The 259,518-nt window shown below is 42.7% G+C and overlaps 2 protein-coding genes across 4 annotated transcripts in view; one reads left to right on the top strand and one right to left on the bottom strand.

Annotated features, from left to right (window-relative positions):
• The first annotated feature begins 48,336 nt into the window (after nucleotides 1–48,336).
• Nucleotides 48,337–251,051, top strand: LOC120876845. 3 transcript variants are annotated; one of them, XM_040258950.1, is made up of 4 exons: nucleotides 48,416–48,616; nucleotides 100,043–100,170; nucleotides 140,928–141,171; nucleotides 250,612–251,051. In XM_040258950.1, the coding sequence occupies exons 3-4, from the start codon at nucleotides 140,954–140,956 to the stop codon at nucleotides 250,994–250,996; spliced, it is 603 nt and encodes a 200-aa protein (XP_040114884.1). In that variant the 5' UTR covers nucleotides 48,416–48,616; nucleotides 100,043–100,170; nucleotides 140,928–140,953; the 3' UTR covers nucleotides 250,997–251,051. The 3 variants fall into 3 exon arrangements, with proteins under 3 accessions (XP_040114883.1, XP_040114884.1, XP_040114882.1); XM_040258948.1 differs by lacking the exon at nucleotides 48,416–48,616 and adding an exon at nucleotides 99,797–99,921; XM_040258949.1 differs by lacking the exon at nucleotides 100,043–100,170 and having other exon boundaries at nucleotides 48,337–48,616.
• Nucleotides 251,052–257,128: 6,077 nt separating this feature from the next.
• The window catches only part of RCN1 (reticulocalbin 1), a 12,859-nt gene continuing 10,469 nt past the window's right edge, over nucleotides 257,129–259,518 (bottom strand). The window contains exons 5-6 of the mRNA XM_040258947.1: nucleotides 259,185–259,384; nucleotides 257,129–258,306 (exon numbers count right to left, since the gene is read on the bottom strand). Of these exons, the coding sequence (XP_040114881.1) occupies nucleotides 258,199–258,306; nucleotides 259,185–259,384 (308 nt within the window). The 3' untranslated portion in view covers nucleotides 257,129–258,198. The remainder of the gene's footprint in view (nucleotides 258,307–259,184; nucleotides 259,385–259,518) is intronic.

Raw genomic sequence — 259,518 nt, 5'->3', positions numbered from 1 at the left:
AAAAAAAAAAAGTTCACAAGTGCACACTGCAATCAGGAGGGTATAAAATGAACACCTAGTACAACTGAATTTGCAATTGTAGTTGCTATGAAGTAGCTCAGCAGGTTGGAGACAGCTCAGGCTTTCCAGGGCAGCTGAGTGTGAAAGCAAAGATCTACATTATCTATAAACTATAAACTCTCTTCCTGGTTCTGGTGGATAGTTTTTCAGTTGTAAATAAGGAGATTAATTTGGTGCCGCTCCTCTCCACTCCATTATCTGGGAACTTGCATGCATTCCAGGCTTCGTTTCTTCATTTAAAATGTATCTTGAACAGACAGCAGCTCACCGCAGGGATTTTTCTGTGTTGAAGTGCAGCTCAAAGTTTGGGGCCGCCTGAAAGTCAGGTCCTGAGGCCCCACTTGGTTTGCATCTGGCTCTTGCATCACTGTTAATTATAGCAAATGTGGTGACTCATTTGTATCAGCAGTTTTTATCTTTTCCTGCCAGAAGACAGCATTTCTCTGGAGAAGCTCAGGACAAGCATGGCAAACGTCAGCGAGTCAGAACGAGCCAGGTTTCACAACAAAAGCGGCCACATTGTTTCAGCTGCTCGAGGAAGCCCAGAGATTCTCACACCACTTCAGCAGGTTAGCTTGCAGTTAAGGTCATGGGCTTTGGAAAGCAGACCAACCTGGGTTCAGATCGCCAGTCCTTGTTTTCCTCATGTGTGTCTGACAGATAGTCGTAGTGAGGATTAAATAGGGGGAAAAGCATTAAAACTTCAAGCACAAAGCAAAGGCTTCATACACACCATCTAGGAAAATGATTACCCAAGAACTCATGCTAATTTCCTTTCCACTCCCCTCTCCCTTCTCCCCGCCCCAAACACTACCACCAGCTCCAGCATCCTTTTCGGGTATTCAGATATCTTCACAGGTCAAGTCCACCAAACGACAAACAAATCCATTTCCCTGTACCACAAACCAGAGTCAAGGTTTGCAGCAACAGAGACCACATCTGCTGGTTTTGTGTTTGGTAATGCACCCAGTGGCATTGAGTAGGCGTTCTGGGACCTGTGGTGTTGACCATGAGCAGATTGTCAGGAAGAACGCTGGTCACAGGGAGCTCTCCATAGTTCAGGCTAGAGGCTATATTAGGTGCAGGTGTCAAAATGTACGTTTTCCCATCTCACTTTAGTAAAGTGTCTGGTCCAGTATCTTTAAAAGGCCACCTCCAGTCCTTCAGTGGTTCTTCCCAGACTCTCTCATCCGAGACGCTCTGTAGCACTTGGGTACATAACATTCAACAGCATCTTATATGGGTGTTGTGCTTTCCCATCTAGGACCATCTGTCAGTAAGGCTGACAGGAAAAATATTATTCCCACTTTACGGTTGGGGAAGCTAAGGCTCAGTAATAGTAGTGGCTGAGGCTGGTCTTGGTATTCCATATCCAATTTTCCTTCCAAAACGTGCTTGACGATGTAGACATGCACTCTGCTCCATAGTTTTATATCTGCAAGTTATACCTTCCTGACCATGTGTGAGCTCCTAGAGGACTGGATCATCTCCCTTCCTGTGTTACTTCCTCAAGGACTTCTCAGCTTTTACTAACCATAGACATTCCCTATGGAATGGAATTTGTTCAAGTACAGTCTCCCATTCGGAAGTTCCGGGGCGGGGCCTGAGACCACGTTCCTGACACGTTCCCAGGCTAGGCCCACCCTGCTGGGCTGTGGGCCACACTTCGTGTTAGCTGCTCAGTCGAGTCTGACTCTTCACAGCCCCATGGACTGCAGCCGGCCAGGCTTCTCTGTCCATGGAATTCTTGTATTTCTGGTGGCTCAGATGGACCACACTTCCTACAAAAACCTAAAGGCCGGGGTCCATAAATCCTTTCTGCTGAGTTTTGTACCTGACAGTCCTAGCACTACCCCGAACCTTCTCAGCCTATGGACAGTGACCGTGAAGATGGCCTGGGGCTCTGCTGTAACAGGCCCTGGGGCTGAGGGGCAGGGCACTGGTGTTGAATGCGGTCAGAAGTGCTGCGTGCAGGCGAGTCCCATCTCTGCAGAGGTTTGTTTTCAGACAGCCTGCCCATCCTCTGTCAGTGACGTTCCACAGGCAGGGGAGACCCCCTCTCGCCCAGCCCAAGTCCAGGTAGGGAGAAGCATGGCGCATGGTCCACCTGCATATCCAGTCCTCACACTCCACTGGGTTCACATTTCCACTGCAGGCCTCTCCCTGATCCCATGTTTGCCAGTGCCCATAGACCAAAACCTTCCAGTGTTTTGCAGAGGATTTCTTTCCCATGAGCCAGGCAGGAATCCCCCATGTCTCGTCCCTACTAGGGGCCAGTGTTTAGCTCTTCAGATACCAAAGGGAAAAGGGAGAAGGCAGTGTCTTCCAGAGCCCTGTTCTCCCTGCGGGTTGATTGCACCACTGACTTTGGACTTCCCAGGTCAGGCATGTCAGGAACAGGTGTGTGTATGTGAGTATAAGTAGAAGAGTGGTTCCCAGCTAGACACATTTTTCTTCAGAGCCTTGAAGCCAGCAGAGTGGCTCATAGGAATTGCTCACAGGTCAATGTGTAAGAACCACAGTGAAGAAACAAATCCCCAAGAAAATGTGAAAGGCTTGGCCCTTTTATTTCAGGTGTTTGCTTCTAGTGATTATTTAATTGTATTTCAAATGATTGAAATCTGGGCAGAACTTCGTAAGTGACCACAATGATGACCGCATGGTCTGATTTTTTACACTGAGAAAGTAGCTGCCTCAGTGGAGGGTTCTAGGTTCTTCTCCATTTTTCAAGCAAAATCCTGATTCTGTGACTTCTCAGACTTGTCTTAAGAAGGAAAGAGATCCAGGCAGCACAGGAAGGGTCACCTCTCAAGGGGCCAGAAACCCAGCAGAACACACAGCCAGACTCAGGCGCTACTGAACAAAGTTTTGTTTCAGAGACTGGTGAGGAGATGAGGACAAACTCCTGAGGACTCCGAGAAGTCCACACCTTTAAGCACAGACTGAAAAACAGCCTGCTGTGAGTGGGAGCTTCAGACAGAAGGATCTCAGATGTAAAGAGCTAAAGCGGAGGAAATGAGCATATGTAATTTTAGGAGATCACAAGGTATTTTTATGGAGCATAGAAGGATTGAGAGATGGTCCATGAGGGTGGGGCTGAGATCATTGTAGAGGGTGGGTTGGTTGAAATGAATGGCATCTCTTCCTCTTGGCATCCTGGGAGGATTGATGTTGACACTGGGTGATTGCTTGACATGGTAGGGACTCTGAGGAGGCATTTGGAGTCCAGGAGAAAGAGGAAAGGGGGGAACAACTCTGGGAAGAAAGATGAGGGATGGAGTGTGGATGTTAGGGAAGTCTGACAGGAAGAAGGGGCTTCTGTCTGACAGGGCCCAACACCCATGTGAACCCATCCCAACTCTGTTAACATGCACCCAGGGCTTTTCCAAATGGCAGATGCTTGATGATGATAATGGGGCCATTTACTAGATCTTTATGTACAGACCAGTGCTATTGTACATGCATTCTCTTATTGAGAATGTGCCCAGTTTACAGATAAACAAACCGAGGCTCTACGAAGCACCTCACACAGAGTCTCAGAGCTCTTGTACAGCAGAGATTCAAACCCAACTCTGACTCTTGGCCACACTCTTAACCCCTTCATTTTATAATACTTATCCCCCTCATCCCAGAGCATGTTGGTCCCATGAACCAGAGGACAGAAATGCTGAGAGAACACAGCAGTGATATCTTCTTGCCCACTGGCTTGTTCAGATACTAGGAATGTTTGCTGAGTGCCCGGAGGAAGGGTAGGTGTGATTGGTAAAATGTTCCTCCCATATCCAGTGATAGAGCCTGTTTGTGAAGTATGTTTTTATTCAATATTTTATATTAAATACTGGAACTTAAATGACATAGCATAATGTTAGGCGGACAGTGATAAAAGGGGAAAATTGAGAAACACATTTAAGAGTTCAAGGTCAATGAGTACTTTTAAAAAGCAGCATCCTGCTTTCCCAAGCAGCTCTGCGTCAGAGGGAAGGGGCGGGGGAGGAAGCTGCTGGTGTCTGGTGATGGTCAGGGTGGGGGAGATCTTGGGAGTGTCCCATGGACAGGTTTGTCCCTTAGTCTTAGCAGGCACCCTTCATGTTTCGAAGATGTCTTTGGGCCCTTAGCATCCAAAGGAAGAAGTTCCAGGGAGACAGACTCACAGCTGTCTCTTGTCCTAATTTTTCTGAGGTCTCCAAATACAGTGATCCATGTCAGTGGGCTTTATCACTCAATGCGGGCATAGCCTTCCTTCCAGCTGCCATTGCAGCAGAGCTGGCCCCTGGCAGGGGAGGAGGGGCACGCTCTGCTTGGAAGGGTTTGTGGAGGTCTCATGGGGGAAGAAGTCCAGTGAGGCCACACCTGCCCTCATGGCAGCAGCAGGCTGAGTGAGGCTGAGCTGACCCCCTCTCGTAGGCTCCGCCTGATAAAGATGTCTGAAATCTCTGGGTGGACACCATAAAGTTTGTTTGAGGAAGACTCCCGATGCTGTCGTGTGGAGATAAGCTGCCGCCGTTTTTAGACAGGAACTCCTGGGCCCTGGGAGAAGCAGCTGAGGTGCTGTGAACCATGCAAGATGCGTCCTCCACCTATGTCTAGTAAATTCTAACTGCTAGTGGCGAGACACGATGGTTCTGCTTGCTGATCCAGCCTCTGGCCAGTCCCTCCATTCTCCTCTGACAGGAGGGGTCTAGAAAGGTCCAGAGCAGAGGATGAGGATTGTTGAAAGAGGCCTTGGGGTCGGCATGTCCTCCAGGAGCATCCCAGCAATGAGATACAGGCTCTGCAGCTCAAACCACGAGATCCAAGACTCTTGAACCTCAGCTTCTGCTCAGATAACAACACTGTTCTCCTCCAGATTGTTCCAGAAGCCTGAAGGGGATGCTCAGCTGGCATGCTCAGGCAGGGTAGCCAGGTCTCTAGCTGTGCAATGATCAGGGCAAAGCCTTTCAAGGAGGACTGAGGCAGAGCCTGTCCCCAGTTTTCGCCCACACTGGCCCCGGGTCATCCTGCCAGCAAGCCATGGCCCACTGCACTGCAGAGAGGAGACGTGGGCAGTGCTGGGCAAAGCCAGGAGGGGCAGGGTTTTGGTCACTGCCAAACCTCACTTATCTCACAGTCGTCTGTGTGACCCTCCAGGAGACTGAAGGGACTGGGACACAGGTTGCCCTGGAGAGAGAGCGGCTGTCAGTGGGGACTGGCTGGGACCCACCTTCATCAGATGTCAGGTCCACGCTCTGGTGTCCCGAGCCCTCTTTCATATAAAGGTCTTCACTGAACCCATCAGAATGCCTCCTGCTGGTTTCAGCTTCCCAAGTAAGAAGAGAGGAAAAAAGTTTTCAGAAGCCTTGGCTCAGGCACAAAATGTGGGATGTGTCAGCAAGAGGGACAGGACCAAGGAGTCTGGAGAGCTGTGGGGCTCAGTTTTGGGGTCTGTTTGGGTCTTTGGAAACACCTTGTTTGGTTACCGAACGAGAGGAAGAATGGCTCCAATAGTCAAAAGCAGCTGCGATGAAAAATTCCTGGTTCTGGGTTCTGAGATGAATTTATCGTGTGTGGGTTTTCAAAAACCACAATGATAGATTCAGAGTTTATCAATATTTTACTACAGCCATCTCCATGGCACTACTAAACCGGGATGAAAATGGAAAAGTCTGTCTACTTGTAGAGCCTCCAGATACTTATCTCACTTTGCCTGTTTTCCTCCACACCAGTCCTCCTAGGATAACAGGCTGTATGGATGGAGGTCACACCAGTTCCATGCCCCAGCGCTGCCATTTCCCAGCCCCATGACCCTGGCTGTGCATGCTGTCTCTTCAGTCATGTTCGACTCTTTGTGACCCCATGGACTATAGCCCTGCAGGCTCCTCTGTTCATGGGATTCTCCAGGCAAGAGTACTAGAGTGGGTTGCCATGCCCTCCTCCAGGGGATCGTCCCCACCCAGGGATTGAACCCATGTCTCTTTCATCTCCTGAATTGGGAGGCGGGTTCTTGATCACTAGTGCTGCCTGGGAAGCCCTCTGACTGGTCAGCTGGACTGAACTCTGAATTTGCTCATCTCTAAGGTGGGAAGGTAACACTGACCTCAGGGACAGTCGTACGGGGGTAAACCTGATGAAGTGCCTGGCATGGGGCTTGGCACATAATAGGAAGTTAGTTAATAAACAGCAGCTTGTGCTTGTAATTTTGTCTTTGTCATGGCGGACTCCCATGGGTGTTGGGCTTGGCGTGCCCTGGAGAACCTCTTGTCCTTTCCTGGGCACCCATTGCCTGCTGGTCAGGGAGGGGAGCCCAGGAGAGCCAGAGGATGGTCGGTGTGGGCAGGGCATTCAGTCCTGGTGGATCTGACAGCCCCTTTCCCGCCACAAGCATTCCTTGCCGACTCTGAAGGCGGAATGCAGATCCCAGGCGAGTTTGGTACCATGCCCCAGCCTGCCAGCAAGCACTCCTTGAAGCAGATACGTGCGGACTCCAGCCCGTCAGAAGAATTCATTAGGACAGTCAGTGATATGGTGCTGAAACCGGAGGCTCATTCGGGCGGGCTGGGGATAGGGAAGTCTTGTCCCTGCTGAACCTCTCCAGCTGATAAAGGCAGCCTCCCCTGGCAGATTTCATTTTTCACTGGGCCATCTGCATCCAGTCAAGGATAACTTGTCTTTCTGAAAAAGCTCCTCGCCAGCATCAGCCCTGCAGAACGTCCCCCTCTGTGAGTCAGGCACCGCTCCTGCCGCCTGAGGTCATGGGGATGGGGTGGTGTCAACAAACCAGTGTCATCGTAATATACACGGAAGCATTGAAGTGACCGAGTGTTTATGTGGTTGATGCCCTGTTGCTTTTTATCAGCCCGAGTTATTGCCGATTTAGCTCTGTGTTAGCTGGCCTATAAATCTTCAGAGCAGTGTTTTTATTTTCTTAATTTTGTCATTGCTGTTATCAGCTTTTATCACCTGTTTATGTAGAGAGCATTACTGCTCTCTGCAGTCATTCTTATTCTTTATCCTTCCTCTCTCACTCCTCCCACTACCTTTCATTCCCTCCCTCTCTCTTGCAGGTTGGAAATTCTCAATTTGAGAGAGTCAGTCTAGCCCTTCCTCTGATGCTATGATTCTCATGTCAGTCCTGAGGGGACATCTTAGAGGACACGGTCCATCCTTATGGAAGGCTCATAGGTTTGAGGGGAGCTTAAGAGAACAATCAGGTTCTGGCCTTCAAATTCACTCTGTCCCTCAAATTCACTCTGTCCTCTACCTTTTTGTGATTGCCAAAAAGTTTAAGACCAATTGTAGTGGTTGGGTCTCCCAAACATCCCTTTGGAGCCAAGGTTGACCAGAGGTGCTCTTGCCCTACAGTGGGCACTTCCTGTCCACAGCTAGAGAAAAAACATACTCTGCTAGCCACTGTTGTCCTGTCACTACCATTAGAACCGCTTTTATGGACCTTCTGGAAACAGGGACATTTAAACTAGGTTAAGGAGTGATGTCATTCACGGCCTGACTTAAGGTCAGAGATAAATTTATTACGTCATTCATTTAGTAGTCACATATTATGAGCCTTTTATGTGTCTGACCCCTAGTTCAGAGATGAAGCAAGCATGATCTTCTCCCCAGGGCCTCACAGTCTAGTAACAAAAGCAGAAACTAAAGCAGATAATACAGGTGTAGGGGAAGGATCAAGAATGAATTTTGCCTGAAGAGGCTATGGAAGGCTGAGCTGTCAGAATGGTTTTCAGCCTGGACTTGAAGGATGCATATGAGTTTCTGAGAAGGAAAAGAAGGGGAAGAACTTTCCAGGCGGAAGGATCTACAAGAATTAAAAGGACCAGGAGGACTTCCCTGGTGGTCTAGTGGTTGACTGAGCTTCTAATGCAGTGAGCATGGGTTTGATCTCTGGTCTTGGAACTAAGATCCCACATGCTGAAAGTAAATAAATAAATAGAATATACATGCTGAATCGTGTCTGACTCTTTGTGAACCCATGGACTGCAGCCTGCCAGGCTCCTCTGTCCGTGGAATTTCCCAGGCTAAGAATACTGGAGTGGGTTGCCGTTTCCTCCTCCAGGGGATCTTTCTGACCCAGGAACTGAACACACATCTCTTGTGTTTCCTGCATTGCAGGCAGATTCTTTACTGCTGAGCCACCGGGGAAGCCCATGTCTGTACTCAGAGTCAACTACTCCCTTCTCCCAGAAGCCCTCACTGTGTGCTTCTTCAACAGCTGCTCCTTAAGACTGAGGTCAAAGAGAAACAGAACAACAGTCTCTGATTCTTTCTGTTTTGAAGATGGCTTGGTTTGCCAGGGCTATGTCCCTGCCCATATTCTTGTACTTCCTCCCCCATGCCTGATCTTTTTTTTTTTTTTAATATTTATTTATTTGGCTGTGCTGGGTCTTTCTTGCTGCACGTGGGCTCTTTAGTTGTGGCATATGGGATCTAGATCCTTGGCCAGAGATTGAACCCCAGGACCCCTGCATTGGGAGCTCGGAGGGTTAGCCACTGGACCTCCAGGGAAGTCCCCAGGTGCCTATTCTAAAGCCTTCTTTGCTTTAGAACCTAGAGTCAGTCCCCGCGGTGATCAGAACCATGCACTTGATTCCTCTTTCATGGGTGGGACAGCACTCGTCCAGAAAGAGATGCTGCAGAACAGGGCCTGGGTCTCTGGCCCTGGAAATCCCAGCACAGCCAATGGCAAGAAAGGAGTGATTTTTAAAGAAATTTTTTTTTTTCTACCTTTCACTGAGTTTACCAGTCATTTCTTTGCCAGCTGTCATAGCCTTGGCCTTGATAACCTCTGACCACAAATAGTTGTCCTAGTGCAGTGATAGGAGGAGTGAGATGAAATATATTCAGACCACTGCTTTGCTGCTGACCGGCGGTGGTAAGTGTATATGAGTTATTTGGACTTCTCTGAACCTCATTTTCTTCATCTGTATAATGGGAATAGAGTGAGAAGCCCACTTAGAGTTTCTGTAAGAATTAAGCTAGACTTTGTATACAAAATGCCTGGCTTTGCTGCTAATCAGCTAGTTGCCCTGACTACTCCTACCCCCTGCCTTAGCCTCATATAGTGATGGAGGTGATAATAACTTTAAAAAAATGACACATCTACCTACAATTCTTCTTTTTTTTTTTTTTTTTTTCTTGGTCTCTGCGTGTCCCACCTGGATACCTCTTCCGGCAGAGCTGGCCTGAAAGAGGGGTTTGCGGTGGCCTACCTACAATTCTTCTGCTGGATCCCATTCATCAGGTTAGGGGAACAGTCAGTGACCCACCTGGAGAGAAGACTGCAGCTGTGGCTTTATTATGACTATACGCCATATGCTGTAACATTGAATAGCAATGGGTTTGCAGTGAGAATCCTAAGAGACAATGGATTTAAGGTGCTTAGGAATTTTCCCAGTACATTGAGAGCCCTCAACAATGGAAGCTGCTCTGATTTAAACTGCTCTGATGAAATAAGGCTGAAAGGATTCTGAGTCAAAGGACCACAGCACTGGAAAGGAACTTAGAATCTAATCTTCTTGTTTCCAGAAAAACAAAGGGCCACATAATGAGTGGCACAGGCAGGACTCAAATCCAGGTAGCCTAACTCATGGTCCAGAGTTCCCTACATCTAATCATCTAATCGTCAGCAGGAAATGGTTAATCCTTGCACAAGGTTTTGTTTTTCCTACAAAGCTGGAAGACCAGAACAACCCTCAAGGAAGATAATTATTATTGGGATTTTGTTATTTTGAGGCTAATTAGGACTCACATTGCTGTGTTCCCCAAGGGAGAAACTGTAAGAGGAGGCTGGGGCTTCGTTTCCAGGAATATGGAAGCTGTTCATGTTGCCTTTAAGCACAGCCCCAGTGGGGATCAGAGTCCCTGGGAGCTAAAGGGACATACATCATCCAGAAATCTGGCTGCCTTGAGCCAAATATTAATACAAATACAAGCAAGACCCCAAATTGGGATTTCAGCTCTCTTTAGCAAAATGAGGCATTTTAGCAGATAAGACAAAGCTGGGGAAATTGGCAAAAATCAAATATCAGCCTCAAAACAATTGTGTTTGGAGCAGAATATTGACCATATGTACAGAGTGTAAAAGTGATTTTTAAGTAGAATTTTTTCTGTTTTCTTTTCCTGTGTGTTTACTTTGGCCATTAGCTCAAGATGACTATTGAAAATCTTCCTCTAGGAGCTGGCCTCGTTTTTACATTTTTTTTTTACCCTTGTTTTAATCTGAAACACCCAGGATCCATACGCATGGGAAAGGAGGGGGTGAAGGGAGGTGAGCCCATTGCTGTGTGTCTCATTGGGTGTTTTTATGTTGACTCCTAGTTAGTGGAGCAGATGGTCAAAGGTTTTAGAGCCCACAGTCCTGGGTTTGTATCCAACTCTGCCATACTCCTCATATGATCCTGAGCAAGTCATGCAGCCTTTCTCACTCTCATTCTCTTATCTTCCAAAAGGAAATAATACTAGTACTTGTATCCGTTTAAGTCCAATCAGGAGACAGAAACCACACAATGATTTGGACAGGGGTGGCTTGCTCTCAAGAAGTATTAAACTCAGATATTGGTGCATTCAAAGATATGAAGAGAATCCTAAAGGGTAATCCAAGGCTGAGGGAAACTGCTCAAGGTAGGACAAACATGGGATGGGAGGCCTTCCTGAGGCTGATGTGCAGACCTGGTGGGAGAAGGTGTGGTTGGAGCCTGCTGGGCGGCAAACAAATCTGCAAGGTTGTTTGGTCCAGAGCTGGTTCACGGTGGCCAGGCAGGAGGAAACAGCCCAGGTACAGGTGAGCCAAGGTGGGTGGGCAAAGAGAAGTAAGGTGATGGGAGTCCACTTCCTGGCAGGTGACACTTGGCCTGGAATCAGTGTTGGTATCAGGAGGCCACGGGAAATGATTGTCCAGGGCGCAGGCAAGCAGAGGCTGGTGGGCAGAGGTAAGGGGATTTAGGGAGCCTGGGAGGGGCCTGGAGCATCTGTATGAGGAAGATCAGAGGGAAGTGATCACTGGGCTCCGGGTAGGGCTCCAGGTTGCTGAGGGACTAGGCACCCTGGGTGGGATGGAACACCAGTGGACATCTCCACACATGCATAAGCAGAGCAGCAGGAGCAAGCAAAAGCAAAGCAAGCTCAAGAAAAAATTTTCCCCCAGTAGTGTCTCTCTGTTGCCCTCTGTTGACAAAGCTTAACCAGGTGCTCCGTGTGAAAAAATACTTCAAGAATCCCGTCTATCATTGCAAAGCAGGTACTGAAGGGTGAATTTGGAGTTGAGAGGCAATAAACTGATTAAAACAAGACGTCAAAGAGTTGTTTGAGAGATTAAATGGAAGAGATCATGGAAGGTCTTCATCACAATGCCTAGTAACTTGCAGTAAATGGAATCTGTTCTTGGATGTGAAAGTTGGACTGTGAAAAAGGCTGAGCACTGAAGAATTGATGCTTTTGAACTGTGGTGTTGGAGAAGACTCTTGAGAGTCCCTTGGACTGCAAGGTGATCCAACCAGTCCATTCTGAAGGAGATCAGCCCTGGGATTTCTTTGGAAGGAATGATGCTAAAGCTGAAACTCCAGTACTTTGGCCACCTCATGTGAAGAGTTGACTCATTCATTGGAAAAGACCCTGATGCTGGGAGGGATTGGGGACAGGAGGAGAAGGGGACAACAGAGGATGAGATGGCTGGATGGCATCACTGACTTGATGGACGTGAGTCTGAGTGAACTCTGGGAGATGGTGATGGACAGGGAGGCCTGGTGTGCTGCGATTCATGGGGTCGCAAAGAGTCAGACATGACTGAGCGACTGAACTGAACTGAACTGAAAGGGTATTCATCCACATTTTCCAAAATGTATATGGTCTTCAATTTAAGAAACCAGCACAGAAGGACAGCCTCAATATCCTATAAATGCTCTAGATGAAAGCACTCCCATAAGCTACAGGCTTTGTACGGTGAAAATTAGCAAGTAACACCTTACGGATGCTTTCTGGGTGGCTACTCTGGAATAGGGTTGCAATGACCTGTCTCCCATCCACCAAGATTTACAGAGGTGCTGAGGTGTTCCCAAAAAGTGACACTTGTTTGGCCCCACTTATACCCTTTCCCAGCCTGTTCCATGTCTCCTGATGGCTCATTTTCACATTTCCTTCCATGAAAGAAGCTTCATTGGCCCCCAGAATCTTGGGACTAAAGTGAACTGGATCTTAGAGGCCACCTGTCCAGACTTCATTTTTCAGACACATTTTCCCAAGCTTGGAAAGTTGAAGTGGATTTCCCAAGACCATCCTGCTCCAGGCCAAACAGCAACTAGAATCCAGGCTTTCTGAATGCACCACACCATCTACAAAGGGCATGCAACAAATGAAGCATGTATTTTATAACTTGAAATTGAGTTCCCAAAAATGAGTAGATGTAAGTATGTGTATTTGTTTGTGTCCTCCCTGGAACTCAGAATATGACTTTATTCAAAAATAGGGTCATTGCAGATGTAATTGGTTAAGATGAGGCCATACTGGAGCGGGATGCATCCTTACCAATGTGACTAGTTCCTTATAAGAAGAGGAGAAGAGAGACAGAGACACAGGGGGGAATGTTATGTGAGGATGGAGGCAGTGACTGGGGTGATCACAAGTCAAGGGACATCAGGGTTGCTGGCAACCTCCAGAAACTGAGAGGCATGCATGAACAAATATTCCCTCTGGGCCCTTGAGAAGAGCCCAATCCTGCTGACACGTTTATTTTAGACTTCCGTCCTCCAGAACTGTGGGAGGATAACTTTCTGTTGTTCTAAGCCACCCAGTTGCAGGAAACTGAATACAGTGGGCAAAGATGAATGTCCAGTGATGCTGTGTGCCAGCAGGTCTTGTGCCCAGGGTAACTCCACCATTGCTTGTCTCATTCCACAGAGATTTTTATCTCAGCTCCTCAGTCTGACCAACAAGATTCACCAGGTGTCCATCTTCTAGGGTTATTTGTTCTGTCCTGTGGGAGATGCTGAAGCTTAGAGAGGCAGAGTAATTTGCCAGGTTGGAAGGCTGGTGAGGAGCTGATTGATATTTGGAGCAGATCTGTTTTCTTCCCAAGTCAGTGTTTATTCTACTGCACCATAAATCATCTCTTTATAACATAAATATCAGCGGTGGGAGGGATGATCTGGTAACTGAGATTATTGTATGAATTGAATTCGGTTTTCTCCTTAAATCTGACGAGGATGCAGCACCGCCTTCACCAAATAATTTAAACTTATTATACTTGGGAAAAGATGCAAAACCTGTGTAACAAATGTATCAGTTAGAATAAAGCAACACCTATTTAAAGAACTGCCAGCCTGGTTATATAAGTCTTATTCTGGGAATGGAAGATGTAATTTGTAGAAATTAATTGTTGCTGTTCAGTTGCTAAATCGTCTGTTCTAAGTTGTGTCCGACTCTTTGTGACCCCATGGACTGCAGCACTCCAGACTTCCCTGTCCATCACTGTCTCCCAGAGTTTACTCAAATTCATGTCCATTGAGTCAGTGATGCCATCCAACCATCTTGTCCTCTCTCCTCCCCTTTCCTCCTGCCTTCAGTCTTTCCCAGCATCAGGGTTTTTTCCAATGAGTTGGCTCTTCGCATCAGGTGGCCAAAGTATTGGAGCTTCAGCTTCAGCATCAGTCCTTCCAATGTGTATTCAGGGTTGATTTCCTTTAGGATTGACTGGTTGGATCTCCTTGCAGTCCAAGGGACTCTCGAGAGTCTTCTCCAGCACCACAGTTCAAAAGCATCAGTTCTTTGGCATTCAGCCTTCTTCATGGCCCTACTCTCGCATCCGTGCATGACTACTGGAAAAACTGTAGCTTTGACTACATGGACTTTCACAACTAGCGCTGCCTGGGATGCTGGAAACTATTAATAGTTTCTTGTTTAACAGAAAAAAATACTTATTACTTACTTAATACTTAACTAGTAAATACAACCACCTTGAAAAATTGTTATTTTCCTTGGTCAAACTCTTAAAAATTTCATAGGAAGAATTTCTTCATACATCCACACACACCCACATACATACACATGCAAATTAGTAAAACAATTGAGATATCATTTCACATTTACCAGAATAGAATAACACCAATTAATGGAGATGATGTGGAACATGGGAATTCTCATATACTGCTAATAAAAGCATAAAACAATAAAGTCATTTGAAAAACTCTTAGTCCATTCCTTATAAAGTCAAATATACATCTACCCTGTGACACAACAATTCCACTCTTTAGTGTCTATTAAAAAGAAATGGAAGCATAAATCCACAATAAAAGTTGTACAAGAATGTTTCAGTAAAAAACTGGAAACAGCTTAAATATTTATCAGTAGGAGAAGGCACAAATAAATTAATTAGCACACATTCATACAATAGAATGCTATGTGGTAATAAAAGAATGAATGAATGATCATTGCAACAAAATGGATGAATTTCAAAAAATTTTGAATGAAAGAAGCCAGAAACAAAAGTAAATTTACTGTATAATTCCTTTCATATGAAGTTAAAGATAAGGAAAAATAACTCATAGATAGAAGCCAGAATTGTTGTTGCCTATGGAGAGTGTCAGACTATTTTGGGGGGCTCCAAAATCACTGCAGATGGTGATTGCAGCCATGAAATTAAAAGACACTTAATCCTTGGAAGGAAAGTTATGACCAACCTAGATAGCATATTCAAAAGCAGAGATATTACTTTCCAGCGAAGGTCTGTTTAGTCAAGGCTATGGTTTTTCGACTGGTTATGTATGGATGTGAGAGTTGGACTGTAAAGAAAACTGAATGCCAAAGAATTGATGCTTTTGAACTGTGGTGTTGGAGAAGACTCTTGAGAGTCCCTTGGACTGCAAGGAGATCCAACCAGTCCATCCTAAAGGAGATCAGTCCTGGGTGTTCATTGGAAGGACTGATGAAGAAGCTGAAACTCCAGTACTTTGGCCACCTCATTCGAAGAGTTGACTGATTGGAAAAGACCCTGATGCTGGGAGGGATTGGGGGCAGGAGAAGAAGGGGACGACAGAGGATGAGATGGCTAGATAGCACCACTGACTTGATGGACATGAGTTTGAGTGAACTTAGGGAGGCCTGGCGTGCTGCGATTCATGGGGTCACAAAGAGTCAGACATGACTGAGCGACTGAACTGAACTGATGGAGAGTGGGGAGAGAGGATCTCAGGGAATTTCTAGGGTGATAGAGATGTTCTATATCTTTACTGAGGTTTTGATTACTTGGATATATACATTTATCAAAAGTCATCAAATTGTGTGCTTAAAGTTGATGCATTTTATAGATTTTACCTCATTTAAAAAATACTCCAGTCTACCCAAGAATCTTTGAGGAGGATGAAGAGAAAAGAATATTTGGAGTAAGGTCAGTAAATAGAACAAGAATTTTTATTGTTTGTTGTTCAGTTTTACTAAGTCATGTCCAACTGTTTATGACTTCATGGATTGCAGCATGCCAGGCTTCCCTGTCCTTCACTATCTCCCAGAGTTTGCTTAAACTCATGTCCATTGAGTCACTGATGCTATCCAACCATCTCATCCTCTGTCACCCATCTCCCCTTGTCCTCGATCTTTCCCAGAACCAATGTCTTTTCCAGCTTGTTGGCTCTTTGCATCAGGTGGCCAAAGTATTGGAGCTTCAGCTTCGGCATCAGTCCTTCCAATGAATGCTCTGGAGGTGTGTTAAGGATTGTTGAGGCTGGGTGTTGAGTATATGGCAGTTTAGCGTACTTTTCTCTCTACTGTTATGTATGCTGAAAATTTCCATGATGCTTTTAAAAAATTAAGTGCAAAAGCCAAGGCATCCTCAGTGTGGAAGAATCCAGAAAATTCTGTTTCAGAAGGGAAGCAGACAAGAATGTCTCTCATTACCACGATTATTTAACAGAAATTAGTGACATTGGCAAGAACTATTCAAGGAAAGATAGAGACAAGAGATATGAATAATAAAGACAAGACACAAAACACAAAATGAAAAAGTTTTGAACAAACATTTCATCAAAGAAGATGTATAGGAAAATACATCCAAAATATCACTTTTTGTATTAATGGATTACATAATTATATATTTTGCTGATCTCAGGAAAGCATCCAAGAATGATTAGTGAGAGAAAATGAGTCCAGCAGCTGAAAATATAAGAAAATTCACTAGAATGGATTTTATTTGCGCATTGCATCTGAAATACGACTTTAATAGAACAAATGCTCTTCAACATTACACTTTAAATATCAAGACATACAGTTGTCTTAACACCAAAATTGTGGTATTTTTGTCTGATTCTCTTGCCTTTTCTATACTTAAGTATATCAAGTCCTCCAGTTTTTGAATTAAGGAAGATTTTACCCTCCAAAGAAACAATTTCATTATCCATGTTTGTTCATAGTAAGTTTGTTCACAACATACATTTGTTCATAACATATGTTTGCTCATACAAACACTTCGGGGGTTACCTTTGGTGTGATTGAGTCTAAGACTTTCCACGAGACTGATGAGACCCAGTGAGCTTTAGTTATGTCCCTGTATCTCAGGGTCCCCTTAGTTCAGGTTGCACAATTCCTAGCTTGTCTCTACTCACAGAGGTCTGTATACTCTTCACAATCTGCTGCTTCACTAGACTGGCTTTTGCGTTTCTTTGATTCTTAAGATATTTAAATGTCTCTGGTCTAGTTTTAAAGAGCTCTAACCCTAACCCTTATGGCAGAAAGTGAAGAGGAACTAAAAAGCCTCTTGATGAAAGGGAAAGAGGAGAGTGAAAAAGTTGGCTTAAAGCTCAACATTCAGAAAACGAAGATCATGGCATCTGGTCCCATCACTTCATGGGAAATAGATGAGGAAACAGTGTCAGACTTTATTTTTTTGGGCTCCAAAATCACTGCAGATGGTGAATGCAGCCATGAATTTAAAAGACGCTTACTCCTTGGAAGAAAAGTTATGACCAACCTAGATAGCATATTGAAAAGCAGAGACATTACTTTGCCAACAAAGGTCCGTCTAGTCAAGGCTATGGTTTTTCCAGTGGTCATGTATGGATGCAAGAGTTGGACTGTGAAGAAAGCTGAGCACCGAAGAATTGATGCTTTTGAAGTGTGGTGTTGGAGAAGACTCTTGAGAGTCCCTTGGACTGCAAGGACATCCAACCAGTCCATTCTAAAGGAGATCAGCCCTGGGATTTCTTTGGAAGGAATGATGCTAAAGCTGAAACTGCAGTACTTTGGCCACCTCATGTGAAGAGTTGACTCATTGGAAAGACCCTGATGCTGGGAGGGATTGGAGGCAGGAGGAGAACGGGACGACAGAGGATGAGATGGCTGGGTGGCATCACCGACTCGATGGACATGAGTCTGAGTGAACTCCGGGAGATGGTGATGGACAGGGAGGCCTGGCGTGCTGTGATTCATGGGGTTGCAAAGAGTTGGACATGACTGAGCAACTGAACTGAACTGAACTGAAACTGGGTAGAATCCTGCATTCTTTTAATATTTTTCCAGTGTTGGAGTCCCACGACACAGAAGAGATATTGAAACAACATCCAACCCAACTGGATTCTGGATATTTCTCATTGCATTGTCTGACCTTGTGCTCACAACTTCCAAAGTTATCCTATTGATGATGAACATGGGACAGGAAATTTGAAATGTAACTCTTTAGAGGGAAATGTTCCTTGAATTCCGTTTTTCTCTTATGAAGTTGCTATGCTCATAATGATAATATTTAAAGGAAATAAACTGCTTCTGTTACCTCATAAATCAAAACTTTCCCTTGTAGCAAATGGTAGTTTTGCCCAGGGAAATTAATTCCTCTCTCTGAGGGGCAAGTACTAATTAATTCCTCTCTTTGAGGGGAAAGTATTAATATTAAAACCCTAGGAGAATTTGCCCCAGACTTCTTACACGTACTTGTGTGCCCAGATATGTAGATGGAGAACTCTCTTTGATGACAGTACAAGATTGAAATCATAGTGAAGAAAAGAATCAACTCATTGCTTTTGTCACTGCTGTTGATATTGCTGAGAAAGGGCTGCCCCCCACCTCTGACGCCCACCCAGCTTCCCATCAAAAACAAACCAGCCTAGACTTAATCCTAGCAATCGACCCAAGTTTCCCTCCTGGCTCCTCCTGGGGATACTGGCAAATTCTTGAAAGTGCACTCAGGGTAGTTTTCTTTTCTCTCTATTTGCTTAATGCTAATTGATGCCTCCACTTCAGCAAATGGCCATCCTTCCTCTGTTAATCCAAGGGACTTGGAATAAAAGCACATGGATAAGCTACGGATCACTCTTTTCCTTGCTCTCCTGTCATTTATTTGCCCTTTTTTGTCCCCTTCTACCCGCCCTTCAATGAGTCTCAGAGCATGGTTTGTTGAAGCATAGCCCAGACCTGAATATAAAACTAAATAATAATAATAATAACACCTCATTTATTAAGCACATAACTATGTGCCAGCTACTGGGCTAACTGCTTTCCATGGATCGTTTAATCCCCACAACCCATTGACAGGCTGCTTCCCAGGCATCTCCACGTGGGTCTTCCATAGGAATCAGCAAATCAATATGCTCACAATGGAACCCATCACCTTTTTTCCCAAGCCCCCTCCTTCTCCTCCTCAGTGGCTCCAACCAGAAATCTGGGAGTCATCCTGGACTCCTCTTTCCTTATGCCCCTACCTGACATTCAATCGAATATGGAGCCCTAAATCTAAGTCTAAACCTCTCTCCACTGCCTTCACCTGTCTCCAGCCCCCACCCCTAGGGTCTGTCTCTGGATTATCATTACAACCTGATAACTGCTCTCTGCATCTCCAGTCTTGCCCTTCTACAATCTACACTGGATCAGCAGTCAAGAGGGACTCATCTAAAAATGCAAGTCATCTCACCTCATTGCCTGTTTCCCTTAGGATAAAGCCTAAACTTCCCAGGGGTTTAACAGGCCTTTGAACACCTGGCCCTTTCCTTGCCCCCAAAGTCATAGCTCCACAGATCTACCTTATCCTCTATCATCTTTGAGTTTTGTTCTAAAGTGAAAGTGAAAGTTGCTCAATAGTGTCCAACTCTTTGCGACCCCATAGACTATACAGTCCATGGAATTCTCCAGGACAGAATATTGGAGTGGGGAGCCTTTCCCTTCTCCAGGGGATCTTCCCAACCCAGGGATAGAACCCAGGTCTCTCGCATTGCAGGTGGATTCTTTATCAGCTGAGCCACAAGGGAAGTTTTTGTTCTAAACTTTGTCTGAATTCTGAATTCCTCTCTCTATAGCTTCCTCTTCCCATTTCTCCCAAATCCCATAACTCTTATTCATCCTCCAGGTCTCAGCCTAAACAGAGAGGCACTTCCTGATTTCCAGCCTTCTACCTCTGTGACCCCTCACAAATACTACTTTCCTCTTATGATTGCACCTACCATACTGCTCTAGACTTTAAACCCCCTACTGTAGGCAGAATGATGGCTTCCCAAAGATGTCGCTCAATCCCTAGAACCTGTGAATATGTTACTTTATGAGGTGAACGAACTTGGCTGATGTGATTAAGTTAAAGAGTTTTAAATGGGGAGATTATCTTGGAATGGGCTTCCCTGATGGCTCATAGGGTAACAAATCTCCCTACAATGCAGGAGACCTGGGTTTGATGTCTGGGTTAGGAAGATCCCCTGGAAGGAGGGAATGGCAACCCACTCCAGCATTCTTGCCTGGAGAATTCCATGGACAGAAGAGCCTGGTGGGCTACATACAGTCCATTGGGTTGCAAAGAGTCAGACACGACTGAGCGACTAACACTTTCAAATTTCTTCATCTTGGATTATTGAGGTGGGATCTGCATATAAAGAGGAAAAGAGACAGGAGAATGGATCAGAGAAGGAGATGTAGTAAAGGAACCAGAGCTCAGAGTGATGTGCAGCCATGAGCAGAGGAATGTGGGCAGCCTCTTCCTTCCTTCTTTCAGTTGTTCAGTAGTGTCTGACTCTTTGGGACCCCATGGATTATAGCCCACCAGGCTCCTCTGTCCACGGGATTTCTCAGGCAAGAATTCTGAAGTGGGTTGCCATTTCCTCCTCCAGGGGACCTTCCCGACCCAGGAATCAAACCCGCATCTCCAGTATTGCAGGCGGATTCTTTACCTGCTGAGCCTTCAGGGAAGCGCATGTGGGCACCTTCTCAAAGCTGGAAAAGGCAGGGAAACAGATTTCCCTCAGAGCTCCCAGAAGGAAAGCAGTCCTGATGAATCTTTATTTCAGTCTAGTGAGAACCATTTTTGACTACTGATCTTCAGAAGGGTAGTATAAAAAAATTTATGTTGCTTTAAGCCACTAAGTTTGTGGCAATTTGCTATAGCAGCAACAGAGAATGAATACATCCTCTGTGCAGGTTTTGTTCCCATCTATATCAATAACATGTTCAGTTCAGTCCCTCAGTCGTGTCTGACTCTTTGCAACCCCATGGACTGCAGCACGCCAGGCTTCAACATGCCAGTAACGTGGCAGGATGCTATTTGGGGGAAATTTATCCTCATTTTTCTCCTAGCATTCTGCTCTCCCTCTTTCTACTCTAGCTTCTAGTCCTTGAGTTTGTTTCTTCAGGATAGTATGACTATAATAGGAAAGAAATTTTGTATTCTATTACAAGTTAATCATTAGAGGGGTGTTGCCTATAAGCTTTAATTATACATGACGGCCTATCTCTGGGAACCCTGCTTTCCAGGTAATGAGCATTAAGCTAAAATACTTTAAAAATATTTAAATATTTATTTATGCATCGCTGTGTTGGGTCTTCTTTGCTGCACGGGCTTTTTTCTAGTTGTGGAGAGAAAGGGCTACTCTCTAGTTGTGGCGTGCGGGCTTCTCCTTGCAGTAGCTTCTCTTGTTGCCCCATGGAATGTGGAATCCTTCTGGACCAGGAATCAAACCAGTGTCCTCTGCATTGCAATTCCTAACCAGTGAACCACGAGGGAAGCCCCCTAAAATACTTTTGTTTTTCTCACAGGAAACATCCTGACCAGCCCCACCAGTGAGGGACCACAGGGAAGAAGAAATGAACACATCGCCATGGGTGGCTGATGGGAACCAAGAAGTGTGTTTGACTTTACTCTCTCTCCTTTTAGTGAAAAAGAGCCTGAATTCTAACTCAGGCAAGAAGGTTCTTTGGGGCATGAGCCCACCATCTTCTCGGTTTGCTGGCTTTTCCGAATAAGGTCATTATTCCTTGCCCCAGCAGCTCATCTCTTGATTACTGGCCTGTTGTGCAGCAAGCGGTATGAGCTTAGACTCAGTAACATGACAAAAAGAAATGGCCAGCTGGTCCCTCTTTTGAATCTTTATGTATTTTTATGTTTGTATTTACCAAAAAAAAAAAAAAAAAGTCATGAAGGGAATGACTCTAAGAGGAAATTACAAGGTTTAAAAGAAGAAGGGATTTCTCTTGAAGACCAGAAAAACATTCCTTCGGGCAAGAGGAGGTATAAAGAGAAAAGCCCAGCTTAAGAAGAGAGAAGGCAAGACCCCAGGAAGGGGGAGTGATGTGTCGTAGGTAGTCAGAGTGGTTGAGTGCCATACGTAGCCCAGCTGAATATCTAGTGCCCTATTGGTCTGGAGGGGCCAAGCAGACAGGGGAAGTGTCTCAGTGGATACCTACTATAAATGCACAGATTCCTGTAACACCAGAAAGATCACCTTCCAGGCTTTAGCAATGAGTTTTCTGAAACATAGACTAGGATTTTGAACATTGACCAAGGTTAGACCTCAGTGATGTGGGAGTTTGATACAGGAATTAAGTTCCATTCTAGGAAAATAAAGTTATATTTCTTGTGCTCTTGAACGTGTGGGTTGGAATTCAAACCCAACACATGCATCCGTCAAAGGAATGAAACACCCCCATGGTTTACTGTCTGTGCTTATTGCTTTCACATATCTGCAAAAGTCAACTTTGCTATGAGCTTAGTAACTCTCCTGCCACAATGCCAAATTCTTTCTTAGCTGTCAAAGAAAATATCTTTTAATATCCCATATGATAGTAAGTGTTCTAAGCCTATTTTCTTGAGTTTTGAAATGAAAATTTGGATCTCTAAGCCTAATATTTTTGTGTGTTCATTTGCTCAGTGAATTCAAATATCAAGGTTATATAGTACATTATGAGCAAGTACTCTGTTAGATAGAAATCCTTTCTCTGACTCTTGCTGGCCGTATGACCCTGGGCAAATCTCTTAACTTCTTTACAAGAAACCTGTGAGTTAGGTTGGGCTTCCTGGATGACTCAGCAGGTAAATAAGTGACTTGCAATGCAGGAGACACAGGAGACGCAGGTTTGATTCGTGGGTCAGGAAGATCCCCTGAAGGAGGGCATGGCAACCCACCCCAGTATTCTTGACTGGAGAATCCCATAGAGGAGCCTGGCAGGCTACAGACCATGGGGGTTGCAAAGAGTTGGACACAACTGAGTGACTACACTCACATACACACATGCATGAATTAGGCTAACACAAAGGCTTCTTGTTAAGATTATTTGAGTTAATATAGGTAGAACACTTCATTTGGGTATGCTGTCTAACATACTTTGTGTTGAATCTTTTAAAAAAAAATCTGATACGTGCCTAGAGATTGAACTAATGTCCTATGTTGTAATTGGAGATAAAAGAGATGATAACTTGATATGAAAAGCACCCTGCTATTGAGTTTGGCTAGCTGTTTTTGGCCTGTGCAGGCTCTATTGTAGATACTGGGAATTTCAATGAACAAAATTCTGCTCCAATGGAGCTTACATTCTATTGGGGGAAATAGGAAAAAAACAAGAACAACTAAACTAAATGAATATTTACTAAGTCAGGTGAAGAACAACACATCTGTGAAAAAGGGATGTGTGTTCTGTTTTAAATAAGGTGGTTATTTGGACAGAGGCTGGAGGGAAGTGAGAGAGGAGGGAAGAGAGCTCCAGGCAGAACAGCCAAGTGCAGAGGCCTGGGATGGGGCATCATTGTGTACCTGAGGACCAGTAAGGAGGCCAGTTAGCTGGGGCGAAGTGGGCAAGTAGTGGGTGAGAAGTTGCGGGAGCCGGATCATGGAGGGACCTTGCAGGGAACTGTAAACATTTTCGCTTTCATTCTGCCTGGGAAACCACTAGAGAGTTTTGAGCAGAAGAGTAATATAATGCGACTTGAAAATGAAAAGGATTGTGACTCAGCAATTCCAATGCTATGTATGTATGAAAAATATTGGAAACAGATATTCAAACAAAAATTTGTATGAGAATGCTCACAGAAGCTTTGTTCACAGTAGTTAAAAGGTGGAAATAACCAAACATCCATCAGCTAATGAATGGATAAATAAAATGTGGTCTATCCAGAAGATGGAAAATTATCCAGCTATAAAAAAGAATGACATGCTAATACATGCTATAACATGGATGAGACATGAAAACGTATTAAGTGAAAGTCACATATTTGTGATTCCATTTAAATGAAATGTCCAGCATGGGCAAATGCATAGAAAAAGAAAGCAAACTAGTGGTCGCCAGAAGTGGGGGAAAGGGAGAACAGGCCGTGACTGGGCGTGGGTTTCCTTGTGGGATAATGAAATGTTTTAAAAAGGGATACAGGTGATAATAGTGCAATGTAGTAAATGTACTAAAAGCCATTTGCCTTGTGCACTTTTAAATGTTTAATTTCGTCTTATGTGAATTTTAACTCTTTAAAAAACAATTTAAAAGATCCCTCAGGCTTCTGTGTGATGAATAGACTGAAGTGGGATAAGGACGAAGGTCAGTGAGGAGGCTCCCGTGATAACCCAGGAGAGGTGGCTTGGAGGAGCCGGTGGTGACAGAGGCGGTGAGCAGGAGGCAGATTTGGATACATGATCTGAAAGGAAGTTTCCTCAGCGTCCGCTCAGAGGCTCTCTTGGTGAGAGCTCTGGTATTTACTCAGCACTGAGCAGGGTTAGATGTAGGAAGCCTGAGTGGTGCTCATCTCAAGGCAAATACTGGGCCCGAGGATGGCCACAGTGATGGGGTACTGTGGGCCACAGAGACCTTTTATCTGCGACAAGATGCTGGGGTCCCATTACCCCGGATAAAGGATTACACTCCACCTAAGAGGGGATTCCGTGTTAAATCTCTGTATAAACTGTTTTCTTCTGACCCATCAATAAACCTCGCTTTGAGAGAGAGTGCACCAAGTGCAATGCTGGATCTTAATTGTCCAGAACAGTGACGGAGCCCCACTTGGTCAAGATTTTCTTGACTTAACAGCTGTCCAGAAAGTGACAAATTTATGATTTGAGAGCTGCTTCGTTTTTCTGCCTGAATCACACAATAATTTGTGGGAATTAGCTCCCTGATAAGATAAGAGGGTGGGGATGGGGAGCTGGGGAGGGGAGGGCAGAGGGCATTCAGTGCCCCTCAGTGTTCCAGGGAGGGCTGTGGAATTTTCGCTGCAACCCTGGACGCACTGCAGGGACCATTAAAGGATTAACCGGCCCTGGTGGGGCGGCTGCGCAGCGGTGAGGTTAGTAAATCACGGGAGGCCGGGTCATTATCCTGGGAGTTCATTCAAGTTGTATCCGCAAAGACACTGGCGATCCTCTGGAGTCTCCAGGGAGAACAGCAAAACCCCAAACTGAACTCCGGGACTCGAAGGGCTGAGACTTCAGGTCACAGGCACCAGATTGCTTTCTCTTCTTGGCGCAAACCCTCTCCTAAGTCTTCCATCCCACCTTCATTATGAGAACATTTTTGTGGGGGCAATCCACTGCAAGTTGACTTCTCTCTACCAAAATTGTATCAATTTTGCTTTGAGTTGCTTTAGGAAAAAAATGTTCTTTTCTGAAACACAAGGACAAGCATGTTGAACAAAAGGAAGTTTTCTTTCCTGGCGTTTGTCAACAAAGGCTTAGGTGGTTGCCTTTCCTCTTTCTTTGTCTGTGGTTTTTCTTTTTATCAGGCAGAGGCAGGAGTCTTATTTCATTTAAACATGCAACTATTAAACAAAGAACTCTAACTCATCTGGCACTATGGAATATGGAGGTTCTTGACAAAGGCAATAAGTGAAAATAAAAAATGAATTTGAATTGCTTGTGTTTCACTCCCCAGATGCCCAGCAAAACGGCAGCAAATCTTTTCCCCTGACCCTTTTCGGGACATTTATTAATTATGCTGCCGAGTGAGACTCTGTTTGAGAAATCTGTCTCTGTGTCCTCGTGGACTCTGACCGACATCTGAAAGATCAATTTTGCAGAAAGAGGATTTTGCGTTGCCGGTTTAAGGGCTCTCTGGGCCCTAAACGCGCCATTGCTGAAGGGGTGTTAACAGATGAGGAGGAAGTATTCTGCTCGATCCAATCAACTAACCTGCTACCAAGCAAAGGTCCTGGGGGCATCGGGCCTGTGGTGGGTGGCCTGATAAATGGACTGAGGAACAAGCCCGCTGGGAGCCGGAGGCGAGTGTGTGGTTAAGAGTCCCACAGCCTGGATGAAATCCTGAATGCCCCCACTTTTTGTCTGTGACTATGGACAAGTCATTTGATGCTTCTGAGCCTCAGTCTCTCCATTCGTATTTAGGGTAGTTTGAGGATCCGTGTCTGACATGGAGTAAGAACTATGTAGCTAGATATTATTATCTTTGCTTGGGGAGCAAAGGATTGCTTCCTTTACTGTGTCCAGGACAAATGCAGACCATCCCCAGGGATGCTTTCTGGTTCAGTGCTGGACTGTGCCGTGTCTGTTGTCCCTTGCCTAGTTTCATCTAGTGGAGGAGAAAGAACATTGGACTTGGGGGTCAGAACTAAGGAGATAAGTACACTTGGGAAAAATTCCTTATTCTGTCCAAGTCTCAGTTTCCTAATTTGTCCAGTGGCACACTCACCTGGGGCTCACTGATATATTGTGAGACTCAAATTAGATAACTAATTTATACGGCTGTGCTGTGTAGGCTGGAAAGCACTCTATGGATGGAAGATGGTGGCAGCAAGGGATGAGCTATTGGATAATGGGCTTTTGATGTCAAGGGCTGTCCCAGTCCCTTCTGATGGCCTTGGTCTCAAGGAGGGACTAGGAATTAAAGATAGAAGGGGTCAGAATGATCCTAACTCCATAAATGCTTCACTTTCTGGAGGTGGGACAGAAGTGTCATCCTCCCCCGAGATGCCAGGTTGACCTTTGCAGGACTAGGCACTGACTTATAGCAGCTCTGCTTACATCACTAAAATCACACCGATAATAGCTAACTTTCACTTTTCACTTTCCTGCATTGGAGAAGGAAATGGCAACCCACTCCAGTGTTCTTGCCTGGAGAATCCCAGGGACGGGGGAACGTGGTGGGCTGCCGTCTATGGGGTCACACAGAGTCGGACATGACTGAAGCGACTTAGCAAGCAAGCAATAGCTAACTTCATCACCTCATTCTCCTGCCTCCCCTGGAAGAGACATTCTGAAGTGTGGTGATTAACCCTGTCCAGATTTAGCTCAAGAAGCCTGGCTACATGCACACTAGATGGAGTGGTTCCAATAAAGGTAGCTGGATTCCATTCCCCAAAGCCAGAGGAAACAGTAGGGGCTGACCCACTCTTGCTCTCAGGAGCTCATGGTTTCTCAGAGGAAGGAAAGCAGCAAAGAGAGACCAGGACTTAATTCAGAGGACAGCCCAGTGTCTGTCTTCTGTGCCTGGCTGAGCTCCCTTTTATATACTGTATGATATGCTAAGCTGTATGGTTTTGCAAAAACCCGCCCTCAGAGCAATAAATGATCCCTAAATGCACAGTGCCTTTGTTTAATGCTTTGCTGTTGATTGGTTTGGCCTTGCTGCACAGCATGTGGTATCTTAGTTTCCCCACCAGGGATCAACCAGAGCCCCCCTGCACTGGGAGCACAGAGTCTTAACTATTGGACCACTCGTGAAGCCCCCTTAATACTTTTATCTGTTCTACTCACCACCTTAGCAGGGAGCAGCTCTGGGTTAGATAAGGGTCGGCGGGGGCGGGGGCGGGGCGTGGTGCAGAGAGGGATCATGGTTTAAAACATGAGATACCCAATTTCTCTACATCATCAAACACGCCCCAGATGTGAGCCTTCCCTGGGAACTGTGCCCAGGTTGGGAACTGTGGAAGCTAGGTTCACCACCCCCTTGCCTGTGTCAGCTCTGCTGCTTTCTGATGAGGACTCATCCTGGGCTTCTCCTGGCACCAGTCTGTATGAACAGAGATCTTGATCAAAATGCTTTTGTGTTATAGACCTCCGCAATGTAACCTAAAATGATCTAAGGAGACCGTTCTACATGATTAAATTGCTCTTTCCTCAACTTAGACAAATATGCTTGGAAATGTATTTCCAAGTTATTCCATGCCTTCCCAACTGAACTCTTTCAAATCCAGCAACCCTCTGTCTAAAGCGCCCTGAGATAGACCTTCCACATGACCTCCTATCTGTCCCCTTCTATTCTGATCCACACCACAGCTTCCTGTATGTACTGGTTCTCAGTCAAGATCAGTTGCCCAGAAATGGTAAATGAGCATTGTCTGATTCAGTCACAGGCATGATTCCTATTTTTGAAGGCTAAATTTTAAAGAAAATTACTTAAAAAAGTAATGTGTCTGCTATCTGAAATAATTCAAAATAAAGTATATAGAATAAAAGGTAAAAGTAATTCTTACCCTTTATCCCATTCCCATCAGGTACTGAATGTTTGTGAATATATAACATTTAAGTGAAAAATGGAATCATGCTGTATATCCTGTCTGCAATTTATTTTTTCATTAAAAATACCTTGGATATCTTTCCATGAGTATAAATTTTAGAGCAGGAAACAGGGGTCCGTGGATCCCCCGGGGAGTCCATGGATGGACTTTAGGAGTTCATCCACCCTGAAATTTTATGTGAATGCACGTGCATTTTCCAGGGTTCATGACACCTCATAGGTCTCAGAGGGTTCAGTCACCCCCAAAACGTATAAACAAAAATACCCCAACCCCATATTCAAGGCTGTTTTTGTACTGGCTGCTCTAAAATCACAGTTAAAACTTTTAGACATCATTGTTGAATTGCCATTGTGATATATTAGTCTAATGATGACTTTTATGAAATTGCTTTTAAATGCTAAGTATCTTCAAGCATAGAAGCTTGCTCTAACTCAGTAACCTGCTCAGTAGATCACATTGTACCTCTCTTTGCTCTGTAAATTTTGCAGCAGCCTTGGGCCAAAAGCAATAAAATCTGACCTGGACAAATCTGTGTAGTAACAACTGTGCTATTAATGGGGTCTCTGTGCTGGGAGGCTGTGTGACGTTCCGTCCAAACAAAATGGAAAGTGAAAAGCGAGTGAAAGATAGTCCTTAAATCAGGTAACTATTTCAGAAAAGAAATGGTGAAACAGCTTGAAAGTCTAAGTTGCAAATCAGTTTCTAAGTCTTTACTTTCTCCGACCATAGCCCAGGATAATGCTTGTAAAAAGTCTCCTAGCAACTGTCCAGCCCTGCTTCATCACAACTGGAAATTATCTCATTAATTTATGCTTGCTTGTGTATTATTTGTGGCCACTGGCACCTTCCCAGAGTGTAAGCTCTGCCATCAGTCTTGGTGGTTGCTGTTTCCTCAGTTGCCTAGGAAAGTGCCTGGCAAACAGAACTTAATCAAAATCGGTTGAATGAATGAATAAATCAGTGAATGAACACTGCCCTGCTCTCATCAGTGAGAAGTGAACACCTGGAAAGCGAGGTTAGCGTTCTCCACCCTTTCTAATTGTCAAGACACAGGCCTGCATTCCCAAAGGAACAATAAAGAGAAGGATGCCCGTTTGCAAGTCCACAACTGCAGCTCAAACCTCAGGAAACTGTCAACTCCAGCTTTAAGGGGGGTAACAAGGACGAACATCTTTTCCATTCCTTGATTATGGAATGGGGGAATAATGCTTTTTTATTTTTAACCTTGTCTTTGTTCTAAGATGACAAAATGCTCCAATGTGTACCATGCAGTGACTTCTGCCTCTGACACAAGTGGAAAGGGCTGAGTGGAGACACGAAGCAGCTGTTCTGCTCTTCACTGCCACCCTGACCCTGTTCAGACCCAAAACAGTCAGCAGACTGTCCTCGGGGCCTGCTAGGTGAGGAGCCAAGGGTCTGAGTCGGGGGGAGAGAAGAGGCTGCCCCCACCACCCTCCCCAACTCTGGCCCTCCGCCGCCCCCTCGCTAGCACAGCCCTGTCGTATCTGGGACTCATAAATCCCAAGCCAGTATTTGATCCCACAAAGCAAGATTGCGGTTATCTGGGTGGATGGGCCTGTCATGTGGCCTGTAGACAAACCGCAGCCAGGCCGGGCCGCGCCGGATCATTAGTCACCAGGACAGAAGTTCTGTACCGGGTCAGCCCCAGGGCCAGTCCAGCTCGGGCTTCAGACGGGGCCCCCAGAGGACAGCTCATTATTGTTCTCAGGGACTCAAAGTCAAGCCTTCCCGTTCTTTGGGAGGTGAGGCGGGGTGGTGGTGAGTAAATAAATCTCCCGCATCTGTCGGCAGGGCTTTCTCAACGCCGGTGTGCATAGGAATTGTCCTGGAGAGTGAGTTATACCCGCAGATTAGTTGACTCCATCTCCAGAGATTCTGATCATCTTGTTCCAAGATGACCTGCTACCTCAAGGCTTTCTGTGCTGTATCCCAAACACTGGTTTCATGTTGTCTAGGCATTCTCCCCTCCCTCCACCCACTCCCCATGCCCTGGGTGGGAGGCTGCAGGACAGTGAGAAAGAAGGGCTCTCTGGACTTCTGGCACAGGGGCAGTCCACACCTCCTGCTTTAGCTCTCCTGCCCTGGCCTGGACTGGGACCAAGGAGTAAAGAGGGCCAAGCCCGGAGCTGGCAGGGCCAGACCCTGGGAAGCAGGTCAGCTTATCGAATGATAGCATTATGAGCAATGATAACATTGGTAACTCTTTGGGTTGGGAAGATCCTCAGGGGAAGGAAGTGGTAATCCACTCCAGTATTCTTGCCTGGAGAATCCCATGGACAGAGGAGCTGGCAGGCTACAATCCATGGGGTTGCAAAAAGTTGGACATGACTTAGCAACTAAACAACAACAACAACATTGGTTACCACTAAGTGAGTGCTTTTACACACCAGGTACTGTGCCGAGTGGTTTCTGTGAATTATAAGGCACCAACCCTATGTGATAGCAGCCACTGTGAAGCCCTTTTATCAGATGAGGTACAGATGAGTCACTTAAGTGACCTTCCAACCTCAGCACTATGACCACAGAAACTGTGCTAAAGCCTGTCTCTTTAGGTATGGGCAGGGGAGCTGTCACAGTGGTATTTGAGATGGTTTTCAAGATATGTCCACTGAGTGTTGATTCTCTTGATACCAAGGAGTGGAGTTTAATTCCTCTCACCTTCAGTGTGGGCTGGAGTTAATGACTCTCTTCCAATGAGCAGAATACGGCAGGAATGGTGGTCTGTCACTTTGGGGATTCTGTGTTAAGACACTGCAGCTTCTGTCTTCGGGGAAGCCAGACCATGAGGGGCCCTGTGGCTCGGCCACGTGGTAAAGAACTGAAGACTCCTGCCATCAGGGACTGACTGCCTGAGCCTGGAAACAGAGGGCCCGGTCCCTTCAGAGACTGTTACTTGCCACCACTTCATGAGCTGGCTCGTCACTTCATAGGAAAACCCAAGCCACAGTCTTCCTGCTGAGCTGCTCCCAGATTCCTGACCCTCAGAAACTGCGTGGGATATTAAGTATTTGTTGTTTCATACTGCTGAGTTTTGGAGTAATTCCTTAGCCGGCATAGATAACTAACATAGCATCCTCCGGGAGCCTTTGAGAAATGCAGGCCTCAAGCCTCACCTCACGGTTGCTGCATCAGAAGCTGCAGTCCTGCAAGGCCCGCCCCTGCCCAGGTGATTCACAGGTACCTTAAGTTTGAGAAGCATTGTTCTAAGCCATTGTTCCCGGCCAAGAATGTTACTGTCATTTAGTTGCTGTGTCATTTCCAACTCTTTTGCGACCCCATGGACTGTAGCTCATTGGGCTCCTCTGTCCATGGGATTCTCCAGGCAAGAATACTGGAGTGGATTACCACTTCCTTCTCTAGGGGATCTTCCCGACCCAGGGATCGAACCCATGTGTCCTGCATTGGTGGACAGATTCTTTACCACTGAGCCACCTGGGAAGTCCTCAGTCAAGAATAGAAAAATTATGAATGCACACCTACCTCTCCCAAGGAAAGTCTTTTAATCCAGCTCATCTCGTGTCTTTCCTCTTCTGTCCTTTCTCATTTCCCTAAGAAAAGTCAGCAGCCTCTGTGTATCGCCCCATCCCTGCTGCCGTGTCCCCTTATCCTGCTGAGAATCCTACCCTTCTGCCCCAGACCCAGCAGGTGACAAATGCCTCCTGGTACAGACAGCTCAGTAACCCTTTACAGGAAACCCCCCAAGGGAATACTTTAGATGGGAGCCCCTGGGAGAATCACGAATCACAGAGGCCAGAGTTGGGAAAAGTACCCGAGGGATGTGTTGCCATAACAAAAATGTGCGAGCTTGATTCATTTCCTTGATACAGGGCCAGCTTGCCTCTAGGGGTCTCCTCCCTTTGGGGAGTTTTCAGTGACTTCAAAGGCCAGGTCAACAAATGGGAGAGGTAGTAGAAAGAGGGAGGAAGCGAGTGTTTGGATTTCAAGTCGTGAACGTGGGGGCACCAACAGAACCTGTAGCTGGGTGGTTTTTCTTGCATCATGGCTGACAGTGTGTGCCTGCTCTGGGTGTGGGGCACAGAGACTTCCTGCAGGACTGAAACAAGCCAAGTCAGGCCTTCAGACTGGCGGTGGGGGCGGGCAGCCCCACCAGCAACGGGAATTGAGGAAGGAGCCCTGGCTGCTTCTGAGTCCACGAAGGTGGCGCACGTGATAAAGCACTGTTACTATTGCAAACAAGGCTTTTTTCTTGAGACCTATGCTAGTAACGTTGGAGTGTTCTGGCCAGTTCAGGAACCCCACAGACTAGTTGGAGCAGGCGGGTGATACTCTGGCTTTAGTTAGCCTTTTTACCTGTGTTTTTAGCTAGTCTCTACTGGGCACTTAAAAAAAAAATTGAAGTGTAGTTGTGTTACAATGTTGTGTTAATTTCTGCCGTACAGCAAAGTGATTCTGTTTTCTTTTTTAAATATCTTTTCCATTATGGTTTCTCATTGGATACTGAATACAGTTTCTGATGCTTGTTGCCTATCCACCCTATATATAATAGTTTACATCTGCTAACCTCAACCTCTCACTCCATCCCTCCCCCTCACTTAACAACTGCAAGTCTGTTCTCCGTGCCCATGAGTCTGTTTCTGTTTCATAGATGGGTTCATCTGTGCCATATTTTAGATTCCATATATAAGTGATATAATATGCTATTTGTCTTTCTCTTTCTGACTTATTTCACTTAGTATGACAGTCTCTAGTTGCATCCATTTTGTTGCAGGTGATATTATTTCATTCTTTTTTTGTGGCTGAGTAGTATTTCAGACTCTTTGTGACCACATGGACTGTAGCCCACCTGGCTCCTCTGTCCATGGAATTCTCCAGGCAGGAATATTGGAGTGGGTAGCCATTCCCTTCTCCAGGGAGTATTTCACTGTATGTATGTACCACACCTTCTTTGTCTGTTCATCTGTCAATGGACATTTAGATTGTTTCCAGGTCTTAGCTATTGTGAATAGTGTTGCTATGAACACAGGAGTGCACATATCTTTTTGAATTATAGTCTTGTCTGGCTATATGCCCAGGAGTGGGATTGCTCATTAATGTTGTAACTTTACTTTCAGTTTTTTGAGGAACCTCCCTACTGTTTTCCATAGTAACTGTACCAACGTACATTCCCACCAACAGTGTAGGAGGGTTCCCTTTTCTCTAAATCCTCTCCAGCATTTGTTGTTTGTAGACTTTTTAATGATGGTCATTCTGACTGGTGCACTTTTGTTTATTTATATTTTTTACTACAGCCAAATGGAGCTGTTTTCCATTCTTCAAAAACATTGTGCATTTCACATTTAGACCTTGAAACCACTATTTCTTCTGCTTACTGTCTCCAATTTACATGACTAACTTCTACTCAACCTTCAATTCCTGGCTCTCTACCTCTGGGAAACCACCCTAGATTCTACCACACTGGTCAGGTATCCATCCTCTATGCTTGTTTATTTATTTAGCTCTACAGGGTCATACCTGCATCATGTGGGATCTTTAATTGAGGCATGTGGAATCTAGTTCCTGGACCAGGGAATCAAACCAGGATTCCTGCATTGGGAACGTGGAGTCTTTGATAGCATTCTCCCTTATATAGGTCCTTCCCATAGTTTTCCTTAGCCTGGAGACAGGGTACTTGTCTTAATCACTCACAGGCAGCACCTTGCTTTGCAAACAATAGATTCCTTTTTCTTTAATGAATGAGAGAAGATAGCTTTATTCTTTCCTTCTGATTATAAATTACTACATATTTATTATAAAAACTTCAAATTTCGTAGAGATGTTTCAAGAATGAAGCACTTCTTCTGCAAGTCCCTATGGTGTTTTCCCTCTGTAATTGCTGTCTACTTCTCTACCCTCCTAGACTGGAAGCTCTGTGAGGGGCCGTGTCTCAGCCATGCTCCATTTATCAGAGAGCTGGTGCTAGTGGTAAAGAGCCCACCTGCCAGTGTGGGAGACATAGAGACGTGACTTCAATCCCATCCCTGGGTCGGGGAGATCTCCTGGAGGAGGGCACTGCAATCCACTCCAGTATTCTTGCCTGGAGAATCCCATGGACAGAGCAGCCTGAAGGGCAGCAGTCCACAGGGTCGCAAAGAGTCGGACATGACTGAAGTGACTTAACATTCACGCATGCTGGCACAGAGTCAGTGCTCAATATTCATGCTTGAATGAATACATGAATGAAGAGTCTTTGTGCCTAGAACAGTTCCTAGCTCCTAGGTACATGTTCCATAAAGGTTTACGGAATGAATCGTCTGCTGATCATTTGTCTGGAGAGGTGGAGAAGTGGTGGAGCTCTTGAAGGAAGACCCCGGAAACCTAAGGAGGCCCCTAGAAAGCAGAAATCACTCTGCCTGGGTCCCTCCATCTCACACTGGAGTCACTGCAGTCTTAGCTAGTGCTCTGCTTTCATCATGCTTGTTGCTTCTCTCACTCCTCTTTGACTTGATAAATAGAGCTGAACTTTCTGGTCTGAAAGGTGCTGCATTATTGATTCAAAAGCTGGCAACAGTGACCCCCGCACAGAAACATTTCCTGGGGATCAAATAACTGGCTCCTTTCAGCCCTCATCAATCTGCAGCCCGGCTACACGTCCACTTACTCTAGGACTTACTACCTGAACCCTAACCCTAAGTCCCCCAGGCCAGGGGATGGCCCGAATAATTTACTAGCATCTCGATTTCCCAGGGCTGTAATTTAGAAGGGCTTGCGGTTGGAGGGAAAACAAAGCCACACTTTGGTTCACTCGAGGTTCTGAGTGGCGCTAGGTTCATGGAATGAAAATCATAATCCCACATCAAAAATGCTTTTTACATAATTTTTCTTATCTGGCTTGCATAAAAAGCTAGAGATAACCATTAATATCTCCAGTTTATAAATAAGGAAATAAGCCGAGAGAAGTTGAATAAACGATCCTCAAGCCACAGATACAATACTACTGCAGGTGATAATAGTAAATAAAGTAGTGATACTAGTGTTTTTTTTAGTGTTTATTGTGTGTCACACTGCATTGAGTACTTTTTTTATAGATAATCTGATTAAATGATCACACCATTCTTATAGATTATGCATGACTAGTATATTCATCTGACACTTGTAGGTACTGAACCTCAAGAAAAAACTTAAGCAACTTGCATGGGAGAGTGAAGAAGTTCTGGTTCTCCTAATTGCTACTCTGTAAACTCCATTAGGAGAGGGACCACATCTACTTAGCCCTCTACTAAGCCCTCATTGGCAGCACAGGGCTAGAAGTGATAGGGAATAAGTGCCTAGTTCTTCTGCTTTTGAATCTGAAATTCTTTCTGATTTTCTTTTCTGCCTCAAACACGAAGAAGGCACATTAGTGCTATGTGTCCGAAGGCCAGTCAGACCCATTTTCTATCCATAAGGCTCTTTATCTTCTGAGCCTCAGCTTGCTCACCAAGAGCACGGTCACAGTCCACACGCAGTACTGTGCAGGCACCCTGTGGGCCTTGACTGGAGCCCCCACGCCCCCCTCCAATGGGGGCACGACTACTTCTGAGACAGGTCAGCCGTGGTTCATAAAGTTGATAGGTGGCTGGGTCACATAGTACCTAAGTGGCAAGTCTGAGATGGAAGCCACATTAATGCCAAAAGCAGACTCCACAGTGTCATCTCTCTCTCTTTTTTTAAAAACTTTATCGTGTACAATAAACCACACAATATGCCTATTTGATGTTTAAAATTCACTGGCTTTTAGCATAGTCACAGAGTTGTGCAGCAGTCATCAGAATCAATTTCAGAACATTTCACTACCCAGAAAAGAGACTCCTTCCCCTTTGGCCACCTCATACTCCAGCCCTACTCTGCTCACTTAGCCTTCGGCAACGGCACAGCTACTTTCCGTCGCTATAGATTTGCCTGCTTTTGACATCTTGTAAGTGGAATCATGATATATGGTCCATTGTGACTGACTTCTTTCAGTTAGTCTAATGTCAAGATTCATCTAGGGTATAGCACATATCAGTACTTCATTCCTTTTTTATTGTCCAATAATATTCTATTGTATGGATATACCATAGTTTATTTATCCGTTCATCACCTGTTGGACATTTGGGTGGTTTCTGATGTAACCTCTCTTACCACCCTATTTGCCTCCCAGGGATGTTCTGAAGACCAAATAGAAATCAGACAAGAGAGCATTTTCTATTCTAAAGTGCTGTCCAAGTAGGAGGCAGCAATTCTTAGTGAGCTGATGGAAACAAATGAGGGCAAGTTGGCTTATGTTTGTTTGTTTCCAACGAGGCACAGTGTATCCTTCAGTAGTTGGAAATTTAGTGAAGGACTAAGAACTGTTTGTGTTCTTATCATTGCTAGTGCCTCTTCAGCATGCCATTCTGTGATAATAGTTTCTATCTTGACTTTTATTTTTTGCTATAAAACAAATGATAGCAAGTGACTCTTTAAGGGAATGTTTTTTATTTGGAGTGATTCAAAAGTCTGGCATTTCACTTTTATGGAAAACAAATCTATCTTCTGTCACTAAATGAGGGAATTGTTGACTGGAAATAATCTTACTAAACCAATTAAAAAAAAAACTATTCATGGATCTTTCTCATCAGCAGCTCAGCAATTCATATATCTTTTGGATATCAGAAAGGGCTAATCATGTGTGTGTTACTAAGGAATCCACTGAGTATATTTTGTAAACACACTTAGATGAATTCAAGAAGAAAACCAGGACAGTTGGGAAACTTGCATCCTCTTTTCTTCCTTATCCTGGGGTGAAATGAAACAGAAGTGAGAGATTACGTTCTTTAACTCATCTTAATTTAGCGAACTAGGAATTGTTTCAACTGAGTCCATAAAGATGGCACAGTCTGCACAAATATTCCTCGTATATAACACAATTTCTAGTTAGGTGGTTTTTTTTTGGCAGTCAGTATGAAGGCAGTGTAAAAATGTTCCTGTAAAATCCTTCCTGTTTTTAGCTAAAGGCTGCTTCCACTATTTTCAAAGGAGCCTCTACACAATTCAACAGATTTATTGGCTGCCGACTGTGTCTGACAAAGGACATGGAGACAGACGTATGAAGAGATACCAGCTGGAGCATGAGGAAGGTGATCATCAAGACAGGAAGAAAGAACTAGAGTGGGGCAGAGGGAGAGAGAGAGAGAAAAGAGGAGAGGCTTTGTTGGGATAGCAAGTAGAAGGGCCAATGAGATGTGCAGAAAACACTAACAGCTAATATTGTTGTTTATACGTTTACTGTTTGCTAGATACTATGCCAAACACTCTACACATATTTTCTCATCCAGCTCATGACAAGTGGATATCACAAGTCGGTATCATTATTAATGCCCCCTTTAAGATGGAGACTTACTTGTCCAAGTCATACTGTTATGAAGTCATGGAATGCAGGCCGAGTTCCTAACCACAGATTGAAACCACCTCTCAGTCGGACAGAAACCTACCTACTCAGGATGCTCCATATAAAAGAGTAGATACTTTCTTTTTAAAGGAAAATAAAGTCCAATTTTCTCACTGTAAATTAGACAGTCTAGCTCAGAGATCTAGGTGTTGAATATGAAAAGATCGGAGTTTTACACTTTTACCTTTTGAGTATTCTTGGGATGCACATCTTATTTTGGTGGCCCTGGGTAAGGCTTGGAAGAGGGTGACTTTTATCTCCATTGTTCAGAACTGCTCACTCATTCTCTATCACCTTTCAAATGACCATTCGGCTGCCCGTTACACCCAAGCTGTCCTGTGTCTGGATCTGATATTTATTTTCTGAGGTTGTAGAGGAAGTAGGATCCGGAACTGGAAAAGACTGAAAGATATTATCTGGTCCAACTTTTCCATTTTGCAGATGAGGAAAACTGAGGCTCAGATGAGTGAATCAGCCCAACTCACAGTTGGATAATAGGTCTTCAGTGGTTGTTCCTTCTTACATATAACTATTGCTGTTTTTCAGAGAAACATGGAAGAGACTCTCAGAATCCCATAATGTCTGAGATGAAGAGCACTGGCAGTTCTCAAGATGATTTAGGTGATGTTCAACAGCATTTAACTTCCTGTCGATCCTGGTTTAAATCAAGGAGATAATTTCCATTTGGCCCCTTGTTTAACACCTAACACTTGGTAATCTCTTTTCATAACAAAGAGGGAACAAAACTCAGGCTCAGAACTTTTCACAGGCAACTAAACAGCAAGATTCTCATAACCTTGTTTTGTTTTCATTGTAGTTATTATTATGCTACAAATTTGTGGCAAATGATACTGACTCTCTGCTTACTGTACTGATACAAAGTTTCCCCTAAAATGTATCTATTGATGTTTTTAAACATTGATTTAAACTCTTAAGCAAATTATATTGCAGATGGTTTGCACATATGATAAAAATTTTCATAATATTAAGTAAATGACTTAAAATCAGGAGACATTGCTATACCATTTGAGTGGCAAATAGTAAAGATGTGGGGCTCTGAACAGGCCCCTGAGGGCAGGCCTATCTCAGATCACACTGCTTAGCTCTTGCCTACTATGAGAAGGGCCATCTTTGCTTGGGGATTAGGGATAGAGTCACGATGACAAATTACTTAGCCCCAGGATCTTAACGTTCCCATGGTCTGGCTTTCCTCTGGTGTGCCCATTTCTGCCCCCTCACTCTCCAATTCCCTCCAGTCTTACAATAACCTCCAACTTTCCCTCTCTTCCCGCTGTAGACTCTGACGCTAAAGATGCTGGATATCTCACAGGGAATTACTTCACACGGGAGAATGGTGAGTCACTGTGGCCTCTGGGACCAGACTTCAGTGAATGAAAAAATGCTGATTTGGCCTGGGGGCTCCTGGCCCTGCCTCTCAGGAACCTGGGGGTCCTCCGTCTCCAGAACTGGGTTTCCTCAGCTCTACAACTGCCCCACCAGCCAGGAGAACTGTGAGCTCAGACGGCTCCGTCCCCCATTTATCTTACCTATCGGCTCACAGGGAAGGTGGGCTGAAGAAAGGAGGAAGGAGAAGAGAGGAAAGGGTGAGGGCACGGGGGTCTTCCTGATCTGTGAAATCAGAGAGACACATGTAAGTTGGAGGTCGAAGCTCACAGAGGTGTTGTGAGGATTAATTAAGACAGTGTTTGAACATGTCATGCCACAGCACCCAGCGCACAGTAGGTGCTCAAACGTGGTGGCTCGTCTCATTGTCATGGGACTGGTGAAGAAACGAGCCAGCTTCTAGACACAGTGGAGGATGCTGAGAGGCCCCGGGCTTCACCCAGGATCCTCGAGTGGTGGAGTTGCCCCTTACCTGTACCTGATGGAGAATGGGCCTGTCCCCTTCCCCCGGGTCTGACCAGGGACAGAGGGCACAGTCAGGAAATTAACATCAGGAAGACAGTGAGGGGTTTGGGGGCCCCTGTGTGGAGGAAAAAAAAAAAAAAACTAGAAGCCAGTCAAAGGTCAGGAAATCCATTTTATTTTTCTCCTCACAGATCTATAAGTTGAGAGGTTTGTAAAGGTCAGTGTTGTTTTTTTAAAGTACCTTCAGGATTTACATCCTGAGTAACACTTGGTTTCCTCCGTGGTAAACATGAAGATCCAATTAGTTTTCCCTATAATTCAAAGAGATCCGAGAAACAGGGACCTTTCCGGTTGGAGTCAGTTTGGCTATAAAGTTTCTTGCTACATTATTCTGAGGATGAACTTTAATCCATATCTTATCTCCTGTTTGAAAATGAACATCCCTTCTCTTCTTATCATAATGTTTCTGCTTTCTTTTTCACTTTTTTCCCCCTTTCCTTAGGAGCCTTGGCAGTGTTCCTTTTTGGCAGTTAGAGTGAATTCTTCGGACTTAGTCATGTGCTGCACTCAGTTACCTTAAGAATTTTTCTCCCTGTCTTGACTCCAGAAGGCATTTTAAGGTCCTGTCAAAGCAGAATGTTGCTGGAAGCCGAGCTTTCTGGGCCTCGATTCTCAGTCTTTTACAGCGATGTGAAATGGTGATCACTGAATATTTCTCTTTTTTATGGCATCTTTGGCCAGGGATGAAATCACTATGCAGCCGTTCCATGAACCCTGATTACAAAGGCTGCTTCTCTGCCTCTGGGTTTCTCCTTTTCCCTCTGGGCTTACTAAAACCATCCTGGTCTTTCCCCGGGGGACTGTGGGGTGAGGTGGGCAATGGCCAAATACAGACACCTTCCAGGGTGAGATTTCCCCCAACAACGGGCTGTTGTGCTGCCCTGACCAGGGCTAGTTCTGGATTCCGGGGGTGAGAGGATGGGGGTATCCTTCACCTCCTTTCATGGAGGGTGAGAGTCAGTGTTCCAGGCCCTTCTGAAACACAAGACTGACCTTTGAGTAAGAGATCTGTCTGTGAGCTAAGGAGCTGAAGGGCTTCGAGCTCTGTAGCCATCTTATCTTATTCTCTTTTGAGCAAGAGAAGAGGCATGAGCTCTTCAATTACTGGATAGTGTCTTGTACAGACATCATTTGGAAGATTTGATAGGAGACACGGGTCCTCTCTAGCACAATCCCTAACTGACCTAAGATCCTGATAATCATAATAATTAGCGTCTACCGAGTGTTTACTATGAACAGGCCCTGGAGAGGAACTTTACACATATTATCTCATTTAATCTTAGACCAGATACTATTATGGTTTCCATTTTGGACATATAGAAACCAAGGCACAGGCAGGTTAAGTAACTCATCCAAAGCCCAAAAGAGTAAGTGCTGGAGCACGGCGCACGTGGCAGTTCAATATATCATATATATATATATTTCTTTGATGAGGGAAGAAAAGGATGGATGACCATGTGAACACCTAGCTAACATGGTTCGTTTACAGAGAAGTTTTTACTTTGCCTCTAAAAAGATTGCCATTTGGTTTTCCTCTTTGCCTGTCGCCTAACGGTCTGGAGAGAAAGTATATCAAATCAGAATGCATTCTGAAGTTGCAAAGAACAGAGAATCCAACTCAAACTGACTTTAATAAAGGAGATTTATGAACTCATGTAATGGCGAGTCCAAAACTACAGTGATCCAGCATCTCGATGATGGGTTAGTTTTTTGTTTTTTTTTTTTCTTCTGTTTTTCTGTTCTGCCTTCTGAAGCGTGTACTTCCAAAGGCTGATTTTCGTCACGGTGGCAAAGTGGCTATAGCATTCTAGGCTTCCTATGCGAGTGGTTGAGAAGGGAAGAGAGCATTTCTTTTTCAGTATTCTGAGCAAGATCCGAAGGTTCACTTTTGTTGGACAACTTAAGTTGCAGCTAACCCTTGAATCAATCTCCATTCAATGCCAGGGGAGTGGGATTTATTGACTGAACTTAAGCCAAACACTGATTACCCCTGTAAACAAGGGCCGAATCTGTTTCTACTTCCACCACGTGGGATACACAGAGAGGCTGGCTACCCAAATAAAAATCTGGGTATGGTCAAAAGGGGAAGAACATTGAATGAGCACTGGGTAAATAATTCATATCTTTGAATCATTTAAAGATAAAGCATGCCTTTGGTTGAAAGTGACAGAATGCCAAATGACTGAAATGTATGAGGTGATTAATCTCACTTTGTATGAAATGTAGAAACAGGCCATTCCAGTGGGTGTAGTGGCTTAATGATACCTCCTGTGACTTGAGCTTTTTCTCGCTTTCATCTTCAGCAATGGTCATCAGTGGCTGCTGGAACTTTCGGCATTACCTTCTCAAGTGTGACTTGAACAAGATGGAAGCAGGAAGGATGGAAATAAAAAGTCTCTCTACCTATGCATCTTGTCTGTCACTGAGCTAAGAAAACCTTTCTCCCAAATCCCCCAGTCATCTCTCTCTTCATTGCTGCTGACCCGATCTGGATCACATGGCCATCACTAGCTATACAGGAGGCTGGGAAGGTGAATACTTGAAATTTTCAGTCTCTATCATGGGAAGCTGGTGAGAAAAAAAGTTGGCTGAGAATGGCCTTGGGTAATCATCTAGTAATGTTTTGTTTTGGTAATTTTGAGCAAATGAAGTGAAAGTGAAAGACAGAAAGTGAAGTCGCTTAGTCGTGTCCGACTCTGCAGCCCCATGGACTGTAGCCCACCAAGCTCCTCCATCCATGGAATTTTCCAGGCAAGAGTACTAGAGTGGGTTGCCATTTCCTTCTACTGTCCTAAGATTTTACCAGTATCCATTAGAGAGAATAATACTGAGATCTGGCTTAATCCATTAGAGAGAAAATATCAAGATCTGGCCTAGTCTCAAAGTACTTTTTAGCAAAACTCAGACTCACAGTAGTTAGCATTCATCCATACTATCTTCAAATACAAAGTTCAATGCAGCATTAGGTATTCAAGTGTTGAAATCAATGAGAGCTTTATCAGAAGCACATTTAGGCATCAGCCTACTTCACATTGTCAGCAGTCAAGGAACACCTCACACCTAATTAAAAATCAGACGTCTAAAGTAGGCCTATAAAAACTGGAAATTCCAATACAGACTGTTAATTATTCTGGTTTGCTTTTTCAAGATGGCAAAAATATTTCTCTACTAATTAATTGCCTCATCTTCAGGGCTATAAGCTCAGTCTCAAAGTACATTACAAATATCCTATCACTCAATAAATTGCAGCTAGTATCAGCAAAATATTTTTGGCTTATTCGAGGACTGGCGCAACAAGGCCAAGAAAGTGACTCAATAGATTAGAGAAACGGTAGAGTGAAAGATGCTGAGAACAATCTGATTACACGAACATACATCCATTATGTTTTCAGTTTCGAACTATTCCAACTGTGGACTTTTTTTTTTTTTTTCCTCCTGACTTCCTTTGAAAAACGACATGAACAAATTTTTCACTGCAGTTGGAAGCAGACTCTGTTAGAACAAAGAGGCCAATACCCGGGGAAACTGTGACAAATGAATCTGCTAGGAAGAAAGAAAAACTTAAAACATTCAGAAAGCTGAGCATCCAGGAGTAATTGCAGTTTGGCTGGGCAGGGCCAATGTAGACTTACATTTAGTATTGACTCACAACCAACATTTCATGGTGCTTCAGCATTTATGAGACATTTTTACTTACTCTGCCAACTGGCCCAGGTTCTCATAAATCTCCACTAGAACATATTTGGTGTGTACAATTATACTGGATGTAATAGGTATTATTTTTGGCAGCCCAGCAGTTTATTCCCCATCTCCCCTTTTCTGGCAGCCAGCTCAGGTCTGGCCAATCACAGTGTCCATTCACCTGGACCCATTGAGGGCCAATCGGTGTCTTCCCCTGAGATTCTGATATACAGCCAATAGAGTTATTCACCCACCTCCTCACCACCCTATGCTGCAAAGCTAGAAAGTGAGACTGGAGCTGCAGAGGAGAACAATGGGAGATGGAGAGAGCTTAGCAACTCTTTTGGAACTAGGATCAGTCTTTGCCTGATGCCAGACCCCTTGGGATATCTTAGCTAGGTGAGCCAAAAAATTTCATTTCAGGCTTAGCTAGTTTGGTCTGAGTGTCTGTCACTTACATACAAAATCCTGATTGATGCCACCATTTAAACTGTGTACAATCCGTCTTTGCAGGTTCAGCTTGAATTGAGACTCTTTGACAAAGTCTCCCCTGACCCTTCTTTCCAGTAGCCGCATCACTCACTGATTGTACCAGCTGGCACAGTGTCAGATGTAATCGCAATATTCTATGATTTTTCAAACGTCTTTTCAGCTGTGTTGTATGTAAAGTCTTATGCGAATGGATAATACAGTCCCCAGTCAACAAACAGGAGAAGTTCTGAAAGGATTTTTGGAAGTTGTTTGGTTTGAACTTGAAATACATGTCTCCAGAGAAGTAATATAAGCAATGGTTAAGTTCCCAGGCTAGCTCACAAAAGCCTATTTTATGAAAATGTGTATACAATGGCAGAGAATCACAGAGGAGTCGTGCAGAAAACTACTGCTTGGGAAAAAAGGAGGTTTGATTGGAGAAAACCAGGAGGTAGAAACAGACTTTTCAGGACTATCTGGAAAAGCTTTAGAGTGGTGTTGGTCTTCTTTCTTAAAAATTAGTTTTTATTTTTACCAAATTATATATCCACATTGTTCTCCAAGGCTTACCACAAACAAATAGCAGTTCCCAAGCTACTCCATCTCCTCAATTTTCTGATTTATTTTTGGAGGGAACTACTTTGAATCTTATAGCTGTTTACTTTGGTATTTAACACATATGTCTAAACCACTTCTTGAGTTTTCTTTTTTAGGCATTTTCTGTTGATTTCCATGAAGGCACATAAGCATTTAGCATCCATCTTCACCTGCCCACCCTGGTACACAACACTCACACCCTCATCTTCTTGATGCAGGTCTAGCATAAAAGTTTGGTTAGATCAATATTTAGTGTTCACATTATCATGACTAGATAACACACAATTCACTGCTGAGCCATGTAGTATAAAAAGTATGAAGATCACTTTTCCTTTGAATCACAACTCTAAGTTGTCTTAGGAATAATAATTACATTATTTTCTGTTTGTTTACTGAAGTTTTTATGTAATTATTATGGTAGCCTCAAAATTTCCCCCAGTTGGCTCTGTATCTTGCCAACAAGTTTGGTAAACATGATATCTTTTCTTGTCACCTATATCTTTTATCCCTTAGTCCTTTTTTTTCATATAGCTAATGTCCAAGAGCTCCGCTCTGTTCTCATTTCTGCTTTGTATTTTTTAAATAGCTTGTACTATTTTAAATACCTTTAACTATTTCCTCAAATTCAGTTCAGTGCTACGTTTGATAGTATGATTTTTGATAGCTCATGGATGCATAAATTCTTTTATTTCTCTGTGAATTTTAATGAAGAAAGCATACTGGTTTTCTTCTCCTTCAATAGCCTTTGTCTTTTCTGTTTGTTCTTACCATCTCTTTAACATTAGAATCTTTCCTCTAAGAGCAAGTGATTCTTGGTATTCAAGTGGGGCAAAAAAAAAAAAGAACTAATTGGGAGTTATGAGGATGGGGCTTATCAACTAAGGGCTTCACCACAGGGTGATCTTATTGGATCTGATCATAAGCCTGTCGTGTCAGCATCTTCTCTCTTTGTTCTTTTGTTGTGGACCATTAAAAAAAAATCTTCATTGAATTTGTTATTGTATCTCTCTGTTTTATGTTCTGGCCATGAGGCATGCGGGATCTTAGCTCCCTGACCAGGGATCAAACCTACATGCCAAACCCACATGTCCTGCATTGGAAAGCAGATTAACCACTGGACTGCCAGGGACATCCCTCTTTTCTTTTTGGCTGGCCAGATTCATCAGAGAAGAATTCTGCAACCTTCTCTTTAGAAGATATACATCAGGCTTTCAAACTTCTAGAGATCAGGGCTTGGGCTATATCTAAAGTTTCATTTAATCCTCTTGTTTTTAATGCACTTGGCTTCCCCGAGGAATAAATCTCCAGTATTTTGCTGGTAAGACACAGTCACCCAGGTGTAATGACTTGGAGAGGTTATCAATTTACTTCTTCAATAGACTTCCAACTACAGCTCTATGTTCTGTTTCCTAGTGCTGCAGTGCAAATTAGGATTCTTTTCAGAGCTCACTATCATCAGCTTGGGAGTCTGATTTCTTGAGTCTTCTGTTGGTTATCACTAGACTTTTTACTTTTTTAAAACAAGAATGGAGCAATTGTTCATGTTGCAGTTTTCACTTTACTCACCAAGAATATCATTCCAAACCAATAAATAGTTCCTAAACTACACTCATAGTTCTCTTGTATTCCTTCTTATAAATGTACCACCATTTATATAACCCACTTTCTACTGCTGGATAAATTGGTTATTTCCAATTTCTTTATATTATAAGCAACTGAGTTTTGAGTATTTTTGTTGCAAATATTCTGTCTATGCCTTTAATTATTTCCTCAAATTCAGTTCAGTGCTACTTTTGACAGTATTATTTTTGATAGCTCATTAATCCCACAGGATGTTTTGTGAAATAGGTTCTGCAAACAAATATATTTGGAACTGCTGAGATTGTGTGTGTATCAGTATTTTAAAAGCTCCATAGATGCTTTTGTTGTGCAGTTCAATTTGGAAACCATCTTGATCACAGACTCTGCTTCCACTTCACCCAAGAAAAGCTGTGCTAATTGAGGCTGAGTGAAGCAGTAGAAGAAAAACTGGCAGGTATCTTAGTCCCTTTGGGCTGGTATAATACAACACCATAGACTGGGTGGCTTATAAATAACAGAAATTTCTCACAGTTCTGGGGCTGCAAAGTCCCAGATCAAGACACAGGCAGGTTTTGTGTCTTGTGAGAGCCTAGTTCCTGGTTCATAGGCAGCCATCTACTAGCTGTATTCTCACACAGCGGGATGGATGAAGAAGCTTTCTGGGGCCTCTTTTACAAAGGCACCAATCTTACTGGGCTCTGCTTTGATGACCTAATCATGTCCAAAGGTCCCACCTCCAACCACCACTGCACTAGGGTTGTTGTTATTGCTGTTAAGTGACTAAGTCATGTCCACTCTTTTGTGAACCTATGGACTGTAGCCTGCCAGGCTCTTCTGTTCATGGGATTATCTCAGCAAGAATATTGGAGTGGCTTGCCATTTCCTCCTCCAGGGTATTGTCCTGATCAAGGAATCAAACCTGCATCTCCTGCATTGCAGGCAGATTCTTCACAGCTGAGCCACTGGGGAACCCTACCCTGGGGATTCAGTTCAGTTCAGTCACTCAGTCGTGTCTGACTCTTTGCTACCCCATGGACTGCAGCATGCCAGGCTTCCCTATCCATCACCAACTTCTGGAGCTTGGTCAAACCCATGTTGATTAAATCGGTGATATCATCTAACCATCTCATCCTCTGTTGTCCCCTTCTCCTCCTGCCTTCAATCTTTTCCAGCATCAGGGTCTTTTCCAATGAGTCAGTTCTTCAAATTGGGTGGCCAAAGTATTGGAGTTTCAGCTTCAGCATCAGTCCTTCCAATGAATATTCAGGACTGATTTCTTTTAGGATGGACTGTTTAGATCTCCTTGCTGTCCAAGGGACTCTCAAGAGTCTTCTCCAACACAACAGTTCAAAAGGATCAATTCTTCGATACTCAGCTTTCTTTATGGGCCAACTCTCACATCCATACATGACTACTGGAAACACCATAGCTGTGACTATATGGACCTTTGTCGGAATGTTTCTGCTTTTTAATTCACTGTTTAGGTTTGTCATAACAAGGAGCAAGTGTCTTTTAATTTCATGGCTGCAGCCACCACCTACAGTGATTTTGGAGCCCAGGGAAATAAAGTCTGTCACTGTTTCTTCCCAATCTATTTGCCATGAAGGGATGGGACCAGATGCCATGATACACTGGGGATTAGTCAATTTGTGGAGGGCAGGGGGCTGGGATTGGGGTGTTGATGGTTAGGAGACAAATTACAAAACATTAAGTCTCCAGCAGCAGAACAAGAATATGTGTGGTTCAGAATGATGAACAGCCCAACATTAGTTGTTGTTCACTCACTAAGTCGTGTCCGACTCTTTGCAACCCCATGGACTGCAGCATGCCAGGCTTCCCTGTCCTTCACTATCTCCCAGGGTTTGCTCAAACTCATGTCCATTGAGTTGGTAATGCCATCCAACCATCTCACATAGTATCACCCATCTACTTTATTATCAGTATGTGCTCAGAGCTCTATACAGTGGGAAGTAATGCTTTTGGCATAATTTCATTTTAAAAATTCATGAAATAAGGAAATAAAGCACAGTTTGTTTGCAACACAAACTTCATAGTCTACACTTGGGGGAAAAAAAGAATGCGTAATACTGTTGAGAGGGAGGGTTCCAGATGGGAAAACAAGTACCATTTTAGAAATGTCAAATAAGAGCCAAGTCTAGTAGTTCTCAAATTATAGTGAGCAGACATTTCACAAGGCAAGCTTGTTAAAAATGCAAATTTCTGGGCTCACTGCTCTTAATCTAACTTGTCAGCTACAGTGTAAGCTCTAAGCTCTAAATCCTGAACATACAAGGATTCCCCCAGGAATCTAATGGAGGTGGTCTGTGGACCAAAATTGGAGAAACTGGTGTAGGCAGTATTTTGCCAGAAATCATTAGAGTAGCTTTAATCTGGAAACTTCTCTGAAGTTTACTTGTTAATTGTCACAGGATCTTGGGGTTAACGCTGAGAACACTTTTTCCCACCAAACAGGGCACCAAGGCCAGAAGATATGCTGGAGTGATCCACTTTGAAGTGATTTTTACAGAGCCCAGTGTATTAGGCAAACATTTGGGATGGGCTGGGTTTTCTAACCTTGTCTGTTTGGCTGTTTGTTTCCTGAGGTCACATAAAATTCATGCAGTCCCTCAGAAAGCAAGGCTGTCAGGCTGAAAGGTTATTAAGACCCTGGTAACTGGGCTTTAAAAAACAGCAGTTAGAGAAAAAGAGAAAACAGGCCGGTTTGATGTTTGGTCCAAGGAATAGGAAATAGCCACTCAAAAATCGGAAGTGCATATTTTGGGGTCTCTGTTCCGGTCTGCACCTTAACTTTCTGCGACCTGACAATGCTTCTCTTTCTCCTGAGGCCTGTTTCTTAGTCTGAACACTCTAGAGTCGGATCAAAGCGCCAGCACGCCAATCTTTGACCCAACTAAGTAGCCAACGCCCTCTCAGAGGCTGGGCCGGATTCGAGCTTCACATTGCGGGGCGAGGCTCTCAAGTTAAGCCCCTTGCTGGGCTCCCTAGTCTCTCGGGTCAAGAGTCGCGGGCAGAGAACCGCACAGCAACCCCGCGCCGGGCAGCCCCGCGCCCCTGGAAGCTCGGGCTCTCCGGCGCCGGGCCGCGGCGGCCTGGGCGGGCGCGCTGTGCGCTCCGCGGCCCGGGTCACCACGTCACTCACGACCGGTCCCCACAAGGGCCGTCCCGGTCTCAGGAGACTCGAGCGACACCGGCCACCGAGGGTAAGCGCTGCGCATCCGGCGGACGCTCTGGAAGCAGGCGCGGGGCTAAGGGAGAGCCCCGGGAGGGAGAGTCGGGGTCTCCGGCGGCTCCTGCGGCGGTCTGGGTTTCAAGTTCAAATGCACGGGGTCGGTGCGGCTTCCCTCCGCTCTTCTTCCGCCAGGCCTGGGGGCCCGCGGTCCCCGCTCTTGCGTGGCATGGAGCGGGAATGACCCGGGTCACTGGGTGTTTAACCCCCTCCCCGCCCCCAGCCTCACTGTCTGCCCTTGTGCACCTTGCCCTTGCACAGCCAAAGCCGCGTGCGGGTCTCGACAAGGTCACCCCCGCTTGCCCGGCCAGGACCAGTTGCCGGCTTTCTCTTTGCTCAGCTAGGAGTTCCCGCTAGAAAACACACCGGAAGGGGGAGCTTTGGGTCCAGAGAAGGCTTTTCTATCCAAAAAGGCCCGCCTCCCGCCCACCTGGTTTTAATAAGCGCCTAGGGAGAAATATGGCCGGCGGGGGTGGGGGTGGGGGGCCCTGAAGGTTCCCCAAGAAATTCTGTCTAGAGTGAGAAAGAAGGGTGCACATGGATCGTACGTGAGCAGGCGCACTCGCTGCACAAGGGTGGGTAAAGATCTCGTGCACTTTTCAACTTTGCGGCTTGGAGCAGATGTAAGACGGTAGTGATGTTAGAAATGGGATATAAACAACAGTGAAAAACACGTTTATTAACATCGAGGACAAGAAGATCGCACAGTGGTGCACAATGTATTCTTTTCTCCCCAGTTTTAACAACAACATTGAAATGTTTTAACAACAATATTGAAAACAACCCTACCCCTGTCCTATATCTCCCACTGCCTAGGTCCATGTGCACACATACTTTTTACATAGTTGCATTTAGAGGTACAGGGCATTCTTATTTCAAATTCTAGAACAGGGAGGTTAATTACATCCTAAGAAAACAGACGTCTTCATTAGTTCAGAGAAAAAGATCTCTCAATACATGAGCTAGAGGTTAAAGATTGTATCACGCTTTCAACCTATGTTATAAAAATTTAAAGGGTAAAGGACATGAAAGGCTTTCTTTAAAGACCCTTGTGAGACATGTAAATATATATTCACACACATTCTTTTTGCATCATAAAGCCAAGAACAAATTTTCCAATATAGCACTTTGATCTTTGCACTCTAAAGAACTCAACTCTACCTTGTACTAGACTTTAGAGAACATTAATTTTTTCAGAAAACATTTCTTAAACCCCCAATTAGCATCAAATCAGAGACCTCACAGTTGTACTGATGTTCCCTCTGCTTGGGGTGATTATTTCTTGCCTTTGCTTTGCTTGCTCGTCCTTATTCAGATCTCTGCTTTCAAAATCCATTTCCCTGCCCACCCTCACACAACAAGGATATTTTATTTCTTCAAAGCACTTATGATGATCTGAAATTATTTATTTGATTATTGCCTGCCCCCACTATGATAATTTAAGGAACTTTGCTCTTTACTTGCTGTTATTAATAACATCCTAGTACCATACCAGCCACCTCCCAGGGTCTACCAGGACTCATATTTAGTAAATATATTTAAAAAAAAAAGTTCAGAGTATAGGGCATTTGCCTTGGGAGCGTTTACTAAGTGAATGTGACCCTCAAGGAAACATCTCCTGGCCCCTCTACCCCCACCACCTCCTTTTCCCCTGGGTAGCTTGGGTGCAGATGCTGTGTGACCCACTGGCTCTTCTAAGGGCCCCACCCATGGTGACCCTCCCAGTCTCAGGAAGTAGGCCCTGGTGAAGCTGGGGCTCAGGCAGTTTTTGGGGGGCCCAGATTTTGGACTAGAGAGCAAGTGGGATTCTCCCCCAGAGGCCTGGGACTGCAGGCCGCTCACAGCCCCTGACCCTTTTAGCACTTCCTAGCGCTTGGCTGCATGCGAGGTTCCCAAGTTCACGGTGGGAGGTGCCCGTGAAAGATGCGCTGTTATTGTTGGACTCCTGGCACAGGGAGTAATTAGGGGAGTGACATGCGCTTAAGTCGAGGCCTTTCCTTGTGGGCTGGGTCACTGACGAAGCCGCGCCTGGCCTCTTGCTGGCAAAGGCTGTGGATTCCTGAGGATTCCTACATGGTTCTCTTCTCGGAGGAAGCCTTGATGAGGAAGAGGCTGGGAGTGGGGGCAGAAAAGTTTGGAATTTCCCGTGGTTCCTTGGGGATTGATTGTTGTTGAGAACCACCCTGGGCAACACCAAGGTGGAGTGTCTGGGTCTGCTGGCCTTTCTTCAAGGCCACTCTGGGCTCCCAGGCTCTGTCAGGCGGCCCTGCACGCTGAAGGGTGGGGTTAGAGACCGTGGTGCAGGGAGGAGCTGGGGGAACTGCAGTTGCACTCAGAGAAGCAGCTTTTACTTCAGCTCTGTGCTGCCCAGCGTGATGTTCGGCAGGTGGTGTATGTTTTTAATAAATGTTCATTCAAGTACACAGCATGAGAGTGCGCTTCAAATTGTGTTTCAAGTCTGGCTGTGTTGGTGGACAGGGACTCTGGCGGCCCACTAGGAAGCAGGGATTGTGTTAGTCACTCAGTTGTGTCCAAATCTTTGTGACCCCATGGACTGTAGCCCACCAGGCTCCTCTGTCCATAGGATTCTCCAGGCAAGAATACTGGAGTGGGTTGCCATTTCCTGCTCCAAGATATCTTCCCGACCCAGGAATCGAACCCAGGTCTCTTGCATTGCAGGCAGAGTCTTGACCCACCAGGAGAGCCCTTAAAACCAAGGAAACAGCAGCCCACTTCCTGGGTTCAAATCCTGGTGCCTCCACTTACAGACTGCCCCTCGGCATCTCTGTGGCCCACAGTCCTCACGTTTAAGAAGGAAAATGTTATCCACTTCATGGAGTGCTTATGATGGTTAAATTGGAGTAAATTTTCAAAAGTACCTAAAGCCTGGCATATATTGCTGCTAAGTCGCTTCAGTCATGTTGGACTCTGTGCAACCCCAGAGACTCAGCCCACCAGGTTCCCCGGTCCCTGGGATTCTCCAGGTAAGAACACTGGAGTGGGCTGCCATTTCCTCCTCCAATGCGTGAAAGTGAAAAGTGAAAGAGAAGTCACTCAGTTGTGTCCCGACTCGTTGTGACCCCATGGACTGTAGCCTACCAGGCTCCTCCGTCCATGGGATTTTTCCAGGCAGGAGTACTGGAGTGGGGTGCCATTGCCTTCTCCGCTGGCATATACTAGTGCCAGGGTAAGTGCTAAAAATGAAAAAACAAAAACCAAACAATGTGGGAAAGGTAACAGTTACCTCGTAGGGGAGAAAAGGTGTGGGAAGGGCATGCTGGACATTTCAAAAGTAACTGTCATCCTTCTCTTTCTTAACCTGGGTGGGTATGTGGGTTTTGTGATGTTGCTATTTTTTGTACATCTTATAAATATTTTAGTAACTGCTCTATATATGATAAAACATTAAGATTGCACACTCTGATTCTCTTATATGCTATGTTTTAACACACAGGACCATTGAAGCATTAATTTGTGTGACCCATCATCTTTTTGCACAACCTTATGAGGTAAGAATTATTTTCATTTCCAGTTTACAGATGTGGCAACTGAGGCCAAATAAGTTGCTTAAGGTCTGCATGGATAAATAGGATATCTTGGTTTTAAATCAGAGTCTGTATTCTTAACTGCTATGAATGGCTTTTTTAATGTGTCGCTGATATAACAAGTTGTATTTGCACTTTAAAAATGAAATTCTTTACCCTATCAATGATCCACTAGCGTAAAATTGCACACTATGACTTATCTATGTGACTTGGGATAGTCTCAACTGTGTGAAACCAAGTCAAAATACAGAAATAAGCTGGATCCAGAAATGACTGATTGCAAACCCTCTACTTCAAATTTTATGTTCATCAAAACTGCCTACTATTCTCAGTACACTTAACAATGAGAAATGCTAAAATGCTGTACATTTTAATTTAAAATAAATGCAATAAAATGAGATGCCACTTATATGTTTTATTTACTCTTTATCTAAAAACACATATGAAATCTTTCCATAAAACATATATTGGGATTCCATCTAAGATTTCAACAGAAGAAAGGTCCAGGATGCAGGAAAAAGAATATTGACGATTGCTGGCTTAAAACTATAATAGAGATTTAAGAATTTGATAGTGTGAAACAGGGCATTCAACAGACATTTATTAAACATTTTTATGTATGAAGCCTTGTGTTAGGCACTTAGGGAAAATACAGAGATGAATAAGACAGTTTGATATTCAAAGTTGTTTGTAGTCCTTCAGTGTACATGTAGATATACTATTGATTGTTTTGAAACGTGACACTAATCAAAGCCGATTGTATTATGAGATTCCAAAAAGTGAAGTGTTTGGGAGAATGCAAAGAAAAGATCAGTGATTTCACAGTGATTCTAGTATCTGAGCTGGACTTCAGAGTTCACTGAAGAGCATAAATGGGGGCTGGTAAGAAATCTTGAGGCCTGAAATAGTTGAGTTGACTAGAATGTTGGGTGGAAGATGAGACCAGGACAGCTTGGAGTGAAAAGCACAGAGGACCTTACTGAGGGATCTGGCCTTCCTTAGCCAGTTGGCACTGGGGAGCCCTTGAGGGTTCCTAAGTGTAGTTGTGACATGCCCAGCACTTTGACCTGACCTAGAACCATTCCTCTGATGGTGGTTGTTACGAGGGAAGAAAACAAGATGTGGAGACCAGCGAGGAGGCTTTTGGGACAGTCAAGTGGGATAATCATAAGGATTTCAACTAGCATGATGGCAGGAGGTATAGGAAAAAAGAAGTTTTGATGGGAGAGGTGTGGTTGGAGCCAAATTTCTAGTTTGAGGACTGATGGTATATGTTGGCCAAAGGAGAAACAAAATAATAAATAAATAAAAGACTCTGAAGATTTGAGATTGGATACCAGTGACAAAATAGAGAAGAGGAAGAGCTAGCTGCTGCTGCTGCTGCGTCGCTTCAGTGTGTCCGACTCTGTGCAACCCCATAGATGGCAGCCCACCAGGCTCCCCCGACCCTGGGATTCTCCAGGCAAGAACACTGGAGTGGGTTGCCATTTCCTTCTCCAATGCATGAAAGTGAAAAATGAAAGGGAAGTCGCTCAGTAGTGTCCGACCCTTAGCATGGACTGCAGCCTACCAGGCTCCTCCATCCATGGGATTTTCCAGGCAAGAGTACTGGAGTGGGGCCACTGCCTTCTCTGAGCTAGGGACATTTTTAAATGATCAGTGGGTGAGGATGTGAGAAAGCTGGAGTTGAAATTTCTATTCTGCAAGACTTCTCTGAGCCTTTACGGAATGTATCGTGCAGCATTTCCCCAGCTGACCCCAGAAAGCCCCTTTCCTCCAAACAGAGTTTGGAAATATATCAGGAGGCCAGGCCTGCAGGGAAAGAGCAAACAGAGCACTGTGGCCCTTTAATATCAGTCCCATAGCACAGCCAGGCCACAGCTCCCAGGCCACCTCACGCCCAGGACACAGGGTTCTGGGGCCCAGGTCAGTGAGCACTTGCCCCTCTCTTCAGGCTGCTATTCTAGACACTCACTGCTTCATCATGCCTCGGATTTATAGCAAAGGGAAAGTGCGGCATCAAACTTTGAATGGAAGATAAGTGAGAATTTCACACTTGTTCCTGACGGGCTGGGAAATTTGGGGGAGAGTTTGAATTTCCTTAGGAATACTTTACTCTTTCTTCTGATAGGGCTAGAAGAGGAAGAAGCCCTGTTTCTATTATTCATCCACTTATTTAGATACTGTTTTCTTTAGAACAGGGTTTTGAAACTTCATGTATGTGTTTAACACCAAGTCATCCAAATGGACTCATCTCTCAGTTTGCTGCAAGCTCTCCATGTGACAGGGACATCAGTGTGCCTGTGTGCACAGTCGTTCAGTCATGTCCGACTCTTGGCGATGCCATGGACTGTAACCAGCCAGATCCCTCTGTCCGAGGGGTTTTTCTGGCAAGAATACTAGACTGGGTTGCCATTTCCTCCTCCAGGAGACCTTCCTAACCTAGGGATTGAACCCTCATCTCCTGTGACTTCTTCATTGCCAGGAAGTTTCTTTACCATTGAGCCCCCTGTGAAGCCTGACATTTAGGGACACAGTCTGTGCTTAGTCACTCAGTTGTGTCTGACTCTTTGCGACCCCATGGACTGTAGCCTGCCAGACTCCTCTGTCCATGAGATTTCCCAGGCAAGAATACTGGAGTGGGTTGCCATTTCCTTCAGTGGATTTTCCCAACCCAGGGACATGGTTCCAGTTAAATCAAAGGCTCCCCTTACCATAAAAATCATCTCCATGATTTTTAAACAGCTAATTTGAAACATAAACTTATTTTAAAGTGTACAGTTCAGTGGTATTAAGGGCATTTACATTGTTCAACAGCCATCACTACTATCCAACTCCAGAAATTTTTCATCTTCCCAAACTGAAACTCCATACGCACTAAACAATAACTCCTCATTCCCACTCCCCACACTAGCCCTTGGCAACCGCCATTCCATTTTCAATGAATTTAATCTCAAGGGACATCATGTAAGTAGAATCATACAATAATTGTCCTTTTGTGTCTAGCTTATTTCACTTAGCGTATAGTTTTCAAGGTCCATTCGTGTTGTAGCCTGGTCTGTACTTCCTTCCTTTTTAGACTGAATAGTACTCCATTGTATGTGTATGCCACAGTTGTTGTTATATATGGATATTTGGGTGGTTCCACCTACCTGTAATATTAAGTTCTTTAAGCAGTTCCTGCACAGAGCTTCCTTTCGCACAAGTGGACGATGACTTTGGGGTTTGTTTTAATTATATTTGAATTGATAATAGAAAATCACCAATCATCTCATTAAATCAAGATGTGAAACTGGATTCATTCAACTTTAGAGACAAAATTCTTCTTAGTCCCCATTTCAAGTGGATTTGGATAGTAGAGTTCTTGAACTTGATTGGAGGGCTTGGTCCCAGGAGCTAATTGGTGATTCCTGGCAGGGGAAAGTTCTTTTTGATTTGGAAGGGACCAGGGCTGGCTCATTAGAATCTCCTTAGATCTTTGCAAAACCTCAAAACAGTTGGATAGAGAGACGGAAAATTCAGTAGGATATTTGGAGATCCAGGCTCAGAAAAACATGGAAAATAGTTTGGGTGTTTCCCAGGGACATGCTGCTTTGGAGGCTGCTCTTGGTACTCAGTTTTGAGTTAGAGAGGAGATTAGAAGAGGACTTCGGTGGAATGAAACTTTTAAATTGTGATGTTGGAGAAGTCTCTTGAGTGTTCCTTGGACTGCAAGGAGAGAAAACCAGTCAATCATAAAGGAAATCAGTCCTGAATATTCATTGGAAGGACTGATGCTGAAGCAGAAGCTCTAATACTTTGACCTGTTGATGCAAAGAACCACGGAATCATTGGAAGTGCTGGGCAAGATTGAAGGCAGGAGGAGGTGGGGGACGACAGAGGATAAGATGGTTGGATGGCATCACCAACTCGATGGACATGAGTTTGAACAAGCTTCAGGAGTTGGTGATTGTCAAGGAAGCCTGGCGTGCTGCAGTCCATGGGGTCGCAAAGAGTCGGACACAACTGAGTGACTGAACTGAACTTGGTGGAATGGGGACAGGTGGAAACTGAGCCTGGAGGTCAGCTCAGCTTCCCACACCATCCTGTTACCTTCCCAGAAGACTTTGGTTCAGAGAAAACAAAGTAATTTTGACTGAGCTATTAGGTTGGAATTGTTTCAAGGAAAATTTAATGAGGTTTCTTCCCCTTTCACCAGCCTCACAGAAAACAACCAGCTTTATCTCGGGAATCTGATTGCCAGATTGTGCTCTTCGGTATTTTGAGCTGCTGCAGGGCAGGCGCAGGGTGCTGTGAGATATTTTAAATTTTTAAGGAAAACAGAGCTCTACTGTGCGATGCTCAGGAACCACTAGCTCGAGGTGTTCCTAGTTTCAGCATTAGATCGTGCTGCATTCCTTTAATGATATATCTGCGGAGCTGGGTTTTCGGTGGCTTCAGTGGTAAAGTCGGTCATGAGGTGGAACCAGTGTGGAGTAGGAAATGAGGGGAGCAGTGTCCAATCCGATTCCGATGTTTAAGAAGTTGTACAGTGTGCAGCAGGTGTACAACAGTCCATGAATAAGTGATTGTGATCACTTAAGAAGGAAATTAATTTTTTTCAGCCTATCCATATTATTCTTTTAAATGGCTATTAAATTACTAGGACATAACTAGTAAGTTGTTTGAACTCAACAACTTAACAAGTGTTAACTGTTAGGTATTTCTTTCATTTCAGGGGTCCCATGAAAAATTACTGAGATACCCCTAGCGCAGCATATCAAGAGATTTTGAAAATCTTTGCTTTAGTACATCAGAAAATTCTCAAAGTTGTGTATTTACTTTCAAATACATCAAATATGGAGATGGAGATGAGATGAAAAGAGAAACAATAAAGTAAATAGGTTTATTTTTCAATTATAAAATTAATATGTATTGATTATTTTTAAAAATCCAAAAAAGTACTAAGTTAAAATAAAATCCTCCATATTACTACCCTCTTTTCCCGTCTCCCCTGCTAGAGATAACAGGTCATAACATCATGGTGGATATTCTTCCAAACTTTTACTTTTCCCGTGAAGGTTTAAGAATGTGCTGTATGCAGGCTAAGTCACTTCTGTCATGTCTGATTTCTTTGTGACCCCATGAACGGTATAGCCTGCCAGGCTCCTCTGTCCATGGGATTCTCCAGGCAAGAATACTGGAGTGGGTTGCCATCCCCTCCTCCAGGGGATCTTCCCAACCGGGGGATCGAACCCGTGTCTCTTCCATCTCCTGTACTGGCAGGCAAGTTTTTTTTATCATTAGCTCCACCTGGGAAGCCCAAATAGATTTTTATAAAAATCAGACCATATAAATTCTATTTTGCTTATTCATTTTTAAAATTCATTATATTGCACCTGTCTTTCCATGTCAACATGAATAGAGTTGTAATCACATATAATGCATATATATTTATTTTAAACAGATTTACAAATACACTTTCAAGGGAGAAAAACCTTTCAATTCTAAAGACAGTATTACTGATTGTAGTTTGACTCCACCATTAAGAGTAGCTCAACCATGCCCCCCTGTGGCATAGAGCAATACTTAACATTTTTCTTCAAATCTGTGTTTAAAGCCTTGTATTCTGACATGGAGGATACAAAAATGAATGAAATCAGATCTTTTTAAGGAGCTTACAGTCTGTTAAGAGAAGATGAAATATATAGTTAAATAACTATGAAAGGGAATAACATGTAATTATGTGTATCTTAAGAGAGTTAAAATTAAAAATCCCATAAGAGGAAGGGGTTGGTTCCGTCTTTGAAGATTAACGACTTCATGGCAGTAACAACAATGATAACAGATAATATTTATTGAGTGCTTATGAACCAAGAACTGCTCTTTGCACTTTTTATAGAAAAGATGGAATTTCTCTTCTAAGCCTTTAAGCATGGATCGAATCTTGTCTTAGAGGGTTGAAGAGGAGATGTAATGAGGGCAGGGGACAGTACTCTAGGTGGGGGAACTGCAGGGAGTCTGTACTGAGAGGGGTGGGCCTTGCAGATTGCTTGGAGTGATGTAGGAAGTGACATTGGAAAGGGGCAAGTGCCTTGAATCGCAGACTAAGGAATGTGATCTTAATTCTGTTGACAGGCAATGGGAAGCAATGATTCAAGTTTTTTGATCAGGGGAGTAATTTTATCAGAGCTGGACTTTGGGAAGATTAACTTTTCAGCAGTGTGAAAAATGAGAGACTCAGGGCAGAGGGGCCAGTTTAGAGGCTACTGCAATGGTCCAGGCAAGATACAATACCACTCTGAAGAGGTGCAGCAAGAAATGGAGAGGAGGGAATGAATCTGAGCTTGCTTGGAAAGCCAGCAATGATAGAATGTCTTTCTAGAGTTTGACATTTTTACTTTTAATATAAAGCAGCACAGTAACATTTGGTGAACTTCGAAGGAGGTCTTCATACCCAGTGGGTTTATTTCTACATGAACTAAACGGATTGATTCATCAGTGTTCACGTGCCAATTTCTTCCCTCTCCTCCAAGAAACTGCTTCCCTTTAGGAAACCAGGTAGACCACTTGATTCAGCCTCTCCTCTGATAATTTTGGCAGGGCTCAGGTCCTCTGGTAGGGTACACTATTCCTAGTCATTATTCTCTAAGTTTGCGATGGTGGCATAGTATTTGGAGAATGGTGTCACAAGATATTTTTTCCCCCAAAGAATATAAAACCAGAGGGAATCTGCTGAGCCTAAGCAAATGGGATTTGGATTAGACCTGAGGAGTGGAGTCTGAGGATGGGAGCTGCCTGGAATTACATGATCCAGGGGGCGGCAGCACACTATTCTGTGGCCACTTAAAAAAAAGAGACAATTAATCGTGATGATTAGAATTTAGTGTGTCTTCCAATATAATTCATTTGAATTACATTTATAAACGTTTATCAAAGAAACCCTACCTTTAATATTATTCATACCTAGAGCAGTGATTCTCAGAGTGAGGTCACTAATTCATTGGTGAGCCATCTGATTCTTCTTGATGGGTTTAAGCCTATCCCATAAATGTTGCTGTCGCCCAATTGTTGTTGTTGCTCAGTTGTGTCTGACTCTTTGCAACCCCATGGACTGTAGCCTGCCAGGTTCCTCTGTCCATGGAATTTTCCAGGCAAGAATACTGGAATGGGTTACCATTTCCTCCTCCAGGGGATCGTCCCGACCCAGGGATCAAACCCTCGTGACTTGTGGCTCCTGCATTGGCAGGCGGATTCTTTATCACTGCGCCACCTGGGAAGCCCCATCCCATAAATGTTTAGGGTGTTATTTGACAATAATGAGTAAGATGCATAAGCTCACATTTACCTCTTATAAAAATAATGATAAATGGATGAGACATCTTCCTTCAAGGTCTTTATCACTGACTTTCCTGGGCCCATGTGGGTATATCCCCTATGGAGTCTGATATAGAGAGAGGTGATTCTTTTGTTGTTGTTGTTGTTTACTTGTTTACTTACTTTGTCTTTGGCTGCGCTGGGTCTTTGTTGCTGCGCCGGCTTTTCTCTAGTTGCGGTGAGCAGGGTCTACTCTCTAGTTGCAGTACGTGCTTTTCTCATTGTGGTGGCTTCTCTTGTTTCTGAGAATGGGCTTAGGGCGCCTGGCCTTCAATAGTTGTGGTTCCAGGGCTCTAGAGAACAGGCTCAACAGTTGTAGCACAGGAGTTTAGTTGCTCCATGGAATGTGGGATCTTGCTGGATCAGGGATCGAACCTATGTCTCTTGCATTGGCAGGTGGATTCTTTATCACTGAGCCACCTGGGAAGCCCTGGAGAGAAGTGATTATTTTGATGCTCCTTGTGCATTTTCCCAGTAACCAGTGAACATCTTTGTACTTCATTACTGTAGTTCAGGCGCTCGTTGTGTCCGACTCTTTGTGACCCCATGGACTACAGCACACCAGGCTTCTTCGTCCATCATCAACTCCTGGAGCTTGCTCAAACTCATGTCCATTGAATCAGTGATGACACCCAACCTTCTCAACCTCTGTCTTCCTTTTTTCCTCCTGCCTTCAATCTTTCCCAGCATCACGGTCTTTTCCAGTGAGTCAGTTCTTCGCATCAGGTGGCCAAAGTATTGGAGTTTCAGCTTCAGCATCAGTCTTTCCAATGAATATTTAGGACTGATTTCCTTTAGGATGGACTGGTTGGATCTCCTTGCAGCCCAAGGGACTCTCAAGAGTCTTCTCCAACACCATAGTTCAAAAGCATCAATTCTTCGGCACTCAGCTTTCTTTATAGTCCAACTCTCACATCCATACATGACTACTGGAAAAACCAAAGCTTTGACTAGATGGACCTTTGTTGGCAAAGTAATGTCTCTGCTTTTTAATATGCTGTCTAAGTCAGTCATAACTTTTCTTCCAAGGAGCAAGTGTCTTTTAATTTCATGGCTGTAATCACCATCTGCAGTGATTTTGGAGCCCAAGAAAATAAAGTCTGTAACTGTTTCCATTGTTTTCCCATCTATTTACCATGAAGTGATGGGACCAAATGCCATGATCTTCGTTTTCTGAATGTTGAGCTTTAAGCCAACTTTTTCACTCTCCTCTTTCACCTTCATCAAGAGGCTCTTTAGTTCTTTGCTTTCTGCCATAGGGTGGTGTCATCTGTGTATCTGAGGTTATTGATATTTCTCCCAGCAATCTTGATCCCAGCTTGTGCTTCATCCAGTCCAGCATTTCTCATGATGTACTCTGCATGTAAGTTAAATAAGCAGGGTGACAATATACAGCCTTGATGTACTCCTTTCCCGATTTGGAACCAGTCTGTTGTTCCATGGCAAGGTCTAACTGTTGCTTCTTGACCTGCATATAGATTTTTCACGAGGCAGGTAAGATGGTCTGGTATTCTCATAGCTTTAAGAATTTTCCACAGTTTGTTGTGATCCACACAGCTTTTATAGTCAATAAAGCAGAAGTAGATGTTTTTTCTGGAACTCCCTTGCTTTTTCAGTTATCCACCGGATGCTGGCAATTTGATCTCTGGTTCCTCTGCCTTTTCTAAAACCAGCTTGAACATCTGGAAGTTCATGGTTCACATACACGGTTCAGGAAGGCTGGCTTAGAGAATTTTGAGCATTACTTTGCTAGTGTGTGAGATGAGTGCAATTGTGCGGTAGTTTGAGCATTCTTTGGCATTGCCTTTCTTTGGGACTGGAATGAAAACTGACCTTTTCCAGTCCTGTGGGCTCTGCTGAGTTTTCCAAATTTGCAGGCATGTTGAGTGCAGCACTTTCACTGTACTTCATGGGCACTTTTAAATATTTTCTTGAGCAACTGTCTTGAGTTATACCATGTTTTAAAGATAAGTTGAATAGAGAAAACTAAGTCGGGTTTCTAGGGCATTCAGGTCCTAGAATTTTAAAAGATTGACGTGGCCCATTTTTTGAATGTTTGAGAATGTGTTTCTGCTCATGGGCAAAGAGGTGTGAGTGAGTATAATATATAACATAATATAAGGCAGTTCTTGAATTTGTGGATCACTAATTATCAGGCTTGAGCTATTTCAAACTTTGCTGGAGTCATAATCCAAAACTGATTTGTCATCAGTATACAGCAGTATCATATTCCAAACCCTATCAGATTATAGTTATGTACTTTATCACTTTTTAACCATTTAAATCACATTCCTATTAATAGAATCTATGTTTTAAAGTCAAGGTCGAATTGGTGGATTGCATGGTTCATGTCTAGTTGAGTTTTTATGGCTAATTGGGCACATATGTACTAAGCTAACCCCTCTATTTAGAAGTGAAGGATTTTACTAAAAATGAGCATATTTTTATTACAGGCAGCTTAGTTTCATCTGCTTAAGTAGTTTTTAAAACATGAACCATTTTTCAGTACAACTGTATCTTAATGTGTTAACTGTATTTTTTAAATGCAGATTTTTTTCTCACTAGCTTAATGGGAATTCAAAGAAATCATAGCCTTTTAATTAAAGCCAATATGTTTTGGTGCCAGACATTCTGAAGGATTCCAATGAACCAAAAAAGAACACATTTCTGCACTGCAAGTGTGCATATGGGACCCTTCAGAAGCCTGACAGAAATGCCTGATGGAAGGATTCGAAACGGGAAAAAGATTAATAAAAGAACGTCAGAGTAGGTTTCATAATAGCTTAAATAATGTGACTAGTGAAATAATTTTCTACACCAAAGGATGGTTTGATTGAAAAATTGTGACTCTTGCCTAGTCTTAACATTATTAAGTCTAAATCTAACTTCAATCCATTTCAACTAAAAAAGAGTTATATTTTTCAAACCTAAATGCTGATACAAGTGACTGTATTTTCAGAACTAGTTCAAGCGGTCTGACAAGCAAAATTTGGTAGACAAAGGAATGGAATATTTGAAACTGAAAAGATCCTTGAAAGTCTGAGCTATACATTGTAAAGGCAGCTGGAAGGAAATCACAGAATACATTCGGTTGCAGTTTGATCAAACAGAAAGAGCCTGGGACCAGAAGTCAGATGATTTAAATTTTAGTTCCTCCGCTTCCAGTGGCAGGGTCTGGGGAAGGGGCGGCAGGCGCCATGTTGAGCTGCAAAGGTGGCAAGAAGCAGCCCCTGAAGCAGCCCAAGAAGCAAGCCAAGGAAATGGACGAGGAAGGTAAGGCATTCAAGCAGAAGCAGAAGGAGGAGAAGAAACTCGAGGAGCTAAAAGCAGAGGCCGTGGGGAAAGGCCCCCCTGGCCACCGGTGGAATTAAGAAATCTGGCAAAAAGTTAGCTGTTCCTTGTGCCTGAGGCAATGATGGCCTTAGTTCCATTCCTGTTTAAACATGTGAATTCCCTGCCATAATATATGTTGCCACCGATAGCTAGAATGAAGTGTTGTCTTGGAACCTATTGTACATTTAAGAATAAACTTTTGTAAAAAAAAAAAATTAATTCCTGCCCCATACTCAGCTATCTGTGGGACTAGACAAGTCATTTAAGCTTGCTGTGCTTCTGTTTTTTCAGGTGTTAAATAGTGATTATATCTACCATAACCATCTTACGACTGTGAAGATCCTAATGAACTATTGTGTATAAAAGGCTTCTTGAAAAGTAATGCTAGTTTTATACAAACGGAATTATTTCTGTGGTTTTTGACTACCCACGGCCAGACAGAGAGCATCCTTTATTTGTCATTGCCTTGCTTGAGTGCCCGTGTTAAGGAAAGTTTCTATAGACAGAGCTGAAGGCATGCATGAGTGAATGAATGGGTTTTTTTCGCTTGTTTTATTTTCTCCGTCAGAGACTTGGGTCAAAAAAATAAAACTAAATGTGTGGCTTGGGATTCTTTAGAGTTTTACACATGTGCACATTCTGGTACCCATCCAAGTCCAAGCCACATGTATAAACACAAACATAATCTGGTAGACATCCTAGTATTACATGTGTGCAGGGTGTTTGCTGGAAGTTTCCCCACCCCCCCCGCCATAGTATTGGCAGCCTACTTGGTCCTCTACCTTCACTCACTGACCCAGGCTCCTGTCTCATCCTCAAGGCCTTTTATGGAGGTTGGGGGGGAAGAGAGAGAGGGCGAGAGTCTGTCTGATTGCAGCCTTTTGGAAAAACAAAATTCATGATTTTCTCTTCTTTCTAAGAGGGAGAGACAGAGACTTCCTTCAACAAATTTAGTGAAGGGGGAAATTCCTTCTTGTTTGCAAGAAGGGAAAACTGGCTTTAGGTTTTCCTCCTGGACACCTGGTCGATCTTGCTCTGGAGCAGAGCAGAGGGCTGGAGGGGCACGGCAGGATGCTGACGGGGGACTGAGGGGGTGAGAATGCCCCAGTTTGTCTTGGTCAGGTGCACACTGTGCTGAGGGCTGTAGCGTTCGACTCTCTTGCTGGTTTTCCTACCTGTGAGGATGCCCACTGGGTGAGGAAGCAGTCTGAAGAGTCACGCTTCTGGCCTCAGCCTGCCCTGCAGGGGAGGGAGGTGATGAGATTCCAACTGAGTCAGTTTGACATTGCAAACTGAACTAACTAGCACTCGGTGACAGGAATGCAGAGGTGATGGAACTTGCTTGAGATCCACTACTCCGGTTGAGAAGGGAGATTTGGCAGCAGTGATTAGAAGACAGAAAACAAAGCAAAGCCTAAACTGTTTCATGTTTGTCTGGCACTGAGCAGAGCGTCTTCTATAAAGTTATTGCACTAATTAGAAACGGTCCTCATGTGGTTTGATTTCAATTACTTAATCACAGAATCCAGAGTCAGAGCAGAAAAGATCTTAAAGATAAGACTCCTAGGCCAGTAGGCTTCAAATGATGTTCCAGGAAGTCCTGAGTGGGAGTGGGAGCCCACGGAGGTTACCAGGACCCTCTGGAGAGGGGTGAGGATGGCTTTAGGCGGGAGGGGGTATGGAGGAGGGTAAAGATGCTGAGAAGGTACGTCCTCTGGTCTCTCTCCTCACCTCAAGCTAGAAAATATATTGCTTTTATCTGCCTTCAAGGTCAGTTTTCGTTATAAGATTACTTTTGTCCAAAGAATTCTCCAGTTAGAAAAAGAAGGGCTTCCTTGAAATCCATTTCTGAGATAAGTAAACCGAAGCTCAGACTGCGGAAGTGACAAGCCAGCTCACAGAGCCCTGAGTGGCAGAGCCAGGACAAAGGTCGTCTCGTTTTGACACCCTGCCCCTGAGGGGTAGAGTTAGCCTTGCAAATTCGAGGTGCATTTACTAAGCAGCTACTAGACAAGAGTCACGCTGCACGGTTTTCTTCTTTTTCTTCCTAAAAGATTAATGCAGTTATTGCATCCATTTGGTGCCTTTACTGCCGGAAAAATAACAGCCAGCAGGGGCTTTCTTGGGTTACCTCGGTAAGAGATCTCTGCAAGTCAAACACTATTAACTTTAATGAAGCGGCTTTGATGGTGGGGAAGAGACAGCTGACACCACATTTCCCTAACAATAAACCACTCTGACAGATAAAAACAAACAGGCTCAAGATAACATATAGCATTTTGAGAACAGGGCCAATAATGAATGCAGACGGATGTGAGTTGGGGTTTCCTCTAGGCCGTGTCCCTCCATCTGTTGTGGAAACTTCTAAAAGGCAGGGCAGGACGATCTAATCTGGCTTTTACAGAAACCACTGCCTGGGTTATTATAAGGATGGCCCTGGGAGGAAATTTTAAATAAACTGAATCTTACCCTGAGCTCTTACTGAAACCCTCTTTGCTCTGATTTAGCCATCAGATCTGAGTGCCAGTGGTATGTTTATTCAGCTGTAGTAACCTGGGTCGTATATATACTCCTTCACCGTCCCTGCCCTGGGGTGACCCAGCCTGTTGCCATCCGCTCCCTGGGACTGAACTGTGACTGGTGAGCGCTACCCACAGGGCTGCCACGGCCCACTGCCTCTTGGGCAGTCCCCATGGAGAACTCCGCCTAAAACAAAACCAGGAACAACAACCGCACCCAAAGCAATCAGGGTTAGACAAGGTTTGGTGCTAAAGCCTGTTACAAGCAACACAGAGGAAAATGGTATAGAATTTTGAGCTCTGACACGATTTGGTCATTAGTCATTAAATCTAGGTTTCGGTTAGATGATGGTGAGTGACACATCCATTTTTAAAGACTGTTTATTTCGGTTTCGTCACCAGACTCTGTCATTTTGCAAAACACCCTATATGGTCCTTTCACTGGGGACTGCTTCAATGTGTGCAGTGGAGGAGTGCTGTGTGCTTACTAAGCTGTCGTGTCTGACTCTTTGCAACCCCATGGACTGTAGCCCGCCAGGCTCCTCTGTCCATGGAATTCTCCAGGCAAGACTACTGGAGTGGGTTGTCATTTCCTCCTCCACGAGATCTTCCTGACCAAGGGATTGAACTCGCATCTCCTGGGTCTCCTGAATTGCAGGCAGATTCTTTACCACTGATGCCTCAGGGCAGTAGAGGAAGGATTGTTATAATTATACTTTTGAATTTGTAAATCATTTGCTACATGTATTTTCTCATTGGATCTTTACAACTTCTCTATTGATGGAGATTTTTGATAGTCTCACTGATTTGCCCAGGTTCATCCAGGTACCCTTAGAGTCAGCACTGGATGGATTTCAAGTTTTGTTCCAGTCTGATGGGAAACTCTTAGAGTTTTCTCCAGGTGTGTGTGTGTCTTGGGCGTGGGTGTGGGTATAGTGGCTAGAAAGCAGAAGAGCCTGCCTAAATTACTTATTCCAATCCACTGGTAATTCCAGAACCCTAGTGTAGCCTTACACATGATGCCATTTTCTCTGAAGTGTCTTTCCTTGACTAAGACAATTAACAAGTTACCCAAGTACCTGTTTTCATCACAGTGATAACCGTTACTCAGCCAGTGTTCATTCTGTTAGGTACTTACGCAAATACATAATCATATCTTTACTATTCACACTAGTTCTAGAGATGCTGTTAGTGCCTGCCTGTTCTCCATGAGGAAAATGAGAGGCATTAAGTAACTTGTCCAAGGCTGTGGGCTTCTGAACCTGTGTTTGTCCCACTGTACCACACCATGCTTGGGTTTGGGTGTGAACATACTGTCAAAGCTGAACAACAGGAGAAAACGAGGCCCTAAATTGATGAAACTGTACATTAATAATAATAAAAGCAATAATAGCAGTAGTTACCATATGCCAACTCCGGTGCTAATGTCTCACCCACATGATCTCTTTCACCTTGACAGTGTGCCTTGTGGGTGGAGACTCCTATTATCCTTCAGTGCCCTCTACCCCTTGGTGTTTAGCTTTAGATAAGTACCCCTCTTCCTTTGTGATCTGACCATGAAAAGATATTGTTTGTTAACTGTATATAGTTCACCCTGGACATCCCCCTCTCCCTGCAATCTAGAGATTTGACTTAAACCTGGGAGAGACTCAGACTCAACTGGAGATTCAGAGTGATCCAAACAGGCTGAAATGTGCACTGATACCTGCAAGAAGAAAAATATACTGTTCTAAATACAGGGCACATTTTCATTTCGAGGCAATGGAGGCCTGCTTTAGGATTAGCCCCTGTGAAAAGATGTAGGACTCTTAAGTGTCCACAAGCTTAAGATGGGCTAGCCATGTATAAGACATGGCTGATGAAGCAGCAGATGCGGTCCTAGGAATAGTTTTGAACCATGAATTGTCCTGGGATCCCTAAGGAAACTAGGGTAAAATTTTGTATTATTTTACGGATGAAACCAGGCATCTATTTCTGAGGTCACAAGATTAATTTGGAGTCCTTTCCAGGTGATGGGCAGAGATAGACTTGTTTAGGTTAAGGTCACCCTCCTTGACCTCACAGTTTCTGGTGGAAAAGCAGACCATTCCATGAGATGATGGGCAGACAGAGCCTGCAATTAGAGGCTGACCAAAAAGTAAAGCGGCACTTCTGGCTTTGCAGGGATTACTGCATGACCACATTCTGGCCTCTTGGAGATCCCATGACATAGTCAATCTTATTCTTACCTTTTAATAAATTGGGAAACTGAGGCTTAGAGCAGTTGGACAGAGGCTGCGGGTATGAAAATTTTGATTATACCTGGTATGGGACTCTAATGCAGAGTTTGAAAGAGAAAATTCCCATTGCCCCTTCCCACACCCTTAGCTGAGATCAGATTTCTCTCTGATAGATACGCTAGGAGGGCATGGGTTAATGAGGACCCTGACTGCAGGGGTGGCCGGTAATCACTGGGAATTAGTTCTCACCCTGTGTTCAGGTCCCCAGGCAACGAAGGGACTTGGAGCCCCGGGAACATATTTCCTTGTCTTCCAGCGTGAGAATGCCTTGTAGGGACCAGAGTGACCTCTGGCTTTTGTGGGACTCTGTGGGAGCCATCCGTGGCAGCTGAGGACTGATTGAGAGCTGCCCACTCAGACTTCTCCAAAAGGCACCGTTTTCTCTGTATCACAGCCGCCCTCAGGATGCGGCCTCCAGCCTTGACTCTGGCGGCTCCAGGCTTACAGCCCAACAGAGGCCAGTGAGAGTTTGAGATGAGGGCTGAAAATATGGGTGGCAATAGGCTGGGAGTGGATTTTCCTGATATCCTGGCTTTTCTCACCCAGTATTTTTATATGCAGATGAAATGACAGTAAAATGAACAGCAAGGCCTTGCTCAAGGCGGGGAAGGACTGCTGTGAAAAGCAGTCCCAGGCGCGTGAGTGGAGTGATCGGTGGGGCAGCCCCTGCCCACCGGTGTTGTTCCCCAGGCAGCGGAGGAAGCCGAGGCGTCTTCAGCGTCTGAGCCTCCGCGGTGTATTGCTCCCCTTCGGCTTGCATCGCCCCCTCTGGCCTGCCCTGTGTCAGGCAGTTATTGAGCTCCCTGCCACTGCCCTGGTTTCCTTCCACCAGGCTTCCCTGGTGACTCAGAGGGTAAAGCGTCTGCCTACAATGAGGGAGACCTGGGTTCGATCCCTGGGTCGGGAAGATCCCCTGGAGAAGGAAATGGCACCCTACTCCAGTACTCTTGCCTGGAAAATCCCATAGACTGAGAAGCCTGGTAGGCCCCAGTCCATGGGGTCGCAAAGAGTCAGACACGACTGAGCGACTTATCTTCACTTCACTTCCATCGGCATGGTTTCCTTCCACCAGGAGGGATCTTTAAGGGTCTCTTGTCTGTTTTGTTTTGTGTGGACTTTGGCCCAGGGGAGACAGTCACAAGCTCTCCAAAAGCGCGGTCACAGCCATTCTTGTGATTACCCCCTCCTAGTCGCACAGAAACTGGGCTGGTTGCGCAATTAACTAATTTCAGAACCTCGCAAAGCTCTGCCCTCTAGTGGGTCTTTGGGAAACATTTCAATTCCCCGGAGAAACAGAAAGGAAGAAAGGCAACATTTAATGCCAACATGCTAAGGGTATTTTAGATAGAATGGCCAAAGAGGGGGAGCGCCTGGAACTTGACAATTGAAATCTCTTTCTGCTTCAGTCACCCTTTCCTGGCACTTAACAAGTTAGGGAACTGTCCAAACCAATTTAGACTATTTTAATAAAAAATGAAATGACACGTCCCTAAAAACAAAACTTGGTTTGGATTCCTTGTTCTTCCTCAGAACACTGCCTCTGCAGCCCGTTAACTTGTAACTGTGGTTCGTTTACATTACTGACTGATAACACAGTTGATTTTTGGATTGCATCAACTTCCTCTCTGTTTTCTTTATGAAACATCCCATTGACATTTTTCATCCTATAACAATTTATCTATTTTCCTGTATGTAGAGCAGAAAATGCCTTTTGTAACATATGTATGTTAATATTTAATTTTTTTCCATTTTTTCAAAGTGAGGGCAGATCTTAATTTATATGGCAAGCTGAACTGTGTGCTCCCTTCCTAAAGTTTTTAACTTTACCCTTAAGTTGACTCTTGCCTACTCGGTGACCTCACACCCTAATTTTTCCCTTTACTTCCTGTACTGCATTTGAAGTGCCTATAAATCACATCTTAGGTCAACCCTTTCCTTAACATGAATAATATTTGTATTCTCTCTGTGCAACACAATTTTACAGCAATGCCCGTTTATTTTTTGGCAGTCTAGACTTTTATTCTTTTTTCTTTTTCAAAACCCTGTTAAATTTCAAACCTCCCTTTTAGCACCAACTTCTTGCCGCTCAAGGCATATCTGGAAAATGCCACATGTGAGGTACTAGATGGGCTGACCCGATTTCATAAGGGCTCAAAGCAGCGTTGGGCCCAGTCAGGCTGTGATGTGGAGGCAGAAGCATGAGAAGGGACTGGTGAGCCAGACCATGGAGAGTGGATTCTTACCTGGTACTTGGGTTGGCTGCTAACTGGGTTACTACCCCTCCCTGCTCCACGTAGCACCCTCCTTTAATTAAAATGACATACTTTAATGATCTGTAATCATTGGTTTGTTTCCAGAAGCTATCAGGTTGCATGTGGAAAAGTCAGTGGAGCAGAAACAAGATCCACTGACCTCATCGCCCCAGCATGGAGGAGGGAAAGTCAGCATTTGGCATAGGGAGGATACATGGAGTTAGAAATTTTATTTCAATCGTATCTTCTGAGCTTGGCTTTTTATGATAAACTCTGGCCAGTTCCTTTCTTACTATTCCTCCCCCTTATGAAAAATCATTCAATTGTACCCATTTTTACTTGTGTTCTTATGAGCAGTGTGTGTGTTGGATGTTCTCTGTTGAAGGTCTTAGAGTTCTAGTTATTTGTGCCCTTAGATGGTGTAAAGTCAGTTTGCACCTACCCAGCAGTCGGTCAGCAGTATTTACAGATCTGTGGGAACTCAGGACTTCAGCGTATTGTGCCTTCCATAAAGTCATGAATGTGGCCCAGTTTTTTAAAAAATTGAAATATAGGGACTTCCCTGGTGGTCCAGTGGTTAAAACTCCACATTTCCATCGCAGGGGGCACAGGTTTAATCCCTGGTTAGAGACCTAAGATCCTGCATGCTGTGTGGCACAGCCCAAAGAAAAAGAATAGTGGACTTGCAATATTATATTATGATTGTGGCCCAGTTTGCCTTTCAGGGAGACATAGCAGAGTGCTAAGGACCCTTCAGTCAGATGAATTTTCTCTGACCAAGAGTATGTCACTTATCCTTTCTAAGCATTATTTTTTAGTCTGTAAAATGGAAAGGAACAATATGACATTGGATGAGGATTAAATGAGTTGCATATTAAGCTCCTGGAGAAGGGAAGGGCAATCCAGTCCAGTGTTCTTGCCTGGAGAATCCCATGGACAGAGGAGCCTGGAGGGCTATCGTCCATGGGGTCGTACAGAGTGGGATATGACTGAAGCGACCTAGCACATATAAAGCTCTTAGTACATAGTGCTCAATAAATATTAATTAGTATATTTGAGGATCGAAGATCCTTTATGGGATCAGCTTGTGTGGGATGAACCTGGACTGAGGGATGAGAAAGGCCTGACTCTGGACTCCTAACTCGCGCCTGTTACCACAGTGACTCTGGACACCCCTACGGCCACCTGAGCCTTTATGTTCTCATTCTCTAGTGAGTGACCATATCCCACCCTCCAGTGGTATTGTGAGGCTTCTGTGAGCTGGAGGATGTACTAGGCTTGGCACTCAGTTCAGTTCAGTCGCTCAGTCGTGTCCGACTCTTTGCGACCCCATGAATCGCAGCACGCCAGGCCTCCCTGTCCATCACCAACTCCCGGAGTTTACCCAAACTCACGTCCATCGAGTTGGTGATGCCATCCAGCCATCTCATCCTCTGATGTCCCCTTCTCCTCCTGCCCTCAATCCCTCCCAGCATCAGGGTCTTTTCCAATGAGTCAACTCTTCACATGAGGTGGCCAAAGTAGTGGACTTTCAGCTTTAGCATCAGTCCTTCCAATGAACACCCAGGACTGATCTCCTTTAGAATGGACTGGTTGGATCGCCTTGCAGTCCAAGGGCCTCTCAAGAGTCTTCTCCAACACCACAGTTCAAAAGCATCAATTCTTTCGCACTCAGCTTTCTTCACAGTCCAACTCTCACATCTATACATGACCACTGGAAAAACCATAGCCTTGACTAGACGGACGTTTGTTGGCAAAGTAATGTCTCTGCTTTTTAATATGCCATCTAGGTTGGTCATAACTTTCCTTCCAAGCACTAGAACTTAAGAAATGTTAGCTGATCTCCAAATCCCCATCTCCTAAGGTCACGTGTATTGTCTCCAACAGACACTTCAACTTTGTTTTACTTGATATGAGTCAGAGGTAAAGAAAAGACAACCCCTTAGAATGACACCCGCTCTCCAAGTTAAAAATAATCATTTAGCACTTCGTTTAAGACACCTTCAAAAGCCCAGGAGTCTTTGGCTCCACAATTTAAAAATATTAACTTAACTGAAACAAATATTGCTGTTCTGTTAAAATTCAACACTTGCATATCTTGTTACAAAACAGTGGATTGAAAGTTTTCCTAATCATTCTGCTGTGGAATGAAACTCCTTGGTTGGGAAATAGTACACAAGTTTTTGGGGCACTGAGTGCTTTGGACATTAGCAGTCTGGCTGGAAAGATGTCATCTGCCACGTACCTGGCTCAAATGTACTAGCACAGCTCTGGGCAGAAGTTTTGCTTGAGAGCAGCCCAAAAGGACTTTTTTTCTTTTGTAAATAAAGAATTCAGCTGATAATCAGTGCTTTCTGGGAATTGTAGCCGTGAGAGAAGGGGTTCAATGACATGGGATCTACATGAAAGCTGTTTTCTGTCTGCTCCACGAGCAGGTCTGTGAGAAACGGACCTGCCAGAACACCCGCCCTTGGTGTGAGCGGTCTGTTTTCTGCTTACATACACAGACTTGATTTATAATCCCAGTCCGGACAGCATCTGAGTCTAATTACCTGGGTATATGAAAGTTCAGGAGATCGCAACTAAGTTAGCAATTCAGGGATGCGCTTTACCAGAAGCAGATGGAAAAAATAAAACACTTTAGTTTATGACTATTTTTCTATTTGGGGGAAGGAGAAAGAACAAAAAGAGTTGCCAAATTGATCCTTGTCAAGCACTAATTAAATATTATTCATGATTAATTTTGATGTTGATGTATTCAGCGTTTTAGCGGTGTCATAAATATCTGCAAGAATGAAATAACTCACTTTGTGTAGCTGTAATAAATCATGCATACCACAGTCCCCACGTGGCCTCCTGAGCCAGCCCCTTATTATTATTTTTTTAGATACATACACTTTTTATGGTATGTGATTAGAGATGTGAGGAAATAATTTCCTAATTGTGCCTTGCTGCCATTACATTTAATTAAAAGCAGATATTTGTTAAATTACAAAGAATAAATAGTTTCTATTGTTTAAAGATAGTTACTGAAATATTTACAGATGAAATGATATAAAACTGGGGATTTGCTTTAAAAGAAAATCCAGCGTGTCTGGAAGAGGAGCGAGTGATTGGGGATATAAATGAAACAAGCGTAGCTATGAATTGATTATTTGTGATGCTCAGTCATGGGTCCATGGAAGTTCATTTTAATATCCTCTATTTTTTGTATATTTTGTAATTTTCTATAATAAAACTCTAAATTGTATTTCTTTGGGAAGAGGCTTGCATATATCCCTCAAGAGTGACCTAGTGGGTTTTCACTGTAAGCACGTATTCTTTCAGTTACAAACCACGGCTCAGAAAATGGGGTTGATAGACTAATAACGATACTAGTGATGAACATACCAATACCAGCTTCTGTTTAATTAAACATCAGCACGATGCCAGGCACCCTGCTATTTGCTTTACACATTTATTTATTAGGCAGGTTAAGTATTTTTATCCTTATTTTGTAGATGAATAAACTGAGACTTAAAGAGACTCAACTACTTGTCAAAGACTACATACTCTGTAACAGAAATGAGGTCTCCAAGTTTTCAAAGCTAATCATATTCTCTTTCTCTTTTTTAATTTATGAAGAGACTGCTTAGTGAGGCAGTTTGGCTAGAACCCATGAATCCAAGTAATGCGAACAGGAAGGGACTTTTGCTCACGAGCTCAGTCATTCAATCGTATCTAACTCTTTGCAACCCTGTGGACTGTAGCCCACCAGGCTCCTCTGTCCATGGGATTCTCCAGGCAAGAATACTGGAGTGGGTTGCTATGCCCTCTTCCAGGCATCTTCTCGACCCAGGGATTGAACCTGTGTCTCTTATGTCGCTTGCATTGACAGGCGGATTCTTTACCACTGAGCCACCTGGGAAGCCCACAGAAGGGACTTTAGAGATGGCAAACAGGTGACATGCCTACTCCCGGCTCCTGAGCCTGTGGTGGCAGACGTTGCTAACAGATTGGGGCATGCAATCCCACTCTGCGTTGTGTCCCAGACAGCTCAGAGCTGGCATTCAGATCGAGGTCTCTTCATCCTCTTATTCTCTCACCACCAGATGAGAAAACTGGGACCCAGGGAGAGGCAGGACTCACTCAAGATCTTGTAGCTGGCAGGGGGCAAGGTGCTCGTCTCCTGATGTACGTCCAGCGTTCCTCCCACCTTAATGGCTGAGTGTCCTTCCAGATCAAACTTTCAATGATGCTCCATATGTTCACATCTGGAGCTGTTTAGAACAGTGCTAAGTGCGTGAGTGCTCAATCGTGTCTGACTCTGCGACCCATGGACTGCAGGCTGTCAGGCTCCTCTGTCCATGGGATTTTTCAAGCGAGAATACTGCAGTTGCCATTACTGCCTCCAGGAGGATCTTCCCGACTCTGGGATTGAACCCGCATCTCCTGTGCCTTCTGCCTTGGCAGGCAGACTCTTTGCCACCAAGTCATCTGGGAAACATGCTAAGTACTAGATCAGTGTTAGCTACTATTACTATAACGGAGGGAAAATGTAAAATATACTAACTCTAAGATATAAGGGCTGTAAATAAAGGCACATCCATGTTCAAAAGCATCTGCTGGTGTTCTAAAAGCATAACAAAGTCCTGGACTGAAGCTGGCCCTGCAGCTGCAGCCTCAGGGCTCCCAGCAACACAGGAGCTCCCCTCAACTTCAGTTCCCAGACAGTGCTCCTCAGGAATGGGCATGGAAGGCACCCTTCTCAGGGCTCTGTCCAGTCTAGATGGATGACGTAAAGCAGCCGACCTTTTAGCCTCGCCTTTGTACGGCGCCCCACCAGCCTCACCAGCACAGCCTTGGCAGACCCATCCACCACTGAGTTCCTGCTCTGATGTGGCATCCTGGTTTGGGCTTCTTTCATAATCTCAGGTCTCGCTCTTCTGCTCTGAAGTCTTCTGAATCCTTGGACAACTCTGACTAACCAGAGTTTCGTGTTACCTACACCTGCGTACAGCAGAATTTTATGCAAACAGAAAATGTTCTTCCTGCAGCCTTTGCTCTTCAGTGGCTTTGTGGGTTGGCTCTGCCCTCCCGAGGAGATCCAGGGATGATGCAGGTATTGTGAATGGCATTTGTTGTTGTTGTTGTTTTTTAATCTGTGAATTAAACAGCTAATAGAAGCCCGTGTAATTTGTGTGACAAGTGACAGCTTGTGTGAAAATAACTTACCCAGATCCTGTTACGCATTTGCATCCATTATGCTGGGGAAAGCCGTATGTCACTGGTAGACCATTAAGTCCTAGTCACCAGTGTTTTCCTAGGTGAAAGGGTAATTATTTTTGCTGTTTGTTCGTAATTTATTAATAGTGAAGAACATTAGGGTAAAGGATTATTTCAAACAAAGTGACAGATCAGATGTGTGGAAGGCATAGTGATCCAAAGGTTGATAAGAGAAGCTATTAGTGCAAAGATAAGCTTTAGTTTGGGATCTGCTTGTGCTACCACTGATTGGCATTTCAGATAAATTAGGTGAATGCAGAAGACTGAACAGAAACTATAGAGAATATTTCCGCTTTGGATGGAATCAGCTATGCTCTAGAGTAAAAGCACGATTTCCTATAATGTTACATGCATACTACTGGTAGTATGCAGGGGGATTTTTTAATGAGGCACAAAAATGTATTTTGTTTCAATAATAATGTATTCATCTTAATATGCTAGGGAGACATGAAAGCATACCAAGTCTGTGATTTCTTTGATTATTTATTATTTATTTTGCTTAGGCTTAGGTTAAGCTAGATATTTATGTTTTAAAAAGTGAGTTAAGTAAAAGGGAGTAAAAGTAAATACATCAATAATAAAGATGGTGTTCAAATATGACAAAAATTGAGGTAATAATATGCAAAGCAATGACATTTAAGGAACATTGAATATATGATTCAAAGCAGGTATTGGGAGAAATTTACTGGCTTTTGATTCTGAGTGTGAGATGCAAAGATTAAAGTCTTGAAGGTATGATTGGCTTAAATGTGAGCTGAGGTTTTGTCTGAATGCTTCCAACTGCTTCCTAGTTGAGCTCTGGAAGGACTTCAGCCTGGACCTCAGTTTCCACATCTGTAAGCTGGGGGGTTGAGATGATTTCCAAGTTAACTTCCAGCCCTGCATTTTTGGTTCTGTGTGTTAGACTGAACCAAAGATTCTGGGAGACAAGAAGAATGATGTCACCCTTAGTGGTATGATATTCTGGGAAATTTAATGTATTTCTTAGCCTTCTAAGAGGGTTACTAACACCATAAACCCAACTGAGCTCTTGAGATGGACTAATGACTTCTTTAAAGGGGACATCACTCATTTGGAATGTAAATTTATATGTGCTTATTAAAGCAAAACCCGGTGCTCCTTCTTCTCCACCATATCCAGAATCTTCTTGGTAACTGGCATAACCCACTCTAGCTCAGAGAGAGGGTCAAAAATAATTTCCCAAGTGAGAAGAATTTTAAAGCTGATTTTTTTTTTTTTTAAGAGAAGCAGTTAGTTAGAGGAATGGGAAAGACACTTCGATAGAAGGATGAAAGAGGACATGCCTCATTTAGGGAGATTCAAGTGTTCACTGATACAGCAGACGATGGTTGCATTGCCTCCCCGGGCGGGCACTGTGACTTAGAGTGGGGAGGTCAGGGTGGACAGTGGTTTGGTCAGGCTGCAGTCCTGGTGGTGGGGAGGGAGAAGATGGGTGAACTGGGTTGGTTCATGTCATCATGAGGCCCGTCTTCATGAAGGAGCCTCACAAAGGGGCCTCAGAGGCCTTGCTGAGGGTTGGGACTTCCAGCCAGCCCCCTGCCAGTGAGGAGGCAATGGTTAGGAAAGCTCTGTGATCAGAAGAACCGTGGGGAAGATGGAGGCTTTGTGATGCACTGGCCTTTGTTAAAGGGTGGATGTCTAGACTTCCTCCACCAGCTCGGTGCCTGAGGGGGCCTTTCCTGTGAGGGGATCTTTCTAACTCTGGTGACTGGCAGGCCCACTTCAGCCCCTGATGATAAATGTCCTTGTCCCCCTGGCAGGGGGCAGCTGCTGCTGCTGGTGCTAAGTTGCTTCAGTCGTGTCCGACTCTGTGCAACCCCATAGACAGCAGCCCACCAGGCTCCCCCGTCCCTGGGATTCTCCAGGCAAGAACACTGGAGTGGGTTGCCATTTCCTTCTCCAATCATGAAAGTGAAAAGTGAAAGTGAAGTCGCTCAGTCATGTCCAACTCTTAGTGACCCCATGGACTGCAGCCTACCATGCTCCTCCGTCCATGGGATTTTCCAGGCAAGAGTACTGGAGTGGGGTGCCATTAAATGTCCTTGTCCCCCTGGCGGGGGGCAGCAGGGAGCAGTAATCCCGCTGCCTCCATTGTGGCCTCAGCTGCTGATTCACAAATCACTTAAAAAACAATTTTTTTTTTAAGAAAGCTGACATTTTCCTTTGAGCTTCTCTGCTTAAAAAAAACAGGGGTGTGTCTCCTCTTGCAAAAATACTTCAAGTTGTAGTTGGTTTGCACAGACCATGTAAGGTATGGCTCTAGTGACAAGTAGCTTGTTCCTTCTGATGGTTTTAGACACAAGCAGCCCATTCTTTCCCATCAGGCAGATCTGGATAAGCCATTGCCAGTTTGATGAAAATGCAACATGGGGGTGTAGGAGACAACTGCTGAGCAGGCTGCCAGAAGTGGGCTGGGCTTTCCAGAAAGAGAAGCTGCGTTATGGAGAGGGGATAAGAGAACCTGGGAACACAGCCTTGTCCTTGATTCACACAGCGGTTTAAAACTGCAGTACAAAGGAATGCCCCACCGCCAAGACCAAAATAAACAGAGTTCTCCCACCACTACTCATTTTAAGCTTTGCATTAGATATCCATCATTTGAAGAATTAAAACAGAAGGATGACTGCTTGTTTGATGCACTTGATGGACACCTAAGTTCAAAATCGAGCTCTGCTGCTTACTAGCTGTGGGGCTCTGTGCAAATGCTTGAATGTTTTTTTATTTCCTTTCCCCTCTGAAGATGCAATGATAATACACCTTCCTTATAGGATTTTGGGAAGGAACAAATTTTAAAGAACTTGGCAAAACTCTTGGTAAGTGTTCAAGGAATGTTCTTATTATTATCTGGTGGGCTTTTTTTTTTTTTTTTAGTAACTATCACTCTTCTCATAACCCTATACAGTGTAGTAACAGGAACAATTTACATTCATAGGCTACAGAGTTTTGCAATGTTTTTTTTTTTTTTTGTACAAATGTGAGCTCAGCTGAAGCTGGGAGGTAAGACATCTTAACTGTCCTCCCTTTTGTTTTACAGAGGAGTCAATGGGAATCAGAGCACTGAACTGATGTGATCGAGTTCCCAGGGGGAAATAGAGGCGAATTAGCACATGGTTATTTGATGGCAACCTTGTTCTTCTATTGCACCAGTGTCGCTGTTACACCATGATGTCTTCAAGTGACATTTCCGTATAAACTCTACCCAGTTCCTGTAGGCAAACTGTCCTTATTCCTGTGAATCAAAACGCCACCAACCCCCTGTGTCCTGTCACAAGCACTTGCTGGGGCACACGTGGCTTCCTAGTTTCAGGGTCAGTTAGGGAGGCAGAGGAGTTTCCGGGGGGCACAGCCATGGGAACTGGCAGGAGTTGTTACTGATCATGCCTGTGACAAAAGTCAAAACTCGCAAGCCCAATATTCCACTGCATTCGAGTTCAGGGAAAAGCTCCTTGCTGTTGCCTGATTGCCTTGGAAAGGCTGTGTACAGGGTGACCAGTGAGTGCAAGCTCGGAGAGGGAGAGTGATTACAGCTTTGTAGGGGCAGAGACAGCTTAGCGATGCCCCCTCAGTGCCTCCTGCATAATTCACAGGAGATGAGAGGCTGGGGCCTGGGAGGGTTAGTAAGTCATCTCACTCAGAGACTCCATTCAAGCCCTGTCTTCCAATATTGTTCTTTGTCGCTTCATTATGGTTTATGGAATAGGTTACCTGTTCTTTGTAGGTTTTTAGTCTTGCAGACTTCTTGTAGATTCCTTCTTGTTAGAATGGGCCTCACATTCTTTATTTTGAGGTATAGCTTAAATGCTATCCCTTTGTGTATCTGCAGAGATTAATGTTACTACAACTGCAGACACAGTGTAAGCTCTTCTTGCAGAAATGTCCTAGATGTAGGAGAGAGAGGCCTAGACTGTGAACACACCCTCCTGGTTCTGATCCGAGTGGGCCCACTAGATGAGCAAGACACTTCATTTCTGTGGCTAACAATGTTTCTTGTCTACAGGGAGATTGCTGAAGGAGTATCCAAGGTGCTTCAGCTTTTAAATTCGATGATATTTAAGCAGTGGTTTAGGAATTATTTAGAACTGATTGGGATACCTGACTAAAACTGAAAATTGGTAAGTTGTGGAGACATGAATATTTTTATTCTTCTAAAAGTTAATTTTGCAGCTATACCAGGGATTACAGAGACATATGTTAAGCAGTTTAGGTATATTCTCTTTGCATGTAAGCTAAAGATTTTTTTAAATTAAAAAAATGTTTATTCTTATTCCTTTTAAAAAATATTTTATGAGTGCTATCAATTCATTTCAGAAGTTCTTGTGTCTGATTTATAGTCAGAAACATGGAGGAAACCTCTAAAGGGTACAGGGTTCCTAACTGTCTCCCAGACCTGTGGGATCAGACTATCTGGGTTGTGGGGCCCAATAGCCTATGTTCCAAAACCAGAAAAGAGTCCAGCGAACTCCCTGGGCAGTTCTGATGATCAGAAATCACTAGGCAGTTACTGCTGAGTTAGCCTGAATTATGTGATTATGGTGGAGTTTAGTTCCTGATTCCTGACTCTGCCTTTCTCACTCCAGTATTTTCCCAGTGCCTAAGCCGAGCCATGGGGAATAATTGGGTTTTGATTCGTTCATTGTAAAAATGCTTGGGTATGTGTAGGAGAGGAAGCCAGGCCTATGCTGAGGACCAGGGCTGACTTTTCCAGTCTGTGCAGGTTGATCCTTCAGCTGCACATCACACCCTGCCTTTGGTACCCTGAAGTCTCTTTGCTGTTGTCTTCCTCTCCAGGGACTTCTGACTCCTCACAACCCAGAGTTGCTCCCTCCTCTTCCAAGTCAGCAGTGCCACCCTTCTCAGATTGCTTTCTTCCCTTTTTGTGAGGGGAACAACTTTGTTGTTGTTCAGTCACTAAATTGTGTCTGACTCTTTGCGACCCCGTGGACTATAGCACACTAGGCTCCTCTGTCCTCCACTGTCTCTGGAGTTTGCTCAGACTCATGTCCATTGAGCCAGTAATGTCAGCTAACTATCTCATCCTCTGCTGCCCCCTTCTCCTGCCCTCAATCTTTCCCAGCATCAAAGACTTTTCCAATGAGTATGAGTTGGTTCGAATCAGGTGTCCAAAGTATTAGTGCTTCAGCTTCAGCAGCAGTCCTTCCAATGAATAGTCAGGGTTGATTTCCTTTAGGATTGACTGGTTTGATCGCCTTGCTGTCCATGGGACTCTCCCCAGTCTTCTCCAGCACCACAATTCAAAAGCATCAATTCTTTGCTGCTCAGCCTTCTTTATGGTCCATTTCTCACATCCATACATGACTACTGGAAAGGAACAGTTTTATTGAGATACAATTGATATACCGTATGATTCACCCATTTAAAGTGAATAATTAAGAGGTTTTTTTATATGGAAGATGGTATGGAGATTCCTTAAAAAACTAGGAATAAAACCACCATATGACTCAGCAATCCCACTCCTAGACATATACCCTGAGGAAACCAAAATTTAAAAAGACTTATGTACTCCAGTGTTCACTGCAGCACTATTTATGATACCTGGAACATGGAAGCAACTGAGATGTCCAACGACAGATGAATGGATAAAGAAGTTGTGGTACATATACTCAATGGAATATTACTCGGCTATAAAAAGGAATACCTTTGAATCAGTTCTAATGAGGTGGATGAACCTACGGCCTATTATATAAAGTAAATAAGTCAGAAAGAGAAACATAAATATCGTATACTAACACATATATACAGAATCTAGCAAGATGGTACTGCAGAATTTATTTGCAGGGCAGCAGTGGAGAAACAGACATAGAGAACAGACTTATGGATATGGGGAGAGGGGAGGAGAGGGTGAGATGTATGGAGAGAGTAACATGGAAACTTACATTACCGTATGTAAAATAGAGAGCCAATGGGAATTTGCTGTATGGCCCAGGGAACACAAACAGGGGCTCTGTATCAACCTAGAGGGGTGGGATGGGGAGGGAGGTGGGAGGGAGGTTCAAGAGGGAGGGAACATATGTATACCTATGGCTGATTCATGTTGAGGTTTGACAAAAAACAACAAAATTCTGTAAAGCAATTATCCTTCAATTAAAAAATAAATTTATTAAAAAAATATATATTTTAGTATATTCACATACAAGTACAGTCATCTCCACAATTTGAGAACATTTTCATCACTCCACAGAGAAACTTGTACCCTTAAGCTGCCATCTCCCCATCTCTGCATCCCCCAGCATTAGGCAACCGCTTATCTATCTCCTGTGTGTCCTTGTATATCTGTCTATTCTAGACATCTCATATAAATGGAATCAAATGACATCGGTTTTTGTGACTGCTTCTTTCACTTAGCATAATGTCGCCAAGGTTTATACATGTAGTATGGTGTAACAGTATTTCATTGCTTTTTATGATCAAATAATATTCTACTATATAGATAGCCCACATCTTATTGATCTGTTTGTCCATTGATGGACATTTGGCTTGTTTCTACTCTCTGGCTATTATGCTGTGTTAACGCTTGTGTATAAATTTTGGGTGGCTCTATGTTTTCATTTCTCTTAAATACGTGCCTAGATGGGGAGCTATGGGTCACACAGTAGCGGTATGTCAGAGATATTGAGCAATTGCCACACTGTTTTCCGCTGGCTTACATTCCCACCAGCAGTGTAGGAGGGTTCCAGTTTCTCAGTGTCCGTGTTGACACTAGTTATTTTTCCTTAAAGAAAGACAGCCATCCCAGTAAGTATGGAGTGATACCTCATTGTGATTTGCCTTCTTCCATTTTTATATTCCTACCAAATATAATTTATTTAATCCTGCCAGGAAATGTCTTTTCATCAAAATTAACTTTTAATTTTTCACTGTAAAAACGTTAGAAAATACAGATAGATAAAAGTAGAAACCCCAAATCAACCACAATCCCAACCACCTACAGAAAACCAGTGTCAAACTGTGGAGCATTGCTTTAGAATCCTTTTCTATGGAATATTCACTTGTGAAAGGAGAACTTTGTAGACTCAGTGAAACCAGTTGGTGGGATTATGGGGGAGCTATTTTTTGAGTAAGAATCCTGACCTTTTTCCTTCCCACCTGAGATAAGACCAGGGCTTAACCTCCTGCTCCACCCCTGCAAATGTTCTGACCCTGAGTAGTAGGTGGAAGGAATGCACTTCTCTCTGACCCCAACAGTCCACTGAAAAATGTGTTTAACTTTCAGCCATGTAGCTATTAGCTGTCACTGAATGAAGATCCCTGATGCCACTTATACTTTGAGGATGGCCTTCGGTGGGGGTTGAGGATGGCTGGGTTCTGTCATTCCCTAAACCAAAGAAACTTTTGACATGATGCTGTGAGAGGCATACATTAAAAAACAAAAAACAAAAAAAAAACATTGATCACACTAGACTCATTGGATGAAGAAAAGGCTGTTGCTTGTGGCAACAGCATCTTTGGTGATCAATACCACATTTTTGCATTGATTTTGAAAAGGCAATCTTTTTGTAACATAGCTAGCTGATTGAAATTTGAATGGGGGCTTCCCTGATGACTCAGTGGTGAAGAATCTGACTGCCAATGCAGGAGACATGGGTTCTGTCCCTGATTTGGGAAGATCTCACATGCCATGGCGCACCTAGGCTTGTGTATCACAACTACTGAGCCTGTGCTTTAGAACCTGGGAGCTGCAACTGCTGAGCCCATGTGCCCTAGAGCCCATGCTCCACAAGAGAAACCACTGCGATGAGAAGCCTGCACTGCAAGCTAGAGAGTAGCTACTGCTCTAGCAACTAGAGGAAACCCACATAGCCGCCAAGACCCAGCACAGCCCCTGCCCCCGCAAAAAAGTTGAAAGTTGAATGTTGACTTCCTTTTTTTATAACAACTCAAATTGTCAAAAGTTGGTTGTAAACCTGTGTTTTGCATCTTATTAATAGAATGTATTTTCTCTTAGCAACAGTGGCATTTTAACTGGCAGCCAGGTTCTGAGATTAGCACAGGTCTGTTTTAGCCCTAATAATAAAAACTAGTTAATATTATGGAGGACTTACTATATGCCAAGCTTTCACATGGATGATTTCACTCTAGCTCACCACCACCTTATAAGTTACAGTTGATCACTCTCCCCGTATAATGGATGAAAAACCTTAGGTTACACAATGTAGTCTGGTTGGAGTCTGGAGTGCCAGCATTCTCGAAAATGGTGCTGGTCTGTAACTTGTAACTAAACCCAACCGGAAAACAACATGATTGAAGAAGAAGGAAAGTTTGCTTATCTGGACTGCCTGTGCCAGTCGGCCACCCTGTGTAGATGTCCATTCTGGGCTTCCTCAAGTGTGGCCTCCCTCTGATCTGTGTGCGGGTGTGCTGAGCTGCTTTAGTCGCCGACTCTGTGACCCTATGGAGCGTAGCCCACTAGACTCCTCTGTCCATGGGATGCTCCAGGCAAGAATACTGGAGTGGGTGGCCATGCCCTCCTCCAGGGGATCATCCCAACTCAGGGACTGAACCTGAGTCACTTAACATTTCCTGCTTTGGCAGGTGGGTTTCTTAGCACTAACGCCACCTGGAAAGCCCTCTGTCTTCCTGGCCTTACTATTAATATGTGGGGAGGAGGTTTAGAATTAGGTGAGGCCAGCCTCTCCTGCAGGGGACGTCGCTACAGCAACAGCCTTTTGGCCAGTTAGGCACTTGTGAATGCACTTGAGGAGCAAGAGGAGAGCCAGGATGGTTTCAACTCCTTTTTCTTGATTGCCACCCCAAGGTCATGAAAGGGATGAAGAACTGGGGAGAGAGAGGCACAGCAATGTGGTGGGAGGTGGCTCTGGTGGTTCCCCCACCACTTGGAAGGCATTGTAGGAGGGCTGGGGGGATCGTGAGTGATCCAGGGCCAGGGGCAGGGACAGGTTTACTGACAGCCCATCGTGAGCCAGGCTCCATGCTGGGCTCTTGGACAGTCTCTCAAAACAAGCGCTGGAAATAGGTAGTAAAGTCACGTTTTATTCTGACCACCTCTCAGTGACATAGGTGTTAAATTGCCTCCTTAAATCCTTTTGGAACAAAGCTGGGTGTGAGCAGTTAAGGCTGTCATTCCTTTGTGATGGACGAGTTTGCAGGCTCAGAGAGGAGAGATAACTGGGTTAGTGTCATACAATCCCCAAATGACAGAGCCAGACTGCAGTTCTGCCTGAATTCCAGAGGCGTGAGAGTATATATTTAGTTTATTTTCTGGAGCTTAGGATTCTGTGTCCTGTGCTCTCTTGTGGAACCTTGGGGTGGGGTCAGAGTGAGCAGCCTGCTGGCCTAGCAGGAAGGAGGCCTGGACTCCAGCCTGGTTCTTGGCCCCAGGGCCAAGTGAAGGCTGATTGCTGACCTCATGTCCCACCTTTTGCCAAAACATAACTGGAGTGAATTAAGAGTTTTATGAAATGTTTCTAATGCTTCTTTCAAGCCTTTAGCACTTTGGGTTGAGGGTCAGACCTGGGTTGGAATTCAGATCTTAGGCTGCTTATATAAATTCCGTTGCTGCTGCCGCAAGTCCCTTCAGTCATGTCCAACTCTTTGCTACCCCATGGGGATTCTCCAGGAAAGAATACTGGAGTGGTTGCCATGCCCTCCTCTAGGGGATCTTCCTGACCTAGGGATCGAACCCTCATCTCCTTCGGCTCCTGCATTTCAGGCGGATTCTTTACCTCTGAGCCACCGGGAGAAGCCCATAAATTCCATTAGCCTTCATTTCTGAGGAGCGGATAATACTGACCATTTAGTAGGTTTGCTGAGAAGAGAATGCTTGGTACGTGGTAAACGGTCAAGAAATGTTAGCTGTTACTCTTGTTACTACCTGTCCTTCTCCCCACTTTCTTATACAGCCCTGAAAGGGCCCCCTGTCACCCCCTACCATTCACTCCTGTTGAGACCCATTAGGTTCAACTACTCTATGGAAAGTTATTCGTGGATGCTGCCCTTGTTTGGAGTTTACTGGTGGATGGGGGCCTTCCCCATCTAACTGGGAGACTCATTTGCTACGTTGGATCTCCCAAGGCTGTGTGTAGCCTCCCCATTGACACCTAACTGGGACCAGAGCTGCTCTATCAATTCTTTATTAAGACCAGTTATTTTTTATTTATGATGCTTGCGGATTCATTAAAAATGGCATTCCCTATAGGGGATACTGCAAGGCTTTTAGCCAGTTTTTATCAGGTTGTTAGAGTAGATATGAATATTTTAATAGAGAGAAAGAGCAAAGCCTTCAGCAAACTTAATTTGTTCTGGAATCTAAGTGACAGGCTTAACAGGGGTGCCAAGTAATTCGGTATAATCAGCCCCACTAGTGGCATAAGGAACACAACTGAGTGGATGGGGGGCTTTTCCAAAGGGGCCTTGGGGGCACTCTCCACCCCTGAGCAGCTGTAAATCACTGTATCCCGGGTTCCTTTGCGTCCAGGTAAGGCCTAGTGTAGCCACCAGCAGCTTCCAGGCCCAGTTAAGTTCCCCGGAAGCCAGAAGGAGTGTTTTTGTACAATCTCTTTTAAAATTTATAGAATTCTTTCCCCAAGACTCAGATCTTATTAAATTATGTACAAAATAATGGATAAGCCAGGTCACTGCTGCTTATCATTTGGGGCCTCAGTGTTGATCACCATCCCAGTTACAGTGGCTAGTTTCTTGATGTAGTTTTATAAACATCCACTTGGGGGAGCTTTATGATTGACTTTTATCATCTATATCAGCTTTTATATGCGATGTGAGATCCAGATGACTGCCTCCCCTCACCCTCAACACACATACAGTGACAAGCCAGTGAAGCAAGCAATGGCTGCAGAAATACAATGATAAATCAACGTGAATGGTTTTACTTTATTGGCAATTCCTCCCTCTGGATTTTGAAGTTATTCCTGATTTTTTTTTTTTAAAGCTTCCCCTTGAAACTAAAATAGTTAAAAGATAAAGAATAAAAGTACTTTCTGCTGTTTCTTGGATGAGTGTTCTGCATATGCCTGCAGACAGCAATACATACTTAAATAAATGCATGTCCCAGTTAATTTTAAATAGCCAAGGCACCAGATTTAAATCAAAATCTCCTTTGAAGTTTTATGAACATGGTCACTTGCAAGGAAGATAAAATCACAAAACCAAATATCTGAGCAAGAAATGCCGTTTCCCAGTGTGTTCACCACGTAACTCTCCATCACACACTCTCTCTCTGTTAGCTGGGGCGTGGAGAGGTCTAATGAAGGACAATCCCTTGCTGCCTGGGCAGAAGTCCAGGTTCCAGATGGTCTTCGGGGTCTACCCAGATTTGGACAGTTTTGAAATAATGGAAAGCTAGTTAGGGTTCCTAATTAGGACATTTGCTAGAGAATGTTGTCACAATATGGATGTACCATTAACCCATTTTACTGTGGAATAAAATGAAACCAATTAGAAACCCACGCATACAAGCGTGACTGTCTGTGTCCACCTGTCCCCACAGAGGGAGCTGGGTTGTTTCTTAGAGGGGGATGGCTTGGTTATTGTCTGAATCTCGGCCTTATCCTGCCGTCTTCTCATCTGTCCTCTTCTTTGAGCTGTCAGGGCATCGTGAAGTCTCTTTTCATTTACTTCGCATCCAGTTACTGTACTGATAAGACTTTGCTATTTTGACAAAGCCTCGTTCTTATTTTTCCGGCTCTATCTCCAGAAGAGGAAAGAAGAGTTCTGGAGGCTCGCTTTTCAGCCTTGTGTTCCTTTGGTGAGGGCCAGTCCCCGTACCCGAGCAGCGCTGCCTCCTTCTGCATTTGCTCCTTTCAGCGCCCTTCCCTCCTCCTGCACACAGCTCCTCTCCCCTCGCCCCACCTCTCTCTTACCTGCCAGCCTGGCCTGTCTGCACGCAAGCGTCACGCTCGGCCGATGTCACTATCCTGTGAAGACGAGGCTCAGGTACCTGCTCCAGGGAGGCCCAGTCTTCCCCTCCCCCAGTCACTTGTTCACCATCTTCATTGGGCACATCGATACGACTGTCACTCTCTGCTCAGTGGAGGAGAAATCTCGCTTCCTCAGGAACCCTGTTGCTTCTGCCAGGAAGACTTTTCTTCAAGAGAAAAACAAATGCTTCGCACTCCTGTGTTCAGAGTGTTTTCTGAACTGTTGGCTATCATGGAGTGGTTTTCAAATGCTTCTTTTAAGCCCTGGACTTATTTTTTTCCTTAAGAAACAAACCATGTTCAGAAGCCCAGGCCCATCCACACCTGACTTCCAAGGGCCATATGGGCAGGTGGTCTCCTCAGATCGTCCCTGCACACCCCTCGGCGAGAAGGCTTTGCTGCTTCCCTGGGTGGAATTGATTTCTCCTCCCGTTGTGTCTGGTGGCCTTTTGACTTGCTTTGACCAGCAGAGTGTGTGGAAGTGACCCTGTGCCAGCCAAGCCCCAGCCCTGTCTTGACGCCTGGCAGCTCTCACCTCTTCTCCTCTTGGTTCCTTGCCCCGAGACCACCAAGACCACCAAGAGAAGAAGCTGCCCTAGTCACCAGGGGTGGGAGGAGACACGGAGGAGACGTGGAGACCTGAGGCCATCCGGCCAGCATCCCGCCCGGAGTGCCGCGAGGCACGTTGGACCTTCCAGCTCAGGAGCCCTCCAGCTGACTGCAGCAGAATGTGCAAGCCCACCAGGAACTCTCCAGCAAACTGCAGAGTCAGGAGAGATGGGCAGTTCTCGGTATTTTCAGCTACTAAGTTTTGCAGTAGTTTGTGATGTTAAAAAAAGTGCCCTTCAGGGAAACCTTTTGTCAAGTCTGTTTTGTGTGTGGAAAAGCCAGCTTATTTTAAATTGTGAAGCTGGGTTCTTGATGATGACAGTGTAAGCAGGGAAGAGACAGCTTCCAGTTGCCCCTTGTTGCTGCCTCCTCCTGCCTGCTCCCCACCCCCCTTCTCCCTGCGCGGTACACATCATGGCTGAGTTTGTTGTGTATGTTTGTGCCTCGTGAACATTTTGTAGATGCTTTGTGGCAAGCGTTGCATAAAATGGGATTTATGTTCATTAAGTCTTAACATTGCTTACAGTAGCCAAGAGACCCCTGCATCTGAGGGCACAGAACGGCCCATCTGCTCCGATGACAGCAGAGGCAGTCTGGGCCCTCAGCAGCCCAGCTTAACCCCACTCCCTTGAACCTGAGGCACCCCAGTGAATTCCAGAACTATGGATTGGAAGTGTCTGCTGGAAAACTTACAGTCACTGAGATCCCAAATTGACTAGGTATGCCGCTAGGTACATATGTTACTTTCCTACTCCTTAAGTCCTAAGGAGACAGCTCCTAGGGCTATTGTTGAACATTAACCTAGTCTTGAACCGTACTGTCCATTTTCCTAGTATTATCTGGATGATAATAGCACATTCTCACTTCTTATCATGTGCTGGGTTCTGTGCTAAGCACTTCACATACAGGGTCTCATTAGTCTTCTTACAGACCCCACGAGGCAGACATGATTGGACTCTTTTTTACAGATGGAGAAATAAGGACTCAGAGAGGTAATGGCGTTTATCCATCAGGGCTGGGGCATTGCACAACTCCAGGGGGCGCCATGCATTGTTGTTTGTGTAGACAGTGCCCTTTGGTGTCATGCAGTTCACCTGGCGGCCCTGCCAAGGTAGCTGTCTAAGGATTGGCAGAGCTGGGATTTCAGTCTCCCAAGTCTTCATTGTATACAGCTTCATTAAAACTTCTCACTTCACTGAGTAGCTTTATTTCTTCTGTCTCTGTTTATATACTTGAATGTCAATCTACCCAGCCGCCTGTTCATCTGTCTGTCCATCTACCCATCTGTCCATCCATTCATTCATCCCTGCCTCTGTTTGCCCATCCTCTCACCCAGTCATCCATTTAGTGAAATCAGTGAAAATATGGAACATCTATAAAACGTCTGAATATTCAGTTTCTTGAAATATGCCTGGAAACACAAATTCTGTAATACCTATTCTTATTTATAAGTTCCCTTGGCATAACATTTTAAATTATTGTATATCTGAAACAATTAGAAAATAAAATAATTTTCTAGAAACCACGTACCCACAGTTCAGATTTCATATTTATTGTGTCGTATTTACTTCAAATTTCCTTTTCCTCTCTCTCTCTCTTTTTTTTTTTAAAGAAATAGAACACTGAAAGTCAAAACCCTATCCCCTGTCTTTGACCTCTTCTCTAGCCTAAAGATTCCTGCATCCTCAGCTACATGTGGCATTATCTAGTGGCTATCAAATGGTATCTCTATTTCCCTAACAATCATCGTATAGCTATATAGGACATTCAGGCTTCTCTTTCTGTGAAATGCTTATTCATAATTAATATCCTTTGCCTATTTTCTACTGGGTAGTCTCTGGTTTTCTTATTGATTGATAATAGGGTTTTTTCTTTCTTCTTTTTGAAAAATCTTTTCTGGAAACAGATCCTTTGTTAGTTAATTGAATTGCAAGTACCTTTTCCTGAAAGTAAAAGTGTTAGTCACTCAGTTGTGTCCACCTCTTTGGGTCTATAGCCCACTGGGCTCCTCTGTCCATGGAATTCTCCAGGCAAGAATACTGGAATGGCTTGCCATTTCCTACTCCAGGGGATCTTCCTGACCCAGAGATCAAACCTGGGTCTCCTGCATTGCAGGCGGATTCTTTACTATCTGAGCCACCAAGGAAGCCCACCTTTTCTAGTACTTGTTTTACTTTTAATTTGGTTTTGCCTGTTTCTGTAGGTCTTGCCACTTAATTTTATTCTTGGACATTTTAAAAGAGATAAATCATTTAAGTGTAGTGCCCTTTCACAATATAATGGAGGTATATAGGAGAGACCTTTATATAAGAGAGACTTTTAGAAGACCATTTATTGAATTCTTACTATGAGCAATGCCTCTCATAAGACCCGCATGTATTCTGCAATCCTTTTAATAATGCAAGGAGATAGGCACCGTTGTTATGCCCATTTTAAAGATGAGCAAATTGAGGCCAAGAGAGATTAAGTTATTGCCCTAAATTATGCAGAGATTAAGAGAGATAAACCTGGGATTAGAATCCAGGGAGTCAGTTGCAGGGCTTGTATAACCACTAAAAGGAACTGCTTCTTAATGCCAAGTTTCAGCTCTCCAGAGCTCGCTGGAAGAGAGACTCACATAAACAGGTTCCATTTTGCAGTGAGACAAACTTGCTGTTCAATCACTCAGTTGTGTCTTTGTGACCCCATGGACTGTAGTGTGCCAGGCTTCCCTGTCCTTTAACATCTCCTGGAGTTTGCTCAAACTCTTGTCCGTTGAGTCGGTGATACTATTTCGTCCTCTGTCGTCCCCTTCTCCTCCTGCCTTCAATCTTCCCAGCATCAATCTTTTCTAAGGGCAGCACATATTATTATAGGAGGTGGAGGAGGGCTTCCTGGAAGGAAAGGCCTTTGAGCTCAGTGAATGAGAATGAGATGTTTGTGCCAGAAGGTGATGAAGGCAGTGGTGTGTGTCTGTGTATACTCCCTGTGGAATGTGAGGAAAGGTATTCCAGCTAGAGAGGGAACAGCATGTGCTGAGACCTGGAGAGAGCAGAGCGTATTCTGAGCTTTGTGAGCAACTTGGTATATTTGGAAGGTGGAATTTCAGTTCAGTTCAGTTCATTTCACTCACTCAGTCGTGTCCGACTCTTTGTGACCCCATGTACTGCAGCACGCCAGGCTTCCCTGTCCACCACCAACTCCGAGAGCTTGCTCAAACTCATGTCCATCAAGTTGGTGATGCCATCTAACCATCTTATTCTCTGTCGTCCCTTCTCCTCCTGCCTTCAATCTTGTCCAGCATCGAGATCTTTTCCAGTGAGTCAGTTCTTCGCATCAGGTGGCCAAAGTATTGGAGTTTCACCTTCAGCATCAGTCCTTCCAATGAATATTCAGGACTGATTTCGTTTAGGATTGACTAGTTTGATCTTGCAGTCCAAGGATTCTCAACAGTCTTCTCCAACACCACAGTTCAAAAGCATCAATTCTTCAGCACTCAGCTTTCTTTATAGTCCCAACTCTCACATCCATACATGACTATTGGAAAAACCGTAGCTTTTTTTAACCATAGGTGGGCCTTTGTCGGCAAAGTAATGTCTCTGCTTTTTAATATGCTGTTTAGGTTTGTCAGATCTTTTCTTCCAAGAAGCAAGTGTCTTTTAATTTCATGGCTGCAGTCACCATCTGCAGTGCTTTTGGAGCACCCCAAAATAAATTCTCTCACTGTTTCCATTGTTTCCCCATATATTTGCCATGAAGTGATGGGACCGGATGCCATGATCTTCGTTCTTTGAATGTTGAGTTTTAAGTCAGGTTTTTTACTCTCCTCTTTCACTGTCATCAAAAGGCTCTTTAGTTCCTCTTTGCTTTCTGCCATAAGGGTGGTGTCATCTGCATATCTGAGGTTATTAATATTTCTCCCAGCAGTCTTGATTCCAGTTGGTGGTTCATCCAGCCTGGCATTTTGCATGATGTACTCTGCTTATAAGCTAAATAAGCAGGGTGACAATTTATAGCCTTGATGTACTCCTTTCCCAGTTTGGAACCAGTCCATTATGGGTAATTAGAAAAGAGGGCAGGCATAGTATTTGACTGATATTTGACTGTCATTATTATTTAATATGGGGGCTTACCTGGTGACTCAGTGGTAAAGAATCTGCCTGCAATGCAGGAGATGTGGGTTTGATCCCTGGATTGGGAAGATCCCCTGGAGAAGGGAATGGCAACCCTCTCTAGTATTCTTGCCTGGGAAATTCCATAGACAGGGTAGCCTGGCAGGCTAAAATCTATGGAGTCGTGAAGAGTCAGGCATGACTTAGTGACTAAACAACAACAAAATTACTTAATATATGAATGAGTAAAATGTTTAGTGTTTTTGCATTAGTGTTACAAATGCAATCATGAGGCAATCTCTTAATTAACTGGAATACTCAAGACATTGTCCTTTATAATCAGGAGGACTGTTCCCTAAATCTCTTTGGTTTCAAACTTTGTTCCTGAGTATATGAGGAAATGTGTGAGTCTTAACTTCCTTCTATCAGTAAACACAGTTTAGTGAGCCCAAGTCAGTCTTTTGTAACTGAGGCTTCTTCAGGTCTCCTAGGTAAACCTTCAGATGTTTTGGTCATTACCAATTACTGGTCATTACCTATTACTAGATCACTATCTATAGGAGCTATTGATGTGGCTGCTTGAGAAATTTGAGTTAAATAAATGTATTCCCTCCACAAGACACATGTGGGTTATTTATGCTTAGGATTGGTTTGTTTTCAGGTGTGAATTAATATGTTTTTCATCGATTCAACTCTTTAGTTAGCACCAGGAATAGACAGGACTTTTGGCTCCTAGTGCTGACTTAGCAGTCTCGAGAGTGTAATTTTGTTAGACAGAGTTCAAAGAGAAGAGAAATACAAGTCTGGTAAATGAAGTAGTTAGCAATGCCTTAGTTCTTACCGTGGTGTGTTTTTGGCGACGTCTGGTTGGAACACTGTAGTCAGGAGGTTAAGAACAAGGTTGCCACATGGATCTGCTTTAATCTGTGTCCAGGGATAACTCCACAAATGCTGCTCTTCCCCAGGGAGCATGTGACGATCATAGCTAACTCCTCAAAGCAATTCAGAGCACATTCTCTAACAACTCTGACGGCAGTGGGGCAGTAGCTTCCTCTTTGTGTGTGAAATGTTTCCTGGGGCCCTTACTTGTAGGGCCAAGGGTCTGGTTGGGGGGAGTTTCCTGAGCCCAGAGCACCGATGTGTCTGGTGTACCGCTGCTCTCCCTTTCCACTGGACCATCTCCAGCCTTTGCGGCCACTGCAGGTCGTGGATAAGGGGAGAAGGGAGGGACTAGAGATTCCCTCCTGGCTTCAGGGGGAGTTTCCTTTATTCCAAGCTAGGCATCTCTTTAGTCTTGGGTGTGGGATTGGAGGTATTCTGGGAAGCAAAAACAGATCCCATCTTGCTGCTCAATCAGCGGGAAGTGGGAAGGTGGGGCGGGAGATGTGTTTTTGCCATCTTGAATTCAGATTTTCCCACAAGACCCATGTTATAAATTATATTTAGATTTTCCGGGTAGCCCGCAAAGCTCTGTTTGTCTAGAATGTAACTGAAGAAGAAATGTGTTTTGGTTATGCTATGGTTCTAGAAAAAGCATTATTTTTCAAGCTTTTCCCTTCTGCATTGGAACCTTTTATTCAGATGAATATACAAGGTGTATATAACAGCTAAATGCAGAACTACTTTGGTTGAAGCAGGATTCAGCCTCATAGTAGCTGAGTCTTGGTCCCTGAAGTCTTGGTCACTTCCCTCTAGGGTTGACTTCACTAATTACTGCTGCAATCACCCGTTCTCTCTTTAGAGGGGAAAAGAGGCGTATTGTGAAGAGGCGGAGTGGATGCACAACTCTGTGGTCAATTCCCTAAAGCCAGAAAGGATGGCAGAAGGAAATAAACTGAGCAACAGGAAAAAATAAATAAATAAAAGGAAAACTGCTGCTGCTGCTAAGTCCCTTCAGTCGTGTCCGACTCTGTGCGACCCCATAGACGGCAGCCCACCAGGCTCCCCTGTCCCTGGGATTCTCCAGGCAAGAACACTGGAGTGGGTTGCCATTTCCTTCTCCAATGCATGAAAGTGAAAAGTAAAATTGAAGTCGCTCAGTCGTGTCCGACCCTCAGCGGCCCCATGGACTGCAGCCTTCCAGGCTCCTCCATCCATGGGATCTTCCAGGCAAGAGTACTGGAGTGGGGTGCCTTTGGTTCTAAAAACTAGTCTGTGAATCAGTATGAGCTGGTTGCATAAGAATAACTCGAGAAATATAAAACTGATGAATTAAAAAAAAAATCTGGGACCATTCCTAAAAATTCCAATTCAGTTGCCCTTGAATAGGTCATGGAAAATGTATATTAAAAAGCTGCTCCAGAGAAGTAGGATAGTTGGAAACCAGGCCTCCACTATGGCTTCAGCTCCTGACTTCCTCCTAGGGCAGAGAGTGTCCCTCTCAAACACAGCAAAGGAGGAGGGTCTGGATATGAGAAGTGGATCCTAAGGAGGGACAGAGGTTTCTTCCCTGCCTAAGGCTTGGCCCCTACAGACTGGCTTCCTACTGAAAAATCAGTCTCATTCCCACTGAGAGCCATTCGGAGTCTTTAAAAACCCTCTCCACACATAGGGCTGTGGCCTCACCCTCTGGCTTCAACAGGCACAGTAGAATATAATTCATTTAACCTCCCCCAAAGTGAAACTACAGATGGGAGCCTTTGGATTGTTTTCTTATTATTAACACAAATCTGGGCACTCCCTGTTTCCTGATGTCTAAAAAAATTTTTTTCTCCTGTAGAAATGTACTCTAATGATCCATTTAAAGGAACAGTCATAGCCACAAAACCTCTTGGCAAGGACCCTTAAGACTTTGTGTGACTCTGTGTTTTGTTAACGTTGTCAAGATGACCCTCCCGATCCTAGGTTGTTCCAAAATCAGGCGACAGGAAGCCCAAGGGTGGGTCTGAAGGAGACTGTGAGTGCTCTTGATGCCAGCAGCGCTGCCTGACTTCTGGAGTGATTGTGAGGACAGTGGGTTGATCGACAATTTTCTGTGCTGCCTAAGCTAAGAAAGCATTGTGTTGAAATATGCTTTAAAGTTTCATTTTAACAAAGTGACAGGATCATCTTAATCCTTGACTGCTGTAGTTTTTCAAGGAACACAAGAGCCTGCAAAAAGGTGGCCAGTTTTTAAGGGAAAACACTTCTGGCCTTTCCTTCCTATAGATCCTGTTTCCAGAAGGGCTAATGGATGCCTGCGCCCTTTCCGTGTTCTAGTCTTGTGATATGGAGCCTGTCATGGGCTATAGAACAGACTCCTTCCTGGGGTGGCCTTAACTCTCAGCCTAAACCCATGAGTTTTGACTGCCTAATCAGTCAGGAACTGGGCCCCAGATAGATGATAATAGTCTTGTTCCCTGACTTACTTGGCTTTCTTTTTGTTCTTTACCCCATTCTCTGTCTTTCACTTTGAATTCTTTCTGTATCCATCCTGTCACTTGATGGCTGTGTGACTTTAGCTTTGTCCTTTAACCCTCAACTTTCTCATCTTTATATTGGAATTATAATAGTGTCCATCTCATAAGGTGGAGTCAGGACTAGTTACATAATTTGTGAGGCCTAGTGCAAAATGAAAATGTGGGGCTCCTTGTTTAAAAATTAAGAATTTCAGAATGATGATAGCAGGATAGTAAACCAAGTATAGGGCCCTTCTGAGGGCTTCCCCAGGTGGCCCAGTGGTAAAGAATCTGCCTGCAAAGCAAGAGACTTGGGTTCAATCCCTTGGTTGGGAAGATTCCCTGGAGAAGGAAATGGTAACCCACTCCAGTATTCTTGCCTGGGAAATCCCATGAACAGAGGAGCCTGGTGGACTTCAGTCCATGGGTTACAAAAAGTCAGACATGACTGAGCTCATGTACACACAGGGCCCTCCTAAATACAAGATCCGGTGTGACTGCACAGGTCACACACCCAAGATACCATGGAATCAATGAAATAAGAAGTATTGTCATAGCTCTTATTATTCTGTGTCTTCCTATTTATACTCTAGATTTGTCAGTAACAGCCAAACATGCCGTCCTCCATTGAAAGACACACACAAGTATTATTCAATCATTCTTAGGGTCTTCTAGGTCTGTGGAATTTGCTTTTTTTTAAAAAAAAAGTCTTGCTTGAACCTAGTGGAAGAATCACTAGGTGTTAGGAAAATCATTCAGAATGTCTCCATTTATATATTCTACTTTTCCTTTGATCCTTTTCCATGTTTATACTTCTGTGTAATTATACCAGTTTATTTTGTATTCTCCTGTTTTCTACCTTGTTCCACAGTTTTCCTAATTTGGTTTTAAAAAGAAAATCACTTAAAAAATTCGTGAAATGTTAGTGCATTATTAACCATCAAAGCGTAAGTTCTAGGTCCTGAAGAAGGAAATAGGCTATGGAGGGAGGGAACAAGGAGGAACCTGGAGAGAAAGACAGAGGAGAGATTTCAAAGGATTAAGTGTTTTTGGTAAGTGACATTTGGGGTCTTATATGAGTGAAGAGCATACTGGTTTATAATGATGATAATAATAGCTAACATGTTGTGCTGAGTTCTTTACAGAGCTCATCTCATGATCTTCACAATAACCTAAGACAAGAGATGTGATTGGTGTCACTAGTAAACAGAAGAGGAACTCAAGGCATTGGGAAGTTAAGTAGCTTGTCATATACCTAGTAAGTGTTGGATCAAAATTGGAGCTCCTCAGGCAGGCTACTGCAGAACTTGTGTGCTTTGTGTCTTGACATTATAGCTGTTATTGTTACTGAAGTATTTTAAAGCAAGTTCTAGTCCTTAGGTCATCTCACCCCTACATACTTTATTATTCATTTCTAGAAAATATGGATGTTTTTTATTTCAACTATAGTACCATTATGATACCTAACAAAATTAGCAGTCATTCCTTGATATTATATATAATCTAATCATATTCAAATTTCCTTCATTATTTCAAAAATGTCTTTCTTTAACCTTGATTCATATACCTGAGGATGCAAATAATGATCTATACATTGCAGTGGGTTGTTACATCTCTTAACATTATTTTAATCTATAGCAGACTCACCGTTTAAAAAATGCCATTAACTTGTTGAAAAAACCTGGTCAACTGTCCTACAGAAGTCCCCAATTTGGATGTGTCTGTTTGCTTTTCCGTAATGTCGTTTCAGAATGTGTGATTCTTCACTGCATGTGGATCATCCAAAGCAAATCTTTTGTTATCACTTTGAAAGATTAACTGGAAAATTTTAATTTATTTCTCAGTGCCTTTGCTTTGGATTTTTGAATTTGTTTTTAAATATCGGCCTCGTATTTCCCCTCAGGATGAACCATCATTTTATTTAACTATTTTTCTCTACTGTTTCACATTTTGTTTACAGTTTCCCCCCTTATTTAGATATGCTTCAGTGAACATGTTTGCAAATATAATAGTTTTTATCATTTCATTAAAATAAGCATCCAGATGTGGTTTGGTGTTAAGAGTGTCAAAAGTTAGGATCATTTTAGTGGATCTTTAACTCTATGAAAACTACTTTCCACAAGAATGTTTTTTTTTTTTTTTTACATTAAAAAATTAAAACTTAAGGTTTCTTAGATTCAGTTTAAAGATCCCAATTGGATTCTTTGGATAACCTGGGATAGGTGTATAATTGAAGATTGGCCCCTAAAATATTTCCTGATATCTTTCAAAGAGATGGCAAAGGAGATTGTACTGTATGACCCAGAACATTCTAAGAGAGGCAATAGGCAGTGTAGAGATGAAATTAAGATAATTGAAGTGATGTCAATATGGTGACTTAGTACGTCCCATGTTGTGACTTGGGCTCATTTCAGTACACCTGTTGTAGTAGGAATTTTGTTTTTCTATATTCTGATGGATTCTAACTTTATTGTTCTAATGAATTCTGGCCCTTCCTATTCTGAGGTCCAATTCATGAGGAAGAAAAAGAGGAGGTCTGGGATCATGGGGTTCCTTTTGACTTAGAAGTTGCACATGTCGCTTCCACTCATATTCCTTTGGTAAGAACTTAGTCAAATGGCCATATCTAACTGTAAAGAAAGTATAGAAGTGTAGGCTAAGCAGACTCATTCCCAGGAGGAAGAGAACAGATTTCAACAGGCAAGTAGCAGCCTGTAACGTATTATCTATGAAAGAGGGCTCTAGAGTCAGATAGACATAAGTTCCAATCTTGGCTCTGCCGCCTAGAACAATGATTCTATATTCTTGATTTTTTCATTAGAAAACTGGAAATAATAATTTCACTTTATTGGGATTGTTATGAGACTCGAATGAGTGAGTTCATTCAAAGTGCTTAAGAAAAAAGCACTTGTGTGTGGTTAAAAGCACAGAATTGGGAATCAGACTGGCAGGGTTAAAATCTTGGCTCTGTGTTTGCTAGCTGTGTGATTTTAAAGAAATTACACAAAAATTCTCAGAAATCTACTTTCTTCTATAAAATGGAGATGCTATTAATGCCTGCCTCTAGAAAGAATTTGATGAAGTCCTCCAATGCTTTTATTAAAGGATTTATTCATGCTCAATAAATCATGATGGTCTTTTTGTAGTTACTATGTTTGTTCATTTTATAAACTCCTGAGTTTATCTCCAAAAGAGAAGTAGTAAATTTATAATTGTGTAGGCATGCCCCTGTGGTGAGTTGCTGCATTTTCTTATACGTCTTGCTACTGCTTTGCTCTTTCATCCTGTTAACATGTTTATGTATTCAGCTTGTATACTAGCTCCTATCTGATTTTTTGGGTAAGCATTTACTGGTGACTTATATTCTAAGTCACATAGACTATGCTCTGCTCTTTAGTGTGACTTCTACAGCTTGTCCCAGAAGTTGAGTACATTTTTTTTTTCAAAATGTTCTCAATCTCATGAAACCATTTTGAAAAGATGAAGCTGGCTAGAAGAAATCTCTGTGGATAGCTAAGCAGTGTAATAAAAATGGAAAATGGAAAACTCAGGTTTTTATGATACATGGCTGCTTTAACTTCAGAATCTCTCTCTTGTATCATTCCCATGACCCTGAATTATATTTTTCAGGTCTAATTTTGGGATTTATTTCTACATCTTTGATTTTATGCAGATCACCTAGAGCCCTATGATTGCTCCTCTTCCCTTCTAGGGACCCTTCCATGATTACCATGTGACTATGAGGACTCCTTCCTCTTCCCTGTCTTCCCACCCAATACTTACAGAGCTGACATGCTGCTATGCTGTACCATTATGCTATCCTGAATACTGTGGCATTCAGCCTGGCTCCAGTGATATAGAATGAGGGGGTATGGATGCCTCTTTCAAACTTGAAACTAGCAAAAGACAAAACCCCCTTTTGTTTGACACCATTGGGAGTGTAGTCCTGAGTTCTTGTTCTTTTAGGGAAACTGTGGGGGGGTCCCTTCTCTTCTCCATACCTGCACTTTCTGGCTGCTGTAGTTTTGCTTGGAGTAATTGAGCAAATGAAATACCAAACCTATAAAAAGTAGCGTTATCAAAGTGAATGAATGAGCGCTTACCTAGCAGAGCTGTAAGACAGGGGAAAAGACGATGAGTTAATGATCTAGAAATTGTGTAGCTTTGCTGTCTTAGAATCATGGCAAATGGAACATATGGTATTCGGTCATTTTTTGCATTCATATGAAAAGAAAATGAGTTTATTTTACAAATAAATGGAGTTTGTGTTTCTGTTTGTTATTCATGACTATAATGTTCACTTCTCTTGAAGTAGAAATATGTCACCTAAACATTAAATATAAAGATTTTTTAAACTATTAATGAATAATTTTTCTTTATATGTCATGCCTTAATCCACTTCAATAAACATTTTAGGCTTTTCCCTTCATTTGCTATTACTTTGTCTGATAAAGCTGTGAACAGAGGCATCTTAAGAAAAAAAAGAAAAGACAGACATGTTAAAATTATTATTTGCCCAAGTATTAGAATTTTAGATTAAGGCCTAGAATCAAATTCACTTCATATTCTCATGTACTTTGGGACTTCCCTGGTGGCTCAGCGGCTGAGACTCTGCACTTGCACTGCAGGTTGGTGGGTTCAAGCCCTGGTTGGGAAACTAGGATTCAGCATGTTGCACGGTGTGAGCAGCTATAACAACAGCAGCAAAACAAGCAAAACGGTACCATGGTGTTTTTATTTCCTATTTTGAGATTCATAGAAGGCCCAGAAGTTGCCATTAAAAAAATCTACTGCATTTGTTGTGTCATTATAGTGGACATTCATTATTTTTATCTTCACAGCATCTGTACATCAGAAGCTTCTTTTCCTTGTGGAAACCATTTGTGCCCTGTCCTCAGTTCATGTGACCCAAGCTGGTCAATCCAAGTGCACAGTAATTGGATAAACAACAAGCTGTGTTTGAAGTCAGGTTAGTCCAAGTCAGCTATAAGACTTTTGAGTAAAAAAGAGTCCTCTGTCCATTGAAATTTCTAGGCTAGAGAATGATATATGAAGCTGACAGAGGGGGTCTAGTCTTCTCCATGGTAAGAGTGTGCCTGAAGCCAGCTTGGAGAGAATTGATCCAAGAGGTGGAGAAAGAGTCTGACCACAATGTTTGAGTTTGAAATGAGATTTACCCCTGCCATTGAATTTCTTATTTTTAGCCCCAGACTAGTCTAAGCTGGTTTCATCCACTTACAGGTGGAAGAGTTCTGGCCACTACAATCATCATAATTTTCCTCAGAAAGCATTTGTTCAACACCTGGATCATTGCATATTAACTACTTTACATGTAGCAGGAAAATACAGGATTAATAGTGCAAGAAGAATGGAAGAGCCACCTGGGTCATTTTCCCATCCAATGCAACCTCCTTATTCTTCATTGACAGTTGTCTTAGAATCAAAATCACTTCCTTTTTTCAAGGATTTGAAGATACAACAGAGTTTTCATTTTCTATCCTGAGTTTCAGAAAAAGTCCTGAATTCCATTATGGTCCCTACTTTTAAAAAGATCCACTGCCATGTCAGATAACTCACTACCTTATAAAGAAGTGCATTACAGTTTTGGAAACTTATAATTTTCAGAAAGATTTTTCCTTTTATTGAGTTGAAATATGTTTTATTTTACTCATTAGTTCCAGTGCTTGACACTGCAGATTAAAGCAAAGTCCTCTTCCACAAGGCATCACTTCACCTATTTGAAACACCAGTCACACCTGTTTGTCTTCTTTGCTCCCAGGTACATAACCCCAGTTCCTTCTCCCATCCCTCACAAAATGGGAAGTCCAGATCACCTTGGTTGTTGTATAACCTCAGTTTACTTCTGTTTGTTAAATGTCTCTTTTAACGGGAGACCAGGACTGAGCTAGGACCTCCTTTGTTTTCCTTTAGGCCCTTACATGAGGGCAGCCTTATACTGAATTATATTTTGGGGCTTCTGTTTCCCACCCATACTCTCTGATTCATAACAAGCTAGCTGTGAGCTGGTACTTCTTTCCTTCCCTCTCATCCTTTTTTTTTTTTTCGGTACAAACAGTTTCTAAGTCAGGTCTGTGTTTGAGTTTTGATTATCAGAATCTGTTTTAGGATTTTACAAACAACCATACGCTTTTGTTCCCCTAAATATACAACACCATGTGGAGGGTATTGTTTTGCCCATGGGTTTGTGCCTCATTTGGGACCTTCATTGTGTAGAGTGATGCAAGAGTCAGTCATTGTTATTTGGATCACTGAGACAGCCCATGGGCTAGAGAACAGTATTTGTTTTATCAGTTAGGAAGTGTGTTCAGATGTGGGTAAGAAAGAATGGGTTAAATACACATAAAGTAGTGTGGAGAGAGGAGCCCAGAGCTGGTATGGTGTTTGTATAAAGCCACAAATGATTCAGGCTCTGGTCTTTATTTATGTTCCACCATCCCAATGCCTGACTTCCATTCTCAACATTGCCTCCTAGGCCCAGATGACTTTCTAATGTCTTGCCCACATTCTATTCAGTAGGAAGGACAAAAGGTTGCTTCTCCTAATAGGATAAGCTCCTTTTAAGGAGTTGCCCCCAACCCCTCAATCCTTTCACTCATATTTCATTGGACAGTAGTAAGTCATGTGGACGCAACTAGCTGCAAGGGAAATATCCTGGGCAGCAGCATAACCAGCCAAAAGTTGGCATTCTGCTGCCAAGAAAGAAAGGCAGATGAATATTGGGAGATTACCAGCCCCATTCCTGGAAAGTTATTGAAATATTTTCCTTCTGGCCATGGAAGTAAAAAGCAGTAGAAAGAGCTACTTAACTTGGACAATCTCTTTCCTCACTTTTGTTTGACCTTTGGGTTTGGTGTGTTCTATTTTCCTCTAGGCCTTTGTGGAAAGGTTAAAAGGCAGGTTTTTGGTGTTTTTTTTTCCAGTCCTGCCTCCTCCCCTCTTGTTTGCTTGCACTTAGTACTAATCTTCGGATCTTGCAATGGCACAGATGAAAATTGTTGGAGCCTAATAGTGATTGAATTAAATTGAACTCCTTCTTTAATACAGTAAAACTGAGGTCTGCTCTTTCTCTCTTTAATAACAACTGTGGCAATAATTAAACTCAACGTCATCTTTAAAATGGTTTACTTTGCATTGTTCTATATGCACACATTTCAGTTACGACAATTTAAATAACATCAGTCTCCCAGCAACATGGTTCAAATTTCAGTTACCAAATATACTCACTGAGAAGTTGTGTAAAGTACAAACATTGCCACTAACTCTTTGGTCCACAAGTCACTTAAGTGGCAGATGCACATTTACAATCAGTGACCAATCTTGTCACTTCTTGCAGTGATTGATACTGCACACCTGTTACAGCTCACAAACGGACAGCAAAGTGTGTATTTGTGTTGCCTCTTTGTTTCCCAGCGATAAACTTATGTGACATTTTACAAATATGAATAGTTAAAAGAAAGAATAGTCCAGCAAAAGTGAAAGTTCAACCAAAGAAACAAAAGTAATAATGCTGAAAGTGAAGTTTGAGTCAAACATAAATGGAATGTAGAAAAAAGAGTTGATTGTGGGAATGTTGATACTACTGCCTTTTGAAGGACATACATCCAGAGGAACTTAGTGAAGGCAAATTTACTGACATAAATAAGGAAAGAGATTGTATGAAAGGATAAAAATGTCTTAGAGGCAGTGACATCAGCAAAAAAAATTCACATAAAAGAAACTCTTGGAGACATTTCATGACCCTGAAAATATAAGGGATAAAATGTTGGAAGCAGATGCTAACTTAAAAAGCAGTGTGACAATTTGCCAAGGCGTAGAAAAGATCCTCATTCCACATTATCAGTTATATGATGACAAGAAGGCAAACACTACCCAAGGTAATCTTGATCATTTTTTTTTTTTACAAATAAATGAGATACTTTATTTTTAGTGTTTTTACTAGTTTAAATGATAGCATACTAAGCAAAAACAGTTTGTTTTTTTTTTTTTCATTTCCTGATACATTTATAACCAATAGTGAAAGAGGTTATAATGTTTTGACAAAAATGTTTAGAGGTCATGGAACAATTATAATGTTTTCCATTAAGACAGTTTTGCACAGTATCAACTTGTGTGATCATTTTATGGTCCTGTACTACAGTACAAAGTGAAGATTTCCTGTAGTTCACACAGTTACTCTACTTCATATCTACCATAATATTTGCAATTCAGGCAAATCTTATCACTCCATTTCATCCATCCATTCATCCATTCGTTCGTATATGTAAATGAAGTCACAGAGATTATGTAGGTTTAAAATTACGTAACTAAATAACTGGCAACACTTGAAACATGATAATTTCACTTTAAATTCATTCTTCTTACAGTCCCGTTACCATGATACCACATTATTTCCAAATAATCTTATTACTATGAGAGATAAAAACAGGGAAAATGTCTTCAATGTTGAGGCCTTCCAAATCTAATGTGTTCCATGTCCCATTACACAGATTGATGGATTAGTTATCATTCTTAGGTTGCAAGCAACAGAAATGAACTCTACCATGGTAAATTCATACAGTAATGGTCCCCAATGAATCATGTCTCCCTGTATCCCCTTTACCCGGGAAGGTGTCTTTGTTACTCCTTCCATTAACAGATGAAGTCTCTTTTCCCACCCCTTAAATCTGAGCTGGTTTTAAACTATCTGATCAATAGAATGTGATGTGAGGGAAGCTGCAGCTCTGCTTTTGTTCTCTCTGAGCATTCCTCCAGTATGGCCTACTGGAGGGTGAGGTGCCACGTGGAGAACTGATGTGTTCCAGCTGATGGCTTCAGCCAGCTTCCAAATAAGTGAGTCAGTGAGGCAATCCAGGGTCAGCCCCCAGCAGATCTTTCCACTGACTGCAGATGTTGAAATGAACCCAGTTGGTACCACGTGGAGCAGAGACACACCATCCCAGCTGAGCCCTACCCAAACTGCCAATCTGTAGAACTGTGAGCAAATAAATGGTTATTATTTTAAGCCAGTAAGTTTTGAAGTAGATCAGTATGCAGCAAACCACTGTCTTAAAGAGAAAAGAGAATTTATTGGGAGGGTACTGTGTTGTTTGTAGGATTTAAGGGAAAACTTCAGAATGAAAGGATAGAAAGCCTTGTAGCAGGAGTTACTCCACAGTCTTGCCTAGGTCTCACTTCTGGAGTGAACGAACTCCAGCTGTTTCTCTTGTTCTTGTGGTGTTCTGCTAAAAATTCAGAGTCCTGCAGGAGAAAATTTGATGGTCACACATCCATCCTATGGATGTACTGATTTATGAGAAGAGACTCTGGCAGAAGGAAATTTCCAGTTTCTTCTTAAGCTTTTATAGTGGGCAGACAAACACTTGGGCTTATCTCCCCTCGGGTATACACAGATACTTCCCCCTAAAGCAATCCAGGTGCTGCCAAGGAGGGGGAATGGATGATGGACATCTTCAAAATGACAGCTGTGCACTATAGTCACTTCTTTTCCTTGACAAGGATTTTAAAATATTTATACCAAGTTTGTTATTTCATGGTAAATAAATTTGTGGGAAATTAAAAAAAAAAATTATGCCCTTATAACTGGCATCAGTTCAGTTCAGTTCAGTCGCTCAGTCGTGTCCGACTCTTTGCGACCCCATGAATAGCAGCATGCCAGCCCTCCCTGTCCATCACCATCTCCCAGAGTTCACTCAGACTCATGTCCATCGAGTCCGTGATGCCATCCAGCCATCTCATCTTTGGCTGTCCCCTTCTCCTCCTGCCCCCAATCCCTCCCAGTATCAGAGTCTTTTCCAATGAGTCAATTCTTTGCATGAGGTGGCCAAAGTACTGGAGTTTCAGCTTTAGCATCATTCCTTCCAAAGAAATCCCAGGGTTGATCTCCTTCAGAATGGACTGGTTGGATCTCCTTGCAGTCCAAGGGACTCTCAAGAGTCTTCCCCAACACCACAGTTCAAAAGCATCAATTCTTCGGTGTCTCACATCCATACATGACCACAGGAAAAACCATAGCCTTGACTAGACGGACCTTAGTTGGCAAAGTAATGTCTCTGCTTTTGAATATATTATCTAGGTTGGTCATAACTTTTCTTCCAAGGAGTAAGCGTCTTTTAAGTTCATGGCTGCAATCACCATCTGCAGTGATTTTGGAGCCCCCAAAAATAAAGTCTGACACTGTTTCTACTGTTTCCCCATCTATTTCCCATGAAGTGATGGGACCAGATGCCATGATCTTCGTTTTCTGAATGTTGAGCTTTAAGGCAACTTTTCCCTCTCCTCTTTCACTTTCATCAAGAGGCTTTTTAGCTCCTCTTCACTTTCTCCCATAAGGGTGGTGTCATCTGCATATCTGAGGTTATTGATATTTCTCCCCGCAATCTTGATTCCAGCTTGTATTTCTTCCAGTGCAGCGTTTCTCATGATGTACTCTGTATATAAGTTAAATAAGCAGGGTGACAATATACAGCCTTGATGTACTCCTTTTCCTATTTGGAACCAGTCTGTTGTTCCATGTCCATTTCTAACTGTTGCGTCCTGACCTGCATACATATTTCTCAAGAGGCAGGTTAGGTGGTCTGGTATTCCCGTCTCTTTCAGAATTTTCCACAGTTTATTGTGATCCACACAGTCAAAGGCTTTGGCATAGTCAATAAAGTAGAAATAGATGTTTTTCTGGAACTCTCTTGCTTTTTTGATGTTCTAGCAGATGTTGGCAATTTGATCTCTGGTTCCTCTGCCTTTTCTAAAACCAGCTTGAACATCAGGGAGTTCACGGTTCACGTATTGCTGAAGTCTGGCTTGGAGAATTTTGAGCATTACTTTTCTAGCATGTGAGATGAGTGCAATAACTGGCATATAAGTCAATATATGGAGAGAAACTGAATCTTAGATTGAGAGGATTAAAAGTAAAAAGGGCTTTAGAACTCATCACGGCCAAGGTCCTCATTTTATAAATGAGGAGAGTGAATCGAAGGTGATTAAGCCAAGGGTACACAAAACGAGACCCGAGCTAGAACCTAGGTTTTTTTTTTTTCCCTCCCTAACTATCCATAGCTTCAGATGAATTTGGGGAGGGAAAAAAATTGACCCGAGGTATTTGAAATGTGCGTGTTAACTTCCATTCTCTTTGGAAGGCCTCTCTGCCTGTTGCGGGCACCCTGCTTATATTCCCTTCCAGCACCCATCCTCTCTTCCCTGCTCCCAAACACTCAGGCCAATACAGGTTTAAGAAAGAGTTCCTAAGAAACCTTTCGTGAGCCTAAGCGGCTTAAGTGAAAGTGAAGAAGCAATTAACTTAGGATACATGTTGCTATTGGATGCACGAAATACACAGATAAAGCACAGACACAGTTCAAAGCTATTGCAGCTTGGTGCTGAGACACCCAGCCTATTTCCTGGGAAGGAGCTTGGCAGTGCTGCTCTCCCTGCTCAGGGTTCGAGCTGCCTTGGTAACAGCTACCTACAGCACAAACACTGAATGCTAGTTTCTCTTTTTGTCTTTTTCATAAAAGTGAAAAATCCTCTTCGAACTTCTTTTGGTTAGCCCAAACAGGTACTAATGTAGGTCTTCTGTAAAAGCAAACTGGTGAAAAGCAAATTTTGTAAAAGTAGAACTGTATTGCTCTGGACCAATCTAAACCTGAAAAATCAGATGAGGTCGATGTTTCAAAATCCAAGCCAGCTGGCACTTGAATCAGGATATGACTGTCCTGTCGAGACTCAAACCCACTTAGAACTTTGGTTTGGTTCCATGTTGTATTCCCATTTATTTTAAGTCTCTTGGGTATTTTTGAAGGGTACCTGCATAAAAATAGCATCTTTGCATTCTTGTCAGATCCTGATGCATACTGTTTTTCTAAAGTCCTAATCCTGTTAGTGAGACATGTCAATTAGACTGTATCATGGGGGGATTATGAAAGCTGAGAAGAAACAGCCAATTGGAGAATCTCAAACTATATGAACATAGACCTATGAAGAAGAAAAGACTTTGATTATTATTAATGAAAAACTGTTGCAAGAAACAAAAACAAGGTAATAAATAGGCAAAAACATATCAAAGGAAAATTATTATAAAATAAAATATAAAAATATTTATATTTCTGGTCTGGAAGGAAATAAGAAACAGTGATTGTCTCTGAGAAAAGGGATGGATGGCTGGAGACCTGGGTAGGAGGGAGACTTCTCAATTTTGAACCATGTTTTTGGAGCCTTATCTGTTGAAAACTAACTTATTGAAAACCAAAAAACAAGTGTGATGTGTTACAAGCAATTTCTCTACCAGAAGCAAGTGTTTTGAGAACTTCCGTTGTGATTTTTAATGCTTGAAACAAGTTTCAGGGAAAGAATTAAAAAGACATCTGTCTTGGTCTTATTCTCTTGACTTAGTAAGTAATATAGGGTTTTCTTTGGCTAAAAATTTGGTTATTGCTGTCCTTAGATTTTTTTTTTTTTCACTCAACATACCTTATTTCACTGTTTTATAACCTGGTACTAATTGATTTTTATCATCCTAGAGACTTTGACTGGTACATAATATTCTATTTTCCATCTTTCTAGCCGCCTTGCACAATATTTGGTATTTTAAAAACAGCTCCCAACACTCCCTCTTGTTTTCATCACGTTTCTCTTATCCTCTTAAAATGTGGTTATTATATTTAATGGACCAATTTTGCTCACCCTAAAGGTAGATTCAGATTGCCATTTGTTGGCTGCTTCAGTGTGTAATCCACTAAATCCCGGTTTGTGACTAAAGGTTTCACACTGGCATATTCGGAGATAGCAGTTCTCAGCAGCAGCTTAATGGAGATTTTTCCATTTTGAAAGACATGATTTTTGATGTTTCTGCCATGGTTTTGCCTCCTCTGGCAATAATACCATGGTTGCCGTTATTTGTGATAGGAGAGAGATTGTATTAGAAAGAAAGGATGTTGGCTTCAAGGTAAAGGTTTTGGCAGATCCAGCGCTATCTCATTGGTTACAAAGCCTTTCTGGAAAGCACACAATTATTCAGCTTGCACAGCACAATTAAATAAACAATCCGTTTAGCCTCTCTATTGATACTCCATTGCAGAGGGACTGGGTGGCTCCGGAGATTGGAAATGGGGGTGCTTTGGATCTGTTTGCTAGGGTAGTGACCACACAGTGTCTCCTTCTGATGGCCGTGCAGCAACCAGGTGAGACAGATTGGTGGTTTCAGGTCCATGGAGAGATGATCACATCTCAATATCCAGGATCCCAGCTGGCAGAAATACGTGTGGATTATACTGACATGATTCAATTTGCGCTTTAGTGAAATTCATATCCTGAAAATCCTATTTGTGCTAATGTGAACTTTAGAATATCTTCCTAAAGCTTTGAGTGGAGGTCTTAGCGGTCTCCATTTGCCCGATGATTAGCACATTTGGCCTGTTTACTTTGGCTTAGAGGTTTTAAGAGTCTTTAGGGTTATAAGATTTCTCCCAGCTCTCTCCCACATCTGTGAATATTGGGGATAAAAATCTACTCACAGTTAGTACAGACTGCCTGAAGAAGCACAGAACTTGGGTACAGAATTCTGTTTTCAATTTGTACTAAATTATGACTCATCTCAGTAGTTTTAGGTGCAATGAGGCTTTTTATAAAGAAACACATGGGCTTATAAAGATGTGTTTATAAAGTACCATTTAGATCTAAGATATTTTTAAAGTAGGTCTAGGGGGCTGTGTTGGAGAAGGCAATGGCAACCCACTCCAGTACTCTTGCCTGGAAAATCCCATGGACAGAGGAGCCTTGTGGGCTGCAGTCCATGGGGTCGCACAGAGTTGGACACGACTGAGCAACTTTACTTTCACTTTTCACTTTCATGCATTAGAGAAGGAAATGGCAACCCACAACAGTGTTCTTGCCTGGAGAATCTCAGGGACGGTGGAGCCTGGTGGCCTGCCGTCTATGGGGTCACACAGAGTTGGACACGACTGAAGTGACTTAGCAGTAGCAGGGGGCTGTGTTAATTCTTCCCCAGCATTTTTCTTGTCCATTCCTAACATCTAACAACCTTCTCCTATACGTATATGCGCATGCACATACACACAAATTTACTAGTTCTATCACTTTTTCTATTCAGAGGGAGGAATCCAGACCTGGACCTCAAATAGATTAAGTTTTTCAAAATTGAATGTAATACTTAGAAAAGGAATCTATATGTGCAAAATCCTAGGATGCCAGAGTTGCCAAAGACATCTGCATAGTCTTGTGATTTTATGGAAAGTTACCATTTGCCTAAGGACTTTTTTCGAAGACAGTATGTGTTGCAGAGTTGGACGTGGAAATAAACATTAATAAAAATAGATAATAAAATCCTGTTTAGCACTTGGAAGGATGGAGTGGGCCCAAGCAAGGTAACGTTTAGGCCCTTCTTTTTCATCAGCTCATTCATCTGTAATACTTTGCTGTGATTTGAGGATTTTCCTAAAAAATCGGGTGCCTCTTGAGGTGGGCGCCAACTGGGTCTCCATTTCCTGGAATTTGATTTGTCAACGTCTGGCATCGTCTTTCAGGTGAGTTCCTTTATCCACGTGTGTAACAGGTGGAACTGATGGGAGAACCCACAGGTGAATTAGTGCTGTGGCAGTTGGCAAGTGCCTGGGTTACATGCCTCTGCCACATACTGTGGGTTGTGTTCTTCCGAGGAACCACTTTGGAGGCGTCACTAGAGGGCGGTCTGTGATTGGCCACCTGGTGGACTACTTTCGTAGAGCCATGCATGTTACAAGTCAGATCAGTGCGCACCGCCTTGGGTTCCAGCAGCAGACTGGGAGATTGGGGTAGGGTGAAAGGGGGCTGCAGGTGAGGGTTGGGGTAGGATTAAGGGGTGTTAGCCCTTGAGTGGAAAACCAGCCAAGTAAATAATAAATGCGTATGTGGAAGAGGCACTCACCTAGCACTAACTAGCGGTAGGGTAGTATTTATGTCTTTATATTAAGAAGAATCACGGACTCTTTATTTTGGGTCCCTGTAAGTAGATTACTAACATGAAAATATTTTTAAAACCCTTTTGCTTTTTTGGCATAAAACGAACACACTGGAGAAAGACAACTAGGCTTGGACCTTTCATCCTGTCCCTTTCTCTTTTCTCCCCAGTCAGACATGATTGGAGAGCCATGAATCCCTTGGCTGTGGATTGGTCCTGAAATAGTATGGGTATGTGGTGGGATTGAATTGTTTATGACATAATAAAATGCCAGGGGTTGCCTTGTTTCATTACTTGATTAAGGTTTATTATTTAAACTGCACGATATCACTTACATACAAAACTGAATTGGAAAAGAGTGAAGTTGGGTCTTTCTCTTGACAAGAAAATTATCAATGCTCGTAAATTCATCAGTGAATTACAGAAACACAGTGGGATGTTTTTTCAACTTCTTTTGGCAAAGGCTGTGCTAATTCTTTTGCAAATTACTTGAGAAGAATCTTGTGGGAGGTTATAGAACTGATTCACTGACTTGCAGAAAGACTGATTTGACTTTTATCTGCTGTGGTTGGCAGTAAATGATTTTATTTAGTTTAGAGGAGAAAGGTTTTATAACCTCCTCTTTTCCATGACTCATAACTTTCTGAACAGTCACATTGTGCTTTACAATGAGGGGTGTTTGGAGGAAAGTGTTATCTAAATTGAGCCAGCCATTTTGAGTATGAGAGCATGAAATATAAAAGAGAAGCAATTGATCTTTTCAAACTTCAAATTTGCTGTGTGCCCAGACCCAGAGAATTAACTTTCCTTTTAAGAGAAAAGAGGTTTGGTGGCTATCTTAAAAAAAAAAAAAAAAAAATTCTGGCTTTTAAAAGCTTTCAAATGGACATTTTCAACTTGCATAGGGTATCCATAATTTTAGGAAAAGTAGGTAGCTTTAGGCTAGATCGTTTTCTCTGTTGGTGGGTATAAATGTGCATGAAAGCTATTTGTTTTTCATGTAAAATTGGATCTGTTGACATAAGCATGTTTTTTATTAAAGCTTGGAGATAGTAAGTCTGCATGAAAGACTTCAAAGTTGTCTTTTCCTGAGAACTTGAATTTAGTCAAACATGTGACTGTGAGATGAGTAACAATTTGAATTATTTTACATAGATTTTTCTCTGAATTTGTATCAGAATGGGTTTGTAAAGGAGAGTTAAAAGTAAATGTCAGTGAATTGGGGAGTGAGATGAGAAGCCTGTAGCACTGAAATGTCATTTGGGAAGGGAATACTAGAGCTAAAATCTTAATATTTTGCATTTATCATCTCTCTTTCCATTTGTTGCCTATTTCTGAACTGATAATCTATTCTTTTCTTCATATTGGGAAAGAACTAGAATTGGAAGACAAGAAAAATGTGAAAAAAGATTATAAAATTAGATTCTTAGACTTAGGAAATTGAAATATTAAAAGTTTTCACACAAATTTCATATCATTTATAACCTAGTACAGCAAAGGAGGCATTACATCAATGTTCATATAGGGTCCAAATTTGTTCATTTTCTACAATATAATTTGAGGTTAAAATTTTTTACTTTCTCTTTCCTCCCTCTCTCCCTCTGTCCTTCCCTCCCTCCATTCCATGCTTCCCTCATTTTCTTCAGTAAACATTTAGACTGTTAGGGGAAGTACACTGATTGAAACCACCCACCCTGGCCAGGCACCTGAGTAACCATTTGCATGAGTTGTTTTATGACAGGAGATCCTGATAAGGAATACGGAACTAATAAGCCACCACCAACCGGAAGAGTTCAGGAAAGGTCGAAAGGAGACGCCGTGTGTCCGCCCACTTCCCGGAATCCCTCTCACTAGCATCCATCTTGGCTGAGCAATGCGTGTACCACCAGGAAAGACTCTAAATTAGAATGATTGGCCAAAGACCACCCGGAAACTAATCCCATCACCATAAAACCTGACACTGTGAGCCACACGGCAGAGCAGTTCTCCTGGGTTCCCTTACCCTACTGCTCTCCACCTGGGTGCCCTTTCCCAATAAAATCTCTTGCTTTGTCAGCACATGTGTCTCCTCGGACAATTCATTTCTGAGTGTTAGACAAGAGCCCAGTTTCGGGCCCTGGAAGGGGTCCACCTTCCTGCAACAAGATCACTACAGTTTAGTGTCCCATAGCTTATGCATATGTTTAGCAGGCTCTCAAAAAATTGATGCAAAATTTTACCTGTCCCCATCCTCTTGCAATTTGCATTCTAATGCCATACCGCTTCCTCCAAGGATTGGAGGATGGAAGATAGGAAATTATGAATACATGGCTATTAAGTACATGTAATCATTGTGTCCATTTGTTATATTGCTTCATTTGTATTTGGACCAATCAGAAGAACTGGATTCTAGCCTTGGTTCTTCCCTTAACTGATAGTTAACTTGGTCCTGCTCCTTAACTTCTCAGAGTCATGCTTTTCTCATCTGATAAAATGGTTGGAATATGCAGTCAATAAACACACTTTCTGGATTTTGTGTATACTCTTCATTTCTCAGCCCTCTTTCTGGAGGCATTTTAGTTTGTTTCCTGTCTGACTTCCCAGTGAATGGAAGATTTCACCTGTGGCTGACAGGATAAACACAAGTGAGAACTGGGTTTTTCAGAATTTTTCATGAGGCAAATGGGAAGCTGTTTTCTCAAAGTCAAAGAGGTAAGTCCCTTTGGAGCCACACTGCTCACCACAGTGTGAACACAGGGTTGTTAACCCAGACACATGGAAATCGTCCTCATAGAAGTCATTTTTCTTCAGTCTGTCTCTCACTTTCTCATTTTCTCTCTCCACCTATTTCTCACCCTCCTATCCAATCTCACTGGTTGTTTTTACATGCTAAGTATTTCTGGCCTCTTAACTTCTGTTTCCATTAACAATACTCCAGATTGAGCCACCATCATCTCTTACCCAAATTCCTCCAGCAGCCTCAGAATGGATCTGCCCATCCTCCCCTGTCCACTTCCCTCACAGTAGCTGGTGTGGGCTCATTTTATTCCATTCTCTGCTTCATCCAGAGCTGGCCTTCTTTTGATTCCTGTGGTATTTCTCTATAGTTGAACCTGTGGTATTCCAGTGTCCTCCTCTTATCAGGAAACACGCAGTCCTCTCGCTGCTGAAACCTTGGCCTCTGTGCAGTGGTGCCGAATCAAATCTTGGAGACGAGAGTTTGGGGTGAGTCAAAAAGAATAGCTTTATTGCTTTGCCAGGAAAAGGGGGACACAGCAGGCTCCTGCTCTGAAAAACTATGCTTTCCAACCTGGGAGGACTTAATGAGGAATTTGATAGCAACGGTTCAAGAGTGGGGTTGCTGACAAGATTAGGTTGTATGCAGGGTCTCAGGTGGTTGGTCTCCCGATCTTGATGCGCTCCTCTGGTCCCTTTCATCTTGCCTCAAGTGGTTTCTTGGCTGCTTCTCCCTTGATTAGCAACTGTTCAGATCTGTCCTTTGGAACTCAGGGAAGGTCATGGAAGCTGGAGTCTTGCCTACAAGAAACGAGGGACAGAAAGGCTTTCATGCCCAGGAGCCCCACAGGGCCCTGCTTGGTTTCACTCTCTACCTGGAGAACTTCTTGTCCTACTTTTTGCAGCCTGGAATCTTCTCCTATATGATGTCTCAGCTAAAATATCACCTCTCTAGAGAGCTCTTTCTCAACTAAGCAATTCTGCATCACTTACCCTCTATCATTCCCCCTCTTTTCTTCTTGGCATTTATTGCAGATTTTATTTATTTGCTTGTTTAAGAGGTCTTTTTCAAAAACTTAGGTGTGCAAAATGGAATGTTATTTCTCTATAGTTGAACCTAAGCCAGCTCATGAGTTCCTATTTTGATTGGTGATGGGGTGAGGGGAGGAGTCTTGCCAACTCAAGGTAAATTCAGGTAATTCTGTATTTTCTCACTTTCTTTTTAAAACGTTATTATTTTATATTGGAGTATAGTTGATTTGCAAGGTGTTAGTTTAAGGTGTACAGCAAAGTGACTCAGTTATAGATATACATAGATCCATTCTTTTTCATGTTATTTTCCTGTATAGATTATTTCTCAGTTTCTTTTTGGTAAATTTTCTTTCAATTAAGAATATGTTCCTGGCCCAGTGGTTAAGACTCCATGCTTCCACTGCAGGGGGTACAGGTTTGATCCCTGGTTGGAGAACCTACATGCTGTGCAGCACTGCCAAAAATAAACATATTCACCTTTCTTTACAAAAAAAAAAAAAAGGAACGTATTTCGTTCACCCTTCTCATTTTCTTCTCCTTGAGACACTTAAAATTCTGGAGAAGCTAAAGTGTTTTCTTAGCATCAACGACAAGGTGTCTGGTTTGTACCATTTACTGTTGATGGCCCCTACTTAATGTATATTGAATTATGAATGGAATCAGTAAATAATACCCCTCTTCCTCTCCCAAATTCTGATCAGTTGAGCTATAAGATAGAAGAGGAAGGCATATGGGGGTGGAAATAGCACTGTTCTTGTTATTAAAGCTGATGTTAGAGAATGTATTTTATATCTGTGGGCAAGTTTTGCTTGTCACTGCTCTAGCTTCAGAAGACATTCTTAAAATAGTCTGTAACAGTAAATGCTGAGGTGGTTTTAATTAAAAAAGAACAATGGTTGTCTTAATCTTTATTCTCCCGTGTTTCTGCCTGGGGTGGGTGGTGGCAGCGGGGAGGGAGTGGTCTTGGTGAGTTTTTACAACACAGTTTTAGTTATTTCTTTTGTTCTATAACAGTGTCTGGTCATATTCAGTTCAGTTGAGTCCCTCAGTCACGTCTGACTCTGTGACCCCATGGACTGCAGCACCCCAGGCTTCCCTGTCCATCACCAATTCCTGGAGCTTGCTCAAACTCATGTCCATTGAGTCGGTGATGCCATCCAACCACCTCATTCTCTGTCATCCCCTTCTCCTTCTGCCTTCAGTCTTTCCCAGCATCTTTCATATCTGGTCGTATTAGGCACATTAGCCATTCCATAAATACTGGTTGAATGACTTTTCCTAAATGTGTTCATTTAGCTTTAAAACAGAAATGTTGGGAAATAAGAATTATTTTATAGATTTTATAGATTTCATTTAGATGAAATAGATTTCATTTCATATAGATTTTATTTATTTTATAGATTTCATGTATATGCCCTTTAGGGGCACAAAAATTCAACGGTGGAAGTAGGTAGGCAGCATTTAAGAGTCCCCCCAATGGTCCCTGATTCCTGGTTTTTAAACCCTTATGTAATTCCTTGTCCTTGAATGTAGGCTGGCCCTACACTGATTTATAGCACATAGAATATGGCAAAGCTGGGGTGATGTCCGGCTCTTTGTGACCCCATAGACTATGCAGTCCATGGAATTCTCCAGGCCAGAACACTGGAGTGGGTAGCCGTTCCCTTCCCAACGCAGGGATCAAACCCAGGTCTCCCACATTGCAGGCTCATTCTTTACCATCTGAGCCTCAAGGAAAGCCCACTTTGGAGAGTAAGTGACATAAATAGCGTGGTTTCTATCTCGGTCTCGCTCTCTCACTCTCTCGCTCTCTCTGAGGGAAGTCAGATGCTACAGTGGGAGCTGCCCTGTAAAGAGGAACCATGTAGCAAGGAACTGAGGGTGGTCTTTGGCTAACAGCCAGCAAGGAATTGATGCCTTCAATCTAACTGCTCTTGAGGAAATAGATATTGCTGACAACCATGTGAATGAGCTTCAGGGTAGATCCTTCCCCACTTGGCTTGAGCCTTCAGATGAGGTTGCATCCCTACCTGACAGGTGGGCTGCAGTTTCATGAGAGAACTTAAGCCAGAGATATCCAACTAAGCTGTGTCCAAATTCCTTACCCTCAGAAACAGTGAGAGAATAAATGTTTATTATTTCAAGCTTTGAAGTTTGGGGGTCATTTGTTATAGTACAAATAAATAAATAATACAGTATTTATGTGAAGTAGGGATAACAGAGTGTATCCTATCCAGCACCTAGTAGCAAGGGCAGGGGGCAGCACTCAGAAGGTGCTTAATGCATGCTTATTAATATTTATAAGTGATGTGTGTGTATGTGTGTGGTCAGTCAGTCAGTCGTGTCCGACTCTTTGCAACCCCATGGACTGCAGCCCATCAGGCTCCTCTTGTTCATGGAATTTTTCAGGCAAGAATACTGGAGTGGGGTGCCATTTCCTACTCCAGGGGATCTTCCCGACCCTGGGATCAAGCCTGCATCTCTTGCATCTCCTGTATTAGGAGGGAGATTCTTTACCACTAATGCCACCTGGGAAGCCCTTATAACTAGTAGATAGCCAGAATATTCGTGAAATTTTTCTGGAATTGACATGTATACACTCCTATATATAAAATAGGTAACTAATAATGACCTAAAGTGTCACACAGGGAACTCTATTCAATACTTTGTAATGGCCTATCATGAGAAACGCTGGGCTAGAGGAAGCACAACTGGAATCAAGATTGCTGGGAGAAATATCAATAACCTCAGATATGCAGATGAAACCACCCTTATGGAAGAAAGTGAAGAAGAACTAAAGAGCCTGTTGATGAAAGTGAAAGAGGAGAGTGAAAACGTTGGCTAAAAGCTCAACATTCTAGAAAACTAAGATCATAGCATCTGGTTCCATCACTTCATGGCAAATAGATGGGAAACTGTGGAAACAGTGGCTGACCTTATTTTTCTGGGCTCCAAAATCACTGCAGATGGTGATTGCAGCCATGAAATTAAAAGACGCTTACTCCTTGGAAGGAAAGTTACGACTAACCTAGATAGCATATTAAAAAGCAGAGACATTACTTTGCCAACAAAGGTCTGTTTGGTCAAGGCTATGGTTTTTCCAGTGGTCATGTATGGATGTGAGAGTTGGACTATAAAGAAAGCTGAGCACCAAAGAATTGATGCTTTTGAACTGTGGTGTTGAAGACTCTTGAGAGTCCCTTGGACTGCAAGGAGATCCAACCAGTCCATCCTAAAGGAGATCAGTCCTGGGTGTTCTTTGGAAGGACTGATGTTGAAGCTGAAGCTCCAATATTTTGGCCACCTGGTGCAAAGAGCTGACTCATTTGAAAAGACCCTGATGCTGGGAAAGATTGAGGGCAGGAGGAGAAGGGGACGACAGAGGATGAGATGGTTGGATGGCATCACTGACTCAATGGACGTGAGTTTGGATGAACTCCAGGAGTTGGTGATGGACAGGGAGGCCTGGCGTGCTGCGGTTCATGGGGTTGCAAAGAGTCGGACATGACTGAGCGACTGAACTGACTGACTGAATGGCCTATACGGGGAAAGAATCTAAAAGAGTGGACGTATGTATATGTATAACTGATTCACTTTGCCTGTATACCTGAAACTAACACACCATTGTAAGTCAACTATACTCCAATAAACATAAAAAAAATAACACGTACACTCAAAGCAAAAAATTTCATGTTGCCTTGAAGAAAAATGTGGTCTTTGAGGGAGAAGGGAAACAACTGTAGAGAGGTACTTATTTGTCTTTTGTCTGTGTTTATTGTTGAATAGAGCTGTCTGTAGTAATTGCTGCTCCCAAAGTGATGAGAAGATTGAGGAGGGAATATAAACAATTACAGTGTATCACATTAGGTAGACTATTGAAAATGACACCTGCAAGAGAAAATCACATTGAAATATAGGCTAGACAATATGGTAGAGGAAAAGAGGGCTAAGCCAGTGCAGAGGGAACTTGGCTTTTGATGAAGTTTACAGATTTTAGTTCAGGGCTTGTCTTTATCAACATCAGTTATGACACAGTTCTGCCATTACTATATATTTGGAGTATTAAGGTGAAATATTTTCATCATGCCTTTTTCCACTCTGGAGGGGCCAAGAGGATCTGATATTGTTGTATATAGTCTCTGAGATAAGGTAAACATGCCAGAAGTGGGAACAGATAGTGGTTGGGAGCATGAGCCGTGTAATCAGATTGTCAGAGTTCAAAACTGAGCTCCTTGGCTTTACTTACTAGTCGTATGACCTGTGGCATGTCATAGGATCTCTGAGCCCTAGTTTCCTCAAGTTAAAATCATAAAACAGTACCTATTGGCAGGAATAGATATCCATATAAAGATTTATCATAATATCTGTCACGTAACTGTGTACTCTCACTGATTATTACTATTAAAGGTACGAACCCTCTGGCTGGCATGTAAGTAGGCATGCAATTAATATCAAGTTTCCTGCCCCTTCTTTTTTCCCCTTACTTCCTAAAATCTAGCCCATAATATTTTCTGAATTCTCTGTGTGTGTATGTGTGTTCAGTTGTGTCCAACTCTTTGCAGCCCCATGGATTGTAGCCTGTCAGGCTCCTAAGGCCATGGAATTTTCCAGGCAAGAATACTGGAGTAGACTGGCATTTCCTACTTCAGGGGATCTTCCTGACCCAGGGATTGAACCCACGACTCTTACATCTCCTGAACAGGCAGACATATTGTTTACCACTAGCGTCACCTAATTCTACCTGTGGATGGATTATCTATTCTCCCAATTCAAGAAACATTTTGATGCAGGAAATTTTAAAAATGCTCTGCTTATTTAAGGTTCATTTTATCCTTTTCTTCTTAAAGGTTTTAATGTTAGCAAAGCCTTCTAAGATTTCTCAACATAAAACTGCGATCATTAGCTTGAAATCACTAGGTAACAGCAAATTTTTTTTCTGTAAGTTTAGAGATTAGTAGCCAGCTGAGTTAGAGGAGAGATTTCTGTCATCTAATTATTCTGGATATTTAAGAACCAGTGCTAGTTCTTTGTATTCTCCATGAATATCTAATTAGCAAGAAGAGTTGTAAGTGTCTGGAATTGTAGGAGGAAGACAGTGAACTCAGTGTTGTATCAACATGATGGAGTGTTGCAGGAAAATTACAGAAGGAAAATGAGCAATAGGGGATTGTTTTAGACAAAGTGCACGAGTGGTAACCTACATTAAAATAACTGGTTTTTTCCTATTAAATAAAACTTTAATTTCAATTTGACAAGTTTCACATTGAAATTATTAATAAACTCTCAAAATCTGCCTTTGCGAGCTTTTGCACTTGAAATAATTCTCTTGAAAGGAGTAATTTTTTTATTCTTATCACCCGCTCAGTGCCTACGATTGAACTGAATTCATTACTCGGTTCCTAGGAAGACATTAAGCATATCAAGCACAAATAAATTAGGATATTGCCAAGGAGCTGAGAAGTTTACAAAATTCAACAAGATCAGGTTTTCATGATCTAAAGGAAGAGGGGACTGTTTAGAATATTGAACAGTCGAGAAGAGTTTAAATGCAGAATAAACTTAATATAAGAAAATAGCATCTTGAAATCAAATCCCTCCAAATTCAATGTTTGGTTCAAGTTCAATTCTCCCTGAGTGTTGAGGTGATTTTGTTCATTTGTTCTTTAACTCTTGTCCATGTCAGGTTCAGGTACCCAAGCGTTATCTCTAAGCAAAACCACTATGGATTCACTTTGCTCATTCATTCACTCAACCCTTTGATTCATTCATTCAACAAGTACTAATGAGTACCTACTATCTGCCAAGCCCTACATTAAGCCCTGGAATATAGTGATGAAGTTTTGGGTTGGGTTTTGGGAAATGCCGCCTTTTATACTGAACCCCATCCTCCTCTATGGGAATATTCACAGTACCTGTTAGCATATGAAAGGCTCTGAGAAGTCCTGCAGCAAGGAAGCCTGTTTAACCTTCTTCAACATAATGTTTCCTAGACTGTTTTATCCTCAAGGGGCACACACTCGGGGAAATCTAGGTTAAGATGAAATATGCTGCCAAGAAAGATAGGATGACATTGAATAACAAGGCAAGGGAAGCACTGTTTTCATTCATACTTGTTGATGGCAGGAACTCTGTCAACAAGAGCTTGGCACTGCACTTAGTGAAGAGAGAGTACATTACTGCCTTGATTTGGTTCAAGACCCTTTCTATTCTCCATTCTGCAGTGGCCACATTTTCCAGCTTAGGAAATCATACAAGTTCAATATGATCAAAGAAAAATTTCAATTTGTTAACAGTGGTTGTGGAGCTAGCTGCTTGCCAAATAGAACCTCCTTAACACTCATGACTCACCATTTTGGGGTTGAGTGATGTGGTTGAATTGGATTCTGTAAAAAAAGATTCCAACAAATATAACTGATCTGAAAGAAGAGGTAATCTGCCTTCTTTAAGAACTGCATACTTTGATAAAGTTAAAATATGCACCAAAGCTATTAGTGCATTGCAAAAAAAATAGGAATACATGCAAAGAAATGTAAGCGCATGGTACTTTTAATTTTTTAGTGGCCCCGGGGCACCGTTATCTGCTCTTTTCTGGGAAATCACTCATCATGTAGCTATCGGGAAAGAGAGCACTTCGGCCTCCTTTCTGGGAGAAATCCAATGCAGTATGGATATTAATTAAATTTATTAAACAAATAACACAGCGACTCAGGGAAGCAGGGGTCCATCTGCCAGTTCTGCAGACAGATCTCTGCAGAGACGCGAGCTGAATGGTAGTTAAAGTGAAGTTGCCGAGCTCAGCAGATGGGCTCTCGTCTCCAGTGGGGGAGATTTGGTGGCGGTCCAACAACTCTTTTCCCCCTCCAGGTTTTTGTTCCTTGCAACTGTGATTGAAGAAGCCCTTCTCTGTCTTTTCCCAGCCTTGTGCCTCTCTCCCCCTACCCCACCCCCTTTGTTTATGTGAGCAATGTTTAAATCTGAGTGATTTGTTAGAGAGGCAAGTCCCGGCTGATCTCATTTTGTGTGTGTGCTGTAAAGCTCAAGCAGAAAATAATTAGGAAAATGTAATCCCATTGACTTTACACCCCACTTGTGTACATTACAGCAGCTCAGCCTCATGCCCTGGAATAAAGTCTCTGAACAGATTTGAATTTAGTAAGCATCCCCATTCTCTGCATTTGGAGGTTCTCATTATTCTGAGGTTTAGATGCTTATTATTTTTGAACTTGTTCCTTAGATTACTTTTAGATCTATATGCCTTTTAAACAATGCATTTTAAAGATTCTTGTTTAGTTTTTTTTTTCCCCCCTAATGTCTTCATATTCTGTTAGCAAGTATCTAGATGCCTTAAATCCCAGTGTCTCCTTCACTTGCCATCTGGGATGAGATATCATTGACAGTGTTGGATCAGCACATTTGTGATCTGCTGTGTCTTTTATAAACTCACTTTCTTACCTCCCAACCCATCTCTTCCATCAAAAAGATGTTGAATTTGAAACTCTTCTGTAAGGAAGAACCACTTTGCTTTCAAGTGATTACCATTTCCCAGCATTTGGAATGCTTTTTTTTTTTTTTTAACAAAAGCCCACTCGGACAGAATTTAATGCTACAGTGTTAGATTCATGCAAATCACTCTTATCCCCCATTCCTTATCACTACCTGAACCTTTGCAAAAATTATTTTCTAGAAGACTCTCTCTCTCGTCTCTGGCTATGTGCCCTCACCTGGGATCAGTGCCTTTCACTGGGAAAGGAGTTGGGGGTGAGGGGACCACACAAGCCCTGCTCCGCAGATTGTGAGCTCTATTGTTGGCAAACTTTTGGACTAAATAGGTGCCACCTTGGGCTGAGTCCTGAAATGCCTTTGCCTTGGAGAGATAGGTCTGGTTCTAGCCAACCTGCCAGTGGGAGATTTTTGCAGAGATAAAGGCACCTCTGTGGAGTAGAAATTCCTCCCATCAGAATATGTTCCATTCCTCCCTACTAAACCCTCAATTTTCTGCCAGTAGAGATCTCAGCTGGTTACAGAAGCCAAAGAGAAGAGTAGGTAAATCTGGGATCATGATTAATCCCCAGGTGTACTGACTTTTATGGGAATGTGGAGGTGAAACACTTAATCCAGTTTATAAGAACCACCATTGAATGGATTCATTACCAATAGCAAAAAGAAGTCTTAGCTGACCAAGCCCTTGTTCAACCAGGATGATCAGGTCCTTTCTGCTACACATGAAGCTGTTTGGCCAAGTCCATCCTTGAGGTTGATATTGGTCCAAATTTGTGCTTTTTGAATCCAACTTGAAAGTGGAATCTCAAGAGTTGCAATATTTTAGCTTCTGTTGTCAGCCTCTGCCCCTCACTGAGGTTCTAACTCTTCCTCAGGCCATGGTAGTATCAATAATATGAAGGCTTCCGTTACTATGGCAAATTGTTGGAATTAGGTGGAGATTTTTGTTTTTCATTAGAGCCCTGCCAAGGGTTATTGTGAACTCCAAGAGTTACCGTTACAGCCCAGTCCTTTATGGAATTTAGAAAGGCTCAGCTCAAAAGATGGTCATGAAATAGCTGGTGAAATATGTTTGTTTACCAGGGAATTGTAGGTGAACTGCCAATTTATTTCTCTAATTTGTTGGAAGTCAAACCTGGCTCGGGGCAGGAAGAAGGCTCTGCATTTTGAATTCATAGGCTATTTACCAGTGTCTGTTCTGCCTCTCCTTCCACCCTGGTGTACCTGGGATAATTTTGTCCTCTGATTTAAATCGCAATCTAGTTGCTCTGGCATCTCAATTTAAGGGAAGATTGGACGTTGTTTTTCAAAGGGAATTGCGAGTGTTTTACTCTTGTCTGAAAACAGCTTGTGGCTTCTTTCCCAAGGATAAGCTTAGAAATTACATATAAATCTCAGGGTTTCATTCTTAGCAAAGTGTTTTCAACCCCCTTGTCCACACATGAGTATAAATGAACAAAACAGAGAAAAAGCCAGAAAACATCCTGACAGTGTGTGAATATTCCTGATCTGCTTCCTGAGCCTACCAGCCTCCTGAACACATTTGTTTCCTCTACGGTTCTAATTGCTTTATTGCAGATTTTGTAGGCAGCAGGACAGTTTGGGACTAAATGCATAAAAAAGCTTTTGATTGGTAACCAAGTTAACATTCATCTGCAAGGAACTGGAAAGTAGTTTTTAAAATGACAGTTTATTTTAAAATTCTGACAGGGCCAGATATTTTTCAGATTTTTAAAATTTGGATTTGATGTACTTTTCTTCTAGGAGCTTGGGTACAAACTTTAAAAATATTTGGTCCAGAGGCTCCTCTGTTACTTCTTACTCTCACTCTTCTGATCTATATATTTTGCAAAGGAACCATTTTTGGGGGGAATAATATCACCAACCTTATAGTAACTGTCTGCAGAATTAAATGCTGTGGCTCTTCAAAGTATGTGCTCCCCTGTCTAGGAGAGGAACCCCAGAGTTGTATCTTTGAGCAAATGAGAGTGAGTTCAGGCCTCAGAGGACACAGTCCAGATCCTGAGATTAAAAACACAGGCTCACGATCACTGTCATCCTTAACAATATCATATTCTATTTCCAGTGCCGTGTCTGGAGCTTTTCATAATGCTAGAAATGATAAATATTGATTGTTGGTTAGATTTGCATTTGGTTTCCAGGAACCAAGCAAAATAATACAGCACTTTTTGTTTTGGCCTCTAGCCATATGAGTCTTCTCAGGCCAAGGAATCCCTTATCTTTGCAGTGCTTCAGAAAACTGCCTTCAATTCTCCTCATCTTGTCTTCTGAGGTCAAGCTAGCATGATTCTTTTGTGCTCATTCTACAGAAGATTTAATTCAAATTCAGTGTCTTACAGTAGGAAAGAAATGTATGAGACAGTGAGCCCATCTCCCTCCCAATGACAATCATGATAGAGGGAATCATGCCGTTTGTACACTTACAACAGCAGAGAGTAGACCCCCATATTGTAGCAGTTTTTTAAGTCTTGGTGATTAGAAACCTTTTCTATATTTTAATAAGAAAAAAATCTCTGTCTGAGAAAACCTAGAATTTGTTTCTAGAGGTGATGATAAAGTCACAATTCAACTCATCGGTGTCATGATTTCCTTTTCTACGTAGTATGTCTTAAAATATGCTTTCATTTAATGATAGCTAGCGAACATGGCTTTGGAGAAGGCGATGGCACCCCACTCAATTCTTGCCTGGAACATCCCATGGATGGAGGAGCCTGGTAGGCTGCAGTCCATGGGGTCGCTAAGAGTCGGACACGAATGAGCGACTTCACTTTCACTTTTCACTTTCATGCATTGGAGAAGGAAATGGCAACCCACTCCAGTGTTCTTGCCTGGAGAATCCCAGGGACAGGGGAGCCTGGTGGGCTGCCGTCTATGGGGCCGCACAGAGTTGGACACGACTGAAGCGACTTAGCAGCAGCAGGAGCAAACATTGCTTAGGCACTTACTATGTGCCGGTTCCTGCTGCAAGTGCTTCCCATATATCATGCTATTTAGTCTTCAGAGTATTTGATATTCTCATCTTAAAGATGAGGAAATTGATGCTAGGGGATGTAAGATACTTGCCCAAAGTTTAATCTTACTTATCTAAATGAATCTAAAGTCAGTAAATACAGACAGAAGTAAATGAAAGAATGAACTTGCTAGGCAGTGTCCAGATGACTCCAAATTAAAAGAATAACATTTAATTGGTGTCCAGTTCTGATCCCATTGGAATTAATTTTTACTGATGTGAATGCCCTTGGATGTATTAATATTTGCTAATAATCTCTTACTAGCTGCATGGCCTTTAATATGTTGCTTAACCTGTCTGAGTCCCACTTTCTGGTTATAAGGATGTCAGTAGCTACTGTCTAGGATTGTTGGAGAATTAAGTGAAATAGTCCATGAAAGAGTTTCACATAGTTCTTGGAATTGAGTAAGCATTCATTAATGGCTGACCATTAACCTTTTATATTAATGGAGAGGAATGAGGTACTTGGATCAGACCTGATAAGTATGTAAACATTGATGGTTTCATTTGCTTTAGATGAAGTCAGAGTAACATGAATATGGCCCATTCCATTACTTAATAAGCTGGTAAACTTTTCCTATGTGCCAAATATAGAGTAGAATTACAGAAAAAATGTGGTTTTCCAGTGACCCATAATGACCAAATGCACCATGTACTGCATTTCTCTTACATGCTGACACTTTGAAATAAGGTCTAATAAAGAGAGCTGGTTACGCTGAGATGATAATAACAAAGTCAAGGTTCTAGGTTTGATGCCTGAAATAAACCAGTTAGTGTGATATAAGGAAATGGTCTGCATTTTGTTCCAGACGGTGCTGGAATATTGAAAATGACACAGGCTGAAAAGGAAGAAAGGGGACTCCTCAGCCCTGGAAAGGCCCGAGCCTCAAGTTCTACAGGTTTGGCAGTGTCAGCTGAATTTTTGAATCCTGATGACGTGTCAGGCCCTGTGCTAGGCCTTTCTGTCTGTCACGCGAGTGTATGTTCCTCGGTTCTTTGTCTCGTCAGAACAAAGATTTGGAGTGATGGACATTAAAGCCCCCTCAGCATGTCACAGCTCTCGGGTCTTGGATAGACCATGTTATAGCTCTCAGGTCTCGAATGGACCATGTTATAGCTCTTAGACAAATCAGTGTTACAGCTCAGTGTCACAGCTCTATTTTATTTAGAAGATAGCAGGAAAATCTATCTTCTAGGCGTGAGGGCATGTCGATCCAAAGACATGAGGAGAAGAGCGCCCCAGCGCAAGGGGAGAGGGAGAGAGAGAGAGAGCTTTGGCTCCTCTATTTATATGTTTATCTCTCTCTGGGCCTGTCCTATGTAAATTGGGCCAGCCAGGAGTGTTGTTTGTTTTACCTGAGGTCCTCACTCCGGTCCTCGGACCTTCCTTTGTTCTATTTTCATGGGCTTTTCCCTTCCTTGTCTTTTAGCCACCGCCATTTTGGACTGCTTTTTCCTATTCTATCTACCTAACATATCTATCATCTTATTAAATGTAGTATCAATCAGTAATGTAGGTATTCTTTCCCCAAACATTAATCATTTATGAATCTTAGAGAAGTGAGGAATCTTGTCCAGTTTCCCTTGAAGAGCAAGTGGTGGAGTTGGAACTTGATCTTAGTTTTTCCACCCTGAATTCTTGACCTCCCAGCTATGCATTTTTGCTTCAAGGTGGTTATACGGTGTTTACAGCTTTGTTAATGAAAGCCATTTGACTTCCTTCTGAACATAAGATGTGTTTTTGCTTAGTACTCAAAACGTTTAAAGACTATGAAATGCTAGCAAAATCATGAAGGTGACTCTGACAACCATCCACTGAATGAGTTTAGTGCTAGATTATTCTCTCATTACCCTGTTTGCTCATTCAAATGAACCTTTAAAAAGTTTCATATATTCATTTTTCTACTGATTTCATAGACAGGGTAAGAAGAAGTAACAGATTATTTAAGTAATTCACTTACTCCTCTTTGTGATGTTTTGCCTTGAAATTTGCATATAATATGCATAATTCATGTGTCCTAGAGTTAAAATAATTTCTAAGTTTTCTAGTTTCAGGTAAGTATACCTTATAGTAAAAAGTCAGTTTAAAAAATCAGTGAAATGATTATTTGAGTCATAACCAGATATCAGATACCCGATACCCAGATTACTGTAGTTAAAATATTTCCTGGAGCAAAAATCAAGCATTTTAAGAACAGGCATTAATTCTGTTCAGTTCAGTTCAGTCGCTCAGTCATGTCAGACTCTTTGCGACCCCATGAATCGCAGCACGCCAGGCCTCCCTGTCCATCACCAACTCCTGGAATTCACTCAGACTCACGGCCATCAAGTCCGTGATGCCATCCAGCCATCTCATCCTCTGTCATCCCCTTCTCCTCCTGCCCCCAATCCCTCCCAGCATCAGAGTCTTTTCCAATGAGTCAACTCTTCACATGAGTTGGCCAAAGTACTGGAGCTTCAGCTTTAGCATCATTCCCTCCAAAGAAATCCCAGGGCTGATCTCCTTCAGAATGGACTGGTTGGATCTCCTTGCAGTCCAAGGGACTCTCAAGAGTCTTCCCCAACACCACAGTTCAAAAGCATCAATTCTTCGGCACTCAGCTTTCTTCACAGTCCAACTCTCACATCCATACATGACCACTGGAAAAACCATAGCCTTGACTAGACGGACCTTTGTTGGCAAAGTAATGTCTCTGCTTTTGAATATGCTGTCTAGGTTGGTCATAACTTTTCTTCCAAGGAGTAAGCGTCTTTTAATGTCATGGCTGCAATCACCATCTGCAGTGATTTTGGAGCCCCCCAAAATAAAGTCTGACACTCTCATTCAAAATAATGTTTTAGCAGAGTAATACTCGGTGGTTCAAAAAGCCCAAAACATCTGATATTTCTAAAAGTCCTGGGCATAAATCTGGGCTGTTAATTGGCTTGATTCTTTTTTTTTTTTACTTTACAATTCTGTATTGGTTTTGCCATACATTGACATGAATCCACCATGGGTGTACATGCGTTCCTATATGATCACTTTCTTTCATGCTATTCCCTGGTCCTTGACAGGCTCCAACCCTGACCAGGTATTATCTACTTGTTGGTTTTTGCTTTCACAGAGGATCGGATGAAATCGAATGGATTGCTTATGCAAATTTATCAGCACTTCCCAAAAAAGAGAGCACCCCCACCCCCAACACATACGCATTGATTGATAAATTTAGCAACTGTTCTTAGTAATTGACAGAAAAAATTTATATAATGGGCTAAAATGTAGCCTTTGTTTACTTAAACAGTATTCAAGCTTAGTAAAAAACACTGCTGGGGCCCTTTAAAATTTTTTTTGGTCAGATTTTTAATTCAACTATAAAAACAATTCAAGTGAGAAACTTCAGTGCATTGATTTTGTTCTTTGAGTCATGGCACTGTAATTAGCTGAGTTGAGTTTTAAATGCAGCACAAGAACATCTTTCTTGTCTGTTTATGTCAGAAAAAAACGGCTAATGAGCACTTATCAAAAAGATGAACATTTTTTCATTAGATTAAGTAAAATCAAAACAGATTTATAATGTACTATTATGTTTCAGCTTGGAATCAATTGAGTCAAATAGCTAATATCTTCACAGCTTCCTGAGAATTTCTTTGCATGGCAGGATTCTCCTCCCCCACACATTTAGACTTGAGCAAAGTGCCCACTTGTGATAACTTTCTTTGTGGAGTCAAGGCACTTTCCCAGAGGATTTAGAATTCCATTAACATTATTTGGAATATCTGAATATTTGTGAAGCAGTTATCAAAATTTATTTTCTTTGGATTGTGCCAGTATGCTTTGCTACTTAATGATACAGTTCTTTAAAATTGTTTTAAGAAATGATTTCCCTCTACTTTCTCTTAGTGGTCAGTCAAAATGCCAACTGATACTCAGTACCATGCAGAGCACTCTTCTCTTTGCAGATTTTTGTATTGCTTAAGTGGATGAATTTGGCCTGTGTGTTACCAAGAGGAACAGATATTGCAGGTTGATTCCTTAAGAAAGTTTCATATAAAGATGTGCAAGTAAAGAAACTTCTCTTTTTCAGTGTCACTTGGATGGCAGTTTATTTTCAGGTCATCAAAGATTCTAAGTAATTTCTTGCTTTCTACTGCTGCTGCTGCTGCTGAGTTGCTTCAGTTGTCTCCAACTGTGCGACTCCATAGACGGCAGCCCAGCAGGCTCCTCTGTCCCTGGGATTCTCCAGGCAAGAACAATGGAGTGGGTTGCCATTTCCTCCTCTATGCTTTCTACTAGGTGAGAGTTAAAGTCCATTTTTATCATTGCCTGCTTGTGGCTGTGTAATTATGTACATATCCACAAAACAATCAATATAATAAGGCATTAAGTGAATAAAGAAGAATCTTGACTCCCTTAAGTTTTCTGAGTTTGCATGAAGGTGAATGGACAAGAGATAGATTCCATGTATGCATAAAAAGGAAAAATAAATTGTTTTGGACACTAGAGACTTAAGTTAGAGTAATGAAATAATTTTTGTTCATATTACACTCTTTTTTGGAACAAATTTTGAAAAGTGAAAGTGTTAATTGCTCAGTCATGTCTGACTCCTTGTAACCCATGGACTGTAACCCACCAGGCCCCTCTGTCCATGGGATTTCCTAGGCAAGAATACTAGAGTAGATAGCCATTCGCTTCTCTGGGGATCTTCCTGACTCAGGGATCAAACCCAGGTCTCCTGCATTGCAGGCAGATTCTTTACCACCTAAGCCACCACCTGCTACCATGCTGATGCCATAAGTATAACACCTTTATAGATGAAAGAAATTTGATGAATTTCTCTAAAGTCATATACTTGTGTAAATGCCACCCCAGATCAAGGTGTAGAACATTACTAACCCCACAGAAGCCTTCTTTATGTCCCTTCCCTCATCCCAAAGTAACCATCGTTCTGATTTCTAACATTGTAGATTATTTCTGATGTTTTGGGAATCTACATACCAGGAATCACACAGCGGCTACTCTTTTCTCTTTGGCTCCTTTCATACAAAATTATGCCTGTGAAGTTTATTAATGTGATTTTAGGCAGCAGAAAGTCATTTTTTAAGGCTGTATAGTATTCTGTTATATGGATATCTGCTTTTTGTTTATCCATTGTACCACTGATGAATACTTGTGTTGTTTTAAGTTTGGGTCTGTTATGAGCAGCACTGCTGTGGATGTTCCTGTATGTGTTTTTTTGGGGGGGACATATGTAGGCATTTTTACAAACTATATAACAGAGAGGAACTGCTGGGTCATAGTATATAAAGTTGTACACTTTTAGTAAATATTGTGAAATAGATCGCTAAATTCTATTAATATCTATCAGTTTATACTTCCACCAGCAAGAGTATTAAAGTTCTAGTTTCTCCACATCCTCATCAACAAAATTAAATTTTAGCCATTATGAGGGGTTTAGAAGGGAAATAACTGTGGTTTTAATTTAAATTTTCTTGATGGCTCATACTCATACTCTTTCCTGGTGGCTCAGATGGTAAAGAGTCTGCCTGCATTGCAGGAGACCCAGGTTTGATCTCTGGGTCAAGAAGATCCCCTGGAGAAAGAAATGACAACCCACTCCAGTATTTCTTGTCTGGAAAATCTCATGGACGGAGGAGCCTAGTGGACTTCAGTCCATGGGGTTGGAAAGAGTCCGACACGACTGAGCGACTTCACTTTCTTTCTTTTCTTCTTGATGGGTAATGATATTTAGTACCTTTAAGTATATTTATTGGCCAGTTGAGGAGCCTAGTGGGCTTCAGTCCATGGGGTAGCAAAGAGTTGGACATGACTGAGTGACTTCACTTTCTTTTCTTCTTGATGGGTAATGATATTTAGTACCTTTAATTATATTTATTGGCCAGTTAAGTATCCTCTTTCATCATGCGTCCATTCAAGTCTTTAACTTTTTCTTTCAAAATTTGGGTTGTGTAATTCTTTTTCATTGATTTGTAGGGGTTCTCTATATATTTGGGATATTAGTTCTTTTTGGATATATGTATTGCATAACTCACTGGTGTCCTTTGATAAACACAACTTCTTAATTTTAATTTAAAAAAAGTTAAATTTATTAATCATTTCTTTTATAAGTGATTTTTGTATCCTTTTGTATTAGGAGATTCTGCTTACCCCAATGTTAAAAATATAGTCTATAATACTTTCTAGAAACTTTATTGGTTTTCTATTTACATTTAAATCTATAAATCATATAGAATTGAGTTATGTGCATGTTTTGAGATGGGATAAAGTTTCATTACAAAATACAAATCATTAAAAATATTATCCTTTCCCAATTGCATTTCAGTGGCACCTTTTTCATAAATTATTTGGTCTTATAAGGATGGCCTGTTTCCCAGACCCACTATGCTATTGCATCAGTGTGTTTGTTGATTCCGTGCCAACACCACTGTTTCAATTATGCTATACTTTATAATAAGTCTTGATAATTGATAATTAAATTCTTCAACTTTATTCTTTTTCATGTTTGTTTTGACTGTTCTGTCTTTTACTGTTCTGTGTAAAATTTATGATCAGTTTATTAGTTTTCATAGAAAAGCCAGCTGGGCTTTTGATTAGAATTTATTTGAACTTAAATAGATCAACTGGGGAGACCCTCCCGTTACTTGGACTTCCAGTCCCATGGTTATGATATATCCCTCCATTTATGTCATTCTTAATTTCTCCTGGCAGTGTTTCATAGTTTTCAGTATATAGGTCTTGCACAGTTTTTAATACTTCTGTTTCTAGGTATCTGGTATTTATCTTTTTGATGATAAACATTCTTAGGTAGCATATGTTTTACTAATAAAAATGGTATTGCTTTAAATTTTCCTTTTCCAGTTGTTTAGTGTTAATATCTAGAAACAATTGATTTTTAAGTATGATTTAAAGGAACTTTGCTAAATTCACTTTTAATCCTTAATAGATTATTTTGAATATTTTAGGTGTGTACTCATATCATCTGTGAACAATGGTGATTTTTTTCTTAAAAACAATCATTAAAATTTTTTTCTCTTGGACCACAGTATAATGTTTAATAAAAATGATTGCAGTCATTCTGATTTCATTTCCAGTTTCAATGCTAAAACTTTCACTATTTTACCATTAATATACTTAATGTAGATTTTTAAAAAGATATTCTTTATTAGTTAAGGCAGTTTCTTTTATTCCTACTTTGTTAGGATTTTAATATTAATTGGCATTGAATTTTATCAAGTGCTTTTTTAATATATTAGTGATGATATAACTTTTGTTATTTATTTAGTTAGTGGGAGTAAATTATATTGATGGGTTTTCAAGTTTTAAATCAGCTTAGTATTATAAATTAAGTTGGTATATCCCCAGGTTTGACATGCCAATATTTAATTTCATTTTGCCGAATTATTACATCTGTGTTCATAAGAGAGATTGGCTTATACTTTTCCTTTCTTGTAGTACTTTTTCTTTATTGGTATGTTTTGGTATCAAGGCTGCATAGGCCTCATAAAATGTGTTCAGAAATGAATTCATTTTATCTGTTCTTTGGAATAATTTATATAACATTGGTATTAGTTCATGAAATAAAGAACTTACTGATGAAGCCATTTGGTCCTAAACTTTTCTTTGTCGACAGGCTTTTAATTATAGGTGCATATTTGAATGGATATAAGGCTATTTGAATTTTCTATTTCTTCTTGTGTCAGTTTTGGTAAGTTAGTATCTTAAAAAATGAATTATCCATTTCACCAAAATTACCAAATTTTTTGATCTAAAGTTATTTATAACATCTTATCTTTTTAATTCCCCAGGAGATCTGTAGTGACATCCCTTTTTTGTTTCTTATATTGATAATTTGTACCCTCTTTTCTCTTTATACTCTTACTGTTTTTTTAAAATCAATTTTGTTTGCTCTGTTTTATTTCCTCAAAGAACAAACTTTTAGCTTTATTATATTTTCTGCTGCAGGAATTGATAAAATATGGCCCATGGGTGAAATATAACCCATTACCTGTTTTGTAAATATAGTTTTGTTGAAACACAGCTGTATCCATTCATTTTGTATTGACTATGCCTGCTTGTGCATTACAATGGCAGAGATGAGTAGTTGTAACATATGGCCCACAAAATTTAAAATGTTTACCATTTATCCCTTTACAGAAAAAGACTTCTCTACTGTGGGTGGTATTTTTTTTTTTGTCCATTTTCTTGCCTTTTGTTCTTATCTTCATTATTATTCTTGCACTTTCTTTGAGCTCAATTTGCTGCTCTTTTTTGAGATTATTGAGATGGATCCTTAGATCATTCCTTTTCATCCTTAGATTTTCATTTAACTCTTGTGTTTTCTCTAGCTACAGGTTAGGTATATCCCATAAGTTTTTATGTCATATTTTTATTACCATTCTGTTGAAAATGTTTTATTTTCCATTGTGATTTCCTGTTTAACTTTATTTATTATCTGGCCTTTGGGGATTTTTATAATTGTGTTTTTGTTGTAGTTATTGTTATTGATTTTTAGATTAATTCCACTGTGGTCAGAGAACATACGCTGATTTTAATTCTTTAAAATTTGTTGAGACTTGTTTTATGGCCTAGTGTATGTTTTATTTTGGTAACTTGTATATATGCCTGAAAATAATGTGTATTCTCCAATCAGTGGGCCCTGTGTTAAGTTTTTAATCATGTTCAATTTTGTATAGATTAACTTATTTTCTGCTTCTTCTTTGAGCTATTGAGAGAGGTGTGTTAGAGCTACACATTGCAAGTGGGAATTTATTTATTAGCCCTTTTGTTTTGTTAGTTTTTTCTCTGTTTGAGGCTATGTTATAAAATCTTCATGTTGAATTGACCTTTTTATCTTTACCAAAGCTTCTCTTTTGTGTGTAGTAATACTTCTTGCCTTAAAATCTGTTTTGTCTGTCATTAGTATATCTACGTTACCCTTTTTCCTTGTTTATGTTTGTATGTTTTCTGTCATTTTACTACTGACTTTTCTGTTTCCTTGTATTTAAGTTGTGTCTATTATAAATAACATGTAGTTGGGTTTTAAAAATATCCATTCTTAAAGTCTATGCCTATTATTTGGAGTACTACTACTACTACTACTAAGTCGCTTCAGTCGTTTCCGACTCTGTGCGACCCCATAGACGGCAGCCCACCAGGTTCCCCCGTCCCTGGGATTCTCCAGGCAAGAACACTGGAGTGGGTTGCCATTTCCTTCTCCAATGCAGAAAAGTGAAAAGTGAAAGTGAAGTCACTCCGTCGTGTTTCACTCTTCGCGACCCCATGGACTGCAGCCTACCAGGCTCCTCCATCTGTACTTCATGGCAATCCATGTAATTATTGCTCATTTTTATTCTTATCTACTTACTATCTTACAGGTTTTTTTTTTTTGTCTCAATCTGTTTTGGTCCTCTCACCTGACATATGGTTTTCTTTTGGCTTTGAAAAGTATCTTTATTGTTTAATTTTCCCTTTGTTAATTAAATATTCTTTTTCTGATTATCCTAGAGGTTATACCATGCTTCCTTGGCTTATACTCAATCTTAAATTAGGATTACTTATATCTTCTACTAGATTCACCAATATTTTACATTTTTTCCTCATTTACTTTATCTTTTCCTTCATGCCTGTGTATTTCATGGCTGCAGTCACCACCTGCAGTGATTTTGGAGCCCCCAAAAATAAAGTCTGACACTGTTTCCTCATCTGTTTGCCATGAAGTGATGGGGCCAGATGCCGTGATCTTTGTTTTCTGAATGTTGAGCTTTAAGCCAACTTTTTCACTCTCCTCTTTCACTTTCATCAAGGGGCTTTTTAGTTCTTCTTCACTTTCTGCCATAAGGGTGGTGTCATCTGCATATCTGAGCTTACTGATATTTCTCCCGGCAATCTTGATTCCAGCTTGTGCTTCTTCCAGCCCAGCATTTCTCATGATGTACTCTGCATATAAGTTAAATAAGCAGGGTGACAATATACAGCCTTGACATACTCCTTTTCCGATTTGGAACCAATCTGTTGTTCCATGTCCAGTTCTAACTGTTGCGTCCTGACCTGCATACAGGTTTCTCAAGAGGCAGGTCAGGTGGTCTGGTATTCCCGTCTCTTTCAGAATTTTCCACAGTTTATTGTGATCCACACAGTCAAAGGCTTTGGCATAATCAATAAAGCAGAAATAGATGTTTTTCTGGAACTCTCTTGCTTTTTCCATGATCCAGCAGATGTTGGCAATTTGATCTCTGGTTCCTCTACTTTTTCTAAAACCAGCTTGAACATCTGGAAGTTCATGGTTCATGTGGTGCTGAAGCCTGGCCTGGAGAATTTTGGGCATTACTTTACTAGTGTGTGAGATGAGTGCAATTGTGTGGTAGTTTGAGCATTCTTTGGCATTGCCTTTCTTTGGGATTGGAATGAAAACTGACCTTTTCCAGTCCTGTGGCCACTGCTGAGTTTTCCAATTTGTTGACATATTGAGTGCAGCCCTTTCACAGCATCATCTTTCAGGATTTGAAATAGCTCAACTGGAATTCCATTACTTCCACTAGCTTTGTTCATAGTGATGCTTTGTAAGGCCCACTTGATTTCACATTCCAGGATGTCTGGCTCTAGGTGAGTGATCATACCATCATGATTATCTTGGCCGTGAAGATCTTTTTTGTACAGTTCTTCTGTATATTCTTGCCACCTCTTCTTAATATCTTCTGCTTCTGTTAGGTCCATACCATTTCTGTCCTTTATCGAGCCCATCTTTGCATGAAATGTTCCCTTGGTATCTCTAATTTTCTTGAAGAGATCTCTAGTCTTTCCCCTTCTGTTGTTTTCCTCTATTTCTTTGCATTGATCGCTGAGGAAGGCTTTCTTATCTCTCCTTGCTACTCTTTGGAACTCTGCATTCAGATGCTTATATCTTTCCTTTTCTCCTTTGCTTTTCTCTTCTCTTCTTTTCACAGCTATTTGTAAGGCCTCCCCAGACAGCCATTTTGCTTTTTTGCATTTCTTTTCCATGGGGATGGTCTTGATCCCTGTCTCCTGTACAATGTCACTAACCTCAGTCCATAGTTCATCAGGCACTCTATCTATCAGATCTTGTCCCTTAAATCTATTTCTAACTTCCACTGTATAATTATAAAGGATTTGATTTAGGTCATACCTGAATGGTTTAGTGGTTTTCCCTACTCTTCAATTTAAGTCTGAATTTGGCAATAAGGAGCTCATGATCTGAGCCACAGTCAGCTCCCGGTCTTTTCCCAGTTAAGTATGTAATCTATGATTATGCATTGCATTTAGTTGTCATGGTTGTTTAATCTCCTTTAATTGAAACAATTCTTCTCCCTTTCTCTTTCATGATCTTGATATTTTTGAAGAGTACAAAGCAAGTACTTTGTAGAATTTTTAAATTTTGGTTTCTCTGGTGTTTCATTATGATTAGATTCATTAATAGCATTGTAAAATACAAAATAGCATTGTAAAATAACACGAAAGTGATGTTGTGTCCTTCTCAGGCCATTGTATCAGGAGGCAGTTGATGTTCATTTGATTCAATATTAGTGATACTAACTTTGATAACTTGCATAAGGAGATGCCTTACCAGTATGAGCCATCATAAGCTTAATATTATTAATTTGTAATGAATATGTAATTTGTGGGGAACTGTTCTGAGATTGTGGAAGTTATCTGCTTCTCACCAAAATTGTACCCAGTATACTTTATCATCCATCAATGATTGTTGACTGAATCAGTTATTACTATGGTATTTGCAAAATGATGATTTTTCTAATTCCATTATCCTTTCTACATTTATTACTCAGCATCCTTCACCCCCATTTATTAATTTGGTAGACTTAAGAATTGTTATTTAATTCAAAATGTTATAATCCATTGATCTTGTTTTAATTTGATACTCATTTCAGATTTGGCCCTTGGGAACCCACTCAAACAAGCTCCCCTGAACTTTTGACATGCTTATCATTCTTTGTACATTTCATTACTTTCTGGCACAGTGAGATATTCCAGGATCATATTTTACTTTATCTGCCCTAGCATTGTAATCAGTTGTTTCCTTTAAGGAGCCTTGGTTCTTTTGTGTGGAGGTGGGTATTTAGAAACTTATATCTGGGAACTTCTTTGGTGGTCCAGTGGTTAAGACTCCATGCTTCTAATGCACGGGATAAGGGTTCAGTCCTTGGTTGGGAAACTAAGATTCCACATGCTGCGTGGCGTGGCCAAAAAAAGAAAAAGAAACTTAAGTCTAGACACCAAGTGAAGTGAAGTGAAAGTTGCTCAGTCATGTCTGACTCTTTGTGACCCCTTGGATTATACAGTTCACTGAATTCTCCAGGCCAGGGTAGCCTTTCCCTTCTCCAGGGGATCTTCCCAAACCTTGGATCAAAGCCAGGTCTCCTGCATTGCAGGTGGATTCTTTACCAGCTGAGCCACAAGGGAAGCGTCTAGACACCAAGTGTGCTGATTTTCTACTGCAGTAAAAAATGTACTATATTATATCTAGTCTCAGCCATTATATCTAGTCTCAGCTGGATTAGGAAATCTCTATCTCTGCCTCTAACCATGGAGTTCATATTGATGCTCCCAGATCTAATCTAACACCAAAATGTTCAGTTTAGTCTTTTTCCTTTCTATATTTGTAAATCCTTTTTACAAGTGATGAATCTGGCTAAGATTATTCTCAGTATATTTTACTCACTTGCCTAGGTTTAGATTCACAGAGAGTATTTTAGATTTGCTAAGGAGATCCAACCAGTCCATTCTAAAGAAGATCAGCCCTGGGTGTTCTTTGGAAGGAATGATGCTAAAGCTGAAACTCCAGTACTTTGGCCACCTCATGCGAAGAACTGACTCATTGGAAAAGACTCTGATGCTGGGAGGGGTTGGGGGCAGGAGGAAAAGGGGACGACAGAGGATGAGATGGCTGGATGGCATCACTGACTCGATGGACGTGAGTCTGAGTGAACTCCGGGAGATGGTGATGGACAGGCATGCTACGACTCATGGGGTTGCAAAGAGTTGGACACGACTGAGCGACTGAACTGAACTGAACCACTATAAAAAATCATGCTGATTAACTAGTGTTCAATGCTTGTAAAAAGATTTTTGTTTCCAAACTGAGAGTATATAATAAAAACTTTGCATTCAAAAGTAATTATTTTTCCCTTCAGTGTGATTATGTTATTCATTTGAATTTTAGTTAGGCTCATTTATTTCTGTTTGTATTCCATTTTTGGTTTCTTTCCCCTCCATCACTGTTAATTTAACATCATCATCATCATTTTGTATGAGTATGTAAAGCATTAACATGCTTCCAAAACTCAAAATTACACAAAACTCTATATTCAGAGGAGTATTACTTCCCCTTTCCCACCCCATGCACCTTAATGCACTCTTATAAATTTCTGGTTTATTCTTCCTGGATTTGTTTTTTAAATAAAAGTAAATACATTTATATTATCTTATTTCCTCTTCTTTCTTGCTCAAAAGTATCATTCTATATATGCCCTTTTGCACTTTGCTTTTATTGATTTTTTTTTTTTTTTGGCTGTGCTGGGTTTTCGCTGCAGCACATGTACTCTGCAGTGCTTGGTTTGCCCCCTGGCATGGGGGATCTTACTTCCCCAAGCAGACATTGCATTGAAAGGTGGATTCTTAACCACTGGACCACACCAGGTTAAAAACCACTGCTTTTACTGACTGACAACAAATATATTCTGTAAATCACTCCATATCATGTCTTATTTAGTTTTTATTTACAGTTACGTAGTATAGTATTGGGGCTTTCCTTGTGACTCAGCTGGTAAAGAATCTGCCTGCAATACGGGAGACCTGGGTTCGATCCCTGGGTTGGGAAGATCCCCTGGAGCAGGGAAAGTCTACCCACTCCAGTATTCTGGTCTAGAGAATGCCATGGACTGTACAGTCCACGGGGTCACAAAGAATCAGGCAAGACCAAGCAACTTTCACTTTCAGTATACTATTGTGTGAATATACCATAGTTCATTCAACCAATCTCTTATGTGTGTGTTTTTTTTAATGTGTGTTTTTTCACAATATTTTTTAGTTACAAATAATGTCCTTTGTTCATATGGTTTCTTTCTTTCTTTCTTTTTTTACATTCTCGAAGGTGTATTTTCAAGGAAAATTATTAGATGCAATTTAAAAGGTAAGCTTACTTGTGGTTTTGTTAGATATTGTCAAATTCTCCTCCCATAAAGGTGTGGGAAACATTCCCACCAGCAATGTATAAAAGTCTCTTTCCTCATGCCTCTATCAATAGAATGTGCTATCAAGCTTTGTAATTTTTACCAAATCTAATAATTGAGAAATGGTATCTCAGCACAGGTATAATTTCTAACTAAAGTTGTCCATCTTTTCAAATGTTTAAAAGTCATTTAAAATCTTTATCTGTGAATTGTCTGTAACTTTTCTTATTTTGGTATTGGGTTTTTGACATTTCTCCCCTTCAGTTTTTAGAGTTCTTTATATGTTGGGATGGATATTAGCCTTTTATCTCTGATGTATGTTAATCATAGCTATTTTTAAATCTGTGTGAGTCTGTGGGACTGTTTCTATTTTATTAAAATTAATTCTTCTGTTCCTCTTTGCTAGTAGACTTGGTATGTTTGAGTGAAGGCCAGTCTTTGTGTATAAAATGATGATGTACAGGCTCTGGATGGTAGTGTTTCCCTTCAGAGATGATTTCATTTTCTACTAGCTGACAGATGATATATGGGTAGATAATCTTGATCAACGCTTGTCAGTGTGAAGTTTGCCTTCATTCTAAGGGAGTAATACTTCTTGGGTCGAAACTGAAAGTCTATAGAGTCTTCGCCCTCCTCCTTGCAGCCCTGAAAGCTCATTTTTGGGTCCTCAGTGTAATGAGACTGTCGTCTCCTCCTGAGACTTTAGCTGCATACAGTTGCTTCAGCTGATTTCTCTCTTTTCTCTGAGCATGTGCAGCTTGAGAGTCAGCAAAGACCTTGAGAGGAATTTGCTCACTTTCTCCAGGATGTTGGGCTTTTCAATTTTGTCGACTCTGTGCAACCCCATAGGTTGCTGTTATTTCTTCAGCCTTTATTCCCCATGTGGCAGATTAACAAATGCCCTGATGAGAAACAGCAGTGGCAAGAGTGTTACCCTGTCCTCGGGGGTGCAGCCTGGAGAGTCCTGCTGCCTTGATTTTTCTCTTCAAACTTCCACACAACTTTCCTTGTACGTTTCATCCAGTTCCTGTAGTTGTTCTCAGAGGGGTTATTCTGATACTGGTTATTCCATCATGGATGGTAGCAGCAGTCATCTTTCCACTGAGCACATCTCTTTAAATTTGTATGGAAATGAGAGAACACAGTCAAATTAATAAAACATTTTAAAATTGACAAGAAAATTGACTTGCTTATACACTGCTATGGAGGATATAAATTGGTACCACCTTTCTGGAGGGCATTAACTTATATCAGAATCCTTAACAATTTACTCTTTGACCCAGCAATTCTGCTTCTAAGTATTTATCCTAAGAAGGTAATCACAGATGTGTGTGAAGGTTTATTTACAAAGATTCCAATCCCAATTAACAAACTTGGAATCAAAATCCTCAGTATGCAACAAAAGAATATTTGATAAATTGTGGTGCTTCTATACAATGGAATATAATAGAATCCAGCATTGCAAGTGACAGAATGTTTAAGCGTATTTATTACTCTCTCCTAGAGAAGGGCATGGCAACCTACTCTTCTTGCCTGGAGAATCCCCATGGACAGAGGAGCCAGGTGGGCTACAGTCCGTGGGGCTGCGAAGAGTCGTACATGACTGAGCGACTAAGTACAGCATAGGATAGACACTCTCTATTTAACATTAGCGAGTATTGTTAAGTACAGGAGATGACAAAGCAACATGAGCAGTATATATAAGACTGGAATAATGCACATGGAAGTGTTAATAGCTGGTATTGTTGGTTTTTTTTCCTCCTTTGTTTGTGCGTCATCTAAACATTTTCCATAGGACGTTACTTTTGTTCTAAAAGAAAATTAATGCCCTCAAAAGGAAAAACCTTACAGTTGATAGGCCCAACTGATAATATTTTCTAGTAAACATTTTATTTTATGTTGGTTGCCTAAGCTCTGTCTTGATGCCCTTAGTGATGGTACACATTTTGTCAGAAACGGTGCCCTCCTTGAAATACTTTGTGGAGCAGAGCACCTCTGTAGAAATGTACTTTAAATTCTTACTGGTCAAATTCAAACAAAGGCTTCACCTGTTTCTGTCAGTGTGTGTCAAAACCTTTTAAATAAGGAATCCTATTTAAAAAGTCAGTAGGTTTGTGGTAAGGACCTGGATTATTAGGGAAGATTTATTTCCTAGCCAAAAAAAAAGTCTTATTTCCTTTTGAAACCAGTGGTCAAGATTTAATGCAATTGCCTTTGTAAAACTAAAATCAAGATTTCTGAAGACCATTCTCATCCTCTCTTGCTTTTTCTCTTGAAGGTACTGTCCAAGGCAGCAGCCCCACTATGGCTGCTTGGGTTTCAAGGCTGCTTCCTAGGAATGGCCATTCCTTGGCTACAGCATCAGAGAACCAGCGAGCTGAGGATCGCCATCGGCACCAGGAGGCCTATGCGTACTTCTTGCCCATCCAGACGAGGTGGCAGGACAATGACCAGTACGGCCACGTGAACAATGTTGTGTACTACAGCTACTTCGACACGATTATCAACCAGTATTTGATCAGGTAGGTGCGGGCTCTGCATTCCCCATCCTCACGTCTCCTTTCTGGCATGCTCTGGTGGGGGCAAGTGCAGGGCATTCTGGGAGGAGATGCCCATTTTCCTCTAGTGTTTTTGCTGGTATGGCTCCTTTGTTGAGCCAGCTTGAAGTCAGGTTATTCTGGAGAACAGCTGGACCACTAGGTGAGTGAGGAGGATACTGCTGCCCTGCTGCTCCTGCAGTCGCAGGTGTTTGTCTATCTTGGTCCTTTGCACTAAATTGGCAGCAAATGTGCAGGCTTTGAATCTCAATTAAGCAACTACACAACAAGCCATGTAATATCCAAACCCTGAAACTTGAGCAGACAGTAACATCAGCCCTCAAGGCCTTTTTGTGAGGAAAGCAGCTGCTTCCCTCACCGAGGGCACATAAAGGGGAGGAGAGAGAGACTAAAGAGTAAAGATGCATATTGTAGCCTGTGAACACCATGATGACAGGCTTGCTGCCTGAAGTGTGTTTGCAAGATTGGTTAGTGTATGTTTGTTAATATCATTCTCTATATGAAAGACTGGGCTGCACAGAGTGCTGTGTAAATCCCAGCTCCAACTTGTATTGCCTGTGTAGTTTGGATCAAATTATTTAACCTTATTGAGTCTTTTGTAGAAATAACTCACATATATTGAGAGTTTTCTCTGTGTCTAGCACTGTGAAGCCTTTTGCACAGCCTTTCTTGTTTAATCCTAAAACAACGTGATTAGAGAGTAGCAGATTGTCGGTCCACTGCCTGAACCCCCTTGCCTGTACCTTTCAGGGCATGCTGGCCTGACTGTCAGCTATCAACACTAACATTTCTTTGCCTAAGGACTTTCTCTGGCCACCAGAGCCCCTTTTGCAGGCAGGCCAGAAGTGCAAGGAATCAGTGCTCCCTAAAAGCAACCTTCAATCACTGACTGATGGGAGTTAGTATATAATATGAATACCCCAACTTCCTTACGCCTTGGATAAGCTACCTGAGCTGCACGCTGTACACAGGCTCCTAGGCTTGCCTAATGGGATTAGGCTCCATTTCCCAGATTGGTAACTTGAAAAAAACAGATAAAATTTACATACCATAAAATGTGAAAGTGAAAGTCGCTCAGTCGTGTCGGACTCTTTGCAACTCTATGGACTATACAGTCCATGGAATTCTCCAGGCCAGAATACTGGAGTGGGTAGCCTTTCCCTTCTCCAGGGGATTTTCCCAACCCAGAGAGCAAACCCAGGTCTCCCGCATCACTGGCGGATTCTTTCCCAGCTGAGCCACAAGGGAAGCCCGCCATAAAATGTGCTATTTTAAAACCATTTAAGCATACAATTTGGTGGTTTTAGTATATTCACAATGTTGTCTAGCCATCACCACCATCGAATTCCAGAACTCCATCACCTCGCTCCCCGCCTTAAAAGAAACCCCGTATCTGTTAGTAGACATTCTCAGTTTCTCTCTCCTCCCATCCTCTGTCTCCATAGATTTGCCAATTCTGGACATTTCATATAAATGGAATCATACCATATGTGATCTTTTTGTGTCTGGTTTCTTTCACTTAGCATTACGTTTTCAAGGTTGGTCAATATTGCAGCTTTTATTAGTATTTTGTTTCTTTTTTATGGCCGAATAGTAACCCATTGTATTGTACTGTATTTTGTTTGTTCCTTTGTCATTGGATGGACATTGGGGTTATTTCCACTTTTTGGCTATTATGAATAATGCTGCTATGCATATTTGTGTACAAGTTTTTGTGTGGACATGTTCTCAGTTCTTTTGGGTATGTACCTAGAATGGAATTGCTTGAATCATATGGTAACTCATATATTTAACTTTTGAGTAGCCATCAAACTGTGTTCCATGATGACTTTACCGTTTATATTCCCACCAAAATGATGAGGATTTCAATTTCTGCACATCCTTGCCAATACTTGTTACTATCTGTCTTTTTTGCTTGTCGTCATCCTGGTGGATATGAAGTGGTATCTCATTTTGATTTGCATTTCCCTGATAACTAATGATGTTCAGGATATTACCATGTGCTTGTTGGTCTTTGATATATCTTCTTTGTAAACATACCTATTCAGATCCTTTCCCCATTTTTCAGCTCGGAGTATTTGGATTTCTATTGTTGGGTTGTGAGAGTTTTTATATATTCTGAATACTACACCCTTATTATATCTGATTCACAAATACCTTCTCCCGGAGATCAAGATGTTGGAGTAGAGGGATGTGGAGCTCACCCACTTCCACAAATACATCAAAATACATCTACATGTGGAATAATTCTCAAGAATATCTACTGAAAGCCTGCAGAATATCTCATGCAACCAAAGCTGCAAGAAAGATCCCCAACCCTAACCCCACCTGCTTGGGAAAAAGGGAAAAGACAAATACTTTCTCCCATTCTGTGTTTTTTTTTTTTTCACTTTCTTGGTAGTGTCCATTGACATGCATGAGCTTTTAATTTTGATGATAGTGGTAACTTCTTAAATAGCAAATGCTTTATTGGCTACTTTCTCCTCTTGTCCCTTTCCCACTTCTGCAGGATGATTTAATCTATACGATGTACCTTATAGTTTGCACTCACAGTACAAATTTGCTATGTATAGAGAAACTAAATGTCTTCTTTCTTCAAAAGAATAGAGCAGCTTGAAACTGCCTGGTTCTCCCATATGCTGTGTGGTCCTGAACTGTCACAGTAATTCTACTTTGTGTGCACCTGTCAGTGAGTCCTCTCGAATTGGCTTACACTTGCTTACTTATGAATAATAAATGTTTTTTTCAGCACTCATGTTAGCTTTTAGGAGAATGTGTGGTTTATACTTTGAAATCCACAGCAGGAGGTAAAAACAGTATTTGAGGCTTTTTTGTAATTTCACATCATTTGTCACATAGGAAAACTTGACAATGAATTTTCCCAACTCGCTCCAGGGCTACTTACTCTTTTTAAAAGGAGGATCAGCCTTGTAATTTCTTTGGGTTGACTCTTAACTTTATTGCAGTTGAGAGCTAGTGGTGTGTCTTAGTTTAGGTTGCTAGGTGTGTGTGTGTGTGTGTGTGTGTGCAAGTTGCTTCATTCATGTCTGACTGCGATCCCATGAACTGTAGCCTGCCAGGTTCCTCTGTCTGTGGAATTCTGCAGGCAAGAATACTGGAGTGGGTAGCCGTTTCCTCCTCCAGGAGATCGTCCCAACCCAGGGATCAAACCTGCGTCTCTTATGCCTCCTGCATTGGCAGGCAGGTTCTTTACCACTAGTGAGTGCCACCTGGGAAGCCCTGGGTTGCTCCAATAGAAATACAAATTACTGGCTTGAATAACAAGTTTCTTTCTCCCAGTTCTGGATGCTGGGAAGCCTAGATCAGGGTGCCAGCGTGGGCGAGTTCTAGGAAGGGCCCTCTTCTTGGTTTACAGACACCTGCCTTCTCGCTGTATCCTCTTATGACCAAGAAATGAGAGACAGAGCCACCCTCATGACCTCATCTCAACCTGATTACCTCCCAGAGACTCTACCTCCTTCCTAATACATTCCATCAAAGGGTAGGGTTTCAATATGTGAGTTCGAGGGGGAACGCAGACATGCAGTCTAGGACATCGCTTTTGTGCCTTCTGAAGTCTTCCATTTGTAAATGGGCCTTCTAGAAAGGCAGTATGCAGATAACGGTTGAGTCCTTCACCCAGTGGAGATTATGTCTGTGTGGTCTCAATTCGTTATCAACCGTTTCTTCCAGGTTCTGCTTCTGCCAGTCTTGGGGGTAGGGAAGGGGGTTGGCAGCATGTGAGGAAGAATTTCTGCCACGGTAGTGTCCTGTTTCGTGTAGAAATCCCCAGATATTACACATTGACTCCAAAACTGTGACAATACCCTGACCATTGTGGCCAGAGACGTCCTGATCCTGACAAAAAGTAGACTCACCTTCATACGCTTCCTGAGAGATCTGAGGGTTGTGTAATAGGCTGCTCACTCGACTGTCAGAAGCCAAGCCAGCACCAGAGAGGTGTGAGGACCCTGGGAAGACCAGCCAGGGAGAGGCAGGCTCATTTTGTCAGTGCGAGGGAGGCAGCTGGTCAGGTGGAAGTGGTGCCTCCCAGCCTGGCCTGCTCGCTGGCCCTCTTCCACCTGGCTTTTCTAAGGAAGGGCGGCTCTGCACATGTGCCAAACACTGTGGGATAATCAATGAACCACACCCGTGTGTAGAAGACTCCCTCTTTGAGGAGGGTTTTCTCCAGGAGAGAGAACCAGGGTGTGATGGAGGGTTTGGAGGGGGAAGGAGAGAAAGAGTAGAAGAGGCCATGCAGACTGCCCAAAGTTCCCATCACTTTGACATGCAGAAGGGGTTAAGTCATTCTTGAATAGTTTATTGCTCATCAATTGTAATTAAATATGTTTATATTAAATTATGTTCTGTAATTAATGTAAAATCCTTTAGCCTATGCTGTTATTAGAACCAGATGCTGAAGTACCAACAGTATTTCAACATGACTGTGCTGCCTTGCCAGCTGTCTAACTGTAATTACTTTAATCTCAGCTTGTTATCTAATTATCACCTTTGTAAAGAGAAAAGTACTCTCTAATGCTTACTGATTGTTTCAGATGACGATGAAGAGCAGGGAACAGCTGTCAGAGATCGTGGGCCCTGCTTATCACCACGAAGGAACTTATCCTGAAACCTAGTCTGGGCCAAACTGCTGAAAAAAGATGTCCCCGGCAGGAACTGGGGACTGGCCAGTAAGGGGAGACAGCTGGTGTGCTGGTTAAGGGTGTGGCCCCTGTGGATAGACTCTCAGGTGACATCTGCCTCCTCCAGTGAGGCTGGGGGGACAGGTTAGTTAATCTGTTTAAGACTCAGTTGTCCCATCTGTAACATGGAGACATTAGTAATACTAGAATCTACCTCGAGGATTGCTGTGGAGACCAAATGAGATACAGCATATGAAGCCGTCAGCACAGTGTCTGATAAAATATACATACTTAGTAAATGTTAACTATTTTTTCTTTTTGATAAAAGTCAGTGTTGGTGTTCAGTATTTCCATCTTGGTCTTTGAAACAATTGAAATGGGTGTCTAAATGCCAGCAGCTTGACATGACCAGTGTGTTTTCCAAGTAATGCTGAAGTCTGTCCTTTTGGGACTGAAATTTACCTTTGCATTGCTTATTAAAAAATGGTTCACCCAACAAATGTAGATAAGTATTGTCAGGGAGATCTTGAAGCTCTGGAGGGGAAATAAACTGTTTTGGAGTATCCTTCAGTACTTTATGCATGCACTTACATTTCAGCAATTGATTTGGTAACTGTATTTCATTCCAAAATAATCATTAAAACAGATAGTCTTAGGATGTTTATTAAGCCTTTACTATCCTCTCGGCTTTGGCTCTCAGGGCTGCACTGGCATCAGAGGGGAGCTGGCAGTCTCTTTCTGCTGTGAAATAGAACCTCTGTCTGTCCAGTTGACTGTGAGGTCCTTGAGGGCAGGATAGGACCTTCATCATTCTTCTGTATCCTGAGTAGATTGCTTTGCCTGGCAGGTATTTTGTTCTCCCTCAGTAAGTATTCCTGAAAGAACTAAACAAAAGAACTCAGCCTCAGACCATGCTGATCACCCAGGGTTTTTTCTTTCCCAGGCAGGAAGAAACACTGCCTCCTGGGGCTGCAAGGCAGGTCTCAGTCTCCCATGCTTGTTTTTGCCACCTATTACTGGGCTCCCGTGGTGGCTTAGATGGTAAAGAATCCACCTGCAATGTGGGAGATCTGGGCTTGATCCCTGGCTGAGAGGATCGACTGGAGGAGGGGATGGCAACCCACTCCAGTTTCCAGGTGGCTGTAGTCGTAAAGAACTCGCTTGCCAGTGCAGAAGACGTAAGAGACGCAGGTTCAATCCCTGTAACCTTCTCAGGGTCAGGAAGATCCCTGGAGGATGGCATGGCAACCCACCCCAGTATTCTTGCCTGGAGAACCTCGTGGACAGAGGAGCCTGGTGGGCTACAGTCCATAGGGTTGCAAAGAGTCAGACACAACTAAAGTGACTTAGCGTGCACACACTGCATCCTCATGCCAGGAAACCACAAAGCAGGCCGGCAGGGAGAAAGATCAGAGCAGGCAGTGGGGTCTGACCTTCATGGTGACACATCGACCGTGTGTGGTTCAGCAGCAAGAGGAGCAGGAGGCCTGAACTGACCCACCCCAAGGCAGGCCACCTGAGAAGGGCAGAGTAGCGGGTCTTTATTGTCAGGAATGCCCAGGTGCAGAGAGGGCTGCTTTGCGAGAAGGCTCTTACTATTCATCAGAACAGAAATACTACGAACCCCATATAAACGCCCTTCAGTAGAAGGCACACACCCAACTCTGGAGTTATTCTTGGTTACAGTATATTTGGCGCTTCCCTGATGACCCAGTGGTAAAGAATCTGCCTGCAGTGCAGGAGGGGCAAGAGACATGAGTTTGATTTCTGGGTCAGGAAGATTCCCTGGAGGAGGGCATGGAAATCCACTCCAGTATTCTTGCCTGCAGAATCCTATGGACAGAGGAGCCTGGTGGGCTACAGTCCATGGGGTCGCACAGAGCTGGACATGACCGAAGTGACTTAGCATGCATGCCCACGCAGTATATTTGGGTATTGAAGGAAATAGCCTAAAATGAGAGCATCGACCCAGCAGCAGATACCTTAAGTCTCTGTCTGAGCCTCATCTCCCATCACTCCTCTCACGATTTCTTTGTCTCTTGCGATGGTAAAACCCCCTGGGGTTGCTCACCAGCCATGTGCTGATTCGCAGCTCTGTGCATTTGGTTCAGCTGTTGCCTCTACCTGGAACACCCCTGCACCTATTCTTCAGTAGTCCACCCTCCCCACCGCCTGTCGCAGATATTAATAGGACTCGTGGCCATTTTCTGTATCCCCGTAGGATCCTGGCTTTTCTGTACCAGAGACCCAGAAACTTTCAGTAAACAGCCAGATACGAAGTATTTTTGTCCTGGTGGTGGGCTATGTAGCAGCCCTGAGACTCTGCTGCTGTGGTGGGAAGGCAGCCGTAGACAGCATGTGGTTGAATCAAGGAAACCTTAGTGGAGTTCCCTGCTTGTTCTGCTTCTCCATGCTCTTGTGGTTTCACAGTCCAAGTGACTCTTCTGGCTGCTTCGTCAAGATCGTTAATGCAGTATCACTGAGCTTTTCCTCTCCTGATGACGTGGCACCCAAATTTGAACTCCTCAGACTAGGGACTGCAGTGTCTTAGCCTTGCTTTCCTCACAGAGCAGAGCTGAGAAAGCTTGTGCATACAGGTGGTTTGTTTTAGAAATGGATCCCCAAGGAGAAGAAAGGAGGCCCAGGAGGAGTGAACTCGAAGGAAGGGCAACCCAGTATTACTGAGCTGATCAGCAGAGTGGGCAACAGCAGCCAGATCCCACTGAGCATCACCCTCCCCTCCAGGAGCTGCATAGAATGGGTCTCAGAGTTCTCTGCCCACAGGACAGAAACAGGAGCATTTATCCGCTGGCTCCATCCCTCCTTGGTCAAGATTTGCCCCATGGAGTGTTAGCTCCTTTCTCCTCCAAGGGTGTACATGTGTTAGATTGACTGAGCAGATTTCTGCAACCCTAGGTCAGAAAGTGGGAGACTCTCCATGCTGTCCAGGCAAGAGGCTGCCCAGTCATGCCTGAGCACCAGCAGGGTTGGTTGCTGCAGCAATGGCTGGAATTCAAAATGGGGAACTAGAAGAGGTGAGGCCACTCGGCAGAGATGTCCGAACGTGTACTGTACTGTTCTGTTGCCCAGCATAGTTAGTTGCATGTCCAACAGCAGTGGTTAAGAGGGCAGCTGTGGGTGCCAGACTGCTCAGGTTTTATTCCTGGTGCTTCTTCTTACTGATTGTGTCGTCTCAGGCAGCCTCCTTAGCCCTCACTTCTTCATTCCTCTCTAGAGTAGGGATTATAGTTCTTACTTCAAAGGCTGTTGTGAGGGACAGGATGCTTAGAAAGGGGCCCATGTTACGTGCTTAGCCAATGATAGTAAAGTAAAATCGCTCAGTTGTGTCCGACTCTTCGCGACCCCATGGACTGTAGCCTACCAGGCTCCTCTCTCCATGCGATTCTCCAGGCAAGAGTACTGGACTCAGTTGCCATTGCCTTCTCCAGGGGATCTTCCCGACCCAGGGATCGAACCCAGGTCTCCTGCATTCCAGGCAGACGCTTTAACCTCTGAGCCACAAGGGAAGCCTTCAGCCAATGATAGGTACTTAATAAATACTGAAGGGTTTTTGACAGTGGGCTTTTGTAAGCCAATACTTCTATCTTTGTTTATTTTTTAATGTTTGAATAAATACATTTAATACTCCTGTCAAAAGAGTATTGAAATACTGAAATACCTTACCAAATAAAAGCATTAAATAAATCTTTTTCATTAGAAATGGAAAAATAGAAAATAAGAAAGAAAAAGACACAAAACATCAACCTACTGCTGAGATTGAGTATGACATTAACCTCTGAGCCGCCTAGCACCCAAGAAAACAAGAGAAACAAGCTGTATAGTTCTTATTATCTGATAAGAGAAAACATATTATTTCTTCCAGAAAAAACAAACTTTTTTCTCTCAAATTAAATTCTAAAGGGAACTTAAAGAAATTTACTAAGGAGGCTTGAGAAACAAAATCAAAAGGATGTAACTAGTGTGGAAAGAGGGATTTTTATCTGTTGCAGGTCTGACTGGTACTCGCCGTGTGTGGGTGCTCACTGGACAGATGAAAAATGGAAAGTGTTTTCAGGGGCAGATTTTCTTTCGAAAGAGCTGGTATCCTACCTCTGATAATGGGTATAAAAGCGTGACTCTTAAAGAATCTGCTTGCAATGCGGGAGACCTGGGTTCAACCCCTGAGTTGGGAGGGCATGGAGGAGAAGAATACCCACTCCAGTATTCTTGCCTGGAGAATCCCATGGACAGAGGAGCCTGGCAGGCTACAGTCCATGGGGTTGAAAAGAGTCGGACATGACTGAGCAACTCATCACAGCACAGCGTAAGATTTGGAGCCAGCGTGGAGGACGGAGGTGAGTGGGTCTGCCCCTGGGGATGTGTGTGGGGGACTGGGGGATAGGCGGCAGGCCTTTCAGCTGCCTGCTTGCTCAGAAAGCTGGCCTGACCCCACCGGCCTCTGCTGCTTCCTCCTTCCAGGTCTCCTTCCTTGGTCCTCCACCCCAGGCTTACTGAGCAGACTCTTTCTGCATCTTCCTGAGGACAGTCTTGCCCGTCCTCCCAGCGTGAGGCTTCCCTGGCTGGGGTGGCCCTGGGTGTCCTAGTCAGCCAGACACCGCACAGGGCTCTGCCTTTCTAGTCTCATCTCTGAGACCCTGTATGGACCGTGTGCCCTCTTGAGTACATTTGTATCTCGGGGTCTCCGTTTCCATATAGTTTCTCCATCAATGTGAAGTTCTCAGTTCAAATATTATGATCTACCTCCCCGAGTCCACAGAAATCTCATTATAAGTAAGATAATCTCATTTGCCGGTGTGTGCTATAACCCACAGGCTCGGAAACGTCCAGATCCAGGATGCCTGGGAAGTCGGGCTGTCAGATTAATATACTGTGTGAAAATTGGGGCCAGAGGTCACCAGTCTCTTGATACACAAATCTCCCTCTGAGAATCTCATTTCATTCAGACTATCAGTTAGATTAGAAATACCCTAATTATCCCACTGAAATTAAATTACTTTATGTTAGGGTGATATAATGAACAACCATAAAGAGTAGATATACAACCAGTCATCTTATTAGTCACAGCAAGACCAGACCGTACACTAAATGGACCTTGCTGACTATTGTCAGCTATCCCTGTCTTCATTAAAAAAAAAAGGGCAAGGGAAAGAGGAAGATGAGCGAGTTCTTGTGATTTTGTTTGGTGGGCTCCTGCTGCATTTCTCCTCTGAGCTGCTAAGAGTTTCTCCCCGGAGGCACTGCTTCTGGTCATTAGTGGGGGGAAAGAGCTATAAAGCAGCCACTGTGCTCCTGACTTATTCATCCCCCTGGCATTGGGAGGTCTCATGACTTACACGACAGGACCAGGCATCCACAGTCCTTCACTTTCTTTTAAAAAATTTTTTACTTTTAATTTTTATCAGAATATAGTTGCTTTATAATACTGTTAGTTTCTACTGTATAGCAAAGTGAATCAGCTATGCATATACATATATTCCCTCTTTTTTAGATTTCCTTCCCATTTAGGTCGCCACAGAACCCTGAGTAGGGTTCCCTGAGCTATACAGTAGGTTCTCATTAGTTATCTGTTTTATACATAGTGTCAATAGTGTATTAATATATATGCCAATTCCAAACTCCAATTCATCCCATCCTCCCTTTCCCTCTTTGGTGTCTATATGTTTGTTTTCTACATCTGTGTCTCTGTTTCTGTTTTGCAAATAAGATCATCTATACCATTTTCTAGATTCCATATATATGTGTTAATATACAATATTTGTTCTTTTTCTAACTTACTTCACTCTATATAACACTTTCTAGTTCCATCTGTGTCTCTACAAATGACCGAATTTCATTCCTTTTAATGGCTGAGTAATATTCCATCATATATATGCGCCACATCGTCTTTATCCATTGCTCTGTTGATGGACATTTAGGTTGATTCCACGTCCTGACTGTTGTAAATAGCGCTGCATGAACAGTGGGGTGCGTGTGTCTCTCTGAGTCATGCTTTTCTCTGGGTATGTGCCCAGTGGTGGGATTGCTGGGTCCTGTGGTAGTTCTGTTTTTAGTTTTTAAAGGAACTTCCATACTGTTCACTTCTTAATTCCAGAAACCTTCCCAGCACCTGTCAAGTGATACGGCTTTGTTGCCAGGGTGCACCTGTCCTCCTAGAAGGACTAACCTCTATCAGTTGTATTTGTTACAGTAAAGAATGCTAGCAACTATAATGAATTACCTCCAAATCTCAGTGACTTAATACAACAGAATTTTACTTCTTGCTTAAATCACTGTCAAGTAGAGGTGTGTGTGTGTGTGTGTGTGTGATGTTTTGTCCATTCAGTTACTCAAGAACTCACCTTGTGGTTTTGAGCTCCCATAGATCAGATTTTTTAAGAGCAGAGCTGTTGACATCTTGGGGACAGATGATTCTTTGTTGTGGAGGACTGTCCTGTGCCTTGTAGGATGCCTAGCTGCGTCTCTGGCCTCTACCTGTTAGATGCCAGCTGGACATCCTCCCAGTGTGACAGCCAAATATGCCTCCACATATTATCAGATGTCCCTGGGGGAGGGGGACAAAATTGTCCTGAGAACTACCAAATAGCCAGTACTATCATTTTAAAGTGCATATACCTTTGAACTTCTCTCTCAGGCAGAGGATGTATAGATACATTTGGGAAGAGATCACTGTGTGTGCTGATGACCCATCATTGGACTTGGTACCTCAAAGCTTATTTTATCCGTGTTGTTGTCTGTGTCCTATGGGCCATTTCCCAGAGAGGAGAAGGGATGTACTGTCTGGTTTACTAACTTATTGCCCAGGTGATAACATCACACCTTAAAATTGTGCAACTAGGTAATTCTGTAGCGGAAAGAGTTTGGGGGTTGGACACTCGTATCCTGAATTCCTGAGTTGGCTGCGCCATTGCCCTTGTGATTATGGGTGAGTCAGGTCACTGCCAGGGTAAGTGAGACTCTGAACACCTACTTCCCTTGATGGGTTTTGGCAAACAACTCCCTCTCCCACATCCCTTCTAATCTGGCTGACATGCTGCAGCCAGAGAGACCTTTTCTTTCTTTTATTTTTTTTTTCCAGAGAGACATTTTCGAATGGCCCTCATCCCCTTTCCAACTTTTCCATGGCATCCACTTGGCATTTCAAATAAAGGCAAAGCTCCTCCACAGGTCCTGCAGAGCCCTGCAGGGTCTCCCCTTTTTCAGGCTCCTTTGGAATCTGTTCCCCTGTTTTACCAAGCTTAATGTATCCTAGCCTTCCCCCTCCCCCACCCAGCTTTCACCAAGCCCCTGACCTTGTTGGGCTTTGCCTATGCTGTGCCCTCTGCCTCAAGGGTTTCCCTTCTCTCTTCTCTTGGTTCTGATCTTTTAGTTCTCAGCTGTATGGTCACTTTCTTGGGGATGTCTTCTGGATGCCCTGACCAGCTCTAATCCCCCTCTCCTGGGCTTTCTCTCAGCTTCGCCCACAGGAGCCTGTTGTCAGAGTTGCAGTTTTACGTTCATTGAAACAGCCATTTGAATGCATCCTGTCTCTGTCATTTGTAATCACCACAGGAGCTGTGAGTCAGGTCATATCCCAGGGCCTGGCAGAGTGCCTGGCACATAGTAGGTGCTAATACCTTTTTCTTGCATGAATGAATTAGAGATTTGAGCTGTCTGGAAATATTAGTCAATCAGGCCTGACACTGAAATGCAACCTGTTTGAGTCACTGTAAAACTGCTGACAATTAAGAAATACGATTTCTGTAGTAAGCTCAAGGGGTACCCCCAAGAAAGCTAAGGTGGTCAGTGAATATGGCGTGGCATTCGGTATATTAGTCAGCCTGACTGAATCATTTCTACTGGAAATCTCATTAGAACTCAGAAACCCCACAGCCTTCCAAAACCTTTTATGTATAAATGCTTGTACCTGGGCAATCTGTAGGCAGCTAGCAACGCCTAGGATCCTGACTGTGGTAGAAAGTAGAGTTTGCAGGTCAGCAGCCTGGTTTGGGGGAGGGGAAGACTGCTAACCGCGTGGCTGTGACTCCAGTGCTCTCAGTCCACTCATTCCCTCCCCAGGTTAAGGGATGGGGTGAGTAGTCCGTGAGCGTCTAGATACCAAAGTCAGTCGGAGGAAGGATATGCAGTCTCACAAGAGCCTCAGTCTCTTACAGTTCACAGCATGTGGCCACCTCTCAGCTCTGAACAGAGTGAGGTATGAAGTCATTTGCAAAGGGGCGTCTATGAAATTCCATTACACCATGCTTTTCAATTTAAAGGGAAAGACCTTTGCGGAAACTAATTTCAGTTGCTTTTAATCATGGAGCTTGGAGATGGCAGGCTTTCCCGTCGCTGCAGCTACAAAGGCTCACACTGGTTTGCAGATTTGGTCCTCCTTTGCCCGCCTCAGCTCAGCTCCTGGGTTCCATCTGTGGTTGTTGTATGTCCTCTTAATTTTTGCAATTTTTGAGACAAAAATGAAGCTATTATGTGCAGTGTTCCTGATGAATGTAAATATTTTGCAATCAGAACCCACTTGAAAAGAGAGTCAAATCAAAGTAAATAGGAGGCACTCTTGAAAGGGGAACATCCTGGGGCTGTTTCTTCTCCCCTGCCAATCTCTCCTGCCTCCCAGAGGACTGTCTCTCTGATTCCTTTAGTCCTTTATTCACTCCGGCCCTGGGGTTGTTCCAGATCCAGAGAACGGCAGCCAGGAGTTCTGGAAAGTGAAAAACACCTTGGTAAGAGTCAAGAAATCTGGGTCCAGTCTCAGCTGTCCTGTTTACCAGGTTGAGTGCCTTGGGAAGTTCATTAAATCTTTATGGGTATCTCATTTATCAGATGAAGATAATTAGACTTACCCTGGAGATCATATGAGGTTTGGAGGGAAGATTGGGTTAGATCAAACGTAAGCATGTGGGTCTGCTCATGGATCCGGGGTTGTTAGGGAGTTGGTGATACCCCAGGTTACTTACTGAAGAGCGGTTGCCTCAGTTGAAAAACTGTGCTGACCAGAACCTCTCCAGGATAAATTTCACAGCTGCTTTAAATCCCTTTGGGCTGAACCTTTGCAGCCCTGGAATCTCCTGGGGAAAGTAGGAAGATTCTGGAAAGAATCAGGCACTAATTAACCCATTTTCAGTCATCATCATTTAGCACAGATTTGCTTATCAGATAGGCATTCCCTGATAGCTCAGTTGGTAAAGAATCTGCCCGCAATGCAGGAGACCCTGGTTCAATTCCTGAGTCTGGAAGATCCCCTGGAGAAGGGATAGGCTACCCACTCCAGTATTCTTGGACTTCCCTTGTGGCTCATCTGGTAAAGAATCTGCCTGCAATGTGGGAGACATGGGTTCAATCCCTGGGTTGGGAAGATCCCCTGGAGAAGAGAAAGTCTACCCACTCCAGTATTCTGGCCTAGAGAGTTCCATGAACTATACAGTCCATGGGGTCGCAAAGAGTCAGACATGGCTGAGTGACTTTCACTTTCACTTTCTGGGGGAGAAGAATAGAGTGGGATGTGGAGATAGGTGAGTGTTACAGGTGGGAAGTTTTATGGGGTGTCAGGGGCACCTGGGAGAGGTTGTGAATGTCTTTACAACACAGCGTTCTGGCACTGTGCTCAACCCAGACTTGGTAAGATAAGGTATAAGAGTGACAGATAACACATCAGGTCCTGGATTATTTCACTTGTCAGTGAATATTAATCATTCTTTTTGGCTGTCAGAAACAACACGTTTCCTATAACTGTAGGAAACTCCTCTTCCCCAACACACACGTGTAGAAGCTGAAAATGCCAGGTATTTGTTCTCCCAGCCTCCTTTGCAGCTAAAATGCTGGCACAGGACCCGGGCTTTGTCAGTTCCCCTGCCTCAGGCTGTGAATTGGCAGCTGCCAATGTGTCGATGTAGAGGCTGTGCAGAATCCATCCTGGCCGAGGTGCCGGACCAGTGGCACCCCACGTAAGATGGCAGCTGTGACAGTGACCCCGTCCAGAGTGTTTCAGTGGATAGAGGCTGTGGCGGAGGTGTCTTCAGGGGATTCATTGACTGAACAAGCTCAGCCTATGATGGGCAAAGTGCCTGTGCTAAAGAGTTTGCTATTTACATGCCAACCATCACTTTGTAGAGAGAGGAAGAATCAAGTATTTTCATAATCAGCAGGCTTCAAGCTGTTTGAGTTGAGAACACTATGTCACGTGGAGGTTCAGGACACTGATTCTGGTGTCAGGGGTCAGAGTTCCTATCCCAGATCGTCTAATTAGCCGTGTCACTTTGGGAAATGTATTTACCATTTCTAGGTTTCCATTTCTTTATCTCAAGAATGGGGATAGGAATAGTCCTACCTCATAGATTCATTCTGAGAATTAGGTGAGATAGGGATCATGAGACCAATGGGAACAAAATCAGGAGAGAGAGGTGTCATGAGGATGGTTTCAAGGCGGGAAGGAGAACAGGGCGAACACTGCTGTGAGGCCAAGATGGATGAAGATTGGACTTCTCGATCCAACATCGCTGGAGAGATTAACTAGTGCAGTGTTGGACATAACTCCTATGAGGCTGGTGGGGAGTGTGGTTTGAAGAGGAGATACCAACTGAAGAAACAGACAGAAAGCACAGACAGCTCTCTTTAAGGGTTTGAGAATATGGGGTGGTGTGTGGTCAAGAGAAGTCTTAGTATTTTTTTTGTAATATTAAGATGAGAAAATCATGAACCTACGGTGGATGGAGTTGAGAGGGGGAGGTTGAATTATAAAAAAAGAGAGAAGACTGAAAATGAGAATTCTCTGAGGAACAGAGAGGATGGGACTTAAAGCCCTGATAAAAATCCTGGCCAGGACAGGAGGAGGGACATTGCCATGGAGTCAGAGCAGAGAAGGGAGGAGTGGGCAGGGTGCAGGGGTCACCTAAAGCGGTACTGAAAGCTGAGAGAGTGTGCTGACTTCCTTTCTTTCTGAAATAGTAGATCAAGTCATCTGCTGTGACTGTGGGGTCGCGGGTCAGAGCAGGTCAGAGATTCGAGGAGAGTGGAGAAAGTTAAAATATCAAGGTCAGAGAGACCATGAATATGAGTCAGATACTGGCTAGGTGGCTGTCGCAGGAGATCTCCCCAAATGCTGGGCTTAAACAAGAGAGAGGTTTATTTATCTCTTATCAGCAGTGCAGGTGGAGGGTCTGGGGCTGACGGGGGGCTCAGCAGTATTGAGGGTGGGGGGAGTCAGCCAGATCACACAAGGCTTTGTTGGCCAAGGGAAGAACTTTTTATTCTGTTAGTAAAGATACTGGAAGGGGTGCAGGCAATGGGTAGAGGTCATGGAGGGTGTTGGAGAGGGCACCAGGGAACCCATGCCTGACTAGGGTCTAGAGAGCTGAGACATCCTGGCAGAGTGGAAAGGGCAGGAGTTCCCTCTACCTTTGCCCTCTGAGCACAGAGGAGCTGTGGGTGCTCGCCTGCATAGCCCCAGTTGTGTGGACCTGTTAGTGGAGAGAGGAGGAGGTTTCAGATTTTCTTATCTTAATGCTGCAAAAAAAAAATACTAAGACTTCTCTTGATCACACACCACCGCATACTCTCAAACCCTTAAAGAGAGCTGTCTGTGCTTCACTCTGTCCTGAAGTCCTTCTTGCTTCTTGGACGTTTCTAACTACTCAGAGTGCTTTGCATTTTATGTTATCTACATACACATACACTCACACCACTCAGATACACATATATTCATGCACTTCCATGCCCACATACTGATGGGGCACTGGCTCTGGAATCAGACTTGGATTTAAACCCCGGCGATTGCACTTAATAGCTGTGTGTCCTTTTAGCAGTGAATTAACCTTTTGGACACTCCATTTCCTCCTCTTTAAGATGGTAATATGAATAGAATACTCTTCATACAGTTGCTGTGAAGAGCAAGTTAGAGAAAGCATGTAAAGCATGGTTACCGACATTTAGGAAGTGAAATCCATGCGTACTCAGTTGTGATGAACTCTTTGTGAACCCATGGACTATAGCATGCCATGCTCCTTTGTCCACGGAATTATCCCAGCAAGAATACTGGGGTGGGTTGCTATTTCCCTCTTCAGGGGATCTTCCCATCCCAGGGATCAAACCCACATCTCCTGCATTGGCAGGTGGATTCTTTACCACTGACCCACCGAGGAAGTCCTCCTAGTATGTATAGTAAATGCTCAATAAATTGCAGCTACCATTATTAAGCTTAATAAGTAGTAGCTGTCATCATCATCATTTACTTTTTTCCAAGAAATTTCCTTTATTAAAACAAAATGTCTAACAACTCTAAAAGTACATTTGCCTTTCAAAAAATCTCTCTATTTTGAGCCAGCATTTCTCTTCCTCTCGGGGTTTGATCAGGCCGCTTAGAGTCTGGAGAGGAAGTTATGGGTGATGCTCTTCAATGGGAAGCCACCTGTCCACGCTTTGTGTTCCCCTCAGAGAAATCTGTTGTCCTGGGAAGTCTTTTCTTTGGATGGCAATCTGGCTGCTAAAATGAAGCTGGGCTTTTTTGCGTCTGAGCGCATACCGGTTCCAGGGCTCTGCTGGGGGTGGAACAGCTTGTCCTTAGCAGGTGATGCTGGAGCTTCCTGCTGGCGGCCCCTTCTCCTCACAGAGTTACGTGAAGCCCTGCCGTCTGTTGGTGAGCACTTCCGCAGGTGCAGGTCTGTGAGCGGTGTTCCTGACAGACTCTCTCAAGGATCTGATCTTAGAGTCTTGTCTCCCACCTTGAGAAGCTGTGTGACTGTGTGTCATGGATACAGACAGAATCACTCCTGTCTGAACCACCCTGCAAGAGGTCAGGACATTCCTCATCTTCCTGAGAAGGATGTGAGAAGCCCCAGATGAGCTGTTCCAGAGACTCAGGGACTCCCCTGCAGGGCATGGGGACCCTAGTCTGCGAGGCCATCTAGTGCAGAGAATCAGTGTTTGAGTTTCTGAATCAGACATCATCAGGCTTGAATCTCAGGTCTCACCCTTAGTAGTTGTGTAACTTTGAACAGCTCACTTCTTTGAGTCCCAGTTTCTTGCTCTGTAAAATAAATTTCTGGCATATAGTAAGTGCTCAACAAACAGTAAGTCATTGATAAGATCTGGGTCCCAGTCTGGGCTGTGCCATTAAGTAGCGCAGTGGCCTTGCCTGTCATGTCACCTTGAAGTTCTGATGGGTAGAACGTGTGGGGAACTCAGAAATCTCTTCTAGCTCTAAGGTTCTATGATTGTACCAGTAGCTCCTATTCTGTAGATCTTGGTACCTTTGGCCATTACCTGTCCCTCCTGAATTACTCTTCTCTTCCTCTCCAAGGGGTCATTCCTGCCAGTGTAGATGCTTGATCCACTGTCTCCCATTTTTAGTATATATTTCCCATCATCCTTTATCAATTATGTATCTTTCCCAGTAAGCATCCTGAATGCTTTATTTCCTCAATTTCATCAGGGCAGGGATTCTGGGGAAGCAAGAAAAGTGATGTGAAGGATAAAAGCTGCTCAGCAGTCTTACTTCCTCCACATCTTGGACCAGGAGATGCTCTGAGATGATACCAGCTTTGTCACTCCTCCTGGCTAATGATTTAATTTTATGTGTCATCGTGGCTGGGCCACAGTGCCCAGATATCTGGTCAAACATTAATCTGACTGTTTCTGTAAGGGTGTTTGGATGAGATGTACATTTAAATTGTTGGACTTTGAGTAAAGCAGACTTCCCTCCATAAGGTGGGTGGGCATCATCTAATCAGAAAGTTTGAATAAATCAAAAGACTGACTTCCCCTAAGTAAGAGGGGAATGTTGCTGCAGATGGCCTTCAGACTTGAACTATATCATCAGTTCTTCCTGAATCTCCAAACTAACTACCTTTGAATTTGAACTGCAATTCTTTCCTGAATCTCCAGCCAGAGTTTGGACTCACCAAGCATCTACAATTGATTGAGCCAGTATCTTATAATAAATTTCTTTTTTTATCTTTCTGTCTATCTACATCTGTAGATCTGTTGGTTCTGTTGCTCAAGAAAACTCTGACCAATATACTATTCAACCCCAGCCTGTTCATGTTTGTCCTTCTCCTGATTCTGGGTTTCTTCTCTTTTCATAGAACTTATTTCCTGACAGTGTTGTAATTCAGGAGAAAAGTGACCAGTAAATTCAGCAATACCAAGGCAATAGAGACAGTTGTATGTCCCTTCCCATGTGGGGCTCACCTGTAGAAGGGAAAGAGGGCAATGCTCAACACAGACATCACCAAAAATGGACACTCAGGCATCAGTAGAGATGTTACTTCAGTTGTTTAGAAAACCAGATCTGGTACCAGTATAGCACTAAAGAAAAGTCATCTGCAATGAAAGAAAGATGAAAACCTCATTCATCTGGTCTAGCTGAGTGATTTTAAGGGAAAGGGAAGGGGTTTAGGGTCTTAAGCCTTGGGCTTAAATCTTGCTTGCGTGTCTTGAGGCAAATCCCTTAACTTCTCCAAGCCTTAGTTTCCTCACCTGTGATAGGGCACAGGATAAATTTGCTATGAAGATCAAGCTAATAAAAACATGTAACCTGCCTGGCACATGGTAGGAGCTAAATCAACACTAGCTTCTTTATCCTCTTAAGAGAGAGATTTGTGGGTGTGCATGCTAGTGCATGCGCACGTGCTTAATTGTATTTGACTCTTTGCGACTCCGTGGACTGTAGCCCACTAGGCTCCTCTGCCTATGGAATTTTCCAGGCAAGAATACTGAAATGGGTTGCCATTTCCTTCTCCAGGGGATCTTCCCAACCCAGGGATTGAACTCAAGTCTCTTGTGTCTCCTGCATTGGCAGGCAGGTTCTTTACCACTAGCACCACCTGGGAAACCGGGAAGGCAGGAACAGTGAGAGTTAAACCTGTAAGAGAAGTTGCAACAACTGTGGTACAGAGTGCATCTTTCCATGACCACTTCCTTGGGTTCTGGGTTTGCAGACGTGGATTTAACTGCAGGAGCAGCAGGCCTATAATAAGAGTTGCTCATCTTTGCAAAGTGGCCTGGGAGAGCTTACCCTTGCACTCTCCCTCTGCCCTTTTTTCAGGGCATGGATAGGAGCAGGATTGCCTTTCCTCATAGTCTTTGAGGGAGACTCTTTTTTCTTTTGCTCTGCCATGGACCTCTGAGCCCAACGGGGTCATCCCCACGTTGATCAGAGTAAGTCTGGATCCAAGGTGCTCTTCCTTCTGTGGTGCCCTTGGAGAACAGCATAGACATTTTGAGAATGGATACGCAACAAAAGCCTCAAGAACAAAGAAAAGAAGTGACACACTTTGCCCTTCTGCTTGACTTAAAGATACTCACTTTGTATCTGTTGTCCTAATGAGTAGCTCTTGAGAAATTTCATTTTGCTCTGGGCTAATCTTTCTAATTCAAAACAGTCCATACATTCAAAAGGAAAATCCCTTTTCTGCAAGTATCTGGGAAAGTGTAAAGATTTCCAGCCATGTATTCTACCTGGTTTGACACTCTTCAGAAAGCCTACCTCAATTTGGGAATGAAGAAACTAGCCTTATCTCAGATCTGGTTGTTTTTTTTCTCCCCCCTCCCGTCACATTGCCTGGTGTAAGTTCCCTGTACCAACTTCTCATCTCATATGGGATTGACAAAGTAATTTATGTGCATTTAGTGAGAGGCTGCCATGTTTCCTGATGGTTCTGGGTACCATGGGAAGGAAAGAAAAGAGTAAGTCATGGCAAGCAGCTCTCAAGGAGTGGGGAGAGCTTATAACTTTGAGAAGCTTGTAATCTCACCATATCTACCTTTGACCCCATGGCACCCCACCCACCAGGCGGTCATATAAGTTATCAATTGTGGGATACTTTCAAAATGAAAGTAGATGTTGTTAGTGTATCAGGACAACAGATGTAACACACTCGATCTATCACTTGTAACACACACAAGCTATCTAGATGCTTAATAAGTCTGAGTAGGGTGGGTGGAGACCTGATTTCTCTTTTTAAAATTTAAGTATAGTTGATTTCCAAAGTTGTATTAATTCCTGCTATAGAGCAAAGCAATTCAGTTATACATATATATACATTCTTTTCCACTATAATTTATCTTAGGATATTGAATATAGTTCCTGTGCTACACCGTAGGACCTTGTTGTTAAGACCTGATTTATTTATCTCTCTTTCTCTTAAGTATTTTGATTTTGCTCTAATTTCACCAATTAGAGAAGTGGGGATGGAGTTGGGTGTTCAGAACTTGATCAAACATTGGGCAAACTGGAATCACAGATGGACAGACTCCTGTCAACACCTATCATAACACAATACATGTGGGGCTGGGTCAGCCAGATAGCAGGATAAATGGAATAAAAGGCTTCCCCATTGCTCTGAAAGTCTCTTAGTCCTGTCCAGCTCTTTGCAACCCCACGGACTGTAGTCCATGGAGTTCTCCAGGCCAGATTACTGGAGTGGGTAGCTTTTCCACTTCTCCAGCAGATCTTCTGACCCAGGAATCGAACTGGGGTTCTCCACTGGAGAAGGGATAGGCTACCCACTCCAGTATTCTTGGGCTTCCCTGGTGGCTCAGTGGGTAAAGAATTCGCCTGCAATGCGGGAGACCTGGGTTCGATCCCTGGGTTGGGAAAATCTGGAGAAGGAAAAGGCTACACCCTCCAGTATTCTGGCCTGAGAATCCTACGGACTGTATAGGCCATGAGGGCACAAAGAGTCGGACATGACTGAGACTTTCACGTGGCTCTGGCCTTAGAACCCCGGGCTCAGAAGGAGGATGACTGAGACAAGCCGTGACCTTTGGTTGAGTTAAGTAAGAAACTCTTTGCGCCCATGAATTCTAGAAGCATTGGTTCCGAGGACCCCACTCCAAAGTCAACCAGCCAAAAAGCTCTGAGAAGTTCAATGGTACTGTAAGCGCAAGACAAGTGTAGCGAGTGGCTGAGCGCTTTCCCCGTTTCGGATGACGGTTTTTGTAAGGGACATTTTGTTGCAAAGTCTTGTCCATCCATCAATCCTTGTCCATCCTTCTGTTGCCTTCCCAAGTCAGCAGTGCCTCTTCCCAGCCCACCTGGCACCAGATGTTCTGTCAGCCACCACTGTGTGTCCCGCGTCCTCCAAGTGGCAGAATGCGAAATCTCCGGCGACGTTCACCTGGAAGCGCTTAGCCCTCAACAGCTGCAGCCCCTTGATTACCTAGCCCGCCTCAGCAGCTTGGTGCCTCCACCGTATCAATTGCTTGTCAATTCGGTTTAGCCATGACTTTGACTGACTGGATTGAGGGGAGTGGAAGTGGGGTGTAGGCGAATGGTTAAAATTAATTGCTACATAAGAAAAAATTGAAAGATAATTATTCCTGCTTTCCTGTCAGTGCTCGAGGGTAGATGACCTCATTAACTTGCAGCTTGTACACAATTCAATTACTAGGAGATGGAAAATACATTTTTAATTACCTCGGTGGCCTGCGTACCATTTATCTCCATTTGCATGGCCTTTTTTTTTTTTTTTTCAAACTGTTGTGCTGTGAAGAAGTAGCACCATCTTAGGAAGGTTGTCATGAAAGCCGATTCCTGGCTTCTATTATTCCTTTTTAAGGTGGGGGTATTAAACGTGTGAGATTAACCCCTCGATGGCAGGTGAGTTGCAAGGCAAGCAACCCCTGCGGTAGTAATGTATTTTCAATTAGCTTCTTAAGTCAGAAAATTCCCAACTTCTAGTGAGAGAGAATTAAGAAGGATAAAATTCTGTATTTGGTTTCCAATCATTGAAAGGAAAAATTAAAAGCCATGGAAAGCATGGAATTCAGGACGGTGGCCAGCATCAATATCCATATGGATCCCAAAGGAGAATTCCAGTCCTCTTTTGATATCTGTTATTTTGTTGATTGAATTAAATGATGACTTAATTACCTAAATGGGTTGCTTGGCATTCTTCTTTTCATTTTTTATTTTTTTAAATTTCAATCCATTTATTTTTAGCTGCACTGGGTCTTCAGTGCTGTGTGCAGGTTTTCTCTAGTTGCGGTGCGCAGGCTTCTCGTTGAGGCGGCTCCTCTTGTTGCAGAGCATGGAATTTATGGGCTTCTGTAGCTGCAGTGTTTGGGCTCAGCAGTTACAACTCACAGGCTCTAGAGCTCAGGCTCAGTGGTTGTGGTGCATGGGCTTGTTGTTCTGCAGCATGTGGGATCTTCCCAGACCAGGGATCAAACCCGTGTGCCCTGCATTGGCAGGCAGATTCTTAACTACTAGGCCACCAGGGAAGTCCCTTCTTTTTTAAAAAAACAGTTCCATACACAACTTAGAAAACTGTCTAAACTATGGATGTTTTTGCAGCAGTCCCTGTGTGAGTATTGCCTGCTATTGCTCTCAGGATCAGTAGTGTTCTGGAGAATAGCTTTCACCTCTCAACATCTCAGTCTTCTGTCCCCAAAATGCCCTAGACATGAGTTCCTATATACTCTGAAACAGGTAGACAAGATATACCCTGGATAAAATTGTACATGTGGGACCTGCTTCCACCATACACAGTCACACACCATGGGTTATTGTTCCTCCTACTCTACAAATACAAAACTTCAAGAGGCAAGTCTGCATTGCACTTGAACAGTGTCTTTAGTCCATATGTTTGTAAATTTGGGAGTTATATTTGCAAAGGCAGCTTATTTGTTTCTATGAATTCCATGGATATTGTTCATTAATTACAATCACTATGGATCTTATACAGTAGGAACAATGAGTAAATATTTAGTATATTTTGAAAAAGTTGGATGACTTTTGAATTGACTTGCTATTGCATCTGTTTGGATGTAGCATCACAATCAGAACATTGCTCTTGAACCATGCAGAAAATACCTAAAAAACACAGACAGATGTTAATTCTGCCAACACCAAGTTTGTGAAGGAAATCCTTCCTCCCCTCTCAGCCTTCCTCTCTTTAGGCCTTCATGCATGAGCTGTAGAACATTGACTGAACTCTAGCTGAGCATGGGATGAATAATAAGCACCCCAGTTTTTGTGGAGGTCATGGTCTAACAGGGGAGATTGACACATAGATCAGTAACTATACCACGTGATAAGTGTGACGGTGAAATATTCTCATGTAACCACGAAGAAGCTGTGATTAAGTTTTCCCAAGGTATCCAGGATGGCTTTTTGTTCCAAACCAGCTTATTTGTTTCCAGCTTATGATCCAGGTGGCTCATATGGTAGAGAAGTCCAAGTCACTCAGTCGTGTCTGACTCTTTACAACCCCATGGACTGTACAGTCCATGGAGTTCTCCAGGACAGAATACTGGAGTGGGTAGCTTTTCCCTTCTCCAGGGGATCTTCCCAACCCAGGGATTTTGTTGGGAAGATCCCCTGGAGAAGGGAAAACTTACCCACTCCAGTATTCCTGCCTGGAGAATTCCATGAGCCTGGCAGGCTACAGTCCATGGGATCACAAAGAGTCAGACGTGACTGAGTGACTTTCACTTTCACTTCATGATCCAGGGGAGACTTTCTAGTTCTATTAAGAGATCTGTGGTTAGCTCTTTGAGAGATGGGCCCCCAGATCAAGTGACCTTAAAAAAAGTGTGTGCTGGGACATTGTTTCTGAGAAGGGGCCAGGTCTGAAATGTTACTTCCCTAGGGTTTCCTTGGGATCCCCGAAGACCTTGTCTGTACAACTATGAGAATTTATGGCTGGAGGAGCTATGTATGTTGCCTTTGGTTATACCCAGGGGTGTGTTTTAAATGTTTAACGTAAAAGTTATAACTTATTGACATAAAAGATGTATAGCTCATATCTTACAAATACTATTAAAATATAACATATTTATTGTAAATCTCATAGAGTCAGCTGATTATCACAGAACGCTTTTGTTGATTTTTGTTGAACTCTTGTATCTGTAGCCAACCTATAGTAGCAATCCAACCATAGTTTGACAAAATTGGACTGCAAATGAATGTCTGATTACAGTCTGATTCAGCAAAGAAGTTGCTCTCGTCATTCATGAATGAGTACAGTTCAACATGGATGACTCAACAAAGACATATATTAGTACTTTATTCATTTGTCAGTGATGTGAGATAGTTCTGCACTGAGGCAAGTAATAGATATTGGAAGAATGTTTTTTTCATCTTTTTTTGTACTACCCCTGGTGTGACAGCCAGACATAGCACAGTTTAAGTTTATTTTCTTTATTGCCTACTTAAGTCTAGACAGTGAACAAAACAATAAATCAAGCCTTGATTCATAGGTTTGTTAATTTCCACGGTGTAAGTACTCCAACATAACCAATTTCAGGCTACCAATAAGGTATCATGGAATGCAGAATTGGGAAGAGATATACAACAGGACACCTTTTTATAGTATTTCCACTACACACAAAAGAGTATACTTAGTAGGAAAATGTAGTAAATTAATGAGGAGGTGATGAGGTTTGAGTAGTACATTTAATACCTTTGCTTTAAATATAATTTATTGTCACATTTGCCACCTATTACCTCACATTTGACAACTTCCTGGGTGAAGATTTTCATTCCAGTCCTAGGATATTTGGAAGACCTCTTTCACCACATATGTATTCTCTATAAAGATTAATAAATGAATTCCTTTCAAGGACAGAATCACATAAAGACAGAAGAAAGTTTTGGATTCAGACAGACCAGAGTTTAAACCTGACTCTGTCAATTACTGGTCATTAGGAACTGAGCTAGTAACTTACATCTCTGGGCCTCTTTTTCCTTGGCTGTAGAATGAAAATAATGGTACCTAAGTTTCACAGTTGTTGAAGGGTTTAATGAGGTAATTTGAAGGTATGTAACACATACTCCATGGAAGTAACACATAATTAATGACAGCTCTTACTATTAATAACCTATGCACATTAGGAATGCACTATGTATCAAGTCACTTCAGTCATGTCTGACTCTTTGCAACCCTATGGACTATAGCCTGCCAGGCTCCTCTGTCCATGGGATTCTCTAGGCAAGAATACTGGAGTGGGTGGGTTGCCATTCCCTTCTCCAAAGGATTTTCCTGACCCGGGCTCAAACCCGAGTCTCTTACATCCCTTGCATTGGCAGGCGAGTTCTTTAGCACTAGCACCACCTGGGAAGCCCCCCACCCCGCCCCGCCCGTCGCAGCCCCCTGACACATACTAGGCATGAATGGACTCAAATACTTTTCTTTCAATTAAATAGAACAGTGGTGATCATATGGAGAGGTTGAGAAGCATATGCTGCAGTGGACAGGGGCCATGTGAGGATTCAGTCTTTACCTTCAGATATTCAACCTTGAATTCTGTGCCTGGGAACAAGCCAACTCATAGAAATAAGAGCCAGGAACCACAGCCAGCACTGTACTTGTTCTGGGTCTTTTTCCTGGGTGGGAGGAACATTTAAAATTGACTTCTTGATTTCTATCTTATTTCAAAAATAATAAATGTTTATTGTAGAAGCTTTAGAAAATATAGGTAAGTCAAAGTCACCAGTAAGTCCATACTCATCAATAATCATATAACCTCTATGAACACTTTGGTATTTTTCTCCATACATTAATATTTTTTTCTTTTGCAAGAATTTAATAATACTCTATTTCATACTTCAATTTCTTTGACTTACCAAATAGCATGGACATCTTTCAATGTTAGTAAGTATTCTTTCCCAGCATTAATTTTCATAGCCGTATAGTGTGTGATTGTAGGAAGGTACCTTCATATGTGTACCAAGCACACTAGTGCTGGACATATATATTATTTATAACAACGTTAACATTTTCCATAAGCAGATCTCTTCTTCAGAAGGAGAATTTTCTAGGTCAAAAGGAATGCAAGTTTTACATTTTATATTAAAAACAAATCTCTCTTCATTTTGAGGCTCTTCTGACCTCATCTTCTGGAAGGTGTTGTTCACACCTGGTTCATGAGAATGAATTTCAGACTCAGCAATGCTGGCAGGTACAAACCTTCTAGCTTCCACTCATCTTCCTCACTGTGACAAGGGGAACAAAGGCTACTAGAGCTTTGACTAGAGCTGGTCTTGGGATTCCTTGTCCCTGAAATGCCCCCTCTGGGTTCAAGAGTTCCTCTCCGTGCTCATGACATAAGGACGACTTTCTATCCCCTGAACACTCACCTTACACTATACTCTCTTCTGCCTTTGCTTTCTTTTAGCCTCTTGGTTAAAAATAGATCCCAGAACCCTCTCTAACATGTCTTCAGCAAAACCTCAGAAAATGTTGCCTTGTTTGTTTCCCCTCTCTCCTTCACCCTTCCTTTCCCTGACTTTGCTCTGTCCCGCTCTCTTTGCTTGGCTAACACAGCTTCTTGGTCTAGCTTTCTACTTGGAAGGGGTCCAGCCGGTGAGGGTACTGGTACTCCCTGACCTCTCCTGCCGCTGTATGCCTGGAATCTCCCCACCCCCATGTCCCCCCTCCCTTCCCTCCTATATCCCCTCTCCCCCGGGCTCTTCCCACAACCCTGTCCAGCCCTGGGCCATTTCAGGGATTCTCCTGTGTCTGATGGAGGAGGGGTTGAACCGCTGGATGGAAGCATGAGGGTTTCCAATGACCTGCTATGTCTCTAACTCGTACTGTTTTTATTTTAAAGGTGTCAGTTCCCTTCTGACTAAGAGACAAGTCCTGTGAGCCAGCTACTGTTTCTGTCTGGGGACATTAAGTGTACCTAACAGGGGCTTCTATTACTAGCGGTTCAGTGTAGTGGTTAAGGATAGAGGCTTTGGAATCAGAAAACCTGGGTTCAAATTGTGATTGTGTGTCTTAGACCTGTATTCTTTCAGAATTCACCCAAGTCCTTCTGCACTAGTTCCTTCATCTGCAAAGTGAGAATTGTAATGGTGCCAGCTGTGCGAGGTTGTTGGGAGAATGAGAAATAGTGTGTTTAACAAATATTACCATTCTTTCAAAAAGAAGTCATATTTCAAAAATACTACCCCACTATTCAAACACCACTATTCACACTAAATGACAGCCTTCACCTCAGTCAGTTCAGTTCAGTCGCTCAGTCATGTCCGACTCTTTGCAACCCCATGGACTGCAGCATGCCAGGCCTCCCTGTCCCTCACCAACTCCCAGAGTTTACTCAAAGAAACGGCAATCCACTCTAGTACCATTGCCTGGAAAATCCCATGGACAGAGGAGCCTCATAGGCTACAGTCCATGGGGTTGCAAAGAGTCGGACACGACTGAGCGACTTCATTCATTCATTCAAAGTCCATTGAGTCGGTGATGCCATCCAACCATCTCATCTTCTGTCCTCCCCTTCTCCTCCCGCCTTCAATCTTTCCCAGCATTAGGGTCTTTTCAAATGAGTCAGTTCTTTGCATCAGATGGCCAAAGTATTAGAGTTTCAGCTTCAGCATCAGTCCTTCCAATGAATATTCAGGACTGATTTCCTTTAGGATGGACTGATAGGATCTCCTTGCACTTCAGGGCACTCTCAAGAGTTTTCTCCAATACCATAGTTCAAAAGTATCAATTCTTCACAGCTCAGCTTCCTTTATAGTCCAACTCTCGCACCCATACATGACTACTAGAAAAACCATAACTTTGACTAGACAGACATTTGTTGGCAAAGTAATGTCTCTGCTTTTTAATATGCTGTCTAGGTTGGTCATAGCTCTTCTTCCAAGGAGCAAGCATCTTTTAATTTCATCTGGTCAATGATAAATGCACCCAGATGGCTCAGAGGAGGTAACCACGTAGAGGTATCCAACCAGTGTTAGCTATTGTTATTCTGCAAATATTTATTAGGAACTTAATAATGATACATTATAATGCAATACAAGGGATAAATTACACTGTACAATAAACAAGTGCACTGTATTCAAATATATTTACTATAATATAAATAGTTGTATTGTACAATAAACAATTGTATAATTGAATTAACCAAAAAGATGCTCAAACACAGGAGTATAAAAATGGGGATTAAAACAGTGAAATGGTACTTTTTGTGTTTTTCATTTTGGCCAGGATTAAAAACAGTGGTAGTTCTAATGTTGATGAGGACCTGGGAATACAGGCATTGTTTTTGGCACTCTTGTTGGGAGTAACTAAAACTGACATTAAGTATGCCCTTTTGAACTGTCACACTACTTTTCAGAATTTATCCTAAGAAAATGATCATTTTTCTAAGCTGTAATCTCAGGGCTTGTCTTTGTAGCATTTCACGTGATTATAAAAAAATGTAGAACAACTTGAAGGTTCATCAGTATGAGAATGATTAGGTATATTTTGATATAGGTATATTTTGATATATTTTGATATATTTGATATATTTTGACATATATTTGATATATATATTGATATATATTTTGATATATATTTGATATATATATTGATGTATATTTGATATCTATTTTGATATATTGAAGAAGGAATTCATAGGGCCTGGACTCCATCTTAGGCCTGTTCATGCTGATCATGCTCAGCCACCTTTCCAATGGACTCTGAGCTCTGTGTTTAGTGCCTATGAAAACAACAACAGAAGGATAAGGATAAGACCCCCTCCAGACTGGGGAACCTTGAAGATCATATCTAGGTTACTCATCACCTAAGAGAAAACATACACTAATCACCCCTTCCTCCACACAGGGCATAAATTTTTCTGTATATATTGGAGTGTAACCTCAGGTTTATTGATTATTGGCTAATTGTTTGACTGTTTGAGCACATGAGCACATAGCATGTGAATCATGGGGTTATTGGGATTGTATTTTCCTTGGTTTATGTAAGTCTCAAGGAATTTGGAGTGGTGGGTTCAGACACGTACACATGGGATATAAAAGATTTTCACAAATGCTGGTCGGGGTCCTTGGCTAAGAGGAGACTCTGCCTTGGGCCCGCTGGTGTAATAAACTTCACTCCACTATTTGCATTGTCCTTCTGAGTGAGTTTGTTTCCCAGAACACGTGGCTACAACAATATTTTGATATATTTGATATATTTTGATATATTTTGATATATATTTGATATATATTTTGATATATTCGATATATTTTGATATAAGTATATTTTGATTAGGTATATTTTGATATTCAGTATCAAATGCCTTTAACAATTATAATATGAATTTGTATTTTTTTACATAGAAAGAGTACATAATTTATTAAGTTATAAGATCAAGTTACAAAACATGTTATGGCATAATTGCGTGTCTCTTTAAAATGTACCTCAATGTACATATGCATGTGTATGTACATGTATGAGTATATATGTGCTATGTGCACATAATAAAAATTCTGAAAGTAAATACATGAAAAATTTAACAGTGGAGGAGTTTTAGGAGGTGGACTTTATTCTTGAAACATCTCTATGAAATTTGAAGTTTTTACAGTGAATATGTAATAATTTTATAATCAGAAGAAAATAATACAGTTTTTTTCTCTAATTCATTAAAGAAAAAGGAAACTATTGTTTGCAAAGCAAGGTGCTGCCAGTGGGTAATTAAAACAAGCACCCTGTCTCCAGGCTAAAGAAAACAATGGGAGATGGACCATGATGTGCAGTGGGAGCTAAGCAATGAGAGAATTAGTCCAACTACGTGGGGGAGGGGCTTCAAAGAGGAAGGGACATTTGAACTTGGCCTTGAAGGAAGAGAATCAGGGGGACATAGGAAAAAGCTTTGGGATTGATAAAATTATGCATAAGCTGTTTATAGTCTGAACTAAAGTGCTGAGTTTTCTCAGCCATAAAAAGGAATTCAAGTGGGTCATTTGTAGAGACATGGATGGACCCAGAGACTGTCATACAGAGTGAAGTAAGTCAGGAAGAGAAACACACATTATATATTAATGCACATTGTGGGATCTAGAAAATGGTATAGATCTTATTTGCAAAGCAGAAATAGAGACAGATATAGAGAACAAACATGGACACCAAGGGGAGAAACAGGGTGTGTGGGATGAATTGGATGATTGGGATCAACATATATACACTATTGATAGTATATATAAAATAGATAACTAATGAGAACCTACTGTATAGCTCAGGGAATGCTACTCAGTGCTCTGTGGTGACCTAAATAGGAAAGAAATCCAAAAAAGAGGGGATTTTATATAGATATAGACACACACATATAGCTGATTCATTTTGCAGAAAGTAGTCATGTATGGATGTGAGAGTTGGACTGTGAAGAAAGCTGAGCACAGAAGAATTGATGCTTTTGAACTGTGGTGTTGGAGAACACTCTTGAGAGTCCCTTGGACTGCAAGGAGATCCAACCAGTCCATTCTGAAGGAGATCAGCCCTGGGTGTTCTTTGGAAGGAATGATGCTAAAGCTGAAACTCCAGTACTTTGGCCACCTCATGCAAAGAGTTGACTCATTGGAAAAGACTCTGATGCTGGGAGGGATTGGGGGCAGGAGGAAAAGGGGACGACAGAGGATGAGATGGCTGGATGGCATCACTGACTCGATGGACGTGAGTCTGAGTGAACTCCGAGAGTTGGTGATGGACAGGGAGGCCTGGCGTGCTGTGATTCATGGGGTCGCAAAGAATCGGACACGACTGAGCTACTGAATGAACTGAACACAACAATGTAAAGCATCTATGTGTGTGTATGTGAGTGCCCAGTCACATCCAACTCCTTGTGACCCCATGGACTGTAGCCCACCAGGCTTCTCTGTCCATGGAATTTTCTAGGCAAGAATACTGAAGTGGATTGCCATTTCCTTCTCCAAGGGATCTTCCTGACCCAGGGATCAAACCCACATCTCTTGCATCTCCTGCATTGGCAGGTGAATTCTTTACCACTGTGCCAAAGCAACTATACTCCAAAAAATTTTTTTAAAAGATGTGTTGAGTTTCCACCCCAGAATTGCTCCTCAGAAAATAACTTGAGGTCTTTCAAGTTCTCTCATGTTATGGGATTCTCTTTCAATTGTTTTACTTTGAAAAATCACATTGGCCTGAATTGACCTAAATCAACATTAGTTTTCAGTGCTTAGGGAGGTTCCCAGCACTGATTTAGGAATTACTCCTTTGGGTATGATTTCACAGTGGCAAGAATTAGTGGCTTCCCCAGTGGCTCAGTGGTAAAGAATCTGTCTGCCCATACAGGAGATGCAAGAGACACAGGTTTGATCCCTGGGTCAGGAAGATCCCTTGGAGGAGGAAATGGCAACCCACTCCAATATTTTTGCCTGGAAAATTCCATGGACAGAGGAGTCCGGTGGGCTGCAGTCCTTGGGGTTTCAAAGAGTCAGACGCTACTGAGCAACTGAACATGCACGCACAGAATTTATCATAAATGCGCCTTTTAGAAATCACTTTACAAAGCAATGTGACTATGTCGTGAAAGTCATGAATATATATATAAGTACAAATAAATGGAAAAATCCACAACAGTTATAATGGTATGTGAAAATAGTACTGTGGTTTAGGATAAGCTTTTCATACACAGACTCAAAACTGGGCCATCTCAAATAACTTAGATGGAAATGAAAATGAAGTTCTCTTGAAAATGGACTCCAAAAAGTCCTAGGTGATGAAAACTGATGTTAGAATAAAATTATTTCGTGAAATATGGAAATGGGAAAAGCACTGTTTCTAAGTCAACATGTGATTTTTAATATATGTGATTTTGCATGTGTGTATGTCACTCAGTTACACTGCATATTATAAGTAGGCATTTGGCTAGTTTGTCTCTATTCCCTCAAAGTTATTTCCCTGGTTATTTCATTGAAAGAAAAGGGGAAATTGGTATTTAGGGAAGTTGACTTACATTCAGACAGTAGGATATTTCCTATGTTCAGCATACAGGTATGTCTGATATCTATGTTATTTCAACTTGTGATATTCTAATAAGCAGTAGTAACAACAATTATCAGCTTTGCCACCTCTTGCAAGCTGTGGAATGTGTCTTTTATAACTTCATTTTGATTTCTTGGGATAAGCTTATAACGCAGATGTATTAGTTGGCTGTCGTAACAAGGTACTGCAAACAGTGGCGTGCACAACAGAAATTTGTCCCAGTTCTGTTGGAGGCCAGATGCCCAGCATCAATTTGTCTCCAGTCTTGGTTCCTTCTTAGGTCTGGGAGGCAGGATCTGTCTACTCCCCACCCTAGCTTCTGGTGGTTTGTTGGCAGTCTGGTGTGTCTTGGCCTGTAGAAATGTGACCCTGATCTCTGACTTCATCTTCACCTGACATTTTCCCTGTGTGCCTGTCTGTCTCCAAAGTCCCCTTTCTGTAAGGACGAAAAGGAGTCCTGGAGTAGGGCCCACCCCAATGACCTCATTTAAACTGGATTACCTCTGTAAAAAGCTCATAAGGTTACCTTCTGAGGTAAGGGGAATTAGGATGTCAACATATGGATTTGGGGCAGGGAGTGCAATTCAGCTCAAAGCCAGCAGGTATACCCTTGCCCTTCTACAGATGAAAAAATTGAGACCTAAAGTTACACAGTTAGAAAGTGGTGGGACTGAGACTGGAACCGAGCTTGGTCGGGAGCCAGCCCTCTCACCTGCTCTGCTCTGCCATCCTGTCTTCCTGGTCTGACTTCTGACGGATGCTGCCTAATGGAAAATCTCTTAGCACCTGCAGGGTCTGCAAAGTTTTATCTGAAGCATTGACACTACAGTGAAATTCTTTCATCCTGCTAGCTTTATGTTCAGTTGTGAACCAAGGTACAAATAGATAAGCTTTCATGTTTGTATAATTAGTCTTCACCCTTAGGGAATCTGATAGCTAAAACCTGAGGTTATGGTCCTTTCCTCTGTTCATTAACTATTGATTAGGTACCTGCTGTAGGTAGGTAATGCTGAGAAAATATAAAAAGATAGGACCCTGGCCTTATCCATTCCTCTTGCTAGTCTGAAATGTGCATAATCAAATTAAAATTCAAAGTGGGAAGCCCACATGTGAGAATAAAGTTGGCTTAGAAATCACGGCAGAACTTTTGATTTTTGATTAGTTTCCGAAAAATAAACCTACCCCAGCCTCAGTGCTTTAGAACTTCCTCTGGCTTGACAGTGCTTCTTTGACGAGCAGAGGGTTCGGGGAGGAATTCATGATAGCTTTCAGGATTCTGAGAGAACTAACAGATGGTTACTAGTTTTCAGATGAAGGGATAGCAGCCTTCACTGAACTGTGTCCAACCCTGCACTGGGAGCTTGATCTACATGGTCTCACTTCACTGCATTCTTGAAACAACTGCTGTCCCAGGTGCTATTTTCTCCATCTTACAGATGAAGAAAGTGAGTCTGAATGAGGTCAGAGAGCAAGGGAGTGTGGTCATTCCTTCCGCAGACGTGTCCCGGGTTCCCTCACTTTTCAGGCACTGAATATAGAGTGGTTGTGGCACAGTGGGGTGCACAGACACGGACCACTGGCAGGACAGTGCACTCTGGCTTCACCTGTCTCCAAAGCCTATGCATCTGACCAGCATGAAAGGACAAACGCCGTTCAGGTTAAAAAGAAGGGTGAATAGGACCAATCCCAACAAAGCCCCATAGGTTGGATAAAAAATAAAAAGCATCTGACTGGCAGAATGGCATTAGCTTGTGCCTGATCTCTGCCAGCACCGTGGAACTAAAATCTAACCCCACCTAACACAGTAAGTGGAGTCTCAAACTCCATCCCATAAAATGTAGGGTCATGTTATTGCTCATCGAGAGGAGAATGCAAAGGCTGGGTGAGTTTTCTGCCAACTGTTGATTACTTTATCTCCAAATTAGCATTATCTTGTGGTTCAGGACCACAGGGATTCACAGTTATCTTTCTAAAGTCATGAATAACCTTCAGAGGAATATAATCTAGCTGAACCTTCCATTTCTTACTGTGTGTTATTGTGGTAAGTGTATTCCTCAAATCTTGTTTCTTTTTATTTTTATTATGGATCTAACCCAAAGTCTGATAATTCTTTATTGTGGGGAGGTTGTTGTGCATTGTAGGAAGTTTAGCACATCCTTGGCCTAGGCCCTCTAGATGCCAGTAACACGTCCCTCTAGTTGTGACAAGCAGAAATGTCTTTGGACATTGCCAAATGTTCCGTTTGGGCAAAATAGCCCCTGGGGCTGCAGGTGAGAATTACTTCTCTAGCCCTGTGGTACTTTGCATGATCAGAAGGCTAGTCAACCAGTAAATATTATTGGGTTTCACTGTGTTGCACACAGGGCTCTGTGTGAGAAGGTACTAGGCCCACAGCATGACTGGAGTTGTGCTGGGCAGACAGGGCTGTGTTTGAAGGCAAAGAAGGAAACAGCAGATCGGAGAGGTCACAGGTGGTGAGCAGCACCTGCTGAGGGAGGCATCAGGCAGTAGGTGAGTGGGCATGGGGCATGGAAGAATGTGAGCAGGAATGCTCGAGCTCTTTTTAGGTCCCAGGAATGTTGTATGTAGAGCAGAATAGAACAGAAGGGAGGGCAGGTATGTTGGGATCAGAGAGCTTTGAATGGCTGCACACAGCTAGGGGAAGAAGTCTCAGGAGGTCTCTCTGTTAAGAGAGGCTTCTGGTCGGGATGGGGGTTTGGAGGGAAGTAGGAAATTCCATGGGATTCACCATCGTCCTGAATCCAATGCCTCTTCCTCACCGCCTGGAATTTGAGATCTCCACCCCTGCCCTCTGCCAATAAGGGAGAAGCTGCCCCTCTCTTCTCTGCATCTCTCTGGCTGTTTTCTTATTTTTGCCCATCATTCCCATTGGTTTGCTTGTCTCCAGTTTTCTAGAGGGAGACTGTGAATCTAATTGGCTTAACTAGCTGCCATAACCCTCACTGGGCATAGCTTTTGTGCTGGCCACATCACAGGTCATGGTCAGCCTGTAGCTGGACTGCTTTTGAGTCAGGTGCCTAGCTGTTTTCCAGTGAGTGGCTCTGTCTTACTTGTGGATCACCCCTAAGCTGCTTCCCACAGTAAGGGATATGAAGATGGTACCATGGTTGACATGTCTGTAACACCCTGAGGAGTCCAAATTTGAACTCGGAATAATCAGAAGACAGACCCAGGTCTCTAGGGTTATGAAGGAGTGAAAACTGACCCCTGAGGGCTCCATGTTGAAGGGGCATGGTGGTCTGGTGAAGTCTTAGCTGGGTTCACACCACAGTCTGTTCGCTTACTCATAAGGAACTTCAGGCAGATTTAACCTACCTAAGTCTTAGGATTGAGGATGGTGATAATAGATCACACGTCTCTGAAGTGTGGGGACTTTGTCTTCTTTGCTGCTGGATTGCCAGCAACTAGTAGAGTGCCTGGCACACAGTAGGTGCTCAGTTCAGTTCAGTCATTCAGTCATGTCAGACTCTTTGTGACTCCATGGACTGCAGCACACCAGGCCTCCCTGTCCATCACCAACTCTTGGAGTTTATTCAAACTCATGTCCATTGAGTGAGTGATGCCATCCAGCCATCTCATTCTCTGTCGTCAACTTCCCTTCCCACCTTCAATCTTTCCCAACATCAGGGTCTTTTCAAACGAATCAGTTCTTTGCATCAAGTGGCCAAAATATTGGAGTTTTAGCCTTAACATCAGTCCTTCCAATGAACACTCAGGACTGATCTCCTTTAGGATGGACTGGTTGGATCTCCTTGCAGTCCAAGGGACTCTCAAGAATATTCTCCAACACCACAGCTCAAAAGCATAGATTCCTTGGTGCTCAGCTTTCTTTATAGTCCAACTCTCACATCCATACATGACTACTGGAAAAACCATAGCCTTGACTAGATGGACCTTTGTTGGCAAAGTAATGTCTCTGCTTTTTAACATGCTGTCTAGGTTGGTCATAACTTTCCTTCCAAGGAGTGTCTTTTAATTTCATGGCTGCAATCACCATCTGCAGTGATTTTGGAGCCCACCCAAAAATAAAGTCAGCCACTGTTTCCACTGTTTCCCCATCTATTTGCCATGAAGTGATGGGACCAGATGCCATGATCTTCGTTTTCTGAATGTTGAGTTTTAAGCCAGCTTTTTCACTCTCCTCTTTCACCTTCATCAAGAGGCTGTTTAGTTCTTCTTCACTTTCTGCCATAAAGGTGGTGTCATCTGCATATCTGAGGTTATTGATATTTCTCCCGGCAATCTTGATTCCAGCTTGTGCTTCTTCCAGCCCAGTGTTTCTCATGATGTACTCTGTATATAAGTTAAATAAGCAGGGTGACAATATACAGCCTTGACGTACTCCTTTTCTGATTTGGAACCAGTCTGTTGTTTCATGTCCAGTTCTAACTGTTGCTTCCTGACTTATATACAGATTTCTCAAGAGTCAGGTCAGGTGGTCTGGTATTCCCATCTCTCTCAGAATTTTCCACAGTTTATTGTGATCCACACACAGTCAAAGGCTTTGGCATAGTCAATAAAGCAGAAATAGATGTTTTTCTGGAACTCTCTTGTTTTTTTGATGTTCCAGCAGATGTTGGCAATTTGACCTCTGGTTCCTCTGCCTTTTCTAAAACCAGCTTGATTGCTAGAATTTTGTTGAGGATTTTTGCATCTATGTTCATCAGTGATATTGGCCTGTAGTTTTCCTTTTTTGTAGTATCTTTGTCAGGTTTTGGTATTAGGGTGATGGTGGCCTCATAGAATGAGTTTGGAAGTTTCCCTTCCTCTGCAATTTTCTGGAAGAGTTTGAGTAGGATAGGTGTTAACTCTTCTCGAAATTTTTGGTAGAATTCAGCTGTGAAGCCGTCTGGACCTGGGCATTTGTTTGCTGGAAGATTTCTGATTACAGTTTCAATTTCCGTGCTTGTGATGGGTCTGTTAAGATTGTCTATTTCTTCCTGGTTTAGTTTTGGAAAATTGTATTTTTCTAAGAATTTGTCCATTTCTTCCAGGTTGTCCATTTTATTGGCATATAATTGCTGATAGTAGTCTCTTATGATCCTTTGTATTTCTGTGTTGTCTGTTGTGATCTCTCCATTTTCATTTCTAATTTTGTTGATTTGATTTTTCTCTCTTTGCTTCTTGATGAGTCTGGCTAATGGTCTGTCAATTTTATTTATCCTTTCAAAGAACCAGCTTTTGGCTTTGTTGATTTTTGCTATGGTCTCTTTTGTTTCTTTTGCATTTATTTCTGCCCTAATTTTTAAGATTTCTTTCCTTCTGCTAACTCTGGGGTTCTCTAATTCTTCCTTTTCTAGTTGCTTTAGGTGTAGAGTTAGGTTATTTATTTGACTTTTTTCTTGTTTCTTGAGGTATGCCTGTATTGCTATGAACTTTCCTCTTAGCACTGCTTTTATAGTGTCCCACAGGTTTTGGGTTGTTGTGTTTTCATTTTCATTAGTTTCTATGCATATTTTGATTTCTTTTTTGATTTCTTCTGTGATTTGTTGGTTATTCAGAAGCGTGTTGTTCAGCCTCCATATGTTGGAATTTTTAATAGGTTTCCTCCTGTAATTGAGTTCTAATCTTAGTGCATTATGGTCAGAAAAGATGCTTGGAATGATTTCGATTTTTTTGAATTTATCAAGGTTATATTTATGGCCCAGGATGTGATCAATCCTCGAGAAGGTTCCATGAGCACTTGAGAAAAAGGTGAAATTCATTGTTTTGGGGTGAAATGTCCTATAGATATCAATTAGGTCTAACTGGTCTAATGTATCATTTAAAGTTTGCGTTTCTTTGTTAATTTTCTGTTTAGTTGATCTGTCCATATGTGTGAGTGAATCAATCAATGTAATTCACCACATTAACAAATTGAAAAATAAAAACCATATGATTATCTCAATAGATGCAGAGAAGGCCTTTGACAAAATTCAACATCCATTTATGATAAAAACTCTCCAGAAAGCAGGAATAGAAGGAACATACCTCAATATAATAAAAGCTATATATGACAAACCCACAGCAAACATTATCCTCAATGGTGAAAAATTGAAAGCATTTCCCCTTAAGTCAGGAACAAGACAAGGGTGCCCACTTTCACCACTACTATTCAACATAGTTCTGGAAGTTTTAGCCACAGCAATCAGAGCAGAAAAAGAAATAAAAGGAATCCAAATTGGAAAAGAAGAAGTAAAACTCTCACTGTTTGCAGATGACATGATCCTCTACATAGAAAACACTAAAGACTCTACCAGAAAATTACTAGAGCTAATTAATGAATATAGTAAAGTTGCAGGATATAAAATCAACCCACAGAAATCCCTTGCATTCCTATACACTAATAATGAGAAAGTAGAAGAAGAAATTAAGGAAACAATTCCATTCACCATTGCAACAAAAAGAATAAAATACTTAGGAATATATCTACCTAAAGAAACTAAAGACCTATATACAGAAAACTATAAAACACTGATGAAAGAAATCAAAGAGGACACTAATAGATGGAGAAACATACCATGCTCATGGATCGGAAGAATCAATATAGTGAAAATGAGTATATTACCCAAAGCAATTTACAAATTCAATGCAATCCCTATCAAGATACCGGCGATATTTTTCACAGAACTAGAACAAATAATTTCAAGATTTGTATGGAAATACAAAAAACCACGAATAGCCAAAGCAATCTTGAGAAAGAAGAATGGAACTGGAGGAATCAATTTGCCTGACTTCAGGCTCTACTACAAAGCCACAGTCATCAAGACAGTATGGTATTGGCAAAAGACAGACATATAGATCAATGGAACAAAATAGAAAGCCCAGAGATAAATCCACATACATATGGACACCTTATCTTTGACAAAGGAGGCAAGAATATACAATGGAGTAAAGACAATCTCTTTAACAAGTGGTGCTGGGAAAACTGGTCAACCACTTGTAAAAGAAAGAAACTAGATCACTTTCTAACACTGCACACAAAGATAAACTCAAAATGGATTAAAGATCTAAATGTAAGACCAGAAACTATAAAACTCTTAGAGGAGAACATAGGCAAAACACTCTCTGACATAAACCACAGCAGGATCCTCTATGATCCACCTCCCAGAATTCTGGAAATAAAAGCAAAAATAAACAAATGGGATCTAATTAAAATTAAAAGCTTCTGCACAACAAAGGAAAACATAAGCAAAGTGAAAAGACAGCCTTCCGAATGGGAGAAAATAATAGCAAATGAAGCAACTGACAAACAACTAATCTCAAAAATATACAAGCAACTCCTGCAGCTCAATTCCAGAAAAATAAACGACCCAATCAAAAAATGGGCCAAAGAACTAAATAGACATTTCTCCAAAGAAGACATACGGATGGCCAACAAACACATGGAAAGATGCTCAACATCACTCATTATTAGAGAAATGCAAATCAAAACCACAATGAGGTACCACTTCACACCAGTCAGAATGTCTGCGATCCAAAAATCTGCAAGCAATAAATGCTGGAGAGGGTGTGGAGAGAAGGGAACCCTCCTACACTGTTGGTGGGAATGCAAACTAGTACAGCCACTATGGAGAACAGTGTGGAGATTCCTTAAAAAATTGCAAATAGAAATGCCTTATGACCCAGCAATCCCACTGTTGGGCATACACACAGAGGAAACCAGAATTGAAAGAGACACATGTACCCCAATGTTCATTGCAGCACTGTTTATAATAGCCAGGACATGGAAACAACCTAGATGTCCATCAGTAGATGAATGGATAAGAAAGCTGTGGTACATATACACAATGGAGTATTACTCAGCCATTAAAAAGAATACATTTGAATCAGTTCTGATGAGATGGATGAAACTGGAGCCGATTATACAGAGTGAAGTGAGCCAGAAAGAAAAACACCAATACAGTATACTAACACATATATATGGAATTTAGGAAGATGGCAATGATGACCCTGTATGCAGGACAGCAAAAAAGACACAGATGTGTATAGCGGACTTTTGGACTCAGAGGGAGAGGGAGAGGATGTGATGATTTGTGAGAATGGCATTGAAACATGTATAATATCATGTAAGAATCGAAATGCCAGTCTATGTCTGATGCAGAATATGACACGCTTGGGGCTGACGCGCGGAGATGACCCAGAGAGATGTTGTGGGGAGGGAGGTGGGAGGGGGGCTCATGTTTGGGATCGCATGTACACCTGTGGTGGATTCATGTCAATCTATGCCAAAACCAATACAGAATTGTAAAGTAAAAATTAAAAATAAATAAATTAATTAAAAAAAATAAAATAAAATAAAAAATAAAACCAGCTTGAACATCTGGAAGTTCATGGTTCACGTATTGCTGAAGCCTGGCTTGGAGAATTTTGAGCATTACTTTACTAGTGTGTGAGATGAGTGCAATTGTGCGGTAGTTTGAGCATTCTTTGGCATTGCTTTACTTTGGGATTGGAATGAAAACTGACCTTTTCCAGTCCTGTGGTCACTGCTGAGTGAGTTTTCCAAATTTGCTGGCATATTGAGTGCAGCAATTTCACAGCGTCGTCTATTAGGATTTGAAATAGCTCAACTAGAATTCCATCAACTCCACTAGCTTTGTTCATAGTGATGCTTCCAAAGGCTCACTTGACTTCACTTTCCAGGATGTCTGGCTCTAGGTGAGTGATCACACCATTGTGATCATCTGGGTGGTGAAGATCTTTTTTGTACAGTTCTTCTGTGTATTCTTGCCACCTATTCTTAATATCTTCTGCTTCTGTTAGGTCCATTTCTGTCCTTTATCGAGCCCATCTTTGCATGAAATGTTCCCTTGGTATCTCTAATTTTCTTGAAGAGATCTGTAGTCTTTCCCATTCTATTGTTTTCTTCTACTTCTTTGCACTGATCACTGAGGAAGGCTTTCTTATCTCTCCTTGCTATTATTTGGAACTCTGCATTCAAATGGGTATATCTTTCCTTTTCTCCTTTGCTTTTCACTTCTCTTCTTTTCATAGCTATTTGTAAGGCCTCCTCAGACAGCCATTTTGCTTTTTTGCATTTCTTTTTCTTGGGGATGGTCTTGATCCCTGTCTCCTGTATGATAAGTAGGTGCTCAGTACCTGTTAATTGATTAAGAAAATAAATAACATTTATTGAATGTTAACAACATCCCAAGGGCTATTCTAAGCCTCTTCTATGTCCAACTCATTAATCCTCACAAGAGTGGCAAGAAGTAGATATTGTTACTACTCCCTTTTTGCAAACCAGGAAACTGAGAACCAGAAAGGCTAAGTTACATAGTGGAGATACCTACAAATAATACAGGAGGCCTGGCTATATGAGTTTAAGCTCTTAGCTACTTTACTGTGGTCCTTTTGAATATATGATTAATTTATATACATACTCTATGAAAAGAGGAAACCCTTAATGGATGGTAACCACTTAAAAAAACAACAGCAGCAACAATAAAAACTTCCCATTAAAAATTAGTCCCTAAAAACCATGAGAAGGAATGAAGAGTAGCTCAGTGCTATCTCGTGTGCGCATGCTCAGTCATGTCTGACTCTTTGCGACCCCATGGACTGTAGCCCACCAGGCTCCTCTGTCCATGGGATTTTCTTGGCAAGCATACTGGAGTGGGTTGCCATTTCCTCCTCCAGGCGCTCTTCCTGACTCAGGGATCGAACCCACATCTCTTGTGTCTCCTGCGTTGAGCAGGCAGATTCTTTACCAAGTGCACCACTTGGGAAGCCACCTCAATTCCAGGTATTATACAAAGGCTTGTAAGCTGTCCAGTCTCTCTGTCCGTCTCTGAAAAGTTGGTGTATTTAAAAATAATAGTCAATGTCTGCCATATGGTTTACTGTGTTCCAAGAACTTTATGTGTTAACTCAATTGGTTCTCCCCCAAATCCAGTGAGATAGGTATTTCTTATGCCTTCCATTTACAGGAGACTTCCCAGGTGGCTCAAAAAGTGAAGAATCTGCCTGCAATGCAGGAGAACAGGGTTTGACCCCTGAGTCGGGAAGATTCTGTAGAGAAGGGAATGGCACCCACTCCAGTATTCTTGCCTGGAGAATCCCAAGGACGGAAGAGTTTAGCAGGCTACAGTCCAAGGGGTCGCAGAGTCGGACATGATGGAGCAACCAAGCACGGGCACAAGCGCCGTTTACAGAAGGAAAAACAAGAGCCATAGAGGGCTTAAGTCAGTGCCCAACATCACACAGCTAGGAAGTGTTGAAGCTGGAATTTTAATTCAGCTGATCTGGTGCTTCATCGCCAGGCTACACTTTGCCAGAAGAGTCCCTTGTTTGGACAGATCATGGTGACACAATCTAAGTAATGATACTAAGACTTTTCGGAGAGTCTTCATTTCCCCAAACAAAGTCGGTAGTATTTTAAATCCTAGATGTGACTCAGTCTGATTCTTTCATGGCATGAAAATACCTCCACAGACTTTATAAGCTGTGTGCAATCCCTGCTTCATTTTGCATGCATGCTTGAAGAACATTGTTTTTCTTTACATTACTTTGTGGCTTTTATTGTCTGGACATTCTCCTGTATTATCTCAAATATACCGTGAGCTCCTTGAGAGCCATTTTCTCTTCCAGAGTTATTTCACACCATGATCCTGATCACAGGGTCTTTCAAATGCATATGAACCTATTTAAACAAACTTACTTCTTTGATTCATTTATTTCATTTGCAGTTAATGAAAATACACTGATCATCTGTTGTGTTCCAGGCAATGGTGGAGGATTACAGAGTTGGATAAGGCAGGATCCTTACACCTGAGAGCTTGCAGTCTAGCAGGGCCAGTGTGCAATGCAAGAAGCCAAGTGTAATAAAAGGCAGAATGAAGGAGTGCTCATCTAAGATAGGAAGTGGGTGTTGTGCAAATGCTGGGAATGGAGGGATTGATTTTGCCCAGAGAGAAGGGGATATTGTACCTGGATCGAGAGAGACAGTGATAATTCTATTGGGAAGGAGGACAAGGTCCTTGTAGGTCGATGCTCAGAGATGAAGCGACAGAAGCGGGTGGGGACTAAATCATTAGAGAATCTTGAAGGGCAGGTGAAGGCATTTGAACTTCATTCTGTAGGCAGTGGGGAGCCATGGAAGAATTTTGAGCAGGAGAGGGATGTCATCACTATATATTTAGGAAGGTAATTGTCTCCAATGTGAAGACAGACAGGGAGGAAGGGACTGGATGTTGGGACCTCACCTCATAGGTCACGTCAGTTGCCCAGGTGAAGGACAACAAGATCCCACCTACTGCAGGGGAAGCTGGGCGGGGAAGGGGAGGTGACTCTATGTGCCTGTGGATGTAACACTGATACAACCCAGCTGTCAGAGGTAATGGAGTTGGAGGGACTGGAGGAGTTCAGTTTCATTAAGTTGAGTTTGTAGTAAGAGCGGACAACCCAGTGGACCAGATCGGATTCTCCTTTCCCCTAACCCAGGAGCACCTCACAGTAACAGCCCGATGCCACGTGACCTGCATCGAGGCATTCCTCTTGTCCTTGGAAGAATACTGGTAGAGGAAGACATCAGTCCTTTCCCATGGAAGCTGAGTTACTCAGAGGCAAGGTGCAGACCAAGGTCAATTCTACCAGCACCAAACCCCCAGCCAGAAAGCAACTGGGGACAGGGGTCGTGTGAGCAGTCAGGTGAGGAAGATGTTTGAAGGAGCAAGTTCAGAAAGGGGAGAGGTGTGACCTGGGAATGTGAGTCATCTGCCCAGGGGAAGTGGGAAATCTCCAAAGTTCAAGCTCACCCATGAGGGCCGGGTAATCCCCCAAAGACCTGTCTCTGGAGGGTGCACATGCTGAGGAGCGTGAGGGTCTTCCTGGGTATCTCAGGTGAGTTTTCCTCCTTCGCTGGAGCCTGGCTTCTAGGCTGGTATCTGTGCACATAGTCTGTTCTTCCCTCTTACTGTCATTCACGCCTCAAAACTGCTGGCCCCTACATGGTTGACAGGCCTTATCAGTGCTGGAGAAGCAAAGATGGATTCACACCAGGCTGTAGACTCGGAGAGCTCACAGTCCCTCGGGGGAGGCAAAAAAGGAAGGAAGGAGTTATCGAATGCAAAGGAAGGAGTCATTCATTCAGCCTGGGGCAGGCAGTGTGCAGCTAGGTGGTCTCCATCCCAGAATGGGTGATGGGACCTGGGTTCTGAAGAATGAGGAGCACAGGAAACCAGAGAGTGGGGAACAGGCTCCAGGGGCGACACCTCACAAACAGGTGTGCAAGTGGCCTTAGGGTGGAACTCAAGAGCGTGGTGGGGAAGGGGACTCGCCCAAGATGAGGAGGAGGCTGCTGAAGTGTGTCTGGGCCAGCTTGTGGAACTGAGAAGTTGGCCGTGGGGGAGATATGACTACGCTGTGCTGTAGGGCTGCAGGGTGGAGGGAGATGAGAAAGGGAGGAGAGATGGCAGCCAGTAGAACAGCCCAGGCAAAAGACCTTGGAGGCCAGTGTTTCTGGTGCCAGGCATAGAGAAGAGGCTGTGATATAGCCGTTGGAGATGTGGTATTCATGGAGGTGACTCTGGATGCATGGGAAGAAGGAAGACCTGGGAGATGGTGGGTTTCCCTGTCTCCAGCCTGTCCCGTTCCTCTCCAGGACACTGAGGTCTCGTGTGGTCGCTGATAAGACCGACGACAATCCTGCTCCATTCTGTGGCAGAGCTAATAGCTACCCGCAGACACACAGCCTTAACCACAGCAGCCTTACTATAGACTGCCAGAGGAGAAGGGATTTCATTTTCATTTCACAAATCAAACTTGCACTTTCAAGAATGCTAGATTTTAGCCTGTGGTTGGCTCAGGAGTCAGAGATAGCTTCCATGGTAAACGGAGGACTAGCCATCAGGTACCAACCCCATCTAGCCCCTCACAGAGCAACAAGGGGTGGCTTTCGAGAGGATGCTTTTTGGAGGAAGAAAAAAAAATGAAGTGGGGGTGGGGTGGGGGGAGATGTCAAAAATCAGAAACAAAAAAACTCAGGCACGACTCCAAGCCCGGCTGTGGTGTTGCCAGGAGGCCAGGTGCTGCTGCTGGAAGCCGTGCTTCCACTTGGCAGGGCCCCCGTCGTGGTGCCCGTTTCCTGTGCCTGCCCCCTGGGGCCCGGGCTCCCCCGCTGAGGGCACCGTAGCCAGAGGCACAGAGGGGCTCGCTGAGGGGGGTGGTCCGAAGGCCCAGTGGAGAAGCTGTCTCGGGGGGCTCACAGGAGGGGAGGCCACAGACCTCATCTCTCTTCTTCTCCTGAAGCTTCAACTTCCTGGTCTCTAAGAGTTTCCTGAGCAGAAATAAAGCTCTTCTCCTGCCCAGCTCCGCACATCCTCCCGGGGCAGAAACTCGGGCCTGGTGTGGGCTGGAGACTCAACAGGGGGCAGCGTTGGCCCTGAACAGAAGTGTAGGCTAGCGCTGGGTGCTGCGGGAACACCAGGACCAGCCTCACTGTGGGGCCAGAGAAGAGCCTTGCTGGTGGGTGGTCTCTGGCCCCAGCCCCTGCCGGATCTCCGGGATCTCCGCCGTGAGGCTCTGGAGCCTCTTTAAGGATACCCTCTGGGTCCTGTTCTGAGTTTGGAGTCACTGTCTCCTGGAATCAGAGCACAGGCCTGGGCCGGCCTCTAGGGTGCTCTTCCTTATGCGTTTTGAAGCTGCTGTTGGTTGTTATCTTCTTTCCGTGTCGAATCGTGAAGTGTGGACTCTTCCCATCCTTCAACAGTACGAGGATGCATCTTGAAATGAGCTTCCATCCTCCATTGTGGGTCGCACTTGCTCAGCAGGTAAAGAACCCAATGCAGGAGACATAAGAGACACGGGTTCAATTCCTGGGTGAGGAAGATCCCCTGGAGGAAAAAATGGCAACCCGCTACAGTATTCTTGCCTGGGAAATCCCAGGGACAGAGGCTGCTTATTGCAGGCATGGAGACTAATTCTGTTTCATCTGGTGATTTTTAACCCAAGTCTGTGTAGTTGGATGGGAATGAATGGTCACTGGAGCAATCAGTTATTCTGCTGACACTTATTGAGTACTTCCAGGATGCTGAGCAGTGCAGGGAAGGGAAGTACTCAAGTGCAGTGAGAGGCTGCTTCTGGTTTATAAGACAGTATGACTTGGCCTCTAGAGCCTGATGAATTCTTTGAATCATTACTTCCTAATCTTGGGATCATAACTGCAAAGTCTCTAGTGAGTTGCTACCTTCTCTAAGCCTCGTATCCTCATTTATAAAATACCCGTGCACCTACCTCACAGGACTGTTACGTGAGTTAAACGCAGCAGTCCACCTGGAGCACCAATTAACACAGCACCTGATGCCTAATAAGGACCAGTAGGTGGCCGTTGTTATGAATGGTGAGCAGTAGGTGTTACGGGAACACTGAGGACAAGGCCCTAACTGAGCTCTGCTTGGAGGAGGGGATACCAGACAAGAATCCTAAAAGACAAGAAAAAGTCAGGTGAGAGGGAGGTACCTGAAAGCTTCACTTAGGGGAAGAAAGAAAGAAAGAAAAGAAAGGAAAGAAAGAGAAGTCGTTCAGTGGTGTCTGACTCTTTGCGACCCCATGGACTGTAGCCCACCAGGCTCTTCTGTCCATGGAATTTTCCAGGCAAGAATACTGGAGTGGGTTGCCGTTCCCTTAGGGGAAAGCTGTGGTTAAAAAACTCTCCTTGGAACTTGGCCCAACAGCAGTGCTGACCCGTTCCGTGACAGACAGACAACATTGCACATCCTTCACAGGGTCTTTCTTGGGAGTTAAGCTTTGCCTTTGGGGGGCTGCAGCTCTTGTAAACTAATGGAAGGACTAAACCATCACAAAGGCAGTAAGCCTTGTGGTGGTTTTCTGGCTTGTAATTTGCATTAGATGTAATTACATTTCCTAAACATAAAAGGAAATATTTGTGATCTGCAGAGAGGAGGCCCTAACACACAAAGGCAGGTCTCTCTTGGTTCCCTGACCCATTAACTGACAATTACGGTACCTGTGTTAAACATTTTCTAAGTGAAATAACTTGCCATAGCTCTGTGCTGTTAACGCTTGAAATAATGGCATTTCCTCCCTCAGTTGCATAAATGTCAGCATTTATGATTTTAAATAATAGCACATAAAAGCCCAGCTCTGAAATATTTGCTGGCTTTCTTTGCCATCCTAATTTAGTGTTTCAAGTCCTTTTACTTCTTTTATTTTTCCTCTTAGTAACTGTTGACCCACTGTTTAACAGTGGGGAGGAGGAAGGGCTATGTATGGCAGAAAATCAAATAATGGGGGCATAAACAAGAATGTAAATTTTTTCATATGAAAGAAGTCCAGAGATGTGTAGGCATGGCTGGTATGACAGGGACCCAGGCATCTTCTACCTTTCTGCTCCACCGTTCTATCATGAGGCCTCCAACTTGAAGCCATCCATGATTTAGGAAAGCTGTGGAGTGTCAGCCACCCTAGCAACAAAAAGAAAGGAAGGAGGAAGAATAGATGGATAAAACTTCCCATGGATTCAGCTTCCTTGAACAGTTTTCCTGGGAGCTCCACACAGCACTTCTGCAAAAGTCTCCTTGGGCAGCAGTTACACTCAGGGCCATGCCATCCATACAGGAGGCTGGAAAAAATACCCATTTATCTGAGTGATTATTACCCAGCATAACACTCAGGCTTCCTTACCAAAGAAGGGGAGAATGGGTGCTGGGTGGCAATCAGAGTCTTAGCCAAGCAAGATAACAGTTTCCTAAAATCTGAGGATCATATTGCAATGAAGAGTGAGAAGAGCTTACCGCTGCACATTCAGGTTTCTAAAAAATAATTTAAAATAACTCCTCTTTTTTTTTTTCTTTTACAAAAGCAGCACAGTTTTATTGTTAGAAAATGAAAGACTGGATTCACAGAAAGATTACAATGAAAAAGTACCGTGACTCCATGACCTAGTGATAACTGCAGAGAACATCTTGGTAACCATCCTTACAGAACTTCCTCTGTGCATTCACATATTTTTAAGTAAAATGGGATTACTCTGTAGAAACTGTTTGTTTTTTTTTTCTGTGCCTTTTTGATTTAGTAAGATAGGAGGGACATTTTTTCCTCTGTCTGTAATTATTAATCGACTTTAGACTTCTGGTATTCCATTGACTGGACACCATAATTTCATTAAGGAACCTAATCTCTTGTTGAGCATGTTCCCAGCTTTCCCAAAGTAATACTGTAATGAATGTCCATACAGCTGCATCTCTGAACACACCTGTAATTATTTATTTGGCATAAACTCCTAAGCAAATTGAGAGTCCTAAAGATGCACAGTTTTATGACTTTAGGTGAGTGGGCCAAACCTCCCTGAGGAAGTCCCTCCCCAGCAGTGTGGAGGGTGCCCTCTGGGGTGGTCAGTTCAGACACCCAGAGAGCTGCCCTGCCTTCGTGCCTTTGATGAAGAGCTGAACCTGTGTAGCTGTGTGACTTTTTTAGCCCCAGAACACTCACTCCATCCAATGGCGATGAAGTGTGCCTACATTTATTTATTCTGTAATAAAATAGCACGGTTCGGGGAGGGGGCAGGAAGGAGGGGTCAGAGTGTGAACTCCAAACCCAGTGACAGGACCGGCCTCTTCTGTTGGATGGTTCGGGAATCAACATGCCAGACAAAAGAGGCCCAACAGAGAGACTAAAGCCAGAGGATTTGGTGTGTGCCTCTGAGCAGTGGTTGCTCCTCTGCCCTCAGGCAGGCCTTCCTGGGTGGCTCAGCGGTAAAGAATCCGCCTGCCAATGCAGGGGACACAGGAGATGTAAGGTCAATCCCTGGGTGCGGAAGATCCCCTGGAGAAGGCAATGGCAACCCACTCCAGTAGTCTTGCCTGGAGAATTCCAGAGGAGCCTGGCGGGCTACAGTCCAGGGGGTCTCAAAGACATGCCCTCAGTCAGTATTGGAAAAACTTCCTCATGAGCATAACTTGGCTGAAAATGTTTGCATCTTCTGATCCCTGTGAAGAAACAGAGTGAACACCAAGTGGTTAATGGAGAAAACAGGAGGAGCGGAAGCAGGGCAGGGTCACTGGGACGTTAAGACGCCATCTCCTCTCTGATGGGGACCAGCTGCCAGCCTTACCCAGCCTGTGAGCCCTGTAGCTTCCCCAGGGAGCCTGACGCATGCGAAGTTCCCAGACCCCAGCTCTGCTGCTCAGAAGTCTCAGTCAGGTCTCCATCACTCTGACCCCAGCCTGTCAGAGTGACCTGCCTGCTGGTCTGCTCACTTTGCTGAACGACTGGGCTTTAGTATCCTTTGACCTTGGGCCTCTTCCAGCTCCAGGAATCAAGGCCAACTGGGTCCAAGTAAGTCTGTGTTCTTTGGGTCTTCTCATCCATCAGCTTTTTCCTCTGTCTGGTTTCATGTACCTGTCGTCTTTGCCAGGCTTCTTTGCTGAAGAAAAGCCTGTGAGAGAAGAGAGAAATGGGAGAGGAGGAGGCAGGCGGCCAGTCAGACGGTCAGACAGACAGACAAACAATGAAAGGTCTTCCTACAACAGCAAGTGGAGATTGTGACCACTTTCCCCTGACCTGGGGACCGGCACGAGGGACCCCAAGAAGCAAATCCCTGAGACCCTGTCACCTGGGGAATGTAGGTGAGGACCATTGAGTGATTTAGTTCAACTAGCATATTCTGAGCCCTATTAAGTGCCAGGCACCATCAGACACAGGAAAGAAGGAAGGAAGGGAGAATGGGAGGAAGGAAGGAAGGAGGGAGAGGGGAAGGGAGGGGAAGTGAAAGGAAAGAAAGCGCACTTAAAACACACTCCTTATCATCAGGGAGCTCCCAGTGTGGCAGGGGAGAAGGAAGCTGACCTAGATATTCGCAGTCAACCTTGCTGAGTTCTCAAAGAGACGGGGGCAGGCGCCTTGGGAGCAGAGGGCAAAGGAGACTAACTCTGCCTGGAGGGTTGGAGCAGCTCCACAAAAGGGGTTTCAGACGGTCTCGAAGGAGGAACGTGTCAGGTTGAAAGAGGAGAGACAGCAGGGCAGAAGGATGGTATGAGCAAAGATGCAGAGATTTGAACATGGCGGTAAGCTTGGCGAAAAGCAGGAGTTCTGTAGCCTGATGCTTGGGGCACGCAGAAGGTAGTGGAGGGAGCAGGGCTGGGGTCAGATAGTGAAGGGTCTTGATTTTTTTATCATGCAGAAAATTAGCCTTTGAGGCGAGTAAGGAAAGGTTTGGTGGAGAAAGAAGGATTTGAAGAAGTGGAAAAGGCAGAGGAAGGGCAGCCCAGGGTGAGATCAGGGGACGGCTTGTGCAGGGCCCAGAGGCCTGGTTGGAAGTTGGCTGGAGGATTCGTGTGGGGCAGTGTTGAGAGATGAGGCTGAAAACAGACCTGTGTGGGGAGCAAAGAGGCACTGAGGGTTTTGAGCAAAGATGGGTATATTAAAGTAAATGTTTTAGGAAGATTCATTTCTTGGCCCAGTAGAGATGATGTGAAGAGGGAAAGAGACTAAAGGCTACTGGGTTAGTTATGAGGTTCTTATAAAACCCTATAAATTCTATGTGAGAAAAGGTGCTTTTTCCCTCCTGCTTGTCTGGGTCCTAAAGCCACTGTTATCATAGGAACTCCAGAAAGATGATCAGAAAGCATATACCTGGACTGTATTATTTTAGTTCCCTACAGAAATGGCTTTGCCAGTTTCAGCTCGAGGCTTGGTGCTCGCCTTTTATGGAGGCATAACACAAGAAGCACTTTCTGAAGAACATCTCCGAATCTCTTGCTTGTCAGTAATTAAGCACATTGATGATCTCCTTTTTTTTTTTTAATTAAAGATTTACTTATTTGTTTATTTTTATTTTTGGCTCTGCTGGGTCTTTGCTGCTGTGCACGAGGGCTGTCTCTAGTTGTGGTGCGTGTTTATTTTTATTTTTGGCTCTGCTGGGTCTTGCTCTGTGCACGAGGGCTGTGTCTAGTTGGGGTGCGTGGGCTTGTCGTTATGGGGGCTTCTCTTGTTGCAGAGCGTGGGCTCTAGGGCATGCTGGGGCTTCAGTGGTTGCAATGGGCAGGCTCCGGAGCTCTGGCTCAGTCGTTGTGACGCACGGGCATAGTTTCCTCGCAGCAGGAGGAATCTTCCCAGAGCCGGGATCGAACTTGTGTCCCCTGCGACGGCAGGGAGATTCTTAACCACCGGGCCACCAGGAAAGCCGCTGATCATCTTCTTATACAGTGACTTTCTGAAAGTAACCACACAATTTCTCTCAGATTCAACGTGAAGAGGGACACGTGTCTGTCCAGAAAAATATGCTACCATAAGGACATCAGATAATGAGAAGTCTATACCCCAGTATACTTAGCATTGTTTCCTTGGCGGCCAGGAAGCTCAGAACTAAATATGCTTTGCGAATTGGATAATTACCTTTTCTATTACTCTCTGCTCTCTTTTCTCATGGACTGCATATCTTTTTCTTTTAAACAAAATTATATGCTTTTTATTTATTCTTTTACAATGTGTTTGCCTCAGATGCTTCTGGGAATAGGCTGGGCACGATTACATCTAAAATGAAACAGTTTCCTCCTCCCTGGGAAGGTAGCTCGTACTGTGTTTTGCCATGCAGCCAAGAGCCGTCTCCCTGCTCCTGCCATCGCCCTGGCTGCTGCCTGGTTGTGGTGCCCGGCTCATCCTGGCCAAGCTCCTTGGTGAGATGCGCTCACTCCAAGCCCATCCGCCTCTGTTCGCCGGCCCTTTTGGCTTGAGATGTTTTCTATCTTTTCTATATTTCAAAGCTTTGTGGTAAATAATCAATTCAAACCAGCACCGAGTCTCTCTTTCTGTAATTCTAAAAACCCATTAAATTATATTGTTGGGAGAAAACAATAGCTGTGCTAATCATGCCCTCTGCATGCGCATCTTAATTTCCCCAGAGGCCTGAATATGAATTTTTACTAACATGTTAATTTTGTGTGTTAATCAGTAGCTGTAGGCCGAATGAATGGATTGACTATGTAAAACTGTTTGATATTGAAACAACTCCTTTTGACCCCCTCAAATTGGCTTCATTCCCCTAAAGACGGTTAAAGTTAATTAAGCACTCAATAGGTTTATGGTGTTTAAATTAAAATATATTACTCCTCATTGTGTAGTCATCAAGTGAGAAAGACATCCTCCTCCTGGCTGCCTGGCTGGCTAATGGGCTTATCAAAATTCATGATGTAATAAGAAGGCCCGACAAGTACATAAGAGACTCTGGCTGTCACTCAAGGAAAAACACTGACCACCTCTGCCCACTAGAGGGCAGAAGAGAGCCACAAATGCCCATGGCTTGGTAGGTTGGCGTGAGAATGGAAGAAGGAAAGGCCCCTTGTAGGCTTGATTCTCTCATTTGTAAGGAAGGCAGTTTATGATTCCTTTTTCCCATCAATGCTGAGCTCTCTCAATTTCTCTGATTCTCCTCTTTTTCTTTCCTTCTCTGTTCATATTTTACACCCCTCTTTTACCTTCTTGGATTTATTTATGACTCTGTTTACAGCACCAGCATGTGGAGACAGCAGACCAGATAGATGCCTCTCAGAAACAAAAATATTGCCTTCCTTAGTCTGGATAAGTTTTCCATGAAATTTTCATTGTGAAGGAGAAAAAGCCTGAGGCTTGTGCTTCCCGAGAAAATCACTGACATAGTGCAGAGAAAATAGATAAAATAACACTTAAGTCTTCTCTGCAGAAAGACACATGAAAGCTATAATTGCGCCTGCTGACTTTCCCTCTGGGCTTCTCGGGGGTTGGGGGTAGGGAATGCGGCTTTGCAGCCTGCCATGACAGTTAGCATTTAGATCTGGGAGAACTGCTTAATGAAATCGGCAGAGTGCAAAAAGGGGGAGTCAGTGGTGACTCCTGCAGGAATACTTTGAATTAAAACCAGGCCTAGGCAGAGCTGAGCCAAGGATCTCTGCTAACACACCTGCCCGCCCCTCCTCTGTCCAGCAAACTCCATTCTTGTAGACAGGGACCTTAATCAGCCATGGGCAATTATTGGTGGTCACGGTCACTTTTGGAAACGTGTCTGGTGGTGGGGGACCACTGGGGGTTCCGAAGGGTTCCTATTAATGAATCTGTAGCTCATTTTTCTTAGACTGGTTTTAAGAAACTTAAACTTGGCTATTAAGAGAGAGAGAGTGTGTGTGTGTGTGTATGTGTACACGTGAGTCATAAAATGGGCAGAAGTTACCTCCTAAAGGATAAACAGCCATAAGACATGAAGGGATCAGGGTGATACAGTGATGTGGTGAATGGTACAGTAGGCTCCATGAGGAAGCTTAAACCACCCCAGGCTGTTGTAATAAGTTTATGCCGAAATAGGTGGGAGTCAGCCCCATCCTGAACTGATAACTGTCAAGGTGAATAAACGTTTGAAGGGCATTGTCCATCTTCCATTCCGGTTGGTAATAGCATGGAATTGTATTTTCAAAATACCTGTGCTTAGTGATTTAGTGGCTGTGACCTGAGGGCAGTGGTTTTCAAACTTTTGAGTCAGGGAACACAACCTGGAGGAGGGGGCCAAGGGGGTGGGGGCTCTGCCCCAATCCCCCAGAACCCTCCGCTTTTCTTCTGTGTGCAGTTAGGATGTCATTTGGAAAAGAGGCTGCCTCTGCTAGAAGAGAAAAACCAGATTTTTTAAATTTCTAGTTTATTGTCTTCTAGTTTATAGAGTTTCCATTGTTTCACTTGAACCTCATAACAGATTATTTTTTCCTCTGTGATCTATTTTCAGAAAAGGAAGCCAAGTTCAGAGAGGTCAAGAAATGCACTTATTGTCCACACAGTGAATGGCAGAACTAGGACTGGAGCCTGGCTTTTCAGATTCCAAACTGAGGATCCTGCCTTACAGCAGGGTAGGGTGGGGGCCTAAGAGAAGTCCTGAGCGGGGAGGGAGGTGGTGATGAGCTAGAGGGAGGGAGAGGCCTGAGACTTGCAAGATGATGGGCGGGACAGCACACAACAGGCAGCCTGGGAAGGGAAGGAGGGACTGGGAGCCAGCCTCGGGCTGGACGGCTGGCCACACCCATTCCCACACCCACCTGCCTCTGGATGTCTCCCCTCACCATCATTCCAGTCCTTTGGCAGGTGGGGAAACTGAGTCACAGAGCACTGGAGCCTGTCAGGAATCAGCCCTGCAAACCTCAGGGCCCAGTCGCCAGAGACTGCTTCTCTTTCTGGGGGAAATGATCAACTCTGGGGCTGTTGTTCAGTTGCTCAGTCATGTCTGACTGTTTGCGACCCTTTGGACTGCAGCACACCAGGCCTCCCTGTCCTTCACCATCTCCCAGAGCTTGCTCAAAACCATGTCCATCGAATCAGTGATGCTATCCAACCATCTCATCTTCTGTCGCCCTCTTCTCCTCCTTCCTTCAGTCTTTCCCAGCAACGGGATCTTTTCCAATCGGTCGGCTCTTCCATTCAGGCAATGTGAGTGTGATGATTTCCTATCAGCTCCCCATGCTCAGGGATCGCCCCTTCAGGGATCGCCCCTCCCGACGGCCTCTTTTCCAGAATTGACTCCTACCGCCAACGCTTTGACAGGCCTGTTGACCGGGCCAGTTCATTCACTGGATTAAGATGCCCCCCTTGCCCTGGTTGTCCGGCTCTTTCTGAAAGTTAACCGGTAACTGGTCTTTTTGTTGCCCCATTTCTATGTGAGGGACCTTTCCGGCAATTCTCACCGAGGGAGCACTTGTGAGTTTTGTTTCCTTTTCCTTTGGGGTCTGCATAAAACCTTTCATGTCCCTTTGTGTACAGCGAACTTCACACATCGCCAAGCCCCGCACCACCACCCCCTCGCTCCGTCCCCCCATCTCCAATGAGCTAAGCTGCCCCGCTTTTCTCAGCATCGCTGATGCTGGTCTCAGCTGGTCCCTTAACATCCCGACTCTGGCAATAAAATGGGCCGGGAGAGTCAGGGCTTCTCCACAAGATGTCCTTTTAGGAGACTCTTGGGAACAGCAGTAAGAAGAGAGCAGAGATAATTACCTTTAAGCTTTGTTATTCATTTGTGTACTTTTCTTCCTTTGTGTGGAGTTTTCCCCCAGAAGATGGGCCTGATAAACAGCAGAAAGCCTACAGAACCAATTAGCTGGAAAAGAAATGACAATAAAAATCACACAGAATAAAGTCTTCTGTCAGCTCCCACTTAAGTAAAACAGGTTTACAAGTTGCAGTAGAGAATTAACCATTTGATTTGCCATAAGCCAAGAGGATTTTCAACACTTAGAATGAGAAAGTTTTTTTATTTTACACTTAGTTCTTATCGTAAACCACCCTCCCCCACCCCAAAGCAAGACCTAATTGCAGTGTTTTCCCCATTGGGTCAAAGGTATTCTTGGGGTGGCCCGAAGACCCGGTCCTCAGGCTTTCTGGAAGGGCCTGTGGTTTGCAGCCTGAGAGTATGCTCTGTTGTACAAACCTCTCCATGTCATCTCTTCTAATTTGTGCACTTAATTGACAGCTTGTTAACAGTTCATTAGGAACACTGAAAAGCGTGCGGCAAAAGCAGATCTATCCAGTGGAGAGGATGTGGCTGCTTCTACTGAACCAATGTTTATTGAATTTCACCAGGAACAGAATAGCATTGGAAAAACAACCCACCGCCTCCTTTCAAAGCAAGGACTTTCTGTTCCTCCCTGCTAGACTCCTCAGGACACTGTGTCATCTCCTAGCTGGGGCTTTGTTCTGGCAGACTGGGAACCTGTGGGCCCGTGATGGGGACATTACACAGAGGTTCCTGGGGGCCTAAGAGGGAGGCCTTGCCCATCTGTGAAGACAAATTGGCTGCTTTTAAAGGCTCCAGGGATAGCAGGGCACCTCCGATCTTCCTACCTCCCACTCACCATTCCTCTGGGTCTCGGTAGACTTTAAATATTGTCTTTGTGGAAGCTTCTGGCAGGGCCAGTTATAATCCCAAATTCTTCCCTGTAATCCTCCTTGATGTTCCTAGGGGAAATTAATTGTCCTTTCATCTTCATGCCTCTATCACTTTACATTGCCTCCTGTTAGATACTGTCACATTGTGCCGCTGCTACTTCTGTGTCCCCTCTCGCCCTGGACATCTATGCACTATGTTTTCTCCATCTCTAGATCCCCAGCACTGGGCCAGCCAGGGTTGACTTGTTGGAAAGATTGCTTTTAGGTTATATTTAAGTACTTTTACATTCTCAACCCCTCTCCCTCCCCACCACCACCGTCACCACCTGCTGCACCTCAGCCCAACCACCTAGAGTAATTACATTAGAATACACGGAACAGACTTCAGATTGAATCTCTGTGTTAAAACAGGTGGGCTTCTACAAAATAAATTCAATCTAATTTCACTGCATCAAATATTTACTGAGTGCCTACTGTGTTCCAGGACTTGGGTACACGGTGGAGAACAGAACAGACACAGTTCCTGCCCATATGGATGTCACCAATTATTAATTACAGTAATTGCTATAGATTATAAATGTAGGTGAAACATTCCATCTTTCAAATGAATGTGATATTTTAAAGACCTCTGGAGCAGAAATATACCAAGGGATGCTCCAGTGTCAAGAATTATTCTTTTTCAAAGTGCATCTCTTGCTTCCTTATCCCTAGAGACCCTCTCCAAGTTCCACCACTTATGCACATGGGGGCTTCTTTGTCACCAGAAGGAGCTGGCACAGTAAGCTGTAAGTTTAAGAAAAAAAATGGAAGAGCCCTTCATGTAAAGTTGACATCACACGCTTCTTTCATTCTTTTACTTCATGTCAAAAGACGTGCCACCCTCATGCTTGACCAGGTTTTATCTGTGTAATCTTAGGGTAATATTAATAGCTGATAGTACTTGAGCTTTGTTCATAAAATCTTTCTGTACTGTTTAATTCTTATGAAGCATCTATGTCTTCATATCCCCTGATTGCATTCAGGATTTCAATAGAGCCGTCTCAGGGATACTTCCTCCATCCAGGAAGGGGGACTTTGTTTTCTTAAAAACATTGTGCTGGGGAGATTTTTCTCCAGCCAGAGGAGTGCAGTGGTTATGACAGTTCTCTGGAGGGATTGAAATTAATTTTGTGTGACATGGTTGAAGCTACCAGAAAATTCACAATTCCCCAGTTGAATCACCACACATCAGGCAAGATAAAGTAACAGGCTTGGACACAGCATGTTGATTGTGGTGGACATGTGTTGGGGACTCTCCCTTATTTACCCCCAGCTTCTCACACTGAGGGACTTGGATTTTTCCTTAAGGGACTGTGCCATCTCTCCATTCTCTGCCATACAGTTTGGGTGGAATGAACCCTCTTCCTGCTCCTGGGATGGGCCCTGACTGGCCTAAGCCAATTAGGAAAGACAGCGATCACTTGCAGTGATTGGTTCCAGAATGGACATGTAACCTAGTTCTGGCCAATGGCAGAGGATGATTCTCGGATCTGTGGAAGCTGGAGAAGAGGCTTTTTTTTCCTTCCACTGGATGTGAGATGAGCTACTGTTGAAGTCACTCTGAGACTTCAGGGTGGTTTCCTGGAGCTACTAAAGACCACTGTGTCATACCTGAAGCTTATGTCCACATGGAGGAATGCAGAATGGAGAGAGTGTGAAGTCAAGTCCTTGATGAAACTGATGAAGCCTCACCTGAAGCTTACCTTCTCTGGGTCTTCTAGTTAGGTGGGCTGATAAAACCCTTTGCTCATTGTTTACTTGAGTTAATTTGAGTTGGTTAGTCTGTCACTTGGAGCTGCAGAGTTTCTAACTGATAACTTTACCAATATCCAGAGTGTCTTGTATACTAGAATCAACTGTTCAGAGATCAATAATGGAATGGAATTTAGTCAGAGTCAAGAGTTGTGAAAGCCTTTGGGTAGGGTAATTCAGCTCCCTACCTTTCAACTGGCTCTTTTTACACCTTGTTAAAAGTAGCTGTAGCAGGAACCCCAAGGAGGTGCTGTCTGGGGTCAGGCAGTCTGGGTGCTATCTGTGCCAAGCAAGGGCTGCGATCCACTCTTTCGTATCTGTTCCTTCGCCTGGCACAGAGCACTTAGTCTGCAGGTGTTAAAGGGTTGCCTACGGATGAAAGTAAAAGAGGAGAGTGAAAAAGTTGGCTTAAAGCTCTGCATTCAGAAAACAAAGGTGGCATCCGGTCCCATCACTCCATGGGAAATAGATGGGGAAACAGTAGAAACAGTGTCAGACTTTATTTTTTTGGGCTCCAGGAAGAAAAGTTATAACCAACCTAGATAGCATATTCAAAAGCAGAGACATTACTTTGCCGACTAAGGTCCATCTAGTCAAGGCTGTGGTTTTTCCTGTGGTTTGGTCATGTATGGATGTAACAGTTGGACTGTGAAGAAGGCTGAGCGCTAAAGAATTGATGCTTTTGAACTATGGTGTTGGAGAAGACTCTTGAGAGTCCCTTGGACTGCAAGGAGATCCAACAAGTCCATTCTGAAGGAGATCAGCCCTGGGATTTCTTTGGAAGGAATGATGCTAAAGCTGAAACTCTAGTACTTTGGCCACCTCATGCGAAGAATTGACTCATTGGAAAAGACTTTGATGCTGGGAGGGATTGGGGGCAGGAGAAGAAGGGGACGACAGAGGATAAGATGGCTGGATGGCATCACTGACTCGATGGAAGCGAGTCTGAGTGAACTCCAGGAGTTGGTGATAGACAGGGAGGCCTGGTGTGCTGTGATTCATGGGGTCACAAAGGGTCGGACACAACTGAGCGACTGAACTAAGCTGAACTGAACTGAAGGACCTGTCACCAAAACCATTCACCACCAATGCTTTGGCCACCTGATGTGAACAGCTGACTTATTGGAAAAGACCCTGAAGCTGGGAAAGATTGAAGGCAAAAGGAGGAGAAGGCAGCAGAGGATAAGATGGTTGGAGGTCATCACCGATCCAATGGACATGAACTTGGGCAAACTCCAGGAGATGGTGAGGGACAGGGAGGTCTGGTGTGCTGCAGTTCATGGGGTCGCAAAGAGTCAGACACAACTTAGCAACTGAGCAACAACCACAAGGACATTCATCCAGAAAATCCCTGGGCCACTATCCTCAGGGTAAGGGAGAGGATAGATTCTGAGTCTGAACATCACTTTACATGGAGAGGTGGTTAGAGAGAATGGGAACATCTTCCAGCTCTACTGAACTATAAGCTTCTGCAGCTGCACTGTCCAGTACAGGGGCCGGTAGCTACCAGTGGCCATCAAGGAATGTGGTTAGTCTGAATTGAGATGTGCTATAAGTGTTGACCCTACACATGGACATCACCAGACGGTCAATACTGAAATCAGATTGATTAAATTCTTTGTAGCTAAAGATGGAGAAGCTCTATAAAGTCAGCAAAAACAAGACCCAGAGCTGACTGTGGCTCAGATCATGAACTCCTTATTGCCAAATTCAGACTTAAATTGAAGAAAGTAGGGAAAACCACACTCTTGCCTGGAAAATCCCATGGATGGAGGAGCCTGGTGGGCCGCAGTCCATGGGGTCGCTAAGAGTAGGACACGACTGAGCAACTTCACTTTCACTTTTCACTTTCATGCATTGGAGAAGGAAATGGTGACCCATTCCAGTGTTCTTGCCTGGAGAATCCCAGGGACGGGGGAGCCTCATGGGCTGCCGTCTATGGGGTCGCACAGAGTCAGACGTGACTGAAGCGACTTAGCATCAGCAGCAGCAGCAGCAGCAGCAGTAGCAGCAGCAGGGAAAACCACTAGACCATTCAGGTATAACCTAAATCAAATCCATTACAGTTATACAGTGGAAGTGACAAATAGATTCAAGGGATTAGATCTGATAGACACAGTGCCTGAAGAACTATGGACAGAGGTTCGTCCAACATTGTACAAGTGGCTGTGATCAAAACCATCCCCAAGAAAAAGAAATGCAAAAGGGCAAAATGGTTGTCTGAGCTGGCCTTACAAATAGCTGAGAAAATAAGGCAAGAAAAAGGCAAAGGAGAAAAGGAAAGATTTTATTTGGAACTCTGCATTCAGAGTTCCAAATAATAGCAAAGGGAGATTAGAAAGCCTTCCTAAGTGATCAATGCAATGAAATAGAGGAAAACAGTAGAATGGGAGAGACTAGATATCTCTTCAAGAAAATTAGAGATACCAAGGGAACATTTCATAGAAAGATGGGCTCAGTAAAGGGCAGAAGCAGGATGGACCTAACAGAAGCAGAAGATATTAAGAAGAGGTGGCAAGAATACACAGAAGTACTATATAAGAAAGAGCTTAATAACCCAGATAACCACGATGGTGTGATCACTCACCTAGAGCCAGACATCTTGGAGTGCAAAGTCAAATGTGCCTTAGGAAGCATCACAACGGACAAAGCTAGTGGAAGTGATGGAATTCCAGCTGCACTATTTCAAATCCTAAAAGATGATGCTGTTAAAGTGCTGTACTCAATATGCCAACAAATTTGGAAAACAGGACTGGAAAAGGTCAATTTCATTCCAATTCCGAAGAAAGGCAATGCCAAAGAACATTCAGACTACTGCACAATTGCACTCATCTCACATGCTAGCAAAGTAATGCTCAAAATTCTCCAAGCCAGGCTTCAATAGTACGTGAACCAAGAACTGTCAGATGTTCAAGCTGGATTTAGCAGAGGAACCAGAGATCAAATTGCCATCATCTGTTGGATCACAGAAAAAGCAAGAGAGTTCCAGAAAAACATTTACTTCTGCTTCACTGACTATGCTAAAGCCTTTGACTGTGTGGATCACAACAAAATGTGGAAAATTCTTAAAGAGATGAGAATGCCAGGCCACCTTACCTGCCTCCTGAGAAATCTATATGCAGGTCAAGAAGCAACAGTTAGAACAGTTGGATCAATGGACTGGGTCCAAATTGGGAAAGGAGTACGTCAAGGCTGTATATTGTCACCCCGCTTATTTAACTTCTATGCAGAGTACATTATGCAAAATGCTGGCTGGATGAAGTACAAACTGGAATCAAGATTGCTGGGAGAAATATCAATCACCTCAGATATGCGGATGACACCTCTCCTATGACAGAAAGCAAAGAGGAACTAAATAGCCTCTTGATGAAAGCGAGAGAGGAGAGTGAAAAAGTTGGCTTAAAACTCAACATTCAGAAAACTAAGATCATGACATCCAGTCCAATCACGTCATGGCAAATAGATGGGGAAACAATGGAAGTAGAGACAGACTATTTTTGGGGGCTCCAAAATCACTGTAGATGTTGACTGCAGCCATTAAATTAAAAGACACTTGCTCCTTGGAATAAAAGCTATGACCAACCTAGACAGCATATTGAAAAGCAGAGACATTACAAAGGTCCATCTAGTCAAGGCTATGGTTTTTCCAGTAGTGATGTATGGATGTGACAGTTGGACTATAAAAAAAGCTGAGTACCAAAGAATTGATGCTTTTGAACCGTGGTGTTGGAGAAGACTCTTGCAAGTCCTTTGAACTGCAAAGAGATCAAACCAGTCAATTCTAGAGGAAATCAGTCTGGAATATTCATTAGAAGGACTGATGCTAAAGCTGAAACTTCAATACTTTGGCCACTAACCCTAGCCCTAACCCTAATTTTTTTTTTTTTTTTTGGCCATTGGATGCAAAGAGCTGACTCATTGGAAAGGACCCTGATGCTGGGAAAGATTGAAGGCAGGGGGAAAAAGGGACAACAGAGGATGAGATGGTTGGATGGCATCATCGACTTAATGGACATCAATTTGAGCAAGCTCTGGGTGTTGATGATAAACATGGAAATCTGGTGTGCTGCAGTCCATGGGGTTGCAAAGAGTCAGACATGGCTGGGCGACTGAACTGACCGAACTGATAAGTGTCAAATACATGTGGAATTTTGAGGAGGTAGTACCAAAAAAATGTTAAGTATTTCATTCATAAATGTTGATATTAATTACATGTTGAAATTTATAATATTTTTATATGTTGGCTTTTAAAAAGTATACTATTCATTTTAATTTCACCTGTTTCTTTGCACTTGTGGCTACTAATATGGAAATTTTAACCTTACCTACGTGGCTCATGGTATATTTCTTTTAGTGCGTCTTTCCAGGAGAAACAACATTCCATTTTTTGTGTGCGTCAGTGTTTGGCCCAGAGAGAGTTCTTCATGCTGTTTTTTAAGCGGTCACTCATGACTGAAATCCGCCGCTGAGGCCCCATCAGCAGACACCCACTCTGTGTGCCACTGTGTCTCTGGCCTTTGTGTAGGTATCATATTCTGACCTGGTGGGGCCCCGAGTAAAGCCCAGGCTGGGAGTCAAAGGCTAAGTCACCCCTGTGAAGAAGATGGCCACTCTAGAGCTCAGGAGAGAGGGGGCTGCAGTCTGTGAAGGGGCCTTGGAAGCTGGAGGAGGGAGTCCTGTCTGTCCCTGACCTCCCTTTTTGGAGCTAGACAAAGCAGGTTCCAGGTATGCCGGAGGACATTGATGGAGTGGGAATAGGGAATGTGGCTTTGGCCACATGGAGCTGGATGGATGCAGGTGGGGAAGGGGCCTTCAGGGACCCAGAGGGTGATGAAAGAGCTCAGCTGCACAGTCCACATCAGCTCTATGTGTTAGGCTGTGGGTGTCCTTTAAGCAAAGCCTGATTGTGTCCCTATCTGGACTTCGTTGAGCGGGGCCCACTGGTCCGGGACGGGTTGAGCCCTGGTCACAGTAACAGAACTGAGTGAGACTTCCTAGAAGGAGAAGCCTGAGACCCACTGCCCCTCCACATGCAGAAGAACAATCCTGGTTGAGATTCAAATGGCAGTTGAGCAGTGGTAGGTGCTTTGCTTTTGGGTTTTCTGAACCTGCCTACCTTTTAAAGTTGGTATAGATAGATGAGTGACCCAAGTCACTGCATGATCCTGGGAGCCATGAAGCCAAGGAGTTCCCTATTTTGAACTCCCTGAAGAAGGATCAGATTTTAATCCTTTCCCTGGGTTCTCCATTAACCCCGAAAGAGCGCAAGTGGATTGATGACACAGGAGTTATCCTTTAGGGAAAAATGATTTGGATGGTGTTACTGATTTTTATCAAGGTCTTATATTTTTTCAGATTGCCAAGATGGCCATTCTCACCATTTTTCACAGTGCAGGGCTGGGGAGTGATAGGTTTTAGTTGTTGTGGGCTCTAGGGAAATCAGTACCAGCTATTTATTTAAAAAATATTTCGCAAGATTAGATGTTTGCTGAAAATTATTCATCAAGTAAACAATTCAGCAGAGCTTGTTAGGAACATCAGGATGATGGCTGCACTGAATGGCACCAGAAACTCTGGAAATTCTGGGTAGGAGCCTGATGTTTACTCTGCAAGGAGAGCTGCTGAAACTTGCAGCTTTCAGGTTCACTGGTGCATTCACTGAATCAAGATCTTTAAGGGTAACGCTAAGAAAGATTGACAGTTCAATAAGGAGTTGGCATTGATTCTTGAGATCAAATCAAGCACTGCTGTCATTTTTTTATCCGTGCCAAAAGACCTAAAATCAGCCCTGTGTCCCAAATTCACTTTAGAGGTCTACTCTTTTCTTGCCAAAGATTGTTCATCTTCCTTGATTTGGTGTTTTAGCCTCTGTCCTTTTCTCATTCAGCCTGTCAGGGTTTTTTTTTTTTTGCTTTAAAACTGGGTGAACACTCTTCCATTTCCACTGAATCCCATTGAGACATCTCAACAACATCACTTTCTGGAATAAATGACCTTGTTTCCTGATCTTTGACTTGCAGCCTCAGAATCTCAACTTACTTCTAAACTGATATTGTCTTGATCCCATCCTAACACTCTCTTCTCCTTGGAGTATATGGTCTGGTGCTAAGCTTAGCACCTCTAAAAAAAATTCCCTTGCTTTCTAGTGTTGGTTGCTTATTAGTGCTTGTTTATTTCTTAAATAGGAAGTGTCAATCATACTGTCCAGAATGCAGGAATTGGTAACCTTGATCAGTTTTTAGCTGCAGCCCAAGAATTTCAGCACTCAAAAAAAATTATTGCATTATCTTCTGTCTATAACTCTTCAGAGTTTCTATTTGTCAGCACTAATAGCATGTGGCTAGAATTGGAAAATGTTTACTCTGTAAAGAGTCTCAATTTTTTACTCATAGTTGTCCATGATGTTATTCCCATCTTCCCCCTAAACCTCGCTTAAATTGTTTAGGCATTATCAAACGACATGTATTAATTTTTGAGAACTATGGTTGGGAATGAATCCTGGGCTTTTCTTAGTGAGTCTTTTCATGTATGCTCTTAAGTGAGAATGGTATGGGCATATTCAAATACTTAGCTGTCTGGTATAATGGAATTGACCAGACTCTACAACTACTCAGTTATTAGTTACATGACTGAACTTAAAACTGGTTTCTTTGTCTCTCTGAGCCCGTTTCCACAGCTACTAAATAAGGATAATAGTATTTACCTTACAGAATTATTCTGAGGTTTATGTTAGCTTTGTACTAACATGTGGGAAAAGTGAGGTCAGTAAAATTAGATCTTTTCACCTAGTTTCTTAACCCTGTATTCATAGGAAACTCTAAGATAAAATTTATTTACATAGTGATTAAAAAAGACTCCAGATAGCCTTTAGAGAAATAATTTGTGAAATCTGCAAACTTTGGATTACTGGGTTGAGAAAAAGTGAAAAAGAGGCAGAAATTTTAGATATTTTTATGGAGTTTGCAGAACATTTTGGATTGAGCTGTGCATAAATTAAAATTTTAAATCAGAGTAAAATTAGAAATAGAAAATTTAGGAAAATTTCAAATGTTTAGGCAGAAGCCAAACTATATACCATTTGGCAAGTGTGAAAATTTAAAAAGACCCATGCTTACTCAAAACTGGTCAGAATCACTGCTTTGGAATGCCAAGGTTTGTTTCAAATTTTCATTGCATATCAAAAACAAGGACTAGCAAAGTGTTTATAACACGTGCTTATTTTAACAAAAAAAAAAAGATTATATCAAACCGTCTTTCACTGTAGTATCTGCTTAGATTGTACAAGGAGCATCACCCACCTATGGTACCAGCCGTTCTCCACGTGGTATCTGTCTGTAGTATGATAAGGTCAAGGCAACTAAGTCCTGGTTGCGAAGGGATTAGGAAGGACTGACATTTTGTGATCCTTGGTGTGGGGCTTGGATGGTTAAAGACGTTTTATCCATTTTACCCAGGGGCAGTTTTTGTGGGGCTTGAAGTTTATGCATTTGGGAGAACTCATTTATAAGAAAAAGGAGCAGAAAATTAAGTCCATGGTCTTGAAAGAGGCCCCAGTGAGTGAAGGGCCCTGAAGCTCAGGCTTCAATAACCCCACATCAGTTTGCCCTTCTCCAGATCAGCATGAAACATGTAGGGAGCTGAAATCCTAGAGATTGTTGGAAAGTTGAGTTTAAAGCTAGGAATGGTTGATTGTCCTCATCTCCAGTCGCTGAGCAGTTGTCAGGAAACTAGGAATTGCAAAAGATGATTTTGAGAATGAACACCAAAGGTGTTTTCTAATTATGATTTGTGTTTCATTATACTGCAAAATGTCAGTGCTAAAATCATTCTTAAGCTGACAGACTTGCCAAGATTTACCACATAACTTGTTTTCTATGTTTAATTTATCACACTACTATAGATGCATTTGCGTGTCATATGCTGTCTTTCAACATAATTTGCAAACTATGTGTGACATAGTAGAGTATTTCACTAGAGATTGTGATTTCAGGGCTCATTGTGATTTCTAAACTACTGGCATTGTTTTTTGTAAAAGGTGGAACATAATTGTTCCTGTGAGTTCTGATAAACATCAGAAGGATGATTTTTAAAATTTCTATTGAGACTCAGAGTTAGGGGTTTAATATTTGCCTATCCTAAACCTCATGCTTAAATTGGTGTGTCAACTATCACTGAGGTCTTTTAACTATTTTAACAATTTAAATGGTGTATTTCCCTTTTCAAACATCCTCTGAATATAATAATACATGAATTCTGGAGTTTGATGATTCAGGTTTATTTTGAACACCCACATGGGATTTTAGAAATAACATACATTTTCTTCTTCTTAACGTTTTCTTGTTGGAACACTTGCTAAATGCCCTGAAACAGTTAATTTGGCCCCCAGGGCAGCACAAGGCAGTGCTTGCAGAACTACAAACCAGGTTGCCCCCTTGTTCTTTTCCATTGGCATCTTTCCCTTTGGTCCTTGTCTGGATTCCATGGAACAGTGGCTTGCTCTGAATGCCACCCCCCTCCCCGACTCCTGTTTGCCTCACAGGCTGCCTGCATACAACCATTGTAATGTACAATTAGCACTGAAGCACATGCAGATAATAAGAGAATCATCATGAAAGCACTAAACAGAGCAAATAACATTTCAAGCTGGATTTAATCCCAAATACCTGGCACTCTGAATCAGTGAGGTACAGAAACCCAGAAGCCAAGGAAGATAACACTCTGGTTAGCTATGGAGGATTGGAATTGTATGTAAGATACATATATATACACACACACAACCACCATGGTTGAAATTGGACATTAATCAGGGCTGCATGCAGAGTGAGTAAATATTGTAAATTTAAAGCTAAAACGGGCTGGGATAAAAAGGTAAGCCTTTTAGGTTAAATGTAGCATTAAAATGGTTCTTCTGGCCTAAGGATACAAGAGAGACATTGAGATTATCTGGGAAGAACGAAACCTTCATGTGGTTAGGACCCTGGGGTCTTGGATAGGACTTTAAACCAGGGTCCTGAGATACCATCTTGACCTTGGTCTGGCTGTTTACATCTCTGCACATCCATTTCCTCTGTAGGAAATACAAATAAAGATACTGGCTTGCATTGCTGAGCAACTTCTATTAATACTCAGCATCCTGGGATGATCTATTCTTGAAGAATCAGAACCCACCAGGAGGTGTTTCTTGGGGGGAGTGGCTATTGCTGCTCTGCGAGCTAATGAGTTCCTTTTAATCATCGTAATAGCTAATAATTAAGTCCTTACTTGGAAGTGGGACAGAAAAGGTAAGAAACTCCCCCAGTTCACAGGGCAACACGGAGACTGGACCTGACCCTGTTTGTTCTGATTTGAGGGTGCTCTGTTCCTGGAGCTCCCCAGCCAGGCCTGCTCCTTCCCTTTGGTCACAGGAAGGTGTCTTTGATCAGACCCTGGAGCCCCCTTGAAGAGTTCTGTTCTTCAGCCTCTCCCTCCCTTGTTCAGGCTGAGTTTGAGACGTGTGATAAGCCTGAGCTTGGGGATCCGATGGTTGCAAAGAGCGCGGACAATTCTATGTGCTTACAGGAGAGAGCCACGTTTCTTCACGTAAACCCAAGCACCTTGTTTTCCTGGAGATCCGGGGATACTTAAGAAAGTATGCAAGCAAGGTGGCACTGGGGGCCAATACATAATAAATAGATCTTAGCCTTTCTCATTTTTTGGGTACACTTTCTAAGGCAGCGTGCAGAGCTGAGAGCTGATGATTTATTAATTACATTTTCCAGATGGAATAGCAGCCTAAGGGATGACTCTACCTAAAATAGACACTGAAAATGCAGAGATGCTCAAGACCCAGTAACCAACCTGAATATGTTCATCTTTGCAGCTAAACTGGAAAAGGCTGTTCCTTTTCTAAAGGCTGGTGTTATACTATGGAGAACATAGTTCTTTATGAACAATCGCCAGCCTCAGGACTTTAATTTTTACAGAATTCATTCACAAAACTAGATGATATGAACAACTTACTACTGCATTTATATCAGAGTTAATTTTTAACAGGGCTCATTAAGAGTGAAATGAGGATGGAGTCCTTTATTTTGGTAGGGAAACTGTTTGAAATTGTGTGTGATATTGATACCTTACATGCACAGAGAGGCATTTTTGCCTAAACAATTTCTAACTTATAGCTGGACCTGACTTTAGCACACAATGTTTTTACACCCAAAGTAAATGGAGCAATTTTGTAAAGCTTAAGTGTGTGTGTGTTTGTGTTTGCACCCTTTCTAATCTCCTAGTAAAGCTTCTGAACGTCAGAAAACAAATCACCGGCTTCCAAGTGGAAGTTATTATTTTTGTTATAGCAACATGAAGATTGCTAATCCTCCAACACATCACATTGTGCGTGTTTTTGTTCCCTCATGACATTAGGCTATTAGTCTTCAGTACAATATATATTTATTACCTCTTTTTCCAGTTTTCGTGGTGTATATTTTAATAGCAGAAGCGGATTTGCTGATGATTAAGAAGGAAAATAGAGGGAGAAAAGTTCTTATTATATAAAATGATGCTTTGCTTGCATAAAGAGGATTCTCTGGCTCTTAATCAGGAAAAAACAAACAGGAGGTAAATGTCCTAGATGTTTATAGGTTAAACATCCCATAAGTGTCTCAAAAATCAGCCCTTCCTGGCAGTCTCGAGGTGGCTAATTGCTGAAGCATTGAAACCGTTTGAGCAACTTCATTTTCCCCAGGGATTGACGCTCACAACAGGATAATGCTTACCCTGATAGAAGTGTCACAGTGGGGACTCAGAGTAATTTGCTGATATGATATCAAAAATAGCATTAAGGTAATTACATTTTTCACTTGTAATATTTCACAGGTAATAATACAGTTGAAAATTGCACCCTTTTTTTTTTTTTTGGTACCCTAGTCATTTAAAACTTTTTGTTTTAATGGAGCTACAATGAAGCTGATATATTTGATGGGTTGTTTCTTAAATGTGCACTCAATTTATAATTGCATAAATGCTGTCATTAGTTCAACCATTTGACCAGGGTTAAAGATTGAGTAGTAAATGGAAATTGTTTCAAAAGGTGTCTTTTTAATTGTAGCAGCAGAGAAATGATAAGAACCTCCTTTGCCAAGGGCAGCTGGTTATAGTAGAAACCCTGCCCTAAGACGTCAAAGACAGGAGGTCCAGGCTCCCTTCCGGTACTCATGCTGGGTGACTTCATGCAAATTATTGAACCTCTCTGAGCAACTACTTCAAAGAGTGGTGCTGGATGGACTGATCTTTTGCAGACCATCGCAGTGTTAATATCTATGAATCCAGAAAGAATTTAAAATTTATAATATTTGTTTATTTAGGAAAACATTTTCCGGGTTATTTTTTTTAATCCTGGATTTTATTTCACCACAGGGATAAATTTTCTTTTTGTCTAGGGAACATCATAGCCCTTTGAAAATCAGGATTCACACAATTTTCTTTGGACTATTGAAAATTTGGCAGTGACTTCCGATAAAAAAATAGTTACTGATTTAACCTCACCAAAGAAACCCTCATCTTTCTGTTATTCTAGGTGGGCCTGATGAGGAGTTTCAAAGGCTGCCACTTTCTCAAATCATGCATGTCACAACTTTCTCATCATTCATTCATTTGGCAAATCTTCATTGAGCAACTCTTATTCATTGCTAACACTGTGTTAGGCTCTGAGCATGTAACAGTGAACAAGATCCAGCCCCTGCCCTCCTGCAGCTTAATCACCACAGGGTATTTTTAATAGAAACCTACTCAATAAAACCAATGAAGGAAGTTTATTAGAAGGATACTACGATACCTACTGCTAGCCTAGGGCAGGAAATAGAGCTGGGTGTTGTAGAAACTGGTATAAAGTGTTTGATAGTGTTCGTGACCCAGGCAGCTTCTCTGTCCATCTCTTTCTTTCTCTCTGGGGCTGAATATCTCTCATCACTATGGCCATTACCATCTTCTCTGCACACTCATCTATTTACACACTGGACACACTGCTAGCCTACGTGACAATTGTGCTGATTAGGAGAAGGAGCCCCTTCCAGGGCATAGCATGGCATGCTGTGTTTCGGTGCTCACTTGCCTCTCAGTTGGGTGCCCTTTACATGATGACCCTGCTTGCACACAGCCTTATCCTGGCAAAACCCCAATGGTGTCTTCAGCTCCCAATTCCATGTGACCTTATAGCCAAGCTCCCCACAGGTAAATGATCATGTCTCTCTGGCCCCAATCCAGTTTCTCATAAAGAAGTTAGTGGGGCCAAGCGTCCATTCATCATCCAATCGAATGTGTCTTGGGTGGGTGAGAAGCAGACCCGTGATGAACCAGGCTGTGGGAGGAGATGCTGTAAATCTGTAGGAGACGTGCCTCTGCCTGGGCTGGGGCATTCCATAGAGGATGCTTGGCATCTGAGTCAGATGGAACTGTGTGGGATGTTACAGGTGGCAGTCCTGGTCTTACACCTAAGACCTTACACCTCACACCTATACCTTACACTTACACAGACCCAGTAAGTTTGGGAGAACAAGATGTTGGCTGATGAAGACAGCTGTGCTCCATCTCGTCAGAGAACTTTAGGATGTGATGTGAGAAGAGGCAAAAAAAGATCATTATACAATGATGAAGAGGTCAGTGCTTGCCATGTGCCACTCCTATAATCTCATTTGAGACTGAGACGTATACCTTGGGCATTTTGTAGCTGTCTTCTTGCTGTATATTGTAGTTCTCACTGGGTCACTGACACATGGAAGCAAGAATATAAGTCGCAGGGGAAGGAAACTGTGTTTGTTGAAAGGTAACTCTCAGAAATCTCTACCAGAACCCCCAGTGTCCTGTGTAGGAGAGGCTCCTATGAAAGGTGCAGGCATTCATTGAGGTTTTTAGATGATGATCTTTTTAAAGGCCTATTTTAGCTGCTGAAAAGTAACTGAGAAAATTCCATCTAGGAAGTGAAATTTCATTATACTGTAGGTTGTGTCAGAGCATATCGCAAGATATCTGACATTTTTGTTGAAAAGAGAAACTTTAAAAAGGACCAAGAAACAGTTGATTCATATAGACTTGCTCCACCAGAAAGTTGGCCTGGATTAAGATAGCTCAGTGAGTTCATTCTTTCGGCCAGTATCTCTGTTTCAAATGTGTAGTAATGAGAGACAAAATATTAAAGTAGAAAATTGAAAAGATATAAAAGGCTTGGCTCAGAAATGAGCTAATTCTATGGGCAAGAAATGCAAAATGAATGGGGATAAATTCTAGGGCCTGTTGACTCTGGGTCTGGAAGTCAACCAAAATGAGTAGAAGGTCCATTTCTGAGGGGTAAAAAAAGTTAACTGCACTCGCTCAGCCACACTGACTGCTGCTTAAAGCTGGGGGCTGATACTATTAACTCTTCCAGTCTGATAATTCTTTGCAGTGGGGTTGTTCTATCTATTGTGGGATGTTTAGCAACGTCACTGGCCTTTACCCACTTGCCGTTTAGTCACTAAGTCATGTCTGACTCTTGTGACTCCATGGACTGTGGCCTGCCGGGCTCCTCTGTCCATGGGATTTTCCAGGCAAGAATACTGGAGTGGGTTGCCATTTCCTTCTCCAGGAGATGTTCCTGATCCAGGAATGGAACCCGGGTTTCCTGCATTGTAGGCAGATTCTTTACCAACTGAATTATGAGGAAAGCCCCCTTTACCCACTAGATGTCAGTAATAGTAACCACCTCCTTCTAGTTGTGACAGCCAAATATGTCTCCAGACATTCCCAAGTGTATCCTAGGGGAAAAAGTAAGTAAGCCCACATTAAGAACCATGAGACTATAAAAATGATAGAAATTGGAGAACAAAAACCCTCCAGAATTAGGAATTTAACCAAGTTGCTTATTGTCTCATGACTGGATCTCTGTTTTCCCGGTAATACATGGAAATGGGTGCCCTGAAACACCTTTAAAAGATCTGACTGGGGGTAACCTGCATGGAGGTAATTGTAAGCTCTTAGACAACAGAAACTGAACGAGCAATGAGAGGCAAAACAAACCAATAAGTGAAACAAAAACTAATTACAAATCTTGGAAATAAAAAATATTTTCACTGAACCAAAAAAAAAAGTATAAGATAAACTCTAGATTATGCACAATTGAATAAAGAATTAGTAAATTAAAAGATAGCGCTGAGAAAATGATTCAGAATATGGTACTGATGGGAAGGATATTTTAATAGAACAATAAAATTTTTTAAAAAGTTAAGAGACATAGAGGATAGACCAAGGACTATAGCACTGAAAATGGCAGAAATCAGAAAAAGAAAGGAAATAAGCCAAGAAAAACAGATTAGCATCAGAAAAAACAAAATATGAAGGCAGAAACAATTCCTAAATGTAACTATCCCACTAAATAAGAGACTATCAGATTGGTTAAAAATGAAATTAAAAATAAAACACCTCAAAATCCAGCTAGATTTTGGTCCCTAGTTTTAAAGAACCATCATGAATTGCATTGGGAGGGAAGGACTTTCAGATTATTCCTCTGCTCTAGTTAATGTCCAGTTCTGCAAAAGATTTAATATCTTGTGGTTAGATAAATTCATCTAATCCCTTCCCTGAACTGATAGCTCAAAAGTGAAAGAACTGGATTAATAAACACCTAAGCTTTTTTCAGCTCTAAAGTTCCAAGACTTGAGGCTTTTCCTGATATGACATCTTTGTGGGCAGAGCTTTGTGCTGGCATTCTGGAGAATCAAGGAAACTGGATACTACTGTCCACTTGACGGAGGCTGGTCTTGTCACTTGGCCATTTAACATTTCGTTTGCAGTCTCAGTTTTCACATTGTCACTGCCCTATGTTAAGGAGCCTTTTGCAGATGGACAGATGCTTGTTATTAGCATACGCTTATAGGCAGCTTGGAGATTGACCTGTGAGAAGCAGGAGAGGGCTTTTTACTCCTAATATGTTATGAAAGTTTGATCACAGTGGGAATTTTCTGTCATGGGTGATTAGTATCAGCTCAGATTAATATTCACTTTCCCTAATTCAGTATGAAAAGTGCCACGGTAAGAACACTTTGCTAGGAGATAGAGAGAGAATGCAGAATGATGGCACTCACACAGTCCACAGTCTCTTTTTTGAAAGATGAACAGCTTCTCCAAAAACCCTTGGTTTTTCTTTTCCATAATAGCTTATCCTCCTTTTTTTTTTATTACTAGATATTCCCTTTAGCTTTATTGAGATATATTTGGCATATAACATTGTGTAACTTTAAGGTGTACAACACAATTATTTGATATCAGTTCAGTTCAGTTCAGTTCAGTCGCTCAGTCATGTCCGACTCTTTGCAACCCCATGAATTGCAGCACGCCAGGCCTCCCTGTCCATCACCAGCTCCCAGAGTTCACTCAGACTCATGTCCATTGAGTCCGTGATGCCATCCAGCCATCTCATCCTCGGTCATCCCCTTCTCCTCCTGCCCCTAATCCCTCCCAGCATCAGAGTCTTTTACAATGAGTCAACTCTTCGCATGAGGTGGCCAAAGTACTGGAGTTTCAGCTTTAGCATCATTCCTTCCAAAGAAATCCCAGGGCTGATCTCCTTTAGGATGGAGTGGTTGGATCTCCTTGCAATCCAAGGGACTCTCAAGAGTCTTCTCCAACACCACAGTTCAAAAGCATCAATTCTTCGGCGCTCAGCCTTCTTCACAGTCCAGCTCTCACCTCCATGCGTGACTACTGGAAAAACCGTAGCCTTGACTAGACGGACCTTGGTCGGCAAAGTAATGTCTAACAATAAGGTTAGTTAACACATCCATCACCTCACATAGTTACAATTATATTTGTGATGAAAGCTTTCAATATCTACATTCTTAGCAACTTTCAAATATATATTGATAGCACTGTAAACTATAGTCACCATGCTGTATATTCCATCCCAGAATTTATTCATCTTGTAACTGGAGGTTTGTGCCCTTTGACCACTCCCACAAACTCCTGCTTCCTGCTCTCTCCTTGCAGCTATCAGTTTACTCTCAGTTTATATGAGTTCAGTTTTTTCATATTCATATATAAGTGAGATCATATAGTATCCATTTTTCTCTGACTTATTTCACTTAGCATAATGCCCTGGAGGGCCATCCATGTTGTCAAAATGACAAGATTTCCTTTTTATGGCTGAATAATATTTATTTCATATATACACCTTAACTTCTTTATCCATTCATCTGTTGATAGACACATATTGTTTCCATATCTTGACTATTGTAAGTAGTGCTGCAATGAACCTGGGGATACATATATCTTTTCAAGTGAGTGCTTTCATTTCCTTTGGATAAATACCCAGAAGTGGAATTTCTGGATCACAGACTCAGTTCAGTTCAGTTCAGTCGCTCAGTCGTGTCCGACTCTGCGACCCCATGAATCGCAGCACGCCAGGCCTCCCTGTTCATCACCATCTCCCGGAGTTCACTCAGACTCACGTCCATTGAGTCCGTGATGCCATCCAGCCATCTCATCCTCGGTCATCCCCTTCTCCTCCTGCCCCCAATCCCTCCCAGCATCAGAGTCTTTTCCAATGAGTCAACTCTTCCCGTGAGGTGGCCAAAGTACTGCAGTTTCAGCTTTAGCATCATTCCTTCCAAAGAAATCCCAGAGTTGATCTTCAGAATGGACTGGTTAGATCTCCTTGCAGTCCAAGGGACTCTCAAGAGTCTTCTCCAACACCACAGTTCAAAAGCATCAATTCTTCGGCACTCAGCCTTCTTCACAGTCCAACTCTCACATCCATACATGACCACAGGAAAAACCATAGCCTTGACTAGACGGACCTTAGTTGGCAAAGTAATGTCTCTGCTTTTGAATATATTATCTAGGTTGGTCATAACTTTTCTTCCAAGGAGTAAGCGTCTTTTAATTTCATGGCTGCAATCACCATCTGCAGTGATTTTGGAGCCCAAAAAAGCGGCTGTGCTTTGCTGGAGCAGCCGTGAAGAGATACCCCACACCCAAGGTAAGAGAAACCCAAGTAAGATGGTAGGTGTTGCAAGAAGGCATCAGAGGGCAGACACACTGAAACCATACTCACAGAAAACTAGTCAGTCTAATCACACTAGGACCACAGCCTTGTCTAACTCAATGAAACCAAGCCATGCCTGCAGGGCAACCCAAGATGGGCGGGTCATGGTGGAGAGGTCTGACAGAAGGTGGTCCACTGGAGAAGGGAATGGCAAGCCACTTCAGTATTCTTGCCTTGAGAACCCCATGAACAGTATGAAAAGGCAAAATGATAGGATACCAAAAGAGGAACTCCCCAGGTCATTAGGTGCCCAATATGCTACTGGAGATCAGTGGAGAAATAACTCCAGAAAGAATGAAGGGATGGAGCCAAAGCAAAAACAGTACCCAGTAGTGGAGGTGACTGGTGATAGAGGCAAGATCCGATGCTGTAAAGAGCAATATTGCATAGGAACCTGGAATGTCAGGTCCATGAATCAAGGCAAATTGAAAGTGGTCAAACAAGAGATGGCAAGGGTGAACATCGACATTCTAGGAATCAGTGAACTAAAATGGACTGGAATGGGTGAATTTAACTCAGATGACCATTATATCTACTACTGCGGGCAGGAATCCCTCAGAAGAAATGGAGTAGCCATCATGGTCAAAAAAAGAGTCCGAAATGCAGTACTTGCATGCAATCTCAAAAACTACAGAATGATCTCTGTTTGTCTCCAAGGCAAACCATTCAATATCACAGTAATCCAAGTCTATGCCCCAACCAGTAATGCTGAAGAAGCTGAAGTTGAACAGTGCTATGAAGACCTACAAGACCTTTTAGAACTAACACCCCCAAAAGATGTCCTTTTCATTATAGGGGACTGGAATGCAAAAGTAGGAAGTCAAGAAACACCTGGAGTGACAGGCAAATTTGGCCTTGGAATGCGGAATGAAGCAGGGCAAAGACTAATAGAGTTTTGCCAAGAAAACGCACTGGTCATAGCAAACACCCTCTTCCAACAACACAAGAGAAGACTCTACACATGGACATCACCAGATGGTCAACATCAAAATCAGATTGGTTATATTCTATGCAGTCAAAGATGGAGAAGCTCTATACAGTCAACAAAAACAAGACCAGGAGCTGACTGTGGCTCAGATCATGAACTCCTTATTGCCAAATTCAGACTCAAATTGAAGAAAGTAGGGAAAATCGCTAGACCATTCAGGTATGACCTAAATCAAATCCCTTATGATTATACAGTGGAAGTGAGAAATAGATTTAAGGGCCTAGATCTGATAGATAGGGTGCCTAATGAACTATGGAATGAGGTTCGTGACATTGTACAGGAGACAGGGATCAAGACCATCCCCATGGAAAAGAAATGCAAAAAAGCAAAATGGCTGTCTGGGGAGGCCTTTCAAATAGCTGTGAAAAGAAGAGAGGTGAAAAGCAAAGGAGAAAAGGATCACAGACTAGTTCTATTTAAAAAAAATTTTAAGGAAACTTCATAAAGTTTTCCATAACTGTTGCACCAGTTTTCATTCCCACTAATAGTTCCCTTTTCCCACATCCTCACAGCACTTGTTAATTCTCCCCTTTTTTATAATAGCCATTCTAACAAGTGTGATGTGGTGTCTCACTGTGGTTTTGATTTTCATTTTGCTGGTGATGAGTGATGCTGAGAACCTTTTCAAAGGGCCATCTGTATGTCTTCTTTGGAAAAATGTCTATTCAGATTCTCTGCCTTTTTTAATTGATTTTTTTGGGGGGCTATTGAGTTGAGTTAATCTTTGATATTAACCTTCTATTAGATATTTGGGTTGCAAATATTTTCTCCTATTCCGTAGATCACCTTTTCATTTTGTCAATGATTTCCTTTGCTGCACAGAAGCTTTTTAGTTTCATGTAGTCCCCATGTTTATTTTTATTTTGTTGCTTGGATTTTTAATGTCATATCCATGAAATGATTGCTAAGATCAATGCCAAGAAGCTTCATTCATAGTTTTCTTCTAAAAGTTTTATTGTTTCAGGTCTTACATGTAAATCTTTAATCCATTTTGTATTAATTTTTGTGAGTGGTGTGAGAGAGGAATCCAATGTTTCATTATTTTGGATGTGAACATCCCGTTTTCCCAGCACTGTTCATTGAAGATAATATCTTTTCTCCATTGAGTATTCTTGGTTGCCTTGTCAAATATTAGTTGGCTGTATGTGCATGGGTATATTTTTGTCTGTTTGATTCTGTTCCATTGGTCTCATGTTTATTTTTATGCTAGTATTATATTGTTTTAATTATTAGAATTTTGTAATATAGTTTGAAATTAGTAAGTGAGATGCCTTCAGATCTGTTCTTTCTCAAGATTGTTTTGGCTGTTCAGAGTCTTTTGTGATTATGTACAAATTTTAGGATTGTTTGCATTATTACTGTGAAGATGCCATCGAAATTTTGATAAGGATTGCATTGTATCTGTGTATGGCTTTGTGTAGTATGGATTTTGTAACAATATTAACTCTTTCAGTCCATGAACACAGGATATTTTCCCATTTATTTGTGTCTTTTTCAGTTTCTTTCATCAGTGCTTTATAGTTTTTTTGCATATATCTTTCACCTCCTTCATTAAATGTATCCAAAGTATTTTGCTATTGTTGATGCTATAGTAAATGAGATCACTTTCCTTATTTCTTTTGCAGAGCACTGTTAGTGCATAGAAACACAACTGATTTTGAACATTGATTTTTCTATCTTGCAACCTTACTGGATTCCTTTATTAGTTCTAATTTATGTTGTTACTCTTTCCTGTGTTTTTCCTTCTTTTCTACTAATATTTTTCATTTATTTTTACTCTAATCTTCATTATTTCCTTCTTTTTGCTAACATTGACCTTAGTTTGTTCTTATTCTTCTAGTTCCTGAAGATATAAATTTAGGTTGTTTATTTGAGATCTCTTTTTATTCAAACTTTCGTCTTAGAACTATTTTGCTGTATCTCATAAATTTTGATATATTGTTTGTATTTCATTTGAGTCAAGATATTTCAAAGTTTTCCTTTTGATTTCTGTTTTGATTCATTCATTATTGGAGAGTATGTTTTTAAAATCCATATATTTGTGAATTTTCTTGATTTCTAGTTTCATAACATGGTGGTCAGAAAAGATAACTTGATATAGTTTCTGCCTTCTTGAATTTTTGGGGGCCTATCACATGACCTATTCTAGAAAATGTTTCATGTATGCTTGAAAAAACTGTGTTTTCTGCTGCTGTTGGATAGAATGTTTTTTATATGTTTGTTAGGTCCGTTTGGTCTCCAGTATTGTTCAAATACAGATTGTTTGTCTGGAATAGCTACCCTGCTTTCTTCAGGTTACCATTTGCTTGAAATATCTTTTTGCATTCTTTCACTCAGTCCATCTGTTTCCTTAAAGCTAAAGTGATTCATTTGTGGGAAGCATGTCATTGGATCTTTTTTGAACCCATTAAGCCATCCTGTGTCTTTTGATTGTATACTTTAATATGTTTACTTCAAAGTAATTATTAGTAGGCAAGAATGTTCTGTTGCCATTTTGTTATTGTTTTCTGACTCTTTTGTAGCTCATTTGTTCCTTGCTTTCTCTCTTGCTGTCTTCCTTTGTGATGTGAGGATTTTTTTTGGTGGTGGTGGTGGTGGTGGTATGCTTTAACCTTTTTATCATAAACTTTTGTGTACCTGCTAAAGGTTTTTCCTTTATGGTCATCTTGGGGCTTATATAAATTATATTTAAAATTAATATTTTAAGCTGGTAACTTTGATAACATACAGAAACTTTTAGCTTTTATTCCCCCTACCCTATATTTTAAGTTACTGATGTTACATTTATCTCTTTTTTATGTTGCAAACCCAATAACAAATTATTGTAGTTATGGTTGTTTTTTAATATGCTTAATATGGCTTTTAAAATATGTTTGTCTTTAAACTTTTAAACAATAGTTGCAAGTAAATTATATAAGACCATTACAATATCACAGAATTGGACTTTTACGATATATTTTCTATTACCAATGAGTTTTATACATTCATAAGTATTATGATGGTAATTAGCATCCTTTTATTTCAGCTTGAAGAACATTCTTTAACATTTCTTGCAAGGTAGGTCTAAGTGATGATAAACTCCCCCAGCTTTTATTTGTCTAAGAAAGTCCTTATCTCTTCTTAAGGACAGTTTTGCCAGGTATAGTACTCTTGGTTGACAATATTCTTTTTTTAGTATTTTAAATAGATCATATCTCTTTCTCCTGGCCTGCAAAGAAATCTGCTGATAGTACTACTGGAGTAGAGAAAGGGGAAGCTCTCTTATACATGACTAGTGGCTCTTTACTTGTGTTTTCAAAATTCTGTCTTTATCTTTTGACAATTTTATTATAATGTGTCTCAGTGTAACTCTTTTCAAGTTCAACCTATTGGGTGTGCTTTAGACCTCATGAATTTGAGTGTCCATTTATTTCCCCAAGTTTAGGATATTGTCAGCCTTTCTTGTTTTAAATAGACTTTGTTTCTTTTTCTTTTTCTCTTCTTCTTCTGGGATTCTTGTGTTTTTTTCTCTTGAAATCCCATTAGTCCCATAAGTTTCCTTTATTCTTTTTTATTCTTTTTTTCTTTTTTCTCCTCTTACTGAATAATTTCAAATGACCTCTATTCTAGTTTACTGATTCTTTCTTCTGTTTAGTCAAGTTTAATGCCTAAGTTCTCCATCAAATTATTTAGTTTAGTCATTGTTTTCTTTGGCTCTAGAATTTCCATTTGTTTTATTTTTTTTTTAATGGTGTCTGTTTCTTTGCTGAATTTCTCATTTTGATCATGCATTGTTTTCCTAATTTTATTTGTCTGTAAGTTCTTATAGTTCACTGAACTTCTTCAAGAGATTGTTCTGATCTGTTCCTTTAGAGTCAGTGATTAGAGCTTTGTCCGTTTTCTTTAGTGGTGTTATATTTACCTGATTCTTTGTAATCTTTGATTTTTGTATTGGTATCTGCACATACAGTAGGAGACCTCCTCTTCCCATCTTTAAAGATTCTCTTTGTCAGGAAAGGACCTTTACCAGTCAGTTCAGCTTGGTGTACTAGACAGGTCAGCTAGAAGCATATATGAGCAAACAGGATTTGCTACCTGGGTCTCTAGTTGGGTGAGGCCATTGCCTGTGCTCTAAAGTTAGGGAAGTGTCACTGGCTGGATTCCACGCTCAGGAGGTCCTGCTAGCTGGGCTCCACATTCGTGTCCAAATTAGGTGGACTCTGTGATTCGGTAAGACTGTTGGCTATGTTCCACAGTCAGGTAGGACCACTAGTTAGGCTCTGTAATCACCTCCGGTTGATCAGGGTCTCAGGCTATGTTCCCTGCCAGAATGGTACCACTAGATGGACTCAGATTGGACAGGGATATGGATTGAGCTCTGTAATCTCTCCTGATCAGATGGGATCTCAGCAAGCAGCAGTGTAAGACCCCAGCTCAGCAGGCGGGACTGGGATTCAACTATGTAGAGCCCTGTTGCCCCTTTTGTGGATGTTCAAGACAGTAATTTTTTCAGGATCTTGTAGGTTCTAGATACAAAACAGATATTCACAACCCAGATAATCACGATGTTGTGATCACTCACCTAGAGCCAGACATCCTGGAATGTGAAGTCAAGTGGGCCTTAGGAAGCATCACTGCAAGCAAAGCTAGTGGAAATGATGGAATTCCAGCTGAGCTATTTCAAGTCCTAAAAGATGATGCTGTGAAAGTGCTGCACTCAATATGCCAGCACATTTGGAAAACACAGTAGTGGCCACAGGACTGGAAAAGGTCAGTTTTCATTTCAATCCCAAAGAAAGGCAATGCCAAAGAATGCTCAGACTACTGCACAATTGCACTCATCTCACACGCTAGTAAAGTAATGCTCAAAATTCTCCAAGCCAGGCTTCAGCAATACGTGAACCGTGAACTCCCTGATGTTCAAGCTGGTTTTAGAAAAGGCAGAGGAACCAGAGATCAAATTGCCAACATCCACTGGATCATGGAAAAAGCAAGAGAGTTCCAGAAAAACATCTATTTCTGCTTTATTGACTATGCCTTTGACGTGTGGATCACAATACACTGTGGAAAATTCTGAAAGAGATGGGAATACCAGACCACCTGACCTGCCTCTTGAGAAACCTTGTATGCAGGTCAGGAAGCAACAGTTAGAACTGGACATGGAACAACAGACTAGTTCCAAATAGGAAAAGGAGTACGTCAAGGCTGTATATTGTCACCCTGCTTATTTAACTTCTATGCAGGGTACATCATGAGACATGCTGGGCTGGAGGAAGCACAAGCTAGAATCAAGATTGCCGGGAGAAATATCAATAACCTCAGATATGCGGATGACACCACCCTTATGGCCGAAAGTGAAGAAGAACTAAAGAGCCTCTTGGTGAAAGTGAAAGTGGAGAGTGAAAAAGTTGGTTTAAAGCTCAACATTCAAAAAACGAAGATCATGGCATCTGGTCCCATCACTTCATGGCAAATAGATGGGGAAACAATGGAAACAATAAGAGAAGTTATTTTGGGGGGCTCCAAAATCACTGCAGATGGTGACTGCAGCCATGAAATTAAAAGATGCTTACTCCTTGGAGGAAAAGTTATGACCAACCTAGACAGCATATTAGAAAGCAGAGACATTACTTTGCCAACAAAGGTCCATCTAGTCAAGGCTATGGTTTTTCCAGTAGTCAGATATGGATGTGAGAGTTGGACTATAAAGAAAGCTGAGAGCCAAAGAATGGATGCTTTTGAACTGTGGTGTTGGAGAAGACTCTTGAGAGTCCCAGGGACTGCAAGGAGATCCAACCAGTTCATTCTAAAGGAAATCAGTCCTAAATATTCATTGGAAGGACTGATGTTGAAGCTGAAACTCCAGTACTTTGGCCATCTGATGCGAAGAACTAACTCATTTGAAAAGACCCTGATGCTGGGAAAGATTGAAGGTGGGAGGAGAAGGGGATGAGATGGTTGGATGGTATCACCAACTCAATGGACATGAGTAAGCTCTGGGAGCTGGTGATGGATAGGGAGGCCTGGCATGCTGCAACCCGTGGGGTCACAACGAGTCGGACATGACTGAGCGACTGAACTGAACTGAGGCTCTAGATGAGGATTTCTCAACCTCAGCACTATTGACATTTCAGGCCAGATAACTCAGTGTTATAGGAGCTGTCCTGTGTGTCGTAGGATGTTTAGCAGCATCTCTACCCTTTACCTGTTAGCTGCTAGAAGCACCTTTCGTTGACTCAAGTTGTAAAAACCAAAACTATCTCCAGAAATTGCTTTGTCATTGGGTGGCAAATCTTCCCCAGTTAAGAACCATTGCTCTGGACCCTCTCCCACCCTCTGCTGGAGTTTCTCACACAGTCTCATGAGAGTCCACTTCCTTCTTGCACCTATACATTTAATAGGGGCTGCCGTTTGCAGAGATGAGTGTGACACTAAGTTATGTTTCCATTGAGGGTGGGCTTCCTGAGTCCTGATATTTGCTGTGATAAAGGCATCCAGGCTTCAACTAGTATAGTAAAAAATTAAAGACTCCCTCATGTCTTGTGGCAGCCACACAGAATCGTCTGCCAGATTCTCTTCCCTGGGAACTGTGATATGCCCCTCATCAGCCGTGTGCCTAGCCATAGCGGAGGGCTCAGGGTAGACATGGTATCCAACTGGCCCAGGCAGTCCTGTGTCCCAGGAAGTGGCCAGTAGGACTAGGCTAAGTCTCTCCTAGTGGCTAGAGCTGTGACCTTCAAATGCAGCAACTCTGGGGGCCGTTTTCCTGCTCGGTGCACTGACTGGTATAGTGCAGTGGTTCTCAAAGTTGGTGTGTGGACCAGCAGTAGCACCATCTCCTGGGAAGTGATGAAAAACACAATTCTCAGGTCCCTCTTCCAACCTTCTGATTTAGCATCTCTGGAGAGGAGCCCAGCACTGTACATTTTAACAGGTCCTCCCAGTGATTCTGACACACACTAAATTGGTATCAATGGGAAAAGAGACCTAGAGAATATGACTGATGGGAAAGAAAGAGGAAACTTCTACAGATGAGATAACTTGCCAGCTCTCAATTCCTGATACCCAGCCATGTTTCCTGTCCTTGGCTTTGGTGAGATACTTCTAGGTCTTAGTAACAAAATACACCCTGACTTACTGTTTTTGCCTTAAGTTGATTAAAGCTGGGGTTTTTTTTGCTTGCAACTGAAAAGATCCTTACTCGTTCACTTCATAATATAACTAAATACAGTTCATATAGAGAAGAAATTATGTGGCGTGATATCACCCCAGCTGCTCTGGAAAAGACTGTACTTTACCAAGGCTCTTGGAAATATTTAGAAGCTCCAGAGAAAACACCTCATGGCTTTTTCTTATTGTCAAGAGCAAATATATATGCATGTGTGTTTGTGTACTTTAAAAAACTTACTTATTGAAAACAATAGATCTATTTTTATAATTCCCCGTATCCCTTTTTGTAGTTTTTATTCTTCAATGCTGTAGTATTTTCTTGACTTTTCTCTCATTTTTATCCTGGTGGCTCAGATGGCTCAGAATTTCCTGCAATGCAGGAGACTCAGGTTTGATCCCTGGATCAAGAGGATCCCCTGGAGAAGGCAATGGCTATGCATTCCAGTATTCTCGCCTAGAGAATTCCATGGACAGAGTAGTCTGGTGGGCTACAGCCCACAGGGTCAGAAAGAGTCAGACACAACTGAATGACTAACACTTTCACATTTTATGTTTTCAGCCTAGAAATAAGGTAAAACTCAGAAAGCTGACAAATATTTATTGATGCCCACAAAATGCCAGGTATTTGGAGGGTCCATCAGTCATGGTACCCAAATAGTCTCCCATCAAAGAACTTACAGTTTTGGAGGAGAGAATGCAATTGACATTACTACTGTACATTACAATACAGTGTGATAAGTCCCAGAAGTTCCACCTGAATTAAACTTGGAAATATAATTAGCTACCCATCAGGTAGAAAAGGCAAGTGAGGCAGAGTATTCAGTTTGTAGTATGAAAGCATCACAGAGGAGGAATTTGATGTTTTATTGCTCATACCATTTTTGATTCTGAATGACTTGGAGGACTGCAGTTTGTTTAAACATAGAAAACAAGGTAAAGGCTTTTCTAATTTCTTTCTGGAAACTGTCTCTGTTATAGCACTGGCAATTCTTCATCCTGAACATAATTTATTAACTGGACTTTCAACATGATGTGGCTGAACATAACTAGCCTTTTAAATTCATCCTTATAAGGAGAATAGACTGTGCGTTGGTTTATCTTGACCAGGAGAAAAATAAAAAGTATCAAGGGGAAAAACTTCCCTATTAAATTTTATAATCATAATATGAAAATTCAGTTAATTTCTTTTATCATGGTGAGTCATTAAAGACTGAAGTAGGTTCTCAGTCTTTTGTTTCCAGAACAATCCCCTAGAGGCTTAGCGCTCTGTCATCCGAATGGGCCTGATTAAAGCGGGAAACCTCTATCTTCAGATTACTGCCCTCCGTCATTAGCATTACGTTATCTTGCTCTTCAGACTGATTTTTAATTTTTATGCTTGCAATTATAAATGATTTACAGGGACATTCATCGCCCGACCTGTCCTGAGTCATTAAATTCACCTAGGTTGAATGGCCTGATGTGCACCTGAAATTAACCAAATCAGTGACATTATCTTGCTGGATTTTTGAGAGGCTTTCCAAATAGAGAAGAGACTCCTCTCTTTCTCTCTCGCAACTTCTTGGCTAAATGGGAAAATATTTTTAATTGATAAAAGAGGTAATTAGCCAAGGCTAAGAGGTGCACACTAATTGTGCAGTATATCTTGCAGAGTCAGTTTGGCCACCGTTTCTGGAATAGAAGGGAAGATGATCCAAATATAGATCTGGCTATAGGCACATGGGGCTAATTGGAAAGAGTTTAGTCTCCCTCAATCAAGACCAGGGAAAGAACTGTTCTAGCTGCAGAATCCCAGGGATGGGGGAGCCTGGTAGGCTTCCATCTATGGGGTCACACAGAGTCGGACACGACTGAAGTGACTGAGCAGCAGTAGCAGTGCTTATTGAGTGCCTACTATGTGTCGGGAACAGGAATGCTCTCAGTGGTCCTTTTGTTCCTCTTGATGTACTGTTTTGTATTGTTTTGATACAAGGAGTGGACAGGTCCTCAAGCTGGCTCAGATAACATAGAACGTTCAGGAGCCATGTTACTATTCTCATCCCACTTCTCTCTTATAGCATCTGTTTAACTCCCAAAGCTCGCTCTCTCTCCTGAGCATCTTCTGCTCATCTATTTTATGCCTGGGCCCAAACAGCTGTTCCAGCTCCGATCACCACAGCCTTTCATCTCAAGCACCCACCACTGGAAAAGGGACAGAAGTTATGGGCACAGTAAGAAGAATGGGGATAATAATAACTTTTTGGTGCATCTTGAAAACCAGTGTGGGACTTCTCAGGTGGTGCAGAAGTTAAGACTGTGTTCCCAGTGGAGGGGGCCTGGGTTTGATCCCTGGTCAGGGAAATAGATCCCGCATGCTGCAACTAAGAGCCCACATGCTGAAACAGAGATCCCAGCTGAGGAAACTGAGGCTGATAGATGTTGTTATTTGTGACCGTTCATTCAGCCAGCAAGTGTCAGAGGCAGGAATTAGGAACAAGTTGGGACTCACTCTGGGGCTTCCTAGAGTCAGTGGTGCTAGTGGTAAAGAACCCACCCATCTGCCAAGACAGGAGAAACAAGAGGCTCAGATTCGGTCCCTGGGGGACTTCCTTTTTGACTCAGGCAGTAAAGAATCCACCTGCAATGCAGGAGACAAGGGTTCAATCCCTGGGTTGGGAAGGGCCCCTGGAGAAGGAAATGGCTACCCACTCCAGTATTCTTGCCTGAAAAATCCCATGGACAGAGGAACCTGGTGGGCTACAGTTCATGTAGTGGCAAACAGTCAGAGAAAACTGAGCTACTAACACTCAGTGGAACTGACCCTATCCCCTGCTGACTCTACAATACCCATGTTATTTGTTTTACAAGGTATAAGAAGAGGGAAGCTCCACAGCCAGGCTGAGTGCTGGTTAATTTTCTCGGGGGTCCAGCGACCCCTGTGCAATGAAAACAACATCATATTTCCCCTTTTATTTTTTTTACTTCTTTCTGTGTCTGTTCAGGGACATTGGCATAGAACATCCCATCCTCCCCAAATCAGATATGAAAGAGGAGACATCTTGCTACATCTTGAACTTTGGCAATAGCCGAGAGAAAATGTGCTTGAAGGGACATAAAATATATCTGTAGGGCTTTGACAGTGAGGTCTGATAAGACAGGGGACCAGGTATCAGCACTTTCCTCACTGCCAGAGGACGAAAGCCTGGGCCTCTGTCTATTGGCTCTGATGCATATTAGCTGTATGACTTCAGGCAGTTACTTAACCTTTCAGTCCTGTTTCCTCATCTGTAAAGTGAGGATGACGTAGTAACAAAAATTAGATGCAGCAAGTGTACCAACAAGTCCATTCCCTCACACAGTGGCTACCCAATTGTTGTTAACCCCTCCTTCCCTCCCTTCCTCGTGTCTTGTCAAGATACTGAGTCCCTTGCCGCTTAATAATTGCCGCCTTGATATTAGCAGCTGTTCTGTGTCTGAGAACCCCCTGCAGAGTTCTGCTAATCAGGGGACTTCAGCTGTTATTTATCTAGCATCCCTTCCCTCCTTTTACTGTGCTAGCAGTGCAGTATCAGGAGAAGAGATTGAACAGACAGTCCTAAGACAGACTGTAAAGGGCTGTATAGTCCATTCATGGAAATTTGTTCTTGATGTTATCATTTGGGGGCTTTTAAACAATGGAGTAAAGTGATTTGATTACTTTTTTAAAACATTATTTTGGGCTTCCCTGATGGCTCAGATGAGAATCTGAATGAAAGAATCTGAACTGAAAGAATCTGCCTGTAATGCTGAAGACCTGGGTTTGATCCCTGGGTCGGGAAGATCCCCTGGAGAAGGGAATGGCTACCCACTTGGTGGGCAGGCCCCTTCTTTCCACATGGTTCTGGTGAGGCCACCAATTCAGCATCATACCAGCCTGGGAAGTAATAATATCCCTTTGCCTGGCCTCACTGATGAACCAGAGAAGCGCAAATGGCTGAAGATGGACCAGTGAGAATTTATATTCAGGTGTTAGCAGGCTGGAGCCCTTTCCCTTTGGGGTGAGTGTTAAGCTGAGGTGATGTGGCCTTGAGTTGTTTCAGTCATGCCTCCTGCCTGCTGCAGGAGAAAGTGTCTGCAGGAGCAAAGAGAAGCAGAGTCAGAGTGGAAGTGTGACAGAGCTAATTTATAACTGGTTCAGTCCTTAGTGTCCTGGGGCTTCCCTTGTGGCTCAGATGGTAAAGCACCTGCCTGTAACGGGGAGACCTTGGTTCAATCCCTGGGTTGGGAAGATCCCCTGGAGAAGGGAATGGCAGCCCACTCTGGTATTCTTGCTTGGAGAATTCCATGGACAGAAGAGCCTGGCGGGCTGTAGTCCACAGGGGTCACAGAGAGTCGGACACGACTGAGAAACTAACACTTAGTGTCCTGAGGCCACAGTTAAACTTCCCAGTGACACAAGCCAATAAGTTCCCCTTTTCTACTTAAGCCACCGAGCTGACTTTTCATCTCTTGTTGCTGGAAGAACCTTGAGGAAACAGGGACTCAGTGTCCCCTTCTCAGGTACTTGGATGAGGCATGATTTAGGTCCTAGCATTGACCTCTCCCAGCCAGGGTCATTAGACCATTGGAGGTGCTGCCACAAAAGCTGCTGTTTTCTCTTGCTCATGTTCTGCCAGAAAGTAGACATGAGTTCTAAGGCCCACTCACACGCTCTTACTTCCTTACCTCCCAAGCTGCAATGTCAGCACAAATGCACTGTACCTTACAACCCCTTAGCACTACTCCCAGCCATGGCCCGGCACCTCCTATTAATCTCTGACTGCATACCACTTAAAAAGCACGCTCCATTTCCTATCACAAAACTATTTAATTGGATTATAGATGCTTGCACTCACACTCACAATTTCTTCATCGGTACAAACCACCATTGATGGGGGAAAATGTGCTTACTGTTGCAGCCTGACCCTGGAGAGCCTTCTTCCTCATCTTTGTGTCCAAATGTTTGCTCTCAGTCACATTTAAAATCTGTACCCATGCATGTGGCCCCATCATAGCCACTCTTCCTTTCCTGTAGGCCTGCCTGGCCTTCACCTGGGTATCGACTCATCTGGAATTTCTCCAGCCTCCTCCAGGTCATTTCCAAACTGAGCCTCACAACTTCCCTACATTCTTCTGAGGGCTTCCCATGTGGCTCTCATGGTAAGGAACCTGCCTGCCAGTGCAGGAGATATAAGAGATGCAGGTTTGATTCCTGGGTCGGGAAGATCCCCTGGAGGAGGGAATGGCGATCCACTCCAGTACTCTTGCCTGGAGAATCCCATGGACAGAGAAGCCTGGCAGGTTACAGTCCAGGGGGTCTCAAAGTGTCGGACATGACTGAAGTGACTTAGCACATGTGCAAACCAAGTGAACTGAAGTCACTCAGTCGTGTCCGACTCTTTGCGACCCCATGGACTGTAACCTACCAGGCTCCTCCATCCATGGGATTTTCCAGGCAAGAGTACTAGAGTGTGTCGCCATTTCCTTCTCCAGGAGATCTTCCCGACCCAGGATTGAACCTAGGTCTCCTGAGTTGCAGGCAGATGCTTTACCATCTGAGCCACCAGGTCAGCCCTCTGAACCAAATACATGGCTTTTAATGAAGCAGTCTCCAGGGGTAGGCTGTGGAGTCAAATGGACTTACGTCTGGATTTCAGTGCTGTCAATCACGAGTTATGTGACTCTGGACAAACCTGGGTTTTCTCGTCTATGAAATGGAGATGTGCTGGGGTCCCCAGACAGACCTGAGAGAAGGTGCAGGTGTAGTTGCTTTGTGAAACATGGCAACAGTTCCCTCCTCCTGGATCTAGTTACATCTACTGTTTTTCATCAGGACTGGGAGCCTTGTGAATAGTGTGCTGGGAAATGTTTTAAGTTCATTATAAATTTTACTAATAAAAAAATGTGCTAGCCACACAGCTTACAAATTGCAATAAAATACACAGTCCTCTTTATGGTAAATTCCATAGAGTCAGTTGGTTCTCACAGAATGTTTTCATTGTTCTTTAGCTGGATTCTTCTATCCTTAGCTAACCTTTAGTTGCATTGATAAGTATAGTTTCTGGCATGAATGTTGGTTGATATTTTTGTTCATGTTAACAAGTAAGAAGTATGTTGTGAGCTGAGAGAGAAAATAGTTTTTGAATACTGCAAGAATATTTCTTCATTTTTTGCATGATTCACACTATAGACATTATGCATTTAAAATTTTTATCTGTATTATTAACATGGTCTTAAGTCTTTAGTCTAGCCCGGGGATCAACAAACCACACTCCTTGGGCTAAATCTGGCTTGCTGCCTATGCTTGCAAATATAGTTTATAGCAGCACTGCCATGCCCTTTCATTTAGATATTATCCATGATGCCAAGAACTGACTCATTGGAAAAGACCCTGATGCTGGGGAAGATTGAAGGTAGGAGGAGAAGGGGATGACAGAGGATGAGATGGTTGGATGGCATCACTGACATGATGGACATGAGTTTGAGTAGGCTCCAGGAGTTGGTGATGGACAGGGAAGCGTGGCGTGCTGCGATTCATGGGGTCTCAAAGAGTCGGACACGACTGAGCGACTGAACTGATGATGGCTACTTTCATGATGCAAGAGTGGAGTTGAGTGGTTGTGACAGGGACCAGAAGGCCCACAAAGCCTAAAAGGTCCACCCGGCCGTTTACAGAAGATGTTTGCTGGCTACCTTCCCTGTCATGACAATCAATAAAACAATAAATCAATGAATTAAAACAATAAATTTTTTTGCTGATTTCCATGGTGTAGATACTCCCACTATAGCCAATATGTTCAAGTACTAGCTTGATGTTACTAAAGACAGAGCTAGGAAGAGATGTGAAGCATCCTGTTACATAGCATCCTCACTGAGAGAAAGGCCCCAGAAGGAGTTTCAGTGCGATGACCCTGGCATATCTGGAAACAGTGAGTGCTGAGCAGATATGGGCAGCACACTGAGGGTATCTGCCAGATCCTCTTACATGCAGGCTTTGCCCTCTGCTGACTTCTCTGCTTACACTCAATGTGCTCCATGTGCGATCTCATGTGCTTTGTGACTTTGGCACCAGGAATTGCCAGGAATTCCCAAATTCCTATCCCCAACTGCACTCCCCTTCAGAACTCTTTTCTCCCACTGTCCACTGAGCTTCTCCACCTCCATGTTCCATAGGCATCTTGAAGGAAACCCTTCAGAAGCTAAACTCATCACCCTATTGATACTACTCCATCCCAAACCAGACATTGCTTTTATAGTCTCATTCATGGTGGATGACATTGCCATATTTTCATTCTCCAAAGCTAGAAATTCGGCATCATCTTTCTGCAGTAGCCCTATCATTAGTCTTCCTGCCATCAAATTTTCCTGCTCCAACATATCCTATGTTTAGCTGCCAGTACTATTTTCATAAAATCTGTTTACATCAGTTTCCTGTAAAAAAAAAAAAAAAAGGTCTATTATTTGTTGTAAAAGATGTATTTTGAAGTATCAGTCTTGCTTCTATTGATTCTTGTAATTTACCCTGATGCTCACAAAAGTGGCCCTGTAGCAGCCATATTATCCCTAAGACTTCCCACCCCCACCATAAGTTAGACAAATTGCATTAATCAGATGCTCTCAGGGATTTTGAATTGGCACTAAAAAGCTCTTGAATAGAAAAAGTGTAACTTAAGCTGAGGGTGGCAATATTTCTCTTCCCATACTGATTGAAAAGACAGAAAACTGCTCTGCAGAGAAGGAACATGTGATGGACATGTTTTGACTGCCCAATATCTGCTTGGGAAATCATCCTTCTTTCTCTCTGCATATTCAAGTGGAACCTTTGCCAAAAGACTCTGCTCCCCTCACTACAGTGATTGGTTCAAGGTTGGACACATGACCCTGGCTTAGCCAATCAGAGTACTCTACTCCCTGGCTACAGTGATTGATTCAGGAATGGTTCTATGATGCAACAGGAGGCCAGTCAGTCATCTCAGGAAGTTCAGCTGGAACTTTCAGGGAAGAAGCTCTTTTTTGACTGTGGTCCTTAGTTCAATGGGCTTTCCTGGTGGTTCAGTGGTGAAGAACCCATCTGTAATGCAGGGGATGCAGGAAACACAGGTTGGATCCCTGAGTCAGGAAGATCCCCTGGAGAAGGGCATGGTAACACAATGGTAACCATGGTAACCCATGGTATTCTTGCCTGGAAAAATCACATGGATGGAGGAGTCTGGCAAGCTATAGTCAAGAGATTGCAAAGAGTTGGACACAACACGAGCGCATGCTTAGTTCTATAGATGATTTAAAATGAGAGTGGCCTTTTTCACCTCCACTAAACTTTCTTAAAAATGAAGCTGACATAGAAAACAGTGGAGCAAAATCGAGAATGGCAGAATTTCAGTGGTGTCCCTTGACTCCTGAATCTCACAGTGCCTGAAGTTCTATTTACTCCTAGGTTTCCCACTTAAAAAAAAAAAAGTTAACATATACATAAGAAAAAATGTAATCACTTTTAAGTGTGTGGGTCCTGTGGCATTAAGTGTCTGTACACTGTGTGCACTGTCATCACCATCCATCTCCAGAAATTTTTATCTTCCCAAACTGAAACTGTTAAAACAGTTACTCCTTATTTCTCTTTCCAGCTCCTGATTATCATCATTCTATTTTCTGTCTCTACAGATTGACAACTCTAGGCATCTTGTGTAATATTTTTCATTTGTGAGTAGCTTATTTGACATAGCAAAATGTCTTCAAGCTGGTAAGAGCTGGTTCATTGAATAGATAAAATTTATAAACCTTTTAGCTAGACTTATCAGTAAAAAAGAGGACTCAAATAAAACCAGAAATGAAAGAGGAGCTATTACAATTGATACTACAGAAATACTGTATGAACAATTATATACCAAATTAGACAGCCTCGAAGGTATGGATAAATTTCAAGAAACGTACAACCTACCAAGACTGAATCAGGAAAAAAATAGAAAAGTGATCTATAGAGTCAGTGTAATCCTTATCAAAATTTCCAGTGGCATTTACCTAGAAATATTACAAACAACCCTAAAATCTGTATTAACTGCAGAAGACTCCAAATAGCCAGAGAAACCTTGAGAAAGAGCAACAAAGCTGGAGACATCAAGCTCTCTTATTTCAGACTCTATTACGAAGCTATAGTAATCTTTAAAATAGTATGATTCTGGCAATGAAACAGAATAGAGCCCAGAAATAAAGCCACGCATATATGATCAATTAGTTTGTGACAGAAGAGTCAAGAATACACAATGGGGAAAGGACAGTTTCTTCAGTAAATAGTGTAAGGAAAATTGGACAGCCACGTTTGAAAAGATGAAACAGGACCACAACCTTATACTAAACAAACAAAGAAATCAACTCAAAATACATTAAGGGCTTGAACATAAGACCTGAAACCATAAAACTCCTTAAAGAAAACTTAAGTGGTAAGTTCCTTGAAATAGGTCTTTGCGATGGTTTTTAAAATATGACACCAAAAGTAAAACCAACAAAAGCAAACATAAATAAATGAGATAACATCAAACTAAAAAACTTCTGCACAGCAAGGAAACCATCAACAAAGTGAAAAATCAGCTGACCAAATGGGAGAAAATATTTGCAAATCATGTATCTGGTAAGGAGTTATAATATCCAAGACATATAAAGAACTCATATAACTCAATAGAAAGAAAATCTGATTATAAAATGGACATAGGATCTGAATAGACATTTTTCCAAAGAGGATATGCAGATGACCAATAGGTATATGAAAAGGTGCTCAACATCATTAATTATCTGGGAAATGCAAATCAAAACCACAATGTGATATCACCTCACACCTGTCAGAACAGCCATTATCAAAAAGGTAAGATATAACAAGTGTTGGTTAGGATGTGGAGAAAAAGGAACCCTTGTGCATTGTTGGTGGGAATGTAAATTGGTGTAGCCACTTTGGAAAACAGTAGAGACCCCTCAAAAAATTAAAAATATCACTACCCTAACCCAGCACTTCCACTTCCAGGTGTCTATCTGGAAACAGAAACACTAATTTGAAAAAATATAATATGTGCAGCCCATGTTCATTGCTGCACTCTTCACAGTAGCCAAGATATGGAAGCAAACTGTCTGTCAGTGGATGAATAGTTAGAGAGGTCGTGAGATATATATATATATTCTATATACTCTATAAATTCAGCCGTAAAAAAAGAGGGAAATCTTGCCACTTGTGACGACATGGATGAACCTCGAGGGCATTTTGCTAAGATAAATGAATCAAACAGAGAAATGCAAGTCCCATATGATTTCTCCTATATGTGAATCCAAACAAACAGTAACAAAAAGCCCAAGCTCTCTTAGATGCAGTAAACAGATTGGTGGTTGCCAGAGGCAGGAGGTAGGGGTGTGATGGGGGCACGGGTGTGAGAGAAGTGCATGAAAGGGATAAAAGGTTAAAAAACAAAGTTTCATATATGTTGTAACGTGCCTAGACTTCTCATTTTAAAGAGTAAAAAAATTCCCTTTTTGGCTTGAACTACTTTTATTTTTGTCACTTGTAACCAAAAGAATCCTGGCTAATATAGAGTTTGAGAGAAGGAAAAAAAGAAAGCCAAAAGGTGGAAGAGAGTTCCTCCAGCTTTCCTGTTCTCGATTCCAGCCCTTTCCTGGGCCTGACTGCATGAAGTCCTTGAGGGCTCTACAGATAGAGAAACAGCGCTTGCGCTCTCCCTCTCTCTCTTTCTCAATCTCTCTCTCACTTCTTTAACAAATTCGTTTCTTCTAAAATGAAAGAGTTGTGACCAGCACAGTTCCTCATACCCTCTAACATGGAGTAAAGGACTTCCATCTTCGGGTCCTCTCCCCTCCAGATGAATCCTGTTCTTAATCCTCACTGAACTCTGGCTGTTTACCAAACAATCCAGCTTTCTCCTGCCTCTCTGGTTCATGCCATCCTCTACATAGAAAGTCCCTCTTTTCCTAAGCAGAGAACTCCTACATAGCCTTCAAAGCCCTCCTCAAGTGTTACCTCCTTCCTGTAGGCTGCTCTTTTTTGCCATTCTCCCAAGCCGTGGACACTTTGTATTGCAACTGTTTACAGATTTCTTATTCCTTAGGCTAAGAGCTCTAAGACTGCATGGGTTCTCTTTGCTTCTTTATAATCTAGTGTCTAGCACAGTTGCTGAAGGTGACTTTTGTTGAATAAATGAACATAATTGCTTCATAAGCCTCAGTTCTTGATATCCAAATAATTAATGCACTGCAGGCTTTAAAAAGTATTTACCATCTAATTAGGTTAAATATGTTCCCTGAAAGCTTTTTAAAATTATTATTTTCACTATTAATAAAAATTCAGAGTGAATCCTCAACCCAGTACAGACAGATGTAGCAAACATTTCCAAAAGTGTAAACCCAGAGTAATGATTCTCAACCATATTTGGTCAGATATGGAATAGCATTTTCCATGGCTTAACTTGTCCTTTGCAATATGTACTCTTTTTAAGGATATGCAATGCAGGTTACTTGCTAATTATGTTGGATTTTTCTTTAATCTTTATACTTCTGGGTGAAGTCAAGAAATAAAAGGTCATGACATCATGTAAAAATTCACCTTTTTTGCTGTCTGGCATTGTCTCTTCCTTTTCCCGGTTCCCTGCACCAACCTCCCGCTGATGTATTTGAAAGACATCTGAGCTGAACAGTCCAGCTAAATGATGCATTTTGTTAATATGGTGCCTTTTCCATAGATGACTTTAACTTAGATATTTTTATTTTTGTGGAACATATAAAACCTTCTCATGGTCCCCTCTGGTCTATCGTAACTTCTGAAAGAAGGAGAGGCTCTTTTTTTGTCATTTGAAAAGTGCCATGTCTTTGATTTTTTTCACCCAGTAGTCTTAAAGTTCATAAGTACAGACTGTTTTCTCCAGATTTCTTTGTGTATCTAACTCTTTTTCTGCAAAAGTAGCTTTTTTGATTTAGATAGTATAGCCTGCTCATTTTGGACAATTTGGAAAATTCAGAAAAGGATGAGAAGAAAAGAGTCCTTGTTAATAATTCCACCATCCTATAATCAGAGACTGATTTTGTTTAGATATTAGCATATTTGCTATTGCTAAGATATTGTAATATTTCTTTTCATTGTATTTTTTCAAACAGCTTTGACAAAATAAGCTGCACATATTTAAAGTGCACAATTTGAGGGGTTTGGGCATATTTGTACACTCATGAAATCCTCACTTCAATTAAGAAAAGGAACACCACCCAAAGTTCCCTGGTGCTCTCTTGGTAATCCCTCCTCTCAGTCCATTTATTTGCTTTCTTTCACTAGAGATTAGTTTGCATTTTCTAGAAATTTATGTAAGTTGAATCATACAGTATGTACTTTTGTTTTGGTCTGACTTCTTTCACTTGGCATAATTACTCTGAGTTTAATCCTTGTTGTATGTTCATTTCTTTTTGTTGATGAATAGTATTCTACAGTATGAATGTACCACACTTGTGGTCCAACATTTGGGCTTTCCAGTTTTTACAAATAAAGCTGCTGTGAACATTCATGTATGAGCCTTTGTGTAGAAATGCTTTCATTTCTCTTGGATAATTACCTAAGAACCGGGCAGCTGTGTCATATGGTAGGTGTATTTTTGCCTTTTCTTCAGGAAACTGGCAAAATATTTTTCCAAGCAGCTGTACCTTTTTCCATTCCCATCATCAGTATATGAGAACTCCAATCCATCCTCCACATCATTGGCAACACCTGATACAGTGTATCTCATTCATTTTAGCCATTGTAGTGGGTGTTCAATGAATATCTCATTGTGGTTTTAATTATCTTTTCCCTAATGACTAATGATACTGGACATCTTTTCTTATTCTTATTGCCACTCATGTATCTTCTTTGGTGAAGTATCTATTCAAATCTTGCACATTTAAAAATTGTCTTCTGTGTCTTATTATTAACTTGTAAGTGTATTTTATATATTCTAGATCCAAGTTCTTTGTTGGATAGCTTTGTCCAGTATTTTCTCCCAGTCTGTGGCTTGCCTTTTCAGTTTTGTAACAGTGTGTTTCTGTTGTGCTCTGGGCCACCTCCATGCCCAGAGTGCCCACAATGCATTGTAGGTACCATTTGTGTGTCTCCTATCAAAATGCAAGCAGCTCAAGAGAAGGCACTGTTGCTTTATCCATTTTTATTTCTTGACATCCAGCATAGAGCCTGGCCTAGAGGAGAACCAAGAGTTGTTTGAAGAACTGAATATGATACCAGGAAAGACATGACTATTTTTGTAAAGAATTATAGCAGTTTAGTGCAGAAATGGCTGTTGGAAATCATCCAGGTCAGCATTTCTCTCTCCAGATCCAGAGCCAGCGACTAGAAAAACTTTGCGCCCTTGTCTGTGGAATGAGGGGAAGGCAAAAGCGAAAGGGCCAGGGTTAATGTCAAGACTTGGTCTTTAATCTCAGCATGAATCATCAGTGAGCCCTAGATCGAGAAGTAGGAGGTAGGAGGAAAGGTTATTAAGGACAGTATCTGAGCATAAGACTAAGATCATCTTCGTGTCTTTCCACAGATTACTTCTTAAAAGGAAAAATGAATACTACAGATCAGATGCATAAAAATATAAATGTATCAATACTTACTGCCACTGAACTGTACCCTTTAAAAATGTTTAAAATGATAAATTTTGTGTTTACCACAATTTAAAAAATAGACAAAAGGGAAACTATACAATAGAAAAAGTAAGCAATAAATATTTTAATGACGTGATCAAATCTGCATCACCAATAAGGACAAATGGACATCTTGTGGCTCTGGATATGAAGCCTGAAAAGGGCCCATTGACATATGTATAGTGTTCTAACCTCAATCCAACCATAAGGGGGTCATCATACAGACCCACATAATGGGTCATACTATACAATAACCAGCTTGTATTCATCAGAAAAATATCAATGTCATAAAAGATAAAGACAGACTGAAGGACTGTTCCAGATTAAAAGATGACCGAAAAGCTATGATAACTAAATGTAACACATGATCTGGGATTAGATCTTGCACCAGGATAAAGAAGTTTCTTCTTTTAAAACCATTATTTATTTATTTGGCTGCACTGGGTCTTATTTGCCACATGTGGGATCTTTTCTGCCTTAGGTGGAATCTTTCTTTGTGGTGCATGAACTCTCTAGTTGTGGCACAGGGCTCAGTTGCTCTATAGCACGTGGGATCTTAGTTTCCCCACTGGGGATCAAATCTGTGTCTTCTGCATTGCAAGGCAGATTCTTAATCACTGGACCACCATAGAAGTTCCTCTTCTTTTTTTAAAAAAGTAAAACACCTATTGAAACAATTGGTAGACTTGGAATATAAACTGTAGATTACTAGAAGGATTAGACCATTGTTAAATTTCCTGAATTTGATAATTGTCTTGTAGTTATGGAAGAGACTATCCTTGTGTTTAGGAAACACACATTGAAATATTTAGGGGAAAGTGGCATGACATATACAACCTACTCTCAGGTAATTCAGAAGTAATAAATGTTAATGCTAGAGCACACGTGACAAAATGTTAAGAATGGATGACTCTGTACAATAGTTATGCAGGAGTCTTGTACTGTTTTTGCAACTTTTCTGTAAGTTGCAAAGCACTTCAAAACAAGTTTTTAATTGCTTTGGGGTTGATTTACTAAATATTACATCCATACAAGGGCATACTTAGCAGTCATTAAAAATACATATATCGGCATAGAAACAAATTCATAATATATAATTGACTGAAGCAAGCAAATTGCAGTATGATCTGTTTTATTCAGAACAAAACAAAAATCTCCTTTTCTGAAAAAGAGTCTGAAAAGATACGTCAGTTCAGTTCAGTCGCTCAGTCATGTCCGACTCTTTGTGACCCCATGAATCGCAGCACGCCAGGCCTCCCTGTCCATCACCAACACCCTGAGTTCACTCAGACTCACATCCATCGAGTCAGTGATGCCATCCAGCCATCTCATCCTTTGTCATCCCCTTCTCCTCCTGCCCCCAATCCCTCCCAGCATCAGAGTCTTTTCTAATGAGTCAACTCTTCCCATGAGGTGGCCAAAGTACTGCAGTTTCAGCTTTAGTATCATTCCTTCCAAAGAAATCCCAGGGCTGATCTCCTTCAGAATGGACTTGTTGGATCTCCTTGCAGTCCAGGGGACTCTCAAGAGTCTTCTCCAACACCACAGTTCAAAAGCATCAATTCTTCGGCACTCAGCTTTCTTCAGAGTCCAACTCTCACATCCATACATGACCACTGGAAAAACCATAGCCTTGACTAGATGGACATTTGTTGGCAAAGTAATGTCTCTGCTTTTCAGTATGCTATCTAGGTTGGTCATAACTTTCCTTCCAAGGAGTAAGCGTCTTTTAATTTCATGGCTGCAATCACCATCTGCAGTGATTTTGGAGCCCCCCAAAATAAAGTCTGACAATGTTTCCATTGTTTCCCCATCTATTTGCCATGAAGTGATGGGACCGGATGCCATGATCTTCGTTTTCTGAATGTTGAACTTTAAGCCAACTTTTTCACTCTCCTCTTTCACTTTCATCACGAGGCTCATCACATCAAAAGATGTGTACCAAAATGTTAATTCTGGGGATCTCTGAGTTATGCAATAACTCAGCAATAACTCTAAGGGCTTTCCATCTAGAGAAAACAAAAGTTGGAGAAGACTTAGAATGGAAGATAAGGAATTTTTCTTTTCTTAATTCCACAGAGTGTGATGTAGGAAGTTGAAAGAACTTTGAGCTTTGGCCGCAGAAAGAGATTACTGAAGAATGCACATACCCAGCTCAGAGGATTCCCAGTCAGTCCATGCACTTGGGTGCCCATAACTGATTGGAAGAAGTTGGATTTTAGGGACCTCATGGAATGCATAAACACCTTTCTTAACTTCTGTTCTTTTTTTTTTCAGTGGGCCCAGGAACTATCACCATATCCCTGGTCTGCTTAATTTTGAGAACCTGGAAGATCTAATAGTCACTTTTCAAAGATGCTTTCTTTGAACTCTCTCACTCAGAGGGCAACTCTAACAAAGACAAAAAGCACAGCAGTAGTAGTATCGTTAGTGTGTGGAGTCAAAGTTGACCCTAATCTAGTTTCTCTCGGCCTTCACTCACGGTTGACTCTGCTTCTGGACGTCTAACAAAATTATCTGATCATCATCTATTATGTTTACCCCTTGAGACTGTGTTTTCCTGTGAATTGAGCATCATGTCACAGTCTTCTAGTATTTATTCAAAATGTTTTAATGAATTTGTTTCACATCCTTCATTTCTGAGTCTTGAATTCCTCATCAGATCCTTTAATGTTGTTTCTGAGCACGGCTTTGAGGACTTTTGCTTGTTATAGATTGTGGCTCTTGAGATATGTTGGACTTTCTTGTCATCTTGACACTGATTTACCAGAATGAACTTCTTGGAAGAACACGGTTGCGAAGAAATTGTTCTGCTCTAACAGCAGATGATTTTCATTAGTTTTGCTGAGTTTGGGGACCCAGTGCGTGCACTTTGAAAACTGCAATGATCTGCAGGCAGCTGGGTCTGGGCATTTTCCTAATGTGAGCTACTGCCAACTCATTATATCAGCTTTTTATATTCAGAGATAGGCAAACCAGTTTATTTATATATATTTCATTTTTTAAAAAATATTGCAAAATGGCAAGTAAACATAATGTGAAGTAAAGACTTGTTTATTTATTCAATCTCACATCTTACTTGACTTTAAAAGTCTAAAAAATCCTTCTTGTTACTTATTATATCATTTGTCCTTTTTAAAAATCATTTGTCCTTTAAAATAAAGCCAAAACTTGCTTAAAAGCAACATGAAACCAACCAAAGGAAAACTCAGTATTCTTCAGGTCATGATTATTCAAACTGTGAGGCTGTCAGAAAATATTTCTTCCTATTTTTATCTTAACTGCCTCCCTCTCCCTTTCAGGAGCAAAATAGCTGAAAAGTTTGCAAATACATTCATTTGTCTATGTATTCATTTCCCCTTGGGTTTGGAATAATATTCCTCAACTACCTGGAAAACCTAAAAAGCCTAGACCTAAAACTGTACTCAGAGAGTGAGACAAGACCACAGGTACTGCCATGCCAAATGACAGTTAAATGAGGCAGAAATCAACCTGGGGAGGGTGGTGTTACATTGAGGAACCCGAGGTCTCATCATAGTCTCAAAGGCTATCTGAATGGTGGAGACCCCTGTTTCTGCGGTAGGTGCCCTTTGTGAGAGGTGGAAGCCAGACAGCCAGGGTGGCCCAGCTGTGGGTCCTTTGAGCCCCATCTTGAATATCTTTGGCGCCACAAGCCCAGTACCGCCCGCAATCCCAGCTCTCAGTTGCCTCCTGTACCTCTACCTCCACTCTTGCCTTCCCCATCCATTCCCTGAAGGGTTAATCTTGAAATGCTGACATGATCATGACTCTCCCTCCTCTTTAAACCTCAACAGTGGCTTCCCATTCCGTTAGGTTAAAATCCGATCGGTACAGGATCAGGCCCAGCCTTTCTCCCCTCTCTCACCCACTTGCATTCTCCCCTCCTGTCCTGTGGTCCAGCCACAGGGCCTCACTGGCCTTCCTTCAGTTCCTCAGGAGCTCTGCACTCCCATCTGCCTCCACCTGGTTCAGACTCCCTTGTTACAGCATCTCATACAGACATGTCCATCTCCTGCAGAGCACTTCCCCTCAGCTTATATTTTTTATGGCCTTTCTTTAACTGTAGGCTCTGCTAGGGAAGAGGACCCAATGCTGCCGTATCACCAGCACCAAACCCAGTGATGTGGTTAGGTCAGTAAGACTTAAGATGAAGTGAAGGTTGGTTTACCATTTTCTGCTGAGAATGATTCAGTTCAGTTCAGTTCAGTCGCTCAGTTGTGTCTGACTCATTGCGACCCCATGAACCGCAGCACGCCAGGCCTCCCTGTCCGTCACCAACTCCCGGAGTCCACCCAAACCCATGTCCATTGAGTTGTTGATGCCATCCAACCATCTCATCCTCTGTCGTCCCCTTCTCCTGCCGTCAATCTTTCCCAGCATCAGGGTCTTTTCCAGTGAGTCAGCTCTTTGCATCAGATGGCCAAAGTATTGGAGTTTCAACTTTAACATCACTCCTTCTAATGAACATCCAGGACTGATCTCCTTTAGGATAGACTGGTTGGATCTCCTTGCAGTCCAAGACACTCTCAAGAGTCTTCTCCAATACCACAGTTCAAAAACATCCATTCTTTGGCGCTCAGCTTTCTTCACAGTCCAACTCTCACATCCACACATGACCACTGGAAAAACCATAGACTTGACTAGACGGACCTTTGTTGACAAAGTAATGTCTCTGCTTTTGAATATGCTATCTAGGTTAATCATAACTTTCCTTCCAAGGAGTAAGTGTCTTTTAATTTCATGGCTGCAATCACCATCTGCAGTGATTTTGGAGCCCGGAAAAATAAGGTCAACCACTGTTTCCACTGTTTCCCCATCTATTTGCCATGAAGTGATGGGACCGGATGCTATGATCTTCGTTTTCTGAATATTGAGCTTTAAGCCAACTTTGTCACTCTCCTCTTTCACTTTCATCAAGAGGCTCTTTAGTTCTTCTTCACTTTCTGCCATAAAGGTGGTGTCATCTGCATATCTGAGGTTATTCATGTTTCTCCCGGCAATCTTGATTCCAGCTTGTGCTTCCTCCAGCCCAGTGTTTCTCATGATGTACTCCGCATAGGAGTTAAATAAGCAAGGTAACAATATACAGCCTTGACGTACTCCTTTTCCTATTTGGAATTAGTCCGTTGTTCCATGTCCAGTTCTAACTGTTGCTTCCTGACCTGCATATAGATTTCTCAAGAGGCAGGTCAGGTGGTCTGGTATTCCCATCTCTTTCAGAATGTTCCACAGTGTATTATGATCCTCACAGTCAAAGGCTTTGGCATAGTCAATAAAGCAGAAATAGATGTTTTTCTGGAACTCTCTTGCTTTTTTGATGATCCAGCAGATGTTGGCAATTTGATCCTGGTTCCTCTACCTTTTCTAAAACCAACTTGAACATCTGAAAGTTACGGTTCACGTATTGCTGAAGCCTGGCTTGGGGAATTTTGAGCATTACTTTACTAGCGCGAGAAAGATTAGCTCCACAAATTGGTATGATTGCATCATTGGAACAGAGGGACTAAACAGCTTCCATTTACCTCTTGAGTAAATTTTTGTCTGTTACGACATTGCAGCAATCATTAAACTGTGTAAGTTTTCTATGCAAAGTACACTGGCTCAAAGTTACCTGTCCTACGTCCCCTTCAAAGCATTTCTCAGCCTTTTCTCGAAGTTCCTAAAGTGCAGTAGTTGCCATGTCTCATCCATCCTGTCCTTGCCCTCTTGCTCTGCTCACCTGATTCCCCCCTCCGCTGCTCTTAAAACCACTTGAAGAAACAATACACTGGCCCTTTTGATAGTTCTCCTGTGAGAACACCATGTCTACCCGCAGGTTGGCTGCCAGGTTGATACAAGCAGTCTTCCCTAAATAAAGGAAACATTTGACCCAAAAACAGATGTAAATTTCCACCCCTAGAGGCCAAAATTGTTTAAAAAGTTTAAAAAACAAACAAAAATAACAACAAAAATCTTTAAGTTGCAGTAATTGGCCAAGACATGTAAGATATGCATTGCCTTATATAATTGTCACAAAAAATCCTGTCATGTCTGTGCTACTGTCTTCATTTTAGAAATGAGGAAAATTGAGCCTCTGGGGTGTTGAGTGACTCTTTGAAGTCACACAGCCTCAGAGCTGTAATTCAAACCCAGGTCTAATGACTTGAGCTCTTAACCAGTGTTTTACACTGCAGGCCAAGGTCAATAGAAATGGATGACATAGGGACTTGCATACAATTAATTTCGATTAGCCCCTGTAGACCAAAATCATTCTGTAAAGGCCATATCCAAAGAGGCTTGACTGAAGATAAATTATTTATAGAAAGACATTCAGAGTATATTCCTAAGTGTGAGCTTCATCATCTTAATCTTTCAGCTCTGTACATGTTCACATTTAAGGCATTTTCTCCCCAGGTCTATATTTCTAAATATGTGTTTCTCCTTGGAACCACATGACCTCCTGACACCACCCAAGCCGGGGCTTCTCTGCGCAGATTCCCTTGGCCCGAGTCTCTCTTTAGCAGCTTACAGGACGCTCCCTCAGGACTCGGCACAGTCAAGGGGTCACGCTGCCCAGCTTGTGCTTATTCTTAGTTTTAGGGAGTGTGGGGATGGACTTCCTGCCAGAATCCTGCCTTGACATGTCAGGTAACTGACCACAAGCCGTGGCCCATCCTATGCTATTTATGGCAAGTGACAAAAATAGCCTCACCTCTCTGAAAGGTGTTATTTGTGCCATATGCCCACTGGCCTCCTACCATCTGACAGGCACTTCTCTCCAGACCTCAGGAGGCAACAAGACTGTGTGCTCACACAGACCCAGGGGCACCATGTCCCTCAAGGGTGCACAGCGCCTGCTCTGGAGGCAACCAGGGAGGCGGGGCACCAAGGCAGGCCTCCGCACTAGGGTCAAGGCAGAACATAGGAGTAGACTCAAGGAAGGAGACAGGAGCTTGGGGAAGAGGAGTAAGAGACGACCAAGCCCAGCTGGTGGAGTCGGGTGCAGTGTCAGGGTGAGATCGTGGACACAGCTGATCTGATTCTGAGCCACAAATGCCCCAGAGACACACTGGCCTCCAAGCCTGGGCTGGGGCTGTGTCTGGGGCTGAGGAGGTTAGTGGAAAGGGCTGGAGTGACCACAGTGTAGACAGAACCTGTCCCTTTCTAGCTGTGTGCAGATGAGCAGCTTACTTCATCTCTCTGGGCAGTTTCCTTATCTGAGAGGGTAGCCCTAGAGGAACAGCTCCATGCCAGGTGAGCATCAGAATCACCGGAGACTTTGTTAGACTCGGGATGCCCTCTATATTGATTGAGGAGGTCTGAGGACCCCGGGAATCTTGATGTTGTGCAGGTTCCCCAGGAGATTCTGAGCCCCACACTAGTGTTGGGGAGCCCCTGTACCAAGTGAGCCCCAAGGGGCCTTCCAAGTAAACATCCCTTTATGCTAAAGTTTACTTTATAAAGCAAGTGTAAGAAACCATAGAAGATGGGCATTCACCTCACTCAATTATTAGGCAGCGTCATAATCACTTTATCAGTTGTTTGTGATATCCCAGGAAATATCCATTGAGAACGTATTCAAAGACAGTTTTTTGTGTGTGTCAGGCTGAATCTGGGCTTGATTTCAGTCCTCACCCCCCACCCCCCTATATCCTCTTCTAGGCCCTCCCTCTCGCCTGATTTAGTCTCTCCCACGGGTCACAAACCAGGAACCAGAAAGACAAATCCAGACAGTACACACATGAATTTTACTTAGTCTGCCCAGTATTAAAAAAACAAAATTCAACTGAGTAAATTTGAAGATCGAATTGGCTTTATTCACCCCATCTAGTTAAATAGAAAGAGGCTCTGAGGAGTTATATAAATGGAAGATGTTTATAGGTTAAAGGAGGATGGGTCAAGAATGTATCAGCCGAGGAGAAGAAAGGATTGTTTCAGGCCACGGTGTCTTCTTTTGGGGGCAGGGAGCAGCAGTGGTCTTTATCATGCAGATAAACCTCACTCCCGTAGGTTGGACTTCTCAGATAGACTGTTTCAAAGGTCACGTTTCTAGGAGGGATTGAAATTGCAGTGAAGTCTTGGTTTGCTGTCTGAAGGAGCCACGACTCTATTTGAGGCTGAGTATTTCTTTTTAACACAATATCTTTTAGAGTCTGAATTTGCGTGAGGTCAGACTGGGCATTTGCTTTCCAGCTCACCACAGGCCTGCCACAATGAGTGTGTTATGCCAGTGGCTTCCACTCTGCCCGGGATTCCACCCTCCCTGCCTAGACCCTGATGTTAGATCTGAGCTCTACTCCTATCTGCAGCCCAAACCTCTTTCTGAGCATCAGACCCATAGATTCAGATGCCTTCTGAATATATAGTCCATGGAAGGCCTCGTGTGTCGTGCAGGGCTAAATAAATTGTAGCTAGGGCTTCCTTGGTAGCTCAGATGGTAGAGAATCTGCCTGCACTGTGGGAGACCTGGATTCGATCCCTGGGTTGGGAAGATCCCCTGGAGAAGGGAATGGCTACCCACTCCAGTATTCTTGCCTGGAAAATCCCATGGACAGAGGAACCTGGCGGGCTACAGTCTATGGGGTTGCAAAGATTCAGACACGACTGAGCAACTTCTACTCACTCACTCAGAGGTATTGTTATCCCTATCGTGCATATCATCTTAGGATCTCACAGGCACCTCAGCTCAACCTGTTCAAAGCATTAAGTCACCTAGACTGGGAGCAACTCTGGGCTCTTCTCTCTCCTTCATTTCAATTTATCATCACACCTTATGCAAAATCTCTCTTGATTCCATCTAGTTTTCTCCATCTCTGCTGTCATCATCCTAGTCCCAGGCACCATCATTTTTTGCCAGAACCATGTAGTTATCTAATTATTCTTCTGTACACATCACGTTTCCATCTAATCCATTGTTCAATTTGAAGCCACAATTTTACTAAATCAGTCTGATCTTGCCTCTCCCTGCCTACCTCTTGAGAGGAGTCCTTTGGACAGCAAGGGGATCAAATCAATCAATCCTAAAGGAAATCAACTCTGAATATTCATTGAAAGGACTGATGAAGCTGAAGCTCCAATCCTTTGGCCACCTGATTCGAAGAGCTGACTCATTGGAAAAGACCCTGATGCTGGGAAAGATTGAAGGCAGGAGAAGGGGATGGATAATAGAGCATGAGATGGTTGGATGGCATCACCACCTCAATGGACATGAGTTTGAGCAAACTCAGGGTGATAGCTGAGGACAGGGAAGCCTGGCTTGCTGCAGTTTATAGCATCACAAAGAGTCAGACTTGACTGAGCAAATGAAAAACTCCCTGCCTTCAGTGGCTTCCCAACGCCCCAGGATAAAATCCAAATTCCTTACCAAGACCCTCCCCAGTCTGCCTCCTGCCTGCTCCCCAGCTGCCTCTGGCAGTCTGCGTTGCAGCCATCTGGGACTTGTGTTGTCTCTGGGACATGCCCCCAGAGGTTTCTGGCCTCTGGGCTATCACATAGGCCATTCCTCTTTCTGGAAAGCTGTTCCCCCAACTGTTCACTTGAAAAGTTTGTACATTTTCTCCTTAGCTTATTAGCTTAGCCGTCACCTCCTCAGAGGGTCTTCCCTGATACCAAGCAAGGAGCCAGACCCCCTGGCACGAGCTCCCAGAGCCCCTGCTTCCCCTGCCTAGTGCTCGTCACCCTGAGTTCTGAGTGTGCCCCCTTCCAGACCGTGGCCATGTGAAGGCATGGACTGTCGCCTGCTAACTGTTCATGGCTCTCTCTTCTGTGCTTGGAACACAGAAGTGCACAGTAAATGTTCACTGAGGAAAGGAAGAAAGGGAGAGAAGAAGAAAGTGGAAGGGGAGCCAGAAGGAAACAACAGGCACCTTCTGGCCAAATAGAGGACAAGAATGGACAAGTCCGGCCCCACCACTGCCCTGAAATTGAGAGCTCCTGAGGACAGGAATCCTCTTAAGTGTTGTAGCCTCAGCATCTAACAAAGAGCAGGTGAACTGTGGAGGCTGTGGAATGAATGAATTTACTCTGAGTCCCTGACCTAGACTGTAACCAATGGTATAACAAGCCAGAGAACCACTGGTTTTGTAATAAGCCACAAGCAACAGTTTGACTTTTTAATGTTCATGTGTATAAACTCTGATAAAGATTAAAACCTAAAAAAAATGGAATGGTGGGAAAATTCTTACTGAGTACCCTAAGGTCATTGATGCTCAGTCGTGTCCAACTCTTTGCAACCCCATAAACTGCAGCCCGCCAGGCTCCTCTGTCCGTGGAATTTTCCAGGCAAGAGTACTGGAATAGGTTGCCATGCCCTCTTCCAAGGGGTCTTCTGGACCTAGAAATCAAACCCATGTCTCCTCTGTCTCTTGCATTGGCAGGTGGATTCTTTACCAGTGAACCAACTGGGAAGCCCAAATACCCTATGGTCACCACCAGTCAAATCAAATTGGTTATGAACTTAACAAACAGGAAGTCTGTTATCCAAAGGTAATGAAGCCATCACTTAGCTCTTAAAGAAAATATCATTCTTAAAGTCAAAGGAACACATAAAGAAAATGCAATTCATTCATGGGACTAAAATGCAGATTTTGGCTTCACCTACTTTATCTACTAAGCCAGAATGAAGGACAAACATGTGCTTTGGCTCTCCAGAGCCTGAATTTTGGGCCGGGACCACCACTTAACTGTACAAATGCATGCCTTTGGGAAATTGATCCAGCCTCCCTGCTCTACTTTCTTTCCTATACAATGGGGAAATAAGATCTACCTTGCAGGATGGTTTTGAAGACGAATAACAAAATGTAAAACACTCAGTGCAGCCCTGGTGACCAGGTGCTCATCAATTTCATTGTTTGAAAGTACTCCTGCATTTTAATTATTTAAAGGTTTGGTGGCCTGGCTCAGAGTTGCAGGGAGCTCAGGAAATGCTATACTCCCAGTGGGAGGAGGCACCATTTTTACTGTCAGTGCCTTAAAAGAATGAGGAAAAGGTGGCAGGGAACTAGGAAAGCAATTGCAGGAAAGAAGCAAGAGAAATAAAAATGGGAGAATTTGGTTCTCCCTGGATCTCAGTCACACTGAAGAGCTGGGTTTTCTTCTCCTCTTCCCTTTTCCTTCTCTCTTGTTCGGGAGGGAGGCTCCTCAGGCAGTGCAGCCAGGGGCAGGATCCCAGTGGGAAGAAGGAGGAGCCTTACTTCTCCAGCCTGCTTGTCTCTCCAGTGCTCCTTTGGAGAAATGAAATGCATATTCATACATTTAAACAAAATAGCACTTTAAAAAAATTATTTCAAAGGCAAATCATGTTCATTCTGGAAAATTTATACAAACCAAAGGAAGAAAAAATTATCCAAAATTCCACTGCTAGATCACTACTGAAATTATTTGGGAGTCTATCCTTTCAGAGTTTTTTTTCTAGGCAATAAGGACATAAGCCAGTATGTTCCTATAAAAACCAACGGGATCAAATGGTACATACTGTTCTGTAATATGATCTTTTTCACTAATGACTTTCCATATCAATAAATGAATGTATCTAATGTCATGATGGGTGACACCAGTGGATGCCCAGGTGGCTGACCCCTGGCACCCACGGCACCCTCCCTGGAAGGAGACGCGTAGCTTGCTTCTGTGAAACACGTGAGCAGATTTGTAGGCAAACGTCTATAGGATCCGCAATTGTTTTCTTAACAGCAAATTGTCACATTCAGTCTTAATTTTCTCAAAAAGAAAAAAAGACAACATGATTAACCTGTTTAAATCATAAGTAGACTTCTTTGGAGAAGAAGGAAGAGATAACTGAGCATGGTGCTGTTTATTTCTGACTTTGCTCAACCTCTGCATTTATCTCAGGAGTGCCCGGTCGCTCAGCTGAGTCTGATTGTTTGTGATGCTATGGACTGTCACCCTCCAGGCTCCTCTGTCCGTGGGATTTTTAAGGCAAGAATCCTGGAGTGGGCTGCCAGTGCCTGCTCCAGGGGATCCTCCCAACCCAGATATCGAACTCCTGTGTCTTCTGCATTGTCAGGCAGATTCTTTCCCCACTGAGCCATCTTTTATCTCAAATATAGCCTTATTTCTAGACAACAAACTTAAGAAACAAGACACAGTCACTGTCCTTAAAGAGATTACAAGCTCATAGCAGATGTAAGAGACAGTAATTCTCTCATCTGCACAAAAATACCCGATTTTTTACCAGGAGAAGTGAAGACAAGATGGACACAATATTAATAATAATAGCCAGTGTTTAATGAGAACTTACTATATCTGTGAACTGTTAGTGTCTTACATTTTATACTATTCTATGACACTTAGGATTTAATTCTCAGTCAGCCTATGAAGTAGGTACCAGTGTTGCGAACATTACGTTATTGTGGGGACTGGGGTACAGAGAAGTTAAGTAACTTGCCTAAGATAACCCAGCTAGAGAGGGGCAGAGCTGGGATTTGATTCTAGGCCCACTGAAGCTAGGTCCCACTAGGCTGAAACTCAGGGGTTGGGCTGGGAGACAGCATTGTGGTGACCCGGAATAAGCACTGTAATATCATTTCCCAGGTACTGCGGCCTGAAAACCGGCTTGCTGACGTCCCCCATGGTGGGCTTCATGGTGGCCAATCAGTGCACCTTCCACACACCGGTCAGCTTTCCTCAGATCCCAGTGGCCGCGCTGGCCGTGGAGAAAGTGGGTCGCTCCAGCGTGCACTACCGCCTTGCTCTGTTCCCCCCTAAGCCCACCAGGGAGACGCCTTCCGTCAGCCACTGGGACCTCAGCGATGGCTTCTTCTTCGGCCATCCCAAGCTGGCTCACTTTGCCTCTTTGGCCTGCACCACAGGGTCCTCAGTCCATGTCTTTGTCAATCCAGCCACCAGCAAGCCGGTGGGCCTTCCCGAAGACTTCCGGAGGGGCCTCCTGCGGCTGGTGAGCCCGGCTCCAGGGTGAACGTCTGTATGGGAGTCACGCCTGCCAGCAAATAAAGTGTAGATGACCCTCTTAACAGTTTCTTCTGTTTAACTGAACTACATTTGATTTATTTATGCTGTGTTGGTTTCAGGTGTACAGCAGAATGATTCAGTTATATATCTATAATATATATGTATGTATGTGCTTCATATTATTTTCCATTTATAGGTTATTACAAGATGTTGAATATAATTCCCTGTTCAGTTCAGTCAGTATAATTCCCTGTACTATACAGTAAATCTCGTTGCTTATCTTTTTGGGGCGTGGGGAGGGCTGTGCCATGCAGTTTGTGGGAGGGATCTTAGTTCCCCGACCAGGGACTGAACCCAGGCCAGGTCAGGGCAGAATCCTAACCACTACACCACCAGGGGACATCCCATGTTGCCTATCTATTTAACGCTCAATAGTTTGTATCCATTATTCCTATACTACTAATTTATCCCTCTCTACTCCTTTTCTTCTTTTGTAACTAAAAGTCTGTTTTCTCTGTCTGTGAGTCTGTTTCTACTGTGTATACGGATTCATTTGTATTATTTTTTAGACTCCACTTATAAGTGATATCACATAATATTTGTCTTTGCCTTGCTTTGCTAAGTATAATGTTCTCTATGTCCATCCATGCGGCTGCAAATGGCAACATTTCCTTCTCTAGATGATATCTTTTTATTCCTTAGCATGTTTTTTTCCACCCCGAGGAGAGAGAATTTTATTACCCTTTATGAGTGTCACCTTGCTTCACCAATCAAGCATCCCTGTGCATCAGGCCCGGGGCAAAGTGCTCCACACCCAGGGTCTTGCTGAGCCCTCACACCACCCAGCCAGGCTGGTGCTGCTCTTCCATCCTTTTTCAAAGAGGAAAACGAGGTTTGCAGGGTGCAAGTATCGATAACTGGCCTAAAGTCATTCAGCTAGTGAGTGGGGTTGTCTCTCAACTCAACTCACCTGGGCATGCTGGCTGCAGGCATCTTTATCTCCAGCAGCATGGCTGCATACATGCTGTGATTTAAAACCACTAATCTGATATGAGTCTTTAATGTCTTTAGCTTCTTACAGTTAATATAACCACATGAGCTCTTTTTTTGGTAATATGTGAACTTCAAAAAAAGAAAAGAACAACTTTCTTTTTTGTATTTAAAACAACAAACACACCTTTAACAATTTTCTGATAAATTCATGACCTCCATCAGTCACTAATGGAATGTGCTGCAATCTAAAAATAAACCTTTGATGCTGAAATATGTAAGAACCCTGCTTTGATATAATAATGAAAATGGTTACCATTTCCTGCACACTGGCCACACAAAGTGCTTTATGATCGTTACCTTAATTCATCCTATTTCTCTTCTATAACATAGGATTTATTGTTGCCATTTTTCACATGAGAACATTGAGGTTTTAAAAAGAACAACTGGAGTTGGGGAAGGTGTTCTAGTCCAACCTCTGTCTCAGTCCTGAGATAGGGAAACGCACAAGCTTAATCTGTCTGGGCCTCAGTTTCTTCCTATGAAAATATAACCTTTCCTGAATGTTTTTGATTGTACTAAGACTCTGACCTGCTTTTTAAATGAGTTTCAAATTGCCACCACATACAACTAGCTTTGGAATACCCTGACCATGATAAAAACAGCATTAAAAGCTATTCCTTTGTCATTTAATTCATTCAATTTCACCTAGTGATAGATTGATTTTTAGGTTTTAAAACACTTCATACAAGAATTCTTAATCTCGGCAAGACCATTAAGCAGCAGCCTGGTTGGAAAGCATTGATTTATCTGACCTCTGGCATTTGACCTCCTCAGGAAGGTCATCGGGGAAAACCCCCTTTTTGTGTGTCTCACTTCTCTGCTCTTGAGTTCTGCGTGTGCATTGCTCACCTTGTCTCTTGGCTGTGGACACCTCAGTTCAGGAGGAGGAGGAAGAAGATCCCAGCCAGAGGAGGAACAGAGAGGGTCTGTAAATCCCAAAGTGGTCAGTGCAGGCTGCTCAGGATTTACGGAGGTGTTGATTAAAACTTCCTCCTTTCACTGGCAAAGGTATTCTGATCTGGCCAATCAATCATATAGTCACCTAACTTATGAACTGTGTTATTTTGGATATTAATTCCCCTTAAAATTCCCTCACTTATAAAATGGAAAAAATCATACTATTACCACTGGTTACCCAGGAGTGCCAGTCACCAATGTTTTTAACACCCTGACCCCTCACCCAGAGCAATAATAGGATTGTACTTCCTACTCCCCTGAAGTTAGATGTGGCCACATGACCTGTTTTGACCAATGCATGGGAGACATGTGCCCACATGACTTGTTTTGACCAATGAATGGGAGACATGGGTCACCTTCAGGAGTGGCCATGTTTGTTTACCTGTGCTCCACTCCTCAGTGGACATGGGTGGCTATAGAGACGCCCTGCTGAAACCCACACCACAGCTGCCATGGACAATTGCTCAGAACCATAGCAGAGTTTGAGAAAGGAAAAATTAATTGTCTGTTGCTATAAACCACTGAGATGAAATGATTTTTACTGCAGCTTAACCCAACATATCCTCTTTATTACAAGTACCAGCCTCAGAGGGCTGTTGTGAGGGTTCAACAGTTAGTGTATATAAGTCCTGGGCACAGTGCCTGGTACAGGTATTATTAGTATTTACGTAGGAGAAAAGAAATACTGTGTGCTCCCACTACACAAATACCTCCAAGGTAGGAAAGTAACCAATCCTCACATTCATTTTCTTTCATGAGTCCCTGTGGGAAATTGGGCACTATTTTATAGGAGAAGAATCAGAGAGTTACTTAAAGCACACGGGATGATGGAATGCATTATACCTAGGGTTCATTTCCCCAGTCCCGGACCCTGCAAATGACCATATTTGAGAGTGCAGATGGATACTTGGAAATGGCTCCAAGTTCATGTAAATCTCATGAGTTTGAGTGCTGATGACACAGTCTTTCCACTGCTCAAAATTTTAATGCTTCAACATGAGCCAAAGTGTTAGATGTTATGGTACTCATTGGTTTTTTGGTTGGAAATGCTAGCACTATGAACTTGCTTTAAGAACACAGAGAGAATTTTTAAAAAAATACAGAAAGAGCCAAATTTTAGTTGCATGTAGTTGGAGGAAGCTGACTTTTACTATAAAGGTGGCAAAATAAATCTAAAAAGACTTTAAAATGCAGTCAGCCATTCACCACTCTGCAAGATGTTTTTGCTGAGCTACTAACAAGTGGCCATGCATGTATCTATTGTTTGCTGGGCACTTCTGAGCAGTTATGACTCCTGCATTTGCTAACAAGGAACAAGTACAGTAATCCGAGCGGGTGAAGAAAGCCTTCAGGTGTGCAGATTTTCTAACTACATCTTTGTTACACTCGAATTCATTCGAAAATCTACAATAAGAGACAAGAGATACAAAATACATGTTCATGTTTTGCTTGGACAGATTTTGGCTCCTAGCAATTAATGCTTTCAGTCACATTAAGCATATAGATAATGCTTTGTGACATAACAGTATTTCCCATTACAGATCAATTTTGTAGCATTTGTTCATAATCAGACTTGAAATGTTACCTAGAAACAAAATATGTTTTCCTTGAAACAGTCAGACCCTATTAGAAATCTAAGGCTTTACAAATCACCATGTTAACAGCTATGTCCCCTAGCTAACGTTTTCTTTCCTTAAATAGTGTTAAATTCAGCCCCAGAAGCACTAGTCTCTTTGAGGGTTCTCGTCTATGTGCACTGACTTGAAAGGGAAAAACTTAGTGTTCAAAATATATTTAACATCTGACTGTGTATAACTTAATAAACCAGTCGGTATTCCCTTTTGGGGGAAAAATAATGTTAGCACCTTTTAAAAGTGTTATGCTTATAATTAGGTTACACTATATTATTTTCTCATTTTTTTAAAGACAGGTTCTCATTGCTTAAAAAAAGTGTCAGCCTATTTCTAGGTAAGTGAGTTATTCTCATTTCCTGACCACATAATCATATACTGCGAATGAACAAAGAAATAAGGGGACATATGTCAGATTCAGAGATTTGGAGCAGTAAAATTTAGTATTAAACAACAGAGATTTTGGAGCAAGGAACACTTGGATTTGCATTCTGGTCCTGCCATTTGATCACTCTGGAATCTTGGCAAATTACTTTTCATTCAACAAATTTTAGCTATTTAAAAAAAATTTTTTATAGAATTCTGCTGCCTCCCCGCCCGACCCCAGAAGTATTCTCTTTCATTAAAGCTAACAATCTCTCATTCATTCAGCAAATAATTACAGAGTATTTATCGTAGGCTAGGCTTTACTGCTCTACTATTCTAGATCCTGGGAACCAGCAGTTAGTTAAACAAATCAGAGTGTTGTCATAGAGCTTGTGTTCTAGCTCAAGGAAGATGGACAGTTTACAAACAAGATGTCAGGCAGTTTAGTTGGTTGATAGGTGCCCCCTGCAAAACATGTCTCCCTCCTAACTCCTGGAACCTGTGAATATAAGCTTACTTGGGAAAATAGCCTTTTGCAGATATAATTAAGGATCTAGAGATCAGATCACCCTGGATTATCTAGGTGGGCCCTAAAGCCAATTCCAAGTGTCCTTGTAAGAGACACACAAAAGAGAGACACACTCAGAGAGAGGGAAAAAAGGCCGTAAGACGGATGCAGGCTGGAGTGAAGCAGCCACAGCAAGCACACCTGGAACTACCAGAAGCAGGAAGAAGCAAGAAAGATTGTAGGATTCTCCCCTAAAGCATTCAGGAGCACAGTCCTGGTGAGGATGCAATGATCTGATGACATCACTGGCTCAACAGACATGAGTTTGAGCAAACTCCAGGTGACAGTGAAGGACAGGGAAGCCTGGTGTGCTGCAGCCCATAGGTTGCAGAGTAAGACACAACTTAGCTACTGACCAACAGTTCTGCCAACGACTTGATTTCAGACTCCAGCCTGCACTGTTAGAGCTTCTGTTGTTGAACCATACTCTTCTATGGTAATTTATATAGCAGTCCCAGGAAACAAATATTAAATGTCAATATATACATACCAAGCAGAAAATAAAATGGAGAAATGTGGACTCAAATGTTGTCATTGTTTAGTTGCTAAGTGGTATCCAACTCTTTTGCGACACCATGGGCGGTAGCCAGGGGGTCCTGGTTCCTCTGTCCATGGATTCTCCGAATACTGGAGTGGGTTGCCATGCCTTCCTCCAGGGCATCTTTCTGACCCAGGGATCGAAGCTATAGCTCCTATATTGGCAGGCAGATTCTACACCACTGAGCCATCAGGGAGGCCTGAGGGACTACTACAAATTATGGAGTCAGGAAGGTCCCCTTCGAGGAATCGTGAGTTACTCCAGGATGTGTGCAGTGGGGGTTCCCAGTGAGAAAGGACAGCAAGTGCAAAGGGCCCAACTTGGAAATGAATTTGTTGTGTTTGAGGACCAGAAAGTCAGTGAGGCTGCTGTGGGAGGTAAAACCAAGTGATGCTGATGAGGTGGGAAAGGACCACATGCTACAGGGCCTGGTAGCCTTGGGAGTCTCTTGGATACCAAGGAGATTGACCCAGTTAATCCTAAAGAAAACCAACCCTGAATATTCATTGGAAGGACTGATGCTGAAGCTGAAGCACCAATATTTTGGCCACCTGATGCGAGGAGGCGACTCACTGGAAAAGACCCTGATGCTAGAAAGGCAGAAGGGGACAACAGAGGATGAGGTGGTTGGATGGCATCACCAGTACAATGGACGTGAACTTGGGCAAACTCTGGGAGATAGTGAAGCACAGGGAAGCCTGGCATGCTGCAATTCATGGGGTGGTAGAGTCATCAGGCACGACTTGGTGACTGAACAACAAGCCTTTGCAAGAAGCCTAGATTTCCTTCCAGCTGAAACTTGTCTCTGAAAGGTCTTCCAGTTAAGATGATCTGTAGTTTCTCTAATTATCATAGAGAAGTATATATTAAATAAGTAAATATGAGTATGTCCTGAACATTCTAGTAGTTATTTTTAAAATGCAGAACTTCTTTAATTTTATTCATGTCATCTCATCCCTCTGTTAAATTCTCTATCAGTAGAGAATGTCATAGATGGTACGTGTGAAGTCAAACACCACAGGACATAATAGAAAATCCTCAGAGGGATCCTTTATTCATTCACTTTCTACTTATAAGGTGGAATTTCAACCTATAAAAGTTCTTTCTTCCAGTTTAGCCCGTGGCTTGGAATACTACTTTGTCAACTCCATGGTGTAAGTGGTCCCAGGGCAGGTTGGAAGGCTGTGGATTCACCAGACCGGAAGAGATGGGTTCCAGAGCTCCACTAGGCAGTCTTCCCTAGGACCCCACTCTATTCCTGTCAGAGGTCAGCAAGGAAATGGATTGGATTTCTAGTCACTTTTTCAAAGATCAGATCTACTTCATTTACATGTCAAGAAGAATTTCTCAAGTATAATAAAGTGTTTACCATTTTCCTATAGTTCTTCAAATGCCTGACATTCATCTTTTCTCCCTACCTTTAAAATTCCTTTCTTTTTCACATTATCTTTCTTAAATGCTTCTTATTGTAAAAAAAAAAAAAGACAAAAAACAAAGATGGGTGGATCTGTTGTGCACATTAGCAGGTTCATACAGAAAAATGCACAGAGGTTTATATGCCATTTACAGTAATAGCTCAGAGTACATCAAGAAGGAAGAATTTGAAATAATCAGCCTTGCTCTGAAAGAAGCCTGTGTAGGAAGAGATACCACTGAAGCTTAATCAGAATTTTCCCTTACCAACTATTAAAGGTGGCAAATGGAAAAAAATCTGCAGTTAAAATGCACAGCAGTCACTCCATATACTGCCCTCTCTCCACCTACCTAACTTCTGAATAATAGGGCTTTTCAAATTTCATTCTTCTTTCGTTCAGATTTCATGGAAAAAGCTAAAAAGTCATGTTTTAGTAATGTATCCCCATAGAGCATTGCAATTTACCAAGATTTTAATGTGCTTGAAGAGAAATGTTACTCAAAGAATAGTGGTGCGTATTTTCCAGCAAATATTGAGTAAAAAACAATTTTAACCCCAATCTGAGGTGATAAATTTGCTTTCTGTGGAGACATAACTGCTGTAAGTGAGACAACTGTTGCAACCATCCAGGACAATAAAAGAAAGGCTATTATGCAGTCTGTCATGTTATGGTGAGTGTGCATCAGAGCTCATCGTGGTTTTTGGTGAGGTCTTCCCCATAATTGGTAGCTTGGCTTCCAACAAACATGTTCCAGTTGTCTAAGATCTCCTCTTTAGTAAGCTTTTCATCCTAGAGGAGAGAAGAAAGCGCTTTGTCACAGAAACTCTGAGTAAATAGCTCAGCCTGACACTCATGCTATTTCATTGATCTGCAACATTTAAAATATTACAATTCATAATTAACAAACTGCTGGGTACCTCTTTCATCTACCATCATTGCTCTGCAAAACCCTAAATGGAACAGCTTCCTGCCATAAACACTGTGCTAAAATATATCGGAAAAGTCCTCAAGGAATTCAGAAGCCAGAGTCTGGTTATGTCTACATGCAGTGCCGGCATTCCCAAAACAGGCCCTGAAGAATTCCACTTCCCTTTTATGGCCTGACTGCAGAACCTGACTGTCTCCCGAGAATTCGGAGCAGTGATCCAAATGGGAAGAGGCAGGACCTCTTTCTACATCTTGTATTTGCATATTGACCAGTGGCTCTTGGCATTGGAGGCGGCACAGGAAGCTGGCCTGAGGATGCCTGGGCCTTCTTGTGATGGGATCCCTTCTGCCTCACATGCTGTAGATGTCTGATGAGAGTCTGCTGAAGAAGTGAATGGATTTATGAAAAGCTGGTCCTAGGGTGATGCAGGGCACACCTCTTAGATCCATGCCTGCCTACAGCCAACAAAGTGACTGGCTCTGCGATCCTAGGAGATGTCAGTGAACCCAAGTGCAACCCACAACAGGCTCTCTAGGAATAGGAACATCTGGCCTAATGAGCTCACTGCGGGTTATCGTGATGTCCGCCAAGTTCACAGGTCTCAGATGTAGGGCAGGAATGAGAGAGGCCAATAAGGGCACGGGCGCACAGGCCAAGGCAAACATCAAAGAAGCAAACAGAACCAATCTTATGTAAACCGTCTCCCTTCAAGGAACGGTCCCAGAAGACTGTGAAATACCTTGTTTTTGTCTGACTCGTACACCAGGTGCCTGGCCTCGGCCTGCGCGTGGTCGTAGTCTTGGGGGAGGATCCAGTGACGAATCTCATCTTTGTCCAGCTTCCCGTCCTTGTTTAGGTCCCGGAATTCATTAAACTGCTCCCGTTCTGACAGCACCCAGTCTGGCTCAGGGCCACTCTCCTCATGGGAAAACATATCAGCTAGAAGGGAAGGCTGTTCTTGGTTATGAAGACCAGTGGGAAGGTAAATCTAAGAAAACCTGACCTCCAGCAGTCAAGAGACCTAAGCAGATACCTAGGGGGCAATCACCTCTTGGGTAAAGAATACAATGATT

The sequence above is a fragment of the Oryx dammah genome, unplaced genomic scaffold (genome assembly GCF_014754425.2).
Source record: "Oryx dammah isolate SB20612 unplaced genomic scaffold, SCBI_Odam_1.1 HiC_scaffold_17, whole genome shotgun sequence".
Classification (NCBI taxonomy): domain Eukaryota; kingdom Metazoa; phylum Chordata; class Mammalia; order Artiodactyla; family Bovidae; genus Oryx; species Oryx dammah.
The sequence above is the reverse complement of the archived record's forward strand: the minus strand, read 5'-3'. Positions and strand labels throughout refer to the sequence as shown.

What these genes read in the sequence shown, in the direction of transcription:
- LOC120876845 (XM_040258949.1), top strand. Translation starts at nt 140,954, where the DNA reads ATGGCTGCTTGGGTTTCAAGGCTGCTTCCTAGGAATGGCCATTCCTTG. An exon ending in ATCAACCAGTATTTGATCAG is followed by an intron (nt 141,172 to 250,611) that starts GTAGGTGCGGGC and finishes ATCATTTCCCAG; the next exon opens with GTACTGCGGCCTGAAAACCG.